The following is a 284622-nucleotide window of genomic DNA, read 5'->3' on the forward strand; positions in this document are numbered from 1 at the left end:
GGTTTATGTCTATTGTGGGCCTTTCGGAATCTGCACTGGGGATTCTGTTGAATTTTGTGAATGCTTGCCAGGTTTTGAACCTCGCTTCCTTGAAGACTGGAATCTGCAAGACAGATCTGGAGGGTGTGTGAGGAAAGCAGATTTGGAGTGTGTCAATGAAAGCCATGCTAATGGGGAGCGAGACCAGTTTCTTTTGGTGTCTAACGTGAGACTGCCCAAGTATCCAGTAACAATACAAGCAAGGAGTGCTATGGAGTGCGAATCAATTTGCCTGAATAGCTGCCCTTGCTCCGCTTATGCTTATGAGGGAGATGAGTGTAGAATATGGGGTGGAGATCTTGTAAACGTGGAGCAGCTACCAGATGGTGACAGTAATGCTAGAAGTTTCTATATCAAACTTGCTGCCTCTGAGCTAAATAAGAGAGGTAAGAAAAAAGAGTCATAGTTGTTATTGTAGGAGGACATAAAGCATCTGGGTCTTGTTTTGTTTTCAAAATAAAATGGCCATCGATTCAGCTAAATTTAATATGATATATTTCCTTCTACAGTTTCAAGCAGCAAGTGGAAGGTATGGTTAATTGTTACACTGGCCGTATCTTTAACTTCAGTCTTTGTCAATTATGGGATATGGCGAAGGTTCCGAAGAAAAGGTCAGTATTTCTCATGGACAGAAGGATAGCCAAGCAGTTCAACAGTTTTTAGGTTTCATCTGCAAATACAAAACCAGTTCTTTTTTTAAATGAGTTCATTACCACTGTTATTGAATAATTGAGGTAACATTAGGATTTCAATGTTCTGATTACATGTGAGTGTGTATGTGGAATCCAATGTGAGAAATAATTTATTCCCGTGCCAGAATTCCTACATTCTTATGATATTTAATGTCTGTTTGTTCTTTACCAAGCAGGGGAAGATTTGTTAGTATTTGATTTCGGTAACAGCTCAGAAGATACCAGCTATGAGCTTGGCGAGACAAATAGACTTTGGAGGGGTGAGAAGAAGGAAGTTGATTTGCCCAGGTTCAGTTTTGCGAGTGCATCTGCTTCTACAAATAACTTCTCTATTGAAAATAAACTAGGAGAGGGCGGTTTTGGATCTGTTTACAAGGTGAGATTACAACCCCTGACAATAATGTTCTACAATCTGTCCTGGAATGTAAAGGCCCACTTGATATACATCAAATTTTTTTTACCTGGTGTAATTGTAGTCACTTGAAATTCTCATGACAGGGAAAGTCACAAAGAGGATATGAGGTAGCTGTGAAAAGGCTCTCAAAAAGATCTAAACAGGGATGGGAGGAGTTAAAAAATGAAGTCATGCTTATAGCCAAGCTGCAACACAAGAATCTTGTGAGAGTTTTGGGATACTGCACCGAGCGGGATGAGAAGATATTGATTTATGAGTATATGTCCAACAAAAGCTTGGATTTCTTCCTCTTTGGTTTGTAACTTCCACATACATATACTTCCAGCTACTGTACATTCAATGAGAAAACTTTACACATTCATCATTCTTCACCACTTATTTGCTAACATCTATTTATTTGGTGTAAAATGGAGGTAGATCCTACAAAACATGGGATTCTGAATTGGAAGACACGGGTTCACATCATTGAAGGGGTTGCTCAGGGACTTCTTTATCTGCATCAGTACTCCAGATTGAGGATTATTCATCGAGATTTGAAGGCTAGCAACATTCTTCTGGATAAGGATATGAATCCTAAAATATCAGATTTTGGAATGGCAAGAATATTTGGAGGCAATGAATCAAAAGCAACAAATCATATAGTTGGGACTTAGTAAGTGAAACCTGACAAATTATAAAATATGTGAATGTTCATACAACATTTGAAATCATGCAGCTACTGAATGATTTTTCTCATTAATAATCAAATCCAGCGGCTATATGTCCCCTGAGTATGCTTTGGAAGGTCTTTTCTCCACTAAATCTGATGTCTTTAGCTTTGGGGTCTTGTTATTGGAGATTTTGAGTGGCAAGAAGAATACTGGATTTTACCAAACCGACTCGCTCAATCTTCTTGGATATGTGAGTAACACAATATTTATTCACTTACATAACTATTTATGATGTTTTGATATGCTAATTCCTAGTTTTCAATTCCCTTGTTATATTACCTATCCGGTTGTCTTGGGATACTAGTAAATTTTCACATTATGTCTACCACTCAGTTTCAAGGCTTATTTTATATTGTTGGCTGATATATAAAGGACTTTATTATCTTTTACTTTTCGGGAATTTGCATCAATGGATAATTTTCTTCATTTAGGTATGGGATCTGTGGAAAGATAGCAGGGGGCAGGAGTTGATGGATCCAGGATTGGAAGAGACATTGCCAACACACATTCTGTTGAGGTACATCAATGTAGGCCTTCTTTGTGTTCAAGAAAGTGCAGATGACAGGCCTACCATGTCTGATGTTGTCTCAATGCTTGGCAATGAAAGTGTACGTTTACCTTCTCCAAAACAACCGGCATTTTCAAATCTGAGAAGTGGGGTGGAACCACATATATCCCAAAACAGGCCTGAAGTTTGTTCCTTAAATGGTGTGACACTTTCAGTTATGGAAGCACGATAGTGGTTCTGAACTTAATTAATAATATGCTTAAATTTGAGCATATTGTCTTGTATTGTTCTTGGTGAATTCATAGCTCATATACTAAAATGGACAAGTGACCTTATGTGTGTATTTTTCTTCCAAAACAGTTTAATAATCATCTTGTACTCAATCCCCCTATGGATTCAGACCTGTGTCTTAGCTTCCTATTTGAAATTGCTACTAAATCTGACTTTATCTGGTCAAATTTGGATTTAGTTTGAAAATGATCTGTTCCATTGTCGATCCAAAGAGTAAAATACAACTTTTTTCATTGCTAATTAGTAGCTAACAAAAGGTGCCTCTAGGGCCAATCCAGCTATAGAGAATCAACCACCCACCTTCCACTTCCTCTCTTATGGATGTTTTTGAATGCCTTGGCATATGTATATCATGTACATATACACCACCAATTTGGCCTGGGATCAGTTTCATCAAGTATTTCAGGAGACAACATAAAACAAGTCAAAAAGTATATAATTACGAACTAATTGGCCATCCAGCACAGAAAATCCATCTCCCAATGGGGCCTTAAAGCACTTGAATTTACTGTTCTTTCCATCATTATTTTCATTCTGGGCATGGCCTAGATTGAAGAAAGGTCCGACACAAATTGGAAAAGTCATAGAAGGAAATATATCTAGAAGGGAATCCTAACAAAAGGTCTTTCAAAACTGCTACACCTTGCTTTGAATGGTACCTGGTATCTACATTGAATGAGTGTTTTTCCTATGTCCCACCATTAAAATGAATGGGAGTCTTGCAAATTACATAGATTTTTTTTTTATAATGTATTATTTTATAAATTTCATAGAATTATTAATTTAGTATTTTAGCCCCAAAGTCCCTAAAAAACATTATTTGCTTGAGGGGTTCATATTATCATGCATTAATTTATTGAAATTCTACTATTTTTTCCTTAATTAAAAAGTGAATTTTTTATTTTATTATTTTATTTTTCTTTAACAAAAAAAGTCACTTTTTCTCTTTTTTCTTTGAAGTCCTCTAACTTCATAACACTCGAACTCATTTTCTCATACAAAATAAAATTAATCAAATTCAAATTTGAAACATTGAAAATTAATCAATAACATAAAAATCAATTTATATAATCAAAAACCTTAATTATTATCAAATTACTAACTTTCTAACTATTTACATGATTAATCATTATAAGATTTTTATTATGACAATAGATTTTGGTACTGATGATCTACAACCCTGATCTGTAGACACACAAGTCCCTGTCATCAAACCCTGATCTAGAACAGTATTTGACATCATGGAAATGCACTGATGATCCATCCACTAGAAACTTCACTTGGAGATTAGATATTCCCAGGCTGCCTCAACTGGCTGTTGGAATGGGATCAGTCAAAAAGTACCGCACAGGGCCATGGAATGGAGTTTGATTTAATGGTTTACCAGTGTTTCCCAATGAGGAGGTCTATTTACCATTAATGATTTTTAATGAGGAGAATGTATATTACTTGCCTCAGGCTGGCAACTACTCTGCTAATCTGAGAGTCACCATCAATCATTTAGGCTTGCTGCAATGGAATATATTGAATGAAAGCAATGATGAGTGAACTACTATGTACACTGTACCATATGACCTATGTGACAACTATGGACAGTGTGGTATGCTCTATGTGACAACTATGGACAGTGTGGTGCTAATGGCATTTGCAGGCTTTCCAGCATGCCAGTCTGTGAGTGTTTGAAGGGGTTCACCCCCAACTCAAAAGGAGAATGGGAAATGTTTGATTGGTCTAGTGGATGTGAAAGGGCAGGACCTTGGATTGCAAGAGCAAAGATGACCTTATGAAGGTCTTAGGGATGAAATTGCCTGACTTGTTGGAGTTTCGGTTGAACAAGAGCATGAGCCTCAAGGAATGTGAGGTAGAGTGCTTGAAGAACTGCTCCTGTGTGGCATTTGCGAATTCAAACATTAAAGGTGGAAGCAGTGGATGTTTGACCTGGTATGGAGATCTGATTGATATTAAAGGGTTCACAGATGGGAAAAGTGGGCAAGACCTTTATATCAGATGTCCAGCTGGGGAACTAGGTAAGAGTATTTGACACTCTTTTCACTTCCAAGCTCTTTTATTGTTCATCCATGAAGGTTTAACATGCATTGCAATCCGGATTGCATGGTTGATTATTTTCTCTAGGTGAGTTAGGATCTTTTTCATTTTTGGGATATGAAAGAAAGTTAGGATTGTTTGTCATATATCCTCAGTAATGGTTTCTATCTTTTAACTAAAGGCACAGAAACAATTGATGGCCAACTCTCTCTGCAGTAAGGTGCAGACAAAACTGAAGCGAGGATTTGATAACAAAAGTTTTTAGCAAAATGATTAAATTTCTTCCCATCTCCTGCTTCAGGGTCAATCCATGGTTCAAATAAGAAGAAATAACTGGTTGCTGTCCTAGTTGCATCGACCATTTCTGGAATGCTAATCTTGGGCTTGGTGTTCTGGTGCATAAAAAGGAAAAAAAAAAAAGAGGTAATCCTAATTATTGGTCCATTCATTGTTTCAACTTTCATCATTGAAAATCTATATCATACAACTGGATCCTGAGTACAGTAATGAAGTAGGCACTATCTCATCAATAGGCCTGGAAAGTGAGATGGAAGATTTAGAGTTACCTTTGTTTGAATTGGCTACCATTAATACTGCTACTAACAACTTCTGTGTCATAAATAGAACTGGCACAGGCAGCTTTGGTCCTGTTTTCAAGGTAACATTTGATTGTAAGAAAAAGTGTGTTTCCTATGAGACAATATGCAGGGCAGTTTGTCAATAGGACAAGAAGTAGCAGTGAAGAGGTTGTCAAAGAATTCAGGACAGGGTCTTCAAGAGTTTAAGAATGAGATCTTTTTAATTGCCAAACTCCAACGCAAGAATCTTGTAAAGCTTTTAGGCTGCTGCATTCAGGGACAAGAAAGGATATTACTCTATGAATATATGCCCAACAAGAGTTTGGATTATTTTAGTTCCGTTTGAAATTCTCAACCCTTTAGATCTCTTTGGACTGGTTTGGGTACATGATCATCCATACCATGCTCATGCATCTATAGAGTACAAATAGTTATAATCGCAAAATTTACAAGGGTTGAAATGATGTGCAGATCAAAACAGAAGAGCGTTATTGCCATGGAAAAAGCGCTTTGACATTGTTATGGGGATCGTGCAAGGACTTGTTTATCTCCACCAAGATTCTAGACTTCAAATCATTCATAGGGATCTCAAGGCAAGCAATATACTGACAGATGAAAACCAGAACCCCAAAATTTCAGACTGGCTTGGCAATAATTTTTGGAGGGGGATGAAATGGAAGCAAAAACAGAGTGATTGGAACATAGTAAGTTCTGTACTTCGACTTTAGAAATGATGTGCTTTTCCTTGAAATAACTTATATTTGAAATCTTCATGCAGTGACTGCACGTCCCCAGAGTAAGTGATTGATTGCAAATTTTCTGTTAAATTTGATATCTTTAGTTTTGGTGTGCTTCTGCTGGAGATTGTGGCTGGTATAAAGAACAGGGGGTTCTATCATTCAAACTACCACCATAATCTTCTGGGACATGCAAGTAGAAAGAAAGAAAATCCACCTCTGTCACACACACACATCAAAGACGCATGCCCTCTCTTGCTTTTCTGACAAAGTATATGGCTTCCAATTGCTTTAGACATGGTTGCTTTGGAAACAAGACAAGGCCTTGGATGTAATGGCTGCATGTTTGGAGGACTCATGTATTGAATCCCAGCTACTAAGATGCATACAAGTCGGTTTATTATGTGTTGAAAACCTCCCAGCAGATAGACCAGCTATGTCATCTGTGATTTTCACGTTGGGTACTGAGGGAGCAACACTACCTTAACCTAAACATCCTGCTTTCTTCACAGAAATAAGTACGATTGATACAGATGCAACAACAGGACGTGAAGAGTTACCTTCAGAAAATGTAGTAACCATCTCAGTGCCAGAAGGTAGATAAAGGATTCAAGCACTGTGTCAACATGTGCAGGGTGCATCCAAGGTTTTATTCATGTAGGATATAGCACTAGGCTCTTCAATGGATGGGCACCAATTTCCTTAAGGTTGCAAAACTAGATACAGCTTGGCCCCAAGGAGGCCAAGGTATTGGATTTACTGCACTAGAACCATATCTGCTGGGCTTCATAATCCTCTAAATGTATGAATAAAATGTGCTGGAGTGTGTCCTCTATGGCAGCTCAGGGCAGTGTGATTTGTAACTTAAAACTCACTAGTACAACTTTTGAAATTCATATTTTCACAGGATCAAGTTGGGTATATGCACAAGAATGTGGATTCTGCAGTCAACTTGGCTGCTTCACTTTCTTTTCCTCAGAGTTCACATTTATAGGGCTTATATAGATGCTGAGCTATACAAAAATCTTGATTTGAAATCTCAAGAATTTCTAGAGGTGTTCAAAATCCTTTGAAATGTCCTTGGGAAGTGCAATGAGCTTGCAACAAATTGGAGTGAATGGAGATAAACAAATTGAAAATCAAATGAGAGGATTTGAAGCTTAAACAAATAAACACCTTCACAGAATAAGGTGTGAATCTCTACTGTCTCTCTCAAGTTAGACATCTTTTAACTTCTTTTCATCTTCCCAGAAGCTTCAAAATTTTTTGCAAAACATTAACTTGAATACTATACAGTGGCAAACCTTAGTGGGAGCTTTCAAATTATTTAGGAGAAAGAATTCAAGAACTATGTAACAGATGATTCACATAGATTCTTTCCTTAGGACTAACATGGAAAGAATTCAGGTAAATAGAGATGAATGTTTATCAAATTAACAGAGACAAACCTGCCAAGCAACCATTGAGATGCTGCAAGCTCAATTCAGATCGTTTGATCTTGCAATATTTTTTTCCAATTAATTGAGGGGGCATAAGAGAAGACACTGATTTTACATCTTAGTAACTTGTTTTTCATTGGAATTGGAAATTTCCAAGTTACCCTGTTTAGACAGTTCTTCCAATTGAAATGATTGAGCCCTTAAACTTGCATAGCACGGTACTCTGTTAAGATTCTGGAGTCTTTGAAGACTGCAACCTGATCCACTTGATGCTGTGTCATGGTTCAATTAACTAGCTAGTCATGCTTGAGAGGACCTGTCTGACAAACACCAGGAAAAATCTACATTAGCAACTATTTTATTTTAATTTTCTTCCTATGTCTATAAGTAGATAGCATAGAGTGATTTGTGGTATATCCTCTATGGCATCATGTTTTTCCATAAACACATTGATGATGAATAAGCTTTCATAAATTAGATAGGGCATGAGCTCTCCATGTGGCACTATTTTTTTTTTGTGGAAAATAATTTAGTATTTTAAGTTTACTACAACCCATAAAACTTTCCCTTCATTTGGAAAAAACGAATCTGAAGCTACCCAGAAGCTGACCTGAAAAGACATGTCTTAATTGTTCTTTTAATTATTAATTTTATTGTGGGCATGGCCTAGGTTGAGAAAGGTCCAATAAGGCTTAGAAAAGTCATGGAAAGAGATATATATATAGAAGTGATAGGTCAAGTTCATTCATCCGCATGAAAAGGACCAGGGTCGACTTCTTAATGGTTCGTACTTACTAACGTAGAAATTAGGGAAGAAATCGCGGCAGGTGCTGCTACCTAGGGAAGGTAACACCATTGCACTTGACTATGATCCTCTACCTCATGTTCATGTGATGATTATGACGTAGGTGACAACTGTTTTATCAGATTGGAAGTATAGAATTCCAAGAATATTGAAGACAAATCAAGCGCAAATGAAGGCGAAGATTAACAGATGGATTATTACTCACAAAGGAAACTAAGGGTGAATCTTCCCAGACAACGATACAGAAATGAGTGATGGGTGCTGCAGTCCCTGTTTCAAGGCTGCTGTATCGCCTACAGTTAATCAATCTCTACAAAAAGTGATTAAAAAGTTAATTTTTTTAACAAAAAAAAAAAAGTCCCTTTTTCTCTTTTTTCTTTGAGGTCTTAACTCTATAACACTCGATCTAGTTAAAACTAACATGGAAAGAATCCAGGTAAATAGAGATAGATGTTTATCAAATTAATAGAGACAATCCAGACATCAAGATTGGCATGCCAAGCAACCATCGAGATGCTACCTTCCAGGCCCTATAACACAAACTCATTTCAGATAGTATGATCTTCTGACATTTTTTTAAACAAAATTCAATTAGGGAACATTTGGGAGGACTCTACAATTTTACATTTCAGTAACTTGATTTTCATTGGAATTGGAAAATTCATAGTCACCCTGTTGAGGCAGTTCTTCCAATTCTAATGCTTGAGCCCTTAAACCTACATAACACGGTACTCTGTTGGACTAAGACTGAAAGCCTGGCCAAGTCAAAAACTGCAGCGTTGTCCTCTTGATGCTGTGTCTTGGACAAATTCCAGGAAAAACCTACATCAGAGAAATTTTAGTATTTTTTTAAACTAGTGTATAGAAGTCTTCCTTCCATCTGTGAGAAACGTCAATGGAGACCCATCTTTTCTTCGCCATCTTTTGTGCTTGGATTTGTCTCTCAGTTCCCTTGGAGTTCTGTATTGCAGCTGATTCCATAAGGATGGACCAATCCATAAGCCATGGTGAGACTTTAGTTTCCTCAGGCCAAAGTTTTGAACTAGGCTTCTTCTCTCCTGGAAGCTCCAAAAACAGGTACTTGGGAATATGGTACAAGAATACACCCCAGACAGTTGTATGGGTTGCAAACAGAAACAACCCAATTGCAGATTCTTACGGAGTTTTAACCATCATCAACAATGGCGCACTTGTTCTTCTCAACCAGTCAAAGAGTGTAATCTGGTCTCCCAATTTGTCAAGGGTACCTGAAAATCCAGTTGCACGGCTCCTAGAGACTGGAAATCTTGTTCTCAGGGACAGTAGTAATGAAAGTTCTGAAAGCTATATATGGCAGAGCTTTGATGATCCATCAGACACAATGTTGCCACGCATGAAGGTGGGATGGAACTTAAAGACTGGTCTACAACAAAAATTGACATCATGGAGAAGTGCTGATGACCCATCCCTTGGAGACTTCTCTTACAGAATTGATATTAATGTGCTGCCTTACGTGGTTCTTGGTGTGGGATCAAGCAAAAAAGTCCGTTCCGGGCCGTGGAATGGACTTGAATTCAATGGTGTTCTTGTGTTGGACTACTTGGTTTACAAAGCAGTTTTTGTTAACAACGACGATGAGGTATATACCCTCTGTGAGTCTAACAACAATAAGATCATTTCAAGACTAACATTGAACCATTCAGGTTTCCTCCAGAGTCTGGTATCAAAAAAAGGAAGCTCTGACTGGGATGATTTGTACTCAATTCCCAGTGAACTTTGTGTAAATTATGGCCATTGTGGTGCTAATGGTATCTGCAGAATTGGCAAGGCGCGGATTTGTGAGTGTTTGCCAGGTTTCACACCAAATTCACAAAAAGAATGGGACATGTTTAATACATCAAGTGGATGCATCGAAGAAGGCCTTTGGATTGCCAAAGTGAAGAGGGATTTGTAAAGGTTACAGGGGTGAAATTGCCCGACTTGATAGATTCTCATGTGATTAATAGTGTGAGCCTTAGGGAGTGTGAGGTGTCATGCTTGAACGACTGTTCTTGTACAGCATATGCCTACTCAAATGCATATGCTTACTCAAATCCTAATGGAAACGGTGGCTGTTTGATGTGGTCTGGGGACCTGATTGATATCAGAGAGTTAACTTCAGAAAAACATGCGGAGGACATCTATATCCGCATGCACACTTCAGAGCTAGGTAAGACACTTGATTTTCTGTAAATCACGTTTTGATTGTAAGCTATTGGGGTTGTCTCCAATAGCCTAAGCCCTAAGTTTTCCTGGTAAATCAAGATGCAGAATTACTTATTTTCCAAAATCAGAGATTCAATTTGACAAGAAGATTATAATCTAGTTAAAACTAAGACCCTATATTATATTCCAGAAGAACCATAGCTGTTAGGATTCAGGTTAACTAATGATGAACTGACTTGTAATAATCCTAACAAGCAGAAAGCAAATATCCAATTCATTTTCTGAAGAAACAGGGAAATCCGGGGAAATGGTTACTTCATTCTTGTTACTGTCTGTTCCAGGGTTAAACACTTATCAGAAGAAAAAACTAGTGATCATCCTTGTTATATCTACCTTTTCTGGAATCCTCACCTTGGGCTTAGCAGTCTGGTTTCTATTTCAGAAGAAGAGAACAATGGGAGCAGGTATGCATACTTATCCACCTTGATGATTTTATTGAAAGAAAACCACGTGGTTGTGCTTTAAAAGTAGCTTCTAAATTATTATCCCTTTTAACAGACCAGGAAAGCAAGGAGAACTTAGAGTTACCTTTGTTTGACTTGCCTACCATTGCAACTGCTACTAACAACTTCTCCAACACCAATATGATTGGAGCAGGTGGCTTTGGGTATGTGTACAAGGTAATATACGCCATCTTATGCATCAGGATAACCCAAAAATGATTTCAAAAGAAAGAAGTGTTAGCTTTTTTCCTATAATGTGTGGCCATATATAATTATATTTATATAAATATTATTTAAGGCTATCAATTGATAGGTAGGTGAATCAATTAATTGGGCATCCAAGAGTTTTATGTATGGAAGACTCAAATTACAAATGGGGAGTTAGAAAATTTACTTTATATGAATATGGTGTCACAACTTTTGTAACCCCATCATTATGAAATTCATTTTGTACATTATGTTTGAGTAATAGAGGAAAATGAAAATGTATAACTTATGCAATTATATAGATGCATTCAAGTTCATAACCCACCATTACCTATTAATTTGTACATAATGGGTGTAAATAATGAGTATAACTCCCATATAGTCTTTGATGGGAAGACTAAGAGATGTACAACTTTTTATAAATTGAGGTCCCAAGTCACACTCTCATTCTTATGTCATTTTTGTTGTTTATTTTTAACAACATACACCACACAAGTGACCCATCCATTATATGAGAGTAGTGAGTTGAAGATCTTGAAAATACAATTCACAAGGTGACTCAATCTCACTTCATGGATCAAGGTAAGAATATGATCATTATTTTAGTATTTACATTTATTTTGTTTTATGCATCAAAATTTTTTTTTAAAAATAATTATTTTCGTATAAAGTTTATAAAAGTTTGGTTAATAATTGGTATCAGAGCCAACCAATTTTGGATCATAAAACATATTTTTTCATTTTTTGATTATTGTTTGATCTTATGGACAACTAAAATATATATGATGTGATGCATATGAATGATGTAGTAACACACATTTTCAATGTTTCATGATTTCAATCATATCTATTGCATGATTTTATGAAAGTTGCAAAAATATGATTAGTAATTTAAATGTGTGATTATGGAAATCTCAAGAAATAGCTTTTCTAGTATGCATGTTTATTTACTTGTTTGTTTGAAGATGATCATATATATATGTGTGATCAACCTAACGAAGGATCATCACCATGTTTGATTATATGACAAGAGTTTAATAATAAAAGGTTGATGAAGTTTTTACCCAACGGTATTAAACTTCTTTACGTTTCAATACTTTTATTTTAATAATTATGTCATATCTATATGATTTATGAATTATTATAATTCAACCCAATGGAGGGATTATAATAATGTACTTTTGTGTTATATGATTGTAGTTCGGTCCAACGAAAGAACGATGATATGATCTCTAATGTTTATGATTAATGTGATATCTAACTTAATTTTTGTTGTAGTTATATATTATTGTAAAGTGTGGTGTTAAATATTGTCATGACATAAAATAATTTTCCTTTTTGAATTAAATTTTATTTTCCAGCAATGAATCCTACTGCTATTACAGGCTATTTGTCTGGTATTGAATGATTAAGTGGGGCAAATTTTAAAAAATGGAAGGAACAAATTGGAATTGTTCTTGGTTGCATGGATTTGGACTATGCCTTAAGAGAGCCTACACCCACAAAGCCTACTTCTGAAAGTACTAATGAACAAAAGGCTTTATATGAAAAGTGGGAGCGCTCTAATCGCATGAGTCTAATGATTATGAAAGGTTCAATCACTCCTGCAATTCATGGAGCAATCCCGAATTCAGATAATGCAATGACCTATATTAAATAAGTTGAAGAACAATTCTTAGGAACTTCCAAGTCATTGGCAAGTACTCTTATGATCAAAATGATAACAATGAAATATGATGGTCATAGTGGTGTACGTGAGCACATCATGAAGATGAGTGATATGGCTTCTCAATTAAAAGGAATGAACATGACAATTTTTGAAGGTTTTCTTGTTCACTTCATAATGACTTCCCGTCCTTCACAATTTGGTCCTTTCAAAATTAATTATAATACTCAGAAGGATAAGTGGAAAATGAGTGAACTAATTGCAATGTGTGTTTAAGAAAAAGAGAGGCTTAAAGTGGAAAAGCCCGATATGGCTCACCTCACTATTGGTCCAAATAAAAAATCCTTCAAGAAAGGTAAAGGTAAGAAAAAGAAGCAAGGTAATGATGTATCTCATAATGGGAAAAAGGACGAAAATAAGATACAATGTCATTTTTGCCATAAGAAAGGTCACAAAAAAATATATTGTTTTGGCTTTAAGGCTTGGTTGGAAAAGAAAGGTAAAACTCAATGCTTAGTGTCTTATGAATCTTATTTAGTTGATATACCACCAAACTCTTGGTGGATTGACACTGGTGCAAGCATTCACATAACAAATTCATTGTAGGGATACCTTATAAGCAAGAGACTAAGTAAAGGAGAGCGAACCATTACTTTGGGAAATGGAACGAAAGTGGAAATTGAGGCTATTGGCATTCTTCGTTTAATTTTGGATATTGGTTTCATTATGGATTTAGTAGATACAGTTTATGTTCCTGTTTTTACTAGAAACCTAATTTCAGTTCCAAGACTTGATTCTTATGGTTATGAATTAAAGTTTGGAAATAATGGAGTTTCCTTGTTCTATAATTCTTGTTTGGTTTGCTCTGGCACTTTACATGGTAATCTTTATTCATTGAATTTAGATTGCAAATATTCATAGTCTCTTTTATCTTATCATGTGTATGAAGTCTCTAAAAAATGAAATCGAGTGAATGAAAATTCATCCATATTATGGCATAAGCGACTGGGTCACATTTCAAGAGAAAGGATGGAACGTCTTATTAAAGATGAAATTTTGACTTCACTTAATTTTTCTAATTTTACTAGTTGTGTTGAATGCATAAAGGGAAAGATACACTAAGGTTAAGAAAAAGGGTGCCTCAAGGGCCACTGAATTGTTAGAATGTATTCATTCTGACATTTGGGGACCTTATTCAATTCCAACTATCAATGGACATAAGTACTTTATTAGTTTTATTGATGACTTTTCAAGGTATTCTTATGTGTATCTTATTCGTGAAAAATATGAAGCATTAGATGTTTTTAAGATTTATAAAGTTGTGGTTGAAAATCAACTCAATCGGTGAATTAAAAGTGTAAGATCTGATAGAGGTAGTGAATATTATGGTAGGTTCACTGAATCAGGTCAACTTCTTAGTACTTTTGCCTTATTTTTAAGAGAGCATGGTATCATTGCAAACTACACAATGTCTGGAACACCAGAGCAAAATGGTGTAGTAGAGCGACGGAATCGTACTCTAATTGACATGGTGAGAAGTATGATGAGTAACTCAACCTTGCCTGAATTTTTGTGGGGTGAAGCATTGAAAACTACTGTTCACATTCTCAATCATGTTACTAGTAAGGTTGTACCCAAAACTCCTTATGAGTTATGGGTGGGTAGGAAACCGACTTTGAATTATTTACATGTATGGGGATGTCCAGCTGAAGCTAAATTTTTTAACCCACAAATAAAGAAATTAGATTCTAAAACCATAAGTTGCAATTTCATTGCCTATCCTGAAATATCGAAATGTTTTAGATTTTATTATCATGGCCAGGGCCCTAAAATTGTTGAAACTAGACATGCTGCGTTTTTGGAAAATGAATATTTTAATGGGAGAACTGAGCTTAAAAAGTTAACCTCTAATGAAGTATCAACACCAATGATGGAATATGGTGTGACTCAAGAGGTTTCTAGTAATGAAAATGAGAATGTCCCAACTACAGAAGTATTTTTACGTAGATCACAAAGAGAGAAAATACATGCTATATCAAATGACTACGAAGTTTATCTTAATGAGTGTGATTATGATGTTGGCTTGGAAAGTGATCCTACTTCTTATGATCAAGCCATCAATAGTGAAAATTCAACTCTATGGCTTTATGCTATGGAAGAAAAGTTGAAATCAATGAAAGATAATGAAGTTTGGGATCTTGTAGAATTGCCCAAAGGAATTAAAACTATTGGTTGCAAATGGATTTTAAAAACCAAATATGATTCTAAGGGCAACGTCGAAAGATACAAGGCCAGGTTAGTTGCAAAAGGATACACTCAAAAAGAAGGAATCGCCTACAAGTAAACATTTTCTCCTATTTCCAAGAAAGATTCTTTAAGAATAGTCATGGCTTTAGTAGCTCATTTTGACTTAGAGTGACATCAAATAGACGTTAAAACTGCCTTTTTGAATGGTGACTTGCATGAAGAGGTTTATATGGATTAACCTGAGGGTTTTCAGGATAAAGGCAAGGAATATATGGTATGTAAACTTAAAAAGTCCATATATGGTCTAAAGCAGGCTTCTAGACAATGGTATCTTAAGTTCCATGAAATTCTCATCACTTTTGGTTTCAAAGAGAATCTAGTGGATCAATGTATATACCTTAAGATCAGTGGGAGCAAAATTTGTATTATTGTTTTGTATGTTGATGGTATGTTGCTTGCTAGCAACAATATGGGGATGATTTTTGAGACCAAACAATTTTTATCTAAGAATTTTGATATGAAAGATCTTGGTGAAGCATCCTATGTGATAGGAATTGAAATTCATCGAGATAGGTCACGTGGATTATTAGGATTATCCCAAAAGAACTATATTGAAAAAGTTCTTAAAAGATTCAACATGCAAAATTGTTCTAGCAATGTTGCTCCTGTTGTGAAAGGGGACATATTTTGTGAACTTCAATGTCCCAAAAATGATCTTGAAAAGAAACAAATGGACAAAATTCCTTATGCTTCTGCAATAGGGAGTATCATGTATGCTTAAGTATGCACTCGACCAAAGATAGCTTATGTGGTAGGCATGCTTGGTCGATACATAAGTAATCCAAGTATTGATAATTGGAAAGCAGTTAAGAAAGTATTGCGTTATTTACAAGGGACTAAGGACTACATGCTTACATATAAAAGAACAGATAATCTAAAGATTATTGGTTATTCTAATTCTGATTATGTTGGTTGTAAGGATACCGGAAAATCTACATCTGGGTATATTTTTATGTTATCAAATGGACCTATTTTATGGAAGAGCCATAAGCAATCATTGATAGCTTTTTCTACAATGGAGGCAGAATATGTAGCATGTTATGAAGCCACATGTCATGTAATATGGTTGAGAAACTTTGTATCAGGGCTTCATGTTATTGATTCGATAATGAGACCATTGAGAATATATTGTGATAATAGTGTTATTGTTCGATTCTCTAAAAATAATAAGACTACAGGAGGATCAAAGCACATTGATATTAAGTATTTGGTTATAAGGGAGAAAGTTCAAAATGGAGTTGTCTCTATTGAACATATTGAAAATACACTCATGTTGGCAGATCCATTGGCAAAAGGTCTTCCACCTAAGCTTTTTATGGATTATGTTGCGCACATGGGCTTGGTGGTAAGTTTGTCAATTTTAGATTGATTAAGAGTGTAATGTATGTGATCACATTATAATGAGAATAAAGTTCTTGATTATGATATATTGATGATTATTATGTTACTTTTATACATCATTTTTGTGCACAATCTAGATGTTTAAAAGTTGATGGGACCATTATGTGAATGAATTAGTATTATCACCTTAATCTTTCTAATGTCATAAAAGTCATTGATTCATGTTAATGGAGGTGCTAGTACTATAATCCTTGAAGAATATTGGATCATTGTGTGATCCAATCATTTCAATGATTTGGTGTTAGTGGTTCTATGAAACATAATCTTAATGTAAAGGATGCCTATTTTGAGAAATTGTTATGGTCATATTATGTTTTAATCTATTACAAATATAATTATGTAGGCCAAGTGAGAGATTGTTAGCTTTTTTCCTATAATGTGTGGTCATATATAATTATATTTGTATAAATATTATTTAAGGCTATCAATTGATAGGTAGGTGAATCAATTGATTGGGTATCCAAGAGTCTTATGTAGGGAAGACTCAAATTACAAATGGGGAGTTAGAAAATTTACTTTATATGAATGAGGTGTCACAACTTTTGTAACCCCATTATTATGAAATTCATTTTGTACATTATGTTTGAGTACGTAATGGAGGAAAATGGATATGTATAACTTATGCAATTATATAGATGCATTCAAGTTCAAAACCCACCATTACCCATTAATTTGTACATAATGGGTGTAAATAATGAGTATAACTCCCATATAGTCTTTGATGGAAAGACTAAGAGATGTACAACTTTTTATAAATTGAGGTCCCAAGCCACACTCTCATTCTTATGTCATTTTTGTTGTTTATTTTTAACAACATACACCACACAAGTGACCCATCCACTATATGAGAGTAGTGAGTTGAACACCTTGACAATACAATTCACAAGGTGACTCAATCTCACTTTATGGATCAAGGTAAGAATATGATCATTATTTTAGTATTTACATTTATTTTGTTTTATGCATCCAAATTTTTTTTTAAAATAATTATTTCCGCATAAAGTTTATAAAAGTTTGGTTAACAAGAAGAGAAAAATAATTGTGTCTTACACATCATATTTTGTAGGGCAATCTATCTGAAGTAGCAGTAGCAATGAAGAGATTGTCCAAGAATTCAGCACAGGGTGTTCAAGAGTTCAAGAATGAAGTTGTTTTGATTGCGAAACTTCAGCACAAGAATCTTGTTAGGCTTTTGGGCTGCTGCATTCAAGGAGAAGAAAGAATATTACTCTATGATTATATGCCTAACAAAAGCTTGGATTATTTTATTTTTGGTTTGACCTTCTTATCCCTATCTGTTAGGATTAGTTTCACTTTTTGATCACCTATATTATGCTCAGTCGTGTTCAATTCAATTCACACATCTAAGTAATTAATTAAGCCTAATAAAAAAATTTATAAAGGCAGATGTATTGTGCAGATCAAAACAAAAGAGCATCATTGGCAGGGGATAAGCGCTGCAAGATTATTATAGCGATAGCACGAGGGCTTCTCTACCTCCATCAAGACTCTAGATTTCAAATTATTCACAGGGATCTCAAGATAAGCAATATTTTACTGGATGACAATCTCAATCCTAAAATTTCAAATAAAGAATTCTCTCTAACCTCCTCTCAACATATTGAACATAAATTCTAGTTGGTTAAGGCTGCGAATCACATACGAAATACAATGAATGATGAAATTCAATCATCTGATGACAATTTTTAGGTAAGATTTATAACTTTCATTTGTTTCTATAAAGAAATATATATATTTATCAAAAAATAAAAATAAAAATCGGCAACTTGGGTGGGGCTTTGGCGTCCTGGGAGGCAGTAACCACGACAGTGGTTATGGTTTGGAGTAGGGATGAAAGTCGGTGACCATCAACAACGATGGTTGGGCAAAATTTTTGCTTATAATAATTATAAAAATCAAATTTTTTATTATTATTTATAATAGTTAATAAATTACTTTTCGTTTATAATAGTTAGAAAATTCTTCATGACATAAATTTTTGCTTATAATAATTATAAAATTCTAATTCTTTTATTTGTTTATAATATTTACTAAATTACTAATTTTTTGTAAGAAAACATTATAGTAGCCACATAAATTATTAATTTAAACAAGATTTGTTTTTGCCAATTTTACTAATTTAAATGTTTTAATTTCTTTTTTTGAAAATTTTAACTAATTGCTTCATGTTTTAATTTTTTAAATGCTTTAACTTTGTCATGTACATTCTCATATAATTTGTATAATGTTATTGTCTTCATGATATAAATAGAATTTTTTATCTATTTTGTAAGATGAATATTTTGTGGAGGAATTTCCATCACAATTGATAGATTATGGCAAACATTTCACTATACATAAAAGATTCAAAGATCGAGAAGAGTTTATTAAAGAGGTTAAACAAATTGGAGAACAACAAAATATATTTGTGATTATTTGTCGTTCCACTAAAGCTGATGGTTTAGGAAGTGGCAAAGTATGGATAGGCTGCGAGATATTCGAAGGCTATAGACCGTAACAGAACATAAAAACCGATGTGGTGCCTAGAAATCGAACTAGGACGAAGAAGTGTCATTGTCCCTTTATGTTGAAGGGTATTGAACATGATGATGGAGGACTTTAGTCATCATTAATGGCAACCACAATCACTACCTTGGAAAGTATCCTCACGGTCATTCATCGGTTGGTAAATTAAAGGAAATAGAGTTCAAGATAGTAGCTACAATGACCAAAAGTCATGTTAAGCCACAACTTATCTTAAATCACGTCAAACGGGAGAATCCAAGCAACTTGAGTTGTGGGAAACATGTCTACAATGCCAAGCAAAACCTTAAAGATCAGAAAAAGAAAGGTTGTTCAGTGATGCAACAACTACTAAAATTGCTAATTGATCATGGTTATATCACCACTGGTATAGAGAAGTGATAAGGTTAATTTTGAGGAAGAGAAGGTAGAAAAGAAGAAGAGGACGGAGAAGGATTTTTGGATTTTCTGCTATGCTTTATTGATCATAATACCGACTATTTATAATAGTCTTACAGCTGGGAAATAACAAACAATGCTATAACTTAGGAAAGAACTAAGGCCAGTCCACCTGGTAAAACAAATAAAACAACACAATGAAGACTAGCTCCGACCAGCTTATTAAGTGGAGACTAGTTAACAGACTACTGACTAAGTCTAGTAAGGCTCACGTATCATGCCTCCCCTCCCTCAAGGATCCTTGTCCTCAAGGATAAAAATCTGGATAGGACCTGTTGAAGCGTCATTCGTTCTCCTAGGTTGCATCTTCCCTTGGAGCTCCCTTCCACTTGATTAAAACTTTAGACCTTGGACGGTATTTCCCTTTTTGAATAACTCGTCGATCAAGTACAACTTCAGGTTGTGGTAGTATAACCAAATCTTCTGAAACTAGAGGAAGTTGATTCTGAACTAGAGTATGTACTGGACCCAAATGTTTCCGCAACATGCTAACATGAAATACACTGTGAATTTGAGTTCCCGGAGGGAGAGCTAACCAATAAGCCACTGGATCTACTTTTCCCATAATCAGATAAGGGCCAAAGAAACGTGGAGCAAGCTTCATTGAAGCTCGAAATGCCACAGAAGTTTGGCGATATGGTTGGAGCTTCAGATAGACATAATCACCAATATCAAAAGAGACTTCTCATCGTTTCTGATATTCTTGACATTTCATTCGCTGACTAGCTAGTGAAAGGTTGTGGCGTAGCACACTTAAGATGGTGTCACGGTCACGAAGGTATTCATCAACTACTTGAATGTGAGAAGTACCTAGAACATAAGTTAGAATGCTTGGTGGAGGAATTCCATAGACGGCTTCAAATGGTGTCATTTTGGTTGAGGAATGGATGAAAGTATTATAGCTAAACTCAGCCCAGGGAATCCACTCGAGTCATTTTCGCGGTTGATCACCTGCAAAACATCGCAAGTTTTGTTCCAAAGTGCGGTTTACTACCTCGGTCTGACCATCAGTTTGTGGGTGGTAACTTGAGCTCATGCGAAGCTTGGTTCCTTGTAGCTGGAATAGTGTTTGCCAAAAAGAACTGATAAACACTTTATCTCGATCACTCACTATGGATGTCAGAACACCATGGAGGTGAACCACGTTGGCTATAAATGATTTAGCAATAGTGACTGCGGTATATGGATGTCTTAAGGCAACAAAATGAGCATATTTTGTTAAGCGATCAACAATTACCATGATGACTGTGTGTCCATTTGACGGTGATAATCCTTCGATAAAATCCATTGATACTTCAGTCCACATCTAGGTAGGAATGGGTAATTGTTGAAGTAAGCCAGCTAGTTTCATGCAGTCGGTTTTGTACCTTTGACATACACTGCATTGTTGTAGAAACTCTTTCACTACTCGACGCATTGCTAAGGCATGCGAGAAAGTGTTTTATGGAATCCAAAATGCCCCCTAGTTGGTGATGAGTGGCAATCTGCAATTATTTGGTGAATTAAAACTGCAGTGGGACTCAAGTAGACTTTGTTGTTTTTGAACCAAACTTCATCTCGAAGTGTTAGCTGGTAAGGAGATTGTGTTTGGCTCAACTTCTTATAAAAATGATCTTTTTGTACTTTCTCTTATAATTTTGGCCACCAATCTGCACGTGGCATAGAAATGGATAAGAACTGAAATTCAACCACACAAGAAAGGAAGTCAACAGCTTGATTTTCAGGCCCACGCTTGTACCCAATTTCATAGTCATATCCAAGGATCTTTGGGAGCCACCGGGTTTGTGCTGGTGTGGTAATTCGCTGCTCAAGTAAATATTTGAGGCTCCTTTGGTCGGTGCGCACCGTAAATGGTTTGCCCAGAAGATATGGACGCCACTTTTGAATTGACTTGACAATTGCAACATTTCTTTCTCATATGTAGATAACAACAAGGCTGACATCTTCAAAGCTTCACTAAAGTAAGCTATGGGCCGATTATTTTGAGAAAGGACTGCTCCGATTCCAATCCCACTAGCGTCGCATTCAATTACGAATATTTGAGAAAAATCTAGAAGGCCTAGGACTGGTGGAGATGTGAGTGTTTTCTTTAGTCTTCGAAAAGCAAGTTCCGCTGCATCGTTCCATTTAAATCCTTCTTTAGACAAGAGTTGCGTTAATGGAGCCGCTATACCTTCAAAATGACGGATAAATTTGAGGTAATACCCTGCTAGCCCGAGAAACCCATGCACTCCTTTTGTTGTGGAAGGTGTTGGCCATTCAAGAACAACTTGTATTTTTGTTGGGTCTACTACCACTCCATGTTCGGAAATGATGTGTCCCAAATAGTCCACCTGAGAAACACCAAACCTGTAGTTGGTTGCCTTAGCAAACAAGTGATTAGTTTTTAAAATCTTAAGAATGGTCCGGAGATGTGAGAGATGGTCATCCCATGTCTTTGAATAAACTAGAATGTCATCAAAGAATACCAAGATAAATTTTCTGAGATACGTGCGGAAGAGGTCATTCATAAGGCTTTGGAAGGTGGATGGTACATTGGTAAGGCCAAACGACATTACAATGAACTCATAGTGCCCTTCATGTGTTCGAAAAACTGTTTTTGAAATATATTCTTCATATACCCGAATCTAATGGTATCCGGCCTTCAAATCTAACTTGAAGAAGAATTTGGCTCTGTGAAGTTCATCAAGGAGTTCATCAATTACTGGAATTGGATATTTATCCTTGACTGTGATGCAGTTCAGTGCTCGATAGTCAACACAAAATCGCCAATCACCATCCGCCTTCTTGACTAACAAGACAAGTGATGAAAATGGACTTTTACTAGGCCTTATCAATCCTGATTGTAGTAGTTCTCGCACCAATTTCTCAATTTCTGTTTTCTGGTAGTATGGGTAACGGCAGGGTCGCACACTCACTGGTTCAATGTTTGGCTGTAATGGGATGCGGTGGTCATGTGGTCTTTTTGGGGGTAAGCTGGTGGGTAGTTCAAATACTTTAGAGAATTCGGTTAAGAGATGGGTTATGTTAGGTGACAGAAGACTTGGTTGGGGTACATTGGAAGAGAGTAAAATTTGGAAGAGGAATCCAGTACCTTGAAAAGAATTAAATTCTTTATCAGATAAGGCTTCTAGAGCAGCATGCTTCAGACCTTGGAAGATGCAGGATTTTTCTCCAATTTTATAGGTCATGGTCAGTTTTTTGTAGTCCATCTCTATTGGCCCAAGGGTCTCCAACCATTGCACACCTAGGACCAATTGGCAAGCTGAAACAGGAAGCACATAATAGTCAGCGGTGATCGATTTACCTTGGATGGAAATGGTGACAGTTGGACACAATCCCACGCATTCTATTTTTTCTTAGTTGGCAACCATGACTTGAAATTTCTTTGCTGGAATGATGGGTAATCCATGCTTGGTGACTATGGCCTGATCAATAAAATTGTGGGTGCTCCCACCATCTATGAGCACAGTTACATTTTTGTTTTTGAGTTTGCCTAATACTTTTAAGGTGATTGGTTCCAGCGATTGCATGAAAGGAGATTTCAGGCAAGGTTTCTTGGTTATCAGGTTCTATTTGGGGTTGTTCATCCTTGTCAACGTTTGATTGATCCAAATCCTCCATCATGAATATTTGTGGACGTTCACATCGATTACCCGGAACAAACTTATCATCACAATAGTAGCATAGTCTTTTTTCACGACGCTCTCTCGCCTCTTGGTTAGTTATTCGTCGGAAGGTGTTTGGGTTAACATTTGCACTTTGACTTCCACGCTGATTAGGAGGAGGGCTTAGGACTCCGGAAGTAGAGTTGGGACCTGCTCTTGATGTTGAAATCACTGGTTGAGGTCGACTTGGGTAATTCAGTTTCCTCTGAAGTTGATTTCCCTCTTCTATCAGTCGAGCAACTCCTATAGCGTACGCCAGCACCTTTGGTTGTTTAATTTTTACATCTAGGCGAATGTAGTCTCGAAGACCTGTAATAAAACAACCAACAAGGAATGCCTCAGGTAAGCCATCAACTTGATGAGACAGTTTTTCAAAAGTTTCATGATAGGCTGCCACAGTCGAAGTCTGTCGGAGTCATGTGAGAGCTTCAGAAGGGTCCTCATAATCAGTTGGTCCAAAGCGAAGAAGGACGACTTTGGTGACTTCATCCTAATCTTGTGGTCCACGGAATTTCATGAACCATCAGTGCCACTGTAGAGCTATGCCTTCTAAATGGAAGGAGGCTAGCTGAACTCGTTGGTCCGTACTGATGTTTTTAAATTCAAAATATTGCCCTGCTTTGTAAATCCACCCGATTGGGTCTTCTCCATTGAATTTTGGGAAGTGTAGCTTGAGGTAGGGGTGAGGGTCGTTTGGGGTATAGGGTTTCACAGTGCTTGAGGGATGTGATGTGTCTCCTTGGTAAAAGGGGTTAATTTCAGGTGGGGTGGCTGGGGTAGTGTGAGAGACTCCCAAGACTTGTAATTCGGTTAATACTGATTGCAGGGCAGCATTGATTTGATCGAAACTGGACTCATGTCGAGCCAAGGCTTCATTCACATCATTGCGAAATTCAGCATTAGTTTTATCACTAGTGTCCATTGTCAGAACCTGGCTTTGATAGCAAATGATAAGGTTAATTTTGAGGAAGAGAAGGTAGAAGAGAAGAAGATGATGGAGAAGGATTTCTGGATTTTCTGCTATGCTTTATTGATCATAATACCGACTATTTATAATAGTCTTACAGTTGGGAAATAACAACATGCTGAAGACTAGCTTCGACTAGCTTATTAAGTGGAGAATAGTTAACAAACTACTGACTAAGTCTTACAAGGCTCACGTATCAAGAAGATGCAGAAACTAACACAGTGAGTGATATATTATTTGCTCATCCAAAATCTATTCACTTATTGAATGTTTATTCATATGTTTTGATCATGGATAGTACTTACAAGACTAACCGATACTTAAGCCTCTTATGTACCTAAAGTTATCATGTTTACTACTATATTTCAAGCTTCAAGTTAGATCTTTGAATGCAATTGACCAAATTAGGACTATATATCTTTCTTTTTTGGGGGAATTGTTCATCAAAGTATAATTTTTTTTCCTTTAGGCATGGGACCAATGGAAAAACAATAGAGAACTGTAGTTGATTGATCCAGCACTAAATGAGATATCTTCAAGACATATTCTGTTAAGGTACATCAATGTAGCCCTTCTTTGTGTTCAAGAAAGTACAAATGATAGGCCCACCATGTCCGATGTTGTCTCCATGTTTGGCAAGGAAACTGTACTTTTATCTTCTCCAAATGAGCCGACCTTCTCAAATCTATCGAGTATGAAACCACATGCATCTCAAGATAGGCTTGAAATTTGTTCCTGAAATGATGTAACACTTTCAAGCGTGGGAGCACGATAAGTGTTCTAAATTGCAGATTGCATATGCTTAAATGTCTTCAGCGTATTGTCTAGTATTATATCGGCCATCAAGTTGATTGTTGATGTACTGAACGTGTGAACTTTTGTATGTATTTTTCTTTCAATGCAGTTCAATAATGTGCTTACTTTTACTCAATCCTCAAGGATTCAGACCCGTATCTCATCTTCCCATCTGTAATTGCTACTGAATCTGCTTTTATACATTGCTAATCCAGAGTGTAAAATACAACCCTCAGAGCTCACTTCAAATATTCAACTAGTACTAGGAAAGACGAGCTTTTGTGCATGCTACAACTAAGCATAAGTACTAATTAACATATAGGCAAGAGGGAAAGTGAGGAAGTAAAGCAGTTGTAAATTTTTTTGCCTTTTAAGCTGTGATATCATCTAACATTTTTTTAAGGGAAGAAATATTATAATTGAAGGTTTATGTTGAGTACTTGTAAAACCTTCTTTTCTTATTGGACATGGTTTCAATAAAATCCATTTGGTTGCCAAGAAATCTGAGGGAGTTTAGGATGTGAATGAGGAATTTGAAGTCTACCCTCGTCCCTATAGCTTAAAATGAAAAGGCATAGTTACAAACTAAGCTTACATCGTGGCATAAACGTTTATATTCCTTAGTGGGGCTTGCAGTAGAGATTGACCCGGAAGCCAACCAAAAAAGACATGCATCTATGGTTCAAATGATTTTCTAAACTTATTAAATTGATTTTCAAGAACTTGATAAATACCTCATTTCTGTAATAAGGTGATTTCAAACGTTAGAAAACAGTGAAGGAAAATGTGAAATCACTCTACCACCAAGCATAGATGGACACTCAAGAATAAATAGTAGAGTTGGATTTGAACACAAACCTCTTTTAAAGAAGAGAATGTAAAGATGATTATGAAAAATTAGGTGTTGTTTGTTTTTTTAATTTTTTTTTTATAGAAAAAATATTTTGTTTTAGATTTCAAATAGTTTGTTTTTGTACATTTTGTTAATATATTACTTATTTCTTAAATTTTTTTAATATAAAAAAAGATATTTGACTTTTTCTGGATGCTAAAAGTAATTTATAGGTTTTTTTTTTACTTCTTAAATATTTAATAAAAATAAAATATTTTAAAAAACAACTTCATAGTTAACGTTATTAAATACTATTTAGTTTTAAATTCAAATTAAAATTAAGATCTTCACCATGCATCTTAAAATTGAAAATATATATATATATATATATATATATATATATATATATATATATATATATAACCGGCCCTCACTTTCCTTGATATTTCATTTTGTCTCTCTTCTTTCTCTTTACATTCATCATTGCAGCTGTCGTGGAAGATATCCAACTCATAGAGTTAATCAAACATAAAAAAAAAAAAAAATCCTTTTTTTTTCTTTGATTTGTTTATAGATGATTTTCTACTTTTATTTTTATGGTTATTGGTTTCTTCGGTCATGATTTTTTATGATATATAAATCCATTTTAAATTTGTTGTTAGATGGATTAATTTTTAATTTTTAATCTTATTTAGACAATTTATCTTTAAATAATAGAATTGGCTGTTAGAATTCTTATCATTTTTATTAAATTATAATTCTAATTCAATAAAATAAATATGGTCAAAAAATTGAAATTGACCGGATGCTACTTTATTATAATTGGAGAGGTATGACACGGAAGAGTTCATTTATCATTTTTCAAAGGGAGAATTAGCAAAGATGGTGGGCTCCATACAACTAAGGTTTGACCCGTTTGTTCATTTATCATTTTTCAAAAGGAGAATTACCAAAGATGGTGGGCTCTGATTGATAATGAGTCATCAACTTGATAATCTTTCATATGCTTCAAAATATAAAAACTCAAACATACCCTTATGTCTTTTATTTTAAAGTCAAACATATCCTTACTTGGCCTTTTCCCTATTTTGTCTTTTCTTCATTTTATTTTATTTTTTAATTATTATTTTTAAAATATGAATAATAATCATAAAAATAAATAATATTAGTAAGAATGATATTAATAAATAACATGAATAATTCAAAATATTAATATTATAAATAATAATATTAACACTAATAATAATAATGTGTAAAGAAGTATAAAAGAAAAACAATAAAAAAAGGTAAAATTAAATGAGAATAATAGGAAAAAAAAAGGTACAATTAGAATTCTAAAATGATCAACTTTTCAAAGGTCTTGATAGGAATTTATAAACATGGTGACCCTTTTGGGTCATTATCACGGGTAGCTCACCCTAAATGAGAATTCTCCTTTTTTTAAATTCACGTTGACCTTTTCACTAGATAAAATTTAATAATTGAAAGAATACCACATGCATTTTTTGTATGGAAGGAGGTCCCTTAGGATACAACATTGTCTAAAATCATTTATATAACTACTATTTTTTTTTTTCAAATATCTTATTTAAAAAAAGGAAAATATCAAAAATCCCCCATTAGGTCAACATTACTTATTTGTATGCTGGCTGGCCATAAGATTATTGATGGGCTGCTTAAACGCTGCTTATGAGTAATGGGTAACATGAAAATTTCAACCAGAAGGTGGTCTGCTAATCTCGTTTTCTTGCTTATTTCTTCAGGTTTTCACTTGCAATTTGTTGATGCCTTTACAGATACAATCTTACAAGGTCAATCACTCACAACCTCTCAGACCATCATATCTGCTGGTGGTAACTTTGAATTAGGATTCTTTTCTCCTGGAAAGTCCACAAAATATTATGTGGGGATATGGTACAAGAAATTCTCAGAGCAAACCATTGTGTGGGTAGCTAACCGAGATTATTCATTCACAAATCCATCCGTGGTTCTTACTGTCAGCACAGATGGCAACCTCGAGATTTTGGAGGGGAAGATTTCGTACAAGGTGACAAGCATATCATCAAACAGCAACACTAGTGCCACCCTGTTGGATTCTGGAAATCTTGTTTTGAGAAATAAGAAGTCAGATGTCTTATGGGAGAGCTTTGACTATCCATCGGACACGCTCCTGCCCGGAATGAAACTTGGATATGACAAAAGGGCTGGAAAAACATGGTCACTGGTGTCATGGAAGAGCAGAGACGATCCCAGTCCAGGAGCTTTCTCCATAGAACACGATGCGAATGAAAGTAGTCAGATTTTTAATCTGCAAGGACCCAAAATGTATTGGACTAGTGGGGTGTGGAATGGGCAGATTTTCAGCCAGGTTCCTGAGATGCGTTTGTCCGACATGTATAAGTACAATGCATCCTTTAATGAGAATGAAAGCTATTTGACTTACTCTCTTCGTTATCCCTCCATTCTGAGCAGAGTGGTGCTAGATGTGTCAGGCCAGGTTAGGAAACTGAATTGGCATGAAGGCACACATGAATGGGATTTATTTTGGCTTCAACCAAAAACACAGTGTGAGGTTTATGCTTACTGTGGGCCTTTCGGAACCTGCACTCGGGATTCTGTTGAATTTTGTGAATGCTTGCCAGGTTTTGAACCTCGCTTCCCTGAAGACTGGAATCTGCAAGACAGATCTGGAGGGTGTGTGAGGAAAGCAGATTTGGAGTGTGTCAATGAAAGCCATGCTAATGGGGAGCGAGACCAGTTTCTTTTGGTGTCTAACGTGAGACTGCCCAAGTATCCAGTAACACTGCAAGCAAGGAGTGCTATGGAGTGCGAATCAATTTGCCTGAATCGCTGCTCTTGCTCTGCTTATGCTTATGAGGGAGAGTGTAGAATATGGGGTGGAGATCTTGTAAACGTGGAGCAGCTACCAGATGGTGACAGTAATGCTAGAAGTTTCTATATCAAACTTGCTGCCTCTGAGCTAAATAAGAGAGGTAAGAAAAAAGAGTCATAGTTGTTATTGTAGGAGGACATAAAGCATATGGGTCTTGTTTTATTTTCAAAATAAAATGGCCATCGATTCAGCTAAATTTAATATGATATATTTCCTTCTACAGTTTCAAGCAGCAAGTGGAAGGTATGGCTAATTATTACACTGGCCATATCTTTAACTTCAGCCTTTGTCATTTATGGGATATGGGGAAAGTTCCGAAGAAAAGGTCAGTATTTCTCATGGACAGACGGATGGCCAAGCGATTCAACCGTTTTTAGGTTCCATCTACAAATAAAAAACCAGTTCTTTTCTGAAATGAGTTCATTAGCACTGTTATTGAATAATTAAGGTAACATTAGGATTTCATGTTCTGATTACATGTGAGTGTGTATGTGGAATCCAATGTGAGAAATAATTTATTCCCATGCCAGAATTCCTACATTCTTATGATATTTAATGTCTGTCTGTTCTTTACCAAGCAGGGGAAGATTTGTTAGTATTTGATTTCGGTAACAGCTCAGAAGATACCAGCTGCTATGAGCTTGGCGAGACAAATAGACTTTGGAGGGGCGAGAAGAAGGAAGTTGATTTGCCCATGTTCAGTTTTGTGAGTGTATCTGCTTCTACAAATAACTTTTGTATTGAAAATAAACTAGGAGAGGGCGGTTTTGGATCTGTTTACAAGGTGAGATTATAACCCCTGACAATAATGTTCTACAATCTATCCTGGAATGTAAAGGCCCACTTGATATATACCAAATTTCTTTTACTTGGTGTAATTGTAGTCTGTTGAAATTCCCATGACAGGGAAAGTCACAAAGAGGATATGAGGTAGCTGTGAAAAGGCTCTCAAAAAGATCTAAACAGGGATGGGAGGAGTTAAAAAATGAAGCCATGCTTATAGCCAAGCTGCAACACAAGAATCTTGTGAAAGTTTTGGGATACTGCATCGAGCGAGATGAGAAGATATTGATTTATGAGTATATGTCCAACAAAAGCTTGGATTTCTTCCTCTTTGGTTTGTAACTTCCACATACAAATGCTTCCAGCTACTGTATATTCAATGAGAACTTCACACATTCATCATTCTTCACCACTTATTTGCTAACATCTATTTATTTGGTGTAAAATGGAAATAGATCCAGCAAAACGCGGGATTCTGAATTGGGAGACGCGAGTTCGCATCATTGAAGGGGTTGCTCAGGGACTTCTTTATCTCCATCAGTACTCCAGATTGAGAGTTATTCATCGAGATTTGAAGGCTAGCAACATTCTTCTGGATAAAGACATGAACCCTAAAATATCAGATTTTGGAATGGCAAGAATTTTTGGAGGAAATGAATCAAAAGCAACAAAACATATAGTTGGGACTTAGTAAGTGAATCCTAACGCATTGTAAAATATGTGGATTGTCTCACAACATGCTTTTTTTTGCGTATATATTTGTATTCATGCAGTTATTAAATGAATTGTTGTAATAATGAATCCAGTGGCTATATGTCCCCCGAGTATGTTTTGCGAGGTCTCTTTTCAACTAAATCTGATGTTTTTAGCTTCGGGGTCTTGTTACTAGAGATTCTAAGTGGCAAGAAGATTACCGAATTTTATCATAGTGACTCACTCAATCTTCTTGGATATGTAAGTAACACAATTTTCCTCTGATGTACCTAGATTTATCATGTTTACTACTATATTTCAAGCTTCAAGTTACATCCTTGAATGCAATTGACCAAATTAAGACTATATATATTTCTTTTTTTTTGGGAATTGTTCATCAAAGTATAATTTTTTTTTTCTTTAGGCATGGGATCTGTGGAAAAACAACAGAGGACAGGAGTTGATTGATCCAGTACCGAATGAGATATCTTCGAGACATATTCTGTTAAGGTACATCAATGTAGCCCTTCTCTGTGTTCAAGAAAATGCAGATGATAGACCCACGATGTCCGATGTTGTCTCCATGCTTGGTAGGGAAAATGTACTTTTATCTTCTCCAAATGAGCCGGCATTCTCATATCTAAGGGGCGTGAAACCACATGCATCTCAAGAGAGGCCTGAAATTTGTTCCTTAAATGATGTAACACTTTCAAGCATGGGAGCACGATAAGTGTTCTAAATTTCAGATTGCATATGCTTAAATGTCTTCAGCATATTGTCTAATATTATATTGGCCATCAAGTTGATTGTTGATGTATTGAACGTGTGAAATTTTGTATGTATTTTTCTTTCAATGCAGTTCAATAATGTGCTTAATTTTACTCAATCCTCAAGTATTCAGACCTGTATCTCATCTTCCCCTCTGTAATTGCTACTGAATCTGCTTTTATGCATTGCCAATCCAGAGTGTAAAATACAACCCTCAAAGCTCACTGCAAATATTCAACTAGTACTAGGAAAGACGAGCTTTTGCGCATGCTACAACTAAGCATAAGTATTGATTAACATATAGGCAAGAGGGAAAGTGAGGAAGGAAAGCAGTTGTAGATTTTTTTGCCTTTTAAGTTGTGATATCATCTAACATTTTTTTAAGGGAAGAAATATTATAATTGAAGGTTTACGTTGAGTACTCGTAAAACCTTCTTTTCTTATTGGACATGGTTTCAATAAAATCCATTTGGTAGCCAAGAAATCTGAGGGAGTTCAAGATGTGAATGAGGAATTTGAAGTCTACCCTCGTCCCTATAGCTTAAAATGAAAAGGCATAGTTACAAACTAAGCTTACATCGTGGCATAAACGTTTATATTCCTTAGTGGGGCTTGCAGTAGAGATTGACCCGGAAGCCAACCAAAAAAGACATGCATCTATGGTTCAAATGATTTTCTAAACTTATTAAATTGATTTTCAAGAACTTGATAAATACCTCATTTCTGTAATAAGGTGATTTCAAACGTTAGAAAACAGTGAAGGAAAATGTGAAATCACAAAACCACCAAGCATAGATGGACACTCAAGAATAAATAGTAGAGTTGGATTTGAACACAAACCTCTTTTAAAGAAGAGAATGTAAAGATGATTATGAAAAATTAGGTGTTGTTTGTTTTTTTAATTTTTTTTTATAGAAAAAATATTTTGTTTTAGATTTCAAATAGTTTGTTTTTGTACATTTTGTTAATATATTACTTATTTCTTAAATTTTTTTAATATAAAAAAAGATATTTGACTTTTTCTGGATGCTAAAAGTAATTTATAGGTTTTTTTTTTACTTCTTAAATATTTAATAAAAATAAAATATTTTAAAAAAAAACTTAATAGTTAACGTTATTAAATACTATTTAGTTTTAAATTCAAATTAAAATTAAGTAAAAAAAAAAAGTAAAACCACCTTAATATTAAATTTGGTTGAAAAAATAAATCTCTTATGTTTTTCCACCACCCATAAGCGACTTTGTGCCAGCATACAAATAAGTAATGTGGGCCTAATGGGGGATTTTTGATATTTTCCTTTTTTTTAATAAGATATTTGAAAAAAAAAATAGTAGTTATATAAATTATTTTAGACAATGTTGTATCCTAAGGGACCTCCTTCCATACAAAAAATGCATGTGGTATTCTTTCAATTATTAAATTTTATCTAGCGAAAAGGTCAACGTGAATTTAAAAAAAGGAGAATTCTCATTTAGGGTGAGCTACCAGTGATAATGACCCAAAAGGGTCACCATGTTTATAAATTCCTATCAAGACCTTTGAAAAGTTGATCATTTCAGAATTCTAATTGTACCTTTTTTTTCCTATTATTCTCATTTAATTTTACCCTTTTTTTATTGTTTTTCTTTTATACTTCTTTACACATTATTATTATTAGTGTTAATATTATTATTTATAATATTAATATTTTGAATTATTCATGTTATTTATTAATATCATTCTTACTAATATTATTTATTTTTATGATTATTATTCATATTTTAAAAATAATAATTAAAAAATAAAATAAAATGAAGAAAAGAAAAAATAGGGAAAAGACAAAGTAAGGATATGCTTGACTTTAAAATAAAAGACATAAGGGTATGTTTGAGTTTTTATATTTTGAAGCATATGAAAGATTATCAAGTTGATGACTCATTATCAATCAGAGCCCACCATCTTTGGTAACTCTCCTTTTGAAAAATGATAAATGAACAAACGGGTCAAACATTAGTAGTATGGAGCCCACCATCTTTGCTAATTCTCCCTTTGAAAAATGATAAATGAACTCTTCCGTGTCATACCTCTCCAATTATAATAAAGTAGCATCCGGTCAATTTCAATTTTTTGACTGTATTTATTTTATTGAATTAGAATTATAATTTAATAAAAATGATAAGAATTCTAACAGCCAATTCTATTATTTAAAGATAAATTGTCTAAATAAGATTAAAATTAAAAATTAATCCATCTAACAACAAATTTAAAATGGATTTATATATCATAAAAAATCATGACCGAAGAAACCAATAACCATAAAAATAAAAGTAGAAAATCATCTATAAACAAATCAAAGAAAAAAAAAAGATTTTTTTATTTTTATTTTTATGTTTGATTAACTCTATGAGTTGGATATCTTCCACGACAGCTGCAATGATGAATGTAAAGAGAAAGAAGAGAGACAAAATGAAGTATCGAGGAAAGTGAGGGCCGGTTATATCACTACTACAAAAATAATTTATGATGTCACTATTTATGGTGTCGCATTTAAAATAATGACACCATTGAACTTAAAATTTATAAAGGTGACACATCATATAAAAAATCTTCAATTAGGATAGTTAGATGATGCTAATTTCAGATTTACAGTGTCATTTTTTGGAAGTGACACCATATGAAATAAAAAGTTTTAAATTTTATAACTCAATGGGCCCTTTTTAAAAATAGTGAGTAGGAACAATTTATGAAAAGTTCATTGTTTCCATATATACATTAACTAATATAAAAGATCTTATTGCTTAACCCTAACCATCGTTTTCTTCTCCTTCTTCTCACACCCATGGTCGGCACACCCATAATTGATATTCTTTGCTTCGTAAAATCTCGGGTAAGTCAAAATCTCTTATCTATCATCTTCATTTTTTTTATTAATGCAAAAAACTTTGTTAGTATAATTGTTTTATATCTCTTGATTTAGTATATCTATGATGTGGGTTTTGTAAATGGTGTTTTTTATCGAGTTCCAGGGAAGTAAAAACTAGGTTTAACATTCTAACATATTTTTTGTTTCATTGCTAATAAGCCCCAAAACAAATGAAAACAAGAAAAATGAATTATTTTTAAAAATTTTGTCTAATTGAGAATGAGAGATACATTAGTTTGTAGTAATTTTTCGCATGAAATGGTATTTTATTGAAGACTTGACTATATTTGATACTTTTTTCCACAACTTTTTGGTGAAGTCTAACAATAGAGATTGACATCTACTACAAGATGATGCTCAATTAATCCAAAAGCACTTAAGTTATTTAGGGTTTTCTTCGGTTAACCTAAGAAAACATTCCTACTTTCTTTGTATTGAGTCAGCTAAATAGAATAGAATATTGGGTATCAGAGTGGTAAAGGGTATTATAAATATGACTTTTTTTTTTTAGAGTCACCTACATGGAATGAATTATTGGTAGGTGAACAAAATATTGGAGTGATTGTAATAGTTGAATTAGTAAATGGAAGATAAGTGTATGTTGCTTTGTTTATTCTATAAAAACAATAATTTTAGTAGTTGAAATTTACATGCTTTGTTGTTTTATAAAAACAATAATTTTAGTATTTGAAATTTTAAAATGTGAATGAAATGCCTGAAAATATGTTTTGAAAAATAGGATAGTAATAAATGGAAAATAGCTCATTTCCTAAAAATATTTTGATAAATTAAAATAATATGTGGTTAAAATATATTTTTGTGAAAGTATTTAAAAATGAATCAAAATATTAATAATTGTTATTTTGTTTGAAAATAATTTAGGAATATAAAATAATATTGGGGATAATTTTTTAGTTTAAATTGGGTTATAAATGGTTAATTTTTTTTGGACTGTCCTTTTTGAAAATAATCCAATGATAATTTTTTTAAATAAGAATGTTAAAAATAATTTTAAAAATAAAATTTTGTTGGCAATGATTTCTCTAAAAGTATTTTAGGCATAAATGGAAATTTCTTGTATGAAAATAAGAGAATATATATATATATATATATATATATATATATATAATAGACATAAAAATAGACTTCTTTGATATTTAATAAACAAGTGAATTTTTCTCTAAAAAAAGAATAAAATAAGAATTTCTCTATATAATAAAATAATTTATATATGAGATAGTTTTCAATAAGAAAGTTTTGAAAATAAATTTGGGATAAAATATTTTTTAGTAAGTTTTGTTTAGATAATTCAATAATAAAGTGGTTTATTAACTTTTCTTAAAAAATAACATTCTTCTTTCTTTTTTGAATTGATCAATTTTTTTAGAAATAAAATTGTTAGATTCTATTTTTTGTAAATGTTTAAGAAATTCTAAAAAAATTCTTTAAAAATAAAATGACCTTTCTACCACATTCCTTGTAATAAATAATTGTTTTTTATAAATATTGTAAAGTAAAAAAAAAAAAAAGTCTTTGTTTAGTTAACCTAAGAAGACATTCCTACTTTTCTTTGTGTTGAGAGTCACCTAAATGGAATGAAATATTCAATATCATAGGAGAGTAAAAAGTATTGTAGAAATGATTTTGTTGAGAGAGTTATCTAAATGGAATGAGATATTGGTAGGTGAATAAAATATTATGGTGATTGTAATAGTTGACTTAGTGAGTAGAGGAGAAGTGTATGCTTCTTTGTTTATTCTATAAAAACAATAATTTTAGTAGTTGAAAACGTGTATGAAATGATTGAAAATATTTTTTGAAAAATAAGAAAATAATAAATGGATAATAGCTCATTTCCTAAAAATCTTTTGATAAATTAAAATAACTTGTAGTTAAAATATATTCTTGTGAAAGTATTTAAAAATGAACCAATATATTAATAATTGTTATTTTGTTTAAAAATAATTTAAGAGTAAAAAAATAATACTGAGTTCAAATATGACTACTTTGTTATGAGATTCATTAAAGAAATAATTGTTGATTTTACAGTTATTGCATCAAAGGTTTTACTCGTTTAATGAATTGTACATAATTTCATACTTTCAATTATTGTGATATTAATGTTATTCTCATTTGATTTCAGTTTGATGACAAATAAAACATATTCTCAAGTAGAATTTGATGAAATTAGAGAAAAATAGATTACTTTTGTGTTATAACTAATCATGAATCATATTGATGTATCGTGATCATTCATGGTAAGTCCCTTAGTTGTTATATGATTGAATTTTCCATTGATATTGTATAACATTACTTATTCTTTACGAACTATTTTTATACCAAAATGAGAAAAAGGAAAAAGAAAAAGAAAACATTAGTACTTAGATTTGTTTATTGTTTATAACATCACATTTTTATTTTCAATAAGAACTCTAAAACTCATTAAACTATGAAATGCAGGTATACACTCTTGGGAGGACAATATGAAGAATAAAAAGAAAGGAGAAAGAGGCAACAAGATTTAGGTTTTTAGATATGACTCTTATGTCATATATTATAGGACATAAATGTTACTTTATTTGGAATTGAGAATTTTGGGTTTTTGGATGCAACTCTTGTGTCATTTTATGGTTAGCCGATTTTATGCATATGAAATGCAAGTATACATGAATGTTGGGAAGCTTAACATTTCTAAATCATGTTTTAATGTGTATTCACTTTTCTTTTTTAGTTTTGGTGGGTTTGATGTGTTTGATGTACTATCATTTTGTGAACATTTGATATACAAATATTATGAAAATATAATTTGATATTATTTAACCTGTGTAAATTGTCCATAAATATAATAATCATATTACATTTAACTTATATTTTCATAATGCTTATGAATTAATTTGTAACATATTACATCATCCAATAATATTTGTATATCAAATGTTCACAAAATGATAGTACATCAAACACATCAAACCCACCAAAACTAAAAAAGAAAAGTGAATACACATTAAAACATGATTTAGAAATGTTAAGCTTCCCAACATTCATGTATACTTGCATTTCATATGCATAAAACCGGCTAACCATAAAATGACACAAGAGTTGCATCCAAAAACCCAAAATTCTCAATTCCAAATAAAGTAACATTTATGTCCTATAATATATGACATAAGAGTCATATCTAAAAACCTAAATCTTGTTGCCTCTTTCTCCTTTCTTTTTATTCTTCATATTGTCCTCCCAAGAGTGTATACCTGCATTTCATAGTTTAATGAGTTTTAGAGTTCTTATTGAAAATAAAAATGTGATGTTATAAACAATAAACAAATCTAAGTACTAATGTTTTCTTTTTCTTTTTCCTTTTTCTCATTTTGGTATAAAAATAGTTCGTAAAGAATAAGTAATGTTATACAATATCAATGGAAAATTCAATCATATAACAACTAAGGGACTTACCATGAATGATCACGATACATCAATATGATTCATGATTAGTTATAACACAAAAGTAATCTATTTTTCTCTAATTTCATCAAATTCTACTTGAGAATATGTTTTATTTGTCATCAAACTGAAATCAAATGAGAATAACATTAATATCACAATAATTGAAAGTATGAAATTATGTACAATTCATTAAACGAGTAAAACCTTTGATGCAATAACTGTAAAATCAACAATTATTTCTTTAATGAATCTCATAACAAAGTAGTCATATTTGAACTCAGTATTATTTTTTTACTCTTAAATTATTTTTAAACAAAATAACAATTATTAATATATTGGTTCATTTTTAAATACTTTCACAAGAATATATTTTAACTACAAGTTATTTTAATTTATCAAAAGATTTTTAGGAAATGAGCTATTATCCATTTATTATTTTCTTATTTTTCAAAAAATATTTTCAGTCATTTCATACACGTTTTCAACTACTAAAATTATTATTTTTATAGAATAAACAAAGAAGCATACACTTCTCCTCTACTCACTAAGTCAACTATTACAATCACCATAATATTTTATTCACCTACCAATATCTCATTCCATTTAGATAACTCTCTCAACAAAATCATTTCTACAATACTTTTTACTCTCCTATGATATTGAATATTTCATTCCATTTAGGTGACTCTCAACACAAAGAAAAGTAGGAATGTCTTCTTAGGTTAACTAAACAAAGACTTTTTTTTTTTTACTTTACAATATTTATAAAAAACAATTATTTATTACAAGGAATGTGGTAGAAAGGTCATTTTATTTTTAAAGAATTTTTTAGAATTTCTTAAATATTTACAAAAAATAGAATCTAACAATTTTATTTCTAAAAAAATTGATCAATTCAAAAAAGAAAGAAGAATGTTATTTTTTAAGAAAAGTTAATAAACCACTTTATTATTGAATTATCTAAACAAAACTTACTAAAAAATATTTTATCCCAAATTTATTTTCAAAACTTTCTTATTGAAAACTATCTCATATATAAATTATTTTATTATATAGAGAAATTCTTATTTTATTCTTTTTTTAGAGAAAAATTCACTTGTTTATTAAATATCAAAGAAGTCTATTTTTATGTCTATTATATATATATATATATATATATATATATATATATATTCTCTTATTTTCATACAAGAAATTTCCATTTATGCCTAAAATACTTTTAGAAAAATCATTGCCAACAAAATTTTATTTTTAAAATTATTTTCAACATTCTTATTTAAAAAAATTATCATTGGATTATTTTCAAAAAGGACAGTCCAAAAAAAATTAACCATTTATAACCCAATTTAAACTCAAAAATTATCCCCAATATTATTTTATATTCCTAAATTATTTTCAAACAAAATAACAATTATTAATATTTTGATTCATTTTTAAATACTTTCACAAAAATATATTTTAACCACATATTATTTTAATTTATCAAAATATTTTTAGGAAATGAGCTATTTTCCATTTATTACTATCCTATTTTTCAAAACATATTTTCAGGCATTTCATTCACATTTTAAAATTTCAAATACTAAAATTATTGTTTTTATAAAACAATAAAGCATGTAAATTTCAACTACTAAAATTATTGTTTTTATAGAATAAACAAAGCAACATACACTTATCTTCCATTTACTAATTCAACTATTACAATCACCCCAATATTTTGTTCACCTACCAATAATTCATTCCATGTAGGTGACTCTAAAAAAAAAAAGTCATAGTTATAATACCCTTTACCACTCTGATACCCAATATTCTATTCTATTTAGGTGACTCAATACAAAGAAAGTAGGAATGTTTTCTTAGGTTAACCGAAGAAAACCCTAAATAACTTAAGTGCTTTTGGATTAATTGAGCATCATCTTGTAGTAGATGTCAATCTCTATTGTTAGACTTCACCAAAAAGTTGTGGAAAAAAGTATCAAATATAGTCAAGTCTTCAATAAAATACCATTTCATGCGAAAAATTACTACAAACTAATGTATCTCTCATTCTCAATTAGACAAAATTTTTAAAAATAATTCATTTTTCTTGTTTTCATTTGTTTTGGGGCTTATTAGCAATGAAACAAAAAATATGTTAGAATGTTAAACCTAGTTTTTACTTCCCTGGAACTCGATAAAAAACACCATTTACAAAACCCACATCATAGATATACTAAATCAAGAGATATAAAACAATTATACTAACAAAGTTTTTTGCATTAATAAAAAAAATGAAGATGATAGATAAGAGATTTTGACTTACCCGAGATTTTACGAAGCAAAGAATATCAATTATGGGTGTGCCGACCATGGGTGTGAGAAGAAGGAGAAGAAAACAATGGTTAGGGTTAAGCAATAAGATCTTTTATATTAGTTAATGTATATATGGAAACAATGAACTTTTCATAAATTGTTCCTACTCACTATTTTTAAAAAGGGCCCATTGAGTTATAAAATTTAAAACTTTTTATTTCATATGGTGTCACTTCCAAAAAATGACACTGTAAATCTGAAATTAGCATCATCTAACTATCCTAATTGAAGATTTTTTATATGATGTGTCACCTTTATAAATTTTAAGTTCAATGGTGTCATTATTTTAAATGCGACACCATAAATAGTGACATCATAAATTATTTTTGTAGTAGTGGAGGGGCAAGAAGAGGGAAGTTGATTTGCCCATGTTCAGTTTTGCGAGTGTATCTGCTTCTACAAATAACTTCTCTATTGAAAATAAACTAGGAGAGGGCGGTTTTGGATCTGTTTACAAGGTTAGATTACAACCCCTGACAATAATGTTCTACAATCTATCCTGGAATGTAAAGGCCCACTTGATATATACCAAATTTCTTTTACTTGCTGTAATTGTACTCAGTTGAAATTCCCATGACAGGGAAAGTCACAAAGAAGATATGAAGTAGCTGTAAAAAGGCTCTCAAAAATATCTAAACAGGGATGGGAGGAGTTAAAAAATGAAGCCATGCTTATAGCCAAGCTGCAACACAAGAATCTTATGAAAGTTTTGGGATACTGCATCGAGCGGGATGAGAAGATATTGATTTACGAGTATATGTCCAACAAAAGCTTGGATTTCTTCCTCTTTGCTTTGTAACTTCCACATACATATACTTCCAGCTACTGTATATTCAATGAGAAAACTTTACACATTCATCATTTTTCACCACTTATTTGCTAACATCTATTTATTTGGTGTAAAATGGAGATAGATCCTACAAAACATGGGATTCTGAATTGGAAGACACGGGTTCACATCATTGAAGGGGTTGCTCAGGGACTTCTTTATCTGCATCAGTACTCCAGATTGAGGATTATTCATCGAGATTTGAAGGCTAGCAACATTCTTCTGGATAAGGATATGAATCCTAAAATATCAAATTTTGGAATGGCAAGAATTTTTGGAGGCAATGAATCAAAAGCAACAAAACATATAGTTGGGACTTAGTAAGTGAAACCTAACAAATTATAAAATATGTGAATGCTCATACAACATTTGAAATCATGCAGCTACTGAATGATTTTTCTCATTAATAATCAAATCCAGTGGCTATATGTCCCCTGAGTATGCTTTGGAAGGTCTTTTCTCCACTAAATCTGATGTCTTTAGCTTTGGGGTCTTGTTACTGGAGATTTTGAGTGGCAAGAAGAATACTGGATTTTACCAAACCGACTCGCTCAATCTTCTTGGATATGTGAGTAACACAATATTTATTCACTTACATAACTATTTATGATGTTTTGATATGCTAATTCCTAGTTTTCAATTCCCTTGTTATATCACCTATCCAGTTGTCTTGGGCTACTGGAAAATTTTCACATTATGTCTACCACTCAGTTTCAAAGCTTATTTTATTTTGTTGGCCGATATAAAAAGGACTTTATTATCTTTTACTTTTCGGGAATTTGCATCAATGGATAATTTTCTTCATTTAGGCATGGGATCTGTGGAAAGACAGCAGGGGCCAGGAGTTGATGGATCCAGGGTTGGAAGAGACATTACCAACACACATTCTGTTGAGGTACATCAATGTAGGCCTTCTTTGTGTTCAAGAAAGTGCAGATGATAGACCTACCATGTCTGATGTTGTCTCAATGCTTGGCAATGAAAGTGTACGTTTACCTTCTCCAAAACAACCGGCATTTTCAAATCTGAGAAGTGGGGTGGAACCACATATATCCCAAAACAGGCCTCAGATTTGTTCCTTAAATGGTGTTACACTTTCAGTTATGGAAGCACGATAGTGGTTCAGAACTTAATAAATAATATGCTTAAATTTCAGCATATTGTCTTGTATTGTTCTTGGTGAATTCATAGCTCATATACTAAAATGGACAAGTGACCTTATGTGTGTATTTTTCTTCCAAAACAGTTTAATAATCATCTTGTACTCAACCCCCCTATGGATTCAGACCTGTGTCTCAGCTTCCTATCTAAAATTGCTACTAAATCTAACTTTATCTGATCAAATTTGGATTTAGTTTGAAAATGATCTGTTCCATTGTCAATCCAAAGAATAAAATACAACTTTTTTCATTGCTTAGTAGCTAACAAAAGGTGCCTTTGGGGCCAATCCAACTATAGAGAATCAACCACCCACCTTCCACTTCCTCTCTTATGGATGTTTCTGAATGCCCTGGCATATGTATATCATGTACATATACACCACCAATTTGGCCTGGGATCAGTTTCATCAAGTATTTCAGGAGACAACATAAAACAAGTCAAAAAGTAGATAACTACGAACTAATTGGCCATCCAGCACAGAAAATCCATCTCCCAATGGGGCCTTAAAGCACTTGAATTTACTGTTCTTTCCATCATTATTTTCATTCTGGGCATGGCCTAGATTGAAGAAAGGTCCGATACAAATTGGAAAAGTCATAGAAGGAAATATATCTAGGAGGGAATCCTAACAAAAGGTCTTTCAAAACTGCTACACCTTGCTTTGAATGGTACCTGGTATCTACATTGAATGAGTGTTTTTCCTATGTCCCACCATTAAAATGAATGGGAGTCTTGCAAATTACATAGATTTTTTTTTTTATAATGTATTATTTTATAAATTTCATAGAATTATTAATTTAGTATTTTAGCCCCAAAGTCCCTAAAAAACATTATTTGCTTGAGGGGTTCATATTATCATGCATTAATTTATTGAAATTCTACTATTTTTTCCTTAATTAAAAAGTGAATTTTTTATTTTATTATTTTATTTTTCTTTAACAAAAAAAGTCACTTTTTCTCTTTTTTCTTTGAAGTCCTCTAACTTCATAACACTCGAACTCATTTTCTCATACAAAATAAAATTAATCGAATTCAAATTTGAAACATTGAAAATTAATCAATAACATAAAAATCAATTTATATAATCAAAAACCTTAATTACTATCAAATTACTAACTTTCTAACTATTTACATGATTAATCATTATAAGATTTTTATTATGACAATAGATTTTGGTACTGATGATCTAGAACCCTGATCTGTAGACACACAAGTCCCTGTCATCAAACCCTGATCTAGAACAGTATTTGACATCATGGAAATGCACTGATGATCCATCCACTAGAAACTTCACTTGGAGATTAGATATTCCCAGGCTGCCTCAACTGGCTGTTGGCATGGGATCAGTCAAAAAGTACCGCACAGGGCCATGGAATGGAGTTTGATTTAATGGTTTACCAGTGTTTCCCAATGAGGAGGTCTATTTACCATTAATGATTTTTAATGAGGAGAATGTATATTACTTGTCTCAGGCTGGCAACTACTCTGCTAATCTGGGAGTCACCATCAATCATTTAGGCTTGCTGCAATGGAATATATTGAATGAAAGCAATGATGAGTGGACTACTATGTACACTGTTACCATATGACCTATGTGACAACTATGGACAGTGTGGTATGATCTATGTGACAACTATGGACAGTGTGGTGCTAATGGCATTTGCAGGCTTTCCAGCATGCCAGTCTGTGAGTGTTTGAAGGGGTTCACCCCAACTCAAAAGGAGAATGGGAAATGTTTGATTGGTCTAGTGGATGTGAAAGGGCAGGGACCTTGGATTGCAAGAGCAAAGATGACCTTATGAAGGTCTTAGGGGTGAAATTGCCTGACTTGTTGGAGTTTTGGTTGAACAAGAGTATGAGCCTCAAGGAATGTGAGGCAGAGTGCTTGAAGAACTGCTCCTGTGTGGCGTATGCAAATTCAAACATTAAAGGTGGAAGCAGTGGTTGTTTGACCTGGTATGGAGATCTGATTGATATTGGAGGGTTCACAGATGGGAAAAGTGGGCAAGACCTTTATATCAGATGTCCAGCTGGGGAACTAGGTAAGAGTATTCGACACTCTTTTCACTTCCAAGCTCTTTTATTGTTCATCCATGAAGGTTTAACATGCATTGCTATCCGGATTGCATGGTTGATTATTTTCTCTAGGTGAGTTAGGATCTTTTTCATTTTTGGGATATGAAAGAAAGTTAGGATTGTTTGTCATATATCATAGTGGGACATTTTGACATGGAATAGCTAGCATCCTCAGTAATGGTTTCTATCTTTTAACTAAAGGCACAGAAACAATTGATGGCCAACTCTCTCTGCAGTAAGGTGCAGACAAGACTGAAGCAAGGATTTGATAACAAAAGTTTTTAGCAAAATGATTAAATTTCTTCCCATCTCCTGTTTCAGGGTCAATCCATGGTTCAAATAAGAAGAAAAAACTGGTTGCTGGCCTAGTTGCATCGACCATTTCTGGAATGCTAATCTTGGGCTTGGTGTTCTGATGCATAAAAAGGAAAAAAAATGAGGTAATCCTAATTATTGGTCCATTCAGTGTTTCAACTTTCATCATTGAAAATCTATATCATACAACTGGATCCTGACTACAGTAATGAAGTAGGCACTATCTCATCAATAGGCCTGGAAAGTGAGATGGAAGATTTGGAGTTACCTTTGTTTGATTTGGCTACCATTGATACTGCTACTAACAACTTCTGTGTCATAAATAGAATTGGCACAGGCAGCTTTGGTCCTGTTTTCAAGGTAACATTTGATTGCAAGAAAAAGTGTGTTTCCTATGAGACTATGCAGGGTAGTTTGTCAATAGAACAAGAAGTAGCAGTGAAGTGGTTGTCAAAGAATTCAGGACAGGGTCTTCAAGAGTTTAAGAATGAGATTTTTTTAATTTCCAAACTCCAACACAAGAATCTTGTGAAGCTTTTAGGCTGCTGCATTCAGGGACGAGAAAGGATATCACTCTATGAATATATGCCCAACAAGAGTTTGGATTATTTTATTTCTGTTTGAAAGTCTCAACCCTTTATATCTCTTTGGATTGGTTTGGGTACATGATCATCCATACCATGCTCATGCATCTATAGAGTACAAATAGTTATAATCGCAAAATTTGCAACGGTTGAAATGATGTGCAGATCAAAACAGAAGAGCGTTACTGCCATGGAAAAAGCGCTTTGACATTGTTATGGGGATCTTGCAAGGACTTGTTCATCTCCACCAAGATTCTAGACTTCAAATCATTCACAGGGATCTCAAGGCAAGCAATATACTGCTAGATGAAAACCTGAACCCCAAAATTTCAGACTATGGCTTGGCAATAATTTTTGGAGGGGGATAAAATGGAAGCAAAAACAGAGTAATTGTAACATAGTAAGTTCTGTACTTCAACTTTAGAAATGATGTGCTTTTCCCTTGAAATAACCTACATTTGAAATCTTCATGCAGTGGCTACACGTCCCCTGAGTATGTGATTGATTGCAAATCTTCTGTTAAATCCAATGTCTTTAGTTTTGGTGTGCTTCTGCTGGAGATTGTGGCTTGTATAAAGAACAGGGGGTTCTATCATTCAAACTACCACCATAATCTTCTGGGACATGCAAGTAGAAAGAAAGAAAATCCACCTCTGTCACACACACACATCAAAGACGCATGCCCTCTCTTGCTTTTCTGACAAAGTATATGGCTTCCAATTGCTTTAGACATGGTTGCTTTGGAAACAAGACAAGGCCTTGGAAGTAATGGATGCATGTTTGGAGGACTCATATATTGAATCCCAGCTACTAAGATGCATACAAGTCGGTTTATTATGTGTTGAAAACCTCCCAGCAGATAGACCAGCTATGTCATCTGTTATTTTCACGTTGGGTAATGAGGGAGCAACACTACCTTAACCTAAACATCCTGGTTTCTTCATAGAAATAAGTACGATGGATACAGATGCAACAACAGGACGTGAAGAGTTACCTTCAGAAAATGTAGTAACCATCGCACTGCCAGAAGGTAGATAAAGGATTCAAGCACTGTGTCAGCATGTGCAGGGTGCATCCAAGGTTTAATTCATGTAGGATATAGCACTAGGCTCTTCAATGGATGGGCACCAATTTCCTTAAGGTTGCAAAACTAGATTACAGCTTGGCCCCAAGGAGGCCAAGGTGTTGGATTTACTGCACTAGAACCATATCTGCTGAGCTTCATAATCCTCTAAATGTATGAATAAAATGTGCTGGAGCGTGTCCTCTATGGCAGTTCAGGACAGTGTGACTTGTAACTTAAAACTCACTAGTACAACTTTTGAAATTTATATTTTCACAGGATCAAGTTGGGTATATGCACAAGAATGTGGATTCTGCAGTCAACTTGGCTGCTTCACTTTCTTTTCCTCAGAGTTCACATTTATAGGGCTTATATAGATGCTGAGCTATACAAAAAATCTTGATTTGAAATCTCAAGAATTTCTAGAGGTGTTCAAAATCCTTTGAAATGTCCTTGGGATGTGCAATGAGCTTGCAACAAATTGGAGTGAATGGAGATAAACAAATTGAAAATCAAATGAGAGGATTTGAAGCTTAAACAAATAAACACCTTCACATGATAAGGTGTGAATCTCTACTGTCTCTCTCAAGTTAGACATCTTTTAACTTCTTTTCATCTTCCCAGAAGCTTCAAAATTTTTTGCAAAACATTAACTTGAATACTATACAGTGGCAAACCTTAGTGGGAGCTTTCAAATTATTTAGGAGAAAGAATTCAAGAACTATGTAACAGATGATTCACATAGGTTCTTTCCTTAGGACAAACATGGAAAGAATTCAGGTAAATGGAGATGAATGTTTATCAAATTAACAGAGACAAACCTGCCAAGCAACCATTGAGATGCTGCAAGCTCAATTCAGATAGTTTGATCTTGCAACATTTTTTCCAATTAATTGAGGGGGCATAAGAGAAGACACTGATTTTACATCTTGGTAACTTGTTTTTCATTGGAATTGGAAAATTCCAAGTTACCCTGTTCAGACAATTCTTCCAATTGAAATGATTGAGCCCTTAAACTTGCATAGCACAGTACACTGTTAAGATTCTGGAGTCTTTGAAGACTGCAACCTGATCCACTTGATGCTGTGTCATGGTTCTATTAACTAGCTGGTCATGTCTTAACCCCCAGTTATACCCCTAAAAAGATCTCTGCTTTAATTAGAATCTCTTACTATATTCTTCCTAAACATAATATTTTAAAAGAAATTAACATATTCCTATATGAAAATATTGTCATTGGATACCCTTTTTAAAATAATAGAAAAATTCTTACAAAAAATATATCTTAATAAGAAAATATCAAAGACTTACGTGTTGACTCAAAAAGAAATTTGATACACTTTCCACCACATGCTTTATTCAAACTCAAATGTGCTTAGCATACATATGAACACGAGGGGAAGTGAGGAATGAAGCAATTAAACCAAAGTGATTTAACATTTTTTTTTTTTTTTGTGGAGAAGAATTTAGTATTTTAAGCTTGACTTTGACTCAAAACCTTTTGTTCATTTGGGAAAATTGAATGTGAAGCTGCCCATAAGCTAACCCGAAAAGACATGTATTTATTGTTCCTTTTAATTATCAATTTTATTTTGGGCATGACCTAGATTGAGAAAGGTCCAATAAGGCTTATATATATAGAAGGGGATCTTAATGTACAAAAGTGATGGATGAAGTGCATTCGTCCGCATGAAAAGAAGTAAGGTCCACTTCTTAATGGGAATTAGGTGGAGAATCAATGATGGCCATATTTTGCTACCTACTGCATTAGATTGTGCTTAAGGCTTATCTAGGGAAGGTAAGACCATTGCACTTTACTATGATCCACTACCTCATGCTCGTGTGATGATTATGGTATACGTGACACTTTTAACGTAAATTCAATTTTTTTGAATCTGTATCATTTATATAAAATGATGTAAAGTGTTTTTTCAAAAGACATCTTTAAAAGTGATAAAAAGTGTTGTAGATTTGAAAATAGTTTTCATTGTACTGTATTTTAAAAAATTAATTTTAAATTCACTGTACAATTATCAAAAATCTGACTGAATGTGGTATTCTTCCAATTATTAAATGCATCTAGCAAAAAGGTCCAACGTGTTGCAAAAATCATAAATAAATGAACATATCAAACTATCGGATTAGCTGTTAGGGTAGGGCTTTTTAACTTGTACGGATATTTTAAAAAATAATTCTTCAAAAACGGTAATTTGAAAAATAATTCTTAAAATATGGTAGGTATAAAAATATTTTCAAATCTACGACACTTTTAGCCACTTTGAAAGATATTTTTTGAAGAGACACTTTCTATATTTTTCATATCAATCATAAATGTTAAAAAAAAAAAAATTGAATCTACACTAAAGGTGTCTCTTGAAGAGACTTCTTTGGTAATTCCATAAAATTGAATTTATGTTAAAGGTGTCTCTTCAAAAGACACTTTTCCATAATTTTTTTATTAGTAATAGACGTTAAAAAAAAATTGAATTTATACTAAAGAAATATCATTTTTACAATACCATAAAATCAAATTAATACCAAAGGTGTTTCTTGAAGAGACACCTTTGATAATTTTCATATCAGTCACACAGTGAAAAAAAATTGAATTTACATTGAAGGAGTCTATACAATTCCACAAAATTGAGTTTATACTAAATGTATCTTTTGAAGAAACATTTTCCACAATTTTTATATTAGTCACCTATCGAAGAAATTAAATTTATACTAAAAGTGTCTCTTGAAGGAAAACCTTTTAATATAAATTTAATTTTATGGAATTGTGGAATGTGTCTTTTAAAAATATATTTTTAGTATAAATTCAATTATTTCAATGAATGACTGATACAAGAATTGTTGAAGGTGTCTCTTCAAGAGACACCTTTAATATAAATTTAATTTTATGAAATTATAAAAAGTGTCTTAAGAAGACATCTTTAATATAAATTCAATTTTTTTATTATGCAACTTATATGAAAACTGTGAAAATTGTCTATTTAAAAGACACTTTTAATATAAATTAGATTTTATAGAATTATAAAAGGTGTCTTTTGAAGAGACACTTTTAATGTAAATTCAAAATTTTTTTAACATGTATTATATAAAAAATATGGAAGGTGTTTCTTGAAGAGATACTCTCAATGTAAATTCAATTTTTTTGAACGTGTATCATTTATATAAAAATGATGTAAAATGTCTTTTCAAGAGACACCTTTAAAAATGACAAAAAGTATTGTAGATTTAGAAATAATTTTCATTATACTGTATTTTAAAAAATTAATTTTAAATTCACCGTACAATTATCAAAAATCCTTATAGGTACCACAAACAACTCTTTGGTGCCATACCTCCAAATGGTCACAAGTGAGATTGTGATCAGTCTAAAGCAATTATAATAAAAATTAGTAATTTGTCACATCAACTTTTAATGTTTTTAGAATATCATCTATCATGCATTTCAATTTTATTTATAATATTTATTTTATTGATTAAAAATTATAATTTAATGTATCTTGCCTAATATTAATCTATACTAAATTAAAAATACGACACTTATAAAACATTTCTATCCAAAAATACCTTTATAAACCTGTCTTTCCACATGAAAGATGTCTTTTCTTGTCGTAACTCTTTCCTATGATAACAATTGAGAGCTAAAAATAACTAAAGAAAAGTTTTTCAAATCCATTTGCTTATAAATTCTCTTTCAATGAATATTTTTTTTTCTAAGTTTCTCATTTGATCTCTGCATTTGCCTTCTACTCACTACCATGTTTCTCAACAAGGATCTAAGTATCTAAATTCTCTATTATTTTATTTATTTATTTATTTTATATTGACTTTTGGTTTTGTTTTTTACAATGCCCATTTGTGTTTATAACCATTCACCCCCAAAACGTTATCATAATTGTTAGAACTATGTCTTCATTGTCCGATATTGACATATTGTCGGTTTGAAAATGGGTATGAATTATAATATAACTTCATAATAATAATAATAATAATCACAACCAAAGTGATAAATTAATTGTTTCAAAATAATTATATTTATTTTAAATGTTTTCTACCTTTTTTCTTTACTAAAAATAAAACTTAAAGCAACGGTAATATTTTAAAGAAATAATTAATATTATAAAATTTGGTTTAGTCAAAAACAATTATTTAAATAAATTGAGGTTCCATTTGAATAGTTTATTTTTATTTTTATTTTTTTATTTATTTATTTTTTTTTAACTTAGTTGAAAGCTAAAATTGAAGCAAATCATGATTTTTTGAACAAAAAAAATATTAAAAAAAAATCATGAAATATGAAAAACTTCTCAATAAAACTTTGAAACAACCTTTTTACACACTTCCATATTAAAAATTCCCTTCAAGGCCAAAAGCATAAAAGCTCTTATCAGTTTTTAAAAATAAATTTTCAAATTTTCAAAAATTGATCCAAATAGAACCTAAATTAAGAATATGTTTTTATGAAAATAAATTTTAAATTTCTATTTTAACTAATTTTCTTAAAATGTTAAAACTTTCTAACATAAATATTACTGATAATTAGTTGCATATTATGTAAAAAACATGTTTGTTGATTTATTTGTTCTATTTTTTTTTTATTAACTCAACCAAACATAATCTTTTTTTAAACAAAAATGGTTTTCTAAAATTCAGTTCCCAAATACCATTTTTTTTTTTATTTGAAAACACCAAAAACCGTTGTTCAAAACAATTTTAAAAAACAACAATCATACAGACCCTTAAATTTTATCCATTGTATTATAACACAAATTGTGAAGTGTTAATTGAAGTTTGATATACACATAATTTCTGTTTTTATTTTAATATAATGACTACAAATTTATTATTGAGAAGTAAAAAGGAAAATACAAACATTCTTTTTTTTCTTTTCTTTTCTTTCTCTTCTTATTTTTTTTCTTTTTTCTTTTTATAAAAAAAACAGTGACATTTTTTTCTTTCATTCTCTTCTTTTACAAATGTACTCCTTTTCTTTTATATATTTCCATATTTTACGCAAGTAAATGAAGGACAAAAGAAATAGATTAGGTGATAAATAAGGATGAAATAAAAAACAAATTATTATCCATAAGAAAAATGTGTATCTTTTAAAAAAAAATTCACAAAGATAATTATATTAAGAGTTATTTATATTATTTTATATATTTATATATTATTTCAATTGGTTTTAAAATATATAAAAATATTTTCTTTAAATAATTTCCAAATAAACTACCTTTTTTAATAATGAATATATAAAATAAAATTTCAAATTTAATTTAAATTATTCAAAAAGTTTGAAACTAATAAGGTAATAGAATTATATAGAATGGTACAAGAAATAGAAATATTATTAATATGAAAGAAATATTAATATAAATAAAACACTATTTTATATATATATTTGAAAACAAATATTATATATCTTATAAATATTTTTATTTATTTATTAGACTAAAGTATTGTAAATGAATATATTTTTATATTAAAATAATCCAGTTGATTAATTGTAAATATATCATAATGCACGTATTTGATGATAAATGCATAGAATGAGGATTCTGCTGTCCGATGGATGATGCTGCAGTCCCTGTTTCAAGGCTGCTGTATCCAATATAGCAGATCGATCTGTGGAAAAATTAATGTTTTATTGTTTGAGAGCCTTCAATTTTATTCATACTTCTCACCAATCTTATGGTATATAATCCTGTGAAGTTACCAGTTATCACTGAAAAGTACTACCCACCAGAGTATAATAGTCATCCAATCTTATACTAGTCAACAATGATTTACATGGTTCCTTCTTTCGGACTACCATTGAAAGAATTCAGGTAAATGGAGATAGATGTTTATCAAATTAACAAAGACAAACCAGACATCGAGATTGGCATGCCAAGCAACCATTGAGATGGTAGCTGCTTCCAGGCTCTAGAACACAAACTCATTTCAGATAGTATGATCTTCTGACATTTTTTTCAATTGGATTAGGGAACATTTGGGAGACTCAATAATTTTGCATTTTGGTAACTTGTTTTTCATTGGAATTGGAAAATTCCAAGTCACCCTGTTGAGACAGTTCTTCCAATCGAAATGCGCTACTCTGTTGGACTTGGACTGAAAGCCTGGCCAAGTCAAAAACCGCAACCTTATCCTCTTGATGCTGCGTCTTGGTTGCTGAAGAGGAGCTGTCTGACAAATTCTAGGAAAAACCTACGTTAGAGAAATTTTAGTATTTATTTTAACTAGTATATAGAAGTCTTCTTTTCATCTGTGAAAATTTCGATGGAGACCCATCTTTTCTTCGCCTTCTTTTGTGCCTGGATTTGTCTCTCAGTTCCCTTGGAGTTCTGTATTGCAGCTGATTCCATAAGGATGCACCAATCCATAAGCAATGGTGAGACTTTAGTTTCCTCAGGCCAAAGCTTTGAACTAGGCTTCTTCTCTCCTGGAAACTCCAATAATTGGTACTTAGGAATATGGTACAAGAATACACCCCAGACAGTTGTATGGGTTGCCAACAGAAACAACCCCATCACAGATTCTTACCGAGTTTTAACCATCATCAACAATGGCCTTGTTCTTCTCAACCGGACAAAGAGTGTAATCTGGTCTCCCAATTTATCAAGGGTACCAGAAAATCCAGTTGCACAGCTCCTGGAGACTGGAAATCTTGTTCTTAGGGACAACAGTAATGAGAGTTCTAAAAGCTATATATGGCAGAGCTTTGATCATCCATCAGACACACTGTTGCCAGGCATGAAGATGGGAAGGAACTTAAAGACTGGTGTACAACGAAATTTGACATCATGGAGAAGTGCAGATGATCCATCCCTTGGAGACTTCTCTCTCAGAATCGATATTAGTGTGCTGCCTTATTTTGTTCTTGGTACGGGATCGAGCAAAAAAGTCCGATCTGGGCCATGGAATGGATTTGAATTCAATGGTCTTCCTGCGTTGAAAAACGAGGTTTTCAAATCAGTTTTTGTTTACAAAGAGGATGAGGTATATGCGTTCTATAAGTCTCACAACAATGCGGTTTTTACAAAACTAACATTGAACCATTCAGGTTTCGTCCAGCGTCTTCTATTGAAAAAAGGGAGCTCTGAATGGGATGAATTGTACTCGATACCTAATGAACTTTGTGAAAATTATGGGCGGTGTGGTGCTAATAGTATTTGCAGAATGGGCAAGTTGCAGATTTGTGAATGTTTGACGGGTTTCACACCGGAATCAGAAGAAGAATGGAACATGTTTAATACATCTGGTGGATGCACACGAAGAATGCCTTTAGCTTGCCAAAGTGAAGAGGGATTTGTAAAGGTAACTGGGGTGAAATTGCCGGACTTGATAGATTTTCATGTGATTATGAGTGTGAGCCTTGGGGAGTGTAAGGCGTTGTGCTTGAACAACTGTTCTTGTACAGCATATGCCTACTCAAATCTTAATGGAAGCAGTGGCTGTTTGATGTGGTCCGGGAACCTGATTGATATCAGAGAGTTAAGTACAGAAACAAATAAGGAGGACATCTATATCCGCGGGCACACTTCCGAGCCAGGTAAGACACTTGATTTTGTGTAACTCACTTTTTCCTTTTAAGCTATCGGGGCTCTCTCCAATAGCCTCAGCCCTGAGTTATCCTGGTAATCAAGACGCAGAATAACTTATTTTCCAGAGGACAGAGATTCAACTTCACAAGAAAATTATAATCTAGTTAAAAATAATACCCCTATATTATGCTCCTGAAGAACCATAGTTCTTAGGATCCAGGTTAACTAATGATGAACTGACTTGTAATAATCCTAACAAGCAGAAAGCAAATATCTGATTCATTTTCTGAAGAAGCAGGGAAATCTGGGGAAATAGATACTTCATTCTTGTCACCGTCTGTTCCAGAGTCACACACTAATCAGAAGACCAAAAAAATAGTGATCATCCTTGTTATATCCAACTATTTTGGAATCCTCACCTTGGGCTTAGCAGTCTGGTTTCTATTTCTGAAGAAGAGAACAATGGGAACAGGTATGCATACTTATCCACCTTGATGATTTTGTTGAAAGAAAACCATGTGGTAGTGCTTTAAAAGCTACTTCTAAGTTATTATCCCTTTTAACAGACCAGGAAAGCAAGAAGGAGAACTTAGAGTTACCTTTGTTTGACTTGCCTACCGTTGCAACTGCTACTGACAACTTCTCCAACACCAATATGATTGGAGCAGGTGGCTTTGGGCCTGTGTACAAGGTAATATGCGCCATCTTATGCATCTCGGTAACCCAAAAATGATCTCGAAACAAAGAAGAGAAAAATATTTGCATCTTACACATCATATTTTGCAGGGCAATCTACCAGAAGGAGTAGCAGTAGCAGTGAAGAGATTGTCCAAGAATTCAGCACAGGGTGTGCAAGAGTTCAATAGTGAAGTTGCTTTGATGGCGAAACTTCAGCACAAGAATCTTGTCAGGCTTTTGGGCTGCTGCGTTCAAGGAGAAGAAAGAATATTACTCTACGAATATATGCCCAACAAAAGCTTGGATTATTTTATTTTCGGTTTGAGCTCCGTATCCTTATCTGTTTGGATTAGTTTCACTTTTTGGTCACCCATATTATGCTCAGTCGTGTTCAGCTCAATTCACACATCTAAGTAATGAATTAGGCCTAATAAAAAAATTTATAAAGGCGGATGTAGTGTGCAGATCAAAACAGAGGAGCATTATTGGCATGGGATAAGCGCTGCGAGATTGTTATGGGGATTGCACGAGGGCTTCTCTACCTCCATCAAGACTCTAGATTTCAAATTATTCACAGGGATCTCAAGACGAGCAATATTTTACTGGACGACAATCTCAACCCTAAAATTTCAGACTTTGGCTTGGCAAGAATTTTTGGAGAGAATGAAATGGAAACGAGAACAAAGAGAATTATTGGGACTCAGTAAGTTATAAACCTTTATAATCTTATAAAATGGAATTTATCCCTTCAAATAACTCGTACTTAAAAATGTTGGTGCAGTGGCTATATGTCCCCTGAGTATGTGATTGATGGGCACTTTTCTATCAAATCAGATGTCTTTAGCTTTGGTGTTCTTTTACTAGAGATTGTGAGTGGTAAAAAAAACAGAGGGTTCTCTCATCCATATCACCACCACAACCTTCTGGGACATGTAAGTAGAAAGAATGCAATGGTGTTTCCTCTCTCTCTCTCTCTCTCTCTCTCTCTCACTCTCAATTTGTCTCTACTCTCTGCCTTTTTCTGGCTTTTGTGGAAGACAATAAATATGATTTTTTTCTCTAGGCATGGCTGCTGTGGGAACAAAACAAGGCCTTGGAATTAATGGATGCATGTTTGGAAGATTCATGTGTTGCATCACAGGTATTACGATGCATACAAGTAGGTTTACTATGTGTTCAGAACCTTCCAGCAGACAGACCAGCAATGTCATCAGTGATTTTCATGTTGGGTAATGAGGGAGCAACATTGCCTCAACCTAAACATCCTGGTTTCTTCACGGAAAGAAGTTCAGTGGATACAGATACAATGTCAGGAAAGATAGAGTTACATTCAGAAAATGAAGTAACCATCTCAAAGCTAAAAGGTAGATGGAGAATTCAAACATCTGCTTAGTGAATTAGTTATGCAGGTGCCAGCTTCTCTGACTGAAACGGCTTGCAAAGGTTCCTCTGTTGCAGCTCAGGGCACTGAAATCTGCAACTTAAGACTCACTAGTAGAATTTCTAAATTCAGATTCCCTCTGGATCTGGTTGGTAGTAAGCAGAAGAACATGTATTCTACAGTCACTTTATATTCCACTTGTTGTAGAAGCCCAATTGGGGCTACAGCCGAACGCCCATTAAAAGCCCAAACCAATTGAGCCTAGAGGATGAGTGACAAAGCCCAATGCAATCTCAAGGCAAGGTGTTTGTACCTTGCATTTGATCCACTGAGCTTTAAAAGCAAAGGTGAGGCCATTGAGCTCTATGTCATGCTAAAGTAATAGCGTTGTAAAATTAAATACATAGCAAGATTAATGGTTTTTCTTCAAAAAATTTTTATGTAAATGTTTACATTCATGTTTATTTTCATAATAATAATTATTAAATTAATATAATAATTTTAAAATAATAAAATATAAAAATAAAGAGATAAAGTTAAATATTATGATTTTCTTTTTGTCTTAAACATATCTTTATATTTAAATATTATATATGTTCTATTTAATAAATTTTAAAATATTAATATATTTATATTTATCTTTATAATTTAATTTGGTATGTGCAATATAAAACTGAAATATTATTAAAATTTGTAATTATATATTTTAAATTTCTTATAATTTTTTTTTTGTATAATCTATAAATTATAAAATTATTATTTTACCAGTTTTCGTGAATGTAACAACCTACATCTCACAACTTTAAAACATATTTACAAATTAAGAACTCATACATATATAGCGCCAAGATAAAGGAGAAAGTTTCTAACACTATATAAGCATAAACTCTTTTTAACTACAAAGCTTTAAAAATTTTTGCGAAACATTAACTTGAATGCTAGACAGTTGCAAACCTTAGTGGGAGTTTTCAAATTTTTTAAGAGAGAGAATCATGGTTTAAATATTGGTAAATATGGAATATTTGTACCTAAATTTTACAGATATATTGGAAATATCGGTGAATATTTTGACAAAAATATTGATAAGACAAAAATTATTCAAAATTTATAAAAATATTTTTAAAAATTAAAAAAATGATAAAATAAATAAAAATACACATGTTAAAGTTATTTTCTAAACATAATTGATATAGATATGATCAAATAGAAAAATATCGATAAGTAAGGATAAATCAATCTTAATAATTTATTATTTATCCAATCAAATTAATTTTAATTTATAAAATATTAGAATTTCATTATTTTTGAATAAATTTATATTTTTAATATTTTAAACACATTCCTATGCGAAAATATCAGATACTTTTTAAATAACAATGAAAAGTTCTTACAAAAAATATATCTTAATAAGAAAATATCAAAGACTTACATATTATTTCGAAAAGAAATTTAAAACACTTTCCAACATATAAAGTGCTTTATTCAACCAATAGTAACAAAGACGAGCTTTGACTTGGACTGAAAGCCTGGCCAAGTAAAAAACTGAAACCTTGTCCTCTTGATGCTGTGTCTTGGACAAATTCCAGGAAAAACCTACATTAGAGAAATTTTAGTATTTTTTAAAACTAGTGTATAGAAGTCTTCCTTTCATCTGTGAGAAGCGTCAATGGAGACCCATCTTTTCTTTGCCTTCTTTTGTGCCTGGATTTGTCTCTCAGTTCCGTTGGAGTCCTGTATTCCAGCTGATTCCATAAGGATTGACCAACCCATAGGCGATGGTGAGACTTTAGTTTCCTCAGGCCAAAGCTTTGAACTAGGCTTCTTCTCTCCTGGCAGCTCCAAAAACAGGTACTTAGGAATATGGTACAAGAATACACCCCGGATAGTTGTATGGGTTGCAAACAGAAACAACCCGATCGCAGATTTGTATGGAGTTTTAACCATCTTCAACAATGGCGCACTTGTTCTTCTCAACCAGTCAAAGAGTGTAATCTGGTCTCCCAATTTGTCAAAGGTACCAGAAAATCCAGTTGCACAGCTCCTGGAGACTGGAAATCTTGTTCTCAGGGACAGTAGTAATGAAAGTTCTGAAAGCTATATATGGCAGAGCTTTGATGATCCATCAGACACAATGTTGCCAGGCATGAAGGTGGGATGGAACTTAAAGACTGGTCTACAACGAAAATTGACATCATGGAAAAGTGCTGATGACCCATCCCTTGGAGACTTCTCCTACGGATTTGATATTAATGTGCTGCCTTATGTGGTTCTCGGTGTGGGATCAAGGAAAATAGTCCGTTCCGGGCCATGGAATGGACTTGAATTCAATGGTGTTTATGTGTTGGACAACTCGGTTTACAAAGCAGTTTTTGCTGCCAACAACGATGAGGTATATGCCCTCTATGAGTGTCACAACAATAAGATCCTTTCAAGACTAACATTGAACCATTCAGGTTTCATCCAGCGTCTGGTATTAAAAAAAGGGAGCTCTGAATGGGATGAATTGTACTCAATTCCCGGTGAACTTTGTGAAAATTATGGCCATTGTGGTGCTAATGGTATCTGCAGAATTGGCAAGCTGCAGACTTGTGAGTGTTTGACGGGTTTCACACCAAAATCACAAGAAGAATGGGACATGTTTAATACATCAAGTGGATGCACACGAAGAATGCCTTTGGATTGCCAAATTGAAAAGGGATTTGTAAAGGTTACAGGAGTGAAATTGCCCGACTTGATAGACTTTCATGTGATTATGGATGTGAGCCTTAGGGAATGCAGGGTATCGTGCTTGAACAATTGTTCTTGTACAGCATATTCCTACTCAAAAGCATATGCCTACTCAAATCCTAATGGAAACGGTGGCTGTTTGATGTGGTCTGGGGACCTGATTGATATCAGAGAGTTAACTTCAGAAAAACATGCGGAGGACATCTATATCCGCATGCACACTTCAGAGCTGGGTAAGACACTTGATTTTCTGTAAATCACTTTTTGATTGTAAGCTATTGGGGTTGTCTCCAATAGCCTAAGCCCTAAGTTATCCTGGTAAATCAAGATGAAGAATTACTTAGCTTCCAAAGTCAGGGATTCAATTTCACAAGAAGATTATAATCTAGTTAAAACCAAGACCCTATATTATATTCCAGAATAACCATAGCTGTTAGGATTCAGGTTAACTAATGATGAACTGACTTGTAATAACCCTAACAAGCAGAAAGCAAATATCCAATTCATTTTCTGAAGAAACAGGGAAATCTGGGGAAATGGTTACTTCATTCTTGTTACTGTCTGGTCCAGGGTTAAACACTTATCAGAAGAAAAAACTAGTGATCATCCTTGTTATATCTACCTTTTCTGGAATCCTCACCTTGGGCTTAGCAGTCTGGTTTCTATTTCGGAAGAAGAGAACAATGAGAACAGGTATGCATACTTATCCACCTTGATGATTTTATTGAAGGAACCATGTGGTTGTGCTTTAAAAGTAGCTTCTAAATTATTTTCCCATTTAACAGATCAGGAAAGCAAGAAGGAGAATTTAGAGTTACCTTTGTTTGACTTGCCCACCATTGCAACTGCTACTAAAAACTTCTCCAACACCAATATGATTGGAGCAGGTGGCTTTGGGTCTGTGTACAAGGTAATATGTGCCATCTTATGCATCAGGATAACCCAAAAATGATTTCAAAAGAAAGAAGAAGAGAAAAATAATTGCGTCTTGCACATCATATTTTGCAGGGCAATCTATCCGGAGTAGCAGTAGCAGTGAAGAGATTGTCCAAGAATTCAGCACAGGGTGTGCAAGAGTTCAAGAATGAAGTTGTTTTGATTGCGAAACTTCAGCACAAGAATCTTGTCAGGCTTTTGGGCTGCTGCATTCAAGGAGAAGAAAGAATATTACTCTATGAATATATGCCCAACAAAAGCTTGGATTATTTTATTTTCGGTTTGAGCTTCTTATCCCTATCTGTTAGAATTAGTTTCATTTTTTGATCACCCATATTATGCTCAGTCGTGTTCAACTCAATTCACACATCTAAGTAATTAATTACGCCTAATAAAAAAATTTTATAAAGGTAGATGTATTGTGCAGATCAAATCAGAAGAGCATTATTGGCATGGGATAAGCGCTGCAAGATTGTTACAGGGATAGCACGAGGGCTTCTCTACCTCCATCAAGACTCTAGATTTCAAATTATTCACAGGGATCTCAAGACGAGCAATATTTTACTGGATGACAATCTCAATCCTAAAATTTCAGACTTTGGCTTGGCAAGAATTTTTGGAGAGAATGAAATGGAAACGAGAACAAAGAGAATTGTTGGGACTTAGTAAGTTATAAACCTTTATAATCTTATAAAATGATATTTATCCCTTCAAAGAACTTACACTTGAAAATGTTGGTGCAGTGGCTATATGTCCCCAGAGTATGTGATTGATGGGCACTTTTCTGTCAAATCAGATGTCTTTAGCTTTGGTGTTCTTTTACTAGAGATTGTTTGCGGTAAAAAGAACCGAGGGTTCTCTCATCCAGATCACCACCATAACCTTCTGGGACATGTAAGTAGAAAGAACGCAATGGTGTTTTCTCTTTCTCTCCCTCTCTCAATTTTTCTCTACTCTAGCTTTTTCTGGCTTTTGTGAAAGATAATAAATATGATTTTTGCGCTAGGCATGGCTGCTGTGGGAACAAAACAAGGCCTTGGAATTAATGGATGCATGTTTGGAAGATTCATGTGTTGCATCGCAAGTATTACGATGCATACAAGTAGGTTTACTATGTGTTCAAAACCTTCCAGCAGACAGACCAGCAATGTCATCAGTGATTTTCATGTTGGGTAATGAGGGAGCAACATTGCCTCAACCTAAACATCCTGGTTTCTTCACAGAAAGATCTTCCGTGGATACAGATACAATGTCAGGAAAGATAGAGTTACATTCAGAAAATGCAGTAACCATCTCAATGCTAAAAGGTAGATAAAGAATTCAAACATCTGCTTTGTGAATTATTTATGCAGGTGCCAGCTTCTCTGACTAAAACGGCCTGCAAAGGTTCCTCTCTTGCGGCTCAGGGCACTGTAATCTGCAACTTAAGACTCACTAGTAGAATCTCTAAATTCAGATTCCCTCTGGATCAGGTTGGTAATAAGCAGAAGAACATGTATTCAAACATCTGCAACTTATGTGCTACTCTCTTTTTTTTTTTTTTGTGTCTCCTCAGGGTGCATAGGACTTATAATTTGGTTCCAACCTTTTACTTTCAATTATCTCGAGAATTTTTGAAGTTCTAAAGTCCTTTGAAATATCAATAGGAAGTAAAGATCAGACAATAAAAACTAATCAAATAAGGCTTCTACTTGTGACTGTTATAAAGCCATAGGATGATGGCTTGCAATAATTTCAGGTAAATAGGGGTAAGAATTGAAAATCAACAAAGACAAGTAGGAATCAGATGACTTCATATGAATTCTGTTGTCTCTTTGTGTATACTGAAAATTACAGTTTACTCAGCAGTAGGTAATGTGCTTCTGCAAGATCTCTCTAACATGAAACTAAAAGAGTTCTTCATCCCAAAAACACACACGCACACAAAGAATCTTCATGTCCAAATGACAATTTTTCTTCAAGTTAGTATTGTTGGAACCAATGATTCATTTAATACCGAGGCTCAAAAAAGAATTCCTTGCAATGGAGATCAACACAACTCCCATACATTTAAGATGAATTGACATTTGTGAAAAATTTAAGAGGAACCAATGTTTTGAAAACTGGACCGTGTACTGGCCATCTCTCTGGTCCGGTTTGCCCCGGGAACCGTTTTCATGTTAAAACGGTGTTGAACCGCTGAACCGTCCAGCTTCCTAAGAACCGGTCAAGCCCAAGCCTGGGCCAAACTTCCACTTGCCGTAGAAGCCCAATAGGGGCTACAGCCAGACACCCGTTAAAAGCCCAAACCAGTTGAGCCCTAGAGGGTTTAAACGAGCACCAAAGCCCAATCCAATCTCTAGGCTAGGTTGCTTTTTGTGTTGCAAGGTATTTGAGGCTAGGTTTGGGCCAAACTTCCACTTGCTGTAGAAGTCCAATAGGGGCTGCAGCCAAACACCCATTAAAAGCCCAAACCAGTTGAGCCCTAGAGGGTTGAAAGGAGGGCCAAAGCCCAATCCAATCTCAAAAGCCCAAACCAGTTGAGCTTGTGCAGAGATTTGATCCACTGACTCCAGCTTTAAAAGCAAGGATGAGGCCATTGAGCTATATGACATGCTAATAAAGTAATAGCGTTGTAAAACTAAATATATAGCAAGATTAATGGTTTTTTTTCAAAAAATATTCGTGTAAATATCTACATTCATGTTTATTTTTATAATAATAATTATCAAATTAATATAAATAATTAATATAATAAATTTAAAATAATAAAATACAAAAACAAGGAGATAAAATTAGATATTTTGATTTTTTTTTTTGTCTTAAACATATCTTTATACTTAAATATTATACATGTTCTTTTTAATAAAGTTTAACATATATATATATATATATATATATATAATATGAAATTAAATATTGTTAAAATTTGTAATGATATAATTTAAATTTCTTATATTTATTTTTTTATTTTATATAATATATAAATTATATAATTATTACATTATTAGTTTGATTATAACTAAGTCATCGATTCGAATAGTGAATCGAAAATCAATAATATTTTTTATTCAATAATCCATCCGATTCTAAAAACATTGGAAGGAACTTAAGAAGTTGTATACCCTAGTTTGTTTTAAGAAACTTATCTATAACCAATTTTGTTAACTATTTTGCAATTTAAACATGCTTGAATTGGTCAAGTTGAGAAGTGTGGCATCCACCTTAGTAGACTTGACATTGGACACTGGAAAGTCCAAGTGATCCCTTGTCAGTTTTACACTGACGGGATGGATTCTATTGACCGTAGTATGGTAGTTCTGCCACATGCTACACTAGAAACTACAGAATTCAATTATCCTACTTCACTTGTTCATGATCTATACCTATATATTTTCATCCATCTAATAAAATCTATCTTATCAGCAAGTAGAAATGTTGATAGACAACCGTATCATCTCCGCCTTCGTTTTTGCCTTGATTTCTTTCTTAATCCTCTTGGAATTCTCGATTGCATTTGATACTATAGTTAAGAGTCAATCCTTAAGTGATGGCGAGACTTAAGAATCCTCAGGCCAAAGCTTTGAGCTAGGCTCCTTCTCTCCTGGAAAGTCGAAGAATAGGTACTTAAGAATATGGTATAAAAGTACCCCACAGACAGATGTTTGGGTTGCAAAGCAGATTCTTATGGAGTTTTAACTGTCACCGATAGTGGAGAACTTGCTCTTCTCAATCAAACAAAGAGTGTACTTTGATCTTCAAATTCATCAAAGAGTAGCAGAAAATCCAGTTGCACAGCTCCTACAGACTGGAAACCTAGTTCTCAAGGATGATATTCAAGAGAGTTCTCAGAGTTATCTATGGCAGAGCTTTGATCATCCAACAGACTCAATGTTAGCAGGAATGAAGATAGGCAGGAACTTAAAGATTGGCTTAGAACGATATTTAAAATCATGGGAAAGTGTTGATGATCCATCTATCAGAGATTTCACTTACAGAATTGAAGTTCGTGGGCTGCCTCAAATGGTTGTTAGCATGGGATCTGAAAAAAGGCATCGCTCTGGGCCATGGAATGGAACTCAAAACAATGGTCTCCCAATGGGCCAGCTTTTGTATTTACTGAGGATGTGTTGTTTATACTGCATGAGCCTAACAATGAACCACTCAGGTTTGCTCCAGCGTCTTGTTTTGCACCCAAGAAGCTCTGAATGGGTTGTCATGTACTCAAATCCCGATGACCCTTCTGACAGGTATGGGCAGTGTGGTGTTAATGACATTTGCAAAATCAACAAGTCACCAATTTGCGAGTGTTTGACAGGGTTTGCACAAAAATCACAAGAGAAATGGAAAGTACTTGATGCATCTGATGGTTGCATGCGAAGAATGTCGTTGGGCTGCCATAGTGGAGGGGTGTTCGTAAAGGTTGCAGGAGTAAAATTTCCCGACTTGATAAGAGTGTCATTTGCATAAGAGTATGAGCCTTAAGGAATGAGAGGTGGAGTGCTTGAAGAATTGTTCATGTACAGCATATGCTAATTCAAATTTTAATGGAAGCTGTTTGATGCGGTTGGGTGACTTAATCGATAACAGAGAGTTGACTTCAGAAAAGAGTGGTTATTCGGTTGCTTGGTGTGTGCAGGTCACAGATACTTGGGGCGTTGCTCATTTTTTTATGCGGTTCAATTTTCATATGCTAGTTAGGGAATGTTTGGTTTAGACGAGTGCTTGTTAAGATATTTGCATACTGTATTTGAGGGTATTGAGAAGGTTTATGTAATTTGTATTTTGTCACAAAATGATTAAAAAAAAAAGGGAGACTATTGGCACATTAGGCTATGTAGCTTAAGATTTGCGTACAGTTTTGTTTTATTCATTAGGATTTAAGATCTTTTTAGAGTGTCTTATTTTTCATTTAAGACTTGAGGTTGCTAGCTACTTGATTCAACTAGGGTGACACAGATAAACATAGAAAGTTTCAAAAAAAGGCAACTCAGTGATTGTTAAGGTGTGGGATACACCTAGGTTTTAAAATTGAACTAAAAATTATTTAATTTGTGCTTGAAAACTCCTTAGTGCTCAAGCATTGAGAAGCACTCAAGCACTCGAGTCTTTTAAGGGCGCTCAAGCACTAAGGAGCACTCAAGTACTCAAGTCTTCTAAGGGCACTTGCTTATGGAAGAATTCTCCTAAATTCTAGTGATCGGTCTTTTCCATTTTAAAAAGGCTTATTTTTAACAATTGTCTAGATCCATTCATGAGATTTTCCTAGGCCCATACAAATTTTGCCTAAAAAGGTTCTTGGGTTGATGCTTTTGAGTTAAACAAATATATATATAGATAAAATTTACCTTCATGTTCCCAAAACTCTTAAAGAAATTCATTGTTACTTTTAGGGTTGTGAAGCAGATCTACATCCCCTTGATCCACTAAGAGCACACGAGGTGATGCGTCATTGACATGAAGTGGAGTGTACATGCTAGGGAGTAAGACTTAGGAATAACTTATGTTACGTAAAATTGTGTATTGTACTTTCATATATTGGATTAACAATTTGAGATCTTTAACTCGGTGGCTTTTACAACCACACATTACGTGAAACAATGGTTTGTACATCTCTTTTAAGTGTTACATATACTAGCTAGATGATAAAACTTTTGAGCCTCTATTATCTCTACTATAGAGACTTCAAAGCAAAATGAGTGAAAAATTATTAATAGGCCCTTGTGCTTGGCTTAGGATCAATTTCATCAAATATTTTAGGAGAGACAACATATAACAAGTCAAAAAGTAGATAATTACAACTAATTTGCTTGTATGTTTGTGTTTTTATTAAACAATTCTAGTTTAAAAAGTGTTTTTGACAAAAAAAATTTAGGTATTTGATAAAATTTAAAAAAACACTTCTACAAAATTGAAAAATAATTTGTAGTGTTTCATGGAGAAACACTTTATAAATAATTTTTTTAAAAACACTTAAAAAAAAATGTTTTCACTAAAAATACTATGATGAGAAAAACTAAAACACACTCTTTATCATTCCATCAATATTTTCATCCTTAGCATTCTAGGCTCAAGAAACTTCCTATACGAATTGGAAATGTCATAGAAGGAAATATATTTAGAAGGGAATCCTGACAAAAAGTCTTTCAAAGCCCCTACATGATGTTTGAGTGATACTTGGTCTCTACATTGAACGGGTTTTTTTTCCTATATCCCCTAGAGACAAAAAAAATCGGATATAATTTCAAATGGTTTTCCAAATAATGAATGGGAGGTTCCAAGACTTTAAGGGGAAGAAAAGCAGCAGCCCTGTTGGGGAAAATCACATTCGTCAGCATGAATAGGATGAGGGTGCTTGCTACTTAATGGTTCCACTTAGTAATTAAATTTAGTACAAATTTAATCATGTTGGGCTGATGGACCACAACTACACCAGCAACAAAAGGCGGTTGCAACAACAGAACTCAACAAAACCCAGATCACTCAAGAACTATGCAAGTAGTTAGGAATCTGGTAGTGTATTTTGAATTGTGCAAGTAGTTAGAGTCTAGTAACGTAGTTTGTTACAATAAAAAATATAAATAGCAGAGTAAAGAACCTCTCCATGATATATGATTTCTTCCTCTTAATATATAGAAACTAGATTTTCATCTTCCTGATACAAACTTTCATGGTATCAGAGTTGCCCCTCTTCATATCTCCTTCTCTTTGCATCAGTTTCATGATTTCACCATGACAATCTCAACTCAATCCTCTGGGATACAAGTTGGAGCTGCCAATTCATCCTCAACCATAGCTTAGTCAATGCAGATGTTGAATCATGCACTGCCCATTAAACTTGATAAAGATAACTACATGTTGTGGATAACCCAAATGGAGAACTTGATCTATGCAAACGGCTTGAAGATCATGTTGAAGGTCCTACAGTCCGTCCTTCAAAAACAACAAGCAATGGTGAAACAAATCCAGAATTTATTCTTTGGCAAAGATTTGACTGAATGATCCTCAGTTGGATTTACTCCTCACTTATTCCAGAAATTATGGGACAAAGAATAGGGTATCAAACCTCCCATGAAGCATGGTTTTCTTTGGAAAAGATTTTCTCGGCTTCATCCAAAGCTCGGGTGATGCAATTACAACTAGAATTTCAGACCATGAAGAAAGGATCTCTTTCAATGATGGATTACATCCTCAAGTTGAAGAATCTGGCTGACAGCTTAGCTGCCATTGGAGAACCAGTACACAATAGATATCATATTCTGAAACTGCTAGGAGGGCTTGGTGTAGAATATAATTCCATTGTGGCCTCTCTTATAGTAAGAGAAGATGAAGTTTCACTACATACGGCGCATAGGATTCTATTAACCTATGAACAACGCTTGAATCTTCAAAATTCAACAAAAGACAATGTAATCTCTACAAATCTCACTACCACGTCGTCATATCACCACAAAAACAGAAGGAATTCCAATCGAAATTTCTTAGGAAACAATAGTAGAATCTTCAACCCTGGACGTAACTCTCATGCAAACAGAAACTCAACCTCTCAAAATTGCCCTCAATGTCAACTTTGTGGAAAGTTTGGACATGTTGTGGATCAGTGTTATCATCATTTCGATATAAACTTCCAAGGGGTAAATAACAATTTTGAAACCAAGTCCCATGTAACTAACAATAACCAAGATCAAGCCCACGCCATGATAACATCTCCTACCCACTCATCAGCTTTCTCAAACCACATCTCTGGACAATTTACAATCATATAATGGCAATGACAAGGTGACAATCGGGAATGGTACGCAACTTCCCATTCTTCATACTGGTACTAAAATTTTTCAGTTTCCTTCTAAAGTGTTTCAGTTAAAAAGAGTTCTTCATGCACCTCATCTTGCAACCAATCTTGTTAGTGTCTCTCAATTCTATGTTGACAACAATACATTTGTTGAGTTTCATCCTCAGTTCTTTTTTGTCAAAGAACAAGTTACCAAGAAAGTTCTTCTTGAAGGTCATCTTGAACGAGGATTATATAAGTTTCCTACCATTTTTAGCTCCTCTACAGATTGCTTGTTCTTCAACTTCAACAACTCTTCATTTTCAAATTCCACGACTGAGCTTTGACATTCTCGATTGGGCCATCCTGCTGAAGATATATTTTGAAACATGCTCTCAACAATTGTAATATCCCTTATCAATATAATAAACTCCAAATTTGTTGTGTCTACCAATATGCCAAAAGTCACAAGCTACCATTTTCGTTGTCTATGTCAAGAGCATCTCATCCTTTAGCACTTGTTCATGCTGATATCTGGGGTCCTGCATCCACTCCATATACTTTTGGTGCACGATTTTTTCTACTACTCATAGATGATTTCTCAAGATTTTCTTGGATTTATCCACCACACACCAAAGATTAAGAACTTCCGATGTTGTAAAATTTCGCACTTCAGTGGAAAAACAGCTTGACTTCAAAATTAAGAGCCTACAATCAGATGATGGTGGTGAATTCAAAGCATTTTCTTCCTATCTTGTTGCTCATGGCATAGAACACAGGTTTTCCTACCCATACACACCTGAACGGAATGGGTGAGTCGAGCGGAAACTGAGACAAGTTACAGAAACTGGTCTTGCTCTTCTAACTAAAGCCTCCTTACCTCTCTCTTTTTGGTTGTATGCTTTCCATACTGCTATATTTCTCATCAACTGTCTACCTACCAAGATGCTTAAATATCAATCTCCCTTTCAAACTCTTTTTGGGAAAACTCCTTATTATCATTTTCTCAAGACATTCGGTTGTCTTTGCTACCCATATATTCGACCATATAATAAGCACAAATTGCAATATCGTTCTACTCTGTGCATCTTTCATGACTATAGCAACACTCACAAGGGATATTTATGTTTCGATCCAAAAACTACCAGATTATACATAACCAGACATGTTGTCTTTCATGAATCAATCTTTCCAACTCTATCACCTTCAACTTCTTCTAATCCTAGTTTTTTTCCGTTTCCACTCCTGTTTTTCTTCCCATACACATGTCTCCTTCTCATGCTTTACATTCTATTGATGCTCAACAACATAACCCCACACCTTTGTCTTCATCACTTCACTTATCTTTTGACCACATCCTTCCTACTATACATAACAATGTTCCTCAACATCCTCCCATTATTAATAGTCATCTTATGATCATGCGTGCCAAGGATGGCATTATAAAAAAGAAGGCCTTCTTGTCTCACATGCCCATGGAACTAGCAACATTTGCTTAGGCTTCCAAAAGTATCTACTGGACCAAGGCTATGCAACAAGAGTATGATGCTCTACTAAAAATGGAAACATGGAATCTAGTTCCTACTCCTCCAAATGCCAATATTATTGATTGCAAATGGGTCTACAAATTAAAACATAACCCAGATGGCACCATTGCTCATTCCAAGGCTCGCCTAGTTGCCAAAGGTTTTACCCAAACACATGGCCTTGACTACTTTGAGACTTTCAGCCTCGTTGTCAAAGCTTCAACCATCAGAATAGTGCTTGCTCTAATTATCTCATATAATTGGACAATTCGTCAGCTTGATGTATAGAACGCCTTCCTCAACGGTGACCTCCAAGAGCAGGTCTTCATGAGCCAACCACCTGGTTTTATCAACACCCGGTTTCCTACTCACGTCTGCAAACTTAACAAAGCCATTTATGGGCTTAAGAAAACTCCTAGAGCATGTTACACCAAGCTCGGTCATGCTCTTCTTGGCTGGGGTTTTCAAGCTTCCTGTGCAAATAGCTCCATGTTTTTTCCTCACATTGCCAACGATGTGCTTATCTTGTTAATCTATGTTGATGACATCCTCGTAATAGGTAGTGACCCTCATCGTGTTTCTTCATTTGCTTCTTGTCTTAATGCTACATTTGCTCTTTCGAGATCTTGGTCATTTTCACTATTTTCTTAGTCTGGAGATTATGCAAGCAGAAAACTCAGTCCATTTAAATCAACACAAATATGTCCACGATCTTCTTCAAAGTACCAGTATGTTTGAATCCAAGTATGCTTCTACACCTGGTATGGTTGGTCAAAATTTATCCAAACATGATGGAGGTCATTTCCATGATGTCACACTATATCAGAGCATAGTTGGTGTTATTCAATATCTCACTCTCATAAGACCTGATATTTCATTTGTTGTCAACAAGGAGTGCCAGTTTATGAGTAGCCCCTCCAACACACATTGGCTTGCTGTAAAATGCATCTTACGCTACCTCAACTTATGGTCTTTCCATGTAACCATCTTCCGCGTTGGACATTCAAGCATACATTGATGTCGATTGGGCTTCTTGTCCAAATGACAGAAGAAGCACTAGTGGCTATTGTATTTTCATTGGACCAAACTTGGTTTCATGGTCATCCACTAAGCAGAAAATTGTTTCAAGGAGCAGTGCGGAATCTGAGTATCGTGGACTAGCTGTTGCCACTTTCGAGATTGCCTGGATTCAATCTCTACTCACCGAGTTATGTCTTTCTCCTACAATACCACCAATTCTTTGGTGTGACAACCAAAGTGCTACCCATCTTGCTGCCAATCCTGTTTTTACACACCAACAAAGCATATTGAACTCGACCTTCATTTTATTCGTGATAAAGTTCTTCAGAACCAACTCCATATTCAGTATCTTCCTTCTTCCGACCAAATTGCTGACATCTTCACCAAACATATCTCAAGTTCTTAGTTTTTTTAGCTTTCGGACCAAATTCTCTATTGTTTCCAAACCCATGAGCTTGCGGGGGGATGATAGACCACAACTACACCAGCAACAATCACAACTGCACCAGCAACAGAAGGCAGTTGCAACAATAGAACTCAACAAGACCCAGATCACTCAAGAACTGTGCAAATAGTTAGGAATCTGGTAGTGTAGCTTGAACTGTGCAGGTAGTTAGAGTCTGGTAACATAGTTTGTTACAGTAAAAAAATATAAATAGCATAGTAGAGAACCTCTCCATGATATGTAATTTCTTCCTCTTAATATACAGAAACTAGATTTTCATCTTCCTGATACAAACTTTCACGGGCCAACCTAATGTTGTTTAATCTATTTAACCGTGGAAATTAGGGAAGTCTTTGAAGAAAATGATGGTCAACTTCTTCTACATTAGATTATGCTTTACCTACGGACTATGCTTTTAAGTCTCAAGACATTTTGAGAGCCAATTTTGTTTTTTCCGTTAAGATATGGTTAAACCTCGATAAATTGATATAGGTTTGCTCTATGGAAAATCTATGAATTAAGCTAATATTACTTACTCATGTGAACTAATGCAGCTTGAACATGGCCTACCGAGTCAACATCATAATTAGGTATGGGTATAACAACCAAATACAGAAAGGGGTCCGAGTCCAATATAGACATACTAGTCCCTGTCACGAAAAAGATGTAGATGAAGTTGTCAAGGGTCAGTATAGAAGCTCCGATGCAAGTGTTTCCTCTTGGTTTTTTCAGAATTGTAAATGGAGGGGCTTCCTTTCTTCACCTTCTTTTGCTCTTTGATTTCTTCCTCAATCTTCTTGAAATTTTGTGTCGCATCAGATACCATAACTCCAACCCAGTCCATGGTTGATGGTGAGACTTTAGTTTCATCAGGCCAAAGGTTTGAACTAGGCTTCTTCTCGCCTGAAAACTCCAAGAACAGGTACCTAGGAATATGGTACAAGAGTGCCCCACATACAGTTGTGTGGGTGGCAAACAGAAACAACCCCATCACAGATTCACATGGAGTTTTAACTATCAGCATAAACGGAACACTTGTTCTTCTCAACCAGGAAGGGAGCGTGGTCTGGTATTCGGGTTTATCAGGAATAGCAGAAAATCCAGTTGCACAGCTCCTAGACTCTGGAAACTTTGTTCTGAGAGATAGTCTTAGCAAGTGTTCTCAAAGCTATCTCTGGCAGAGCTTTGATTACCCATCTGACACACTGTTAGCTGGCATGAAGCTAGGCAGGACCTCCAACCCTGATCTAGAACGATATTTGATATCATGGAAAAGCCCTGATGAACCATCCAATGGAGACTTCACTTGGAGATTAGATACTCCCAGGCTGCCTCAACTGGTTGTTGCAACGGGATCAACCAAAAAGTACCGCACTGGGCCATGGAATGGAATTCGATTTAGTGGTATTCCGGTGTTTCCCAACGAGCAGCACTATTCACACATAATGATCTTTGATAAGGAGAATGCATATTACATGCTTTCATTTGACAACTACTCTGCTAATACGAGAACAACCATCAATCACTCAGGCTTCATCCAATGGCTTCGATTGGATGAACACAATGCGGAGTGGGTTCCTTTGTACATATTACCATATGACCCATGTGACAATTATGGACAGCGTGGTGCTAATAGCATTTGCAGGAATTCCAGAACACCAATCTGATTAATAAACCTACAAAATCATTCAAATTGGATTTGATTAAACCCAGGTATCATAGACATTCCCTCATTTCCACCTCGGAACATTTTTTGTTTCCCATTTATCGAAAAAAATCTCATTATTGTAATTGGATTGGTTCATTCTTCATCAAATCATATGGATCGATCAAGATCTAGCAATGATGGAATTTATAAATCGCATGAAGTTTTACCCAACTCCATAAATCCAATCTAATGCATTAAATACATATGATTGGAGGAATAAAGAGAAATCATCTACGTTTCAGCTACTCATAAGTTCTCTGCACACATACAAACACAAGGGAAAGTGAGGAATGAAGCAATTAAACCAAAGTGATTTAACAATTTTTTATTGTGAAGAAGAATTTAGTATTTTAAGCTTTAGTTTGACTCAATTTTTTCCGTTCACTTGGAAAAAATTGAATCTGAAGCTACCTAGAAGCTAACCAGAAAGGACATGTCATCATTGTTCTTTTAACTATAAATTTTATTTTGGGCATGGCCTAGGTTGAGAAAGGTCCAATAAGGATTAGAAAAGTCATGGAAAGAGATGTATATAGAAGGGAATCTCAATATATAAAAGTGATAAATCAAGTTCATTCGTCCGCATGAAAAGGACCAGGGTCGACTTCATAATAGTTCCTACTTTCAAAGCGTGGAAATTAGGGAAGGCAATTGCGGTCGTGTTCTGCCACCTAGGGTAGGTAAGACCATTGCATTTGACTCTCTACCTCATGTTCATGTGATGATTATGACGTAGGTGGACAACTGTTTTATCAGATTAGAAGCATAGAATTCCAAGAATATTGAAGACAAATCAAGGGCAAAAGAAGGCGAAGATTAACAGATGGATTATTACTCAGAAAGGAAACTAAGGGTGAATCTTCCCAGACAATGACACAGAAATGGGTGATGGGTGCTGCCGTCCCTTTTTCAAGGCTGCTGTATCCCATACAGTTAATCAATCTGTACGAAATTAATGTTTTATTGTTTTAAGAGACTTCAATTTTGTTCAAACCTCTCACCAGTCTTATGGTGTATAATCCTGTGAAATTATAACTGAAAAAAGTACTACCCTCCACCTCCAGAGTATATAGTCATCCCATCTTAGACTCGGTAACAGATGATTCACATAGGCTCTTTCCTTAGGACTAATATGGAATGAATTCAGGTAAATGGAGATAGATGTTTATCAAATTAACAGAGGCAAACCAGACATCAAGATTGGCGTGCCAAGCAACCATTGAGATGCTAAAGTTCCAGGCCCTATGACACAAACTCATTTCAGACAGTATGATCTTCTGACTTCCCTTTTTTAAAAAGAAACATTCAATTAGGGAACACTTAGGAGGACTCTACAATTTTATATTTCAGTAAGTTGTTTTTCATTGGACTTGGAAAATTCCTAGTCACCCTGTTGAGACAGTTCTTCCAATTGAAATGCTTAAGCCCTTAAACCTACATAACGTCAGTACTTTTTTTTTTAAGTAGTGTATAGAAGTATTTCTTTCATCTCTGAGAAACGTTCGATGGAGACCCATCTTTTCTTGGCCTTCTTTTGTGCCGGGATCTGTCTCTCAGTTCCCTTGGAGTTCTGTATTGCAGCTGATTCCATAAGGATGGACCAATCCATAAGCGATAGTGAGACTTTAGTTTCCTCGGGCCAAAGCTTTGAACTAGGCTTCTTCTCTCCTGGAAGCTCCAAAAACAGGTACTTGGGAATATGGTACAAGAATACACCCCAGACAGCTGTATGGGTTGCAAACAGAAACAACCCAATTGCAGATTCTTACGGAGTTTTAACCATCATCAACAATGGGGCACTTGTTCTTCTCAACCAGTCAAAGAGTGTAATCTGGTCTCCCAATTTGTCAAGGGTGCCAGAAAATCCAGTTGCACAGCTCCTGGAGACTGGAAATCTTGTTCTCAGGGACGGTAGTAATGAAACTTCTAAAAGCTATATATGGCAGAGCTTTGATGATCCATCAGACACAATGTTGCCAGGCATGAAGGTGGGATGGAACTTAAAGACTGGTCTACAACGAAAATTGACATCATGGAAAAGTTCTGATGACCCATCCCTTGGAGACTTCTCCTACGGATTTGATATTAATGTGCTGCCTTACCTGGTTCTCGGTGTGGGATCAAGCAAAATAGTCCGTTCCGGGCCATGGAATGGACTTGAATTCAATGGTGTTTATGTGTTGGACAACTCGGTTTACAAAGCAGTTTTTGTTGCCAACAACGATGAGGTATATGCCCTCTATGAGTCTAACAACAATAAGATCATTTCAAGACTAACATTGAACCATTCAGGTTTCCTCCAGCGTCTGCTATTAAAAAAAGGGAGCTCTGTATGGGATGAATTGTACTCCATTCCCAGTGAACTTTGTGAAAATTATGGCCATTGTGGTGCTAATGGTATCTGCAGAATTGGCAAGCTGCAGATTTGTGAGTGTTTGACAGGTTTCACACCAAAATCACAAGAAGAATGGGACATGTTTAATACATCAAGTGGATGCACACGAAGAATGCCTTTGGATTGCCAAATTGAAGAGGGATTTGTAAAGGTTACAGGGGTGAAATTGCCCGACTTGATAGACTTTCATGTGATTATGGGTGTGAGCCTTAGGGAGTGTAAGGTATCGTGCTTGAACAACTGTTCTTGTACAGCATATGCCTACACAAATCCTAATGGAAGCGGTGGCTGTTTGATGTGGTCTGGGGACCTGATTGATATCAGAGAGTTAACTTCAGAAAAACATGCAGAGGACATCTATATCCGCATGCACACTTCAGAGCTAGGTAAGACACTTGATTTTCTGAAAATCACTTTTTGATTGTAAGCTATTGGGTTGTCTCCAATAGCCTAAGCCCTAAGTTATCCTGGTAAATCAAGATGCAGAATTACTTAGATTCCAAAGTCAGAGATTCAATTTCACAAGAAGATTATAATCTAGTTAAAACCAAGACCCTATATTATATTCCAGAAGAACCATAGCTGTTAGGATTCAGGTTAACTAATGATGAACTGACTTGTAAAAACCCTAACAAGCAGAAAGCAAACATCCAATTCATTTTCTGAAGAAACAGGGGAATCTGGGGAAATGGTTACTTCATTCTTGTTACTGTCTGTTCCAGGGTTAAACACTAATCAGAAGAAGAAAAAACTAGTGATCATCCTTGTTATATCTACCTTTTCTGGAATCCTCACCTTGGGCTTGTCATTCTGGTTTCGATTTTGGAAGAAGAGAACAATGGGAACAGGTATGCATACAAATCCACCTAGATGATTTTATTGAAGGAAAACCATGTGGTAGTGCTTTAAAAGCAGCTTCTAAATTATTATCCCATTTAACAGACCAGGAAAGCAAGAAGGAGAACTTAGAGTTACCTTTGTTTGACTTGCCCACCATTGCAACTGCTACTAACAACTTCTCTAACACCAACAAGATTGGAGCAGGTGGCTTTGGGTCTGTGTACAAGGTAATATGCGCCCTCTTATGCATCATTGCATCTTGGTAACCCAAAAATGATTTCAAAAGAAAGAAGAAGAGAAAATATTTGCATCTTACACATCATATTTTGCAGGGCAATCTACCAGAAGGAGTAGCAGTTGCAGTGAAGAGATTGTCCAAGAATTCAGCACAGGGTGTTCAAGAGTTCAAGAATGAAGCTGTTTTGATTGCAAAACTTCAGCACAAGAATCTTGTCAGGCTTTTGGGCTGCTGCATTCAAGGAGAAGAAAGAATATTACTCTACGAATATATGCCCAACAAGAGCTTGGATTATTTTATTTTCGGTTTGAGCTTCTTATCCCTATCTGCTAGTATTAGTTTCACTTTTTGATCACCCATATTATGCTCATTCATGTTCAACTCAATTCACACATCTAAGTAATGAATTAGGCCTAATAATAAAATTTATAAAGGCAAAAGTATTGTGCAGATCAAAACAGAAGAGCATTATTGGCATGGGATAAGCGTTGCGAGATTGTTATGGGGATAGCACGAGGGCTTCTCTACCTCCATCAAGACTCTAGATTTCAAATTATTCACAGGGATCTCAAGACAAGCAATATTTTACTGGATGACAATCTCAACCCTAAAATTTCAGACTTTGGCTTGGCAAGAATTTTTGGAGAGAATGAAATGGAAACGAGAACAAAGAGAATTGTTGGGACTTAGTGAGTAATAAACCTTTATAATCTTATAAAATGGAATTTATCCCTTCAAAGAACTTATACTTGAAAATGTTGGTGCAGTGGCTATATGTCCCCGGAGTATGTGATTGATGGGCACTTTTCTATCAAATTGGATGTCTTTAGCTTTGGTGTTCTTTTACTAGAGATTGTCAGTGGTGAAAAGAACAGAGGGTTCTCTCATCCAGATCACCACCATAACCTTCTGGGACATGTAAGTAGAAAGACCGCAATGGTGTTTCCTCTCTCTCTCTCTCTCTCTCAATTTGTCTCTACTCTCTAGCTTTTTCTAGGTTTTGTGAAAGACAACAAATATGATTTTTGTTCTAGGCATGGCTGCTGTGGGAACAAAACAGGGCCTTGGAATTAATGGATGCATGTTTGGAAGATTCATGTGTTGCATCGCAAGTATTACGATGCATACAAGTAGGTTTACTATGTGTTCAAAACCTTCCAGCAGACAGACCAGCAATGTCATCAGTGATTTTCATGTTGGGTAACGAGGGAGCAACATTGCCTCAACCTAAACATCCTGGTTTCTTCACAGAAAGATCTTCCGTGGATACAGATACAATGTCAGGAAAGATAGAGTTACATTCAGAAAATGCAGTAACCATCTCAATGCTAAAAGGTAGATAAAGAATTCAAACACTGCTTAGTGAATTATTTATGTAGGTGCCAGCTTCTCTGACTAAAACGGGCTGCAAAGGTTCCTCTGTTGTGGCTCAGGGCACTGTAATCTGCAACTTAAGATTCACTAGTATTCTAAATTCAGATTCCCTCTGGATCAGGTTGGTAATAAGCAGAAGAACATGTATTCTACAGTCACCTTATGTGCTACTGTCTCTCTCATTTTTGCCTTTTCTCCTCAGGATGCATAGGGCTTATATGATTAGTGAACTGTACACAAAACTATAATCCGGTTCTAACCATTTAATTTCAATTATCTTGAGAATTTTTGAAGGTCTAAAATCCTTTGAAACATCAATAGGAAATGCAGATCAGATAGTAAAAACTAGTCAAATAAGGCTTCTTCTTGTGACTGTTATAAAGCCATAGGATGATGGCTTGGAATAATTTCAGGCAAATGGGGAAAAGAATTGAAAATCAACAAAGATAAGTTAGAATCAGATGACTTCATCTGAATTCTGTTGTCTCTTTGTAAAAAGAACATTTAAAAGTACACTGAAAATTACAGTGTATTCAGCAGTAGGTAATGTGCTTCTTCAAGATCTCTCAACATGAAACTAAAAGAGTTCTTTCTTAAGTTCATTTTGGCAAGGTCTAAGGTTTCTTTGGGTTTGTAAATTTATCTTTGGTAGCTTTTGTGAATGGCTTGCCTTTCAGTTAGAAGCCTCCTATGTCAAAAAACACATACACACACACACACAAAGAATCATCATGCCAAATGACGATTTTTCTTCAAGTTAGTATCATTGGAACCAACAATTCATAAAAGAATTCCTTGCAAAACATGATAATTCTAATTAATCTAATTAATATATCTCACCATGCTGTATATTTCAAACCTCTTCTTTTTCATGTTTCCGGAAAAACATCAAAGATTTTTGGAAAATATTGACTGAATAAGTTAGTACACAGTGGGAGCACCATAATGACAGCTCTCAACCTTATAAGAGAAAGGATTGGGGAAATATTTGGTCCCCATATGAGAACTAAGGATGTTTCAGAAATAATAATTAATTTAAAAAGCAACGCACAGAATAAAGTTTCTTACTCCACAAGATATTTCTTATGTTGCAGGCATATTACAGCTGCACAAACATGGTGCACTTGTAGCTGTTTTGATCCATCTGTGAAAAGTACTATCTTTCCTAAATCCCTCATAAAAACAAGACTTCACTTGTTCATGATCTATACCTGTATATTTTCATTTATCTTCTAAAATCTATCTTATCTGCAATAGAAATGTTGACGGGGTATCATCGCTGCCTTCGTTTTTGCCTTGGTTTCTTTCTTAATCCTCTTTGAATTCTTGATTGCATTGCTGCTATAGCTAAGAGTTAATCTTTAAGTGATGGTGAGACTTTAGTATCCTCAGGCCAAAGCTTTGAGCTAGGCTACTTCTCTCCTGGAAAGTCAGAGAACAGGTGCTTAGGAATATGGTACAAAAGTACCCCAAAGACAGTTGTTTGGGTTGCAAACAGAGACGACCCAATAGCAGAATGTTACAGGATTTTAACCATCAAGAGTAGCAGAGAATACAGTTGCACCGCTCCTAGATACTGGAAACCTACTTCTCAGGGATGGCATTCAAGAGAGTTCTCTGAGTTATTTATGGCAGACCTTTGATTATCCAACAGACACAATGTTAGCAGGAATGAAGATAGGCAGGAACTTAAAGACTGGCTTAGAACGATATTTAAAATCATGGAAAAGTGCTGATGTTCCATCTATCGGAGATTTCACTTATAGAATTGAAGTTCGTTGGCTTTCAAAAATGAAAAGATGGGTCAAGTTGAGATTGGGTCATTTGGGTTTGAAAAAGTTCGAAATTTCTTAAATCATAGAGTGGCAAAGAGAGTAGGGTGATGAACCCATTTGGTTGTGGAAGATTTCCTTCACTTGGGCATGTGTTTTATTCAAACGATGCGTTTTACTCTGTAGAGGAAGAGGAAACGGAGAAAATCGAGTGCTTATTTGAACTGAGCTTTAAAGTGACCAAAACGATGCGTTTTGATGGAGGGCGTAGAAAACGGAGGAAATTTTGCATCTTGATCTGTCACAGATAATTTTGATTTAAGAATTTTGGAATAACTACTTTTGCTTATGTGGCAGCATTTGGTTGGTCACTGCCATCTGCGGCAAAACACTCACAGTAGAGAAGCTAGACTCAGGTGAATTTCCCGCCGACTTGGCCGTTTATATATAACCCCTACAACCCCAACAACCAACTTATACCCAGTTAGAGAGAGATAGTTGGTGTTGTAGTTAGGACTCAGAAGTGATTTTCAGCTATAAGTTTTCACGGGAACCAAACACCAAGATCATCGAGAAGATGGACTTCCACCCTTTGCAGGTTTCACCACTGCCAAGGAAAGATCAAGATCTCCAAGAATACATCAACGTAGTACCAGAAGAATATGTGGCCATTGAAGACCACTTGGAGAATCCCAATTTTCAACTTCACGTCCGTGAAATCATAAAGGTGACGCCAATAATTAATAAGAACAATCTTCACTTCTTTTTTTGTTTTTTTGTTTTTTGTTTTTTCATAATCTTTTTAGTTCTGAATGCATGCATTTTTTATGTTCTTTCACTTCTTTGTACAGAGAAAGGTGGAAGATGCGGAAGAAAATCTCAAACCATTTGCTATCTGCTTTCTGAAAATTGCTTCAAGGATGGGGAACGACACCTTCTTGGTGCATGGATTCTTGGTAAGATAAATCCTACAAATTCTGACAAGTTAGTGGGAAATCAAACAAATCCTTTTTCTCATACTTCTTGCTGTGGTCTGATCAAGAGCAGATGGAAGCCAAACTCGGAACTTGCATAAGAAAGATACTTCAAACGGAGCTTCAGATTCCCAGAGGACTGAAATGGCCAGTTCAAGATGTTTCAAGCGGTAATTAGTCTCTTTATTCATCTATGGTTTTTCTTCTGACTTTTTTTTTTTTTTTTGTCCTGTGATCTTGCCAAGAAGATGAAGGAAAAGAAAAAAAAAAAAGTTGAGTTTCATTTAGATTTTAAGGTTTGAGATTTTGATCAATGAAGAGTTTGATTACAATGGCAGATGTGGGGTTGACCATGTTGAGACCATCCAAAATACCAGCATCACTACTTCTTGATGCCCACCCCAAGATGTCGCCCCTGCTGCAACCCTCTCAATCCACTGGAGCAATTCCTTCTTCTGGATCCATTCTCCAGGTAATCAATAAAAGAACAGCCATAGTTTGCTGGGAAAACGAACTTGCAAATAATCAATGTATATATCCCTACATTAATTATCAGTTTCTTTCCTTTTCTTTTTCCTTTTTCAATTCCAAAGATTAAAAAAAACTGGCACCAGAAATGTCTTCTATCCGTTTAGTTTTCAGACACCGAAGCTAAGAAAGCTGTTGTGTCTTGATACTTCCCTTGGCTTCTTTTGCTTTCTGGGTCGCAAACCAAGAAAACAAACTCTTAGTTTTCTTTTATTTTCTTTTCTTTTCTCAGCAACCAAATGGGACATGTCAGGACGGTGGACTTCAATGCCTGGAGGAACTAGGGGCACAATACACAGGGGAGGAGGTGATGAGCTCAGAGGCTCCAAAGCCAGACTCTCCACAACCTAGTGGTCCACCGAGACTCACCCCACCGAGGGTAGGTAGGATGAGGAATGAACCATATCCTCAACCATATTCACCTAGACCAAACAGAAAGGCACCACCAAGCTCAGGCGGGGCAGCGGGTGAAGGAACATCAGGCTCAGGGACACAGGGAGAGGGTACAGGACCAACAGACTCAGGGACACAGGAAGGGGGTGAAGGACCACCAGGCTCAGGCCCACCGGGTTCAACGGGCGAGGCGGTAGGCCCAAGCAATGACCCAGAAACTCCAAAAGGGGTTTGTAGTTGCAAAAATTGCTGCATAATATAGCGCGTTTGGTAGTGTGGATGAGAGTATCTCAGTGTCATCATTGAATTGAATCCGATTCTTAATTTTTGGTCTTATCTTGAGTTTTTGTTACAACAAACACATACATGTATACTCAAATTCGTATCATTTTTCAATAATATAGGCTGCGCTTACAATAAATATTTGAAAGTGAATCTTAATAAACAAGCAATACTGTTCGCTTGTTTTTTTTTTTTTCATTTAATAAATTTGCATTTTAGGCATGCAATGACATGTTTGTATAATTTTTTTGATCCAGTAAATGAGACTTGTATTAAAAATGTCAAAAAGGGTAAACCAAAGTACACATAATGTATATAGCAGTAGCTAAAAAACGCCAAAAAAAAAGAGAAAACAAAAAAATACTCCCTCCCTCAAACCGATTCCAACCAATCAATGAAATCTACTATGAATATCAATATTTCACCAATAAACAGTTTGGTCTAAATTAACGAGTTACATAAAATTAAGTATTTCAACCTTTGAATTGAGAGTTCCACATTCTCAAAAGATCTTCTATTTCTCTCTTTCCAAATAGTTCAAAAAATGCTCAAGTATTTTTATAATGTACTTACAATTGTCTAAAAAAATAAGTATTTATTTTGACTTTTGAATTCTTTTTATTTTTAAATTTTTGGTTGAACGAAGGCAATGGTGATGCTGTTGTATGGCAATTATTTTTTAAAATAATTTTTTGTTCACTAAAAAAAACAGAAAATACAGTTTAGCAATCAACAAAAAAATTCAGTGTTTTAAAAAATAATTATATAAATATGAAAAATTATTTAAAATGTAGTATGGATAAATTTTATTTTTAAAACATATTTTAAAAAATAAAAATAGGTTAAAAAAATATTTTAGGTTCTCAAACAAACATTTATTTTACAAAACATCATAAAACAGTTTAAATTTTTTTTTTCTAAAAAACCATTTTTTATAACGATTTTCACTTTCCAAGTAGAACTTAAATCTTTTATTTTAAAATCACTAAGATCGTATCCTTTTTGTTTTCACCTCATGAACGTTTGCTTCTAAATAAGGGTCTCCAAAAAGCCCGCGGCCCGCTTTAGGCCCGGCCCGAGCCCGCCTATGGGCGGGCCGGGTCGTGGGCCTAAATTTAGGCCCGGCCCGTAGGTCCGCCCCTTTAAAAAAAAACTACAAAAATAAAAAAGTATTAAAAAAAAATTCAATTAATAAACATAAAAGGAATGTAACTTAATTGGTTAGAACCTTGAAATTTAAACATGAGGGGAGGGGTTCGAATCCCCCCCTCTCCCTTCCCTTTTTTGAAAGCCATTTTGGCTTATTTAAAAAAGTCCGCCGGCCCGCCCCGCCCAGCCCGCTAGCCCGCGGGCTCATAGGCCGGGCCGTGGGCCTAGCATTTTAGCATGGCCCCGCCCGTTGACCAGTCAACGGGCCCATAGGCCCGGCCCGAGCTGGGCCGCGGGCCTCCTATTTACAACCCGCCCCGCCCGTTGGAGACCCCTACTTCTAAATATAGCAACTATCGAAGAAAATATGGAAGCTCACTTATATACAATGTTCTTAAATATCAAACTAATGTATAGGACTAACTGCATTGTTGACTAGTCATGTTTGGTTCAATACACTTTCTAAGCCATTTTACGCATTAACCAACATTGAACCAAAACATCAAAACCTTTGGTTCGTTTTGCTTGTTGAGGTTTTTAAGTAATAATAAACTAATCATATATTAATGTTTAGTTCACTTTTTGAGCATTAACTAGTATTAAACATCCTCGGATGCAGATAAGAAAAGACAAGAAAGATCAAATGGCATAGAAAAATCGAAAGGGTAGGGATAGGGACATCTCTAGAGCAACAAGTGCTCCAAGAGGTCCTTCATTGGCAATTAGGATTATAGGATATTAGTCAGTGTCAACAAAATCTTCCCTAACAGCCCCATTGGGCCCCTCTTTTAATGATGAATGGAGACTCTTGGTTGGATTTATTTCTTAAGCCATTTTAAAGCATTAATCAATATTGAATTTGTAAATCAAATCGGTTCAATTCACTTTTTGAGATAACTAATAAAATTTGATTTCATTTTTTTTTATTGATATATGAAAATTTTTCTTAATAATTATATTATCATTTTGTTATTTAATAAAATTGAAAAATACTCATATATTTACATTTTATTTTCATTATGATTTAGAGTTTGCCGGAAAGATTCTGGTTAAAACTCATTTAGTCTAAAGTCTTTTTGTTAGCAATTTTTATTCAAATGATTTTCTTGATTTTTAAAATTTTATATAACAACTAGAAGAAAGACTTCTAACTCTTTCAAAATTGCCTTTAATCGGGTTTATCAAAATAAAAACATGAATATTTTAATCTTTTTAATCATTTTATAAATAATTTTAATTTAATAATTATTTTAAAATTTAATTTCAATAGCACATAAATGATCTATTTATGTTATTATGACATGACAATGTTGAAGGGGAGTTGAACTAATGATGGTATTAGTGAATAATGACTTGACAATTTTTCCAATTCAACAGCACCAAAAGGGTAAGAGTAAGACACATCTTGATTCAATTAGATGGGTTTTAAGCACTCCATGATCTCAATTCACCCCACATTCCAATTAACTGATAGAATTTGTTTCAGGCATGAGACCCATCTGATGAATTATGGCCAAAATTATGTCTATAAACACAACTCTTCTCTGCTGATTACAACAGCACTGGCCCTATAATTGTGTCATGATGCTTCATTTGTCCATGTGCCAATGTACAAATCCACTTTGAAAATATAATTTCTTCCCTTTCTTGTCTTTGATCTCTTAATCTTGTTAGAAAAAGTTCTTTGATGACATTCCCACTGGAATTTCAAGAGGCTTCTCTATCTCTACCAAGACTCTGGATTAAGATTCATTGACTGAGATCAGAACAAGTAATATTTTACTAGGCAGTGAACTGCACCCTAGGATATGTGACTTTGGCTTAGCAAGAATTTGGGAAGGGGGATCAGAACAAGTAGCCTGAAACACTTACACATGGTCTCAGATGAGTTTTCATGGCTAGTGTTCATACAACCTATAAGTCTTTGCTTGCCCTTGTTAACTTATACTTTATATTCTCTGCAGCAGTGTCTGCTCAAGATATTGCCAATATCTAGCACTAGGGAAAACCCATTCCAGCCCCCCTATGGCTGTAAAATATTGACCATTAATATACCCTTTGTATATCAGGATTATAGAATTCCCCTGGAACCACTAGACATGGAAGAATTTTCCTCATGTTATTTGATCCTGGTTTGAGATCACCCATTGCGTGTATTGAATAATACTTGCGACCCCACATGATTTAGTCTTCGGAAGCAGGATGGAAACTGCAGCGTAGACTACTCTGTCAAACTTCCATGCTCAGTGAAAAAAAAAAAAAAAAAAGAAAAGCTGGTGGAATCTAAGAGGAAAGATTGGGTGGGCAGGTAGTGTAGAAAAAAGAGGCTGGTCTGTTTGTCCTCAAGCAGGGGAAACAATATCTGTTAGGATATAAAAAAGTTGTACAGACTGCCTTATCTTTAATGATCTCAAACTTAAATAAATCAGAACGCGAAATTAATAATTGATTCAAGTTCACACTGAGCTCGAATTATTTCTATGCAAAGGGAAACATATGAGGAAGCATCTTCAAGGGCAGTTTATGAGTTATCTTGGACACTGCAAGGTTGAAAAGTCAAAGAAGAAAGTCAAAATCTTTGCCAAAATGATAATATATCAAAGGAAGCTGTGATGACCAAGGATGCAACTAATCAAAGTCACTGTCAACGATCGTTGCCGCCTCATGGTGCTGAAGAAAATTCGACCATCTGAGTAACTTAAATCATCAAGGACTGAGGTTTCTTCACAAGGCAGAATGGCTCACAGCGATGCTAACATGTTAAGTGAGAAAATTTCTCCTTTTATTTTCTTGCTGATTTTCTCTTTCTTCTGCTTGCAGTTCTCCATTTCTGTTGATGCTGCCCCTGATACGATTTTTAGCGGACAAATGCTCAGACAGACAGATACCATCATATCTGCAGGTGGGAACTTTGAATTAGGCTTTTTCTCACCTGGAAACTCCCCAAGTTATTTTGTGGGGATATGGTATAAGAAAATTTCAGAGCAAACGGTGGTATGGGTTGCCAACAGAGATTACACAATAACTGGTTCCTCTCCTAGTCTTACCATCAATGACGATGGCAACCTTGTGATTTTGGATGGCAGAGTCACATACATGGTGGCTAACATTTCATTGGGCCAGAATGTCAGTGCCACACTGTTGGATTCCGGCAATCTTATATTGAGAAATGGAAACTCAAATATCTTGTGGCAGAGCTTTGATTATCCCTCTAATCATTTCCTTCCAGGTATGAAGATTGGATACAACAGAAAGACCGGAGAAGTTTGGTCATTTACATCCTGGAAAAATGCAGAGGACCCAGGCCTAGGGCCTGTTTCCCTGAAAATGGATCCTGAAACACACCAATTTGTCATCATGTGGAATTCTCAAATGGTTTGGAGTAGTGGGGTTTGGAATGGGCATGCTTTCAGTTCTGTTCCTGAAATGAGATTAGACTATATTTTCAATTACAGCTACTTTGAAGACATGAGTGAGGCATACTTCACTTATTCTTTGTATGATAATTCTATTATATCTAGATTGCTTATAGATGTGTCTGGAAACATCAAGCAGCTGACGTGGCTTGATAGATCGGGCTGGAATCTGTTCTGGTCTCAACCACAAAATTTTGAATGCGATTACTACTCTTATTGTGGTTCTTTTAGCAGCTGCAATAATCAGACCACTCCTATCTGTCAATGCTTGTATGGTTTTAGACCCAACTCTGCAGGAGATTGGATGATGAATCAATTTAGAGATGGATGTGTGAGGAAAACCTCCTTGCAGTGTGATGATCTCACTTCTGTTAATAGTGAGAAAGACAAGTTCCTCAAAATGGCTAATGTGAAGTTTCCTCAGAGCCCTCAGATTTTGGAAACACAGTCTATAGAAACATGCAAAATGACTTGCTTGAACAAGTGCTCTTGCAATGCTTACGCTCATAATGGCAGCTGTTTAATGTGGGATCAAATTCTATTGAACTTGCAACAACTTTCAAAAAAGGATCCTGATGGAAGAACACTATATCTTAAACTTGCTGCATCTGAGCTCCAAAATTCCAGAGGTATGTCTTTTAATTTATCAGGATTGCTTGTAAGTTAACCATCTCTGATGAAGATTAATTTTGAATTCAGAAAGCAAAATGCCACGGTGGGTTATTGGGATGGTGGTTGTTGCTGTACTGGTGCTTCTTTTGGCCTCCTACATCTGTTACCGACAAATGAAAAGAGTCCAAGACAGAGGTAAACTTTTTGCCAAACTACTGTCAGCACAGGAGTAACTGTCTATATTGAAATTTCACTTAAATTTTCTTTCTGCTCTGTATAAACAGAGGAAATGACAACAAGCCAGGATATATTACTATATGAATTTGGTATGGGTTCAAAAGCTACTGAGAATGAGCTCAATGAGGGAAATAGGGTTGGAAAAGACAAGAACAAGGATGCTTGGTTGCCATTGTTCAGCTTTGCAAGTGTATCTGCAGCAACAGAGCACTTCTCAACTGAAAATAAGCTAGGACAAGGTGGCTTTGGACCTGTTTACAAGGTAGCACTTTTATCAATTGAAACAATTGAGAAAACCAGAATTTTTTTGGTACATTTTGCTTGGTGTATGCAACTTGAGGTGCATACCTACCCATGTGACTAATGATTTCAATTGCAGGGTGAACTATTTAATGGACAAGAAATAGCAGTAAAGAGGCTTTCAAGGAGCTCAGGGCAAGGGCTAGAAGAACTAAAAAATGAAACAGTGCTTTTGGCTGAACTTCAACACAGGAACCTTGTTAGACTCTTAGGCTGCTGCATAGAGCAAGGTGAAAAGATATTAATCTATGAGTACATGCCCAACAAAAGCTTGGACTCGTTCCTTTTCGGTATGTGATTTCACATAATTATAAATTTATCCATATTCAATACTTCCTATTACTATAGTTGACGTAAAATTGATGCAGATCCAAACAAAAGAGGCCAGTTAGATTGGGCAAAGCGCGTCAGTATTATTGAAGGAATTGCTCAAGGGCTTCTCTATCTCCATGAGTATTCCAGATTAAGGATAATTCACAGAGATTTGAAGGCTAGTAATATCCTACTGGATAATGACATGAACCCCAAAATATCTGATTTTGGCATGGCGAGAATGTTTGGAGGAAACGAGTCATATGCAAACACAAATCGAATTGTTGGGACCTAGTAAGTAACATATAGCAAATTCTAAGATCATAAACACACCATCTTCAGACAGATATTTTCTGCTTTTTATATGTCAGAGTATTTTTATTTTGATACTAATTGATGTGATGGAATAATAAAATCTAGTGGTTATATGTCCCCTGAGTATGCTTTGGAAGGCCTTTTCTCCACAAAGTCTGACGTCTTTAGCTTCGGAGTCTTGATGCTGGAGATCCTGAGTGGCAAAAAGAATACAGGCTTTTATAATAGTGACACTCTTAATCTTATTGGATATGTAAGTGACTCAAATGTATATCTTTACTTAATGTTGTCTACTAATGGATTATATTGTGTTTAATTATTTCTTTTTTGCTCAGGCATGGGAACTGTGGAAAAGCGATATGGCTATAAATTTGATGGATCCCATGTTGGAAGGCCAGTCCTCTCAGTATATGCTGTTAAGGTACATCAATGTGGGACTCCTTTGTGTTGAAGAAATTGCAGCTGATAGACCAACCCTGTCGGAAGTAGTCTCAATGCTTACCAATGAACTTGCCGTTCTACCTTCTCCCAAGCACCCTGCTTTCTCAACTGTAAGGAGCATGGAAAATCCACGCTCATCCATGAGCAGGCCTGAAATTTATTCAGCAAATGGTTTGAGTATTTCAGTTATGGAAGCTCGATAGCTCTTCGGACCTCAATGGCCTCAATGTCTAAGTTTTAGTTCTTTATATTTCTTCCTATATACAGTTGTTTACATAGTTGCCATATGCATCTTTCACCACTTTATAGTTTCTCCTTGGATGTTCAGTAGGCATTCTTTTTCTAGATAAAGAAAGAGATTTTGTTATATCAACAGTCAAAGAGTTATTTATCACATTATTGAGCATAATGATACTACTTCTGTAGTGATTTTTTCTCGTCGTGTTCTCTTTCACTTTCTAGCAGATCAATGAAGAAGACAAAAAAAAGTTCCTAATTTTCATGATTAATTCTCTTAATTCCTTGCTTGAAGTTGGTTTGCCTCCTTCGACGAAGTATCAAGGTCTTTCCTCGGTACTATGAAGTTGACATGGTATATATATGTTAAATAGAGAAGATGTCTTTGGTTGAGTACTGATTTTTCCATAACACGGCAAGTTTAAGACATACTTTCACATCATCTTCTCAGAGATGTGCAGTTAGTGTTAGTGCTTATATAACAAGCAATACATCAACATATGACTTAAGAATGATAAAAAAAAAAAAAAACCCAGACATGTTACAGAACAGATTGTTTAGGAGTAAACCTATCAAGAGGGCCATTTTAATGTGTCACTACAAGCTCTGCCTTTCACTCACCATCTTTTTGTGCAAAGTCACATGGTCTTCTGCTGTTCTTGTATCATGGAAATATTTTTAGTTTGGTTTTTTAGTGCTTTCGACTTTTTGCAAACAAATTTTTTTCTTTACTATTCAATGATGAATTACGCATGAATCCATGAACATGTGCACCTCGTATAAAATCCATCTGGTTCATATTTTTATAACCATGCTGCTACCAAATGATCTGGTTAATAGATCCCAGCGGCTAAATGTCCCTACAATATTATTTTGGACATTCTCTTCTCAAATAAGTTTAAAGTTTTAGATGTGGAGTCTTGGCTTATGAGGTACCATTCCTTTATTTTCAGACTTCTAATGGTGGACTCACCATGTCCAATTAATGGGTCAATTTAGAGCAATAAACCTGCAACCTTCTCCTTAAATGTGGTGGATCCACATTAATGAACTAGTAGGTTAGAAATTTGTTTGGTTAATCCTACAATCCAACAGAATCCATCAGTAGTGAGACCCTCATTTCCTCGAGCCAAAACTTTGAATTAGGCTTCTTCTCACCAGGCAATTCCAAGAGCTGATGCTTGGGAATATGATATAAGAATTTTCCAAACATCTTTTTATGTAGTTTGAACAGGCAACAATGGAAGCCTAGTCCTCCTTGATGAAACAGAGTATAATCTGCTCAGCTAGTCACTCAATTGTGGCTGAAAATCCAGTTTTGCAGCAATTAGAATATGGAAATGTTCCTAGAGACCAGAGCAATGCGGACCCAGAAAGCTATATGTTGCAAAGCTTTGATTTCCCATGCAACACACATCTATCAGGCATGAAAAGAAAACAATGCCAAAGTTTCTTAATTAGTTCTACGTTGTCCTTGTTATGACTTTTGGTATTCTACTTGTAATGTTGTATTCCCATGTTAATAAAAAAATTCAGATTACCTTCAGAGATGTCCAAGAATTCAGATTTGATTGTTTCATGTCTTAGGTTGTGAATGGAACTACAATTATGAGAACCACTCAAAATTTTCACAACACAAGAGTCTTAACCTTTGTTTTCACGTATGAAAGTTTAGGAAGACAACTCGCTTCTCTTGTTTAGAAAAAAAAAGTTTATGCCCCCAAAAATTGCTCCTTCCATTTTTAAAAAATATTGGGTCAGATCGAGTCGGTCCACTTGGCATCCAAAACCCATTTCCAACATCCCATTTCTGGGTATCTCCTCAAAGTCGAGTCATCTTTAATGAAAGAATCATATTCCAAAAGGGACCCACGAAAACAAGAAATGGATGTTAATATAATTAATTCTGAGAGCCATAGTCAGCCTTGCCCCTTACATGCATCAATCCTAGTTTGAAATGACGTTTTTCAGTGACTAACTAGATTGTCAATGCCGTGTGTTGAAGTTTGTCATGAAGTTGACATTACTGACAAGTTGAGTAACGACCCAGTCCCTCTGAGAAGCATTTTTTCTGGGAAGGATTTTTCATCTCCTAAAACTACATGCCTGCTCCCTTTAGTGGTCTGACTTTTGAGTCCTGGATGAAATTTTAGGTTGCATTGTTTCCTCCGTAAAGAAAAATGAAGAGGGAGAGCCATCCTCTCTGCATCTTCCTTTACACTTTGATCTCTTTCTCAAGAAAATGATACCTTAAATTCTACCCAATCCCTCATTGATGGCGATTTCCTCAGGTCAAAGTTTTGAATTAGGCTTCTTCTCTCCAAATGGGTCCACGAGCCGATATGTGGGAACATGGTACAGGAATTGTCCGGATCATGTGGAGTTTTAAGTTTTTAACCATTCCCAACAATGGAAGTCTAGTCCTCCTTGATCAAAAACAGAGGATTATCTGGTCATCGGGTTCTACAAGAGCCACTGAAAATCCAGTTGTGCAGCTGTTGGAATCCGGAAACCTTGTTCTTAGAGAAAAGAGTGATGTAAATCCAGAAATCTGTATGTGGCAAAGTTTTGATGCCCCCTACAATCCACAAATGCCAGACATGAAGCTGGGATGGAACTTTAGCACTGGCATGGAGCAATATTTGACATCCTGGAGAACTGCCAGTGACCCTTCCCCTGGAGACTTTAATCTCAAATTTGAAATTGTTGGGCTGCCTCAGGTTGTTCTTCAAAAAGGATCAGAGAAGAAGTTCCGTAGTGGACCATGGAATGGACTTCGCTTTGGTGGTTTAAGATTTTTGAAACTTCTTTTGTATATAATGCAGATGAATTGTACATTTCTTATGAGCTTAGTGAAAACTTGACCATAACAAGAGTGGTTTTGAATGAACTGGGTTTGCTCCAGCGCCTAGTGTCTGAGTAAAGGAAGCACTGAGTGGACAACTATGCATACAATGCCAAATGATTTGTGTGACGATTATGGATACTGTGGTGCTAACAGCATTTGTAGGATAGACAGAAGGCCAATTTGCGAGTGCCTAGATGGATTCATACCAAAATCAGACATTGAATGGGAATTTCTGAATTGGACCAGTGGATGCACTAGGAGGAACTTGTTGGATTGCCAAAAGGGTGAAGGGTTTGTGGAGCTTAAAGGTGTGAAACTGCCTGATCTGTTGGAGTTTTGGATAAACCAAAGGATGACCCTTGAAGAATGTCGGGCTGAGTGCTTGAAGAACTGCTCTTGTACTGCTTACACCAATTCAAATATTAGTGGAAAGGGCAGTGGCTGTTTGATCTGGTTCTGAGATCTGATTGATATTCAAGAGTTCATCGATGATTCTTTCCAAACTATCTATATTTGCTTCAGAACTAGGTAATTTTATTTTATGCTCATCATACAAAAAATTTCACAAAAAAACCACATTAAGACCTCAGCCCCTACTGTATTTTCTCTACTAGAAAAGTGGTTGAATGATGCCATTAGGCCAGTAATTCAGAGTCTATATCATACTTAGGATTTGTGTTAAGATCTGAACTCTTTTAAAGACAGGATTTCATTTCTCTGTTTTATATTCTAGAACTGATGGGTGGTTCCAGTCAAAAGAAGAAACACTAGCTGATTTTGGTGGTTGCATCATCTGCTGCTGGAGTTATCCTCTTGGGTTTGGTACTTCGGTTTATTGTGTGGAAGAGAAGAGTGAAAATAGGTAAGCATATTTCTGCACCCTTACTGAAAATACATCTCAAAAAAAAAAACTATATGCTTGATTTAGAGCCTAATATACTATGTGCCCAAAACAATTCTCAGAATTGGTTTTTGTCCATGTGAAAAGGACTTTGTAGCTATCCCCTGGTTTCCTGGGAAAAATTTTCAGAGAAAACAGGTGTTTCCTTAGATTAACATGGATCCTTACTATAGGTTCCCAAATGAAATGTGCCATGTAGATCTTTATAGTTCATTTTCTGTCAAAGGAACTGCTTTAAAGGTTAACAAAATCCAGTTACTCTTGAATGTACAGGTTCAGACTCAGAAAAGGAAGACCTGGAGTTACCACTGTGTGATCTGGCTACTGTTACAAATGCTACTAATAACTTTTCTTACACAAATATGATTGGAAAGGGTGGATTTGGCCCTGTTTACAAGGTAATACAGGTTGTATTCTATCTTTGAGTTCAGAAGAAAGCCAAATGCTATCATATAACAATTATATTTGACAATAGGATACACTGCCAGTGGGACAAGAAGTAGCAGTTAAGAGGCTTTCAAATAATACTGGACAAGGGCTTCAAGAGTTCAAGAATGAAGTCATTCTGATTTCCAAACTCCAACACTGAAATGTTGTTAGGCTCTTGGGTTGCTCTATTGAAAAGGAAGAAAGGATTCTAATCTAGGAGTATATGGCCAACAAAAGTTTGGACTATTTCATTTTTGGTCTAAGCCTCTAAACCCTTTATCTATTGTAACAAGTTTGATTTTCGTAAGTTGTCTTTACTTGCATATCATGAAATTTCTGAATCTATACATAGTCCTCTTATATGTGCAAGGAAGCAAAACTGAAATCCTAGTTATGTTGATGAAAATGCTGTGCAGATAAGGACAGAAGCACTATACTGCCTTGGCAAAAGCACTTTGACATTGTCATGGGAGTTGCACGAGGACTTCTTTACCTCCACTGGGACTCTAGATTTAGAAATCATCCATAGAGATCTCAAAACCAGCAATATATTACTAGACAGTGAGCTGAATCCCGAAATTTCAGATTTTGGCATAGAAAGAATTTTTGGATAAGCTGAAGCAAGAACCAAACGAGTGATTGGAACATAGTAAGTTCTATATTCATAAACCAGAAAAATCTGTTCATGATTTCCAACTACTCAAGTCTGAAAATTTTATGGGCTATATATGTGAGTCCAGTTCTGCCAATGTCTGACTGATGCTTGTATAACTATGGATTTTCCTTTCTGTCTGGGCTGACCCTTGTACTCACTAACTGTCAATCAATGTCAACATCCATATTTTTATTTTAGAGGGAAACAATTCATTGTACCATATCAGTTTGTTCAACAGTATATGAAATTTAGACCGTGTATGTGAGTTACCAGTGGTTATCATCATTTGAATCATTTTAGCCTCATTTTACTATATATATTCTTCTTGATGATTTCAGGAACAACAGATTGTGATGACTGGGGATCAGGTGGAAGACTCACAAAAAGATCTCATTTACTCCTTAAAAGTGGCAGGATTCGTCAGGAATATGTATATTGTTGCACTGATAGGGCTCGTTGAACCCATGGAAGCAATTGGCTCAGGGGCAGGAATTTTGCTGGCAGTCAATAATTTACCAGTACTTTGAAGCATTTGAGAAGGATAGAGCGAGTGGCCTTGCCTTGGGTTCCTAAGTTGGCCTCTTGTTCTAAGCCATTTCGAGGAGTCCACTCCAGTTGATAGAGGGTGAAGGTTCATCTTATTAGTTTTGAAGGGTTTTTCCTGTAAATAAGTGGACACCTTGCCATATTTTCTCCCAATTTTTTATTTTTATTTTGCTTTGAAGAGCATCTGCCTTGTTTCAAAGGATTGTTCAGCCTTTTATCTGTTGATTTTGCCTCATGTTAGTGTCAACATTGACATTGTTTTCCCTATGGGAAGTTGGTCCTCACCCACCTTAAATGGATTGGCATGGATTTGACCAAAAAGTAATTGGTGTTCTGCCTACCTTTTCATTTTCCTCAAAGACATGAGAGCAGATTGTTATGCATTCAGTTGTAGAATTTCCATTGGAATCCCGTTAAAATTAATTTAATTAACTAATTTCCAAGCTTGAACTAGTTAGTATGTGGGGCAGTCTCAATTCACTTCAACAGTTTGAATGCAGTTCAAAAATCATCACCAGGAGCCCGACTTTCTGTCACAGTTGACTGGGTGATGCTACTAAACTAATGGTTGACTGTTGACAGAGATGTAAACTTCAAAAAGAGATGACACTTGAATACCATCTCTATCCCATGTAGATCCCATATATTCTGAAGTTAAGGCTAGTTTTGAACAATCATTTTGGAGTTTGCAGACATCAACTGAACGTTCAGAAATGGCGTAAGGTTGACTTATTTCTTTCCTTCGCCTTTTCATTTTCTCTTTGTCCTTGGTAGGTGTTATCGCTAATTTTTTGTGTTGATTATAAAATCATGGTTTAAGCACCATGTGAATTTCATTACGCTTGGTTTCACATCTTAATTTTCCTCGTCTTCAATCGGATATTTGGGTCCTGAATGAATTCTTGACTTGGGAGCTGGGAATAGAAATTAGATGATCACTTTAGAGGTTGCTTGACAAAATTTTTCCCTGCAGATGCTGAAATCCTTCCTGTCTAAAGGAAAATGAAAGGGCAGAGCCTTTCCTTCTTCACCTTCTTTTATACTTCCATCTCTTTCTCAATGCTCCTGAGGTCCTCCACTGCAGCTGATACCATAACCCCAAACCAATCCCTTGTTGATGGCATGACCTTAGTTTCCACAGCGCAAAGCTTTGAATTAGGCTTCTTTTCCCCAGGTGATTCCAATAGTCGGTATTTAGGGATATGGTATAAAAAATTCCCCAACACTATTGTATGGGTGGCAAACAGGGAAAAGCCAATAACAGATAGGTATGGAGTTTTAAGTATTGATAGTGACGGATATCTAATCCTCCTTGACCAAACAAAGAGAACTATCTGGTCATCAATTTCCTCAAGATTACCCAAAAATCCAGTTGCACAGCTATTAGAGTCTGGAAACTTTGTTCTTAGAGACGCAAGTGATGTAAATTCAGAAAACTATTTATGGCAAAGCTTTGATTTTCCATGTGACACAACGCTACCAGGCATGAAGATGGGATGGAATTTAAAAACTGGCCAGGACTGGTATGTAACATCATGGAGAAACGCCAGTGACCCGTCACCTGGAGACTTCACTTATAGAATTGATAAGGTTGGGCTGCCTCAAATTGTTCTTCGTAAGGGATCAGAGAAGAAGTACCGCACAGGAACATGGAATGGACTCCGGTTTAGTGGTACTGCAGTGATGACAAACCAGGCTTTTAAAACTTCTTTTGTATACAATGAAGATGAAGCATACTATCTGTATGAGCTTAAAGATAATTTAAGTATAACAAGACTGACGCTGAATGAACTGGGTTCAATCAATCGCTTTGTATTGAGCGAAAGTAGCACTGAGTGGGCCATAATGTATACAGTACAGAATGACCTGTGCGACAATTATGGACACTGTGGTGCTAATGGCTTTTGCAGAATAGGAAACACACCAATTTGTGAGTGCTTGGATGGCTTTGTTCCAAAGTCACAGAATGAATGGGAGTTTCTGAATTGGACCAGCGGATGCATTAGGAGCACTCCATTGGATTGCCAAAAAGGAGAAGGGTTTATAGAAGTTAAAGGTGTGAAATTGCCTGACCTGTTGGATTTTTGGGTAAACAAGAGGACGACCCTTAGGGAGTGTAGGGCTGAGTGCTTGAAGAACTGTTCTTGCACCGCTTATGCTAATTCAAATATTAGCAAAGGAGGCAGCGGCTGCTTGATGTGGTTTGGCAATTTGATTGATGTCCGTGAATTCCACGCCCAGGAGAGTGAGCAAACGGTCTATGTCAGAATGCCAGCCTCAGAACTAGGTATTTGTGCTTTATGCTCATAGCTTTCTACCATAGAACTCTGTTTTTCATTTCCTCAACTAGGAATCAATGTGCCAGCAAGTTGGGTCCTTGCATCATATTTTGGTATGCTAAAAATGAAATGAACCTTAGACCATAAAGAAGTTATACCATTAGTTGTACCCAATAATCAGGAAATTCTTTTACTGCATTATTTGATTTCTTTGCTTATATGTTCTAGAATCAAGGCGCAACTCCAGTCAAAAGAGGAAACATCTGGTGATTGTGGTGCTTGTATCCATGGCTTCTGTAGTGCTCATTTTGGGTTTGGTATTCTGGTGTATAATTTGGATGAAGAGATGGAAGAAAATAGGTAAACATACTCTGCACCTTATCAATATTTTGTAAAAAGAGCAGTCTTTGATTTAGAGACTTGTATATTTTCTGCCCTAGATACAGGTCCAGAAATGCAGAAGGATGAATTTGAATCACCATTGTTTAGTCTAGCCACTGTGGCAAGTGCCACCAATAACTTTTCTTGTGCAAATATGATCGGAGAGGGTGGTTTTGGTCCCGTTTACAAGGTAATAAATGTTATATATGGTCTTAGGGTTGAGAAAATGATGAATGCTATCATTTGACACTTCTGTTTGACAACCTGTAGGGCACGCTGGGAACTGGACAGGAAATAGCAGTGAAGAGGCTTTCAAATAATTCTGGACAAGGACTTCAAGAGTTCAAGAATGAAGTTATTTTGATTTCCAGACTTCAACACCGTAATCTAGTTAGGCTTTTGGGTTGTTGCATTGAAAGGGAAGAAAGGATGCTAATCTATGAGTATATGCCCAACAGAAGCTTGGACTACTTTATTTTTGGTCTATAGCTCTAACCCCCTCCATCTAATTTGGCTTATTTTTGTTACTTAAAGTTGTTTTCTTGCATGTAGTTTAGTTTTCTATATCTAAACAGAGTCATCTCTAGATATTATGCTTATGTGGAATAAATATTGTACAGACCAGATGAGACGTGTCTTACTGCCTTGGCAAAAGCGCTTGGACATTATCCTGGGAATTGCACGAGGTCTTCTTTACCTCCACCAAGACTCCAGATTGAGAATCATTCATAGAGATCTCAAAACCAGCAATATCTTACTAGACAGCGAGCTGACCCCAAAAATTTCAGACTTTGGCATAGCGAGAATTTTTGGAGGAGATCAAATTGAAGCCAAAACAAAGCGAGTAATTGGAACGTAGTAAGTTCTATAATCATATATGAGGACAATGTATTCATCATTTCCAATTAAGTACTTCAAAAATTGATATATTTCTGCAGTGGTTATATGTCTCCAGAGTATGCAGTTGATGGTCAATTTTCAGTGAAATCTGATGTCTTCAGTTTGGGTGTGCTTTTGTTAGAGATAGTAAGTGGCAAAAAGAACAGGGGATTTTGTCATCCAGATCACTACCACAATCTTTTGGGACATGTAGGTTGAAATAACTAAAAGCTATTATATCTCTATTTTTCACCCATCCACATGCACTTATCTCGGTTTTAATTCATGAAGTTGAACATATGGTTGGAAATTGTTTTAGGTGTGGTTACTGTGGAATGAAAACAGAGCCTTGGAACTGATGGAGCCATGTTTGGTGGACTCATATGTTGAATCTCAAGTACTAAGATGCATTCAAGTTGGTCTACTATGCATCCAAAAACTCCCAGAAGACAGGCCATCAATGTCATCAGTGGTCTTAATGTTGGTTAATGAGGAAATAACATTGCCTCAACCCTAGCAGCCTGGTTTCTTCATAGAAAGAGGTCCTGATATAAATGAAGGACACCACACAGAAAATGCTGTAACTATAACAACACTAGAAGCTAGATAGAGGATGCATGCACCAAGGCTATGTTAGAGAATATGGTTTTATGAGACACTGCTGCATCTAGGTTTGTGTCTGTCTTCCTACTTATGAATTCTTCAATTTTAAAGTTGGCATTGTACTTCTAATAAGGCATTCCAATATTGTATTTTGTTTCTGAAACTCTATATCTAGATTCTATAGTTGATGAATGTATTGTAGTCTACAAATCTAAGATGCCTGACATCATCTTGAAATCAGGTCATCTTTGAATCAAATGACACTATCTTGAAGGTTTTAAAATGAATTTATCTTTGGCTAATCTTATTTTTTCATACAAGTCAATGCCTTGCTGCCCACATTTGTTTTGAATTTGACATGGTATATTATATATCTTGTTGAGGTTTTATCCAAGTTCCTCAATAAAATGAGATCGAATACCAATTTAAGAAGACAAAGAAAAACAATACCAGAAATCAAAAAAATAGAGCAAGATAAGCATAATTTATGTGGTTCAGATCCAAGCTTTGAATCCTACATCCACGGATCAAGATCACCTCCAAAAATCCAATAAGAATGAGCCATTTTACACCCTCTGAAATCTCTGAGAATTTTCAAGCTCTCTCTACGGTACAATGAAGAAGATTCAAACTCTGAAATCCTCTCACACATGTTCTATAATTCAGAAAAGTCACACACACCTTTGTATTGTTTTTTTTTCTTTCTTCACCCTTTTATACAAGTACATGGGAAAACTAAACGAAATAGGCATGTTTTCAATAGTTAATCAACTAACTTTGCTTACGTGGCCAATTAATTTTTGGACCACCAAATTCCACATATCTAAAAGAGAAAGAAGTTTTTGCTTAGCACTTGGAGGGTCAAATACATTTCAAAATGTAGATATCACATATGATATTTGATAATTACATATTCAACAACCTCAACATAAATACTAACTGGGAAATGATATATAAAATAATCAACCATAAGCTTTCAAGACATTTTCATATAGTGTTGCTCTAAGCTCTTCCTTTTTAATTAGCACTTTCTATTGTAAATTAGAAACTTGCTTGTTGGGAATCTCAGGCCAATTCAACAACTAGAATTGGAGTCCCAAAAGCCTCACCATCTGATCACATCTGTTTTTATGATTCCAACATTCAAAAGTTGTCCCTTATGGATAAATTAAATGCCTAAAATTAAAAGGGTACCTACATTAATATGGAGTATTGTCACCAAAGATAAAAATATCGGTAATCACGGATATATCGATACTTTAATTTTACGGATATATCAACGAATATTTTAAAAAAAAATTAGTAGGCTTAAAATTGATCAAAATTCATAAAAATGTAATTAGAAGTATAATAGATATTTTAAAGTCATTTTATTAAAAAAATTGATATGTAAAATGTGATTTATTATATTTGATAATAATATCGTATGCATCAATAAAAAATATGAATTTTATAAGTGTACATTTATTATTAAATTATATCAAATATTATTTCATAATAATATTGTGATATTGGATTATAATATGTCTAATTTTAAAATATATTTAATATTAAAATTATTATCCATTTAATTTAATTGTATTAAATGATATAAAATAAATTGTGATATATGTACAATTTTTTAATATTTAATTCATCTATTAATGATATTAAAAACACCATGAATAAAATTATTATGATAATTTTTTTATTTTGGTAATCAATTAAAAGAAATTTTTGCATTTAATTGTAAAATAATTATAATTAATTTGTTGTCTAGAATATTTTTTTAATATTTTGTTTATGTGATGACTTTGAATATATATATATTTGGTGTAATATATTTAATAAGGGGCAAACTTGCCACTGTGATAAAATGAAGTTTAAATTGAGCTTATATAAAAAGCAAGAAGCTTCCTAAACCTCTTAGAATCATCTACATTAAGGAGGAGTGTGAAAGGTTCTAAAGAAGCTTAGAGATGTATTTATTTAAGCAGATGGTTGGACCAATTGGACCGATGGGTTTGGTCCCATTTTTAAAACACCATTTTTACTTGATAATATGAAATAAAATTATTTAAAAAAATTAATTTATTATTTTAAGTTAATAAAAATATCTTACAAATAAATTTATTATAAATTATAAGTTATAAATCATTATGAAAAAAATTTTACATGATAAATAAAATTCTTTCTCATCTCGTATTAATAATGATTTTATATTTTATACTATATAAATCTCATATTCTTTTCCATTTTAAATTGAATAAATTTTTTGTTGATAAACATCAATAATAAAATAAGAAAATTTCAAAACATTGAAAGTTGAAAATATAAAAATAAAACATTGGTTTTCACTTCGTTACAGAAGTACTACATTAGTTAAAAATATAGATATTGAGAAAAGGAAATACAATAGGAGTCGATATTTTATTTTATTTTTTTAAATTTTAAATTTGTTTTTAATTGTACTTTATTTTTAATTATTTAGTTTTAATTTTATGTTTAATTTTTTAAATTTCTTATTTTATTATTATTCAATATTTCTAAGATGTTTGCTTCATAAGAGAAAAAAAAATCCAAAAAAAAAAGAAATCAAAACTAATTATCATATTAGAAGGGTCATTTTAGGAAATAATTATTTTATGAAAACGAGTAACATCGTGAGTTTAAATAGCTGTCATTACAAAAGTAGCTTGTAACAACAAAAACTAACATTTGAAACTAATGAGAGTTTGTTAAGCCTATAACTAATTACTCTCTTCAAGAGCCCCTTTCAAACTCAGAGTTTGAGATTTCTTCTACTCTTATAACTACTGTATTCGGGTTCTCGCCTCTCCCTGGTGGTAGAGGTATAAGAGACCAGACCCTCCACTGCAGAGTCTGCCTTTCTTCACCTTCTATTACATTTTGATCTCTGTCTCGATCTTCTTGGACTCCTCCACTGCAGTAGATACAATACTCCAGCCCAGACCCTCATGGATGGTGAGACCTTAGTTTCCTCAGGTCAAATCTTTGAGCTAGGCTTCTTCTCTCCAGGTGATTCCGATGTTTGGGAATATGGTACAAGAAATTTCTAAATACTGTTGTATGGGTTGCTAACAGGGAAAAACGAGTTGCAGGTAGAAAGGGAATTTATATGTTGGTAATGATGGAAATATTGTTCTCCTCAACCAAACAAAGGGGATTATCTGGTCATCCAATTCTTCTAGACTAACTAAAAATCCAGTTGTGCAGTTATTAGAGTCTGGAAATCTTGTTCTTAGAGACGAGCACTATTGTTCCAACAAGCTGTATATGGCAGAGCTTTGATTTCACAGGCGACACATATCTGCCAGGCATGAAGTTCGGATGGAATTTGGAGACTGGCCAGGACTGGCATTTGACATCCTGGAGAAACGCCAGTGACCCTTCACCTGGAGACTTCACTTATCGAATTGATATTATTGGGTTGCCTCAAGTTGTTCCTCGCAGTGGCTCAGAGAAGAAGTTCCGTAGTGGGCCATGGAATGGACTTTATTTTAACAGTATGGCAACAATGAAAACCCCAGTTTTTAAGACTTCTTTTGAATGAAATGGGTTCAGTCCAACGCTTTGTATTGGGTGAAGGTAGCAATAAGTGGGATGTTATGTATACGGTGCAGAATGATCAGTGTGACAATTATGGACACTCTGGTGCTAATGGTATTTGCAGAATTGACAACAGGCCAATTTGTGACTGCCTGGATGGGTTTGTTCCAAAATCAGAGAGTGAATGGGAATTCTTTAATTGGACCAGTGGCTGCATTAGGACACCATTGGATTGCCAAAAGGGGCAAGGGTTTATCAAACTTAGAGGTGTGAAGTTGTCTGATCTGTTGAAGTTTTGGGAAAACACGAGTATGACTGGTAAAGAATGTGAAGTGGAGTGCTTGAAGAGCTACTCTTGTATGGCTTATACTAACTCAAATGTTAGTAGAGGCAGTGGATTTTTGATCTGGTTTGGAGATCTGATTGATATTCGAGAGTTCGTTCAAGATATTGAGCAACTCGTCTATATCCGGATACCAGCTTCAGAACTAGGTAATTGTAGCACTCTATCATATTATATTTTCTCATTTATGAATCTCCTTTGGAACTCAGCTGATAAAAGCCGTGAGCAGCACTGATTAATCAGAATGTAAAGCATCCAACTCAAGTGGTGCAGTGCTGCCAAAAGGCTAGTAATGAAGTATCCTTCTCATATTTTGGTATGCCCAAAATGAAATGGTTAGGATTTGTTCAAGAGGTGAACTATATTCATGCTTGGTAAAGATACATATACAACATATGTGTTGTTGCCTGGAGCAGTGATGGATCTTTCTCAGGGTTGAATTCTCCTGATGCATTATTCTAGTCGATCCCCAAGTTTCCTTAGCATTGCATGGGTTCATGTAACTATTAAGTCAGCTTCTCTGTTAGCTCAGCCCATTCTCGTGGTTCCTTCAATATGAACACTTTGAACTAAAGACTGACCCAATTTGTAATAAGTCAGACCATGGAGATTTGGAACTATTACATTTTCTCTGAAAGAAAATGTTGGTCTAAGATTTAAACACTTATGCGGAATATATATTTTTGGGTTGCTGGAACACACGTTTTATTGATGAAGAGTGTTGAATTTATACATGAGTTTGTAACTGAAATGACATTAGAATAGCAGAAAATCAAGCTACTAGATAATGAACAACTACTTCCTATAAAAATAGAAACCAAATAACCTGACCAAATAAAAACAGAAAATATTTGGATGTTGAAAATTTTGTTAAGGACTCTAGCTGCAATATTTAACTTCAAAATTCCAATTCCAGCAGATACTAAGTCAAAATTCAACAGAAAATTTTTTAATTGCAAGATTAGATTTTTCTATGTTATATGTTCCAGAACTGATGGGTGATTCCAGTAAAAAGAAGTATCACTTTGTAATTTTGGTGGTTGCACTAATGGCTTTTAGAGTTCTTGTCTTTGGTTTGACAATCTGGATAATAGTTTGGAAGAAGAGGAGAGGGAAAAGAGGTAAGCATCCTTATCCACCCTTGTTGATTGCTCCCAAAGAAAAAGTATGTCCTTGATTTAGAACCTATCATATTTTCTGCCCTAAAACAATGTTCATGTCAGATGGACTTTATAGCCCCAAATTCTATAAAAATCTAATTGAAGAAGACAGAATTTCCATGCATACATGGAAGCACAACATAAGTTTCCTAGTATATACACACATTTATTTCTACAAATGAGCTGCTTTAGATGTTAAAACCATCCAGTTGCACTGACAATGCATCCTATACACTTTCCAATTTACAGGTCAGCAAGAGCAAAAAGAAGACCAGGAATTACCATTGTTTGATCTGGTTACTGTTGCAAGTGCCACTAATAACTTTTCTGATAGAAATATGATTGGGAAGGGTGGTTTTGGCTTTGTTTACAAGGTTATGTGGATTGTATTTGGTATCTGAATTGAGAAAAAAGTGATTGTCATCATGTAATATTTCTATTTGATAATTTATAGGGTATATTGTCAATGGGACAAGAAATAGCAGTGAAAAGGCTTTTGACTGATTCTAGACAAGGGCTTCAAGAGTTCAAGAATGAAGTTATTTTGATTGCCGAACTTCAGCACTGCAATCTTGTTAGGATTTTTGGGTGTTGTATTGAAAAATTTACAAATACATGCCCAACAAAAGCTTGGACTATTTTATTTTTGGTTTGAGATTCTTTATCCCTTAATCTATTTGGCCTATTTTAAATTAACTAAAGTTGCAGATCAGAAAAGAAGTGAATTAATGGCTTGGCAAATGCAGCTTGACATTGTTATGGGAGTTTCAAGAGGACTTCTTTACCTCCACCAAGACTTCAGATTGTGGGTCATTCATAGAGACCTCAAAACCTGCAATATATTACTTGACGGTGAGCTGAGCCCCAAAATTTCAGTTTTCAGCCTCACAAGAATTTTTGGAGGACATCAAACTGAAGCAAAAACAAAGTGAGTGATTGGAACATAGTAAGTTTTATATTCATATATCAGAAACCAATGTTGATTATTTTCAACTACTCAAGTTTGATTATTTTTATGCAGTGGATATATGTCTCCAGAGTATGGAATTGATGGCAAATTTTCAGCGAAATCAGATGTCTTCGGTTTTGGTGTGCTTCTGTTGGAGATAGTAAGTGGCAAAAAGAACAGGGGATTTAGTCATCCACATCACCACCACAATCTTTTGGGACATGTAGGTGAAAATAATGAAATGCTATTTTCTCCCCATTACATATGCATGGGTGCAGAGTCATAAAGTCCATGCACCTCTGGTTTTTTTTAACGCAAATGGCTAAGCATATTGATTGTAATCATCTCTAGGCATGGATGCTTTGGAATGAAGACAAGGCCTTGGAACTGATGGATGCATGTCTCAGGGATTCATGTGTTGAGTCTCAAGTCCCAAGATGTATTCAAGTGGACTTATTTTGTGTTCAAAAACTCCCAGCCAACAGGCCAACCATATCATCGGTAATTTTCACGTTGGGTCATGAGGAAGCAGTGTTGCCTCAACCTAAACAGCCCGGTTTCTTCAGAGAAAGAAGTTCCGTTGATGATGAAGATGCCATACAGAAAATGAAATTACTGTAACAATGCTTGAGGCTAGATAAATGATGTGTCATGTTTGAATCAGGCAGGGCTGAAGGACAATAGATGCAGGTTTGTGGAATTGAAAAGGTTCTAATACGTTTATACGCATGTTCCTTTTTGTGGGGCACCTGGGCCTGAACCTGGTGGCTTTGTATAAAAATCTGTATGATTCAGAAATTAAACTGGTAAAGAATGGTAGGGATTATGGTCCATTGGATTTCCCTTTTATAGTTCATAAGAACTTGTTTTGCAAGGATGACATTGTGATGAGCCCTGCTGTTCTTGTTCACAGGAAATCAATTTAATTTTTTCCTTCAGTTTATCACTATGGTGATTAGTTATGATTTGTGGTGTTGGGGTTGATCAACTCCGGCACCTTAACATGGAGATCCGACCTATCGAACCAATCATATTCGCAAGGTTTAAGAACTTGGGGGTTGTCATGATCATCTCATATTTCCCGAATTTTAGGTTCTAGTTTTTGTGTTCCTATAAATATTAGTAATAAATTTTGGAACAATTATATTGCTCTTTTTTGAATCAAGTTTGCATAAGGCTTATGTCACTTTATTGAATTGGTCAATTATGACATAATTAAATTATCCATCTGGTCAATTTTGCACACCATAGTTTAATATGAGTTGAGGAAGCACTTGCTGACTAACGACATCTTTCTTCCCTTTTCCTCGCATGTTGAAAAAATTCAGGTTCATCGTGAATCACATTGATAGTATTATATATTAGATGTTAGCGGTTCTACTGTTTGTAGGCATTGTATATTCTTTCTTTCCTTCTTTTTAATTTCCCAAGTCTACATATCTGCTGCTGTTGAGGCCTAACTTCTTAATGAACTTAGAAGGAGAGGAAGACAAAGATTGGTTGGTGATAATTGTAATGGTGCTTGATAATTTTTTGATCCAGCCTCTTCCAAGAAAAATGAAAGTGAAGAACCTTCCTTTCTGCACCTTCTTTTACATTTTGATCTCTTTCTCAATCTTCTTGGAATTCTCCTCTGCAGGTGATACCATAAATGAGACTCAATCCCTCAAGGACAGGCAGACCTTAGTTTCATCAGGGCAAAGCTTTGAATTAGGCTTTTTCTCGCCTGGTGAGTCCAAGGGGCGGTATTTGGGAATATGGTACAAGAATTTTCCAAGCACCGTTGTATGGGTGGCTAACAAGGAAAAGGAAATTACTGATTCCTATGGAGTTTTAAGTTTTGGAACTGATGGAAATCTAGTTGTACTCAACCAATCAAAAGGCATAATCTGGTCATCAAGTTTGTCAAGAATAATTGAAAATCCAGTTGTGCAGCTATTAGAATCTGGGAACCTTGTCCTTAGAGAAAAGAGTGTTGCAGATCCAGAAGGGTATATATGGCAAAGCTTTGACTTCCCATGCCACACACTGCTACCAGGCATGAAGTTTGGATGGAACTCAAAGACCAGACAGGACTGGTATCTGACATCTTGGAGAAGTGCCAGTAATCCATCTCCTGGAGACTTCACTTGGCGAATTGATACTGTTGGATTACCACAAGCTGTTCTTCGCAAGGGATCAGAGAAGAAGTTTTGTGCTGGTCCATTGGATCACACTTTAGCGGTTATCCAGCAGCTAAAAATATATTTATCAAACCTTCTATGGCAATTAATGAAAATGAATTTTACTATTTTTATGAGCTTATTGACAATTGAATTATAACGAGACTTACTTTGGATGAACAGGGTTCCCTCACACACTTTGTATTGAGGGAAAGGGGACCAGAGTGGGATCTTGTGTTTTCAATACAAGCCGATCAGTGTGATGATTACAGACGCTGTGGTGCCAACAGCATTTGCAGAATTCATGATAAGCCAATTTGTCAGTGCTTGGATGGGTTTGTTCCTAGATTGCAGAATGAATGGCAATTACTTATTTGGACCAGAGGATGTGTTAGGAGAACACCACTGGATTGCCAAAAAGGGGAATGGTTTGTAGAAGTCAAGAACGTGAAATTGCCCGACCCCTTAGAGTTTTCAGTGAACACTAGCATGACCCTTAAGCAATGTGAGGCTGAGTGCTTGAAGAACTGCTCTTGTATGGCTTACTCTAATTCAGATATTAGAAAAGGAGGCAGTGGCTGTTTGATATGGTTTGGAGATCTAATTGATATCCGAGAGTTCACTGGAGATGCTGCGACTGATATCTATATTCGAATGTCAGCTTCAGAACTAGGTAATTCTGTTTTATGCTTTATTATACAATAATTTTCCACTCATAAAAATCAACTGGAGCTCAGCCCACAAAACCCCTGAGCAACATTATTAATCAGGCTACAAAGATGCATACTTCCCCTACTTGGAAAGTTCCCTGTTGCCACTAGACCAGTAATGCAGGGTTCTTATCATATTCTGGTGTGCCCAAATGAAATGATTAGGATTTGTGTTAGGATGAAAACTCTATTATGATGTGGTTAGGGTATATACAGCATATAAATCCTCAGGACTAATCCATTTTCCATGAATGGTATTATCACATTTGCCAATTAAAGTGGGAAACTATTTAACTGCACCTCTATTTCATCTACTCCAGAATTGTTGAGTGATTCCCATGGAAAGAAGAAACACCTATCGACGGGGGCAGTTGCATCATCTGCTTCTGGAGTTCTTGTCTTGGGCTTGTTACTCGGGTGTTTTATATTGGAAACTTAGAAGGAAAACAGGTAAGCATTCTTCTCCACCCTTATCCATACTTCTCAAAGAAAAGTTATATCCTTTATTTAGACCCTAAAAGGAACTACGTTAAATGTTAAAACCGTCCAGGTATACTGATAATGTATCCTATACTCTTCTCAATTCACAGGTCTAGATAGGAAAAAGGAAGAAGACTTGGATTTACCACTGTTTGATCTGGCTATTGTTGCAAGTGCCACTAATAATTTCTCTAAAGCAAATATGATTGGAAAGGGTGGTTTTGGCTCTGTCTACAAGGTACCATGGGTTATATTTTTTCTGAGTTAAGATATGAATTCTATGATGTAACATTTGTATTGACAATTTGAAGGGTATCCTATCAACGGGCCAAGAAATAGCAGTGAAGAGGCTGTCAAATAACTCAGGACAAAGGCTTCAAGAGTTCAAAAACGAAGTAATTTTGATTGCCAAACTACAACACCTTAATCTTGTTAGGCTTTTGGGTTGTTGCATTGCTGAAGAAGAAAGGATGCTAATCTATGAGTACCTGCCCAACAAAAGCTTGGACTATATTATTTTTTGTCTGAAACTTGTAATGCTTAATCTATTTTGATGAATTTTCACTACCTGAACCTGTGTTGATTTGTGAATAGTGTGATATCTGAACCTTTGCATACTTCTCTTTTTTATGCAAGGACACAAAACTGAAATAGTATTTATATGGATGAAATTGCTCTGCAGACCCAAAAAGAAACACAACACTGGCTTGGCAAAAGCGCTTTGACATTGCCATTGGAGTTGCACGGGTACTTCTTTACCTTCACCGAGACTCCAGATTAAGAATCATTCATAGAGATCTCAAAACCAGCAATATATTACTTGACACTGATTTGAACCCCAAAATTTCAGATTTTGGCATAGTGAGAATTTTTGAAAGAGATCAAACTGAAGCAAAAACAGAGCGAGTAGTTGGAACATTGTAAGTATTATAATCATATTCCTGAAACTTATGTTCATGATATTCAACTATTTGAATCTAATACTTAAGTTCTATGCAGTGGTTATATGTCCCCAGAATACGCATTTTATGGCAAATTTTCTGTGAAATCTGACGTCTTCAGTATGGGTGTGCTGTTGTTAGAGATAGTGAGTGGCAGAAAAAACAGGGGATTCCATCATTCAGATCACCCCCAAAATCTTTTGGGACATGTAGGTGAAAACAGTGAAATGCTATTCTCTCTCCATCAATTGCTCACACAGAGGGATGAGAATTATGCATCTCTATCTTTTAACATGAATGGCTAAGCATATGGTTTGCGATTGTCTGTAGGCATGGCTGCTTTGGACTGAAGACAAGGCCTTGGAACTGATGGATCAATGCCTTAAGGATTCCTGTGTTGAGTCTCAAGTACTAAGATGTATTCAAGTGGGCTTACTATGTGTTCAAAAATGCTTAGCTGACAGGCCGACCATGTCATCTGTAGTTTTCATGCTGGGTAATGAGGAAGCTGTGTTACCTCAACCTAAACAGAAAATGAAGTTACTGTAACAAGGCTTGAAGCTAGATAAACACGCATGTACCATGTCAAGGTTGAAGGAGAATAGAATCAAGTTTGTGGGTTGAAAAGGTTGTAATACATGTCTACCTAATTTCCTTTTCAAGAGGCATCTGGGTCTGAAAGTGGTGGCTTGGCATACACATCTGTATAACACAGAAATTAAACTGGTAAAGAATAGTAGGGATGATGTTCAATGAGTTTCTCTTGCAAGTATTAAAAGTATTTTTGAAAATTCATTTGTATCACTTGCTTTTCATGTCCAATTACAGGACTAGCACTAAGGTTTGTTCCAGATTATGCTGTCTCAACTTCTTCAATTATGTCTTTTTATTGATTTTCTAAATTAATATCAAGTACATGTAGAGGAGCACAAGCAGCAATCTTTGTTCTCTCTTGTTCACCTTATTTTGCTTTTTGGTATCTGTTTGATCTTCTTGGAAGACTACACTGCAGCTGATGCCTTCCCAACCTAACCCTTCACCAGAGCTGAGTTTCCTGAGGTCAAAATTAGGCTTCTTCTCTCCCAGTGAGTTCAATACAGAACACCTTTAGAGTTGACCTCCTTGAATCCTTAAGGTTACTGGGTCTGGTTTCTAACAGCATAAGGTAGCTTACTTTCTCTACTATGGAGGAGAATAAAAGCTGCCAATAAGCCAGCAACCATGATAAGTCGTGATCAATGGTGGGACAGTCGTCAAGTTAGATCTTCATGGCACCCCAACATGGAATCTCTGTACAACAAAAGAGCACATTTTGATGAGGCCTTATGACAAGGGATTTTGTCACATCACTCGATGTTTCCGTAGTTCCGTGTTACTACTTACTGTCTAGCATTATTCTCTTCTTCACTGTTCTTTAATGATGCTTTTGGATGGTTTATATCGGTCTTCAATTGATTAAAATTTGTCAACAGCATGCAAATAAATTAGGCATGTAGTCAATTCTGTACAACTCAATGTTTATACGTGATGTGAATTGACTCCTCACTAATTCTTCTCACCTTCCCCCTTTGTCTTCATTTCCTTCTTTGGAATTAATGGCTTCTCTTTCGTCAGCCCTATATTTTTTAAATCCCGGAACTTCTCATCCACCCAGTTTAGTCATCCGACGATTGAATTCCTGAAAGAATTTTCAAGTTGTAAATAGAGATGGGGATAATTGTAAGGATGCTAATCTTTCTTCACCGAAAAATGGAGAGCCTCCCTTCCATCACCTTCTTTTACACTTTGATCTCTTTCTCAATCTTCCTGGAGTCCTCCACTGCAGCAGATACCATAACTCCAACCCAACCCCTCAATGATGGTGAGACCTTGGTTTCCTCAGGCCAAACTTTTGAATTGGGCTTCTTCTCCCCAGGTGATTCCAAGAGCCGGTATTTGGGGATATGGTACAAGAATTCACCCAATACCACTGTATGGGTGGCTAACAGGGAAAACCCAATTGAGGGTTCATATGGGGTTCTAAGTATTGGAAATGATGGCAATCTAGCTCTCCTCAACAAAACAAAGGGCATTATCTGGTCATCAAGTTCTTCGAGAGGGGCTGAAAATCCAACTGCACAGCTATTAGAGACTGGAAATCTTGTTCTTAGAGACGAGAGTGATGTAGATCCAGAGATCTATACATGGCAAAGCTTCGATTTCCCCTGTGACACACTGCTTGCAGGCATGAAGTTTGGATGGAACTTGAAAGATGGCCAAAATCGATATCTAACGTCTTGGAGAAACGCCAGTGACCCAGCACCCGGAGACTTCACTTGGCGAATCGACATTGTTGGGTTACCTCAAATGGTTCTTAGGAAGGGATCAGAGAAGATGTTCCGTAGTGGGCCATGGAATGGATTAAGTTTTAATGGTCTTCCATTGATTAAGAAGACATTTTTTACATCTTCTTTGGTGGACAATGCAGATGAGTTCTACTATTCGTACGAGCTTGACGACAAATCGATTATAACAAGACTTACTCTGGATGAACTGGGAATCTACCAGCGCCTGGTGTTGAGCAAAACCAGCAAGAAGTGGGATATTGTGTATCCACTGCAGGATGATTTGTGCGATGACTATGGCCGCTGTGGTGCTAACAGCATTTGCAGAATTAACGATCGGCCTATTTGTGAGTGCTTGGAAGGGTTTGTTCCAAAATCACAGGAGGAATGGGAATTTCAAAATTGGACCAGTGGCTGCATTAGGAGGACACAGTTGGACTGCCAAAAGGGAGAAGGATTTATGGAACTTGAAGGGGTCAAACTGCCTGACCTGTTGGAATTCTGGGTGAGCAAGAGCATGACCCTTAAGGAATGTGAGGAGGAGTGCTTGAGGAACTGTTCTTGCACAGCTTACACTAATTCAAATATTAGTGAGGGAGGCAGTGGTTGCTTGATCTGGTTTAGGGATCTGATCGATATCCGAGAGTTCCATGAAGATAATAAGCAGAATATCTACATCCGAATGCCAGCTTCAGAACTAGGTAATTGTAGTTTATGCATTATCATATCATATTTTTTCCAGATAAAGCAGGAAATTTTTTCAACATGTTTTACTTTCTTCATTCTACATGTCATAGAGTTGATGAATGGTTCCAGTCAAAGCAAGAAACGCTTGGTGGTTGTGGTGGTCTCATCTACTGCTTCTGGAGTTTTCATCTTGGGCTTGGTACTCTGGTTTATAGTTCGGAAGAGAAAGAAAAGAGGTAAGCAATCTTCTCCAGTTTGATGTATTTTGTGCTCAAAGTAATTATGCCCATGTGAGTGGACCTTCTAGCTAATCCTTCTAGCTCAAAGTGTCGATATTTTTAGTTCATTTTCCATTGAAGGAAATGCTCCAAAGGTTAAAACCATCTAATTAAACTGATGATATATCCTGTACTCTTCCAAAATTACAGGTTCAGAAACAGAAAAGGAAGACCTGGAGCTGCAGTTGTTTGATCTGGCTACTATTTCAAGTGCTACTAATAACTTCTCTGATTCAAATTTGATTGGGAAGGGTGGTTTTGGACCAGTTTACAAGGTAATATAGTCTATATTCTGTGATAATTAAGAAAAAATGAATGCTGTTATGCAACATTCCATTTCAAAATTGTAGGGTACCCTGGCATCAGGACAAGAAATTGCAGTAAAAAGGCTTTCAAACAATTCAGGACAAGGCTTTCAAGAGTTCAAGAATGAAGTTATTTTGATTGCCAAACTTCAACATCGCAATCTTGTGAGGCTTTTGGGCTATTGCGTTGAAGAAGAAAGAATGCTGGTCTATGAATATATGCCCAACAAAAGCTTGGACTGTTTTATTTTTGGTCTGAAACTCTTAGTCCTTTGCCTATTTTGGCTACTTTTCATTAAGTGAAGTTGTCTCCACTTCTGCTTAATGGAATTTCTGAATCTGGAATAGTATTTATATGGATGAAACTGCTGTGCAGATCAGGAAAGAAGCATGCTACTGAATTGGCCAAGGCGATTTGACATTGTCATGGGAGTTGCTCGTGGACTCCTTTATCTCCACCAAGACTCTAGATTGAGAATCATCCATAGAGATCTCAAAACCAGTAATATATTACTTGACAGTGAGCTAAACCCCAAAATTTCAGACTTTGGCATAGCAAGAGTTTTTGGGGGACAACAAACGGAAGCAAAAACAAAGCTAGTAATTGGAACATAGTAAGTTCTATACGTATTCATAGTAAGTTCTATACATATTCATATGCCAAAACATATCTTCATCATTTCCAACTACTCAAATTTGATATTTCTATGCAGTGGCTATATGTCTCCAGAGTATGCAATTGATGGCAAATTCTCAGTAAAATCCGACGTCTTCAGTTTTGGTGTGCTTTTGTTGGAGATAGTGAGTAGCAAAAAGAACAGGGGGTTTTGTCATCCAGATCACCACCACAATCTTTTGGGACATGTAGGTGAAAAATAGTGAAATTTTGCTATCTCTTTCCATACCCTTTAACAAGAATGATTGAGCATATTCATTGCAATTGTGTGTAGGCATGGCTGCTTTGGAATGAACGCAAGACCATGGAACTGATGGATGCAGGCCTGAAGGATTCATGCATTGAGTCTCAAGTACTAAGATGCATTCAAGTGGGCTTATTATGTGTTCAGAAACTCCCAGTAGACAGGCCAACAATGTCATCTATAATTTTCATGTTGGGTAATGAGGAAGCAACATTGCCTCAACCTAAACAGCCCGGTTTCTTCTTTGAAAGAAGCTCTGAAGGAGATGACAAAGGATGTTACACAGAAAATACAGTTACTCTGACAATTCTTGAAGCTAGATAGACAATTTGTGCAGCAAGGCATGGTTGAAATACATACCAAAAACATAGATGTCAGATGAAGGTTCATGGTAAGGCATGCAATTTTTGTAACATAGAAGCTAGACAGATAAAGACTGGTAGGTATAGAGATTCATTGGATTGAATATTCAATGGATATATCTTAATAATTTGGAAAATTCCTTTGTATGATCTATAGTGTTTGTTCCAAACCATGTACAGAAAAGTTTTCTGTTTAAACTTTGGATTTAAGTAGAGATGCTTGTCAAGAGCTGTCCAAATAAAGAGAATAGAGAAGAAGTTGATTTGAGAGTTTTGGGTGCATTAATGTCACAAAATCCTCTTGTTCTGAGTTACTGTCTTCCTCCATTGTTCTTCTTAACGTTTTGGGCTTTAGATGTGTGTAGGTTCACATGATATCCATATATTTGGTCCATTCTCTGGCAATCTAGGCTTTGAGGTCAAATCCATGGCATAACAGGGGATCAAAGCCCTTGATTTTTAGAGGTCATGAGCTCAAACTTCAATGCTTATTCATGTCCCTAGTTTTTTGACCCCATATATAAGATTACAGAAGATCGTCTGAGAGATCTAAGATTCATAAGGTGTCTTTGATTTTTGGTAACGTGACAACTTAACATGGCGTTAAAGCTTTGATTATTGGGATCGATGTCTCGAATTTGAACTTACTTATGGTATTAAGGGTTGGTTTTCATGAGGCTGGAGGAGTTGCCTGTTGATCGGCAACCCTTCCGGTCTGATTGGACCCAAAATGAACCGTTTTATTGTTGAAACGACATTGAACCGGTAAAACCCAAAATAATTATGGGTTCCTAATCCTTAATTAACCTCTCGTTTCTAATAGCCTAATTCTCCACCAAGCCCAACCCATTAGTAAGCTTGGTCAAGCCCAAAATAATTACGGGTGTTTGGCTCCATAATTAGAGGAATTCTTTTTGAGGGTTCTACGAGTCAGCGTGTTTGGCTCAACCACCTGTTTGTCCTTTTCTTCTGTTGGAATTTTTATATCCCCAAACCATTTATGTGGCCCCTTCAGTTGTCTGATACCTGATTCCTGAATGAATTTTTAATTTGTTTGAATAATGATGCTTGACCAAAATTTTTGATCTAAAATACCCCACAACCGTTCGTCCCAAGAGAAACAAAAGTGGAGAGCTTTCATTTCTCTACTTTCTTTAATGCTTTGATCTCTTGGCTCAGTCTTTTTATAGTCCTCCATTGCAGCTGATAACCAGTCCCTCATTGATGGTGGGACCTTGGTTTCCTCTTGTCTGCGTTTTGAATTAGGCTTCTTTTTCCCCATGTGATTCCAAGAATTGGTATTTTAGAGTATGGTATAAGAATGTTCCCAATACCATACTATGGTGGCTAACAGGAAAAATCCAATTGCAGATTCATATGGAGTTTTAAGTATTTGTCTGATGGAAAACTGAAAATCCAGTTTTGCAGCTATTGGAATCTGTAGATCGTGTTCTTCCAAGACCAATGTGAGTTGAGAAGGCTGTACATTGCAAAGACTTGATTTCCTGTGTGATGCACAGTTTCCAGGCATGGAGTTTGGATGGAAGGGGAAGACTGGCCAAGACTGGCCAAGACTGGTATATGATGTCATGGAGAAATGCCAGTAACCCATCACTTGGAGACTTAGCTTTTTGAATTGAGATTGTTGGGTCGCCTTAAGTTATTTGTCACAGATCAGAGAAGAAGTTCCATACTGGGCCATAATGCATGGTGGTATTTCAACAATTAAAACCACATTTTTTTAACCTTCTATTGCACATAATGCAGATGGGTTGTATTATTTTTATGATCTTGATGGCAATTGATTATTAAGTAGACTTATTTTGAATAAATTGGGTTTGTACCAACTCTTTGTGTTAAGCGAAAGGAGCATGGAGTGGGCTATTGCATAATGACCTGTGTAATAATTATGGATGCTGTGGTGCTAAAAGCATTTGCAGAATTAACAAATGGCCATTTGTGAGTGCTTGGATGGTTCATTTGAAAATCACCGAATCAATGAGACTCTCTTCATTGGACCAGTGGATACATTAGGAGGCATTGGATTACCAAAAGGGAGAAGGGTTTGTAGAAATTGAATTTGTGGAATTGCCTGACTTGTTAGATTTTGAAGTAAAAAAGAGAATTAACTTTTAGAAATGAGAGGAGAACAGTTCTTGTACAGCTTACAATAATCAACACACTACTGAAGGCAACAGCTGTTTGATCTGGTATGGATATCTGATTGATGTCTGAGAGTTTATTGAAGATACACAGAAAAACATCTTCATCGGATTTCAGCTTCTGAATTAGGTATGTGTAGTTTAGAGCCTTCTACCATGTAAAGTAGTGTACTTTCTCCACTAATGAAGTGGTTCCATGCTGCCACTAGGCCTGTCATCGGGGTCCTTTTCACAGTTTAATATTCCTAAATGAAATTGGTAGGATTTGTGTGAAAATGTGAATTCTATTAACCATTAATTCTTTTTAAGGCATGAAGAACACATGGATCCCAGGAACTAATACTTGTTCAATTTGTGATAATTCCATACCATGAAGAAGTGGTACTATTACATTTTAAAAAAAAAATAAAGCAAGAATATTTCTCAATTGCAAGATTTGATTTCTCTGTATCATACATTCGAGAATTGATGAGGGACTCCAATTAAAAAAGGAACACTTGGCAATTTTTGTGGTGTTATCATCTGGTATATGGTTTGGAGGTAGAGAAGGAAAAGAGGAAAGCATACATCTCCACCCTTGTCAATATTTCTAAAAGGAAAAAGTGGATCCTTGAGCTAAAGCCTAATATGTTTTATGCCTAAAACAATTACTGGAATTGATATTTGTCCATGTCAAATGGACATTTTATCTAACTCCCAAATTCTTAGGAAAAATGTTAAGAAGACAGGCTTTCTTATGCCTAAACCAAGTATTGGAATTGATCTTTGTCCATGTCAAATGGACTTTTTATCTAAATCCCAAATTCTTAGGAAAAATCTTAAGAAGACAGGTTTTCCATGGATTAACATGGAGACACAACATAGGTTCTCTATTAGAGTGTTACATATCTTTTTCTTTAGCTTACTTTCTGTTTAAGGAACCACTTTAAAGATTAAATCCAGTTACACTGATCAATATCTTATTCTCTTCCCAATTAACAGGTCCAGAAACTCACAAGGGCTTCAAGAGCACAAGGATGAAGTTAATTTGATGTCCAAGCTCCAATACCTTGATTTTGTCAGGCTTTTGGGTTGTCATATTGAAGAAGAAAGGATGCTAATCTATGAATATGTGCCCAACAAATGCCTGGACTATTCTATTTTTGGTTTGAACACTTAACCCTTCATCTACTTTGACCAATTTTCATTACCTGAATTTGTCTTGACATCTGTGTAATTTAATTTCTGAATCTATACAGAATCCTCTTTTATGTGCAAGAAAAGAAAACAGGAATAGAATTTATATGGATGAAAATGTTATACAGATCAGAAAAGAAGTGCACTATTGGCTCGGCAAAAGATGCTTTAAGATTGTCATGGGAGTTGCAAGAGGACTTCTTTTCCAGCAATATGTTACTTGACAGTGAGCTGCACCCCAACATTTCAAATTTTGGAATGACAAGAACTTTTGAGAGAGATCAAACTGAAGCAAAAACAAAACAAGTAATTGGAATGCACTAAGTTCTATAGTCATATGCCAGAAACATATGTTCATCATTTTCAACTACTAAAATTTTATACTTTATGCAGTGTTTATATGGGCCCCAGAGTATGCAGTTGATGGAAACTTTTCAGTAAGATCTGATGTCTTCAGTTTTGATGTGCTTTTGTTAGAGACTCTTGAGTGGCAAAAAGAATGGGGGGTTGTCATCCAGACCTTTACAACAATCTTTTGGGGCTTGTTGGTGAGAATGTTGAAATGATATTCTACTTGTGTGTGCTTAGACACAAAATCATGCATCTCTATCATTTAATGCTAGTGAACAAATATGTTGATTGCAATTAGCTTCAGGCATGGTTGCTTTGGAATGAAAACAAGGCTTTGGGGCTGATGGATGTGTCTGAAGGATTCATGTGTTGGTCTCAATTACTATTCAGGTGGGCTTATTATGCGTTCAAAAGCAGACTGGCCAACAATGTTCTCTGCAGTTCACATGTTGGGTAATGAGGAAAGCAGTGTTGCTGCAACCTAAACAGCCAGGTTTCTTTATAGAAAGTTGTTCCACTGATGGTAATGACAAAAGATGCTACATGGAAAACGCAGTTACTAGAACAATGCTTGAAGTTATGCATGCCCCTAGGCAGGGTTGAAGGGTCGATATATGTGGATATTCATGTTTCTTTTCTCAAGGCACCTGACTCCTGGAGTTTGGTGGTTTGGCATCAATCCTACATATTGCAGAAATTATACAGATAAGGGGAGGGATAGGTTCAATGTTTAGTTGTGTTGACTTTGTGAATATCTTAGTCTTTTTGAAATTTCATTTGTATGATTTGTCTTACAATCTCAATTACAGGACCACTGCTGATCTAAGCATTCAGGTTTGTGCTGAATTACTGAATCAGGTTCAGCTTAACTTGAAAGGGTTTAGGTAGAGAGGCTTGTCAAGCTACCAGACAAGAAGACTTGAGAAAAAAAAGGATATTCAAGAGCTTTGGTTGCATGAAAGTAGTAAAAAATTCTTCTTACATTTAATTAATATTGAGTTTCATCATTTCTTTTTCATGTTTCAAATTTACATCACACACTGTTTATTTTATAAACCCTTGAACATTTTCAAGGATATCTTTCCTTATTTTTTCTTTCAACTGTTTAAAAAATCTTCATACCTTTGAAAATGGTTATGGTTTCCATGAATAAACAGGCCGCCATTGGGTTTGACCAACTTGGCACCCCATGGTCCCTGTTTTGATACAACAATGAGGTATGAGAACAAGGTGTTTGGTCATGATCACTGCTACAGTTCTTCAATTTTAGATTTTCTGATGAAGTTTACATATGATTTCAGTCAATATTCAAATGGTTGGACTTGGTCATATGCTCAAACTCTTCATATTGTCATACCTGTAACATTCACATTTATTTTTAATTTTAATGTTTTTTTTCTCTACAATAATGGATATGATGCAAATTCCTTTTCTCTTTTGATATTCTTGTGCAACAAAATTAAACAAAGCCACGTCACAGTTAGATTTTGTCAACCATGGTACCACAGTTAAGCAGAAAATGATACCTCCCACATAAGCTGATGATTAGTTCAAATTCGTAAAGACTTTGACAAGCAAAATTTTCCATTTCAACAGATAAATACAAAGTAATGACTAAGCTGTTATTAGTTCCCTCCATTAGCATGGAGAAGTGAAGTGAGAATTGTCAATGGAGAACATTAGTTGGCTTCTTTTCTGCTACTATTTGTTATCATGTTTATCAAAAGCCTCACTACCAGCTGATACTTTGACAGCTAACCAGTCTATCAGTGATGGGCAGACCTTAGTTTCATCAAGACAAGTGTTTGAGTTTGGCTTCTTCAGCCCTGGTAATTTGAAGAATCGGTATGTTGGGATATGGTACAAAAATATCCCAGATACCTTTGTTTGGGTTGCCAACAGAGGATATCCAGTCACAGATAAGTCTGGGACCTTGAACTTCAGCAGAGATGGAAATCTAGTTTTGTTCAATGGAAATGGGAGTGTTGTCTGGTCCTTGAATTCTGAAGAAGGCTCAAAGCATCCAATTCTACAGATATTAGATTCTGGGAATCTGGTCTTGAGTGATGAAAGTTATGGTGGCAGCTCAAGCTATATATGGCAGAGCTTTGATCATCCAACTGACACACTTTTACCAGGCATGAGGCAGGGATGGGACTTGAATACTGGCCTGAATTGGTATCTGACTCCATGGACTAGTGCAGATGACCCTTCACCTGGCAATTACTATTATGGTGTAGACCTTCAAGGTATTCCCCAGCTAGTTCTACGGATGGGATCAAACAAACTGTATCGAAGCGGGGTATGGTATGAAAATCGATTCAGTGGTGGTCCTGTTCTTGTTGCAAACTCTCTGTTTAAACCAACTTTTGTTGCTAATAAAGAGGAAGTATATTATGCATTTGAGGCTATGGATTCTGCTATTTACTCGAGGATTGTTATTCTTGAATCTGGCCTTGTTCACCACTTCTCCTGGATTGGTGACTTTCAGTGGGCAGTTCTGTATGGAATCCAGAAAGATCATTGTGACGCTTTTAATCTTTGTGGACCTTTTGGGGTATGCTACATTATTAATCAATCACCCAAATGCGAATGCATGATGGGGTTTACTCCAAAATCACCCAAAGATTGGGAAGTGTTCAATATATTTGGTGGATGTGTCCGGATAATGCCCCTGGAGTGTCAGAGAGGAAATGGATTTGTTAAGTATCCAGGGATGAAGTTGCCAGACTCATCAAACTTATAGGTGGCACTAACGAGTGCAGGGCAGAGTGCTTGAAGAACTGTTCTTGTACCGGTTATGCTGAAATGGATACACATGGGAAGGGAAAGGGCTGCTTGATGTGGTTTGGGCCTTTGATAGACATTAGACAATCAACTTCTTTTGGGCAAGATCTCTATGTGCGCATGCCTGCATCTGAACTGGGTATGCATCATTCATAAACTCGGTTTGTTCATTTGTTTTCAGTCTTTGATTAGATTATAATGTGAGGGTTATTAAAAACATGCTCCCCCCTTGAACAGGGCTAGGCAGTCCTAACCCCAGGATTACAATTGTAGAACATATTTATGCAATATATAGGATGATTTTCACTGACCATTTTCATTATGCTGGGTGTTCAGAATAAATTGCTGATTCCTAGAAAAGGAGAAGACTGTTGAAGTTTCTATTACTCTTGTTAGCATTTTTTGCAGTGCTTATCTCAGGCTTGCTTCTCTGGTAATAGCATGGAAAAAGAAGAGGGCACATGGAAGAGGTACTAGAACACCTTATGCTTTATTTTGTTATCTTTTTGAAGCATAATATCATCTCTGAGAACTAATAAATCATGAACACTTGCTTACATGGTTAGCAACTTCATGAAATACAATTTGTAATCTGCAGATGACAAGAATGAAAGTCTTGAAGATGAAGAAGAGGGGAAATTTCTTTTGTTTGATTTGACTACAATTGCGGCTGCCACTAAGAACTTCACTTTTGCCAATAAAATTGGAGAGGGAGGTTTTGGTCCTGTTTACAAGGTAATTTCCATTATGCCAATTGTTTTTTATTATATTGGGTACAATCATTTTGTTGATTATATGCTACCCTGAATATGTAGGGCGTATTACCAACTGGAGAAGAAATTGCAGTGAAGAAGCTCTCACATACTTCTAGGCAAGGCCTTAAAGAATTGAAGAACGAGGTCAGTTTGATTTCAAGACTTCAGCATTGAAACCTTGTTAGGTTACTGGATTGTGGCATTGAAGCCAAAGAAAGAACGCTAATCTATGAGTACATGGCCAATAGAAGTTTGGATGCCTTTATATTTGGTTTGGCCCCTCAACATTTTGTACATTCTCCCCATCTTCTGTTTGGTTGCAGAGAAGGAAAAGAAAAGAAAATTTGGAGTCTAATTACAACTATTCAGACAATTTTCTGTTCTTTTCCTCATCTTATCTTTTTAATGGGTATGAGTTAACTACATTCAAAACTGTCACATATAAAGCAGACACAACACAGCTGGAAAATGTGTGTTGAAATTATTGTGGGAATTGCTCGGGGACTCCTTTATCTTCATGAAGATTCAATATTGAGAATTATCCATAGGGATCTCAAAGCCAGCAACATTTTACTAGATCATGAGATGAATCCCAAAATTTCTGACTTTGGAATGGCAAGAAGTTATGGTAGAGACCAAACTGAAGCATATATATCAATGGTGGTTGGAACATAGTGAGTACCACAATAAAGAATAGTCATCAGTGATTCAATTTCATCATTAACTGTTATTCATGTTTCAAAATGGCATGCAGAGGTTACATGTCTCCAGAATACGCTGTTGATGGACACTTTTCAGTTAAATTAGATGTGTTTAGCTTTGGAGTTCTCATCCTCGAGATTTTGAGTGGCAAAAGAAATAGAGGGTTTTATCATCCTGAACATGACCTCAACCTTCTGGGACATGTAAGTATATTGGCTTTTATTTTAAATTCTACCATCTCCACTCATTTTCATAGCTTGTTGATCTCTAAGTTTTAATCATTGTAGGCATGGAAGCTATGTGGTGAAGGAAAGGCAGTGGAACTGTTGGATGCATCCTTTGGGGGTCAATTTCCTGTATCTGAAGCATTGAGATGTATCCATGTCGGTCTTTTGTGTGTGCAACAACGGCCAGAAGACTGGCCAATGATGTCATCTGTGCTTTTAATGTTGGACAGAGAGACAGCAGTGCTGCCTGAACCAAAACAACCTGGATTTTTCACAGAAAGAAGCCTTAATGAGACAGATTCTTCATCTCGAAGAAGAAAATATGCTTACTCAAATGAGGTAACTGCAACAGTAATGGAGGGTCAATGAAGAATATCTTTTGCTTTGTATCTATAGGTTACAAATGCTTTCTTATTTCTGCCATATATTTTCTGTAAAAACTCAAGCCTTCCATCCAAAATTTCAGAAGTACTAGCTTATCATCATTTTGTACCTTCCAAGCACCCTGTTTAATTCTATTGTCATCCTTGTTGCTTTCTTATGCTCTATACTTTGGCATAAATGGCATCCTTTTGAAAAACAAGGTGAATGTTAACTTACGAATCTAGAGGTATTGTCACACCCCGGTTTTTTTTTTTTTTTTTTTTTTTTCAAACTGAACAATTGATACTCAAATACAATATAAGTGCTCTCAAAGATATGGGGATACAAAAATTTAAATGTTGAGTTCCTGCTTGATTTTGTGCAAAAAGAGAATATGCAAAACCTGTTATAAAAAGTACAATTTATATTAAACTTTGTAACTATTAGTTAACAAAATATGTTTCGTTTCACAAAAGAAACTTGTACTACATTAATTTACATATACCAAAACCCCATGGTTCACTACGGGTAGCCCATACTACAAGTGTATTTGACAAATATATATATATATATATATATTACATCATTCCTACAAAAAGATTCAATCTTTAATACAAAGGTAAAGCCTTAAAACACTTTCAATGTGATCAAACAACATCGAATCACAGTAAAGTAATGCTCAAGCATTATTTACTGCATAGGTCTTCTGACCTGCATCTAAAGGTGAAAGGGATAGAGTGAGTTCACAACTCAATAGGAAATTTTATAACTATCCTAAGCATACCCTTAAAAACCTTGAATTAAACATGTAATAGCATGCATGATAAACATTTTATAACCATTAACAAATATGTAATCATGTCAAACATGTATGCATGTGTTTACTGGTTTCATCTTTGCTTTTCCTTGTCAATCCTTTCACAACTGATAAACTGCTCACCCCCACCAATCTATGTATCAGATATCAATGCTCCACAAGATGCACAGTCAATATAATAATGACTATTCTGGGACATCACCCAAGGGCAAGTCATATCCCGTGTCTTTTGGGACTCATACCCAAGGGCAGGACCAACCCCTTGTCTTTAGGGACTAAAACCTAGGGGCAGGACCAACCCCATACACCCACATCGGAGTGTCTTCCTCGAGGGCTTTAGGGACTTTCACCCAAGGACCCACGGTCCCACATAAACAATATATCAAAGGATAATGTCTGTAGCATCACATAAATACTTCCCACCAATCAATTCTCTGAATATCATCTATGATTATTCCATATCCTTCTTGCAATGCACCCACACCATGAACCATTTCCACAACATAGAACCATGAATCTTCATACCAATATACGTTCCAATATCAATGTAACATTTCAACACAATAAACCGAGATGCAATGACACATTAAAACATTTTATGAAATCATAGAAATGACATGAAATTTCCAATAAATGTTTCTAGGAATACACTCTAACATAGCATAAAATTCCCTACCTTACACGGACTTTCCCTCTGTGATTCTTCTATATAGGCGATTTTTACCTATTACAAGGAACTAAAATGAAACACATAATTTAGACTTCTTAACGATGAAAATTTATACAATTTATTGTTGCTAATTTTAATTCTAATATTCTTTAATCTACATGCCTACAGGTTTTCAAATCAAATTTGAATTGAATTAAACAATATTTACAATGCATATCAATGTTCCCTAATTAATTGCCAAACACTAATTGTTTTGATTTTTTTCTTAAAGCCTAACCCATTAACAAATCCCAAGTGTCCAAATAACCTAATTAATCACATGTTTACTAATCTATTTTTTAATTAAACCAAATTAAACAAAGATTTATGCTGATCTTACCATTAATAAAATATTTAAGCTAAAATACTTTAATCCTTAATTAATTGTGATTTTTAACTAAAATATGTTTATAGCTAATTACACTCAACTTTTACACAAATTTTACCGTTAATTTGTTTCAATATACCATTAGGAATCAAAATAAACCAAAATTACTAAATTAAACAACTTGCTTACCTCAAATCTACACTTTCTCTCTCTAGATCCTCTCTCTAACCCAAGTTGCTGCAGGTAAAATGGTGCAAAACGAGTTGCAGGCCCTTATATAGGGTTCTCCATGCAGCCAAGTAGGAGGTGGTAGGACACTGCCACTAACCCCAACTTCCCAATTTTGCACTTTAGTCCTTTAGGTTTTCATAACTATAATCAACCCCTAAGAACCTAATAAGCATGGTTAAGTCATTAATTAATCCCACTTAATCTTAATCAAAGTTTAATTCATAATTAAACAGGATTAATACTAAACTAGTTTTAACATCTAATTAAGCACGTTTAAAGTTAAGTACTAAGATAATCATTATTTCTTATTTAAATCATTAGTGCTAGGTATTACAAGTTGTACATATGATTAGTTAAATTCATTAACTATATTGCTATTTGACCAGAGTACTGGCATACATATATTAAGAAGTCCAATTTTGAATCAGTTCTATTATTCTCAAGTCTAATATTGAAACAGAGTTGGCTTTCTTCAAAGAAACTAACATACTGTCGGTCAAACTTTCATGGCTAGTGCCCTAAGTCTTTATAAGAAAACAAAGGGATTGTTGAATGTCAACCAAGTGATGCTGCTAAATTAACCCAATACCTTAGAGCTTAAGGCTTTCATAAAAATAATACTCAAAAGTCAATTTATCAGACATGGACTGATAGGAGAAGAAGCTTCCTGGTAGTTGGTCCATCAGAACAAGGAACTATAAAGAAAAAACAACACTAGGAATTTTTTTCCCCTCAGTTATGAATGTTTGGTGAAGTTGGCTCTTGTCTGTGTTGCTGCTAAGCATTGTTTAGGTTAGAACAGTAGGCCTATGTATAACAAGTTTATTATGAGCAAACAACCAGGTATGCTTTGCCAAGTATCTGTTAAAGTAGATACATATTGAAAATTGATGGGACTTTACAAGTTTGAAGCATCTGAAAATGAAAATGAAAAATCTTCTTATCGAGCAGCTAAAAATGTAACAGTTATATCATTGACTGAACATGGCTCATATATGCCTGAAGAAGAATCTGCTGCTTCAATCATTCTCCTTGCAACGAAAAAACCAGGCTCTCTTGGCTGAGGCAATGCAATCTCACTACCCAACATCATAACCACAGATGACATACTTGGCCTATCATCTGGGCTTTGTTGCACACACAATAGTCCCACATGGATTGATTGTAGCACTTCGAGTGGATTGCATGATTGCTGTATAGATGCATCAGTCAGTTCGATAGACCTGCCTTTTCTGTAGAGTCTCCATGCCTGAAATTTGAACTCATTATCAGCAGAATGTTTTTAGATATAGAAATAAGAATACTACTCAGAAGCTTACATGTCCAAGAAGGTTGAGGTGGTGATCTGGATCACAGAACCCTCTATTTCTCTTTCCACTCACAATCTCTAGCACCAAAACCCCAAAGCTATAGACATCGGATTTTACTGAGAAGAGGCCATCAACTGCATACTCTGGGGACATGTACCCGCTGCCAATGATAAGAGAGAAATTAACTTATGATCAACGGAAGTCAATAATTAATATATATAACAGCTCTAGGAGTTCTTACTAGGTTCCCACTACTCTAGTTGTATTTGCTTCTGTTTCATTTTCTTCAAAACTTCTGGCCATGCCAAAGTCTGAGATCTTGGGGTTCATCTCCTGATCTAATAAAATATTGCTGGCTTTGAGATCTCTATGGATAATTCTCAGTCTGGAGTCTTGATGAAGATAGAGAAGTCCACGAGCAATCCCTTTGATAATGTGGAAACGCTTGGGCCAATCCAGTAACATGCTTTGTGTTTGATCTGCACATTTTTTTCCATCAGAATTAATGCAGACTGCTGAATCAATTCTTGAACATAAATGAAAAATAAATCTATAAAAGAACAGAGTCATGGATAATACATAAGAGCAAGATCCTGCAGCCATGTGTATGACAGCAGTACCAAAAAATGCAAGTTTTCAAGTGATTGAGAAGTTTAAATCCAACATCACTGACTGGTAGAATTGCCAATCTCTGTGTGTTCCTGACTTTGAGAAACCATTTTTCAAGACATGCTAAAAAAAAGGTCGGATGATTTTGGAACTTGTATGAGCAAAATAATGCCAAGGTTTTAAAAGAGCCATACCAAAAATAAAGGAGTTCAAGCTCTTGTTGGGCATGTACTCATAGATCAGCATCTTTTCTTCATATTGAATGCAATATCCTAGAAGCTTCACAAGGTTCCGGTGTTGAAGTTTGGCAATGCATAAAACTTCATTCTTGAACTCATCAAGTCCTTGTCTTGAATTCTTTGAGAGCCTCTTCACAGCTATTTCTTGTCCCCCTCTCAACATACCCTAAGAATTATCATTTATGATAGTGGTCAAGGAAGCGCCTTTTTCAGGACATAATATTATTAAATGTCTTCCATGAGAACTGTTAGCATTGAACAAATTGTTCAGTTTTAGAAGCAGAAGATGACAATTTCTTCATAAAAATCCAACTGTCTTAGAAAAAATTTGTGATTGAGAACTGTTTGTAAAAGTGCTAATCTTTCATGCCTTTGGTTGTCACAATGTGGATATGCCACCAGAAACTATTTTCAACAAGAAAAATAGCAGTATATCCATATAAAATAGATACCTTGTAAACAGGTCCAAAACCACCCTGTCCAAGTTTATTGCTTCTGGAAAAGTTGTCAGTGGCTTCAGCTATTGTGTCAAAGTCAAATAATGGTAACTCCAAATCTTCCTTCTCACTTTCATTTGTGTGATCTCTCTCTGGATTGTGCCCCATTGTTACTGCAAAATAGGAAAGAAGGTGAAAATTATTCAAACAAAGAACTGCAGGACAATGAAGAGAAGTCTGTCTGCATTACACAATCCAACGAGTTAGCTCCATCATTCAATTAGTCACCTAGTAGTACTTGTCAAAATGCTATTCCCAGCATCCTCCCCATCCCAGTTCACCATCCCTACTAATGATTCAGTAAAACTTCTCCCTTTTTCTCATGTTGAAGAGCCAAGGTAGGGAATACATCAACTGGGATGCAGAGATGTGATGGTGGTCTTTAGCATATTGAAATAAAAATGTGATCTCCCTTTGATGGACCTTGGGGTTTCCACTTTAAAGGTTTGAGTTTTCACTCAATGAACAAAATGTATTTATCTGAGATGAGTTACCTTCTCCCAAAGGGGCCTTCTTCTTAAGTCTCTTCCTCTTCAAGACATGCAAGATCACAAATATGACTAGGAGAATGAGTCCTGCAAGACCTATGGGGATGACTATGATCTTCACTAGTTTCTTCTGGTCAGAGCTTTCATATTCCTCTGCATAGCATTGCCAGTTATCTAAGCATATAAGCAATTAAAAGCAGGAAATCCATAATCCAAAAGAGCAGGGGAAAAAGCAAGAATTTCTGATATCCATGGTTGTAATCAGGGATTGCTGAATCTTCCAACAAGGGAAAACATTAACTTTTCCCTGAAAGCATGACCATGAGATTGGAAGTAAAATGTTGTAACCTCAACAAGTTCAGTGCAATTGAAGCATAAGTAAACAGATTTCTAAGTTATTGCCATTGAGGGCATTGCATTGCACTGCATCTCAAGAACTGTATCGAGAATTCTCCTGAATAGAACATTTTAGATCATTTTCTTTGGAAATCTTCCAGAGAACTGGATTTATGGGTAGGGAAAAATGAGAAAAAAGACATTTAGTTTGTGAATGGATGAAGTCATACCTAATTCTGAGGCAGCCATCCTTACATAAAGATCTTGCCCATTTTCATTGTACTCTCTAATATCAATCAGGTTGCCAAACCAAAGCACGCATCCACTCCCTCCATTTCTGATATCTGAATTTGCATAAGCTGTACAATTACAGTTCTTCAAGCACTTCATCTTGCATTCCTTAAGATTCATTGTCATATTAAACCAGGAATCTTGTGTGTCTGGCAATTTTACTCCAGGATACTTCAGAAAACCATCTCCATTTTGACAATTCAATCGAGTCCTACGAACACAACCACCTGACCAATCTGCAACATTCCAATCATTTGGGTGTTTTGGCACAAAGCCTTTCAAACATCCACATGCAGGGGAGTTGTTGATGTCACAACTACCATATGCACCGCATAATGCATAGCGGTCACAGTTATCCATCTGTGCAGTCAAGTATAGGAGCCAGCCCTGCCTGCGATCAATCCATGTGTAGTCCTGCAGAACACCATTTGGACTCAATACCATCCGTGTCACAACTGAGCTGTTGATAAGTTCATAAGTGTAGTATATCTCCTTTTGATTCAAGACAAAATGAAAGGTATAAATTGAATTTGGTTTTAAATTAGGCATACCACTAAACCGAAGACCATTCCAGGGACCTGATCGAAACGTCACAACTGAACCCTCCTTTAGAAACATTTGTGGAAATCCTCTAGGATCGAGCCTGTTAGTGAAATCACCAGTTGAAGGATCATCTGTGCTCTTCCATGATGTTAGATAACTATCCAGGCCAGTTATCAGGTTCTTTCCATACTTCATGCCTGGTAGAAAAGTGTCCCCTGGATAATCAAAACTTTGCCAAAGGAAGTTTTCTGGGTCACTATCATTTTCATTTCTCACAACAAGATTTCCTGTATCCAAGAGCTGTGCAACTGGGCTTTGTACTGACCTTGACGAATTGGAAGACCAAATGGTCATGTTGGCTTTATTGAGAAGGACTAGAGTTCCCCGTTCATCAAGCTTTAAAATTCCAGATGAATCGTTTAATGGGACATCTCTGTCGGCCACCCAAACTACTGTCCCAGTAGATATCTTCTTGTACCATATTCCCAGGTACCGATTCTCAGAACTGCCAGGGCTGAAAAAACCCAGTTCAAAATCCCCACCAGCTGAAACAATGGTCTCCCCATCATCTATAGATTGAGCTTGAGTTATGGTGTCTACTGCAGCAGAAGTTATGAAGATGGACAGTAAAGTGGAGGAGAAGAAAAGAATGGTGAAGCCTCCCATTGATGTCCTCAACCTTCTTGGGCTAGTGCATTTCTTTTATTCAAGCCTCCATTCAGGAATAGCTAGAGGAAAAAAAAAAAGGATGAACACCCCATAAATTTCAGTTCACAAGTCATTAGCAGATTTCTCTGAAAACAACCCCGTTGAATTTGGAAGTGGTGGGTAAAGGACCTCAAATTCAACGCCGTGAGTCTCCACGTATAAAAGTGGCGTGGTTGTAAAGGAATGCCATTCACTCATTCTGCTTTACCTCATATAAAGTCTTCTGCAGATTGCCATAAAAGTGAGTCATTCTGGGTTTACATTGATTTATGGATATAAAGATTTTAGCAATGAGAAAATTGCCAAGAAGATCCATTAATCATGTTGTTTATGGCATCTTGGGGATGAGTGGCTGGCACTATTGCAAGAGTCAGCAGGCCAGGCTGAAAGGTACGGCTGTGGAACTAAGGTCATGCTCTTCTTGAACTTTAATTGAGATCCATTTTTCTGTCACACCAATAAAGAGCTGGCAAGGAATGTCTACATACCAACAAACTGGATGAATTGTTTAGAACCAGAAACATGGGATTGGCCTACAATAATGACTCATTCTTGTCCAAAATGATTATTTTTTCTGGAAAGGTGGCTCTGGGTATGTTTAGGACCAGACACATGGGATTAGCTCTCGGGATTTTTCTTAAATGTGTGCTGTTCTTGAGCTCAAAATGAAGAATATCTAATTTGAAAAAACAGATAATTACCGATGTCATCGAATTTACCCAGGTCCCAAGATTCAGCTCAATAGGTCAACTATTAAGGAATTGGTTCAATATGTACACATGAGCAGGAGGTGGTTACAAATGTCAACCAATCTACTCCAGATCCCACAAAACCAGTTTAAGGAATTGGTTTGAGTTTGTAGGCAGGCTCAGCTTTCCAAACCTAGGTGGTATGTCCACTAGTGATTTAATTGTTTTGTGGTAGGGCCTATATGAAATCCCATACATATGAAAATGTGCCAAATTTTCTCCTCAATAACCCAAAGTCAAATTTGTGCTTTGTGCATAATAATATCTTCCATAATGTGGTTGACCTATGACCTAAAGGCAATTGCCATCAGGTGTCTTCCCTGGAAAATTTAAAAATTGTACTATGTTGAATAACAGAAAAATCATTACCAATATGTCCTTGGTTCATTTTTAGAGGTGTTGAACCTCTAGAATGGAAATAAACAATCCCAATCACTTGATTGGGTTATTGTCTCTTTTCTTTTGGTCATGCTGGCATCATATGATGTTGTATTTTGTTGAACAGGCAATTTAGAAATTTGTTTCTCAAAATCTTGTCATTGAATTTCCCAAAGGGATGATAATAATAATTTTCCAGTTGACCCTTTTTGTAACAGGGAGCACTTGCAGAAGTTTATGCTTTGATGTATTAAGAAAATGAGGCACCAAGAACAGTATCATATTATATAGTCCATTTATTTTTTTCCTTAATCTAAATACCAGTCAGCACATTAGTAACCATTAAAATAACCAGTCAGGTCTTGAATTAGGTGAGTTTGGTTGTTTGTAACCATCAACAAATGATGAAGCAAACTTTTCCGGTCAATTTTCAGATCTTTGGCATGTAATGTTTGGTTTTGAATGTCTTAACACTGGCCTATTAGCAAATGAAGAGACACCATGACTTGTTAATTTGAGTTGAAAACTTGCTTTTGTTTTGGTCAGTTTGAAAAAGATCCATTGGCCCAGTTGATATTATAGAAAAACCAACCCAGAATATCGTTGACTTTATGGAATACTAATTGTTTATTTCTAAAAATGTGGTGGTTGGCAGAGGAATGGAAAGGAAGGCTAAGTCTGATAATAAATGTAGGGTGTGGTTTGAAAGGTTCCTCCAAGTTTTAGATTTGAATTGACTTTTGATGCTTCTATGATATGCAAGATTAGAGACAGTAATTGATCAACTATATAATGTATATCTCCATTCATTACCCTGTACAGAGCCCTAATGAAATTAGGAATGTTCCTTTTTCCATGTCCTAGGATTGATCCTGAGGATACTAGGATAGATCCTGGGAGTTCCACCACTCTAGGGTCTATCCCAGGAAGTTCCCAGCTGAGGTGGTATTACTCCTGGGCATGTGAACAGTGAACTTGACCTCATTGATCTGAGAATCAATAATTGGATCATAGGCCATTCTTCTCCTAATTTGGATGATATGGGGTTTCTACATAGGTCTGAATTGAACTCAATAAACCATTCAACAAATTATGCAAGCTGGTCAGTCCTTAAGAGTCATGTGAAATGAGAGCTACTCTTGGTAGCTAGTAAGTTACAAAACTTTTCAGTTGGTGTTTGTATCTATTTTCTTTTCAGATGTAATAGTCATTTATAAGCTTCAATATCCTGGAAACCTTGGCTAGGAGAAAGGGTTACTGCTGCTAGTTCTATTCGGTTCATCCCCCATTTCAGTTCTTCCCAAGCTGGGTTAGCTTCTCCCTAGCAATCTCTACTGACCATCAAGTCTTAACATGTCAATGTGGAGAAAGAAGCAATTTGACCAAAGCCGGCGGTCTGGGTGCGAAAATCCTCTGTTTCTCTTCCCAGTCACAATCTCCAGCACCAAAACACCAAAGCTAAAAACATCAGACTTCAATGAGTATAGTCCTTCACTTGCATTCTCTGGGGGCATGTAACCACTGCAGCAAAATCGCAAAGAGATGAATTTCGAAGAAATTGAATGAGACTGTATATAACATCACTAGATATACGTACAATGTTCCAACCAATCTTTCTGTATTTGCTTCAATTTGATTTGCTCCAAAACTTTCAGCCATGCCAAACTCTGAAATTTTTGGGCTCATCTCACTATCTAGCAAAATGTTGCCTGCATTTAGGTCTCTATGGATTATTCTGAGTCTAGAATCTTGATGAAGATAAAGAAGTCCTCGAGCAATCCCATTGATAATGAGGCAGCGCTTAGGCCAATCTAGTTCCATGCCTCGCCTTTCATCTGCCCAGTTTTTTCTCACTCAAGTTAATCCATTCTATAACTCATAGGGAAAATTGTTAACTGATTGTAGAGAACTAGAAGTGGGAATTCTCGAAATGCATGTTTTGCTTCTGGTCTTTTTGTCAACAATTCTTTATGAGACCATGCATAATGAAGAGAGGACAGAAAATTACTCAAACAGACTAGTAAAACTAAGTGTAGTGCAGTTTTAGAGAGTCAAACCAAAAATAAAGGAGTCCAAGCTTTTGTTAGGCATGTATTCGTAAATCAACATCTTTTCTTCGTTATGAATGCAATATCCAAGAAGTTTCACTAGATTTCGGTGCTGAAGTTTGGCTATGTATTCGACTTCATTTTTGAACTCATGAAGTCCTTGCCTAGAATCTTTTGACAGTCTCTTCACAGCTATTTCTTGCCCCGTTTCCAACATTCCCTGAAATTATCATTCAACATGATGATTAGAATTTAGAATATTACACACTCTTCACAATGCTGCATTACATTCCGGAGTTTGGAACAAGTGAAGGTGGGATCATGTTCTTTTTTTTTTTTCCTTTTTCCTTATGGGTGCTTCTAAGGCCAAATATAGACATCATCCACGTTTCTTTATGAGAGGTTGTGTTAGTAATCGTGATAATTCCAGCTCCAATAGAGTATTTTTAAGTTGTGGTTAAAAAGCTTGTAGTCTGGACCTTGGGATGAGTCAGACTGGTTGGCCTTCCCGTGTGCTCCTATCGCTTCATCCCCTTTACCGGCTTTTATGGGTGATTCCTTCAATTTTGCATGTGGAGGTTCTCTTTTCAACTTTTTGTGACAGCTCTTGTAATATAATCTCTCCACTCTCTCTCTTCTTTACATCTAATGAAATGATAGATTTTCATCTCAAATATTGATATATTTCCGCTAATCTCTTCTTATAGAAGCTAGTGAAAAATTGTATTATCATTTATTTTAAAATGAAAAAAATCTTTTCTTTCGTTTTTTTTTCCTCTTTTAGAAATAATTTTTTACCATTATATCAAGTGTCACCTTTTTTTTTTCCAATAGTTTTCCCCATTATTAAATAAAGTAATTATTTTAAGATTCAAAAATATAAATTAAAAGATAAGTGTTTGTTTAGACTTTGAATATATTTTTTATTTTCTATTTTTAAAATTAGAAAAATAGTAAAAACTTCTATATCAAATATAATAACTTTTATATATATATATATAAAGATTGATGTTATATTCTTAAAAATTATGTAATTTCTTAAAATAGTTAAAAATTTTAAATAATTTTTTAAGATAAGTCTATATGAGTCACTATCATTTTTAAATTTTAAAACAAAAAATAAGAAATACACCCGAAAGACACTTAAATCTATCAAACTATAAATTATATTTATTAATTACCAGTTTAACATAAATGATAACCCATAAACTCATATTTCAATATTTTAAATTACTTTAACAATCAAACAAAAATGATAAACTCATTAATTTAAGATAATCTAAGATAACTAAAAGGGAAAATGTTAGAGTTTATTTCTTATCAGTTTTATATTTTGAATAAAATAATAGATAATATAATTAAAAATAATAAATAAATAAATAATATGCGGGTTTTGATTGCAATTGGTTGTCCAAACCTTTAACTCATTAATTTATACCACAGCTTGTTTTAATTAGACTTGCCGTAATTCTTTGTTTGCAGATTCTCCTATTACCATTATTTCTTCTCATCCACTTTTTGAAGTTTGTCAACCCGACTTTAACCCTTAAACATTGCGCACATCTAAATTTCATATTCGGCATGGATTGGATGGGTGTAACCCATAGCCCTACAAACCATGCAACAATCAATGATTTTGAATTCAAGCCATTTGATGATAAAGATAACCTACATTGCCGAGTGATTTTGAATTTGGAGATGAAGACAATAGAGAGTAGGGATGATAATAAAGAGGGTTTTTTTGGTATCTATCCTACCCCACCTCTTCCTTAATGGAAAGGATTTGGAATAAAAATAAATAGGTGCATGTGGAGCTGTTTGGAAAGTTTTTAAAAATTCAGGTTTTGGATATGGCTTTGTCCCTGCTAATAAAATATAATTTTAAATAAAAAATATTTTAATTGAATTTTTCAACTTTTTTAACACAAATAAATATTAATTTTTTATAAAAATAAATTATAAAAGGTTATAATATTTCCTTATTTATAAATCATATTTATTTTTAAAAAAAACGTTAAGACTTTAAAAATAAAAATTATTGAAAAAAATGAAAAAATGAAAAAAAAAAATGGAATTCCAATATTTATTTTTTGGGCAGAAATGGGAATAAATATGAATACACGACGCAAGGTTGGAATGAGATGACCTGTCTTGAACCGGCCTAGATGTCATCCTAAGGGTAGGAGAATATTGTTGATGATGGTGTACTTGATTTTGACATGGAAACCAACAAAACACATACCACCTCTTCTACTGAATCAGACATAGATTAAGCATAATTTCTATAATATTTTATTTTGAACGACCTCATAGCACTTCTATTCATGCAACACTCCACTTGCAAGCCAACTTATGATATTCTTGTTTGTGTTAACTTATATTAATTGTTTTATTTGCTAACACATGCATCATCTTTATTAAAAAGAGTGAAGATATTACCGAAAAAACCAGAATGCATAAAAATATTAAAAAGAAGTGTTGCAATGTCAATATAAAGGAAGAACACATCCTCACCTTGTAGACAGGTCCAAAACCACCCTCTCCAACCTTGTTCGCTATCCCAAAGTTATTGGTGGCATTTAATATGGTAGCATAGTCAAATAATGGTAACCTTAAATCCTCGTTCTGGCCTTCTAGCTGCTGAATTGTCATGTCTGAATCTTCCTGTAAAGTGGAGAATGCATGGAGTCAATATCGATTAGACCAGTGTTAATTAAAATGTTGGGTTGTAGGTAGGGATGGCCATGGATCCATTCATTTTAGAGCCAGTAAAACCAGAATCTGATCCAATGGCAGCCGAGATCATTGTTTACCTTGAAATTATACTGAGTTGTTTACCTTTCTTCTTAAGGACACACAAGGTCAGTAGAAGGCCTAGGAGAATCATTCCCATTATAACTGCCAGAGTGCCCACAATGACCCATCTTGTTTTCTTCATTTTGGAGCTGCTATGTCTCTCTGTAGAACCATCTCCACCCGAGTGGAAAGCATGGCGCAGCCAAATTAACAAGATATTAAAAATAGGAAATATACAAATACCTCCTAGGAGGGACTGTTTGTTAAAAAAGTGGTAGTCTACAACCATGAGAACTAGAGTTTTGAAATTGCAGCAGGAACAGATAAATTATCCTCACCTAGTTCTGAGGCAGCCAACGTTATGGACAACTCCTGACCATTTTCAGCCAAATCTCTGATATCAATCAAGTCACCAAACTAGAGCAGGCATCCACTTCCTCCTTCACTGATATCTAAATAAATTTGCATAAGCAGTGCAAGAGCAGTTCTTCAAGCATGCTGCTGCGCATTCCTTCAGGTCCATGCTCACATTAAACCAGGAGTTCTGTGTGTCAGGCAGTTTAATGCCTGAGTACTTCAAAAACCCATCTCCATGCTGACAATTCAATGGCGTCCTTCGAACGCATCCACTCGACCAATCTGCCATGGCCCAATCGTTTGGATATTTTGGCACAAATCCTTTCATACACTGACATTTTGGAATGTCATTTATGTCACAGGTCCCATGTACACCATACGATGCATAACTGTCACAGTCGTCCACTGGTACGGAAGAGAAAATTATCCAACCATGTGTCTGATCAATCCATGTTAAACGTTGCGCATAGCCATTTGAGTTCAACACCAACCTTGAAACAACAGAGCTGTTAATAAGCTCATAAGTATAAAAAATCTCCTTGTCGTTAAAAATAAAAGCATATTTGTAAATAGGGTTCGGCCTTAATGCAGGAAAGCCACTGAAACGTAGACCATTCCAGGATCCAGAGCGAAATGTCACAGCTGAGCCATTCCTCCGAATCAGTTGAAGAAATCCACTTGGATCAAGCTCATATGTGAAATTACCCATAGAAGGGTCATCAGTGGTCTTCCATGATGACAGGTACCGATCCAGGTCTGTTACTTTGAACCATGCTCCCTAGCTTCATGCCTGGTAGAAGAGTGTTGCCTGGATAATCAAAACTTTGCCATAGGAAGTTTTCCGGGTCACTGTCATTCCCATTTTTCATAACAAGATTTCCAGACTCCAAAAGCTGGGCAGTTGGATTCTGTGCAGATTGTGATGCAGATTGTGATGCATTAGAAGACCAGATGATGGTATTAGTAGCATTGAGAATAACCAGAGTTCCCTGGACGGTGACCTTCAAAACGCCGGATGAATCAGTGAGTGGGATGTCTCTGTTGGCAACCCACACCACAGTCCCAGTGGCCAACTTCTTGTACCATATCCCCAAGTATCGGTTTCTCGAATTCCCCAGACTGAAAAAACCCAGTTCAAAGCTCCCTCCAGCAGAAGTTATTGTGTCCCCATGACGAATAATTTGATTTGCAGTAATGGTGTCTACTGCAACGGAAATTCTTAAGATGAAGAATACAGAGGAGAAGATGATCACAAGTCTTGTAAGAGCATCCATTGATGTCCTAATGCCTCAACACATGGTTATATATTCCCTAGACTAATGATTCATTTGAGCTGATGCCTATAAAGAACACTGGAAACCTCATGTGTGCTTCTTCTCGTCTCCTTATGCTTCTTTTTCTACATTATAAGAATCAGCACAGATTTTTCTTTCTTATTTTTTTTCTTTTTCAATGAGGAAAGACAAAAGGTCACTATAGGTTCCTTCAAACATCATAAGGAAAGTAGTTTTCAGTTTTAGTTATTTATTTATTTGATTCTTGCTTTTACCAATAAGAAGAAAGAATCAGCATAGGTAGGGCTACAAACAGCAAAATGAAGGTAGTTTTCAGTTCATTTTTCCCACCAATTTAAATATATAGATGGAGTATATCTACCCTGCAGATTACCTTGGATTCAATAGCCTTTTTATTTGTACAATGTAGAGAACAACATCAACCTCCAGGCACAAAAAAAGTGACAGTATTCTTTTAATAGGCCGGCCATCCAACATTGGACTTTGGTTGTTGTCATCATCTGGTGCACTCAAATTTGATTTGCTAGGCTTCTTAAAATTGATACGTATAAAATAATCTGAAGGATGCCATGAACGGATAACCTGGTCACTGATAAATGGCTTGATTGAATTCCCTGTAGACTGGTCTTTAGACAACAAGACATCAACATGAAATGTCTTCCATGGAGTGTCTAACAGTACCTGGAAATGGCCCCAGCTTGCTTGAGGAAGAATTTGCTTCCTACTCAATGAAAAACCAGGCTCTTTAGGCAGAGACAATGCACCCTCACTACTCAACATCAGAACCACAGAAGACACGCTTGGTTGATCATCTGGACTACTCTGTATACATAATACTAATAGTCCCAGATTGATCAAGCACAACTCTTCTGACAGATTATGTATGTCCCCAATCAATGCATCAAACATTAATCAAGCAAGACCCCTGGTAGTTTTCCAATTTAGATGCTACCTTTATGACTACATCTTCCTAAACTGAAAAAAGATATAACAAAAAGGTCTGGCAAAGAAGGAACTGGTTAATATACTCTGATAGAATAAAGTATAAGAAGACGACATTGGGCATTAAACACAAAATTTTGTCCTCATTTAACAATGATTATACAGTTATAGGTCTTGAGACAAGACAAAACATCAAAATGAAAGGTTTTCTACCGACCCACTAATAGTGTTATGGCTTCAGTGCCTGAATATGATCTGCAATTCCTTGAGGAATTCCAATCACAGAAAAAACCAGGCTCTCTTGGCTGAGGCAATGCAACCTCACTGCTCAACATCAGAACCACAGAAGACATGCTTGGTCGATCATCCGCACAATGTTGTACACATAGTAGACCCACATGGATCGATCGCAACACCTCAGATGGTTGGAATGTGTCCCCCACCATTGCGTCCATCAGCTCTAAATACCTACCTTCTGTATAAAGTGTCCATGCCTGGGCAGGTCAAAACAGGATTAGCAATTTAGCATCAGTTTTACATTAGTGGGACAAAGAGATACTAATCAACACTTACATGTCCAAGAAGGTTAAGGCGGTGGTCTGGGTGAGAAAATCCTCTGTTTCTCTTCCCACTCACAATCTCTAGCACCATAACACCAAAGCTAAAAACATCAGACTTTACTGAGTACAGTCCTTCACTTGCATACTCCGGGGATATGTAACCTCTATAGGAAATCAATGAAAAATGAGATGAACTTCAAGCAATGGGGATGGAGTACTTGCAACATTACTAGATATACTTACAATGTTCCAACTACTTTAGTTGTATTTGCTTCAGTTTCATTTCCTCCAAAACTTCTTGCTATGCCAAAGTCTGAAATTTTTGGGCCCATCTCACTATCCAGCAAAATGTTGTCTGCTTTTAGATCTCTATGAATTATTCTCAGTCTGGAATCTTGATGAAGATAAAGAAGTCCTCGAGCAATCCCATTGATAATAAGAAAGCGCTTAGGCCAATCTAGTTCCTTGCTTCGCCTTTTATCTGTCCAGTTTTTCCTGGTTCAGGTTAATCCATTCTGCTAATAGGATGCTTAAATATAAATTGAAAATAATTCTAGATATCAAATCATTCATGGATTTTACTCGAAGAGAGATTCGGGAAGCAACAACATGTGTAGCAAAAACAAGAAGTGCAACATATTCCCATTTTCAATGACTAAGAAAATTTGCCAAAGGGTGAAGAATGGTTAATGGATTGTAGTAGAAGGGACCCAAACCCTTGATGGTTAAAAGGAAGAACCAAATGGATGGTGAAAAACATAAGCGAGGATTCTCTAGATACATGAGTCGCAAATTCATCATGTCCCAACAAAAGTTTTCTTAGACCACGCATAATTGAGAGAAGAAAAGAAAAATCACTATAGTTAACCAGTTCAACTGAATATATTTGAGGTTTCTTTAGAGATTCAGACCAAAAATAAAGGACTCCAAGCTTTTGTTAGACATGTATTCGTAGATCAGCATCTTTTCTTGGCCATGAATGCAACATCCAAGAAGCTTCACAAGATTTCGGTGCTGAAGATTTGCAATGTGTATTACTTCAGTTTTGAACTCAATAAGTCCTTGTCTGGAATCTTTTGACAGTCTCTTCACAGCTACTTCCTGCCCTTGTTGCAACAGACCCTGAAATTATCACTCAGTAAAATGGTAAACATATTCTATATTCTACCATTAGGAGAAGACATGTTTTTATGCTATTGTCTTTGCATTTTTTTTCTCAGCGATCTTTAAAATGCCTCAATATGCTGTGTAGTGACATGAAACATGTGAAAATCACATCATTAATCTGTATTATCATGACATATGAACAAAGGATTCATGTTTCCTAACTGGCAAATATTTTGTTTGCTGTGCTTCACAGTGATTTGGAACCTTATGTGTAAAGGGTCTTGCGCCTTTTCCAGGAGTACCATTGAACCCTTGGAGAGAGTGACTCAGAGTCCTTTTCAGAAATAGGAGTCCTATCACAAGTTATCAGAGCAAGATGACAAGGTTGGCACATATGATGGCCTTGTGTCAATGTATAAATTACTAATTTTGTTGTGGCATTGGAAATTTGTTTCCACAAACCATGCTAAATCTCACAAGAAGAAAAAACAAAATCGCATACAAGGATATTTGTGGTTGGGCTTATAGGTGATTTCCACAGATGAAGATAACGATGGATGAGGAAGTTCCAAAACTTGCAAAATCCTAGTCCCCTAAGACTGGATCTACCCTGCCTCTTTATAACTTTCTATGCAATCACAATGTTCCTCCCAATAATGAACTCTAACACCATTACATATTTGGGTTACAAGAGAAGAAGATATTATCTAAAGAGTTGTATTTCCCATTTCAGCATCCCACAATAGCTTAGGACTAATCCTATGGGTTTGAAAATTGACTGCAGGAAGTATTCTGCTAAGGACGGTACAAAACTAATTTGCCCAGATTAACCTACGATAACCAGGACAGATCTTGGGCCATTCTTCTCTTTTTTTTTATGAATCAGGTCTTTAAAGATATTCCAGGTTGAATTCAAGACACAACCCAACAAATCACCTTGGCTCATCCAAGCCTTACAAACAAGAAGGTTTTGTTTGTTTAACACTTTAATCATGGACTTGCAGAGCCATGAGATACAAGAGACTCCAATCAAGTCTAGGAAATGCTTTTTCATATCTTTTGGATTCTCTGTTGTAGGAATCTGTATTCTGTGTGATTGCATCTCTGTTCAAGTCCACAATGACATCAAAATATTTGATCATGAAATATCTGATTTTTGGTCAAATTATAGCATTCTGGCTATCACAATACACAAGTCAACTCTCCCTTTAAACCCAGATGAAAACCAACCACAAACCACAAAGTCAAACAGTTTGCTTCTGTGTATCTGACTTGTCCTTAAAGCGACTCTATACTGCAAAGTTGCTTCTCTAGTCAATAATGCTGCCAAAAAGAGGAAAGATATAACCAGTCATAGACCTCCTTCTAAGCATCTACAGGTAAAGATGGTGAGTGAAGGATTACAATCTTAGAACTCCCAGAAAAATTGTCCCAAATACACCTTGAAACCCTCTTGATTTGCCAAAATCTCAATTCCCAACATCCAACTTTCTTATATATTTGGGTTAGAAGAGAAGAAGAAATGACATAAAAAGATGGAACGGACTGATCCTGGGGGTTTCAGGATTTATCTTAAGTCTTCTTCTCCTTAGGATGGCTACCAACAAAGCTATAACCACTGTCTAGGCATATTGACTTAGCCATTCTTCTTCAACTTTAAAGAAATGATAGAATTTGAATTCAAGACAGAAGTCCGACAAACTTGTTGGCTTTCTTCACTATAAAAAAAATAAATAAAAAGAAGAAGAAAAAGGGAGAAGGGAATAGAAATGACATGTTCTAACCTTGTAAACAGGTCCAAAACCACCCTCTCCAAGCTTATTCTCAATTGAAAAGTTATTGGTGGCATTCAATATTGTAGCCAAGTCAAATAATGGTAATTCTAGATCCTTCTTCTCCTCTTCATTTGTGTTTTCTTCTGAATTGTGTACCAGTTCTCCTGCAAAGTGAACACTGGGATCAATATAAACTTAAAAAGCTAAAAATTGCCTAGCATGTTGGAATGTGAATAGAGATGATCATGGTTGAGGCTCAAACTGATTTGAAGCCATCCCTGTACAGAAAATAGTCAAATACATGAACTGGATCCATTATCAACTCCAGATCAATGTATCAGTCATACAATTGAGCTAGGTCATTCCCTTACACCCTTGTTTCAGAAAACAGAACCAGACAAAAGGTGGAATTTTCTATGCAGTGATACAAGTAACATAGATCTTTACCGTTTCGCTTTTGTTTCTTCTTCTTCAGAACATACCAGGTCAGGGATAGGCCTAGGAGAATCACTCCCATAATTGAAACAGAACAGACAATGACCCACCTTCGTTTCTTCCCCGTGGAGCTGCTATTTGTCTCTGTAGAGCCTTCACAACCCAAGAGTAAAGCATTAAGCAGTCCACCAAGGTATCAAAATAAGAAGAGTACATATTCCTACTAGCTAGTACATAAAAGGAACAGATAGATTCTTGCCTAATTCTGAGGCAGCCATCCTTACAAAGAACTCTTGTCTATAATCAGGCATATCTCTGATATCAAACAAGTCCCCAAACCAGAGCAAGCATCCCTTTCCTCCTTTGATATCTGGAGTTGCATAAGCAGTGCAGGAGCAGTTCTTCAAGCATTCCGACTTACATTTGTTAAGGTTTATGCTTCAATATACGTTGAATTCCGAGTATCTGGCAGCTTCACACCAGAGTACTTTTTAAACCATTCTCCTCTCTGACAATCCAACGGCCTACTGCGAAAACATCCATTTGACCAAACCCCCATCTCCCAGTTGTTTGGGAAATTTGGCTGAAAACCGTCCAAGCAACCACATTTTGGAACTTGGTTTATATTACAGAAGCCATGCACGCCACAGAATGCATAACCATCGCAGTCATCCATCGGCATGGTCGAGTATTCAGTCCAACCAGTAACATCTGTCCATGTGAGGCGTTGCACATCACCATTTGAATTTAGCACCAACCTTGAAACAACAGAGCTGTCAAGAAGTTCATATGTATAATACATCTCCTTTTCATTAAAAGTAAAAACATGTTTATAAATTGATTTCCCTGCTAATGCTCGAAACCCGCTAAAACGGAGACCATTCCATGGTCCAGAGCAAAACGTCAGAATCAGCCCATTCCTCTTGAGAAGTTGAGGATAGCCATGGGGATCAAGCCGATAAGTAAGATTACCCTTGGATGGATCATCGGTACTCTTACTTGATGATAGGTACCATTCCTGGCCTGTTGACTTGTTCCTTCCAAGCTTCATGTTTGGTAGAAGAGTACTGCATGGATGATCAAAGCTCTGCCATAAGAAATTTTCTGGGTCATCATCATTTCCATTTTTCAATACAAGATTTCCAGACTCCAAAAGCTGGGCAGTTGGATTCTGTGCAGATCGTGATGCATTAGAAGACCAAATGATGCTATTAGTGCCATTGAGAATAACAAGAGTTCCCTGGTCTGTGACCTTCAAAACTCCCAATGAATCAGTGAGTGGGAAGTCTCCGTTGGCAACCCATACCACTGTCCGAGGAGTCACCTTCTTGTACCATATCCCCAAGTATTGATTCTTCGAATTCTCTGGAGTATAAAAACCCAGTTCAAAGCTCCCACCAGCTGAAATTATGGTTTCACCATATCTGATGGGTTGATTTACTGTTATTGTATCTACAGCAATGGAAATTGGTACGATGAAGAGTACAGAAGAGAAGATGATCACTAGTCTTGCAAGAGCATCCATGGATGTTCTAATGTTTCAACACATGGTTACACATATCCTTGACGGATGATGCTATGGAGAGAATGCTTGAAAGCTCATGTACTTTGAAGTTCTCTCTTGTTCCATTGTAAAAAAATCAGTACAATTCCCTTCAAACATCTCAATTAACGTAGTTTCCAGGTCATTGACCACAGCTCCATAATTTTATTAATATGAGCAATCAATCATTTTCTTTCAATATATATAGTGTACATTGGGGCTCAAGTATCTTGAATTCAATAGTTTGATTTGTATAATGTACAGAACAACATCACTCTCCACGTCTACAAGAAGTGACAATATTCGTTTAATAGGCCGGCCATCAATTACAAGACACTGCCCGTCCAGTTGTCCTCGTCTGATGCACTCAAATTTGATTTTCCACGCTTCTGAAGATTGACAAGTATAAAATAATCTGAAAAATGACACCAAGAAGATAACCTCAAATCTTGTAGATGACACTACCCTTTGGGATGTTTATTATATAAAACAAGTACCTAACCTCGATACAAATTCCCAAGTCTTCAATTCTAAATCTAACGAAAATTTGAATAAGCCTATTGAATCGCCTGAAGACCGGGTCTTTAGACAATGAACATCAACATGAATGTCTTCTATCGACCATCTAACATTGTAATGGTGACCCCATTGCCTGAAAATGGCCCCTGATTGCCTGAGGAGGACTGTGCTTTCCTTCCAGTGAAAAAACCAGGCTCTTTAGGCTGAGGCAGTGAACTGTCACTACTCAACATCAGAACCACCGAAGACATGCTTGGTCTATCATCTGGACTACACTGTACGCATAAGAGTCCCACATTGATCGAACATAACACTTGTGATAGATCATGCATGTCCCCAACTGATGAATCAATCAGCTCCATAGACCTGCCTTCCATGTACAGTGTCCATGCCTAGAAAATTCAAAATTATGTCAACAGTAGATTTATCATAGTGAAATGAGGTCAATACTACTCGATACTTACATGCCCAAGAAGGTTAAGGGAGTGGTCTGGGTGAGAAAATCCTCTGTTTCTCTTCCCACTCACAATCTCTAACACCAGAACACCAAAGCTAAAAACATCTGACTTTGTTGAGTATAGTCCATCAATTGCATATTCTGGAGACATATAACCACTGTAGGGAACCATTGAACAAAAAAAAACAGGAATTTACAACCAATATAAAGAAGAATACTAAACAAAATTACTAGATATACTTACTATGTTCCAACCACTCTTTTTGTATTTGCTTCAGTTTCATTTCCTCCAAAACTTCTAGCCATACCAAAATCTGAAATTTTTGGAGCCATCTCCTCATCTAGCAAAATATTGCCTGCTTTTAGATCTCTATGGATTATCCTGAGTCTGGAATCTTGATGAAGATAAAGAAGGCCTCGAGCAATCCCATTGATAATCAAGAAGCGCTTATTCCAATCCAGTTCCATGCTTTGTGTTTTATCTGCCCAGTTTTTCCTCAGTCAAGTTAGTCCATTTTACTGATTGCACATTGAACATGAATTAAAAATAATTCCATCAACCAAACATTCATGGATTTTCCTGAGAGTGTTCAGATAGCAACAACATGTGTAACAATGGAAGAAACTGTGACTGATTCCCATTTTCAATTGATAAAAAAAGTTGAAAGGAATGCAATGGTTATCCAAACCTCTGTTAGTATAAAATAGAAGTGAGAATTTTATAGATACATGTGTTGCTTCCTGATCTTGTTTGCTAAAAGTTTTTCATAAACCATGTATATTGAAGAAAAGAAGAAAAACAATCACTCAAACAGATTAGGTTAACCTAAATCTACTGGGGTCTTAGAGAATCAAACCAAAAATGAAGGAATCCAGGCTTTTGTTAGACATGTACTCATAGATCAACATCTTTTCTTCACCATGAATGCAACATCCAAGAAGCCTCACGAGATTCCGGTGTTGAAGTTTGGCGATGTATATTACTTCATTTTTTAACTCATCAAGTCCTTGACCAGAATCTTTTGACAGTCTCTTCACAGCTATTTCTTGTCCCTCTTGCAAGATACCCTGAAATTGAAACTCAATATAAAGGTTAGAATATTCTACCATTAGGAGAAGGTTGTGTTTGTATGCTTTGTTCTTTACACTCCCTTTTCTTCCCCCCTACATTAGCTAGCAGCAGGTCTAGGCATACTAGCTCGGGATCAATCTGACCCCAGGAAGAAACCCGGGCCATTCTTCACCAATTTTAACCAATTTTGAACATGTCTAAAAGATGATCATAGTTGAATTTAAGAAAGAGCAACAAAACTGGTCATCTTCAGCCCAGCAAAAAGCACATACTCTTACCTTGTATACAAGTCCAAAACCACCCTCTCCAAGCTTATTATCAAATGAAAAGTGATTGGTGGCTTTTGATACTGTAGCAAAGTCAAATAATTGTAACTTTGAATCCTCCTTGTGTCCAACCTCTAAATTGTATCCCATTGTCCCTGCCAAGCAAAGAATCAAATGGATATAAATTTTGTCAGAATGTTGGGATGTAATTAGGATGCATGACCATGGGTGAAGCGCAATCCACCTTGGGGCCAGTTCAGTACACTGAAAACCTGAACTTGATTCATTACCAGCCTTAGATTAATGGATCAATCATGCAATAGAACCAGATTGTTCCCTGCTTCATTTTCTCAGAAAACAGAAACACACAAGTTCATATTTTTACTACTGTACATAGTGATGCATGTAATATGGGTTGTTACCTTTTTTCCTTTGCCTTTTCGTCTTCAGAAGATACAAGGTCAGGAATAGGCTTACGAGAATAATTACCACACTTGACACAGAGCCAACAATGATCCACTTTCGTTTCTTCCCTTTGAGGTTGCTACCACTCTCTTTAGAACCACCTGCACCCAAGTGGAAAGCATTAGACAGATAAACAAGGTATTGAAATAGAAAAAAATGCAAATTTCTGCTAGGTGGGACTATTGATCCTAAGAAAATTTGAAGTTCACAACCATGAAATTAGGAGTTTAAATAACTGCAGTTGCAGCAGGAATAAAGGACATGATTCAGTTGGCATGTGTGCATTGTCAAGTATTTCCCCCTTGAAATTTTGCCCAAAAACATGTTTTTCAGGTAAGGAAAAGAGCGATGCATACCTAATTCTGAGGCAGCCATCCTTACATAAATCTCCTGTCCATTTTCATTGAACTCTCTGATATCAATCAAGTCACCAAACCAGAGTAAGCATCCACTTCCTCCATCTCTTATATCCAAATTTGTATAAGCAGTGCAAGAGCAGTTACTCAAGCACACCGCGGCACATTCCATAAGGCCCATGCTTCTATTAAACCAGGAGTTCCGTGTGTCTGGCAGTTTCACACCAGAGAACTTTACAAAACCTTCACCATTCTGACAATCCAGGGGAGTACTCCGAACACATCCATTAGACCAATCTGCCATGTCCCAATCGTTTTGGAATTTTGGCACAAAACCTTCCATACACTCACATTTGGGAGAACGGTTAATGTTGCAGATGCCATACACACCACATAATGCATAACTGTCACAGTCATCCTTTGGGGCGGATGAGTACAGGATCCAACCATTGGTTCGATCGATCCAATTGACACGCTGCTTGGAGCCATCAGGATTCAACACCAACCTTGAAACAACTGAACTGTTAACAAGCTCATAACGAAAATACATCTCCTTTTCATTAAAAACAAACTCATACGTATAAATAGAGTTCGGCCCCAACTCAGGAAAGCCGCTAAACCGAACACCATTCCATGGTCCCGATCGAAATGTCACAGCTGACCCTTTCCTCAGAATTAGCTGAGGATACCCTCTAGGATCAAGCCGATATGTAAAATCACCTTTAGAAGGGTCATCAGCGCTCTTCCATGCTGACAGGTACCGGTCCAGGCCAGTGACTGTGTTCCTTCCAAGCTTCATCCCTGGGAGAAGAGTATTGCATGGATAATCGAAGCTCTGCCATAAGAAATTTTCTGGGTTGTCGTCATTTCCATCTTTCATGACAAGATTTCCAGACTCCAAAATCTGGGCAGTTGGATTTCGTGCAGATCGTGAAGAATTAGAAGACCAAAGAATGGTATTAGTACCATTGAGAACGGCAAGAGTTCCCTGATCAGTAACCTTCAGAACCCCTGATGAATCAGCGAGAGGAGTTTCCCTGTTGGCAACCCACACAACAGTCCTAATAGAAACTTTCTTGTACCACATCCCCAAATACCGTCTGCTTGAATTATCCGGTCTGAAGAAGCCCAGTTCAAAGCTCCCACCAGCTGAAGTGAGGATCTCGCCATCTCTAAGAAGTTGATTCAAAGCTATCGTGTCCACTGTAAAAGAGATTCTAAAGATGGAGAAAACAATAACAAGGGTTAATGTAAGGGCACCCATGATGATCTCTCAGCGTGGAAGAATAGTTTTATTTACGAGAAGAGATGCCCAGATGAAGAATGCCTGAGACCTTAGCAAGAATGGAGATAGTTTTTCTCCCAAGCCATGGTCGCTGATTTCTACGACCATGATCAATAAATCATTTTCTTTCACTCTTCCTGTTGGTAGCGTAGCCCTTGAATTCAATATCGACTCCGACATGTATTATAGATTAGAGGGCATCCTTATACATATTTGACTACAATGGTCCGGTGGTCGTAGGCTCATGCATTCATTCAGATTCTAATCATATCGTGTTTTTTTGAGAGAGAAAAAAAATTGAATCCAAAGATTCCGAATTTTACGGCGAAGAATGCCTGGTCACATGTACTCTAGATATTGTTGGATTATAAGGTCAAAGTTAGTTTTGTTATACTTATCTTCATATGTATGGGGTTAAATTGTTCACTCAACTCACAAGTTCGAGCTTCACAATCATAACTTTTTTTATTCATTTTGATTAATGAATTATTGAATATTGATACACCCGTAAACGTAAGAATTACATTGATCATTAAATCATATTAAAAAAAATTTCTCTTTTTTTATATATATTATGTGTGCCCGTGATTTGGTTAACAACCATAATCTTAAAACAAAACAATCCATTTCGTAGGCATCCATTTTTTTTTTCTAAGCGTTTTCCCACTCAAACAACCATATTAGGCACCATTCGGATTAAATATTTATAAAATTATTTAATTATTTAATACTATAATTATAATAATACTAGAAGTGTTTCTAGGTTATGAAATTCAATTTCATGATTTTAATATAAATCAAAGACTTTTTCTTTCCATTTCTTTTAAATTATAATTGTCATTTTCACTTTTTTTTTCTTTTAATTATGAATTAGTATGATGAGAAAATAATAAAAATTTGATGAAAATTAAATTTTATCCTTTCTTATAACTAAAATTCATTTCTAAATATTTAATAAAATTATAAACATTCTAAAATTATTTATATTTTTCATAAACATAAAAAAAATATAAATAATTATTCAAGTAAATTAAAAAGAGATTTTAATTTATTTATTAGGAGGAATTATACAAATATATATAAAAAAAATGAAATTTTCAACAAAACCCAAGCTGCTTTTCAAAGCAAGTAAGGTTAAGTTTTTTAATTTTTTATATTTTATTTTCAATCCCATGTGAATGTGCATGTAGAGTGCTGAGATGACATTTTTCTCATTAGCCATGAAATTAATGGGAATGGGAACAAAAGAAGGCTGCTAAAAAAGGTCACGTAAGATCATGTGATTAGACCTATTTTTGGTCCAAGTGGCCCGCATGTTATCACCATGATTTTAAAAATCGGACTAGACCGGTCGAACCGTCGACCGATCAACCCTCCCACCCCCACCCCTCGCCATGCGCCCCCAAGCCTGGTTGGAAAATTCCCTCATCCCCCCTCATTTCCTCTCTCAAAATCCCCTTGTGCCTTGCCTTCCTAGTTCCTATCGCCTTCCATTTTTATTTTTTATATTTAATTTCTTAATTTTTTGTTGATTATAATTGTAATGATATGTTTAACATTTAAAATTTTTATTGTTATTTTATTTATTACACATTAAAATTTTAATTTATTGAAATTATTGCGTTAATTGACATCTATAGGTAAAAAAGCTTTGTGAAAAAACTCAACAAATAAAGTAGATATTATCAAAATTTAGATAAAATTTATTTTTTTTATTTTAATAATATATAAAAATATATATTTATGATGTCATCGATTCGATCACGGTTCGACCGTCAATCCGACCAGTGAACCATGAATCGATAACTTTTTCGGTTTAATGACCAATTTAGTTCTAAAAACATTGGATATCACCATATATGCTATTTCAAATTCACTTGACCTTCGATAACTCGATTAATGCATCATTTGACCTTTTGATTGTTTTTTTTCAATCATATCCAAAAGTTAGTTTCATGGGTAACACACAAAAATGCTAGTATGCGTTGCTGAAGCGGGCCGTCCCTCGACTCCAGGACCTCCCTCAGCTCCAGGACCATGCAAAGGTGCGAGTGCCTAAGCCCCAGCCTTTTGATGGTGTATGGAACATCAAGGATTTGGAAAACTTTCTATGAGGCATAGGGCAGTTTTTCAGTGCTGCTCATATCCATGTGAATGAACAAGTAACAATTATTTTCATGTATCTCTCGGGATATATATAAAGCTTTGGTGGCATACAAAAACAAGTGATGATGTTGCGACTGGAATACGAAGGACCAACACTTGGGAGATATTAAAAAAGGAACCGAAGGATCAATTCCTTCCCATAAACACAACGTGGATGGCTCGAGAGTCCTTGAAAAAGTTAAAGAAAACCAACTCTATCAAAAACTATGTCAAGGAGTTATGTCACAATTTTTATTTTTTTATTTTTTGCAGTTTGGCTTAATAAGATCGGTTTCCTAATGTGAATAAAGAACTCAAATATTTTCTACCATTTATTTGTTAAATTAAGAATTATTTTCAACTATTTTATTTAAATCCAAAAGAATTAACTTTTATATAAATCTCAAATGTGAGCGGTGCTTTTGTATAAATTTCTATACACATTGTATGAAATTAACTAAGGTATTATTTGGAATATTTTTTTTGCTTTTTGTGATAAGAAATTGAAACCGAATTACAATTCTTCTTCTTCAAAAAAAAAAAAAAAAACCGATATTATAAAAAAATTATCAAACATGAAAAAACTTCTTTCATAAACCAAAATAAAATTTCTATAAAAAGTAATTCTATAAGATTGTCATTTTAGGCAAAGGAGGAGGATCCAAAATTAAAAAAAGTGGAGATCAACAAGCAATGCTTCCAATGGACAATCTACACGTAATCTCTACGGCCATTTCTGTAATAGGAGAAAATTCGATACAGTGCTCTCTGATAGGAGTCAATTGAGCTTCTACCAAAAAATTTATATTTTCTTCAACTTTCATATTAAGTACTTTTTCAAATCATAAGTTTTTCCAATAAAATTAACTAAATAGACATAGAAGCAACGCTTTTGGCCTTTAGAGAATTCGACCTGGAACGGGGTCTAACTCACATTCAGCCTTGAGATAAAGACAACAAATTCCATCCAAGTCAATGTGAATTTGCAGCTTTGAGTCCCATATGTGTTAAATAAACAGGCGCCCTTGTTAGAATTTTGTTGTTCCTCTGTAGTTTGGTCAATTGTGAAATATCACATGGTCTACCTAGTTGGTCTCATTCCCACATGCAACCCATAAGATGCATGAGATGTACATTCCTTCCTGTCTGTTCCTGGAGCTAACATGTGAGGGTTTGGTTTAATGTTACGGTGTCTACTGCAATGGAAATTCTTAAGAAGAAGTGAACAGAGAAGATGATCACAAGTCTTGTCACAGCATCCATGGATGTTCTAATGTTTCCACACATGGTTACACATCTCCTTGATGGTTGATGCCATGAAGAGAATGCTTAAAAGCTCATGTGCTTCCAAGTCTGCTATTTTTCCATTGTAAAAATCTGCACAAGTCCCGTCAAACTTCTGAATTAACGTAGCTTTCAGACCATTGACCACAGCTCCATAATTTTATTAATATAAACAATCAATCCTTTTCTTTCAACATTTGTAGTGTACATTGAGGCTTGAGTATCTTGACTTCAATAGTTTTATTTGTATAATGTACAGGACATAATCAATCCCCCAGTTGTCCTCAGAGAAGACGGCCTCAAATCTTGTAGATGAGACTACCCTCTGGGATACATATATATAAAACAAGTACCTAGCCTCTATACAGATTCCCAAGTCTTCAATTCTAAATCTAACGAAAATTTGGATAAACCTATTGAATCGCCTGAAGACCAGGTCTTTAGACAATGAACATCAACATGAATGTCTTTATCGACCATCGAACATTGTAATGGTGATCCCATTGCCTGAAAATGGCCCCTGATTGCCTGAGGAGGAAGTTGATCCCCTTCCAGTGAAAAAGCCAGGCTCTTTAGGCTGAGGCAGTGTACTGTCACTACTCAGCATCAGAACCACCGAAGACATGCTTGGCCGCTCATCTGGACCACACTGTACACATAATAGTCCCACATTGATCAAACGTAACACTTGTGACAGATTATGTATGTCCCCAACAGATGAATCAATCAGCTCCATTGACCTGCCTTCCATGTACAGTGTCCAGGCCTAGAGAATTCAAAATCATGTCAGCAGTAGATTTTTCATGGTGAAACGAGGTTGATATTACTCTGATACTTACATGCCCAAGAAGGTTAAGGGAGTGGTCTGGGTGAGAAAATCCTCTGTTTCTCTTCCCACTCACAATCTCTAGCACCAGCACACCAAAGCTAAAAACATCCGACTTTGTTGAGTATAGTCCATCAATTGCATATTCTGGGGACATGTAACCACTGTAGGAAACCATTGAACATAAAAACATGAATTTACAAGCAATATAAATAAGAATGCTTAACAAAATTACTAGATATACTTACTATGTTCCAACCACTCTTTTTGTATTTGCTTCAGTTTCGTTTCCTCCAAAACTTCTAGCTATGCCAAAATCTGAAATTTTTGGGGTCATCTCTTCATCTAGCAGAACATTGTCTGCTTTTAGATCTCTATGGATGATCCTGAGTCTGGAATCTTGATGAAGATAAAGAAGGCCTCGAGCAATCCCATTGATAATCAAGAAGCGCTTATTCCAATCCAGTTCCATGCTTCGTGTTTTATCTGCCCAGTTTTTCCTCGGTCATTTACTAATAACATATTGAACGTGCATTAAAAATAATTCCATCAACCAAACAATCATGGATTTTCCTGAGAGTGGTTCAGATAGCGACAACACGTGTAACACTGAAAGAAACTGTGACTGATCCCCATTTTCAACTAATAAAAATGTTCAAAGGGATGAAATGGTTATCCAAATCTCTGTTATTATAAAGAAGACCCAAATGGGCAAGGGAAAATAGAAGTGAGAATTCTATAGATCCATGTGTTGCAGTGTTGCAACCTGACCATGTTTGTAAAAAATTTCCCATAAACCATGCATAATGGAGAAAAAAAGAACAATCACTCAAGTAGATTAGCTAAACTAAATCTACTGGGTTTTAGAGAGTCAAACCAAAAATGAAGGAATCCAAGCTTTTGTTAGGCATGTACTCATAGATCAACATCTTTTCTTCATCATGAATGCAACCTCCAAGAAGCCTCACAAGATTTCGGTGTTGAAGTTTGGAGATGTATATAACTTCATTTTTGAACTCATTAAGTCCTTGACCAGAATTTTTTGACAGCCTTTTCACAGCTATTTCTTGTTCCTCTTGCAACGTACCCTGGAATTAAAACTCAATATCATGGTTAGAGTATTATACCATTAGGAGAATGTTGTGTTTGTATGCATTGTTCTTTACACTTCCCTTTTTTTTACCCTACTTTCTTCATAATGCTGCAATATCTATGTCATGATTTATGAGAAAGAAATGCACTCTTCAAATGAACACATTCTTCATGTTTCCTTTGCAAAACCTTTATTTCAATTTGGTAAGAATATCTTTAAGAGTTCATAAACCTTTTACAAGGGTTATCATTGGATCTTTGCAGGATGGATCCCCACATAGCGCATCAACCCTAGGCATGCTAACTGGAGATCAATCTGACCACAGGATGGAACCTGAGCTATTCTTCACCAATCTTAATCAATTCCCACCATGTCTATAAGATGATCATAGTTGAATCTAAGACGAGAGCAACAAAATTGGCTGTCTTTAGCCCAGAAAAATGCACATATTCTTACCTTGTATACAAGTCCAAAACCACCCTCTCCGAGCTTATTATGAATTGAAAAGTGATTGGTAGCTTTTGATACTGTAGCAAAGTCAAATAATGGTAACTCTACATCCTCCTTCTGTCCTCCCTCTAAATTGTATCCCATTGTCCCTGCAAAGTGAAGCAAATGAAAACAAATTACATATTGTATAAATTGTGTCAGAATGTTGGGATGTAATTTGGATGACCATGGGTGAGGCTCAATCCACCTTGGGGCCAGTTCAGTACACTGCAAACCTGAACTTGATTCATTACCAGCCTTAGATTAATGGACCAATCATGCAATTGAACCAGATTGTTCCCTTGCTTCATTTGTCCAGAATAAAGAACCACACAAGTTGATATTTTTACTACTGTATATAGTGATACAAGTCATATGGGCTGTTACCTTTTTTCCTTAGCTTTTTCTTCTTCAGAAGATACAAGGTCAAGAGGAGACAAAGGAGTATTATTCCCAAACTTGACACCGAGCCAACAATGACCCACTCTCGTTTCTTCCCTTTGAAGTTGCCACTCCTCCCTGTAGAACCATCTCAACCCAAGTGGAAAGCATTAGACAGGTAAACAAGGTCGTAAGATACAAAAATGCGAATTCTACTAGGAGGGACTATTGATCCTGAGAAAATTTGAAGTTCACAACCATGAAATTAGTACTTTACAGAGCCGCAGTTGCTGCAGGAATACAAAGAATGGTTCAGTTGAACAATTGATCAAACAACAAAAATGCAGTGTTTCCCCCTTCAAATTTTGCACCAAAAACATGTTTTTCAGGTAAGGAAAAGATCGATGCGATGCATACCTAATTCTGAGGCAGCCATCCTTACATAAAGCTCCTGTCCATTTTCATTGAACTCTCTGATATCAATCAAGTCACCAAACCAGAGTAAGCATCCACTTCCTCCATCTCTTATATCCAAATTTGTATAAGCGGTGCAAGAGCAGTTACTCAAGCACACTGCCGCACATTCCTTAAGGTCCATGCTTCTATTAAACCAGGAGTTCCGTGTGTCTGGCAGTTTCACACCAGAGAACTTCACAAAACCTTCACCATTCTGACAACCCAGTGGAGTACTCCGAACACATCCATTAGACCAATCTGCCATGTCCCAATCATTTGGGAATTTTGGCACAAACCCTTCCATACACTCACATTTTGGAGATCGGTTAATGTTGCAGCTTCCATACACACCACATAACGCATAACTGTCACAGCTATCCATTGGGGCGGATGAGTATAGGATCCAACCATGGGTTCGATCAATCCAATTGACACGCTGCTTGGAGCCATCAGGATTCAGCACCAACCTTGAAACAACTGAGCTGTTAACAAGTTCATAACGAAAATACATCTCCTTTTCATTAAAAACAAACTCGTAGGTATAAACAGGGTTGCTCCCTAATTCGGGAAAGCCGCTAAACCGGAGACCATTCCACGGCCCAGATCGAAATGTCACAGCTGATCCTTTCCTCAGAATTAGCTGGGGATACCCACTAGGATCAAGCCGGTATGTGAAATTACCTTTAGAAGGGTCATCGACGCTCTTCCATGCTGACAGGTACCGGTCCAGGCCAGTGACTGTGTTCCTTCCAAGCTTCATCCCTGGGAGAAGAGTATTGCATGGATAATCGAAGCTCTGCCATAAGAAATTTTCTGGGTTGTCGTCATTTCCATCTTTCATAACAAGATTTCCAGAATCCAAAAGCTGGGCAGTCGGATTTCGTGCAGATCGTGATGAATTAGAAGACCAAAGAATATTAGTATTGGAACCATTGAGAATGGCAAGAGTACCCTGATCAGTAACCTTCAAAACTCCTGATGAATCATTGAGTGGAATTTCCCTGTTGGCAACCCAGACCACAGTCATGGTAGACACTTTCTTGTACCATATCCCCAAGTACCGTCTGTTTGAATCATCCGGGCTGAAGAATCCCAGTTCAAAGCTCCCACCAGCGGAAGTGAGGATCTCACCATCTCTAACGACTTGATTCAAAGCTATGGTGTCCACTGCAATGGAGATTCTAAAGATGGAGAAAACAAGCAAAAGAGTTGGAAGGGCACCCATTATGATCTACCAACATGGAAGCATAGTTTTATACACCTTTCTTTCAACTGTGACTCACTTGAAGAGATGCCTAGAAAAAGAATGCCTGGGTGGGAGCTCAGTCAGAATGCGGATGGTTTCTCCCAATCCACTGTTGCAGATTTCAATGACTATGATTAAGAAATCACTTTCTTTGACTATTCTTGTTAGGTGGCGTTGTCCTTGGGTTCAATGACACTGACATGTATGATGCGGTGGCATCGATCAGATGCAATCCATACCACATGCGTTCAGATTTTCCTTTCTATGCTTCTTTTAAAATTGGTAATATAAAAATCAAGAAAAGAATCAGAGAAAGGCTGCTAAAAAAGATGACCTCAGATGACGTGATGAGACCTATTTTTCGTCCAAGTGGACCAACTGCCATCACCATGTGCCATATTCCAAATTCACTTTACCTTCAATTAATGCATCATTTGACCTTTTGATCCAATTGTCGCAATTCACAAAAGGTTGTGTTTTTCAACTGTATCCAAAAGTTAGTTTTCTTGGTACCAGACAGAAAATGTTGAATTTTGGAGTTTAAGACCAAAATAATATATTTGTAAAAAAAAATGATAAGAATAGTATCCATTTGAAAATATTTGTCAAAGTAATCTTTTTTATCCACGTAAGCATCCACATGGATTTTTAGTGTAAAGAACCACCGTTGGTGACTGTGGTTTTAGTACTTACAAAAATTTCCTTAAAACCACAGTTACAAACTGTGGTTTTACAATTTCTCTTAGAACCACGGTTACTAACTGCGGTTTTAAAAGAAGTTTCCTTAAAACCACAGTTACAAACTGTGGTTTTACAATTTCCCTTAAAACCACAGTTAGTAACTGTGGTTTTACTAATGGTGTTGTAATTTTAATATTATTTTTAAAATAATTTTTATCAAAATAACTATAAAACCACAGTTAGTAACTGTGGTTTTACAATTATTTTTAATTCACATCTATTTTAATGGTGTTGTAATTTTAATATTATTTTTAAAATATTTTTTTATCAAAATTACAATTATGTTGTAATTTTCACAAATATTTTTAAGGGGACTCATGTATAAAAAAGTATGGGATTTTAGAACTTTGCTTTTCACAAATTTTTTTGTTGACTATTTAAATATATATATATATATATATATATATATATATATATATATATATATATATATATATATATATATATATTTTATCTTTATTTTTTCATATTTTCCTTGAAAATTTGAGAAAATAATTTGGTCTACATGCATTCCCATAAAAATTTATATATTTATAGTAAATAAAATATTTATTTGTTTTACAAATATTTTCACATATGAACTAAAGAAAATTATTTATTCATATTATTTTTAAATTTTAAAATAACTAAAGAAATTGTTTATATTATTTTAAAATTTTATCTTTTCATATGAAAATTAATGTCAGTGATTATGATTTTAGGTTATTTATTATTAAGTATGATTTGAACTTATGTCTTGGTTAAAATGTATAATTTTTTAATTATATGAAAGAAAAATAGGTAATGGTTGTAATAATTTATTTAGTTATAATTTCTTTCATTTAGACTTTAGGATGCATTTGAGTTTTATTTGTTTAAATTATCAAGGAAACATGTGAATAACATAACATCACTAATTTGAATTACAACACCATTAGTAAAACCACAGTTACTAACTGTGGTTTTATGGTTGTTTTAATAAAAAAAATATTTTAAAAATAATTGTAAAGTTAGGAAATTGTAAAACCACAGTTTGTAACTGTGGTTTTAAGGAAACTTCTTTTAAAACCGCAGTTAGTAACTGTGGTTCTAAGAGAAATTGTAAAACCACAGTTTATAACTGTGGTTTTAAGAAAATTTTTGTAAGTTCTAAAACCACAGTCACCAACGGTGGTTCTTTACACTTAAAATCCATGTGGATGCTTACGTGGATAAAGAAGACTACTTTGGCAAATATTTTCAAATGGATACTATTCTTATCATTTTTTTTTACAAATATATTATTTTGGTCTTAAACTCTGAATTTTGGGTCAAACCCACCTCCCGTCCATACATAGTAATATCGACAATGGATTGCTTTTAAAACTTATACGGCAGACTAACCTTTTGGATGCGTATCACCTAAATTTTTATTTTTATTTTTATTTACTTTATATTTTTATTTTTATTTTTATTTACTTTATCTTCCCCCACCTCTCCATCCCGTCCTCACTCTTTATAAAAAATGAAGCCTCGATAAACCTTAATTACTAATTATAACATCAATTAAAAAGAGGTGGAGGTCAACAAGCAACTTTTCCAATAGCCGATCCATGCCTAATCTTGAACTGCAATCCATGTGACACTCTGGAGTATCATCCAACTCAGCGTCATTAGGGGTAGTCAAAGCTTCCATAAAAAATAGCATTTTCTTAAATTTTATATTAAATTCATTTTAAAATCATAAATTAATCATACAAACATAAAAGATGTTATCAAATCCTTATTTACCTTCTAGAGAATTTGATACAAATCAGGGTGTAAGTCACATTCAAACTTGAGATGAGACAACTAGCTACATTAAAGTCAATGTGAATTAGCCGCTTAAGTTCCACATGTCTTAAATAAATAGGCACCCTCGTCGGCATTTCCGTGTTCCTCTCTAGTTGTTGTCAATTGTGAAATACATAAAAGAAGTCATCATCACATAGTCTAACGAATTGGGCTCTTATTCAGACATGCAACCCATAAGATGCATGAGACGTAGATCCCTTCCTGTCTGTTCTTGGTGCCATCATGTTAAAATTTTACAATATTATTCTCATTTAAAGAATGCCAGAGAGAGGCCAAACCACCCTTTGAAATAATTGAAAGATGAGAGAAAGACCAAACCTACAGATGGCTGGTATATTTTTAAGAAAATATCCATTTTCCCACCTATGTCAGGATAATTCATATTGTCAAGCTTGCATCTTAGGTTACACTCAGAATTGGAATATAATCCGAGCATGAGAGAAGAAAATGAGCTGCATCCTTGAGACCAAAGAGAACATAAAGATGAAAGGTTTTCTATCGAGCCTCCAATAGTGTGATGGAGGTTTCATTTCCTGAAAATAGCATGTGCTCGCCTGGGACAGGGTTTGCTTCCACTACATTCCTTTCTGTGAAAAAACAAGGCTCTCTAGGCCGAGGCAGTGCACACTCACTCGCCAACATTAGAACCACAGAATGCATGCTTGGTCGATCATTGGGGAAACGTTGTACACACAATAGGCCCATGTTGATTGTGCGAAGCACTTCAGATAGATTGCTGGTATCCCCCATCGATGGATCGATAAGTTCTAAAGACCTACCTTCCATATAGAGTGTCCATGCCTAGACAATGCAACAAAGGATCAGAAGTATTATCATTTATCATTCTGAAATAAGGAAATATCATTTGATTCTTACATGTCCAAGAAGGTTATATCCGTGGTCTGGATGAAAAAATCCTCTGTTCCTCTTCCCAGTTACAATCTCTAGCACCAAAACACCAAAGCTAAAAACATCCGATTTTGTCGAGTACAATCCTTCAGTTGCATATTCTGGGGACATGTAACCTCTATAGGAAATCAATGAAAAAGGGAGGTGATTTTATAGACCATAGAAGTAGATCATATGCAACATTACTGGATATACTTACAATGTTCCCGCCACTCTCGTTGTATTTGCTTCAGTTTCATTTCCCCCAAAACTTCTTGCTAAGCCAAAGTCTGAAATTTTTGGACTCATCTCATTATCTAGTAAAACATTTTCGGCTTTGAGATCTCTATGGATGACTCTTAGTCTGGAGTCTTGATGAAGATAAAGAAGCCCCCGAGCAACCCCATTGATAATGACAAAGCGCTTAGGCCAATCTAGTACTACACTTCGCATTTGATCTGTCCATTTTTTTTTCATCCACATTAGCCCATTCTTCTAATTGGATTCTTGAATATAAATTGAAAATAACTCAACAAACAAATGGATTTAAAAAAATTCATGGTTCAGGTAGCAATGACGTGTAAAAATGAAATAAATATGATCAATGCCTATTTTCAGTGACTAAGAGAAATTGTTGAGGACTAAATAGATAATGGATCTTAGTCTAGGGGTCCAAAACCCAAATATTTTAGAGAAGACCTGAAAAGTTTGGAGAAATGGAAGAGAAATTTTTCTAGATACCAGGAGTCCTTACTTGGTCTTGTTCCCAGTTATTAGTCCTCAGCATTTGGTAAAAACAATGTGGAGAAAGAGTTTGTCTAGCATGCATAGGAGAAAAGAAAAACAAAATAAAAATCATTGGGATTTAAGAGAGCCAAACCAAAAATGAAGAAATCCAAGCTTTTGTTGGGCATGAATTCATAGATCAACATCTTTTCATTGTCATGAATGCAGCATCCAAGAAGCTTCACAAGATTTCGATGCTGAAGTTTTGCAATGGATTCAACTTCATTTTTGAATTCATTTAGTCCTTGTCTAGAATTTTTCGACAGTCTCTTTATAGCAATTTCTTGTCCCTCTTGCAGTATTCCCTGAAAATAGAACTCAATATGATACACCAATAACCAAACTCACAGAGTTTTAAAACGTACAACTTTTTGTTATCAGAAACAAAACATTCACTCCATGAATGAAAAAGATGTACACTAGAGAAGAGTTATCTTCTAGAAATATACTAGACTCAAAATGCTCTCACTTTACTTTGTAGTACTCTAGTTAGTTTACAAATTTATTTTATGTCCTTGTTCACCATCCCAAGATTAGTAAAGTTGAGATTAGAGAAGATTCTAAGGGATTTTTTGTGGGGAGGAGGGCCTTAGAGAAGAAAGTACATTTAGTCAAGTGGTCAATCGTTTATAAAGCAAAGTCCAAAGGAGGGCTAGGTGGTCGTTCTCTTTCATTGTTTAACGAGACTTTTCTTTATAAGTGGTGTTGGAATTTTGCTAGTGAAAGAGATTCGTTGTGGAAGAAAATCATAAGGGGAAAGTTTGGGGAGGAGGAAGGGGGGGTAGAGGTAGGAGTGGTGAGAGATTCCTAAGGAGTTGGGGAATAGAAAGAGATTGGGAAGCAATGAGAGCTCTTTAATTCAATGATTTCCTTTACGATGGGTAATGGGAAGAGGGTAAAGTTTTGGAATGATAGGTGGTGTAGCAAGGAGCCATTATGTGAGACTCACCCGTCCTTGTTTGCCTTATCTGATTCTAAAAAGGCGTGGGTAGCTAATCTGTGGGAGCATTGAGAAGGAGGAAATTGGAACTTCCATTTTGTTACAAACCTAAATGATTAGGAGTTGGGTGTCATAGAGCGTTTTCTTTCTAAACTCCAAGGGCATTCATTTAAGGGGGAACAAGAGGATAGAGTTGTTTGGAAGGGCAAGAACAAAAGCGTTTTCTCTGTAAGGGGGCTTTATTCTTTGTTCGAGATTGATGGTACTATCCATTTCCCTTTGAAGATAGCTTGGAACACTTGGATTCCTTCGAAGGTGAGTTTCTTCACTTGGAAGGCTTATTGGGGAAAGGTTTTGACTTGGTTCAGCTTAAAAAAAGAGGGTGGATTTTGGCCAATAGATGTGCTTTGTGCAAAGAGAAGTCAGAGTCCATTGATCATAACCTTCTTCATTGTGACAAGGCAAGATTATTATAGCAGTTGGTGTTCTCCACTTTTGGTGTTCAGTGGGCTATTTCTGAGTCAATTAGGGAAACACTCCTAGGGTGGCATGGATCTTTTATAGAGAACAAATGTATTAAGGCTTGGAGAGTTGCTCCTTGCATTTTTCAAACAATTTGGAAGGAAAGAAATAGCAGATACTTTGATAGCAAGGAATTGTCTGGCAAACGCTAAAAAATTTATTCCTAAACAATTTCCCTATATGGGTCAGGGTGTCTATAGGTGGTGGCTACACACATATAATTGATTTCATAGATTGGTTGGGTATTGGTTGAGGGAGGAAGTATTTTTTGTACCCTTTTTTCTGTTTTTTGCTTGGTACTCTTTGTATACAACTTGTATACTCTTGCATGCTTTTTGCATTTTTATTAATACAATCTCTTACTTATCAAAAAAAAAAAAATCAAATCGACCTTCGGAGTGTTTTTTTTTTTTTTTAGTTCTTTTTTCATAATTTTTTAATGGAGACTTAACATTCTATGTTTCTTCTCAAAGTTTTGCAAATTAAAAGGAGCCACCAAACATTTTAGAACGAGAAAGCCCAGTACAGGTTAATAGAACAAACTAGTGACACATGTTGCCACATATGTTAGCATCAAAATGACATGGGCATGTATAGGCCTTGATGTCTATTGCCTACATTAAGATACTATGAAGATTGGGGCAAAGACTATTTCTCAAGTTGCATAGTGTATATCTATCATGTGGAGGTGGTCGAGCTTTGGTGTAGAAACCGCATCTTGTTAGGTGGAACATGGTTTGCTTGGAGAAAAGGAAAGGTGGTTTAGGTGTGAGAAATCTAGCTCTGATGAATACAACTCTCTTAAGTAAGTGGAATTGACAGTTGGCAAATGAAAGAGAGGTCTTTTGGAAGCAAGTCATCAGTCACAAGTATGGTGAAGAGGATGGGGGGTGGCGCTCCCGTGCAGTGAGTGAGAGGTATGGTGTGGGTTTGTGGAAAGCAATTAGGAAGGAGCGGATTTATTTGAGTGGTAGGTTGGCCTACCAAGTGGGTAATGGGCAGAGAATGAGCTTCTGGATGGACAAGTGGTGTGGCGATAAGCCACTTTGTGAGTCCTTCCCTTATTTTCCATTTCTTCATCTAAAGAAGCCTAGGTGTCGAATGTTTGGAACCCTAATGGTGATGGGGGTGGTTGGACCCCTCTTTTCTCAAGGGTGTTTAATGATTGGGAGGTAGAGTTAGTGGAGCGTTTTTTGCAAAAGATCCAAGCTTTTAGGGTGCACAGGGAAGTGGAAGATAGAGTGATTTGAACAGTTTCAAGGTATGACACCTTTTCGGTCAAGTCTCTTTATTCTATCTTAGAGATCGGAGATTCTCCTTTGTTCCCTAGTAGTAGTATTTGGAGGGTAGTGTGCCTACTAAGGTGGCTTTCTTTGCTTGGGAGGCTTTTTTTTTTTTTTTTGATAGGTAAAATATTTTATTAAAAGCCAAAAGGCTAAAGAAAGAGTATACACTGAGTATACCAAGATACAAAGGAGCAAAAAACCAAGGGGCAAACAAGCCTGACCCTTACTTGGTGGCTAGCCAATCTACAAAATCTATCAAAGAGCAAATGTGTTCCTCTATATACACCCTAGCCCAATTCACAAAAGTATACAAAAAAAATGGATTTAACATCTTGGTTGTTCCTCTCAACATCATCGAAGGCCTTCCTATTCCTTTCTTTCCAAATGGTCCACATCAAGCAAAGGGGGACAACTCTCCAAGCTTTCTCCCTTTTCTTGCCCACAAAAGAACCATGCCATCCCAAGAGGTTCCTTTTCACAAAGGAGTGCATCACCTAAGGGAAAAGATCAGAAGCCATAACATTCGGGCCTTCTCACAAAACAAAAGAAGATGATCTCTGGTTTCTTCCTCGTTTTTACTCAAAAAGCACCTGTTGGGGATGCTCCAACCAAATCTCTTCAAGCGGTAAATGGTGAGCAGTCTACTCCAAGGTGCCTCCCAACCAAAGAAGCTAGCCCTAATTGGAACCCAAGGTGTCCAAATAGTTTTAGCCGGGAAGGGGGGTTTGATGCCCCTTGAGAGTGAGCTATAAGAAGACTTGACTGAAAAGGTCCCATTCTTGTTCTCTTTCCACCGGAGCAAGTCATCCACACCTTTTCTAATGGACAAAGGATGGAGCTTGCCTAACAAGCTTTCAACTTCTCCCACCTCCCAATCATTAAGGTGTCTATTAAAACGAAGCCCCCAGCTACCCCCAACTCCATCTTCCTGCCAAGCCTCAGCAATCCAGCCTTCTTTGTTGACGGAGAGATTAAACAAGGTGGGAAAAGCTTCTTCCAGAGATTGATTTTCACACCATATGTCCTTCCAAAACTTCACTCTAGTGTCATCCCCTACGATGAAGCAGGAGTGAGATTGAAAGTTCTCCCAACCATTTCTGATGGTCTTCCAAACCCCCACCCCATAACGGTCTCTTACACCTTTGGAGCACCATCCCCCCTCTTGAAGGTCGTACTTACTAGAGAAAATTTGCTTCCATAGGAACTCATTCTCATTAGCAAATCTCCACAACCACTTTCCAAGAAGGGCCTTGTTAAAAATAGCTAGATTGCGAATGCCCCAGCCTCCATCCTTTTTAGCAGCACAAATAACCTTCCAACTCACCAAGTGAGGTTTATTGTCTAAGGCGCCACCGCCCCATAAGAAATCTCTTTGGATCTTTTCAAGTTTTGCACACACCCTCTTAGGGATCACAAAGAGAGAAAGAAAGTACGTTGGGAGGCTAGAGAGGGTGCTTTTTAACAAGGTAAGATGACCACCTTTGGAGAGGTATTGCCTTTTCCAAAGAGACAACCTTTTCCTGAATCTTTCTTCCACTGCATCCCACACCCTAGTGGATTTGTAGGGGGCTCCAAGGGGGAGACCCAAGTAGGAGGTAGGTAAACTCCCTATCTTACATCCCAAGACCAAGGCGAGGGTCTCCATAGGAATGCCTTCCCCCACTGGGATGGCCTCAGTTTTACTTGGATTAACTTTTAATCCTGAAATCGCCTCAAACCACATGAAGGTCCAGCTAAGATATTACAACTGATTTGCATCGGGTCACAGAAGATCAAGGTGTCATCAGCAAACAAGAGATGTGACACGATCAACCCCTCTACCTCTTCCTCCCACTCTGAAAACAGAAATAAAGCCCTCATTTCTTGCACAAGACAACAGTTGGCTAAGAGCTTCCATGGCAAAAAGGAAAAGATAAGGGGAAAGAGGATCGCCCTGTCTCAATCCCCTAGAGCTACGAAAGAAGCCTGAGGGGCTCCCATTGATGAGGATGGAGAAGGTAGCCGTAGAGTAGCACCATTTCATCCAATTAATCCATCTATGCCCAAATCCCATCTTAGACATCACATCCATGAGAAAGTCCCAATTGACATGGTCAAAGGCTTTCTCAATGTCTATCTTAAGAAGGAGGCCCGACGTGTTTTCTTTCAATCTAGAATCAAGGGCCACGTTAGCAATAAGAACAGCATCCAAAATCTGTCTCCCTTGGACGAAAGCTTGTTGAGAATCAAAAATCACCTCCCCCATCACTAATTTCTGCTTATTGGCAAGGACTTTAGCAAGCAATTTGTACACACTCCCTACCAAGCTAATTGGTCTAAAATCTTTTAGGTCTTCGATCCCCTCCTTCTTAGGAATGAGCAAGAGGAACGTGGAGTTTAAGCTTCTCTGGAATGTCCCATGGAAGTAAAGCTCCCTGAAGAGACCCAAAATCTTTGGTTTAACAACGTCCCAACAAAACAACCAGAAGGCCATTGTGAAGTCGTCCAGGCCTGGGGCCTTGTCACAACAGCAACTGCTTACGACTACAAATATTTCTTCCTCTGAAAACATCACTTCTAAGCTGCTGGCCAATCCTTCTCCTAGCTCCTTGAAATTAAGGCCATTGGTACTAGGCCTCCAATCCCCAAAAACTGAGATGAGGGACCAATAGGCTCTACAAACACCTTCTTTTATATCTTCAATGGAAGAGAGAGTCGCCCCATTCACTCTAATTTTGGACAAGAAGTTCCTCCTTGCCCTAGCATTGGCCATTTTGTGGAAATATTTAGTATTTTTGTCACCTTCTCTTAACCAGATTTCTTTTGACTTCTGTCTCCGAGAAGTTTCTTCCAGAAGAGCCCATTTCTTATAGTCCTCAAGAGCCATATTTTTTTTTTTTGATACGTAAATCGAAATATATTAAGCAAAAAAGGCCAATAGCCACACAGTATACAGGAGATATACAAGGCGACTATAACCACACAACAAAAAAACAAAAGAGACCAAGAAGACCTCACCCCCCCTAGGTGGATGCTAGCCACTCTAAAAAACCTAGAAGGGATAGAGAATCCTCTCCAATATCCAATCTAGACCAACCCCACAAGTTACAAACAAAAAAATTCTTTAACTTCTGAATATGTAGCTCACCCCCCTTAAAGGCTAATCTATTCCTTTCTTTCCAAACCGTCCAAAATATACATAACGGGATGGATTTCCAAATTTTTTTCCTTTTTTTCCCCACAAAAGAACCTCTCCAGCTCAATAGGACCTCCTTTACAGTTTCTGGAAAGACCCACTTTACACCTACAAGCCCAAGGACTAATTCCCAAAGGGCTCTAACCACTGTACAGTGAATAAGGATATGATTTACAGATTCTTCTGCACAACCACACAAAAAACAGCAATTCGGGAGATGTCATCCTCTTCTTTGGAGTCTATCAAGCGTTAACACCTTCTCCCACGATGCCTCCCACGCAAAGAAAGCGACTTTGGTAGGAACACTATTCACCCAAATGTTTTTTTCCGGGAAAACAATGTCACTGGGATTGACTAAACCACTGTACGCCATCTTGACTTTATATCTACCGCTTTTTCCTCCCTTCCAAGAGATTGAATCTTCCTCCAAAGCCGGCCTAAGCCCTCTCAACTTAAGAAGCAGATCTCCTACCATGCCCACCTCCCAGTCATTAAAATTCCTCAAGAATCTTAGATTCCAACCTCCTTGATCAGAATTCTGGTCCCACATCTCCTCCACCGTAGCATTCCTGTCAACAGCCAAGGCAAAGAGGTGCGGAAAAGATTGAGACAACGCTGTACCCGCACACCACACATCAGTCCAGAATCTGATCTTATTGCCCTTCCCCACCCTAAACTCTAGGCTGTCCCAGCACCATTCATTTTCCTTCATAATCTCCTTCCACACCCCTACTCCAAACGCCTCAAGAGCCATATTTTTAGCCTCCACATCTCCAAGAGTAAGAGAGTTCTCATTCTCCTTGGCCTCCCAACGCTGCAGGCGGAAGAAGGCCTTTGCTTTATTGAATGAAACATTGCCTACCACCTCCTTGTTCCAAATCTTCAAGTCCTTCTTAAGCGCTTTGAGTTTCTCAGCAATGCAGTGGCTACTATAGCCTTCGATAGAATAACCATTCCACCAATTTCTTACAAGGTCTTTGAAACCATCTATTTTCAGCCACATATTTTCAAAGCAAAAGGGGCTTTTGCCTGAGGAGGGGGGCTGTGATCAGAGACCAAACGAGGAAGAGCAGATTGTGTGATGGCAGAAAAGTGGTCCTCTCATTGGTCCGAAATCAAGAAACGGTCCAATCTAGAGGCAGCTTGAGAGTTCAAACCCCCTATCCAAGTGAAAGGACCTCTAGCCAGTGGAAAATCCCTCAGCCCCAGCTCCCCTATCACCTCTGAAAATCTCCTCATTTCAGCTGTGAGTCTAAGGGCATTCCTTCTTTCCTCTAGGAATCTTATAGCATTAAAGTTCCCTCTTATGCACCAAGGGTCCTCCCAGAGGCCACGGATGGCTCCTAGCTCCTCCCAAAAAGCTTCATTTTCGCTGCCAATCACTGGCCCGTACACTCCAGAGAAAATCCAAGAGAAGCCATCAGGGCAGTTTCTAAAACGAACTGAGATGGAGTACCCTCCACTTTCTACCTCCAAATTCTCCAAGACTCTGTTATCACAAAAGAGAATGAGGCCTCCTGCCGCGCCCCTAGCGTCCACTGAAGCCCAATTAAGAAATCTTCCTACTCCCACGCTTTTTACCATTTGTAGAGACATTTCTTTCATCTTCGTCTCCAAAAGGCAAACCAAATCTGGTTTTTGATTCATCACCACTCCTTTGATCAGCTTTCTTTTCTCAAAATCATTAAGCCCTCGGACATTCCAACAGAGAATTTTAATTCTCATTAATCAACTGGAATCAAATCTCAGGAGCTCTGGTCGGATTTTTTAGTTATCCCTGATGTCCCCCCATAACTAACAGAGCATTCCAATTTTTTTAACTCTCTTTCGAAGCGGGTGGTGCAAGATTTTTTCTTTTTCCTTCTCTTACAAAGGGTGTTACTTCCCATCCTTAGCTTCAATTTCTTAAGCAAGGCCAAAATTTCGACTTCATGCCCTTCGACAGGCATTCCTAAGACTTTACTGAAGTGAAATAGTTTGGAAAGCTCCTTTTCTGACCATCCTTCTTCGCACGGGGGGACAGCCGACAGGTCTGTCTACTTCGCCACGTCTTTTTCCAGATCAGGACTCGGGGCTTCAATCAGAACCACTATCGACCCATCTCTGAGCATCATGGACAGGGGGTTCAACGTCACTTCCGCCTCCCTTGGTCCAATAGATCAAAGCAAGATTCTCTTTCCCTCTCAAACCCCGTATCCCAGAATGGAGTAGAAGAAGAGGATTACTCCCCTCTCGAGGAGATCGGGGGTAGAGAGAGCATACCTTGAGGATTGCGAGCTTCGACGGGGAAGGGAGGGAAGCTCATTTGCAGGCGGCGACACTTCCATTTGGGGCGACGCTTCCATCTAGGGGGTCCTACCTTGAGGATTGCAAGCTTCGGCGAGGGGAGAAGGTTCAAATACAGGCGGCGACGCTTCCAATTGGGGGGTCCCAGCGGTGGCAGGAGACAGAGCGGGGGTTCCTCTCCTCCGGCACGGCGAGCACCTAGGGTTTTCTTGCCCTAAGTTATTAGGAGGGGTTGGGTCGAAGGGTTTAAATGGAACTCCCAGTGTGGCTAAGACTTGGGCCTTCCCTAGCCCAGACCCAAAAGAGTAAACACAGGCCAAGCCCGAATGAGCCATGGCATCCAGATGCAGGCCCGTCTCCACTTCGCAGGCATGGGAAAGGGGAGCAATTGCACCAGTCTTGTCCGAGGCAGGGGCACCACTTCCCAAGATCGGCGATGGCGGCTTTTTAGGTTGCAAAGAGACTGAGGAAGAGGGTTGGGAGCCCACGCTCCCAATGGCGCGTGAAGGGGCCACCTCGTCTTCCCCAAGCTTCTAGGCACCCGAGCCCGTGGGAAGGGAGCATAGTGGAGATGCAGGGCTCATCTTCCCACCAAAGTTGTAAACCGAAACAAGAGGGACCAGCAACCACCTGCAACGAACTTGGGTGCGCCAACCTGGTTTCGACGAGGACTCTGGCCCACTTGAGGTTCCGACGTTCGGCTGTGTTTTCATCCACAGTCACGAACCTCCCACAAGAGTCTCCAAACTTCTTGAAGAGACTTATTCGCCAAAGATGCAGAGGGAGACCTAAAATTCTAACCCACACAAGGCGCGCACCCCCTCTGTCTCCCTCAAGGCATCCCACAAATGGCTTCCATTTTTCTAGGCAAAAGTTTCTTCCTCTGAAGCGTCTCGTCCCTGAATTATGCACCCTCTCCGTTTCGTCTGCAAATTCGAACTCCATAAGCAAAATATTTTCTCTCACGTTTGACAGCCAGAGGTTCCCTTCCAAGAACCAGGAGTTTTTCGCCCACGACCCGAAGGAAACAAGGTCAAGGAGGCGATCAAAGTCTCCCTCCCAAAAGCCCACAAGACACCTACCCAACAGCTCCTCATTTCTGTCGAGTGTTTCTTTCTCAATTTCTAGCTAGACGGCATCACGAGGCGCGAGGCAATCCTAAAGAGAGGATGTGTCTTCGTCTACACTACTGCTAGGCTAAGCTTGAGAAGGTATGTGGTTTTCCAACAGAGCTCCTTTCCACTGAAGAGGAGAGACTCCCAAACTTCTCAGTTTACTAGCGAGAGTTTCCTAGCCTCCAACAAGCCCTTTTCCTTCAGGAAAAGCCAAGGAGAATCTTTTGTTCTCCGCATCTCTTACAACACAAAACAAGAATCGTCCTGCTTTATTACTACGGAGTTCCAGACTGTAGTCTCTATCTACTTCCGACCAAAACTTTCTGAAAGGAGTTCTTTCCTTTAGCCCACAACATGACTCAACCCCCTCTAGCAGCAAGGACAAACCTTTCCCTCCAAATCTGATCCATGAAGAAAACTTAGGGCCTCTTTCACAGATCTTTCCACGCACTTTTCCTTTGAGCTCTTCTATGCTAATCTCAAACGTCTTCAACTCAACACCAAACCAGCATCTACCTCTAGGGGAAGTTACCGGCATTGTCTTCCTCAACGACAACTTATGACATACTGACTGCTCTTTGCTAAAATGATATAGAAATGGCGTTTGTATAGCCTAATTGTTCTATCAGAGTTGTAACCATTTGAACCTCACAAGGCTGACTTCTCTACAAAATGCCTTTGCTTGGGAGGCTTCTTGGGGGAAAGTCTTAACTTTGAACCAACTTCAAAGGAGAGAGCACTTTTTGGCTAATAGGTGTTTTTTATGCCTCTCTAAAGAAGAGGCGGTGGATCACCTTCTTCTTCATTGTGCAAAGACTCAAGTTCTTTGAAATCTTCTCTTCTCCCTCTTTGGTGTGGCTTGGATTCTTTCTTGTTCAATGAAGGAAACTCTTCTTGGGTAGCATGGGGCTTTTGTGGGTAAAACTCATAAAAAGGCTTGGCAAATGGCCCCCTAATGTTTATTTTGGACAATATGGAATGAAAAGAATATGTTAGCGTTTGGTAATGAGGAGCTTTCGCTCCAAAAATTGAAAAATTCTTTTGTATGTAACCTTTGGTCTTGGGTTAGGGTGTCTATAGATTTGAACCCTTATTCGCTTGTAAGCTTCATTGATTGGTTAGGCTCTAAGTAAGGGCAAGTGATGTTTTTGGTTCTTTCCCTCCCCTTATGATTTGAGCCTTTTGGCTTCTTTTGTATACTCCCTGTATACTCTGAGGGCACTGTGTTTGGTGTCTCCTCTTTTCTTTATATACATCTTTTTTTATCTATAAAAAAAAAATAGTGTATCTATCATGTGTTATTAACTTGAAGATTAAACTCAGCCCAGAAAAAAGAGGATAGTCTTACCTTGTAGACAGGTCCAAAACCACCCTCTCCAAGCTTATTGTCACTTGAAAAGTTATTTGTAGCACTCAACAATGCAGCCAAGTCAAATAGTGGTAATTCAAGATGCTCATGTCTTTCATTGGCTTCACCTCCTTCCAAATAGTGTTTAATTTTTCCTGCATTAAGATACAAATAATTGACTCAGAATGTTGGATTTTAAGTAGGAATTGCTCATGGGTTAGGCTGGGGCCATTCTGGGGCTATTCAGGTACACAAAAATTCTTAAATTAATCCATTACCAGGCCTAGATCAATTCACTAATCATACAATCAAACAACGCCATTCCCCTTCTCCCTCATTTGAAGAATGCATGACCAGACAACATGAAGAACATTTTACTACTACATATGATAATACAAATCCTATGAGTACTTACCGTTTCTCTTTAGCTTCTTCTTCTTCTTCACAACATACAAGGTCAGGATTACAACTAGGAAAAGCACTCCCAAAATTGATACAGAGCTGATGATGACCTGCTTTCGTCTCTTCTCAGAGCTGCTATTTGAGCTAGAAAAGGCATCTTGACCCAAGTAGAAAGCAGTTAAGGAGGGGAACCAGGTATTAAAATATGAAGACTATAAATTTCTGACAAGGAGGAATTGTTGATCTGAAACACATTAGTAGTTCAGAACCATGAAAGCAGGAGTTCAAAGAACTGAAGTTGCAGCGAGATTAGAAGGCACAATTCAGGTGTTGTATTTATGTGTTATACCAATTATATCACAGCAATTGGAATCTAAAAGAACAAAATATGGAAGGCACAGTTCAGGCAGTGTATACCTTCCATTTAACCGCAATTGCAAGCTAAAGAAACAAGTTTAAGCATTGTGAGGAGCAGTTGTTTAGACCCTAGACTTCAGAAAATAAGTACTCCACTTCAAGAAAGGATGTGCCTTGGTAGTTGGTTCACAAATTTTTCATATTGGTTTTATTTCAGAAAGAGGTGAAGTTTTAAGTTACAACAGTAAAGGATAAGAAGGAGAGGCACTAATGCACAGTGAACATTGATGAAAACCTTGTCATAAAGAAAAGTAGAAGTTTTCCTTAAAATGTTATACCAATTTATGTTTCTGAGGTAAGGAACAGGTGCATTCATACCTAATTCTGATGCAGCCATCCTCACATACAACTCTTGTCCATTTTCAGCAAATTCTCTGATATCAATCAAATCACCAAACCAGAGCAAGCATCCACTTCCTCCGTTCCTGATATCTGAATTTGCATAGGCAGTGCAAGAGCAGTTCCCCAAGCATATAGAGGCACACTCCTTGAGACTCATGTTTTCATTAAACCAGGAGTATTGCGTGTCTGGCAGTTTCACACCAGAGTACTTTACAAACCCCTCACCCTTGTGACAATCCAGTGGAGTGCTCCGAACACATCCATTTGACCAATCCACCATGTTCCATTCATTTGGGAACTTTGGAACAAATCCTTTCATACATGTACATTTTGGAGAATGGTTAATGTTGCAGCTGCCATATGCACCACACAATGCATAACTGTCACAGTCATCCTTATGTGCAGACGAGTAAAGGATCCACCCACGTGTTCGATCAATCCATGTGAAACGCTGAACGTATCCATTTGGACTTAACACCAGCCTCGTAATAACAGAGTTGTTAAGAAGATCATAAGTATAATAAATCTCCTTTTCATTTAAAACAAAGGAATATTTATAAACTGGATTTGACCTTATTTCAGGACACCCACTAAATCGAAGGCCATTCCATGGACCAGAGCAAAAAGTCACAGCTGAGCCACTCCTCAGAATCAGTTGTGGAAATCCACTAGGATCAAGCCGGTATGTAAAATTACCTTTAGAAGGGTCATCAGTGCTCTTCCATGAAGATAAGTACCGATCTAAGCCTGTCACAGTGTTCCTTCCAAACTTCATGCCTGGTAGAACAGTATCACAAGGATAATCAAAACTCTGCCATAGAAACTTTTCCGGGTCACTATCATTACCATTCTTCACAACAAGATTTCCAGACTCCAAAAGCTGCACATTTGGATTTATTGCAGGTTGCGATGAATTAGAAGACCAAATGATGCCATTAGTACCATTGAGAACGACAAGAGTTCCCTGGTCCGTGACCTTCAGGACTCCTGATGAGTCAGTGAGAGGAAATTCTCTGTTGGCAACCCATACCACAGTTCTAGTAGACACCTTCTTGTACCATATCCCCACATATCGATTATTGGAATCAACTGGGCTGAAAAAACCCAGTTCGAAGCTCCCACCAACAGAAGTAATGGTCTCCCCATCTCTAATTACTAGATCAACAGTTATGGTGTCTCCTGCATTGGAGACCCTTAAGATGAAGATCGCATAGAAGAAAACTACAAGTGTTGTAAAGGTAGCCATAGATGTCCCAGAAAGAGAATGTCTCAAACCTTATGTCCTTCCCAAGTCAATTTTTAATTCTCTTCTCCCCCCCTCCCTCCCCCAAAAAGATTTGGTCTAGTTTCCATTAAACTCCACAGTTGATGCTGTTTTTAGTTGATTGGTCAAAAATCAAGAAGTCCACAAATAGGAAAATATGCCTCCATCTTATGTGCTTCCCAAGTAATCTTATACTTCTCTTTTCCCACCCTAAGAATTGGCATAGTCTCCTTCAAACTGCAAAATGAATATAGTCTTCAGTTCATAGGCCATAGTTCAAAAGTCTATGGATACAATCAATTATTCGTTTTTTGTTGACACATGATCCTTAGTTGGAATAGTCCCTTGAATCGAATAATGGTTTGATAGGATGATGTAGAGATTAGCATCCACCACCAAATATAAAATTAATAACTTTCAATATGTCATGCATCCATCATTAGGATATAATGATCCAGTATTCATAACCTTGTGCATCTGATTTTCTTTCCTTTTTCAAAATTGTCAATCATATAAAACAATCACACAGAGGCTAGAAAAAGGGTCACTTCAAATGATAAAAATAGCACAGATGTTAGCCCCATCAGTGTGATCTTTAAACCAAATTCCCGGTAATTTTAATTCACCAAATGACATTTTGCTCTCTATAGCAGAGGTAACAATGTCAATCCTGACTTCCAGAAAAAATCTCATGCTTAAATCCCTTGTGTGAGCATTACTAAATAATTAAGCATTAAATTCCGACATGTGGAGGCATTAAGCTCATTAAAATATGCTAGAGTGAAGACAAACCCCTATTCAAAAGAATTGGAAGGAGGAAAAACCAAAAACAGAGTCAAGGTTCTCCACGATATTCCAATTTACAAATGAGAGGTACATTTGAGAAAAAAAAGAGAAGCAAAACTTGTAGAGGGGAAATTTCAAACACCGACCAGAGTCCATAACATAAATGACAAGCCACCAACGATGACCATTAATTGGATGCCTTTATGTTTGACCAAGTCCAAGTCTACCATCATCCAATCAATTAATTCTTAATTATATATGTGTATGAACAGTTTATTTCTTACACTAGTCTTTGATTGGAATCTAATCTTAACAATTTAGAGGGTTGAAACCCCAACAGTAATTATATACTCACAAGTCCAGAGACAAAACAAAATATGGACATGAAATTTCTTCTATTCAGCGTCCAATAGTGTGAAAATGGCGCTTTCCTGAGGAATAATTCGCATTGAGCGTATGCCTTCGATTGAGGCAATGCACCGTCACTCCCTAACATAAGAACCACGGAAGACAAGCTTGGTCAATGCATGAAGAGACGATGCACAAGAAATGAAAATAAAATCTTGAACAACGTTTCTTAATGTACTCACGTTCCAACCAAACTTTCTCCTCCGTATCTAAATCTGCAAAAGCAGGGCAAGAGCATTTCCTCAAGCAATCTGGGGAAAGCAACACTGACCTGCTGATCGCTCCACCGCCGCCCATGGTTGCCACTTCTCCACCACATTGTGTCCGGATCCTCGAAGAGGGATCCCGCTCTCCGATCAGAAGCTGCAATGGAAATTGCGGTATAAAGGGAGCCATGGCCTCGTTCATTGGGACTGAGAAAAAGAGAAATAGATTTATGAGCAAGTGGAAGAAAGGAGATTAGGGCTTGTCTAGGATCAGTGTGGCAGTGAAGAAGAAAATGAAGAATGCGGCGGACTGTTTGGATGGATGCCTTAGTTTTCCTGTTACAGCGTTTTAAGCTGCGGGTAATTTGCACAATTTTTCACAAAGAATTCAATTAAGGCAGCATTTATATATATATATTAAATATTACAATTTAAAAAATATTTTTAAATGTCCCACATTTTGAAGGTGTCTGATTGGAAGTGCCTCAGACACAAAACTGAACAATATTGTTGATTTAAAAATAACTTTAAAATTGTCATATTTTAATAAATATTTTAAAAAAAATTCTCAAAATGGTAGGTGAATAGGAACAGAACAAGGATTACCATACTACAAAGGTCAAGAATCAAAATCCTTTAGTTAGGGTTTGGTGGACCATGTTCATATCATGTCAAAGCTTAGGTATTCCTATTACATAACTCAATTCAAACCCTAGGAATAATAATCGTGTCAAAAATCATATCGAGTTAAGTCTTATTACTACTCAATTAACCTATTTATTTAAAAACAAATTTAAAATGTGTGTGATTGTTATTCTCTATTGTCTAAAATACTAAGTCTTGTACATAATGAATTTGGCCAATAAAAATTAGAAAAAAAAAATAACTATGGCTTTTGTGGTACTCTTGGTATCGTCTTTGAAGACTGATCTATGGAATTTATCAAATTAGGTTTAAAAGATTACTTTAATAAAATTCTTTAAATTGAAAATATTTGAAAATCTATTTGAATAAAAATGAGTTTGCTAAATAAATCTAAATTAAAAAAAATGCAAGATTATACTAACTTTAATTCAAATGTTCAAAAATGAGGTCTCAACAATCCAACTTTAAGTTAAACCTTTTGGCGAAACAAGAGTATATAATTTAATAGTCTTATGGTAATCTCAATACATAGTCTAACGAGATCAACCTGATTTTCACACCTCAGAGTTGATTCATATCCTAACTTTTAATATTTTATTTCATTAAATTACCTAATATATGAATGAATATGAAATTGAAGTTTAGGTCTAAGGTTTTTAGGCTTTTACCACTTTGTGTAGATTTGTCTTAGGGTAAATAACAATCACGAAACCTCTTATAACTAGGGATCAAGAATGACAAAGAATCCTTAATATCAAGGAATATGCAATTGTACCATCTCCGAAGTTAAATTAACTTTAGAGGGTATTTTGATATTAATACTAGTATCCTAACATTTCATATATTTTATTATTAATTTGATTTCACCCATTATTTCCTTTTGAATCTAATCCTAGGTTTTCATGTTTCACCCCCAAGATGGATTTTTAGCCTCTTATGAGCATGTCCTCACATACATAGGCCATAAAAGAATAAAAAAGATTCATTATTGATTATATATATATTAATTAATAAAAATGGAAAAAAGAACAAACCAATATCTTGATTTCGTCTCTTGTTTTTTCTCCAATCTAAAAAATTCCAAAACTCCTAGAAAATCTAAAAAATTGAATTTTTATAGTTTCCACAGCATGTTCACCACTTATTTTTCAAATGATTACCTAAAAATGATTAAAAAAAATTATAAAATCATGATTTCTAGTCGGGTAAGGCTCACTTAGGGCAAATGGGGTGCTCGAGATGCAATTCTCGAAGTAGAGGAGGCGAAACATTAATGTAGTAGTGTGCAATTTCGAAATTTGGGTCATTTAGAAATGGATTTCAAATTCATTAGTTGGATTTCGAAATCATTTCAAAATGGTTCTTCAACTCTATGTAGTTATCTTCAAATGACCATAACTTCTTCATTTTAACTCCGATTTGCACACCTTTTGAAGTGTTGGACTTCTAACTTCCCAAGCTTTGAAAGGCATATAACATGCAAAAAAATGATATGGGGAAGTGTTCCAAACTCCACCTCAAATTCAGAGTACATATTGTAGCCAGATTTTAAGTTCTAAATTTTCATATCAACTTGATTGCATTTGCTTCAAACCTCTTTCATTATGGTTTCATGCCCTCTATCTCATTTCATAACATCTGTTGCTAGTATTTCATGCCCATGACTCACTTATTTCAACCTTTCTTGGACTTTTCATGGTTCACAAGTTCTAAGTCTCTCACTTATGTATGTTTCTTCCTTGGTTGATAATGACTTTTGCCTTTTTTTTTTATCCCTTAAACCTAGAATTAGACTCAAAATAAAAGTTAGATTCATAACTAAGGTTTTAACATCAATTTGAGTTAAGTTAAATGATTTGAGATTTTTATATTGCATAAATCGTATCATATATGTGCTATTAGAGCCCATATTTTAGCTTCAATCAATAACATGTTGTTTTGGATTTCCCTTTCCGTCAAATGATTGAAAATTTGGAGATGATAACCCATGATATACATAGGTTATTAATTCTTTTAATGTAAGGTTTAGAGCACATGAGTGGACTTTGTGAGGGTCTATCATGCTGCATTATGTTAGTTATCATGTCTTGAAGTTGTTAGATAAATAATGACGCCACCAAGGTAAATTTCATAGTTTGTCCCTTAACTTGCACCATCTTAGATGCATGTGGTGTATTACCAGGAAAAGGTGCAACATTCGAAAGGTGATTTAGTCCTTGACTTGACTGATCCATATTTTGTGCTTGTGCCTTAACCTTGTTCATGAGGGAGGCTATCTGTAAATCTTTCCTATCAATTGTCTTGGTGAGTTTGGCAATGGTATGAGTCATCTCAACTAATTGTTCCTCCATGGATTTGGCACTCGTTTTCATCACTAACATAGTCATTGATAAGGAAGAAGTAAATGAGTCAAAACAATTGGAATCATTCTCCTTTGACACCTTGGTTGGTGACCCAAAATGTGAGTCGGTGTTGGAGTTGGCATTAGTAACAAAGTAGGAAGACTTATCCCTAGAGTCCTTTAAAGCTGAAGAGGGTTTTTCCCTATTATGAGGACTATAAACCTTGACCCCTAAGGAGGCTTAGGTGATAAATGGTTGGTGCTTGTCGCAGGTCCTTACTGGTTTTAGCAAACAAGTAGGCTTGCTTGCTTGTTTTGTTGAAAAATGTAGTAGTTGATTTTGCTTTACTACAAGTTATAGGGTTGGTAATGGTGTTATGTGTCGATTAAGTAATGACTATCTTGTCATTGCCCTTGTTGACATGTGCAACTTGATTCATTTTGGATGCTATTGACGTAGTACTAATAAATTGTTTTAACAAAAGAGGTCAAAGGCAAATATGTCCCATCGGGTGTGCTAGAAATTTCTAACAATAGAACAAATAATGTAAAAAGAAAAATTATATTAAAATTCATTAATGTGGGTTACAAACTCAAATATAATATTCTTCATAAAAACATATTTTCCATTTGATTTTTTTTATTTTGATCACAATTCGAAGAACAATGACAAAAGTGTTTTCATAAATTTGAAGGTCAATCGAAGGCCTAGAGCGACTTTTTTTTTTTGAATAAACAGAGAATAACACGTGTGTAACACTAATGTTATTTATTAGACTATCAAGAAGATTTCATAAAGCTTTTCTTTCTATGTGTAGCTTCTTTTCCCATGTGAAGTTGTTTTTCTAATCTTATTATTATTTTTTTTTTAAAGGAAGACATTTTTATTTATAGGTGAAGATAGGGAATTGAATTTTGAATTTATGATATTTAGTTGCTTAATTTAAGGAATTTGGTTCCTTAAATTTAACAACTTCTTTATGGCAAAGTTTTTTTTTTTTTTTTTTTTTGCCAAAAAGATAATGTATATATATATATATAATATTTAGTTGGAGAATTGTTTACTTTTTGGGTTTATTACACTTTACCCCTTAACCTATATCGTGTTTTTCACATTGCCCCCGTATATTTAAAATCGAGCAATGTACATTTGTTGTATGACAGTGTTAGCTATAATGAACGAAAGACACATGTGCTGAACACATAACGTGTTTATGGGAGGGCAAAATCATCATTTCATTTAAAAAAAACCCCCAAAACCCCAACCCAACCCCTTTTCTTCGATCATTAATTGGAATTTTCCTAAATCCCCAAATTGCAACCAAACCCTAGAATTCCAAGCAAGCTAATGCAAGCATTGAAGGGTTGACATAGAATACATGGAGTTCAACAATATGTTTTTTGTTTTGCAATGTTAAACTTGAGTTTTTCTTTAATGACTATAAAAATCTTGGCAAAGAGGGTTATGGTTAGGATTTCATTTTGATGTTTCAAAAAATTTGGGGAAAATAAAACTCAACGAAGTAGATGAAAGTTATTCTCTCTGAGAAAATCGACTTCTTTTGACCTAGCTATTTAGATTTCCAATCTCTTCCAGAAAGCCAAACCTTTTGTACCCTTATATATATATATATGTGTGTGTGTGTGTGTCTTTGTTTGTTTGTGTTGTATACATGTATTGTGTAATCTAAATGTTGTGTTAGGTTTGTTTGATTGTTGTTGTTTTTGTAGGTTTTTACACTTTGTTTGGTTAGCGAGAAAATCAATCAAATTTTGTTTTTTCCTTTATACATTTTGAATATGAGACTTTTTGAATTAGCTGAAGTGATTTTTTTAATTAATATTGTTATTTTTTGTAAAAATTTGCTTCCAATTACTATAAAATTCATAATCCTGTTTGCCAAAATTCTAAGTTTTCAAATCAGAATTCTATGAAAATTTCAACTAACAATCGAAGGAAGAGGACTAGGTTAGGGTTTTGGAGGTTTTTTAAAAAGGAAATGACGATTTTGCTCTTACTAAAACACATCACATGTAGTTTCTGTTTATTACAGCTAGCACCGTCACACAACAAATGCACATTGCATGTATTTATAAAGTATGAAGTATTGTTCGATTTAAAATGTGATGGGACAATGTGAAAAATACAGTATAGGTTGATGAGAAAGTATAATAAACCCTTCATTTAATTTTTTTTAGGAAACTTATCAATGAGAGAATATCTATTTTTTTTTCTTTTGATTTAAAGACCTAATTTCATAGTCTTCCAAAATTATGCCATGTGTTATCTTTTGAGTTGCATGCCACATGTCGAGTCCCAAATTTTCTTGAGTTATGAAATCACAATTTTGGAGACTAACTTAGTGGTAATTTAATCCTCTAAAATTTTTGACGTTTACAACAACATTCAAGAAGCTTCACCAGATTCCGATGTTGAAGTTTTGAAATGTATATATACAACTTCATCTATACAAAGTTTCTATAAAAAAATAAATAAACATTTTCTTAATTTTTATATTAAACTCTTTTTAAAATCTTAAGTTCATTCTATAAAATTAACCAAAAAGAGTCTAAGGTGGTGTTTGTTTTTTTGGCTTTTTGCTGAAAGTAATTTAGTTTTAGAATTTAGGTTGTTTGTTTTTCTACTTTTTCATGACTTATTATAAACTTTTTATTAAATAGAAAAAGCCAAAATATGTAGCTTTTTCTAAATAGAAAAAATAACATATTGGTTTTTTTTTTACTTTTTAATACTTAATAGAAATAAAATACTACAAAAACAAACAACCTAATATTTAATACTATTAAGCATTAAGGTTCTATTTAGAATTAAGTAAAAAAACAAACACCACCTAAGTCACATTCAACTTGAGAATAAGACGACAAACTACACTAAAGTCAATGTGAATTAGCAGCTTAAGTCTCACTGTGTTAAATAAATGAGACAATTGTGTTTTGGACCTAATTGGGTCCAAAAATTAAGTTTTGGTTTATATAAGTTCACTATTTAAGCCCAAGACTTAGAGGAGGTGTGAAAATTAAGAAGAAGGATATAAAGTTTTTATTTTCCAAAAAATGACCTTTATTAATTATTAAAAAAAGAGAGTAGAAAAACATTAATTTAAATTTTATTCATTTTGCAAACCTCAATAAAATTTAATATAATTTAGTGATTTGGAAAAAAATACACCATTTTTCAGAAAAATAAAAATAAATTATTATTATTTAAAAATCAAACATTTTGAAAAATATATATTTTTAAAATTGTGTATATAAAAAATAACTAAAAACATGTCAAATTTATTTTTTAAAAATGATATATTTTTATAATATATTTTTTAAAAAATAGTTTTCTAAAAATAATAAATTTTCAGAATAATTATTAAAAAAAATATAAAATAAAAAAGCTTCTCAAATATTACGATAGAAAATAGTTTTGAATGGTATATTAGTCTCTTCATATTTTATATCATCCTCATCAATAATGCAACATTTATAAGCCAAATCTTAATTTTTGGGCCTAATCGGGTCTAAAAGACAATTATACCTAAATAAATAGGCACCCTTGTTAGCAATGCCGTGTTCCTATCTAGTTTTTGTCAATTGTGAGATACATAAAAGTAGACATCACAGTCTAACGAATTGGTTTCTTATTCACACATGCAACCCATAAGATGCATGAGATGCGGATTCCTTCCTGTCTATTCTTGGTGCCATCATGTTAAAATTTTACAATATTACTCTCATTTAAAGAATGCCAGAGAGAGGCCAAACCGCCCTTTGAAATAATTGAAAGCTGAGAGAAAGACCAAACCTACCGATGGCTGGTACATTTTTTAAGAAAATACCCATTTTCCCACCTATGTCGGGATAATTCGTATTGTCAAGCTTGCATCTTAGATTAAACTCGAATTGGAACATAAATCTGCTCATAAGAGAAGAAATTGAGCTGCAACCTTGAGACCAAAGAGAATATAAAGATGAAAGGTTTTCTATCGAGCCTCCAATAGTGTAATGGAGGTTTCACTTCCTGAATATAGCATGTGCTCGCCTGGGAAAGGGTTTGCTTCCACTACATTCTTTTCTGTGAAAAAACAAGGCTCTTTAGGCTGAGGCAGTGCACCCTCACTCCCCAACATCAGAACCACAGAATGCATGCTTGGTCGATCATTGGGGAAACGTTGTACACACAGTAGGCCCACATTGATTGCGCGGAGCACTTCAGATAGATTGCAGGTATCCCCCATCGATGGATTGATAAGTTCTAAAGACCTACCTTTCATATAGAGTGTCCACGCCTAGACAATGCAACAAAGGATCAGGAGTATTATCATTTATCATTGTGAAATAAGGAAATATCACCCAATTCTTACATGTCCAAGAAGGTTATATCTGTGGTCTAGATGAAAAAATCCCCTGTTCCTCTTCCCAGTCACAATCTCTAGCATCAAAACACCAAAGCTATAAACATCTGATTTTGTCGAATACAATCCTTCAGTTGCATACTCTGGGGACATGTAACCTCTACAGGAAATCAATGAAAAAGGGAGGTGATTTTATGTACCATAAGAATAGATTATATGCAACATTACTGGATATACTTACAATGTTCCAGCCACTCTTGTTGTATTTGCTTCAGTTTCATTTCCCCCAAAACTTCTTGCTATGCCAAAGTCTGAAATTTTTGGGCTCATCTCATTATCTAGTAAAACATTTTCGGCTTTGAGATCTCTATGGATGACTCTTAGTCTGGAGTCTTGATGAAGATAAAGAAGCCCCCGAGCAACCCCATTGATAATGACAAAGCGCTTAGGCCAATCCAGTACCACACCTCGCATTGGATCTGTCCATTTTTTTCATCCACATTAGCCCATTCTTCTAATTAGATTATTGAATATAAATAGAAATGAACTCAAGAAACAAATGGATTTCAAAATTTTTCATGGTTCAGGTAGCAATGTGAGTGGAAATGAAATAAATATGATCAATGCCTATTGTCAGTGACTAGGAGAAATTGTTGAGGACTAAATAGGTAATGGATCTTAATCTAGGGGTCCAAAACCTGAATATTTTAGATAAGACCCAAAAGGTTTGGAGAAATGAAAGAGAATTTCTAAATACCATGTGCCATTACTTCATCTTCTTCCCAGATATTTGTCCTCGACATTTGGTAAAAACAATGTGGAGAAAGAATTTGTCTAGCATGCATAGGAGAAAAGAAAAACAAAATAAAAATCATTGGGATTTAAGAGAACCAAACCAAAAATGAAGAAATCCAAGCTTTTGTTGGGCATGTATTCATAGATCAACATTCTTTCACTGCCATGAATGCAACATCCAAGAAGCTTCACAAGATTTCGATGCTGAAGTTTCGCAATGGATTCAACTTCATTTTTGAATTCATTTAGTCCTTGTCTAGAATGTTTTGACAGTCTCTTTACAGCTATTTCTTGTCCTTCTTGCAATATTCCCTGAAAATAGAACTCAGTATAATATGCTAATAACCAAACTCACAGTTTTAAAATGGACAATTTTCTTTGATCAGAAGCAAAACACTTCCACACGATGAATGAAAAATATGTATACCAGAGAAGTTATCATCCAGAAATATACTAGATTCAAATGGACCTTTAGAGCATTTTTTTTTTTTAAATTCTTTTTTCATAATTTTTTATGGGAGACTTACATTGTTTCTTTTTTTGATAGGTAAGATCAAAAAGTGTATATATAAAGGAGAGACATCAAAACAACACCCCCAAGTATACAGCAGAAGCCTAAAGGCTCACCCAAGAGGGAAAGGGGAAGAAACAAAAAACATCACCTGCCCTTACCTAAAAGGGGAGACTTAACATTCTTTGTTTCCTCTCAAAGTTTTGCAGATTAAAAGGAGGTACTAAATACTTTCAAATGAGAAATCCTAGCACAAGTTAATAGAACAAACTAGTGACACATGTTGCCACATATGTTAGCATCAAAATGACAGGGGTGTATACTGGCCTTGATGTCCATTGCCTACATTTAGGTACCATGAAGATTGGGGCAACGACTACTTCTCAAGTTGCACAGTGTACCTGTCATGTGTTATTAACTTGTAGATTGTCCTCAACCTAGAGAAAAGAGGATAGCCTTACCTTGTAGACAGGTCCAAAACCACCCTCTCCAAGCTTATTGTCACTTGAAAAGTTATTAGTAGCACTCAGTAATGCAGCCAAGTTAAATAGTGGTAATTCTAGATGCTCTTGGCTTTCATTCGCTTCATCTCCTTTCAAATGGTGTTTAATTTTTCCTGCATTAAGATACAAATAATTGTCTCAGAATGTTGGATTCTAAGTAGGAATTGCTCATAGGTTAGGCCATTTTGGGGCTATTCGGGTATACGGAAATTCTTAAATTAATCCGTTACCAGGTCTAGATCAATTCACTAATTATGCAATAAAACCAGGGCATTCCCCTCCTCCCTCAGTTGAAGAATGCATGACAAGACAACATGAGGAATATTTTACTACTATACATGATAAAAGTACTATGAGTACTCACTGTTTCTCTTTAGCTTCTTCTTCTTCACAATGTACAAAGTCAAGACTACGATTAGGAGAAGCACCCCCAAAATTGATACAGAGATGATAATGATCTGCTTTCGTCTCTTCTTGGAGCTGCTATTTGAGCTAGAAAAGGCATCTTGACCCAGGGAGAAAGCAATTAAGCAGGGGAACCAGGTATTAAAATATGAAGACTATAAATTTCTGACAAGGAGGAATTTTTTATCTGAAATACATTAGTTGTTAAGAACCATGAAAGCAGGAGTTCAAAGAACTGAAGTTGCAGCAGGATTAGAGGACACAATTCAGGTGTTGTATACTTGTATTCATGTGTTATACCTTGTATGTCACTGCAATTGAAATCTAAAACAACAAAATATGGAAGACACAGTTCAGGTGGTGCATACCTTTTATTTAACTGCAACTGGAAACTAAAAAAACAAGTTTAAGCATTGTGAGGAGCATTTGTTTAGACTCTAGACTTCAGAAAACAAGTAATCCATTTCAAGAAAAGATGTTGTGCCTTTGGTAGTTGGTTCACAAATTTTTCATATTGGTTTTATTTCAGAAAGTGGTGAAGTTTTAAGTTACAACAGTAAAGGATAAAAAGGAGAGAGGCATATGCACAGTGAACACTGATTAAAAACTTGATATAAAGAAAAGTAGAAGTTTTCCTTAAAATTTTATACCAAATTTATGTTTCTGAGGTAAGGAACAGGTACATTCATACCTAATTCTGATGCAGCCATCCTTACATACAACTCTTGTCCATTTTCAGCAAACTCTCTGATATCAATCAAATCACCAAACCAGAGCAAGCATCCACTTCCTCCATTCCTGATATCTGAGTTTGCATAAGCAGTGCAAGAGCAGTTCCTTAAGCACATAGAGGCACACTCCTTGAGACTCATGTTTTCATTAAACCAGGAGTTTCGTGTGTCAGGCAGTTTCACACCAGAGTACTTTACAAACCCCTCATCCTTGTGACAATCCAGTGGAGTGCTCTGAACACATCCATTTGACCAATCCACCATGTTCCATTCATTGGGGAACTTTGGCACAAATCCTTTCATACATGTACATTTTGGAGAATGGTTAATGTTGCAGCTGCCATATGCACCACACAATGCATAACTGTCACAGTCGTCCTTCTGTGCAGATGAGTAAAGGATCCACCCACGTGTTCGATCAATCCATGTGAAACGCTGCACGTATCCGTTTGGATTTAACACCAGCCTCGAAATAACAGAGCTGTTAACAAGCTCATAAGTATAATACATCTCCTCTTCATTCACAACAAAAGCATATTTATAAACTGGATTTGACCTTATTTCAGGAAACCCACTAAATCGAAGGCCATTCCATGGGCCAGAGCGAAAAGTCACAGCTAAGCCACTCCTCAGAATCAGTTGTGGAAATCCACTAGGCTCAACCCGGTATGTAAAATTACCTTTAGAAGGATCATCAGTGCTCTTCCATGAAGATAAGTACCGATCTAAGCCTGTCACAGTGTTCCTTCCAAACTTCATGCCTGGTAGAACAGTATCACAAGGATAATCAAAACTCTGCCATAGAAACTTTTCCGGGTCACTATCATTACCATTCTTCACAACAAGATTTCCAGACTCCAAAAGCTGCGCATTTGGATTTATTGCAGGTTGCGATGAATTAGAAGACCAAATGATGCCATTAGTACCATTGAGAACGACAAGAGTTCCCTGGTCCGTGACCTTCAGGACTCCTGATGAGCCACTGAGAGGAAATTCTCTGTTGGCAACCCATACCACAGTTCTAGTAGAAACCTTCTTGTACCATATCCCCACATATCGATTATTGGAATCAACTGGGCTGAAAAAACCCAGTTCGAAGCTCCCACCAACAGAAGTTATGGTCTCCCCATCTCTAATTACTAGATCAACAGTTATGGTGTCTCCTGCATTGGAGACTCTTAAGATGAAGATCGCATAGAAGAAAACTACAAGTGTTGTAAAGGTATCCATAGATGTCCCAGAAAGAGAGTGTCTCAAACCTTATGTCCTTCCCAAGTCAATTTTTAATTCTCTTCGCCCCCCTCCCTAAAAAGGTTTGGTCTAGCTTCCTTCAAACTGCACAATCAATGAAATTTTTAGTTGATTGGTCAGATCTAAAAATGTCAACAGATAGTATACTATACCTCCATCTTATGTGCTTCCCAAGCCATCTTCTACTTCTCTTTTCCCACCCTAAGAATTAGCATAGTTTCCTTCAAACTGCAAAATGAATACAGTATTCAGTTGACAGGCCACAGTTCAAAAGTCTATGGATACAATCAATTATTCATTTTTTTAACACATGATCTGCATTGGGTGGAATAGTCCCTTGATTTGAATAACAGTTTGAAAGGATGATGTAGAGATTAGCATCCACCACCAAATATAAAATTAATAACTTACAACATGTCATGCATCCATCATTAGGATGTAATGATCCAGTATTCATAACCTTGTGCATCTGATTTTCTTTCCTTTTTCAAAATTGTCAATCATATAAAACAATCACACAGAGGCTAGAAAAAGGGTCACTTCAAACGATAAAAATAGCACAGATGTTAGTCCCATCAGCGTGATCTTTAAACCAAATTCCCAGTAATTTTAATTCACCAAATGACATTTTGCTCTCTACGAAGCAGAGGTAACAATGTCAATCCCGACTTCCAGAAAAAATCTCATGCTTAAATCCCTCATGTGAGCACTACTAAATAATTAAGCATTAAATGGCCACATGTTAAGGAATTAATCTCATTAAATATGCTAGAGTGAAGACAAACCCCTATTCAAAAGAATTGAAAGAAGGCAAAACCAAAACCAGAGTCAAGGTTCCCCACCATATTAAAATTTACAAATGAAAGGTACAATTGAGAAAAAAGAGGTCCAAAATGCGCAAAGGGAAAATTTCAAACACCGATCAGACTGCATAGCATGAATTAGAAGCCACCAAAGATGACCATTATTTGGACCCCTTTTGACCAAGTCCAAGTCTATCATCATCCAACCAATTAATTCTTAATTATATAAGTGTATGGACAATTTACATCTTAGACTAGTCTTTGATTGGAATCGAATCTTAACAATTTGGAGGGTTGAAACCTCAACAGTAATTATATACTCAAAAGTCTCGAGACAACAAAATATTGACATGAAATTTCTTCTATTCAGCCTGCAATAGCGTGAAAATGGCGCTTGCCTGAGGAATAATTCGCATTGAGCGTATGCTTTCGATTGAGGCAATGCACCGTCACTCCCTAACATAAGAACCACGGAAGACAAGCTTGGTCAATGCATGAAGAGATAATTCACAAGAAATGAAAATAAAATCTTGTACAATGTTTCTTAATGTACTCACGTTCCAATCAAACTTTCTCCTCCGTATCTAACTCTGCAAAAGCAGGGCAAGAGCATTTCCTCAAGCAATCTGGGGAAAGCAACACTGACCTGCTGATCGTTCCACCGCCGCCCATGGTTGCCACTTCTCCACCACATTGTGTCCAGGGATCCCGCTCTCCGATCAGAAGCTGCAATGGAAATTGTGGTATAAAGGGAGCCATGGCCTTGTTCATTGGGACTGAGAAAAAGAGAGATAGATTTGTGAGCGAGTTGAAGAAAGGGGATTGGGGCTTGTCTAGGATCAGTGTGGCTGTGATGAAGAAAATGAAGAAGGCGGAGGACCGTTTGGATGAATGTCTTCGTTTTCGTTTTAAGCTGCGGGTAATTTGCACGGTTTTTCACAAAGAATTCAATTAAGGCAGCAAATTTATTTTATTTTATTTTAAATATTACAATTCAAAAAGTATTTTTAAATGTCCCACATTTTAAAGGAGTCTAATTGGAAGTGCCTCAGGCCCTAACCTGAAATGGTTTCTTTTAACAAGTTTGTATTGTAGATTTAAAAATAATTTTAAAATTGTTATATTTTAATAAATATTATAAAATGGTTTTTTTTTTTCTCAAAATCCTAAGGAAGCACAAGGAAAATTTTTATTTCATATTTAAACTTTATTTTATTTAAAAATATGTATGTTATTGCATATAATATAATTGATTTAATGAAACATACAAATCATTGGAGTTCGGGGTATCTAATCGGTACCAATTGAAAAGTGCAACTAGTTAGGGCAATTCATATTATCGTGTGCTTGTAGTTTTGTACTTTAATCTCATTTTTTTATATCTAATATTATTTTTTATACTTTTATGTTGTTATACCTTCACAAATGATTTAGGTTTTTTTTTGTATAATTTTAATGGTAGAAATAGAGAGTCCGATTAATACTAAATTGGTATCTTAGTTTTTTTTTTTTTTTTTCAAGTAATTGATTTTCCATGATTAGAGACAAACATTTTAGGTTTTTTTTTTTTTTTTTTTGTATAATTTTAATGGTAGAAATAGAGAGTCTGATTAATACTAAATTGGTACCTTGGCTTTTTTTTTCAAGTAATTGATTTTCCATGATTAGAGACATTATCCAAGATCTATAAAATATTTATATGACTTTGTATCTTAATCTTATTATTTTGTATTGTAGTTTTATTTTTTGTATCTAACATTATTATTATTATTATTATTATTATTATTACTTTGCATTCCATTGTACCATCATCAAATGATTGAGGTTTCTTTGTGTAGTTTCAATGATGAAAATTGAGAGTTCGATAAACTCAACTCTAAGGTGGTGTTTGTTTTTTTCGCTTTTTGCTAAAAACAATTTGTTTTCAGAATTTAAGTTGTTAATTTTTCTATTTTTTTATAACTCATTATAAACTTTTTACTAAATAGAAAAAATCAAAATATATAATTTTTTCTAAATAGAAAAAAATAACGTATTGATTTTTCTTTACTTTTTAATACTTAATAAAAATAAAATATTACAAAAACAAATAACCTAATATTTAACATTATTAAGCATTGAAGTTCTATTTAGAATTAAGTAAAAAAACAAACACTACCTAAATTGATACCTTTTTTTTTGGACTCTCCATTTGGTAAAGTTGAGTCATCTGAAACTTCAATGATAGTTTGGGGTTGGGTGGCAACTTCAATGGCAATGTGACCCATGGTTCAAAGTATCGATGGATACTGATATGTATGGATTGAGTCTTATCCGTCTTGATCATGGCCGAGATGAGTTCAATGCTCAAGTTGGTATCATTTTATTCATCAATAACTCAATTTCAATTCAAATATATATCACTTGATGAACTCATGATATAATTCAAAATTACAATGTGGAAATTTTAAACTAATTCATTTTTAAAATAATTATTTTTACCTTCGATAGCGACTTTGAACCATGGCATAGCCATGTGGTTTGCAGGTAAAATGTAACTTACTGCTTTATCAACAATTATAAGTTACAGACCGTGAGACAAAATAGGACATAAAAAATGTAGTCCCTTCTATCTAGCCTCTAAAAAGGAAATGGAACTTTCATATCCTGAAAATGTTGCATGTTTGCTTGGCAAAGGATTTGATTCCTGAATATTAGTCTCACTGAAAAAACCAGGCTGTTTTGGTTGAGGCAATGCACCCTCACTACCCAACATCTGAACCACAGCAGACATGCTCGGGCGATCATCTGGAGAACGTTGCACACATAATATTTCCACATTAATTGACCTTAGCACTTTAGGTAGATTTCAGGTGACCCGTATAGATGCATCAACCGGCTCCAAACACTGATCTTCCATAGAGTGTCCATGCCTACACCATTCAAAGCAAGATGACTAGCAGTTTTATCGCAGCGAAAGAACGATACTTAAGTGCCCAAGAAGGTTAAGGTCGTGGTCAGGGTGATGAAATCCTCTGTTTCTCTTTTCACTCACAATCTCAAGCACCAAAACACCAAAGCTAAAAACATCTGGTTTTACTGAGAAAACTCCATGAATCGTGCACCCTGGAGACATGTAACCGCTGTGGAACACGATTAAAGGAAGAGATTAAATTAAAATAATGAAAATAAATTAACTACTGAAGGCATTTCTACGTGTACTTACTATGTTCCAGGCCACTTTTTTTGTACATGCTTCAGTTTCATCTCCAGAGCTTTTAGCCATGCCAAATTCTAAAATTTTCGGGTTCATCTCACTATCTAGTAAGATATTGTCTACTTTAAGGTCTCTATGGATTATTCTTAATCTCGAATCTAGATGAAGACAAAGAAGTCCTCGAGCAATACCATTGAGAAGGACAAGCCTTCCCCGGTCGGTGACCTTCAAAACTCCGGATGAATCAGTGAGTGGGAGTTCTCTGTTGGCAACCCATCCACAGTCCCAGTGGCCACTTTATTGTAACATATCCCCAAGTACCGTTTGTTTGAATTAGGCGGCCGCCTGAAGAAACCCAAGCTATGCCAGCTTGAATTATTGGCCCCATTGAAATTTAAGCTCTCCACTTGAGAGAAGCCAGCAGCAGCTAGCCGGTGATCATGCATTGTGGAGTCTAGTGCTCCAAATTCAACTAGCCAGCTTTCACAGGCAGTCAAAAGCGTCCATTGGTGTCAAATCAAAGCTTAATCTTTTGGAACAAATAGTTATGTTAATGGAAAGGAAATAATTGAGTTAGTGGAAAAGGATCTCACTATTTACTTGATCTAAAAGACCAAAAAAAAAAAAAAAAAAAAGGAAAAAAAATCAACCACAGGCATGTGCATGTATATATAAAATTTTAGACCTATTTATATATACTTTGACTCTACTGCATATGTTTGTAAAACCAAAATTGTCATGACGGTTGAAAGCAATTTTGAAATTGATTGAAAATCACTCATATCAATGTTGGTTCTATGGCACTTCAAGTAAAATCAAAGTTGTCTACGTTAGTTTTAGGGTAAAATTAAAATTAGCTTAAAGCCATTGTAGTTGACGGTAATTTTAAGTCAATTTCAAAATTACTTTAAAACCAACATTAACAACTACAAATTAACTTAGTTAATATATTAGAGCCAAGAATGATAATTATGACAAAAAAAATAAAAAATCTATAAACATGGCTAAGAGGCATTAGTTTGACGAATTATTTTGTACACGATCTATTTCCATTATCATTTTAGAAGTAAAAGTGTTATTTGTTTTTCTTTCCAATTTTTTTTTTTTTTTGGCCTTTTATAAATGTGCTACTTTTTTTTCCTTGAAGTACAAATAATTTACAAATAGAAGAAATGGAAAGGAAAGTTGGTGATGGGCAGCTTTTATATGCCTGCTTGAATTGTAAGAAAGCCCCGCAAACAAACTGAATGGGGGGCACCACTACTTGATTAGTTTTAGAAAACTGAATTATTTGTGTAGGGACCCCTCCCTCTGAGAACACGTGGCACGCATCTTACAGTGACACGTGGCACGCATTGTCATCCGAGTCACCCTCATCCGGATCTTCCTATAAAGCACACATGACATGCTTTTCCGGACTACCTCAAGGAAGATCAAGCGACACTTATAAATATATCATTCGGACGGCTCACACAGTACATCCGGATGATCAACATATACCATCCGAATAAAGTGGTTCGGATCATTGACTGAAGTAAGCAAGTCTCACACGTTACCACAACAGCCTGTCATGGCCCACGTTCCGCCGCCTGTAGGGTGAGAGGACAAGATGAAGTGACAACAAGTCACTTCCTATGATCACTCCGCATGGTCACTTCCCACGATCTCTGACAGTCGCATCACCTGCCACGATCCCTGTCAGCCGCTTGTAGGGTGGTGATGGCCATGCTGCCACCTAATATCATCATGACAACATAAAATATCTCCCCACCATTAATGAGAGGAACAGTACTCCTGACACTATATATATACCTTCACACGAAGAGGAAGGTAATCTCCCAAGAGCTAGCAAAAAGGCCAACTGATTTATATCTCCCTCTCTAACCGTGGCTAACAAAACCATCAGAGGGCGCGTCCGGACACCTTGTCCGGATGCCTTTTGTAGGTATAACGACTGAATCAAGAACCTTTGTGTGTTGATATCGTGTGTCCATCCATTTGGCAACTACGTGGAACACCAGGAGCGCGAGGAAGCAACAATTTGGATTAATTAAAAAGCTTTCAAAGGTAAAGGTACGAAAAAAAAAGAAGACCAGATCTCCTCAAAGTCAAGCAGCTTTTCTTGAAGTTAATTAGTGCCTTACACGTGAAATTAACCTAATTTTTAAGAATTCGAATGAAATGCTTGATGTAATTGGTCTGCATATCTAATACTTTTATCAATGATTATAAGTTACCATTCATAAGATAAAACAAGACATAAAAAATGAAATCCTTTCTATCGAGCCTCAAAAAATGTAATGGAACTTTCATTTCCTGAAAGTGCTGCATGTTTGCTTGAAGAAGAATTTGCTTCATGAACATTCATCTTAGTGAAAAAACCAGGCTCTTTTGGCTAAGGCCCCCTCACTACCCAACATCTGAATCACAAGAGACATGCTTGGGCAGTTATTTGGAGAACATTGTACACATAATAGCCCCACATTAATTGACCTTAGCACTTCAAGTAGATTGCAGGTGACCCCTATGGATTTATCAATCAACTCTAAATACCTATAATCCATATAGAGTGTCCATGCTTATAACATTCAAAGAAAGATGATCGACTTCATTACTCAACTTCATTTTAATTGTTTGTGTTTCTCTATCAACTTCATTACTCAAACAAATTAGTAACAATGCTTCCACATAGCCAAAACTTTTATCAATGATTATAAGCTAGAGATCTTGAGATAAAACAAGACATAAAAAATGAAATCCCTTCTATCGAGCCTCCAAAAATGTAAGGGAACTTTTGTTTCCTGAAAATGGTGCATGTTTGCTTGAAGAAGAATTTGCTTCATGAATATTTGTCTCAGTGAAAAAACCAGGCTCTTTTGGTTGAGGCAATGCACCCTCACTACCTAACATTTGAACCATAGAAGACATGCTTGGGCGATCATCTAGAGAACGTTGTACACATAATAGCCCCACATTAATTGACCTTAGCACTTCAGGTAGATTGCAGGTGACCCCTATGGATTTATCAATCAACTCTAAATACCTATCTTCCATATAGAGTGTCCATGCCTATAACATTCAAAGAAAGATGATCAATAGTTCTATTATAGTGAAATAATTAATGAGATATTACTTGATACTTACGTGCCCAAGAAGGTTAAGGTAGTGGTCCGGGTGACGAAATCCTCTATTCCTCTTCCCGCTCACAATCTCTAACACTAAAACACTGAAGTTAAAAACATCTGATTTTATTGAGTAAACTCCATGAATTGCATACTCTGGAGACATGTAACCACTGTGAAAGACGATTAAAGGAAGAGATTCAATTAAATCAATGAAACTAAATTAATCATTAAAGACATTTCTACATATACTTACTATGTTCCAACCACTCTATTTGTACTTGCTTTGGTTTCATCGCTTCCAAAACTTCTAGCTATGCCAAAGTCTGAAATTTTCGGGTTCATCACACTATCTAGTAAGATATTGTTTGCTTTAAGGTCTCTATGGATTATTCTTAATCTCGAATCTTGATGAAGATAAAGAAGCCCTCGAGCAATACCATTGATAATGACAAAACGCTTAGGCCAATCTAGTGTCATGCTTCTCATTTGATCTGTACATTGATTTTTCCATTGAGGTTAATCTATTATACCTCTCTGATTCTTGAACATAAAATGAAAATAATTATAGCATAAATGAATACCAAATTTTCTATGTGAGTGGTTAAGGTTGCTAATACATACATTGGGTAATGGCTTTTTGGAATAACAGTTCAAACTCCCAATTGTTTTGAGAAGACCCAAATGGATTTGGAAAAATAACAAAGAATTTTTTCAGGCATACACAAAAGTCATAGAAAACAAGAGATAAATTGCTCAAGTAGACTAGTGAAACTAGGTAAATTGGGGTTTTCAAGTGTCAAACCAAAAATAAAGAAGTCCAAGCTTTTGTTGAACATGTATTCATAGGCCAACATCTTTTCTTCCCCATGTATATAGCATCCAAGTAGCTTCACCAGATTTCGATGTTGAAGTCTTGAAATATATACAACTTCATTTTTAAACTCATGAAGTCCTTGTCTAGAATTTTTTGACAGTCTCTTTACAGCTATTTCTTTCCCATCTTGCAACGTACCCTGAAATTTTATAAACCAAATTGATGGTTAGAATATTCTACCATCAGGAGAAAGTAAGTTTACATGATTATTTTTTTATTGTCTTCATAATGCTTCACCGTGTGAGACTTGTTTGGAGCATGTACAACTCAGAACATCTGTTTGTATTCAATTATCAGTTTCCTGACCTATGAACAAAGAAGTAAACTATTCAAATGAACACATTACTAATTTTTCTTTCTGAGAAGGGAAGTATTTTGCTTAATGCTTCAGATCACTCTAGTAAGCCTATCTGTAGAAAAACTTGTAGGTGTTCCTCTGCCAAAGAGAAGGCTAAGTGCTTACCTTGTAAACAGATCCAAAACCTTCCTGTCCAAGCTTATTGTCAATAGAAAAGTTATTGGTGGCATTACATATTGTAGTCAAGTCAAATAATGGCAAGTCTAGATCCTCCTGTCTCTCATTGGTTTGACTTCCTTCCAAATTGTATAACATTGTCCCTGCAATTGGAGAATGCAACAAATACAAATTAAACAAGATATAAAATGTTTCAGAATTTTGGATCCTAAGGTAATCTTATATGGCCAGGCAGATGCATAGAAAAACTTCACTCAACCCATAGCCGGGCATAGATATCAATCATCAATAAGCCATGTGGACTTGTTAGTTGTTACTACTACATTACCTTTCCTCTTTAGCTTCTTCTTCTTCTTCTTCTTCTTCTTCAGAATGTACAAGCCTAGGAGCAGGCTTAGGAGAATCAGTGCCACAATTGATGCAGAGATCGAAATGACCCACCTTTGTTTCTTCCTTTTGGAGCTGCTAGCAAAAGCATCTTGACATGCAGAAAATTAACTATAAGCATGAAGACCATTTTTAAAAATAGGAAAACTATAAATTTTACACAGAGGACAGCTGATCTGAAATATATTTGTTGTTTACAATCATGAAAGCAGGGACTGCAATTTCAGAAGGATTAGAAGGCAGCATTCAGTTAGTGTGTCCATCCTTATACCATCGTTTTAAGTGCAATTAGAAGCTAGAAAATCAGAATTTGAAACTTTTTTTTTTCCTGTAGAACAGTGGGCAGATTAAATAAAGCAGATTTTGAAAGAAACAGATAAATTTCATACCTACTTCTGATGCAGCCATTCTTACATAGAACTCTTGTCCATCTTCAGTAAAATCTCTGATATCGGTCAAGTTATCAAACCAAAGCAAGCATCCGCTTCCTCCCCGGCTGATATCCAAATTTGAATAAGCAGTGCAAGAACATGTCCTCAAGCACAAGGACTCACATTCCTTAAGATTCATGCTTCTATTAAACTCGGAATTTCGCGTGTCCGGCAGCTTGATGCCCGAATACTTAAGAAACCCATCACCATTCTGACAATTCAGTGCAATATTCCGGTCACATCCACCTGACCAGTCCATCCTGTTCCATTCATCTGGAAATTTGGGCACAAATCCTTTCATACAGTCACATCTTGGAGAATCGTTAATGTTGCAGGTGGCATACCCTCCACATAATGCATAAATGTCGCAATCATCCTTCTGGGCGGTTGCATAAACTGTCCAACCTTGTGTTCGATCAATCCATACCAGACGCTGCAGGTCACCATTAGGATTTAACTCAAGCCTTGTGATAACAGAGCTGTTAACAAGGTCAAAAGTAAAATACATCTCCTTCTCATTAAACACAAAGTCATATTTAAAAACTGGGTTTGGCCTCATTTCAGGAAACCCACTGAACCGAAGACCATTCCATGGTCCAGACCGAAATGTCACATCTGACCCTTGCATCACAATTAGCTGTGGAAACCCATTTGGATCAAGACGGTATGTAAAATTACCTCTAGAAGGGTCATCAGTGCTTTTCCACGATGATAGACGCCGATCCAGGCCTGTTATTATGTTCCTTCCTAGCTTCATACCTGGTAGAAGAGTACTGCTTGGATGATCAAAGCTTTGCCAGAGAAAGTTTTCCGGGTCACTGTCATTTCCATTTTTCATAACTAGATTTCCAGACTCCAAGAGTTGAGCATTTGGATTCTGAGCAGATCGTGATGAATTAGAAGACCAAATGATGGTATTGGCACCATTGAGAAGGACAAGCTTTCCCTGATCGGTGACCTTCAAAACTCCGGATGTATCATTGAGTGGGAGTTCTCTGTTGGCAACCCATGCCACAGTCCCAGTAGCCACCTTCTTGTACCATATCCCCAAGTACCGTTTGTTCGAATTAGCCGGCCTGCTGAAGAAGCCCAGTTCAAAGCTCCCACCAGCTGAAGTTATGGTCTCTCCATCTTGAATCATTTGATTTACAGTTATGGAGTCAACTGCACTGCAGATTCTTAAGATGGAGACCACATAGGACAAGAGAATCACAAGTGTTGTAAGGGCATCCATTGACGTCCTTCCCCACCAGCTTCTCGACTTTCTTTATACCCTTTTCCCCTGTAGATTCCGCATAGTTTCCTTCAGATTGCATCATCAGTGATGATTTCGCTTGGTAGGCCATAGTTCCAGAATTCTTTAAAGATATATTCGGTCAACTGACCTGCATTGTGGATGCAGTGCTCCAAATTCAACTAACCTGCTTTCACCGGCCATCGAAGAGTCCACTGGTGTCAAATCAAAGCTTAATCTTTTGGAACTAATAATTGAGATGATGAACAGGAAAATATTGAGCTAATGGAAAGGATCTCACTATTTACTCATTGAAAAAATAGGATCAATCACAAATTCATCTCATTACTTTGTATCATTATCTTGTTGTATATCTTTAATAGTTGATATTATAAGGTTTGGTAGGTATTGAATTAATAGCTTAGAGTTTTCCTAATGAAAAAGGTAACATTTTATTAATAAAAACAACGGGATTAAATATAAAATTATTTTTCAAAATAATGTTTTTGGATCATGTGGAAAGCCACGTGAACATGACTTTTTCTTTCTTTTTTGTCATAAAATCATAGTTACCATTGTTGATTTTAGTATAAAGTTTGATAAAACTTAAAATCGGCATTGACAATATTGGTTTTAGTATATTTATTAAAACCACAATTCTAATGTCTTTTCTTAATAAAATTTAAAATTACTATTGATTATATTGGTTTTAGCTTATCATATAAGAAAGTGGTTTAAAACCATCCTTGAAAGTGTTGGTTCTAGTACATAGATAATACAACCACAATTGTCACTGTTGAGAGCAATTTTGAAATTGGTTTAAAATCACCTGTATCAATGTTGGTTCTATCACACATCAAGCAAAATCGCACTTGTCTATGCTAGTTTTTAAGTAATATTAAAAATTTAATTAGCTTAAAATCACTGTTGCCAACGGTAAATTTAAGTCAATTTCAAAATTACTTTAAAACTAACATGAACAACTATGATCTTAGTTAATATATTAGAACCAATACTGATAATTGCAGTATTATGACAATTTTTATTTTTTAAAACATAGTTTACATAAATATGGCTTAGAAGTATTAATTTGATGAATAGTTTCAGACATGATTTTATATGCCTTAAATTGTAAGAAAGCCCCGCAAACAAACTGAATGGGGCACCACTACTTGATTAATATTAGAAAACTGAATTATTTGAATTAATTAAAAGGCTTTCAAAGGCAAAGGTATTGAAAAAAATGACCAGAACTCCTCAAAGTCAAGCAGCTTTTCTTGAAGTTAATTAGCATCTTAAATACGAAATTAACTTAATTTTTAAGAATTCAAATGAAATGTTGAATATCAGCCTGTCCAAAGTAGCTGATTAAGCTTAAACAATGCCACTTGTCTATTTCAAAGACTGGCCATTTAGATAACGAACCAATCAATTCAAAAGTGAGCCATTATTAAAACAAAGACAAGGAACAAAGTGTTTGATCATTAATATGAAGCTTTGACTCTCATTGAAATATTTTAGGGTCATAGTCAAATTTGGGAGTGTTGGAAGCAGCCCAAGCAGCCTTAAAAGTCAGTGTTCCAAGCAACTATTATTTATTATTGGTAGTGGTAAGTAAGATGATTGTGTTCTTGTTGCTCATGGAGCTTTTCAATAGTTTGAACAACTCCATTCTTTTTGTTAGGAATGTTTAAGTTTTTAATTTGTTTTTCTTTTCTTTCTTTGTTTTAAGAATAAGTGTGAGTCCATCCTTTATTTTCCTCAGAAATTATAATATTTCAGATACTATAAATGTCATACTTAAAGACTTTCATTAAAGTTAATTTATTATGCTCATATGATCCTTGAAAATAAATTGAAAATAGTTCAGAAACTAAACGAATTTCAAATTTTTCATGATAGTAGCATTACGTTTAACGACAAAAGAGGTAGGATTCATGCACACTTTCACTAAGAATGAAAAAATTTTCAAGGACGACAAAATGGGTAATAGAATTTTGTCCCCAATAATTTTTCCTTGGATATTTGGTTATAGATCATAATCTTCTGGATAAAGGAGGGATTCTTCTAGCATGCATAGAGCATAGGAAAACCAAAATAGAAGTCGCTCAAGTAAAATACTGAAACTCAACGTATTGGGTTTTTGATAATTATCAGGCCAAAAATGATGTAGTTCAAACTTTTGTTGGCATGTATTCATAGATTAACAACTTTTCTTCTCCATGAATACAACATCCAAAAAGCTTCACAAGATTTTGGTGTTGAAGATTGGACATGTATGTAACTTCAGTTTTAAACTCATTATGTCATTGACTACAATGTTTGACGGTCTCTTCGCATCCATTTTCTATCAATTTTCATAATGCTGTGCCATGGTGGAGTATATATTTATTTCATGATCTATCAACAGAGAAGTATACTTTTCAAATCAACACACCATTCCTTCTGAAAAGGCAAATATTTTGTTCAATGCATGCTCCACATTGCTTTGGCAAGCATATCCCGTAAAGACTGCCCCTTTTGTAAAAGTTCATTGTTATGCATATTTGCCTCTGAAGACATTTAAATCAAGAAAAAAGAGTGCTATTAATTAAAGGATGACAAACCAGAGACCTATGATGTTGAGGCATGAAATACCGTGGTGCACATAGGCCTTAATGCCTAGGATTCGGTAGAATAATGGATACCATGTAGGTTAGAGGGACGTGGATTGTCGTCCAAGTTGCATGCATGTAGTGTGCGCATCTGAAAGGGGCATATTCTTACCTTGTAGACAGGTCCAAAACCTTCATCTCAGAGCTTATTATCAGTCGAAAAGTTATTAATGACATCAAATATTGTGGCCGCAACTAATAGTAGCTCTAAATCCTCCTGTCTCACATTGGTTTTACCTCCTTCCAAATTGTGTGACATTTCCCCTGAAGAAGTGGATATTCCATGTATTTAAATAATGTTGGCCATGGTTGACACTGAGGTGGTTTAGGGCCAGTCAGGTGTTGAAACTTTGAACTTGACCCATTAGGCCTAGATCAACTTATCAATTGTGCAATAGAGCCTGGCCATCCCCTTACTCCCTTAGTTGAAGAATTCATAACCATACAGACATCTGGAACTTTTTGTACTGCTTATATGGTGATACAAGATGAGTTGTTACCTTTTCTCTTTAGCTTCTTCCTCGTCAGAACATACAGAGTCAGGTATAGGTATAGTTGACACAGCTGACAATCACCCACAGTTATTTCTTCCCTTTGATCCTGCTACTTGTCCTTGCAAAAGCATCTTGATCCAGATTGAAAGCAACAGAGAAAGTTAGAAAATGGCAGTCATCCTTGAAATCACTGTTTTCCTCAAAATTTTGTGTAAAATTTATCTTTCTCAGGTAAGGAAAGTTTATAACCTAATTCTGATGCAGCCATCCTTACATAAAGCTCTTATCCATTTTAGGTGAACTCTCCAATATCAATCAAATCACCAAACCAGACTAGGCATCCACTTACTCCTTCTCTGATATCTGAATTTGCATAAGGAGTGAAAGAGCAGTTCCTCACGCACACTGCATTTCTTGAGGTTCGTACTGTCATCACACCAGGAACCCATCATTACGAACACAGCCATTTGACCAATCCACCATGTCCCAAGTGCTTTAGAACTTATGGCACAAATCTGTTTATACACTCACATTTTAAAGAGTGGGTAGTCTTATGGCTGCCATACACCACTTAATACACAACTGTCAAGAGTCATCTGTCTGCGCAGATGAGTAGCCGGTACTGTCACCTATTTGATCAATCCATGTCAAACGCTGCAGGATGCCATTAGGAGGTAACACCACCTCGTTATAACAGAGCTGTTAAATAGCTCTTATGTTGAATACGTCTGCTCATTGAAAACAACAACTGAGTTGGGTCTTAATCGAGGAAACCCGCCAAATCAAAGACTATTCCATGGCCCAAAGTGAAATGTCACAGCTGAGCCATTCCTCACAAGGGGTTATGGAGATCCACAAAGATCAAGCCCAGAAATCACCTTTAGAAGGATCATCAGTGCTCTTCCATGATAATAAGTACCAATCCAGTCCTGTTACTGTGTTCCTTCCAAATTTCATGCCTGGTAAAAGAGTATGGCATGGATAATCAAAACTCTGCCATAGGAATTCCCTGGATCACTATGATCAACTTCTATTATATTCAATACTCTGCATAAAACCAGTGCCACAAGGGATTGACTAGATTAAACAACATGAATGATTACTGTAATCTGTTTTTTTCCTGTACAAACAAGTTCTTAACCTTGAATATGATCTAAATGTTTTCAATTGTATGGTTGTTCCGGATTTAACATGTCACTGCGATTTCTTTTTAATAATATTTCATGTAATTATATAGATGATTACATTTTATTTACTTATTTGATTATGCTGATATTGTCTGCTTCCTAATTGATTGCCAGAGCAAGTAACCAAACAATGCAGTCTAAAACCGGCTTTGCTGCAGCTCAAAGACATTCATCATGTCTTTGTTACAGTAGTGTGCTACAATTTAATTTATAATAGCAAATCTACAGGGTCATCAGACTTTGCCTTGTGCTTCAAGCCTCTAATATTGTACTGATGTCTTCATTGCCTGAAAACGATGTGGCCTTTGGATTGGAATTTGCTTCTAGCACATGTCTTTCACTGAAAAAACCAGGCTCCCTAGGCTGAGGTAATACACCCTCACTATCCAGCATAAGAATCACAGAAGACATGCTTGGCCGATCATCTGGACAATGTTGCACACACAACAGACCGACATGGATTGAACGTAGCACTGCAGATAGATTGTAGTTATCTCCCATTGACGCATCAATAATTTCGAAAGATCTACCTTCCATATAGAGGGTCCATGCCTAGACAATTCATAGCCACATCAGCTGTGGTTTTTGGTTATTTTTATGACAAAGAAAGGAGGAGATATTACTTGATACTTACGTGTCCAAGAAGGTTGATGCAGAGGTTTGGGTGATAGAACCCTCTGTTTCTCTTCCCACTCACAATCTCTAGAACTGAAAACACCAAAGCTATAAACATCTGATTTTGTAGAGTACAATCCAGCAATGGCATATTCTGGAGACATGTAACCACTGTAGGGGACCATTGAAGAAAGAAATGAAAGTTACACACACCCAATATAGGAGATTATTGAAGAGAGAGATGCAGTTACAAGCAATGAAAATAAAACTATTCACAATGGTTCCAAATGTACTTACTATGTTCCAACTACCGTGTTCGTATTTGCTTCAATTTCATTTCCTCCAAAACTTCTGGCCATGCCAAAATCTGAAATTTTTGTTTCATCTCACTATCTAGTAAACTGTTGTCGGCTTTAAGATCCCTATGGATTATTCTCAATCTAGAATCCTGGTGAAGATAAAGAAGTCCTTGAGCAATACCATTGATAATGAGAAAGCACTTGGGCCAATCTAGAACCACATTTTGCTCTTGATCTATCCCTTTTTATTATGTAAAGTTAATCTATTTTGCTTATTTGATTCTTGAAAATAAATTGAAATTTTTTCCTCAAATAAAATGAATTTCAAAATTTCCATGAAAGTGATTCAAATTGAAGCTACATGTGTAACAACAAAAGAAGAATGACCTATGCCCATTAAGTAATAATAGAAAATTGTCAAGGACAAAATAAGTAATGAGCTTTAATAGTAGGGGTCCAAACTTTGAGTATCTTTGGACACAAATGGATTTGAAAAGAATAATTGTTGAGTGCCTTACCTTGGTGCCCACCTTGAGTCATCTACCCTCCCATTCCCCTTCCCCCCTCTCTTGAAGAGCAATTTAATTCATTTTGGAAATTTCTAAAAGAAACATTTTATGGATTTATTTATTAAATAAATAAATAAATTCCCAAAAGCCTCACATTGGGTCTGACCTGTTGTTGTGTGGGTGACTAGGCGGACATCTTGGTGTTGTGTGTGCATAGGTTGGGTGTGCACGAGTGAGTGCATAGGGGCATGGGAGTGTGCGTGCATGAATATGTGGGGCATTGAGCATGTCGCCTAGTACAGGCAAGTGCATGGGCATGGGCGCAGGCAAGTGCACAGGTAAGCGTGTGGGTGTGCACGTTGTTGCTACTAGCCTAAGTATTGCCCCAACACTTTGCCTTCTAAGTGATGCCCACCAAATCTCCATGTCCTCCTTGCTTTTGTCCTAAGGTCTTCATGGATGCAAGGCCTACCCATGAAGCCCTTAATGCCACCATCTAAGTCGAAGGCTAAGGGGCTAACAATTAATTAGTATGGCTTATCCCTCTTCTTGAGAATATATATAAGAAATAGTTGGCATGACCTTAAATGTCCATTACTAATGATCATGCCAGAACAACGCAAGGAAAAAAAAAAGGCAAGTAGTAGGTAATATCAATTTTTTCCAACATGGAAAATAACCAAGTTGTAGGTAATTAAAATTTTTCCAATTGTGATTGTATTTGAACAATATGAGAAAAATGGGCACTAGAAGGAGCTTTGAGGATGAGCCCTAAAATATCTAATAACACATCCAACTTGGACAATGCCCTAAGGATAAGGGCCGTTTTGAAAACAGGATGAAGTGAAAAAGCTGAACACGAGTGAGATTCCCAAGTAGGTAAGTACACAAATAGGTAACAATATCACAGTCTCACATAAAATGTGAGACAAGATAGTTCTACTCGTACTTTTTCTCTCTCTTTTTTTCTCTCTATCCCCCCTCTCTCTCTTTCTCTCTCTCTATATATATATATGTGTGTGTATGTATATATATAATTTAAAAAAACATTATTAAAATACAATGGTTTACAAATTATTGAAAATTTTATAGTAAACATTGTTATGTGGAATTCGTATTTTGAAAAGACAAATTCAATAAATAAAATAGTTATTATGTCATTGCCAAACTTATGATCTTTTGGAAAAACAAGTTTTATTCAAAAAAAAAAAAAAATTATATTGAACTCATCTTGTAAAATAGAAGAACAGAAAGATAAGGGAAAGACTGGTATATTAAGAAAAATAATAGATTATTGAGGAAATTTATATGGTTAACTTATATCATTATTCAATACTTTGCATAAAACAAGTGCCGCAAGGATTGACTAGATTAAACAACATAAATGATGAGCAAAGGTGGCTAAATATAATATGGTGCTTATTGGGATTTTCTTTCTGTTTTTTTTTTTCAGATTTATTATATTAATATGAAGTAGACAATTTTTCTTTATTTATATAATAAAAGATAATATATAAATTACAGTGAGAAGCAAGGCTCTTTAGGCTGAGGTTGCTTTCAAATTAATGGTGGGATATGTTTCTTGGCCCTGAAAAAAGTTTTTAGTGTTGAATATGATCTGAATGTCTTCCATTTTGTGGCTATGCCAGATTTAACATGTCACTGCAATCTCTGTTGAATAATTGTTCATGTATATGATTATATGGGTGATTCCATCATACTGATATTGTTTCTTTCATAATTGATCACCAGAGCAAGTAACCAAAAAATGATGTCTAAAATTGGCTTTGCTGCAGTTCAAAAACACTCATTGAACCAAAGTATCTATTGCAGTCATCAGAATTTGCATGTCTTGTGTTTCAAACCTCTAATATGGCATCGTGGCCTTCATTGCCTGAAAATGATGAGGCATCTGGGTTAGAATTTGCTTCCGGCATAGGCGTCTCACAGAAAAAACCAGGCTTTTTGGGCTGAGGTAATGCACCCTCACTACCCAGCATAAGAATCACAGAAGACATGCTCGGCCTATCATCTGGAGAACGTTGAACACATAACAGACCAACATGGATAGAACGTAGCACTTCAGATAGATTGCAGGTATCTCCCATTGATGCATCAATAAGTTCCAAAGATCTACCTTCCATATAGAGGGTCCATGCCTAGACAATTCAAAGCAACATCAGCACTAGTTTTTATTTTTGATTTTGATTTTTATACATAATGGTGAAAGGAGTAGATATTATTTACTTGATACTCACATATCCAAGAAGGTTAATGTAGTAGTTTGGGTTGTAGAATCCTCTGTTTCTCTTTCCACTCATCTCTAGAACCGAAACACCAAAGCTAAAAACATCGGATTTTGTCGAGTACAATCCAGCAATTGCATATTCTGGAGACATGTAACCACTGCAGGGGACCATAGGAAGAAGAAATGAAACTTTCAAAACACCTAATGTAGAAGGAAGAGATGCAGTTACAAGCAACAAAAGTAAAACTATTTACAACAATTCCAAATGTACTCACTATGTTCCAACCACTGTGTTTGTATTTGCTTCAATTTCATTTCCACCAAAACTTCTGGCAATGCCAAAATCTGAAATTTTTAGGTTCATCTCACTATCTAGTAAAATATTGTTTGTTTTAATGTCCCTATGAATTATTCTCAATTTGGAATCTTGATGAAGATAAAGAAGCCCTCGAGCGATACCATTGATAATGAGAAAGCGTTTAGGCCAATCTAGTACGATACTCTACTCTTGATCTGCCAATTTTTTTTATTCCATTTAGGTTAATCCATCTTTATTATTTGATTCTTAAAAATAAATTGAAAATTTTCCTAAAATAAAATGAATTTAAAATTTTCCATGAGAGTGATTCAAACTGCAACATGTGTAACAACCAAAGAATAACAATTTATGCCCATGAAGTAATAAAAATACATTGTCAAGGGCAAAATAAATAATGGGTATTAGTAGTAGGAGTACAAGCTTTGAATAGCTTAGGCACAAATGGATTAGAAAAGGATAAATGTGGAGCTACTTTCATCTTGTGCCCAAGAAACTTTCTCTAGGCATTTGGTTAAGAATCATACTTTCCAATATAAAGAAGGAATACTTCTCTAGCCTTGACAAAGGAGTGTTGATGGCTCAAATTCTAGAAAAAGAGGGACTTCGGTTTTTTTAAGTTATTTTCATTAGAGCCAAGAAAGAGTAGAATCATATTCAGAGGTATATTTGAGAAAAAATATCTTATATTAATCTTACTAGAGTTATTATATTAGGTTTTAGAGAGTCAAACAAAAAATGAAGCGGTTCAAGCTTTTGTTGGGCATGTATTCATAGATCAACATCTTTTCTTCCCCATGAATGTAATATCCAAGAAGCTTTACAAGATTTCGATGTTGAAGCTTAGACATGTAGATAACTTCATTTTTAAATTCATCGGATCCTTGAATAGAAAATTTTGGCCTCTTCAGAACTATTTCCTTTCCATTTTGTAGTGTACCTTGAAATTATCCTTAATATGACTATTAGAATTTCAACTATTTGGAAAGAATAATGTTAGGTTTTTTTTTCCCAATTGTCTTTGCAATATGCTAATCAACTTGAGTTCTTTTAGAATATGTTGAGAGTCCATTTTGCAATGATTTTGAGAGAGTTAAAAAGTGTTTCTTAATTCTTGAGATTATCTTCTTGCATAATTATAGGTTTATTTTTTTAAAAAAAATTGAAGAATTATTTTAAGTGATTCCTAGAGAATTACTTGGCAAGTGATTCTTTCAAAAATCACTTTCATTTAAAAATTCTTCAAATAAAAGTACTTTAATCAAAATCACTCCCTAACAAACTCTATGTGTACTTTACAAATAAAAACAAATATAAGAGAATTATATAAACAATAATAAAATAAAAAGCAATTAACAAAGGAAACCCTCAAACATATTACATAAATCTCATTAAAAATAGAAAGAATTAACAAATAAAACCTGCTTTTTACCTTTAAACACATATCACACTTTGTTTTTTAAAAGAGTTAACATTAGTTTATCTTTCTAAGCCCCTTTCTTTTTTTCTTTATGACATGTTTATTTTTTTTAACTAGTAACATATGTTACTTATACATAATTTGTCAATAGACATTCGAACATAGCATTAAAAGTGGTTAGTGATAGAAAGGTTATTCATTTAAAAAAAATAAAAATTATGAGTGATGCAAACATATGCCATGTTGTCATTCTCAAAGGTCTTAAAATTTGGCGCCTTTTTTCTTATAAGCAAATTAAATATATATATATATATATATATATATATATATATATATATATATATATATATATATATATATATATATATATATATATATATATATATATATATATATTAAAAAAAGAGGGTATTTTGAAATATATATGTGTACTATTAAAGTATTTTAATGGGGATTATGTAGTAAAAAAAGCTGATGTCTATGAAGATGAAAAGTGGTTATCCTTTTTTCTTTTTGAACTTTTTTTTTTAAAGTGCATGAAAACATCATTTTTCTATAAACATTGAAAGAAAAATATTTTATTAAATGCTTCTCATCACTTAAAAAATTGTTTGAAAGGGCATAATATTACCTTGTAAACAGGTCCAAAACCACCTTGTCCAAGCTTATTACAATTCGAAAAGTTGTTAGTGGCACTAGATATTGTAGCCAATTTGAATAATGGTAACTCTAGATCTTCCTCACTTGCGCTTCCTTCCAAATTATATATAAATTTTTTTCCTGCAAAGTGGAGAATGGATGATATAAAAATCGAACAAGATATAAATTTCCTAACAGCTTTTCACTACTATATAGAATGATATAAGTAATATGAGTTGTTACCTTTTCTCTTTAGCTGCTTCTTCTTCTTCAAAATGCACGTCAGAACTATGCTTAGGAGAATGATTCCTATAGTTGACACAGAGCTGATAATCGCCAACCTTCTTTTGCTGCTGTTTATCCTTGCAAAAGCATCTTCACCCAGAAGGAAAATCATGTATGAAAGAGGAAAAATATAAATTCCCAGTAGGAGGAACTTTTGATCCCAAATATATAATATTGCAGCATGATTGGTGGGCACCACTCAGATGCCACCCATTTAAAGGTAGTTCAAAGCTAATACACAAAATGTCGAAATTATGGACCAGTGCATAACACCAGTACTGTAGAATTTAGAAAATATTTCATAGATTTTTCACATTGGAAAATGTTTCAGAAAATTTTGTATCAGCAGGTAAGGAACAGATGAGTTCATACCTAATTCTGATGCAGCCATCCTTACATAGAGCACTTGTCCAGTTTCATGGAACTCTCTGATATCAATCAAATCACCAAACCAGAGCAAGCATCCACTTCCTCCTCCTCTGATATCTGAGTTTGCATAAGCAGTGCAAGAGCAGTTCCTCAAGCACATCGATGAGCATTCCTTGAGATTCATGCTTTCATTAGACCACGATTTCTTTGTGTCTGGCAGTTTTAGACCAGTGTGCTTTACAAACCCGTCACCATTGTGACAACCCAGTGAAGCATTCCGAACACATCCGCTTGACCAATCCCCTTGTCCCAATAGCTTTGGAACTTTGGGAAAAATCCTTTCATACACTCACATTTTGGAGAGAGATTAATCTTACAAATACCATACACACCACACGTTGCATAATTGTCGCAGTCATCCGTCTGTTTGTTTAAGGGTTCCAATAATGATCAATCCACGTGAAACACTGTGTGTAGCCATTAGGACTTAACACTAGCCTTATGATAATTTTGCTGTTAACAAGCTCATAAATACCATACGTCTCATTTTCATTAAAAACAAAAGTACGTGTATAAACCGGGTTGGGTTTTAATAGAGGAATCCCACTAAATTGAATACCATTCCATGGTCCGGAGCTAAACTTCACAGCTAAACCATTCGTCACAAATAGTTGTGGATGTCCACCAGGATCCAGCTTATATGTAAAATTACCTTTAGAAGGGTCATCAGAGCTCTTCCATGATGACAGGTACCGATCTAGGCCTGTTACTTTGTCTCTTCCTAGCTTCATGCCTCGTAGAAGAGTGTTGCCTGGATAATCAAAACTTTGCCACAGGAAGTTTTCCGGGTCACTGTCATTCCCATTTTTCATAACAAGATTTCCAGACCCCAATAGCTGAACGTTTGGATTCTGAGCTGATCGTGATGGATTTGAAGACCAAATAATGCTATTAGTACGATTGAGAATGGCAAGAGTTCCCTGGTCAGTCACCGTCAAAACTCCTGATGAATCAGTGAGTGGGATTTCTCTGTTGGCAACCCATACCACTGTCCCAGTTGCCACTTTCTTGTACCATATCCCCAAGTATCGATTCTTGGAACTTCCCGGATTGAAAAAACCCAGTTCAAAGCTCCCACCAGCTGAAGTGATGGTCTGACCATCTCTAATGAGTTGATTGACCGTTATGGTGTCTACTGCACTGCAGATCCTTAAGATGGAGATTAAATAGAACAAGAAAATTACAAGTGTTGTAAGGGCATCCATCCATGTCCCAGAAAGTGAGAATTCTCGGGCACCTTATATTTTTGCCCAGTCTTCTTGTTCTTTTTTTGCTTCGCCTGTAAGAATGAACATATTCCCTCAAACTGCAAATTCAATGTAGTCTGACATTAGGTGGCAAATAATCCCTTGAATTAAACAACAAAGTCAATCCAGATTTGCAGATAAAATATTGTTGCAGTCCCTTTTTTTACTAGATGCAGACGTGTAGAATAAAATTAAATTCTTCAATTATTCTAGAAAGAAGCCAAAGCCCTCGTTAGCAGAATTGAAAGATGTGGGGAAGGCCAAAAACCGAGTCAAGCTTTCCAGGATATTACAACTTGCAAATATCTATTATATTAAGAATACATAAAAAATATACGTTAACTCAGATTTATATGGACAGCTTGAATACTGACAAATAAATTTAGTCATAAAAAAGGGTGAGAAAATTTGACCAGGCTGCACAACATGAATAATTAGTCTTTGTTTGAATGGTTCCTAACACTTGATGGACTACTTACATCTCAGATTAGTCTTTCATTGGATGTAGGCTGTGTGGTTGAGAGAAGCCTCCAAACTGAGATGAAACGTTAAGGATGTAAACAGTGATTACTAGACATATTTACAATGTTCCTGTCACTCTTGCTGTTCCAAAGTCTGAATTTTTGGGCTCAATGCATCATCTAAATATTTTCTTCTTTCAAAGCTCTATGGATTTGGAGTCTGGAATCTTGGAATCTTCCAGTCAGGGTACGTTGTGTCATATACTTTGTGTAAACCAGGTTGTGCTTTATCAATGGACGAAACCGCTAAATCATTTGAATTCAATGTAAACTACATAAAAAAACTGAACTCATCTTTTTAAAATGCAAATTTAGTATAAAATTAAATTTTTTATATAGATATTGCATTCTCAAAAGAAGAGAATTACTTTTATTTTGAATTCATCTTTTCAAGGGATGAGTTTCATATGACAATTTTTGTTGTAAAATTTTCAATATTTTGCAAATTGTCATATTTAATAATTTTTTAAAAGAAAATTCTCTTTCCTTCCCACTCTTTAGTAATAAAAAAATAAAACATTTTTGACACTTATTCTAGCAATAACTAGAATATCAATAAATGAATACAAAATGAAACAAAACTACCTACTTGGGGGTATTCCTACTATCTCAAGAACTTTTGCTGTCAATGCCTCTGTAGACCCTCAATTTTGTCCCTTTAGCACATGACTTTAAGTTCGTTTTCAATGCTTCAAAATAGTTCCTTGGTGGCCCATGGCTACTCATACCACTTACCTTTTTCTGAGTCACCTCGGAGACTTTGGTTGAGGGATTATTTGATCCCTTATTGTGACCCTTGGCAGCCCTAACTTAGACTTAGGCTTTTCTTGTTTTTTTTTTTAGGATAGCTTTTAGATACACTTGGCCCATTAGGCACACTTAGGCCCACTTAGGTCACCTTTTAAGTATTTTTTTTGGCATGTTTGCATGATTGCATTTTTTTTTTGTATGACTTGCGTGTTTGCATGGCTCATAGGGCCCATTTTTTGTTAATTTGTTAATTTTTATTTTATTTTATTTTATTTTCCTCTTTATATTATTTTCCTTGACTTATTTATTTATTTATTATTTTTTACCATTTTCTAATTTATTTACTTATTTATCTATTCATGCAATTATTTGACTTCTAAAATTTCATGTTTTTGCAAGTAAACTTACCATTGGAGTTTAAGGAAAGTGGGACTCTCCTTGGAAGGTTTTGGAGGAGAATTTGAAGTTGGGAAGATTGCTTTGCAATTGGAAGATTTAAAAAAAAAGGATAAGAAGAAAAGAAGAGGGTTAGAGATTTTTTGGATTTTTCAGGGGGATGGAGAGAACAATAGGAATTTTTTTTTTGAGAAGGGGTTTTTTTTTGAGAAATTGAAGCATAAAGCAGATTTTTTTTTAAAAGAGAGCACACGGAATTTTGGAAAAAAGCAAGGGACTTCGGACGGAGATCGGGCTGTCATTTAATCATCAAGAGAGGATTTTCTCTTTCACTTCAAAGGTTAGTTTTCTATATAGTACTTTTATTTAGCCTAGATTTTTTTTTGGAAATTTTAGTTTTTGATTAATTCTTTGTGTTAAAGTTTATATTATTTTCTTTTTAAATCCCCAATTAGTTTAATTCCAATCTATCTTTTAGTTTAAGTTTGTTAATGATTTTAATTCTTAAGTTTAAATAATCATATCGAATAAATTTTGTATTTTTAATCCCAATTAATTTGATTTTAATTTGTTTTTAGTTTAAATGTATTTTGTTGATTTTAATTCTTTACTTTAAATAATCACGTTAAATAAAGTTTGTGTTTTTAATCTCAATTAGTTTGATTTCAATTCGTTTTTAGTTTAAATGCATTAGTTGATCTTAATTCTTAAGTTTAAATAATCACGTTAATAAAGTTTGTGTTTTTAATCCCAATTAGTTTGATTTTAATTTGTTTTTAGTTTAAATGCATTTTGTTGATCTTAATTCTTTAGTTTAAATAATCATATTGAATAAAGTTTGTGTTTTTAATTCCAATTAGTTTGATATTAATTTGTTTTTAGCCTGAATACATCATTGAATAAAGTTTGCGTTTTTAATTCCAATAATCTTATTAAATCCCTGTTATTATCTTTATATGCTAAGTTTGTTGACTTTTAATCTTTGGTTGGTTATTTTTATTTTAATTCATGTGTTTCTTGAAATCTAGATGTTAGTCTTGGATAATATTTGTGTTAGTTAGTTTGACTAGGAAACCATTAGTTTGTTGCTTTAGTAATTGTTGGTAAAATATATATATATATATATATATTTTGAAGGCCATTGGAAAATCATGAAGATTGACCTCTACCATCACCTTTATCATTTTTGTTAATTACCAAAAAATTTTTACTTTAAGGTTTCATTTTTTTTTTTTGTTTTGTTTGGTATTTTATTTCTTATATTTTATTTTTTCCCGAATTAATTCCTTTTATTTTAAAATAAAATACTTTTCTCAAAAAATCATTTTAAAAATCTATTTCAAAAACTCATTAGAGTCCTCAGGATCAAAATTTTCTTTTTTTTATTATTTAAAAATAATATGCAACCATATCTTGTTTGGTTTGGCAACCTTCTCGGTTTTCAACAAAAATTTTGGTTTTGAACAAAGGCACGAATCAAAGCTTGTGGTCCCAAATAAATGGGATAATTCTGAGCTAAATTCGTGTATATCAATTGGGGAATTGGTGAAACCCCTACATAAGAAAATCTTTTCAAAAATTATTTTTGTTGCCACTTTTGTCACTTGTTGAAATTATGTCTATCTTTTTTTAGAAATTGTATACAAGATGAGTGTGATAATTAGTGTTTTCATATACTTTGATAATTTCTGCTATGCTAATTAAATAACGAACATGCTAGGATTTCTATATTTTATTATTTATTATCTAACCCCTCATGTCTTATGGAAGCGTATTGTAAGTTATCTATGTTATCCAGGTACGTCCCCTATCACCTACTTTCTAAATTTTGTAAACAATCATGTCACTGTGAAATATGCATATGTTTGATAATCCTTAGGTGTTTAGATGTATGCTTGATTCGCTATGATTAAATACATGTTGTGTGTTATACTTCTATACTAACTCTGATGTTTTATGATAGCGCTTGAGAAGCGGTCCGGGTACGCATCCTATCCTTCCTTTATTGTGATTTGATATTGTTTGGCATGCTATTTTCTGGAACCACCTAGCCTACTTAGGTATCCATAATTAAACCGATTAATTGCCACATTCCCCTTAACTTAGTTAGTAGAGACCTTTAGAGGGCTTAGAGGGGTGCTACCTTTTAAAAGGTACCTTCCCAATAGGTAACCTGATTCCCGGACTTAGACTCGGGTTTTTCAAAGACATGCTTTTTCCAAAAATTATGGAGTCACATTTTAGGGTTTTTCTTTCTTGTTTTATTTTCCCTTTAAAATAAAAATAAAATAAGTGGCGACTCCAACTTTTTTTAAAATTAATTTTTCACAAATAAAAAGCGAGTCTCGCCGATCGAGTGGGAGCGCACGTGAAAAATGCGGGTCCACAGCCTCTTAAATGTCTTGTACACTTGGATTCTTAGGTTTCAATGGACCTTTACATCAATCAAAGAGTATTCCTCAACTTCTTACATGCTACTTAAGTACAAAAAGAAAATAAATGAAGAGAACTATCTCAAAGATTAGATATACAAAGATGAAGAACTTCTAGTGTAAGTGCTCTTTAATGAGGATGAGCAAGTTTGGATGCAAAGCACTTGTTTGAATTTAAGAAGATTGAATAAGCAATAAATGTGATTTTTGGATTCTTGTTCCACTTTAAAGGCATCAAAGGTGGGGTTTAAATAGGTTTTGGAGTCAAACTAACATATTCAAAACTTGACTAATACTTTGGAAATATTTTCAAAGTTGAGAGCACCTTGGTTAAGTTGAGAATTTTAATGATGAACTTGAGGTTTCTCCTATGCTAACTAGGTACCTTAAATCATCCTCATGTACAACTCAAATACTTGAAATACAAGCAAGAAAAATCAAATAAACTCTCTACTAAGATCTTTGTAAAAAGTTACAAAATCCTCTTGCACCTTCTTAAATCTTGCATTTTACTTCTTAAATCAGACTAATGGTATATAAAATGATAAAGCTCTTTCCAACCAATGCACTTGAACAAATAAATATATTAGTATCCTTTAACTTTAATTTTATTATCATCAAAATTAGGATTACCTAACCCTTAGGTGAACAATGTCCTTTTCTTTTTTATAGAAATAAAATTAAAGTTGTCAATAAACTCCCCCTAATATTTCCTCTGAAATAAAATTAAGTAGAATACATTTTAAGTAATAGGATAATATTGAGGTTGGATGTCTCCTATGATATGGAATAAATTTAAAGTGCTAGGCAAGATGATAAAACTTCATCCATACATATCAATACAAATATGGTTTGAGCATAGCTTGCATATTGGCCATCTGTGAGTCACTTCACGCCTCCATAGCAACATGTGCATCAACAATCATGCCCAATACAATCTCTTGGCGATCAACAAAATAGATGCGCAAGTCATCCATGGTTGTGCTGAAAGAGTCAACGCGAGTGGAGATCTTGATGAAGTGCTTATCATAACTCATTTTGGAGGGCTCAAACTATGGTTGAGACCCTTACTTAGGCCCATCGGCACAACATTGGTCAGGTCTATAGGTTCATCATGCTTTAGAATTTTTATTTATTTATTTATTTATTTTTGATTGCCTTGAATGATCACTTGATTGTTTGCTCACTTCAGCATGATTCACTCTCACGTATGCTAGATAAGACTTTGATTGTATGACACTTATTTGCTTGGTATGACTCTTATTGCATGACAACCCTTTCTCTTGCATGTTCGTATGATTGCTTGTCTTCGTTCACTATCTCACTTTAGATCTTAGGTTTTTCGGATGCACCCACATCCTTCATTATGCACTTTAGATTATTCCTGAGTGCTGAGAGATGGGAGAGCCTTTACCATTAAGAAACCCCCTAGGAACGCGAGAAAGTGCATGTGTGGAGGTGATGACCACCTTGCATGGAAGCACCCCGTCTCCTTGGAGGCGTGCAGAGGGTTGCGTACCGCTGGAGGGTACGATCGCTTCTGCTAGGGATCCTTTGACCCACCCATTTTATCCTATAGAGCCACCTCAACCTTGTAGGCTAGCCTAGATCCAATTAAGATTTCATTCCTACACGTGGGTGCATCTGTGGACCTTCAGAGCTGCCTTGGTCATGATTGGATTTGGTTATCCCTTCCTTAGTCTCATTTTGGTGTAATCAGAGGAGGGTATCAGATTGAGTATATTTAGGCTTTGCTTCTACGCACCTGATTCCTACAGAGTCGCTTTTGTACCGCACCTTATCCAGTATTTCCATATTTGTAGGAGAGTTTATCGTGACCAGTCTGGATTCGCCTTCGTGGATTAGAGTTGGAGGCAGATTGACCAGAGCATCAGACCAGTCAGACCAGAGATCAGATCAGGGGGATATGGATTCTCAGATAGTTACCGTTGACCAGTTTGCTGCGGCTATGGCTTCGATCTAGGAGGCTATAGCTAGCCTTGGCCAGAGGATAGATGGGCAACAGGCCCAACAGGTCCCAGTTCAGGAGGATACCCAGTTTGATACCACAGTACCACCACCACCTCCGCATAGTCAGCCAACATCACAGACTATACCTTTTACTCTGCATAGTCAAACTGAGGTTGCACCACCTCCTGCCATAGTGCCTACTCCGATTTCAGAGGACCCACATGCTCGTATGGATAAACTTGAGCAGAAGTTGAGACAGATGAGGACTTCAGAGGGAGCTATTACTTGAGAGGATTTTGATGGAGCACCAGTGGCCAGTCTACTGGCCAAATTCAGGATGCCTGAGATTGAGAGATACACAGGCATAGGATGCCCTCGCATCCATTTGAGACTCTATAGTACTGTTATGAGGGCCCATGGACTGGATGATGCCCAGATGGTTATGCTCTTCCCTATGTCATTGAGTGGAGCTGCACAGCGTTGGTTCGCTTCATTGGAGGTATCACGCCGTAGGACTTGGGATGACTTAGCCCAGGAGTTTTTGAGATAGTTTGCATTCAACACTGTCATTGATGTTTCGAGGAGAGAGTTGGAGGCTTTGAGACATAGGCCGGAGGAGTCAGTCACTTCATTTATCTCCCGTTGGAGGGAAAAGATTTCACAGATTATAGACCGTTCTTCAGAGAGAGATCAGATTAGCATGATCATGAGGAGCTTGCAGCCTAGATTTGCTAGACACTTGATGGGATTTCCCCATACGGATTTTGGATCTTTGGTACAGGCTTTGTATGGTATAGAGGAGGGCATTGCTAGAGGATTATGGTCTGAGTCTTCCCCTACTGATTCTAAGGGGAAGAGGCCTTTAGGAGGACAGAGATCAGGAGATGTTGTGCTATTAGTTCAGTAGGGATGAGACCTTCTAGACGCTATCAGACAGTTGGGCAAACTCCTAGGTACTACTATCCACCTTCACCTCATGCGCATTACAGACCACCTACTCCTTCCAGACCTATGATTCCTACCTATCTACATCCAGTCTCACAACCTGTTTTTGCTGCACACGTCGCAGAGAGGCCTCTTGCCCCATATACTCGACCCCGAGCTCCACAGACCACTACTTATGTGCAGAGGCCACCACGTCAGTTTGCTCAGTTGGGTATGCCTTTGAGTCGAGCTTTTCAGAAGCTCGCAGAGGGTGGATTATTGACTCCATTAGCATCCATGCCTTTACCCCAGCCCATACCACCTCGCTTTAGGATGGACTTACATTGTTCCTACCATCAGGGACCAGGGCATGACACGGACCATTGCACTGCTTTGAGACATGCTATTCAGGACTTGATAGACCAGGGTTTGGTCACCTTGGGGCAGCCAAGTGTGACCACTAACCCTCTTCCTGCTCATTCTACACACGCAGTGCATCCATCTTCAGGAGATATTCATCACATGGACCTTATAGAGGATGACATTATACATATGTTGAGTTGGGATGATGGATTACCCGAGCCGATTGTTTTGCATGACAGTTATGAGGTTGATGGGCTTTCAGTGGTCTCTCAGACCCCTACACCATTTAGTTTGATCCCGGACGAGACACCATTCCAGTTGACCCATCCTACACCCTTAGTTATCGGATGTTAGGATGCTTTTGTCCCATTCACTTTATGGCCAAAGGATGATGATTCAGTAGGGAGAGAGATACAGATTGTGACTCGTAGTGGGAGGATAGCTCAGCCACCACCACCAGCAGTCAGACCATTTGAGGGTACAGCCTCTCATAAGGAGGTTAGGAGAGAGGATGATGAGGTTTTGAGACAGCTACAGAGCACTCAGGCTCGCATTTCCATCTGGAGTTTATTAGCATCATCCAGTACTCATAGAGATGCTTTGATTCGAGCCTTGAGTCAGATCAGAGTAGAGACTACCACAACTCCAGAGGGATTGATTCATATGATGACGGCTGGCAGAGCCACTTGCATTGTATTTTCAGATGATGACTTGCCACCTGATGGTTTAGACCACGTGCGCCCTCTATACATCACAGTGGGATGTTCAGGCCGTAGAGTCCCGTCTGTCCTACTGGACAACGGCTCAGCCCTGAATGTTTGCCCTTTAGCCACTGCTATAGCCCTTGGTTTCGTGCCTTCAGATTTTAGTCCTTCTACACAGACAGTCAGGGCGTATGATAGCACCAAGAGGGAGGTTATGGGTACCTTGGTGATTGATTTGCAAATTGGTCCAGCCACATTTTCCACTTTATTTCAGGTTTTGAGGATTCCTACATCCTTTAACCTGCTACTGGGCCGACCATGGATTCATGTAGCTGGAGCTATTCCTTCTTCCCTTCATTAGAAGGTGAAGTTCATTCATGATGGGCAGGTTATCACAGTATAGTCTACTAGGGATATGTTAGCCTCTTCTGAGCCAGTACTTCAGATCAGTCACAGTGAGGACGACCTACTTCTGACTGGGTTTACTTTTGATGAGATACAGACTCTCGAGATTGAGGATTTTTGTAGCGACTTTGTGGCTATGTCGTTTGATCAGCACAGTAGCACAGTGGTCCTTGATATGATGAGGGGTATGACCTTTCTACCTGGCATGGGGTTAGAATGACGTCAGTAGGGACCGAGCGAGTTCATAGCTACCATTGACCATGATACGACATTTGGACTTGGATTCATCCCTACTGAGGTCAATTACCGTCACATGGCGCAGTTGCGCAAGGAGAGGGTGAGAGCCCGTTTATCCCACACACCATTTGATTATCCTATTCGACCCTATAGGATGAGTTTGGCTGACTACTTTGTCAGAGGATCAGAGACTCGACCTCGTCTAGAGGAAATTGATAGTGTGGTTCATATAGATAGAGAAACCGAGCTTCAGCATCTATTTCACCAGCTACAGTTGAGTGATGGGGCTCCTGACATTTCTTTCCCTGTGGCGATTACTCCCACGTCTCCAGATCGAGCTAGCATGTTGTCTCTATGCTTTCTAGATGAGATCATGAGTGATGGGGTGATTGTTGATCCTACTGAGGTGATTGATGGAGTTGTTCCCCATGATGAGTACCGTGATGAGATGGACATGATGACCGTGAGCCAGATTGCCGACATTGTTCAACTTCAGCCTGTTTCAGCATTTGATATGTTTGGGGTATCTACCATTGAGGTTTTTGAGGGGACTCAGACTCTTCCTGTTCCAGAGCTTCCAAAGGATGATAGTAGTTTGTTTGAGGGCATTGTTAGCCCAGTTGAGGGAGCGTCCGACCTTGTGGACCCACCTCTTTCTTGTGATGTTTTATCGGGATTTGTCTCCCGCTCTGACGATGTTTCTGTTGCTTCATCTATGGATTTGAGTATTTTTGAGTATTCGTCTGTCTCTTGTGATAGTATCTCTACATCTGCACCCCACTCACCCATTACACAGATATTTGATATAGATGATGAGATTGCACAGCCCAGTTCGGATAGAGACTCTTTTGATCATGGCTCTGGTCCTATAGATGAGAGAGTTTCACCTGCTGCAGGAGATGTTGAGACTGTTGATTTTGGCACAGAGGATCAGTCTAGAGAGCTGAAGATTGGTTCACCCCTATCTACAGATGAGAGAGATAGACTCATCCATTTACTCAGGTCATACTTGGATGTCTTTGCATGGTCTTATGAGGACATGCCAGGTTTTGATCCCTCTATAGTCCAGCACCATTTACCTACCCTACCACATGCTAGACTAGTTAAGCAGAAATTGAGACGGTTGCATCCACGTTGGAGTCTACAGGTAAAAGAGGAGATTTAGAAACAACTCAGTGTTGGGTTCATATCAGTAGTTGAGTATCCAGAGTGGTTGGCTAATGTCGTCCCTGTTCCTAAAAAGGATGGCAAAGTTAGGGTTTGTGTTGATTTCAGAGATCTCAATAAAGCCAGCCCTAAAGATGACTTTCCCCTTCCACACATTGATTTGTTGGTTGATGGCACCGCAGGCCATTCGATGTTGTCTTTCATGGATGGGTTTTCAGGGTATAATCAGATTTTGATGGCTCCAGAGGATATGGAGAAGACAACCTTTATTACTGAGTGGGGTACCTACTGTTACAGAGTTATGCCATTTGGGTTGAAAAACGCAGGAGCCACTTATCAGAGAGCCGCTACCACTTTGTTTCATGACATGATGCATAGGGATGTCGAGGTTTACGTGGATGATATGATTGTGAAATCCCGAGGTAGAGCAGATCACTTAGATGCTTTAGAGAGATTCTTGGAGAGGATCCGAAAGTTTAGATTGAGGTTGAATCCCAAGAAGTGCGCCTTTGGAGTGACTTCTGGGAAATTATTGGGACATATGGTCAGTGAGAGAGGCATAGAGGTCGACCCAGATAAAATCAAAGCCATACTTGACATGCCTGCACCGAAGATTGAGAAAGAGATCAGGAGTTTTCTAGGCATATTACAGTACATCAATCGATTCATAGCCAGATTGACAGACATATGTGAGCCTATCTTTCGTCTTTTGAGGAAGAACCAACCAACAGTTTGGAATGATGACTGTTAGTTTGCATTTGAGAAAATTAAGGAGTATTTGCTTTCTCCTCCTGTTTTAGTGCCTCCTACGCTAGGACGTCCACTTCTTCTATATTTGTCAGTTTCAGACATGGCCTTGGGATGTATGTTAGCTCAGATTGATGACTCAGGGAAGGAACGGGCTATTTACTACTTGAGTAAGAGGATGTTGGAGTACGAAGTGAAATATGTTATGATTGAGCGCCTATGCTTAGCACTAGTTTGGGCTACCAGGAGGTTGAGGCATTACATGACAGAGTACTCAGTACATTTGATATCCCGCCTGGACCCGTTGAGATACTTATTTGATAGACCTACATTGACTGGTAGATTGATGAGATGGCTTGTACTTTTGACAGAGTTCGATATTCAGTATGTTTCTCAGAAGTCTATTAAGGGAAGTATTGTCGCCGATCACTTAGCCTCACTACCGACATCTGAGGATAGACCAGTTGATGATGATTTTCCAGATGAGGAGTTTGTTGTTATGACCAGCTTATCAGGATGGTGCTTGTACTTTGATGGTGCAGCCAATCAGTTAGGGTATGGGATAGGTGTTTTGTTAGTGTCCCCTCAGGGCGATCATATTCCGAGATCTATTCGTTTGGCATTCCGTGATCGGCATCCTATCACGAATAACATAGTTGAGTATGAGGCTTGCATCTTGGGTTTAGAGACTGCATTAGAGCTTGGCATTAGACAGATGGAGGTGTTTGGTGACTCCAATCTGGTACTCAGGCAGATTTAGGGGGATTGGAAGACTAGGGACGTGAAGCTTAGGCCATATCATGCTTATTTAGAGTTGTTGGTTGCGAGATTTGACGACTTGAGATATGTTCATCTGCCTAGAGCGCAGAACCGATTTGCTGACGCCTTAGCTACTTTAGCTTCCTCCGTGGGCATTCCGATTGATGTAGTCATACGTCCATTACTGATTGAGTCGAGGTCTGCACCCACCTATTGTTGTTTGATTGGAGAGATAGAGGACCAGGATGATTTACCTTGGTATCATGACATTTATCAGTTTCTCAGATCTGGCACATACCCTGAGGTAGCCACTGCCAAGGATCGGAGAGCACTGAGGCATCTGGCCACTAGATTTGTGATTTGCGGAGATACCTTATACAGGCGATCAGCTGATGGTATGCTTCTATTATGTTTAGATCGAGCCTCTGCAGATCGAGTGATGAGAGAGGTTCATACAGGAGCTTGTGGTTTGCATATGGGAGGACACATGCTAACTCGTAAGATTATGAGGACGGGTTACTTCTGGTTGACTATGGAGACAGATTGTTGTCGGTTTGTCCAGAAATGCCCAGAGTGTCAGATTCATGGTGATCTCATACATGCACCACCATCAGAGTTACACGCCTTGACCTCGCCATGGCCATTTTCAGTATGGGGTATTGATATTATTGGGAAAGTTTCACCAAAATCTTCCAATGGTCACGAGTTCATCCTGGTTGCCATAAATTATTTCACCAAATGGGAGGAAGCCGCATCATATGCGAGGTTGACATCTGCTAGGGTTGCCAGTTTCATCAGATCACACATCATTTGTCGTTATGGTGTTCCTCATGAGCTAATTTCAGACAGAGGGGTGCACTTCCGAGCTGAGGTAAACACTTTGTTGCAGGAGTATGGCATCCGACATCATGGATCCTCAGCATGTAGGCCACAGACCAATGGGGCATTGGAGGCTGCAAACAAGAATATTAAGAGGATTTTGAGGAAAATGGTTGAGACTTCTCGAGATTGGTCAGAGAAGCTTCCTTTTGCATTGTGGGCATACCGCACCTCTTTTCGCACTTCTACAGGAGCTACACCTTACTCTCTAGTGTATGGCATGGAGGCTCTTTTGCCAGTCGAGACAGAGATGGGCTCATTGAGAATGGCCCTTGAGCAGCAGATTTCTGAGACAGAGTGGGCTCAGGCTCGATTTGATCAGCTTAACCTTTTAGATGAGAGGAGATTGAGAGCAGCAGATCATGTTCAGGCCTATCAGAGAAAGATGGCTCGTGCCTTCAAGAAACGGGTTAAGCCTAGACCATTGCAAAAAGAGGACTTAGTTTTGAGGATTCTCAGAGGTTTGATTGGAGACCCTAGAGGAAAGTTTAGACCTAGTTGGAGTGGGCCTTATGTTATCCGAGAGTTGACTCCAGAAGGGGCTGCATGGTTGACAGACTTAGATGGAAACCAATTTTCAGAGCCTACCAATGTGGATCAGCTGAAGAAGTATTATGTTTGAGACCGTGGTTGCAGGATGGGTGGCCATCATTTCGGTTAGCCTCATACTTTATCACCTCTATATATTAGACCGTTGCTAGCCCATTGAGCTTCGCGTGGTATGTTATAGCCTTATTTCTTTCTTATAGCTTTGATTACCATTTCTATACCCGGGTTGGGGCCCTTTGATGTATATGTATGCTTTGCTAAGAAAGTCTCATGAGCTTTAGACTTATAGGTCTATTTTCTCATTTTGTTACCATCCTCTTATCACCCTATTTGTTCTATTTTATTATCACCACATATTCATTCTCTTTATTGTCTCTATCACCACATTGATTCGGAGATTTTAGTTTGAGAGGTTGTCTCATGGGTTGGGGTTCATGTATTCATTAGTGGTCAGAGAGAGTTTGTTCATTCCTTATATTTTTCCATTGGAGTTTGATTTATTGATGATCAGAGCATGCGCAAAAAAAAAAAAAAAAAAAAAAAAAAAGACAAAAACAAAAAAAAAAAAGAAAAAAAGAAAAGAAAAAAAAAACGCAATGATATGCTCATGTATGGTATCTCGTTCCATTGGGTATTTATGCCACCTTTGGAGGTTCATTTATTGGGTATATTTGTCATTGTGGGTTTTTGTGAGTTTTTATGAGTTTTTCAGTCCTTGAGCCACTCCTGTTATGCATTTGGAGTGTCGAGGGTTCATATGAGAGTTCTATGAGATCCTATGCTTCTTGGATCATGATTGATATATTTTAGGTATGAGAGATGAGTGACCTTTTTACTAGGGTCTCCGGATCATTGTCTTATATCTACCATTCCATCATTGGTGATATGACTTTCCTTTATTGTACCGATATGGATTGATCATCACTCATTCCACTTTCTCATTGTTTTCTTTTTTATCCCATTACCTCTTTCCAGATCTTCGTTCCACTTTTTATCCATTCCCTACTTATTTGATACCTATTACTGATTTGATACCTTCTTCACATCATTCACATATTTCATTGATGGTCTGACCATTCATCCTTTCTCTCATTTCGCTATCGACATTCCCTTTGGTTACTTTTAAGTCCATGACTCATGAGATTTTTCTATGCATTACATCTTATACACGAGGGTATGGGTTTGATCATTGGGTATTTGAGCCTAGTTTCCTTTCATTTCTTTCACCCTATCACCTTGGCCTACGTTATGTCCCGTGTCTTAAGACCACCCTGAGGCCACGAGATCAGACGATATCTTTGACGGTCTTCACTTGGACAGGTTTTTGGTAGATTGGTTGAAGTATGGTCGTTACTGTGTTCTCTTTTATGGAAGATACTTTTGGAAGCATTTGGTTTCTCTCTCGCTTGGCATATTGATGTTTGATGGATTTTTGGGTTTGGAAACAGTTCATTGAGGATATTGGATTCATCCTTTGGTTGTGCATTAGATATCCATACTAGGGCATATTCCCCTTTCATTTGGTTGAGATGAGTCCCTAGTGGAACACTTTCTTTGAGTCTGGGTATTGTAACCGATCAGAGATCCCTAGTGAGGTATGTTGAGACTATATCAGTTCTAGTGGAGCATCGTTGAGCCCCTAGTGGTTCCATTCCCGGGGTACTTCTGAGATAGACTAGTGGATTATTACTGAGTTGGAGGCAGTTTTCAGTACAGTGTATAGACCAGGCATACTGGGGCATATTTCCCCATTTTGAGCTTACCAGATTCCTATCAGATTCAGTTAGGGACTCATCAGAGACATGTTTCTACTTTTGAGATTACCACATTCCTCATCATTTTGGCTATTCATTTGAGATTAGATTTAGAGTGTCTCCCTTGAGGCATTGGTCGATACATCATTCTGACTTCCTAGCAGATTATTGTTGAGCTGAGGACAGTTGATTGATGATGTTGGATTCACTCTTTGGTTGTGCATTAGATATTCACATTGGGGCATATCCCCCCATTTTTCTGAGATTCCTATCTGTTATTGGACGACATGACTATCTTTATTCATGGTTATAGAGATGTTTGGTTGATTTTGACAGACTCTTTATTGTACATCAGATATCCATACTGGGGCATATTCCCCTCTCCATGATGAGATTATGTTCGGGCAGCAGTATATAGATTGATGATCATTGTTGGTTGTTTATCTCACGACTTCGACATCAGATATCATACTGAGACATATTCCCCTCTCCTTTGCGAGATTTGTTTTGGCAGTGGTATGAGGATGGATGATTAGTGTCGGTTGTTTACATCATAATTTTGATATCAGATCTTATACTGGGGCATATTTTCCCCATTTTCTTTGAGTATCCTTGAGATTGAGACAGTGGCCAGTTTGGTTTTAGATTGAGTACTAGCCCAGAGCTTCCGACGATCGATTGTATTAGGGCCTCCCTACATGGATTTGTTGAGATAGAGATGGATCGCATCAGGTTTCACCCGAGGAGCGTGGGTGGATCCTTTAGCCAGATGTTCATGAGACAGATTTGTTTTCGTCATTGTTACCTTGTAGATTGGATTATCCAGATGAGCAGCATTTTGTGCACTTTGAAGTTTGCTTTTAGATGAGCCACGATATATACGCTTTGAGATTTACCTTTTGAGATTCGTAGACAGAGTAGCTTTTCAGACATAGAGGCCTCCTTCAGTTTTTGACCCATTGATTCTAGCAGATAATTGGTTTACTGGTTGTTTCAGCAGTGTGAGCACCTTGAATACTGGGGCATATTTCCCTTCTCGGTTTCAGTAGTCCGACCCTTGACATTTTGAGTATATGGCTTTGAGCCAATTTATTTCATGTCCACTTTCGAGTTGGTCTTCTCTATTATTCCTTTCTAGGCCCTGAGCCTCATAGCTCTGAGTTATTCATTCCTTCTAGACCCCGAGTCTTATAGCCTTGAGCTATCCTTTCTCCCTTGGGCCCAGAGCCTAGTAGCCCTGAGCTATCCTTTTTTTAGGCCCTGATCCTCGTGGCCATGAGCTATCCATTCCTTCTAGACCCTGCTTATAGCCCTAAGCTATCCTTTCTCCCTTAGGCCTTGAGCCCGCTAGCCCTGAGCTATCCTTTTTTTAGGCCCTGAGCCTCGTAGCCATGAGCTATCCATTCCTTCTAGACCCTGAGTCTTATAACCCTAAGCTATCCTTTTTCCCTTAGGCCTTGAGCCCGCTAGCCCTGAGCTATCATTTTTCCCTTAGGCCCTGAGCTCGCTAGCCCTGAGCTATCATTTTTTTAGGCCTTGAGCCTCGTAGCCATGAGCTATCCATTCCTTCTAGACCCTGAGTCTTATAGCCCTGAGCTATCTTTTTTCCCTTAGGCCCTAAGCCCGCTAGCCTTGAGCTATCATTTCCTATAGAACCGGAGTCTTTCCAGCTCTTAGCTGAGCTTTCATCACTTGGTCACCCATGAGTGGTTTGACCTGGAGTTTGCGTATCGCATTCTCCTTCTAGCCGATCAGTCATAGAGCCCGGAGCTCATAGCCCTAGGCTATTCATTGACCCAGAGTCATTTTCCATCTTGACCCAGAGTCATTCATAGCACCCCGAGCCCTGAGCTCACGACCCGGAGTCATTTGCATCATTCACATCCCTGAGATGTTTCATTTTCATCATTCTAGCCACTTGTGAGTGGCCTCGACCCGACACCTTGAGTCGGAAAGTATCCTGATCGGCTATCTATTTAGAGCCCGGAGCTCTCGACCTAGAGTCATTTTCCATTTTGACCTAGAGTCATTCCTTTCCATTTAGAGCCCGGAGCTCTCGACCCAGAGTCGCTTTCCATTTTGACCCAGAGTCATTCCTTTCCATTTAGAGCCCGGAGCTCTCAATCCAGAGTCACTTTCCATTTCGACCCAGAGTCATTCTTTCCTATTTTAGAGCTTGGAGCTCTCGACCCAGAGTCACTTTCCATTTCGACCTAGAGTCATTCTTTCCTATTTTAGAGCCTGGAGTTCTCGACCCAGAGTCATTTTCCATTACGGCCCAAAGTCATTTCTTTTCCATTTAGAGCCTAGGGCTCTCGACCCAGAGTCACTTTCCATTTCAACCCAGAGTCATTATTTCCTATTTTAGAGCTTGGAGCTCTCGACCTAGAGTCACTTTCCATTTCGACCCAGAGTCATTCTTTCCTATTTTAGAGCCTGGAGCTCTCGACCTAGAGTCATTTTCCATTACGGCCCAAAGTCATTTCTTTTCCATTTAGAGCCTAGGGCTCTCGACCCAGAGTCACTTTCCATTTCGACCCAGAGTCATTATTTCCTATTTTAGAGCTTGGAGCTCTCGACCCAGAGTCACTTTCCATTTCGACCCAGAGTCATTCTTTCCTATTTTAGAGCCTGGAGCTCTCGACCCAGAGTCATTTTCCATTACGGCCCAAAGTTATTTCTTTTCCATTTAGAGCTTAGGGCTCTCGACCCAGAGCCACTTTCCATTTCGACCCAGAGTCATTAATTCCTATTTTAGAGCTTGGAGCTCTCGACCTAGAGTCACTTTCCATTTCGACCCTGAGTCATTCTTTCCTATTTTAGAGCCTGGAGCTCTCGACCCAGAGTCACTTTACGTTTCGACCCAGAGTCATTCTTTCCTATTTTAGAGCTTGGAGCTCTCGACCCAGAGTCACTTTCCATTTCGACCTAGAGTCATTTTCCATTACGGCCTAGAGTCATTTCTTTTCCATTTAGAGCCTAGGGCTCTCGACCTAGAGTCACTTTCCATTATGACCCAGAGTCATTCTTTCCTATTTAAAGCCTAGAGCTCTCGACCCAGAGTCATTTTCCATTTTAACCCAGAGTCATTTCTTTTCTTTTTAGAGCCTAGGGCTCTCGACCTAGAGTCGTTTTCCATTTTGACCCAGAGTCATTCTTTCCAATTAGAGCCTTGAGCTCATTGATTACTACTCAAAAAGTGCTATTTGATAGCTTGTAATTAACTCTTTTAAACACTTTTGAGTAGTAGTTATTGCCTTTTAACCCAATTAACATGTTAAGGACCCTTGCAATCATTTCTAATCAAATTGTGTAAGTTTTGGTGTTTTTGTTAGTAATTTGATCACCAAAACAATCCAAGAATGAGGGAGAATTGTATATAGTTCATGGAAAAGCAATGAAGAGCTCAAATTCATGAAGAACCAAGCTTTGGAGCCCCATATCCCTTTGCCATAGTCGTTCAAAGTATGCAAGGAGAGAAGCAAGGAGAAAGGAAAAACAGAGTGAAGAAAACAGAGGACAAGCAGCTGCAGTCTTCATGCGCACTTTTGGAGCACTTCCCGAAGTCCATTTTCTACATTCTATATACCATTTCAAAGCTTAGGAAGTCAAGAATCCAATGCTTCAAACGGTGCACAATTCGGAGTTGAAACGAAGGAGTTACAGCCATTGCAAGCAGATCACTCCAAAGTGTTGCGAAATCAGTCTTTTGTTGCGAGAATTTCACAGCCTTTTTGTACAGTGCTATGGAATTCCTCCTGAAGCTACCCGATACATGCCGCAAGCTGGAACGCTGAGAACCTCAAGGTGGAAGCCAACTTCGCAGCCCTGCGAGAATAGCTTGATGTTGCGAAGTGATTTCGCAGCCCTCTTGAGTGTCTGCGAAATCTCGCAGACACCATTTTTCACCTGCGAAATGTTTCTGGAGCTTCCCGATATTTTTGCACCGACTCTTTTAGATCTTTTCTTCAGATATTTTTGTATAATTTCCATTTTCTCCTTGTATTCAACCACTCATGTAATTCCTTAACTAGGAAGTATCCAAGGAAGGGTAAATTACCTTCCTATATAAACTCTCTTGCATCCACTGTAAGAGGGGGATGTTATGTAATCGATCAATATATAGAATATACAGAGCCTTGCTCTGTTTTTCCTTCTCTTTCATTTTTCATTTCATTTTCATTTTCTAGCCAACCAAACTCTGAGGATTTTTCCACAGAGGATGAGAGGCTAAGCTTTTTGTCTCTTGGAGTGAGGAAAGCCGGGTAAGTTTCCACATGCATAATTTGGAAGTTTTGTTGTTTTAGTTTTTAATGAAGAGAAAGTGTAACCCGTTAGTGATTTCTATGTTTTTAGTTAACTTAAAATGCCTTTAAATCACCTGGGCCAACACTTGGTAAGGCAAGTGATTTCCAACCATGGAAATGCACTAGTTTACCCCTTGCGAGCCTTTGGGAGGTGACTTGAAGGTAGGATTTTCTAGAATAGCCAACACTTGGTAAGCTTTTGGACTCCAAGGAGACATCCATTAGTTATCTCTTGCGAGCTTGAGAAGGGAAGTCCAAGGTTAAAGATCACCTTGAATGGCAAATGCTAGGTGAGAGGCACGAGCCATTGCAAGATGCATCAGTGAGAGGGATTTAGTGTTTGAACCCATTAATGGGAAGCATCTGTACAACACCGGTTAGAGAATTAACTATATGTTAATTCTCTAATGCGAGGAAAAAAAACAAGTGACCGGAACTCCCTTTTTGTATGAGGAATCTGAGCCTAGTGATCTGAACTCCAAGAAACATCTTTTCTTTGTAGTTAAAATCAGTTACTATTTTTGGTTAGTTTAAATCTAAACCTTTTTTCATTCAAGCATCTTTATGTTTTCTTTTAAAGCTAACCTTGAAATGAAAAGGCACCAATTCAACTTTGAATTAATATCATTTGCAAAGTGAAAACCCATCCAAGTGAACGATCCTAGAGCCACTATGCTATAGTAGCTTTGTCTTTGCTACCCTAGTATATGGTGTAATAGGTTATAAATTTTGTTGATTAATCCCTCAATCAAGGAGCATCAGCTGGACACGAATCAATTGAGACACCAATTGGGCACGAATCAAATGGCGCCGTTGCCGGGGATCGAACCTCGAATCAAATGGTGCCATTGCCACTGCCGCTGTTAGGGACGAATCAAATGGCGCCGTTGCCGGGGATGGTGCCACTTTGCAGTGATATGATCTTTTCAGAGTACTTGTGATCTTCATCACAAGTTTGGTGACTTTTCTTTTCCTTTTACTAACTCTTTTTATGTCTTTATTGTTCATATTTTAGTATACTTTTTATTTAGTTTTTAGTTTACCTTAATTTTCTTTCTTTGAATTGTTTTTCTTTTGTGTTCTTTTGTTTTCTCTGTTTTTAATTCACAAATTGCTAGTTGTGCATGCTATATTGATTACGAGATAGCAGAAGAAGCCATGAACTTCTTGAGTTATGTGGCTGAATTTTCAAGAGAATGGGATGAACCAAATGCTGAAGATATGGGAAGAATATCGTCTCAACCTAATGCTAAGGGTGAGATGTATATTTTGAATGACGGCATGGACATGAAGGCAGAGATTGCAGCTATGGAAAGGAGATTGGAAGAGCTAGAAATGAACCAGATGCAAGAAGTGCAAGCCATCTCTCAAACACCATTGCAAGCTATGCCTTGTGCCATTTGTCTATCTTATGAGCACTTGGTTGAAGAGTGTCCTATCATTCCAACGGAGAGGGAAATGTTTGGTGATTGCAACACCTACAATTCCAATTGGAGGGACCATCCAAATTTCTCTTGGAAACCACAGCCACCTCAGTATCAGCAACCTGCTCAAGCACCACAGCAAGCCTCAAACCTTGAACAAGTTATGGTGAATCTTTGCAAGGTCGTGGGAGATTTTGTTGGAAAGCAAGAAGCCATCAATGCTCAAATCAATCAAAGAATTGACAATATGGAGAGTACTTTGAATAAAAGGATGGATGAAATGCAAAATGATCTATCTCAGAAGTTAGATATTCTCCAAGATTCAATCTCAAGGCTTGCCAACCTTAATACAATGCAAGAGAAAGAAAACTCTCCTTCTCAACCTTATCAAAATTCCATGAGTATCCATGAAATGGAGGCTAAGGAGGGAGAACCTTCACAAAAGAGGGAAGTCAAAGAGGTTATCACTCTGAGGAGTGGTAAAGAGGATGATCTGCCCACATGCAAGCTAGAGCATAAGGTAGAGAGTGAAACAGAGAAAGAAAAGAGGGAGGAAATCAAAGGAAAGAAAAAGGGGAAAAACATAGAGAAAGATGGCTATGATGTTAATGTACAAAGAGAACCACAGAGGATAGTCATCAAGAAAGAATTGATGAAGAAACACATGCCTCTAACTTTTCTCCAAGCTTTGTATGGGAAAATCATACAAACCAAGTCTCAAGTGAGGGATGCAAGCTTTATATGGGATCCGGGCAAGCTAAATCAGGAGCAAATTTTTTGATGGACTTAGTCTTTTTAAAGACTAGCTAGTCCATATCTTTTTGTTTTGTTAATTTCTTGTTTTAATTTTGATTTCAATGCTTTAATTTTGATTTCAATGCTTTAATTCTAATTTGTTTTGATGTAATATAGGTTTTTGGATGATCAAAATCAAGAGGAATTGCAAAGAAATTGAAGAAAAAAAATCGGAGCAAAATCGGAGCAAAATCGGAGTCAAACGGAGCGAAAACAGGGGAAAAACAGGGGTCTGTGAGATTTCGCAGCCTCTGCGAAATCGGCATTCTGTTGCCAAACCATTCCGCAACACTGTAGAAGTCTCTACGAAAATTTTCGCAGCTGCGAAACCCATTTTGGCACACGAGTGCCACTTCGCAGCACAGGAGCATCTGTTTCGCAGCTGCGAAACGCATTGCGAAGTGAAAAAGGCTGATTTCGCAACAAAAGTCCCATTCCGCAGAGGATTTCGCGGCTGCGAAAGCACTTTTGGCACACGAGTGCCATTTCGCAGCACAGTGACTCCCATTTCGCAGCTGCGAAATGGCTGCGAAGTCCCAAAATTGAAAAATCCCAATTTCACAGCCGCACCCTCATTTCGGAAATTTTTGGACACATCTCGATCACTTCCCGAAGTTCAAATTATGCATGCAATATCTCGTTGGAAAGCTTGGGAAGTCACGAGTCCATAGCTTCAAACGGTACTCAATTTGGATTTGAAACGGAAAAGTTATGGCTGTTTGAAGATGACTGTGCAAACCATGAACGGAAATGTCGTACCTCAATTTTGCTACTGTTGGACACGTTTTTGAAGCACTTCCTGGAGCTCAAATTATGCATACGATATCTCGTTTCAAAGCTTGGGAAGTCAGAAATCCAGTGATTCAAACGGTATGCGATTTGGAGGTGAAATGAAGAAGTTATGGTGGTTTGAAGACAAGCGCGCAAAGCTGAGCGAGAATTTCGCAGCCGAGACGCCATTTGGAAGGGTGTTTCGCAGCTGCGAAACCACTTTTTGGCACACGAGTGCCATTTGCAGCACAATTCCCCTCATTTTAAAGCTGCGATACACCTGCGAAATCACTTTTGAACTTTGAAATGGATGCGAAATGATCTCCAAGCTTCAGAATGGCTGCGAAAATGCTCCAAGCTTCAAAAAATGGTCTGTGAACATGCCACTTTTCTGCGAAATGATCTCCAAACTTTGAAAGGGCTGCGAAATCACCTCCAAGCTTAGAAATGACCTTCAAATTGCAAAATTGACTTGCAAAATGGAGGAAGGTTTGCAAAAACACCTTGCAAAGCCAAGGGAAGTTGTTAAAATGCCAATAGAGCCCTGCAACCATGCATCTGAAGAGGAGAAACCTGCACACCTTGGGATCACACACACCAAACCTCTCACTCCATTTCTGACCTCCTTAAACCATCAAATCCCATAGCTACCAGCTGAGAGCTCCAGTTGAGGAGACTATGTCACCTAAGGAGACTACCAGAACAGAGGCCAAAGTCATGATCCAACCCACTCAAGAGGCCACCACAGACGCATCAGCTCCACAGGACCTTACCACTACTTGATCATCTCTTTACTTTTTGTATTTACATATTAGTATAGATAATTCCATATTTTGATGTCTTATATTTTGGGATTGGATGTATTACTGATGATACATCATACATAGACATCATTTTTGTTTAAACTTGGCATTTTCCTATTTCCTCTACTCACTAACTCTTATGTTTTCTTTGAAACATGTGGTTTCTCCTATACGACTCAGACTCCATGTCACTAAGGAGGTACCACTTCCTCCCTATTTTTTAATCGCTTTTGTCACATTGAGGACAATGTTCAGCTTGGTTGGGGGGAGAGTTGAGGAAGTAAGTATTGTTAATAATGCTAAGTTATTTTGGTAATTTAGTTGCTTTTTGCTTAAATTTTTAAATTTTTTGCTTTAAACTCCATGGATATTAAGGATTAACTCTCAAAATTAAATGAGAGAAGTCGAGTTTCAACTTGATTACATGAGTCTTAGAGTTTGTATTATGCTCTTCTAAAAGTTGATGAATTGTTGAAACTCCAATTGCATGCAAACTTATCTCTTCCACCTTAAGCTATTCGCACACACATACATTAGATTCCGGTTATAAGATGTGAAACTATCTCACCCTCTAAGCTTGAGAAATCATAATTTGACACCTTTAACCTCTCTTTAATAGTGTTGGGACACCTCATAAAGACCAATGAGTCTTTGAAAAAAAAAGAAAGAAAAAAAAAGAAAAAAAAAATATAGAATAAACTTCTTTACTTGCCTTGAAACCTGAGCATGGTCCGAAGGGGTGGCGAAAGCCTTTAAAGCCTGGTGCCCTAAGCCTTTATTGGTTGGGAGTCACCGATCCTCTGCTTGTTACATGGGTGAATTGGTTAAGTTTAGTAAGTGAAAAGAATTGTGAATAAGAGGTGCGTTCCTAGCCTATCAAGAAATGGTTAATTTTGTTAAGCTTAAAGAAAGACTTAGGTTGGGGGGAGATGATAGTTATCCATACTATACTCGGAAGCTAATCACATTAACACTTAGCTTTTAGTGGAAGAATTTGATTTGGATCTTTTGAGAGTGGAAATTCTTTTGATGCTTAAACTTGCATAATATCCATTCTTTGTACTCTAAGATCAAGTGAATGCTTTGACAACTCTTATTATAGGTTGAGTTTCACATCTTTATTGATCCATGGATATCCATCATGCCACTCATATCATTTTTTGGAGTGATTTGCATGATCCCTTTTATGTATATTATTATAGTTACTTAGTTTTTATCTCCTTCATTGCTAAGGGACTAGCAATATGTCGGTTGGGGGGAGTGATTACTACTCAAAAAGTGCTATTTGATAGCTTGTAATTAACTCTTTTAAACACTTTTGAGTAGTAGTTATTGCCTTTTAACCCAATTAACATGTTAAGGACCCTTGCAATCATTTCTAATCAAATTGTGTAAGTTTTGGTGTTTTTGTTAGTAATTTGATCACCAAAACAATCCAAGAATGAGGGAGAATTGTATATAGTTCATGGCAAAGCAATGAAGAGCTCAAATTCATGAAGAACCAAGCTTTGGAGCCCCATATCCCTTTGCCATAGTCGTTCAAAGTATGCAAGGAGAGAAGCAAGGAGAAAGGAAAAACAGAGTGAAGAAAACAGAGGACAAGCAGCTGCAGTCTTCATGCGCACTTTTGGAGCACTTCCCAAAGTCCATTTTCTACATTCTATATACCATTTCAAAGCTTAGGAAGTTAAGAATCTAATGCTTCAAACGGTGCACAATTCGGAGTTGAAACGAAGGAGTTACAGCCATTGCAAGCAGATCACTCCAAAGTGTTGCGAAATCAGTCTTTTGTTGCGAGAATTTCACAGCCTTTTTGTACAGTGCTATGGAATTCCTCCTGAAGCTACCCGATACATGCCGCAAGCTGGAACGCTGAGAACCTCAAGGTGGAAGCCAACTTCGCAGCCCTGCGAGAATAGCTTGATGTTGCGAAGTGATTTCGCAGCCCTCTTGAGTGTCTGCGAAATCTCGCAGACACCATTTTTCACCTGCGAAATGTTCCTGGAGCTTCCCGATATTTTTGCACCGACTCTTTTAGATCTTTTCTTCAGATATTTTTGTATAATTTCCATTTTCTCCTTGTATTCAACCACTCATGTAATTCCTTAACTAGGAAGTATCCAAGGAAGGGTAAATTACCTTCCTATATAAACTCTCTTGCATCCACTGTAAGAGGGGGATGTTATGTAATCGATCAATATATAGAATATACAGAGCCTTGCTCTGTTTTTCCTTCTCTTTCATTTTTCATTTCATTTTCATTTTCTAGCCAACCAAACTCTGAGGATTTTTCCACAGAGGATGAGAGGCTAAGCTTTTTGTCTCTTGGAGTGAGGAAAGCCGGGTAAGTTTCCACATGCATAATTTGGAAGTTTTGTTGTTTTAGTTTTTAATGAAGAGAAAGTGTAACCCGTTAGTGATTTCTATGTTTTTAGTTAACTTAAAATGCCTTTAAATCACCTGGGCCAACACTTGGTAAGGCAAGTGATTTCCAACCATGGAAATGCACTAGTTTACCCCTTGCGAGCCTTTGGGAGGTGACTTGAAGGTAGGATTTTCTAGAATAGCCAACACTTGGTAAGCTTTTGGACTCCAAGGAGACATCCATTAGTTATCTCTTGCGAGCTTGAGAAGGGAAGTCCAAGGTTAAAGATCACCTTGAATGGCAAATGCTAGGTGAGAGGCACGAGCCATTGCAAGATGCATCAGTGAGAGGGATTTAGTGTTTGAACCCATTAATGGGAAGCATCTGTACAACACCGGTTAGAGAATTAACTATATGTTAATTCTCTAATGCGAGGAAAAAAAACAAGTGACCGGAACTCCCTTTTTGTATGAGGAATCTGAGCCTAGTGATCTGAACTCCAAGAAACATCTTTTCTTTGTAGTTAAAATCAGTTACTATTTTTGGTTAGTTTAAATCTAAACCTTTTTTCATTCAAGCATCTTTATGTTTTCTTTTAAAGCTAACCTTGAAATGAAAAGGCACCAATTCAACTTTGAATTAATATCATTTGCAAAGTGAAAACCCATCCCAGTGAACGATCCTAGAGCCACTATGCTATAGTAGCTTTGTCTTTGCTACCCTAGTATATGGTGTAATAGGTTATAAATTTTGTTGATTACTCCCTCAATCAAGGAGCATCAGCTGGACACGAATCAATTGAGACACCAATTGGGCACGAATCAAATGGCGCCGTTGCCGGGGATCGAACCTCGAATCAAATGGTGCCATTGCCACTGCCGCTGCTAGGGACGAATCACTCATGACCCAGAGTCTTTTATCCTATTTTATATCTAGAGTCGTTCACCTTGTCCGTGATCTAGATTCATTCATCTCATCCATGACTCGTCATCATTTTCGCCTCTTTCCCTCTTTGTCCTACTCGTCACATACCTTTCTCTCTTTATTGCCATTCCCTCCCACGTAGAGTTGTCCCATCCATGTCATTGAGACCCCATCTCTTGACCTTACCTCTTCATGTGCTAGGACAAAATCTCTGGTCCTTCTTTAATTCTTCGGTATAGTTCACTTCATTCTGCTCATTACTCGTGTTTCTACTCACATTCTCTACACTCGTGATCTATACCGAAGAGGGGCATATTTGTAGACCCTCAATTTTGTCCCTTTAACACATGACTTTAAGTTCGTTTTCAATGCTTTAAAATAGTTCCTTAGTGGCCCATGGCTACTCATACCACTTACCTTTTTCTGAGTCACCTCGGAGACTTTCGTTGAGGGATTATTTGATCCCTTATTGTGATCCTTGGCAGCCCTAACTTAAACTTAGGCTTTTCTTGTTTTTTTTTTTTTAGGATAGCTTTTAGATACACTTGGCCCATTAGGCTCACTTAGGCCCACTTAGGTCACCTTTTAAGTATTTTTTTTGGCATGTTTGCATGATTGCATTTTTTTTTGTATGACTTGCGTGTTTGCATGGCTCATAGGGCCCATTTTTTGTTAATTTGTTTATTTTTATTTTATTTTATTTTATTTTATTTTCCTCTTTATATTATTTTCCTTGACTTATTTATTTATTTATTATTTTTTACCATTTTCTAATTTATTTACTTATTTATCTATTCATGCAATTATTTGACTTCTAAAATTTCATGTTTTTGCAAGTAAACTTACCATTGGAGTTTAAGGAAAGTGGGACTCTCCTTGGAAGGTTTTGGAGGAGAATTTGAAGTTGGGAAGATTGCTTTGCAATTGGAAGATTTAAAAAAAAAGGATAAGAAGAAAAGAAGAGGGTTAGAGATTTTTTGGATTTTTCAGGGGGATGGAGAGAACAATAGGAATTGTTTTTTTGAGAAGGGGTTTTTTTTGAGAAATTGAAGCATAAAGCAGAATTTTTTTTAAAAGAGAGCACACGGAATTTTGGAAAAAAGCAAGGGACTTCGGACGGAGATCGGGCTGTCATTTAATCATCAAGAGAGGATTTTCTCTTTCACTTCAAAGGTTAGTTTTCTATATAGTACTTTTATTTAGCCTAGATTTTTTTTTGGAAATTTTAGTTTTTGATTAATTCTTTGTGTTAAAGTTTATATTATTTTCTTTTTAAATCCCCAATTAGTTTAATTCCAATCTATCTCTTAGTTTAAGTTTGTTAATGATTTTAATTCTTAAGTTTAAATAATCATGTCGAATAAATTTTGTATTTTTAATCCCAATTAATTTGATTTTAATTTGTTTTTAGTTTAAATGTATTTTGTTGATTTTAATTCTTTACTTTAAATAATCACGTTAAATAAAGTTTGTGTTTTTAATCTCAATTAGTTTGATTTCAATTCGTTTTTAGTTTAAATGCATTAGTTGATCTTAATTCTTAAGTTTAAATAATCACGTTAATAAAGTTTGTGTTTTTAATCCCAATTAGTTTGATTTTAATTTGTTTTTAGTTTAAATGCATTTTGTTGATCTTAATTCTTTAGTTTAAATAATCATATTGAATAAAGTTTGTGTTTTTAATTCCAATTAGTTTGATATTAATTTGTTTTTAGCCTGAATACATCATTGAATAAAGTTTGCGTTTTTAATTCCAATAATCTTATTAAATCCCTGTTATTATCTTTATATGCTAAGTTTGTTGACTTTTAATCTTTGGTTGGTTATTTTTATTTTAATTCATGTGTTTCTTGAAATCTAGATGTTAGTCTTGGATAATATTTGTGTTAGTTAGTTTGACTAGGAAACCATTAGTTTGTTGCTTTAGTAATTGTTGGTAAAATATATATATATATATATATATTTTGAAGGCCATTGGAAAATCATGAAGATTGACCTCTACCATCACCTTTATCATTTTTGTTAATTACCAAAAAAATTTTACTTTAAGGTTTCATTTTTTTTTTTTGTTTTGTTTGGTATTTTATTTCTTATATTTTATTTTTTCCCGAATTAATTCCTTTTATTTTAAAATAAAATACTTTTCTCAAAAAATCATTTTAAAAATCTATTTCAAAAACTCATTAGAGTCCTCAGGATCAAAATTTTCTTTTTTTTTATTATTTAAAAATAATATGCAACCATATCTTGTTTGGTTTGGCATCCTTCTCGGTTTTCAACAAAAATTTTGGTTTTGAACAAAGGCACGAATCAAAGCTTGTGGTCCCAAATAAATGGGATAATTCTGAGCTAAATTCGTGTATATCAATTGGGGAATTGGTGAAACCCCTACATAAGAAAATCTTTTCAAAAATTATTTTTGTTGCCACTTTTGTCACTTGTTGAAATTATGTCTATCTTTTTTTAGAAATTGTATACAAGATGAGTGTGATAATTAGTGTTTTCATATACTTTGATAATTTCTGCTATGCTAATTAAATAACGAACATGCTAGGATTTCTATATTTTATTATTTATTATCTAACCCCTCATGTCTTATGGAAGCGTATTGTAAGTTATCTATGTTATCCAGGTACGTCCCCTATCACCTACTTTCTAAATTTTGTAAACAATCATGTCACTGTGAAATATGCATATGTTTGATAATCCTTAGGTGTTTAGATGTATGCTTGATTCGCTATGATTAAATACATGTTGTGTGTTATACTTCTATACTAACTCTGATGTTTTATGATAGCGCTTGAGAAGCGGTCCGGGTACGCATCCTATCCTTCCTTTATTGTGATTTGATATTGTTTGGCATGCTATTTTCTGGAACCACCTAGCCTACTTAGGTATCCATAATTAAACCGATTAATTGCCACATTCCCCTTAACTTAGTTAGTAGAGACCTTTAGAGGGCTTAGAGGGGTGCTACCTTTTAAAAGGTACCTTCCCAATAGGTAACCTGATTCCCGGACTTAGACTCGGGTTTTTCAAAGACATGCTTTTTCCAAAAATTATGGAGTCACATTTTAGGGTTTTTCTTTCTTGTTTTATTTTCCCTTTAAAATAAAAATAAAATAAGTGGCGACTCCAACTTTTTTTAAAATTAATTTTTCACAAATAAAAAGCGAGTCTCGCCGATCGAGTGGGAGCGCACGTGAAAAATGCGGGTCCACAGCCTCTTAAATGTCTTGTACACTTGGATTCTTAGGTTTCAATGGACCTTTACATCAATCAAAGAGTATTCCTCAACTTCTTACATGCTACTTAAGTACAAAAAGAAAATAAATGAAGAGAACTATCTCAAATATTAGATATACAAAGATGAAGAACTTCTAGTGTAAGTGCTCTTTAATGAGGATGAGCAAGTTTGGATGCAAAGCACTTGTTTGAATTTAAGAAGATTGAATAAGCAATAAATGTGATTTTTGGATTCTTGTTCCACTTTAAAGGCATCAAAGGTGGGGTTTAAATAGGTTTTGGAGTCAAACTAACATATTCAAAACTTGACTAATACTTTGGAAATATTTTCAAAGTTGAGAGCACCTTGGTTAAGTTGAGAATTTTAATGATGAACTTGAGGTTTCTCCTATGCTAACTAGGTACCTTAAATCATCCTCATGTACAACTCAAATACTTGAAATACAAGCAAGAAAAATCAAATAAACTCTCTACTAAGATCTTTGTAAAAAGTTACAAAATCCTCTTGCACCTTCTTAAATCTTGCATTTTACTTCTTAAATCAGACTAATGGTATATAAAATGATAAAGCTCTTTCCAACCAATGCACTTGAACAAATAAATATATTAGTATCCTTTAACTTTAATTTTATTATCATCAAAATTAGGATTACCTAACCCTTAGGTGAACAATGTCCTTTTCTTTTTTATAGAAATAAAATTAAAGTTGTCAATAAACTCCCCCTAATATTTCCTCTGAAATAAAATTAAGTAGAATACATTTTAAGTAATAGGATAATATTGAGGTTGGATGTCTCCTATGATATGGAATAAATTTAAAGTGCTAGGCAAGATGATAAAACTTCATCCATACATATCAATACAAATATGGTTTGAGCATAGCTTGCATATTGGCCATCTGTGAGTCACTTCACGCCTCCATAGCAACATGTGCATCAACAATCATGCCCAATACAATCTCTTGGCGATCAACAAAATAGATGCGCAAGTCATCCATGGTTGTGCTGAAAGAGTCAACGCGAGTGGAGATCTTGATGAAGTGCTTATCATAACTCATTTTGGAGGGCTCAAACTATGGTTGAGACCCTTACTTAGGCCCATCGGCACAACATTGGTCAGGTCTATAGGTTCATCATGCTTTAGAATTTTTATTTATTTATTTATTTATTTTTGATTGCCTTGAATGATCACTTGATTGTTTGCTCACTTCAGCATGATTCACTCTCACGTATGCTAGATAAGACTTTGATTGTATGACACTTATTTGCTTGGTATGACTCTTATTGCATGACAACCCTTTCTCTTGCATGTTCGTATGATTGCTTGTCTTCGTTCACTATCTCACTTTAGATCTTAGGTTTTTCGGATGCACCCACATCCTTCATTATGCACTTTAGATTATTCCTGAGTGCTGAGAGATGGGAGAGCCTTTACCATTAAGAAACCCCCTAGGAACGCGAGAAAGTGCATGTGTGGAGGTGATGACCACCTTGCATGGAAGCACCCCGTCTCCTTGGAGGCGTGCAGAGGGTTGCGTACCGCTGGAGGGTACGATCGCTTCTGCTAGGGATCCTTTGACCCACCCATTTTATCCTATAGAGCCACCTCAACCTTGTAGGCTAGCCTAGATCCAATTAAGATTTCATTCCTACACGTGGGTGCATCTGTGGACCTTCAGAGCTGCCTTGGTCATGATTGGATTTGGTTATCCCTTCCTTAGTCTCATTTTGGTGTAATCAGAGGAGGGTATCAGATTGAGTATATTTAGGCTTTGCTTCTACGCACCTGATTCCTACAGAGTCGCTTTTGTACCGCACCTTATCCAGTATTTCCATATTTGTAGGAGAGTTTATCGTGACCAGTCTGGATTCGCCTTCGTGGATTAGAGTTGGAGGCAGATTGACCAGAGCATCAGACCAGTCAGACCAGAGATCAGATCAGGGGGATATGGATTCTCAGATAGTTACCGTTGACCAGTTTGCTGCGGCTATGGCTTCGATCTAGGAGGCTATAGCTAGCCTTGGCCAGAGGATAGATGGGCAACAGGCCCAACAGGTCCCAGTTCAGGAGGATACCCAGTTTGATACCACAGTACCACCACCACCTCCGCATAGTCAGCCAACATCACAGACTATACCTTTTACTCTGCATAGTCAAACTGAGGTTGCACCACCTCCTGCCATAGTGCCTACTCCGATTTCAGAGGACCCACATGCTCGTATGGATAAACTTGAGCAGAAGTTGAGACAGATGAGGACTTCAGAGGGAGCTATTACTTGAGAGGATTTTGATGGAGCACCAGTGGCCAGTCTACTGGCCAAATTCAGGATGCCTGAGATTGAGAGATACACAGGCATAGGATGCCCTCGCATCCATTTGAGACTCTATAGTACTGTTATGAGGGCCCATGGACTGGATGATGCCCAGATGGTTATGCTCTTCCCTATGTCATTGAGTGGAGCTGCACAGCGTTGGTTCGCTTCATTGGAGGTATCACGCCGTAGGACTTGGGATGACTTAGCCCAGGAGTTTTTGAGATAGTTTGCATTCAACACTGTCATTGATGTTTCGAGGAGAGAGTTGGAGGCTTTGAGACATAGGCCGGAGGAGTCAGTCACTTCATTTATCTCCCGTTGGAGGGAAAAGATTTCACAGATTATAGACCGTTCTTCAGAGAGAGATCAGATTAGCATGATCATGAGGAGCTTGCAGCCTAGATTTGCTAGACACTTGATGGGATTTCCCCATACGGATTTTGGATCTTTGGTACAGGCTTTGTATGGTATAGAGGAGGGCATTGCTAGAGGATTATGGTCTGAGTCTTCCCCTACTGATTCTAAGGGGAAGAGGCCTTTAGGAGGACAGAGATCAGGAGATGTTGTGCTATTAGTTCAGTAGGGATGAGACCTTCTAGACGCTATCAGACAGTTGGGCAAACTCCTAGGTACTACTATCCACCTTCACCTCATGCGCATTACAGACCACCTACTCCTTCCAGACCTATGATTCCTACCTATCTACATCCAGTCTCACAACCTGTTTTTGCTGCACACGTCGCAGAGAGGCCTCTTGCCCCATATACTCGACCCCGAGCTCCACAGACCACTACTTATGTGCAGAGGCCACCACGTCAGTTTGCTCAGTTGGGTATGCCTTTGAGTCGAGCTTTTCAGAAGCTCGCAGAGGGTGGATTATTGACTCCATTAGCATCCATGCCTTTACCCCAGCCCATACCACCTCGCTTTAGGATGGACTTACATTGTTCCTACCATCAGGGACCAGGGCATGACACGGACCATTGCACTGCTTTGAGACATGCTATTCAGGACTTGATAGACCAGGGTTTGGTCACCTTGGGGCAGCCAAGTGTGACCACTAACCCTCTTCCTGCTCATTCTACACACGCAGTGCATCCATCTTCAGGAGATATTCATCACATGGACCTTATAGAGGATGACATTATACATATGTTGAGTTGGGATGATGGATTACCCGAGCCGATTGTTTTGCATGACAGTTATGAGGTTGATGGGCTTTCAGTGGTCTCTCAGACCCCTACACCATTTAGTTTGATCCCGGACGAGACACCATTCCAGTTGACCCATCCTACACCCTTAGTTATCGGATGTTAGGATGCTTTTGTCCCATTCACTTTATGGCCAAAGGATGATGATTCAGTAGGGAGAGAGATACAGATTGTGACTCGTAGTGGGAGGATAGCTCAGCCACCACCACCAGCAGTCAGACCATTTGAGGGTACAGCCTCTCATAAGGAGGTTAGGAGAGAGGATGATGAGGTTTTGAGACAGCTACAGAGCACTCAGGCTCGCATTTCCATCTGGAGTTTATTAGCATCATCCAGTACTCATAGAGATGCTTTGATTCGAGCCTTGAGTCAGATCAGAGTAGAGACTACCACAACTCCAGAGGGATTGATTCATATGATGACGGCTGGCAGAGCCACTTGCATTGTATTTTCAGATGATGACTTGCCACCTGATGGTTTAGACCACGTGCGCCCTCTATACATCACAGTGGGATGTTCAGGCCGTAGAGTCCCGTCTGTCCTACTGGACAACGGCTCAGCCCTGAATGTTTGCCCTTTAGCCACTGCTATAGCCCTTGGTTTCGTGCCTTCAGATTTTAGTCCTTCTACACAGACAGTCAGGGCGTATGATAGCACCAAGAGGGAGGTTATGGGTACCTTGGTGATTGATTTGCAAATTGGTCCAGCCACATTTTCCACTTTATTTCAGGTTTTGAGGATTCCTACATCCTTTAACCTGCTACTGGGCCGACCATGGATTCATGTAGCTGGAGCTATTCCTTCTTCCCTTCATTAGAAGGTGAAGTTCATTCATGATGGGCAGGTTATCACAGTATAGTCTACTAGGGATATGTTAGCCTCTTCTGAGCCAGTACTTCAGATCAGTCACAGTGAGGACGACCTACTTCTGACTGGGTTTACTTTTGATGAGATACAGACTCTCGAGATTGAGGATTTTTGTAGCGACTTTGTGGCTATGTCGTTTGATCAGCACAGTAGCACAGTGGTCCTTGATATGATGAGGGGTATGACCTTTCTACCTGGCATGGGGTTAGAATGACGTCAGTAGGGACCGAGCGAGTTCATAGCTACCATTGACCATGATACGACATTTGGACTTGGATTCATCCCTACTGAGGTCAATTACCGTCACATGGCGCAATTGCGCAAGGAGAGGGTGAGAGCCCGTTTATCCCACACACCATTTGATTATCCTATTCGACCCTATAGGATGAGTTTGGCTGACTACTTTGTCAGAGGATCAGAGACTCGACCTCGTCTAGAGGAAATTGATAGTGTGGTTCATATAGATAGAGAAACCGAGCTTCAGCATCTATTTCACCAGCTACAGTTGAGTGATGGGGCTCCTGACATTTCTTTCCCTGTGGCGATTACTCCCACGTCTCCAGATCGAGCTAGCATGTTGTCTCTATGCTTTCTAGATGAGATCATGAGTGATGGGGTGATTGTTGATCCTACTGAGGTGATTGATGGAGTTGTTCCCCATGATGAGTACCGTGATGAGATGGACATGATGACCGTGAGCCAGATTGCCGACATTGTTCAACTTCAGCCTGTTTCAGCATTTGATATGTTTGGGGTATCTACCATTGAGGTTTTTGAGGGGACTCAGACTCTTCCTGTTCCAGAGCTTCCAAAGGATGATAGTAGTTTGTTTGAGGGCATTGTTAGCCCAGTTGAGGGAGCGTCCGACCTTGTGGACCCACCTCTTTCTTGTGATGTTTTATCGGGATTTGTCTCCCGCTCTGACGATGTTTCTGTTGCTTCATCTATGGATTTGAGTATTTTTGAGTATTCGTCTGTCTCTTGTGATAGTATCTCTACATCTGCACCCCACTCACCCATTACACAGATATTTGATATAGATGATGAGATTGCACAGCCCAGTTCGGATAGAGACTCTTTTGATCATGGCTCTGGTCCTATAGATGAGAGAGTTTCACCTGCTGCAGGAGATGTTGAGACTGTTGATTTTGGCACAGAGGATCAGTCTAGAGAGCTGAAGATTGGTTCACCCCTATCTACAGATGAGAGAGATAGACTCATCCATTTACTCAGGTCATACTTGGATGTCTTTGCATGGTCTTATGAGGACATGCCAGGTTTTGATCCCTCTATAGTCCAGCACCATTTACCTACCCTACCACATGCTAGACTAGTTAAGCAGAAATTGAGACGGTTGCATCCACGTTGGAGTCTACAGGTAAAAGAGGAGATTTAGAAACAACTCAGTGTTGGGTTCATATCAGTAGTTGAGTATCCAGAGTGGTTGGCTAATGTCGTCCCTGTTCCTAAAAAGGATGGCAAAGTTAGGGTTTGTGTTGATTTCAGAGATCTCAATAAAGCCAGCCCTAAAGATGACTTTCCCCTTCCACACATTGATTTGTTGGTTGATGGCACCGCAGGCCATTCGATGTTGTCTTTCATGGATGGGTTTTCAGGGTATAATCAGATTTTGATGGCTCCAGAGGATATGGAGAAGACAACCTTTATTACTGAGTGGGGTACCTACTGTTACAGAGTTATGCCATTTGGGTTGAAAAACGCAGGAGCCACTTATCAGAGAGCCGCTACCACTTTGTTTCATGACATGATGCATAGGGATGTCGAGGTTTACGTGGATGATATGATTGTGAAATCCCGAGGTAGAGCAGATCACTTAGATGCTTTAGAGAGATTCTTGGAGAGGATCCGAAAGTTTAGATTGAGGTTGAATCCCAAGAAGTGCGCCTTTGGAGTGACTTCTGGGAAATTATTGGGACATATGGTCAGTGAGAGAGGCATAGAGGTCGACCCAGATAAAATCAAAGCCATACTTGACATGCCTGCACCGAAGATTGAGAAAGAGATCAGGAGTTTTCTAGGCATATTACAGTACATCAATCGATTCATAGCCAGATTGACAGACATATGTGAGCCTATCTTTCGTCTTTTGAGGAAGAACCAACCAACAGTTTGGAATGATGACTGTTAGTTTGCATTTGAGAAAATTAAGGAGTATTTGCTTTCTCCTCCTGTTTTAGTGCCTCCTACGCTAGGACGTCCACTTCTTCTATATTTGTCAGTTTCAGACATGGCCTTGGGATGTATGTTAGCTCAGATTGATGACTCAGGGAAGGAACGGGCTATTTACTACTTGAGTAAGAGGATGTTGGAGTACGAAGTGAAATATGTTATGATTGAGCGCCTATGCTTAGCACTAGTTTGGGCTACCAGGAGGTTGAGGCATTACATGACAGAGTACTCAGTACATTTGATATCCCGCCTGGACCCGTTGAGATACTTATTTGATAGACCTACATTGACTGGTAGATTGATGAGATGGCTTGTACTTTTGACAGAGTTCGATATTCAGTATGTTTCTCAGAAGTCTATTAAGGGAAGTATTGTCGCCGATCACTTAGCCTCACTACCGACATCTGAGGATAGACCAGTTGATGATGATTTTCCAGATGAGGAGTTTGTTGTTATGACCAGCTTATCAGGATGGTGCTTGTACTTTGATGGTGCAGCCAATCAGTTAGGGTATGGGATAGGTGTTTTGTTAGTGTCCCCTCAGGGCGATCATATTCCGAGATCTATTCGTTTGGCATTCCGTGATCGGCATCCTATCACGAATAACATAGTTGAGTATGAGGCTTGCATCTTGGGTTTAGAGACTGCATTAGAGCTTGGCAAAGATGCTACTCTTTGCCTCGAAGGTCAACATCAAAATCCTTAATTATAACAGTTAATAACATCCCATATTGCAATGCAACAATAGAATGACAACTAGATTCCAACACATGTGACGGAAAGTAATATAGCCTAAATCCACTTTGTGCTATTACAAAAGAGAGTCAATGAGAAAGGCCTCCATATATGCCATGATGCAAGCTTATGGAGGTGCAGGAAATGTGGATGGATATATCAGATCCTATTACTCCATATAGAAGTCTTGTCGGGGCCTTACTTTATTCAATTTAAGAGAACCAAGATGAAAATATAAGTTTAGATGGATATATTGATAACTTGATATTTTGACATAAAAAAATAAAAAATTTCAAAAAAAAAAAAAAAAACCAAGGCAAGACGAGATGAGTATGGGAATTTCTCATACCTGTCCCACACCATATCGTTTAAATTTTTTAATGAGACGAAGATGAGAATTATTTTGAATACATGAGGCGGGGTTGGGATGAGGACAACCTGCCATGTTGCCAATCCTAGTTATAGATTAATTTATATTCAGTTTTTTTATGATAGTTTTCTTTATTTTTAAGTTCAGAGTAATAAGAAAATTTTAAAAAAGATTTTTTATTGAAATCACAATTGGGACTGTCTCTTTTATCTTAAAGTTATAACACAATTATGTTTTGATATGACAAAAAATTAAAAAATAATAATAATATATGAATAATTATGCCATAGGAAAGAATTTCGACAATTTTTCTTTTCTTCAAAAATCACTGTGCTTGTGACAAATGGGTTTCCATTCTCGTTAGTCGTTTTAGAAGGGCCATAAGTGGTGTTTGTTTTTTTGTTGAATAGAAAAAACCAAAATATTTGGTTTTTTCTATTCAACTAAAAGTATCTTATTGATATTAACCAACATAATGAAAGTGAACTTGTTATTAATAAGTTTAGTTTAGTTATGTTAGTTGATTTCAATGAGTTATTTTTAGCTGAATGGAAAAAGTCAAATATTTTGGCTTTTTCTATTTAGTCAAAAAATAAACACCACCTATAATGTCACTAGTTGTCTAGCTTTCAAAATTGCAGATGAGAGTCGGTGCTATCAAGTCAAGGATAGGTCGGCCACGAAACCTTATCATCCATCAATCATAACCAATGTTTTAAAAACCAGACCGGACCGGCAGGTCCGACTGGTCCAACCGTCGACTGGTCACAGTTCCAGTCCGATCTAGTCATTTGGACTGGATTGAGATTGAACCGGGGTTGAACCGCTTGAACTAGTGGTCCAATAAAGGAGAGTAGAGTGTCCGGTAGATGAAGGACACTATGGAAAAAGAATAAGCAATAAAGGAGGAGAAATAGTAAGAACATGGAACACTTGAGGAAAAAAAGAAGTTTTCGAACCCATGTATTTCGCAAATATAGAATATACAGGGTGGAACAAAAATGCGAAACTAATTCTCTAGAACGCCCTAAGACAGACTTATTCCGATTTATAGAAGGCTTTATATTACCAAAAACTCTTTTTTGGTAATATATGTAGAATGCAAATAAGACCAAAGAAAGTAGACAGCTGACAAAAAAAGGTGAAATTTATGACATAATAACAGTAAATTATGAGTTCTATCGCTCCTTACACGCAGAGTGACATACTGGAAAAAAGTGTTTGAAGAAAGAACCCACCCCCTCATCGAGAATCCGCTCTTGCTCGCCGCTACTAACGGGGTCTCGGTCGATTTCCCTTCCTTTAGCTACTCAAATGTTTCAGTTCGCTAAGTTTGAAAAGTCTAAAGAGCGCAGACTAGCCACGGAGCTTGGATACGGTTTCCTGATCGGAGATCCATGGATCACTTTTATTTATCCTTATTCTATACATCACACCTCATGAGCATTCTAGCTTGTATTTTTTATATTGAATATGACTTGGGTGCATTAGAAGTTGCAAGAAAGATCCATTAACTCATGAGTTCCTTGAAATTTGAGGACTTGTTCATAATTGGTTCATGAACTTAGACAGTCCATTAGAGGTTGTAGAGTATTATTTCCTAATTGGAAGGATGATTGGTCTGAACCATCAAGATATGTTTCCTATGGTGAATGCACTAGTATATATGATTATACATTGAATCAAACCTATGGTAAGTCATGACATAAGGCTATCAAGAAGTCATAACTTCACCAAATTACTATATTGTGTTGTCTCTCAACCTTAAGAGAGGATATTGAGTTTATGCCAAACTTAGTAGTGGTTTTGATCTATAGATGAGATCCTTAAGTAATATAAATTCCTTATGGATTGGGTCATAGTTGATAGAAACCGATAACAATAAGTATTCTTAATAGAAGTACCATGAAGTCTCATAGAATTGAGATAGAGTGTCCCTTTAGATAATCCCAAACCCTAACACTTAGTGTCTTATTGTTATTTGCATTAGGTACTAGAGTGTGATTGATTCTCTATAATGGGATGTTGAATTAACTTTGAAATTGAATTCTAAGGGAGCAAATACTATCTTATGAATCTCAATGACCCCTACTTGAGCTCATATACCTTGTTAGCATAGTTTATAAAGGTTGGATTAACTCTTAATTCACTTATGTGTATAGGGGTGTTTTGGTAATTGTATAAAATTGCACAAGGGTTAGTGAATTATAAATCTAGATTTGACTGATTGATTAATTAGATAACTCAATTTGTTGGGTTAATTAATCAATTAATTAAGACACTTTTTAGGCTAGATTTAGTGACTTAAGCCCTTGGTAGGCTCAACTTACTTAAGTCCAATAGGGAATTTGATGCGACTCATGGTAGCTTAGCTTTAAAGGCGTATCAACAAAATTTATACCTTGAATACTATTACTAAAGTAGCCAAGCTACTATAGCATAGTGGTTCTAGGATCGTTCACTGGGAAGGGTTTTCGCAAACACAAGTGATATTCAAGTTAGGAAAATAGGTGATTTTCTTATGGATGTTAGCTTTAAAAGAAGATGTAAATGTTTTAGAAAGATTTAAACTAATCTAAGCTAACATTAAAGACTAAAATGAAAGGGTGTAAAAACAAGTTTCTCAAAGATAGGATAGCTATGCTCTGGCTCTTATGCAAATTGGAAATCTCAGGATAGGCTCCTCGCGTTGGGGTTGCAACTATGGTGATGCTTGCTTCCCGAACCGGTATGGATTTAGCAAATCACGTTTTAATCCTTTAAAATGGCAAAACAGATGGTAGTGAATTTCATCAATGGTTATTCACCTTAGACTTCCTTTGAATGGCTCGTAAGAGATAACTAATGGTCTAAAGCCAAAAGCTTACCAAATATTGGCAACTCAAAGTCATTCCAGGTGATAAACTCACCTTTCAATGGCCATTGAAATTGGTTCTAACGGATTAATACAAAACTTGGAATTGAAAACCTCACCTTCCAATAGCTCGTAGGAGATAACTAATGGATAGAAATCCAAAAGCTTATCAAGTATTGGTCGTTGGAAGTTGTCCAAAGGAAATAAAAACCAAACTTTGCATTAATGAACCTTTAATGAAAAACGACTACCTTACCTTCCGGGTGTGAGAAATTTCCATGGGATTGCATCCAAGTCATCACATAACATCCATACTTTGAGAAACTAAAAGTTTTAGCCAATCATCCTTTGAGGAAAAGCCCTTAGAGGCTGTTTGGCTACCAAGAAAATAAAATAGTGAAGAGAAAAGAGAAAACGAGAGAGTGTAAAACGTAATATGTATTATATATTATATATCAATATATCAATATTTTACAACGGATGCAAGGGGATATAAATAGAGAAGTTTTTCCAACCTTCCTAGCTAATAAATCTTATGATTGGTGGATTACAAGGAGAAGAATGGAAATTTATACAAAAATATCTAAAAGAAAAGATCTAAAGTGGAGTCGGCAGAAACAGAGCAAAATTCGCACCACGCAAGGGGTGTGCGAAATTTTCGCACACCTGAAGAAGGTGTGCGAATTTCGCACACCATTCGCACACCATTCGCACACCTTTCGCACACCTGGAGCAGTTGTCTTCCGAAGGCCATATCTTCCTCATTTCAGCTCCAAATCATACACGGTTTGAAGCGTTAGATTCTTGACTTCCTGAGCTTTGAAACGACATATGGTATGCACGAAATGGACTTCGGGAAGTGCTCCAAAAGTGCCAAAGAAGACTGAAGCTGCTGTCCTCTGTTTTCCTCTTTGCTTCTTTTTGCTTATCTTTGCTTCTCTTTGCTTTTCTCCTTTTGTTGGCTTGCTTTGGTGTAGCTAAAAGCTTGCTTTAACTTGTCCAAGTAGCTCCTCCATCATTTGGCATGCTTGAATTAATTCATAAGCTGATATAAACATGTAAACTTGCCACAAAATGGTTAAAACCAATTACTAAGGATCTTAATGAATTAATTGGGTTAAATGAATATGATTACTACTCAAAGGTGCTTAAAACTATTATAATTAGGTCTACAAAATAGCACTTTTTGATAGTAATCAGAATTCTATAAATAACGTCTTAGGAATTTAATGTTTCAAGCTTTTGTCTTCTTCCACCATCTAGAGAGAAAGAGCCTAAGCCTTCAACATCTTAAACCTCTCACCATTTGAGTGCTGAGGAATAAGGGAGAACCATTAGAGGGAAGATATGGGGTGTACAAGACTTACAGAGGCTTTAAGCTTGATCTTCATTGAAGAGAATTGAATTTGTAACGACCCACACCCAACCATGTAGATATTGTCCACTTTGGGCCCAAGGGGGCCCTCACTGCTTTAAAACGCGTCTACTTGATTAAGAGGAACCTCTACATATATAGCACCAGGAACTTTCTCCCCTATCCAATGTGGGACATCACAAACACCCCCCCATGCAAACACAACGTCCTCGTTGTGTCCCATGGGATTGCGGTGATTCGTCCCTAGCAGTGGCAGTGGCAATGGCACCATTTGATTCGAGGTTCGATCCCCGGCAACGGCGCCATTTGATTCGTCCCTAGCAGCGGCAGTGGCAACGGCACCATTTGATTCGAGGTTCGATCCCCGGCAACGGCGCCATTTGATTCGTGCCCAATTGGTGTCTCAGCTGATTTGTGTCCAGCTGGTGCTCCTTGATTGAGGGAGTAATTAACAAAATTTATAACCTATTACACCATTTACTAGAGTAGCAAAGACAAAGCTACTATAGCATAGTGGCTCTAGGATCGTTCACTGGGATGGGTTTTCACTTCACAATTGATATTAATTCAAAGATGAATTGGTGTCTTTTCATTTCAAGGTTAGCTTTAAAAGAAAACATAAAGATGAGTTGGAAAAGGTTTGGTTTTAAACTAACCACAAATAGTAACTAATTTTACTTACAAAGAAAAGTGTTTCTTGGAGTTTAGATCACTAGGCTCAGATTCCTCATACAAAAAGGGAGTTCCGGTCACTTGTTTCTTTTCCTCGCATTAGAGAATTAACATATAGTTCCTTCTCCAACCAGTGTTGTACATATGCTTCCCATTAATGGATTCAAACACTAAATCTCTCTCACTGATGCATCTTGCAATGGCTCATACCTCTCACCTAGCACTTGCCATTCAAGGTGATCTTTAACCTTGGACTTCCCTTCTCAAGCTCGCAAGAGATAACTAATGGATGTCTCCTAGGAGTCCAAAAGCTTATCAAGTGTTGGCTATTCTAGAAAATCCTACCTTGAAGTCACCTACCAGAGGCTCGCAAGGGGTAAACTAGTGCATTTCCATGGTTGGAAATCACTTGCCTTACCAAGTGTTGGCCCAGGTGACTCTAAGGTGTTTTAAGTTAACTAAAAACATAGAAATCACTAACGGGTTACACTTTCTCTTCATTAAAAACTAAAACAACAAAACTTCCAATTTATGCATGTGGAAACTTACCTGGCTTTCCTTACTCCAAGAGACAAAAAGCTTAGCCTCTCATCCTCTGTGGAAAAATCCTCAGAGTTTGGTTGGCTAGAAAATGAAAATGAAATGAAAAATGAAAGAGAAGGAAAAACAGAGCAAGGCTCTGTATATTCTATATATTGATCGATGGATTACATATATGGTCCTCCTCTCTTTTACAGTGGATGCAAGGGAATATATATAGAGGAGTTTTTCCAACCTTCCCAACTAAGAAATCTTATGGTTGGTGGATTACAAGGAGAAGAATGGAAATTTATACAAAAATATCTGAAGAAAATATCTAAAAGAGTCGGTGCAAAAATATCGGGAAGCTTCAGGCACATTTCGCAGGTGAAAATGGTGTCTGCGAGATTTCGCAGACACTCAAGAGGGTTGCGAAGTATTTTCGCAACAACAAGTTAAACTCGCAGGGCTGCGAAATTGGCTTCCACCTCGAGGTTCTCAGCGTTCCAGCTTGCGGCATGTATCGGGTAGCTTCAGGAGGAATTCCATAGCACTGTACAAAAAGGCTGCGAAATTCTCGCAACAAAAGGCTGATTTCGCAACACTTTGGAGTGATCTGCTTGCAATGGCTGTAACTCCTTCGTTTCAACTCCGAATCGTGCACCGTTTGAAGCATTGGATTCTTGACTTCCTGAGCTTTGAAATGGTATATAGAATGTAGAAAATGGACTTCGGGAAGTGCTCCAAAAGTGCGCATGAAGACTGCAGCTGCTTGTCCTCTGTTTTCTTCACTCTGTTTTTCCTCTCTCCTTGCTTCTCTCCTTGCATACTTTGAACGACTTTGGCAAAGGGCTATGGAGCTCCAAAGCTTGGTTCTTCATGAATTTGAGCTCTTCATTGCTTTTCCATGAACTATATACAATTCTCCCTCATTCTTGGATTGTTTTGGTGATCAAATTACTAACAAAAACACCAAAACTTACACAATTTGATTAGAAATGATTGCAAGGGTCCTTAACATGTTAATTGGGTTAAAAGGCAATAACTACTACTCAAAAGTGTTTAAAAGAGTTAATTACAAGCTATCAAATAGCACTTTTTGAGTAGTAATCACTCCCCCCCAACCGACATATTGCTAGTCCCTTAGCAATGAAGGAGATAAAAACTAAGTAACTATAATAATATACATAAAAGGGATCATGCAAATCACTCCAAAAAATGATATGAGTGGCATGATGGACATCCATGGATCAATAAAGATGTGAAACTCAACCTATAATAAGAGTTGTCAAAGCATTCACTTGATCATAGAGTACAAAGAATGGATATTATGCAAGTTTAAGCATCAAAAGAATTTCCACTCTCAAAAGATCCAAATCAAATTCTTCCACTAAAAGCTAAGTGTTAATGTGATTAGCTTCCAAGTATAGTATGGATAACTATCATCTCCCCCCAACCTAAGTCTTTCTTTAAGCTTAGCAAAATTAACCATCTCTTGATAGGCTAGGAACGCACCTCTTATTCACAATTCTTTTCACTTACTAAACTTAACCAATTCACCCATGTAACAAGCAGAGGATCGGTGACTCCCAACCAATAAAGGCTTAGGGCACCAGGCTTTAAAGGCTTTCGCCACCCCTTCGGACCATGCTCAGGTTTCAAGGCAAGTAAAGAAGTTTATTCTATATTTTTTTTTTCTTTTTTTTTTCTTTCTTTTTTTTTCAAAGACTCATTGGTCTTTATGAGGTGTCCCAACACTATTAAAGAGAGGTTAAAGGTGTCAAATTATGATTTCTCAAGCTTAGAGGGTGAGATAGTTTCACATCTTATAACCGGAATCTAATGTATGTGTGTGCGAATAGCTTAAGGTGGAAGAGATAAGTTTGCATGCAATTGGAGTTTCAACAATTCATCAACTTTTAGAAGAGCATAATACAAACTCTAAGACTCATGTAATCAAGTTGAAACTCGACTTCTCTCATTTAATTTTGAGAGTTAATCCTTAATATCCATGGAGTTTAAAGCAAAAAATTTAAAAATTAAGCAAAAAGCAACTAAATTAGCAAAATAACTTAGCATTATTAACAATACTTACTTCCTCAACTCTCCCCCCAACCAAGCTGAACATTGTCCTCAATGTGACAAAAGCGATTAAAAAATAGGGAGGAAGTGGTACCTCATGAGTGACATGAAGTCTGAGTTGTATAGGAGAAACCACATGTTTCAAAGAAAACATAAGAGTTAGTGAGTAGAGGAAATAGAAAAATGCCAAGTTTAAACAAGAATTGATGTCTATGTATGATGTATCATCAGTAATACATCCAATCCCAAAATGTAAGACATCAAAACATGGAATATAATAAGTAGAGACAAAAAAGTAAAGAGATGATCAAGTAGTGGTAGGATCCTGTGGAGCTGATGTGTCTGTGATGGCCTCTTGAGTGGGTTGGATCAGGACTTTGGCCTCTGTTCAGGTAGTCTCCTTAGATGGCATAGTCTCCTCAACTGGAGCTCTCAGCTGGTAGCTATGGGATTTGATGGTTTAAGGAGGTCAGAAATGGAGTGAGAGGTTTGGTGTGTGTGATCCCAGGGTGTGCAGGGCTCTCCTCTTCAGATGCATGATCGTAGGGCTCTGTTGGCATTTTAGCAACTTCTCTTGGCTTTGCAAAGTGTTTTTGCAAATCACCCTCCATTTCACAAGTTAATTTCGCAATTTGCAGGCCATTTCGATGCTTGGAGGTGATTTCGCAGCCCTTTCGAAGCTTGGAGATCATTTTGCAGAAAAGTGGCATGTTCACAGACCATTTTTGAAGCTTGGAGCATTTTCGCAGCCATTCTGAAGCTTGGAGATCATTTCGCATCCATTTCAAAGCTCAAAAGTGATTTCTCAACCCAAAATTGATTTCGCAGCTCATTTCATAGCCATTTCGTTGCTCAAAAGTGATTTCGCAGCCGTATCGCAGCTTCAAAATGATTTCGTAGCCGCGAAATTCTCGCTCAGCTTTGCGCGCTTGTTTTCAAACGACCATAACTTCTTCATTTCACCTCCAAATCGCATACCGTTTGAAGTGCTGGACTCCTGACTTCCCAAGATTTGAAACAAGATATGGTATGCATAATTTGAGCCCCAGGAAGTGCTTCAAAAATGGGTCCAACAGTAGCGAAATGGAGGTGCGACATTTCCGTTCATGGTTTGCACAGTCATCTTCAAACGGTCATAACTTTTCCGTTTCAAATCCAAATCTAGCACCGTTTGAAGCTGTGGACTCGTGACTTCCTAAGCTTTCCAACGAGATATTGCATAAATAATTTGAACTTCAGGAAGTGATCGAATCATGTCCAACAGTTTCCGAAATGGGGTGCGGCTGTGAAATTGGGATTTTTCATGTTTTGGGATTTCGCAGCCATTTCGCAGCTGCGAAATGAGAGTCACTGTGCTGCAAAATGGCACTCGTGTGCCAAAACCGGCTTCGCAATTGCGAAATACCCTGCGGAATGGGACTTTTGGTGCGAAATCAAGCTTTACCACTTCGCAATGCGTTTCGCAGCTGCCAAATGGATGCTACTGTACTGCGAAGTGGCACTCGTGTGCCAAATTCACTTTCGCAGCTGCGAAATACCCTGCCAAATGGAGCTTTCCCTGCGAAATGGAGGATTTCATGCTTTGGTGGTTCGCAGCCGCTTTCGCAGTTGCGAAATGGGGGCTCCTGTGCTGCGAAGTGGCACTCGTGTGCCAAAAGTGGTTTCGCAGCTGCGAAAATTTTCGCAGAGAGGGCAATTGGGTTGCGAACTGGTTTCGCAACAAAATTTCGATTTCGCAGAGGCTGCGAAATCTCGCAGACCCCTGTTTTTCCCCTGTTTCTCCCCTGTTTTCGCTCCGTTTGACTTTGATTTTGCTCCGATTTTGCTCCGATTTTTTTTCTTCAATTTCTTTGCAATTCCTCTTGATTTTGATCATCCAAAAACCTATATTACATCAAAACAAATTAGAATTAAAGCATTGAAATCAAAATTAAAACAAGAAATTAACAAAACAAAAAGATATGGACTAGCTAGTCTTTAAAAAGACTAAGTCCATCAAAAAATTTGCTCCTGATTTAGCTTGCCCGGATCCCATATGAAGTTTGCATCCTTCAATTGAGACTTGGTTTGTATGATTTTCCCATACAAAGCTTGGAGAAAAGGTGGAGGCATGTGTTTCTTCATCAATTCTTCCTTGATGACTATCTTCTGTGGTTCTTCATCTATATCAAAATCATAGTCATCTTTCTCTATGCTTTCCCCCTTTTTCTTTCCTTTGATTTCCTCCCTCTTTTCTTTCTCTGTTTCACTCTCTACCTTATGCTCTAGCTTGCATGTGGGCAGATCAACCTCTTTACCACTCCTCAGAGTGATCACTTCTTTGACTTCCTTCTTTTGTGAAGGTTTTCCCTCCTTAGCCTCCATTTCATGGATACTCATGGAATTTTGATAAGGTTGAGAAGGAGAGTTTTCTTTCTCTTGCATTGTTTTGAGGTTGGCAAGCCTTGAGATTGAATCTTGGAGAATATCTAACTTCTGAGATAGATCATTTTGCATTTCATCCATCCTTTTATTCAACATACTCTCCATTCTATCAATTTTTTGATCGACTCGAGCATTGGTGGCTTCTTGCTTTTCAATAAAATCTCCCACGACCTTGCAAAGATTCACCATAGTTTGTTCAAGGTTTGAGGCTTGCTGTGGTGCTTGAGTAGGTTGCTGATACTGAGGTGGCTGTGGTTTCCAAGAGAAATTTGGATGGTCCCTCCAATTGGAATTGTAGGTGTTGCAATCACCAAACATTTCCCTTTCCGATGGAATGGTAGAACACTCATCCACCAAGTGCTCATAAGATAGACAAATGGCACAAGACATAGCTTGCAATGGTGTTTGAGAGATGGCTTGCACTGGCTGCATATTTGTCATTTCTAGCTCTTCCAATCTCCTTTCCATAGCTGCAATTTCTGCCTTCATGTTCATACCATCATTCAAAATATACATCTCACCCTTATCATCAGGTTGAGACGTCATTCTTCCCATATCTCTAGCATTTGGTTCATCCCATCCTCTTGAGACTTCAGCCACATAACTCATGAAGTTCATGGCTTCCTCTGCTATCTCGTATTCAATATGGCATGCACAACTAGCAAATTGTGAATTAAAAACAGAGAACACAAAAGAAAACAAAAGAAAAACAATTCAAAGAAAGAAAATTAAGGTAAACTAAAAACTAAATAAAAAGTATACTAAAATATGAACAATAAAGAAATAAAAAGAGTTAGTAAAAGGAAAAGAAAAGTCACCAAACTTGTGATGAAGATCACAAGTACTCTCAAAAGATCATATCACTGTAAAGTGGCACCATCCCCGGCAACGGCGCCATTTGATTCGTCCCTAGCAGTGGCAGTGGCAATGGCACCATTTGATTCGAGGTTCGATCCCCGGCAACGGCGCCATTTGATTCGTCCCTAGCAGCGGCAGTGGCAACGGCACCATTTGATTCGAGGTTCGATCCCCGGCAACGGCGCCATTTGATTCGTGCCCAATTGGTGTCTCAGCTGATTTGTGTCCAGCTGGTGCTCCTTGATTGAGGGAGTAATTAACAAAATTTATAACCTATTACACCATTTACTAGAGTAGCAAAGACAAAGCTACTATAGCATAGTGGCTCTAGGATCGTTCACTGGGATGGGTTTTCACTTCACAATTGATATTAATTCAAAGATGAATTGGTGTCTTTTCATTTCAAGGTTAGCTTTAAAAGAAAACATAAAGATGAGTTGGAAAAGGTTTGGTTTTAAACTAACCACAAATAGTAACTAATTTTACTTACAAAGAAAAGTGTTTCTTGGAGTTTAGATCACTAGGCTCAGATTCCTCATACAAAAAGGGAGTTCCGGTCACTTTTTTCTTTTCCTCGCATTAGAGAATTAACATATAGTTCCTTCTCCAACCAGTGTTGTACATATGCTTCCCATTAATGGATTCAAACACTAAATCTCTCTCACTGATGCATCTTGCAATGGCTCATACCTCTCACCTAGCACTTGCCATTCAAGGTGATCTTTAACCTTGGACTTCCCTTCTCAAGCTCGCAAGAGATAACTAATGGATGTCTCCTAGGAGTCCAAAAGCTTATCAAGTGTTGGCTATTCTAGAAAATCCTACCTTGAAGTCACCTACCAGAGGCTCGCAAGGGGTAAACTAGTGCATTTCCATGGTTGGAAATCACTTGCCTTACCAAGTGTTGGCCCAGGTGACTCTAAGGTGTTTTAAGTTAACTAAAAACATAGAAATCACTAACGGGTTACACTTTCTCTTCATTAAAAACTAAAACAACAAAACTTCCAATTTATGCATGTGGAAACTTACCTGGCTTTCCTTACTCCAAGAGACAAAAAGCTTAGCCTCTCATCCTCTGTGGAAAAATCCTCAGAGTTTGGTTGGCTAGAAAATGAAAATGAAATGAAAAATGAAAGAGAAGGAAAAACAGAGCAAGGCTCTGTATATTCTATATATTGATCGATGGATTACATATATGGTCCTCCTCTCTTTTACAGTGGATGCAAGGGAATATATATAGAGGAGTTTTTCCAACCTTCCCAACTAAGAAATCTTATGGTTGGTGGATTACAAGGAGAAGAATGGAAATTTATACAAAAATATCTGAAGAAAATATCTAAAAGAGTCGGTGCAAAAATATCGGGAAGCTTCAGGCACATTTCGCAGGTGAAAATGGTGTCTGCGAGATTTCGCAGACACTCAAGAGGGTTGCGAAGTATTTTCGCAACAACAAGTTAAACTCGCAGGGCTGCGAAATTGGCTTCCACCTCGAGGTTCTCAGCGTTCCAGCTTGCGGCATGTATCGGGTAGCTTCAGGAGGAATTCCATAGCACTGTACAAAAAGGCTGCGAAATTCTCGCAACAAAAGGCTGATTTCGCAACACTTTGGAGTGATCTGCTTGCAATGGCTGTAACTCCTTCGTTTCAACTCCGAATCGTGCACCGTTTGAAGCATTGGATTCTTGACTTCCTGAGCTTTGAAATGGTATATAGAATGTAGAAAATGGACTTCGGGAAGTGCTCCAAAAGTGCGCATGAAGACTGCAGCTGCTTGTCCTCTGTTTTCTTCACTCTGTTTTTCCTCTCTCCTTGCTTCTCTCCTTGCATACTTTGAACGACTTTGGCAAAGGGCTATGGAGCTCCAAAGCTTGGTTCTTCATGAATTTGAGCTCTTCATTGCTTTGCCATGAACTATATACAATTCTCCCTCATTCTTGGATTGTTTTGGTGATCAAATTACTAACAAAAACACCAAAACTTACACAATTTGATTAGAAATGATTGCAAGGGTCCTTAACATGTTAATTGGGTTAAAAGGCAATAACTACTACTCAAAAGTGTTTAAAAGAGTTAATTACAAGCTATCAAATAGCACTTTTTGAGTAGTAATCATGCGGAGCCAAACAAACAAAGCCAAACAAACCCCACACCGGGGTCGGGGATCGGCTCTGATACCATTTGTAACGACCCACACCCAACCATGTAGATATTGTCCGCTTTGGGCCCAAGGGGGCCCTCACGGCTTTAAAACGCGTCTACTTAGTTAAGAGGAGTCTCTATATATATAGTGCCATGAACTTTTTCCCCTATCCGATGTGGGACATCACAAACACCCCCCCATGCAGACACAACGTCCTCGTTGTGTCCCATGGGATTGTGGGGCCAAACAGACGAACACCCCTATGGGGCTAAACAACCCCACACTAAGGTCGGGGCTCGGCTCTGATACCATTTGTAACGAGCCGCTCCCAACCATGTAGATATTGTCCGCTTTGGACCCAAAGGGGCCCTCACGGCTTTAAAATGCATCTACTTGGTTAAAAGGAACCTCTACATATATAGCGCTATAAACTTTCTCCCCTATCCGATGTGGGACATCACAAACACCTCCCCATGCAGACACAACGTCCTCGTTGTGTCCCATAGGATTGCAGGGCCAAATAGACAAAGCCAAACAAACCCCTACACCGGGGTCGGGGATCGGCTCTAATACCATTTGTAACGACCCACACCCAACCATGCATTTGGGAACATCAAAATCAAATGTATTATTTTCTAATGCATTGATCTAGATCCATTAGAGGTTGGTATTATTTTCTAACAAACTGATTCTCTAACCACTTGCATGACATTTTGATTTTTATTGTTTTCTCAAATTCAAATTTTTTATTCCATAAGTACAAGTTTGAAATTGATTTTGACCTTCCCAAATCAATTTTGAAACAAAAAATTTGGATTTCATGCCTTTACTCATCTATTGCTGCACTAAGGCCCCCAGGTCTTGACCTTTTTTGGTGCTTTTTACTTCCATGCTTGAGAATCATCACAAATTGTTTGTTTTTATCATCTTTTTCTATATTAATTATAGGGTCATAGCACAAATTCAAACGAAAATTAATGATTTATATTCTCAAAATCATATTTTTCATCCCATTTTTAGACCAAAATTGAGTACAAATCTCTCTCCTCATCCTAAACTTTGCTACTCCCTAGCAAAAAAGATTTCTATTTTTTATAATAAGATTTCCAAACTAGTAGCAGAGCAATTGGACACTGAGCGATTACAGCACCAAATAATGCTATTAGTACAATTGAGAATAACAAATGTTCCCCAATTTGTGACCTTTAAAACTCCTGATGGATCAGTGAGTGGAACTTCCTTGTTGGGTGACCATACCATAGTCCCAATAGCAACTTTCTTAAACCATACCTCCAAGTACAGATTGCTAGAGTTACCTGGGCTAAAGACCCCAGTTCAAAGCTTCCACCACCTGAAGTTATGGTCTCTCCATTTCCAATGCCTTCTCTCACACCATAAATGCTAATATAATCTCCTTGAACATTTCTTTTCCCCCCCTTAAAATTCACCATATTCCTTCAAATTGCATAGTGAATTCAGTTTTCAGTTAGTAGGCACTGATCCATCAACCTTTTTCCTAGAATGCATAGTCTGGCATAAAACCCTCTTTAGAAGTGATTATGGAATCGTATTAGTGCTAACAGAGATACTGATTCAGGTAGCATTTTATCACAGTACAAGATGTACCCGTTATACTACTGTATAGGCCATTTATTCCCTTAAAGCAGCCATGGAATGGAGAAGAATGTCGGTTTACATTTTTATCTGTTTCTTTCACTATATATATATCTTTAAAGCTAGCTCACATATGTTGACTTTAAATCAATGGTCTAATTTGTTTCTTGGCCCAAAAAACAAGTTTTTGCCTTGAATTGACCTGAATGTCTTCAATTTTGTGGTTGTTCAAGATTTCACATGCCACTGTAATCTCTGTTCAATTATCTTTCATGTACATAATTATGTAGATGATTACATTTTAGTTTTTTATTTGGTTATACTGATACTGTCTGTTTCCTAATCGATTGCCAGAGCAAGTAACCTAAAATTGGCTTTGCTGCAGCTCAAAGACATTCATTGAACCAAAGTGTATCTCCTACAATTTTATGACAGAAAATCTGAAGGGTCATAGTTGCCTCGTGTTTCAAACCTCTAATATTGTACCGTTGTCTTCATTGCTTGAAAACAATGTGTTCTCTGGGTTAGAATTTACTTCCAGCACATGTCTCTCACTGAAAAAACCAGGCTCCTTAGGCTGAGGTAATGCACCCTCAGCACCCAGCATAAGAATCACAGAAGACATGCTGGGTCAATCATCTGGAGAACGTTGGACACATAACAGACCAACATGGATAGAACGCAGCACTTCAGATCAATTGCAGGTACCTCCCATTGATGTATCAATAAGTTCCAAGATCTACCTTCCATATAGAGAGTCCATGCCTATACAACTCAAGGCAACGTCAGCAGTAGTTAAATTTTTCTAAGGACATTGAAAGGAGGAGATATTACTTGATATTTACATGTCCAAGAAGGTTAATGTGGGAGCTTAGGTGATAGAATCCTCTGTTTCTCTTTCCACTCACAATCTCTAGAACCAAAACATCAAAGCTGTAAATATCAGATTTCGTTGAGTACAATCCAGCAATTGCATTTTCTGGAGACATGTAACCACTGCAAGGGACCATTGAAGAAAGAAATGAAAGTATAAACACCCAATATTGTAGTAGAGTAAGGAAGAGATGCAGTTACAACCAACCAAAACAAAACTATTCACAACATTTTCAAATGTACTTACTATGTTCCAACCACCGTGTTTGTATTTGCTTCAATTTCATTTCCTCCAAAACTTTTGGCAATGCCAAAATCTGAAATTTTTTGGTTCATCTCACTATCAAGTAAAATATTGTTGGTTTTGAGATCCCTATGGATTATTCTCAATATGAAATCTTGATGAAGGTAAAGAAGCCCTCGAACAATACCATTGATAATGAGAAACCGCTTAGGCCAATTTAGTACCATACTTCGCTTTTGATCTGTCCATTTTTATTTTATTCTAATTAGTCCATTCTGCTTGTTAAATTCTTGAAAATAAATTTTAAAAATTTCCACAAACAAAATGAATTTCAAAATTTCCATGAAAGGGGCTCAGATGCTAGCAACAGTGTAAAAACCAAGAATGATTCTAGTAGTCCAAGCTCTGAATAGTTTAGATACAAATGGATTGGGAAAGAATAGACATTGAGTTACTTCATCTTGTGCCTAGTTATCTTTCTTTAGGCATTTGGTTAACAATTATACTCTATAACATAAAGATGGAATACTTCTAGCCTTGATGAAAGAATGTTAATGGCTCAAACTCGAGAGAAAAAGGGCCTTCAGTGTTTTAAGTTAATTTCATATGATTCAGGAAAAAAGTAGAATCATGTTCAAATGTATATTTGGAAAAAAAAAAATCTGGTATTAATCTGACTAGAGTTGCTATATTGGGTTCTAAAGAATCAAACCAAAAATGAAGTAGTTCAAGCTTTTGTTGGGTATGTATTCATAAATCAACATATTTTCTTCCCTTTGAATACAACATCCAAGAAGCTTCACAAGATTCTGGTGCTGAAGCTTAGACATGTATATAACTTCATTTGTAAACTCATCAGGTCCTTGAATAGAAAATTTTGACAGCCACTTCACAACTATTTCTTTTCCATCTTGTAACATATCCTAAAATTAAATCATTAATATCATTGGTTAGAATTTCAAAACCATTGAAAAATACCTTTCTCTCACTTTTTCTTTATCACCTTTTCTTACCTTGTAAATAGGGCCAAAACTACCTTATCTAATATGATTATAACTTGAAAAGTTATTAGTTGCACTAGATATCGTAGCCAAGTTGAGTAATGGTAACTCTAGATCCTCCTCACTCTCCCTTCCTTCCAAATTGTATAAAAATATTTTCCCTGCAAAGTGCAAAATGGAAGAAAGAAATTAAGCAAAATATAGGCTTGGTGAGGTACCAGGGGTTAGGGGAACAAAGTGGAAGAGAATAATTTCATAAGGATAAGAATGAGCTAAAAGTCATGGTTTAGCTAAGTGGACACTTGGATGCTCCCTCTCAGATACACAGAAACCTAAACTTATAGGCTTTGATCAATTCATGGATCATGCAATCGAGATTGGTCATCTCTTAGCTTCCTTACAAAATTTTTTACAGCAATATAGAGTGATAGAACTAATATGAGTTGTTACCTTTTCTCTTTATTTGCTTTTTGATTACTACTCAAAAAGTGTTATTTGATAGCCTATAATTAATCCTTTTAAACACTTTTGAGTAGTAGTTTAGGCCTTTTAACTCAATTGGCATGTTAAGGACCCTTGAAAGCAATTTTAATTACTTTGTGTGAGTTTTGGTGTTTTTGTTAGTATTTTGATCACCAAAGCAAGTCAAGACTGAGGAGAGTTATGAGGAATCTTGGGCAAAGCTTAGAAGTCATTTGCCAAGAGTAAATCCGGATTGCAAGGAGAAAAAGTAAAGAAAATCTGCCAAGAAGCATATTCTTGATAACAGTCGTAGCAGCCACTTTTGGAGCACTTTCTGAGGTCCAATTGATGCATGCTATATACCATTTCAAAGCTCAGGAAGTCAAAAATCCAATACTTTAAACGGTGCGCAATTCGGAGTTGAAACGAAGAAGTTGCAGCCAGTGGAAGCCAATCACTCCAAGCTGAAGGAAGCATTTTGCAAAGTGCTGCGAAATCACCCTTTTCTTGCGAAGTGATTTCGCAGCCTTTTTGTACAGTGTTGTGGATTCCCTCCTGAAGTTGCCCGATATATGCCGCAAGCTGGGAGCTGAGAACCTCAAGGTGGAAGCCAACTTCGCAGCCCTGCGAAGTTAGCATGTTGTTGCGAAATGATTTCGTAGCCCTTCTTGAGTGCCTACGAAATCTCGCAGACACCATTTTCTCTTGCAAAATGAAGCATCCCGATATTTGCTACCGACATTGGGAGATATTTTGCATCAGATTTTTGTTGTCTAAATCCCAAAATACTCCTTGTAAGCCACCAATTACAAGATTCCTTAGCTTTTAAGTTAGTAAAAAGAGTAAATATTTATGTAACAATTAGTTTTATATTTTGTTGATATAAATACCTCTCGGGAGCCTGTTCTCGAGAGAGAGCATTTTGTAAAATTTTTTGGTAAGCAAGTAAAGTTCAGTTCTTTGTATTGCCTTACCTTCTCACTTTGTATTTTTATTTTATATACTAAGTTATGAACTCTCTGAGGAGTTTTTCCCAGAGAATGAGTAACTAAACCTCTAATTCCTTGGAGCTAAGGTTGCCGGGGAAGGTTCCAAGTGCAAGAATGCAAAGCTTTGTGGTTTTAGCTATTAATGAAGAGGAAGTGAAATCCTTTAGTGATTTCTATGTTTTTAGTTAACTTAAAACACCTTAGAGTCACCTGGGCCAACACTTGGTAAGGCAAGTGATTTCCAACCATAGAAATGCACTAGTTTACCCCTTGCGAGCCTCTGGGAGGTGACTTTAGGATAGGATTTTCTAGAATAGCCAACACTTGGTAAGCTTTTGGACTCCAAGGAGACATCCATTAGTTATCTCTTGCGAGCTTGCGAAGGGAAGTCCAAGGTTAAAGATCACCTTGAATGGTTACGGCTTAGTGAGAGGCTTAAACCATTGCAAGTTGCATCAGTGAGAGAATTAAAGTGAAATCTAATTGAAGGAGGTATCTGTACAGCACCGGTTAGAGAATTGACTATATGTTGAATCTCTAATGTGAGGAAAGAAACCATCTGATCGGAGCTATGTCTTTTGCATGAGGAACCACCCCAGTGAACCTAACTCTCCAAGGAATGCTTTTCTTTCTAAGTTATTCCGAGTACTTGTTATGTTAGTTAGTTTAAATCTTTACCAATCAAAGTTTGTGTTTTATTTCTTAAGCTAACCTTGAAATGAAACAAGACCAATTCACTTGGAATTGGTATCATTGATAGCTTGCTAATCCTTCCCAGTGAACGATCCTAGAGTCGCTATACTATAGTAGCTTTTTCTTTGCTACCCTAGTATATGGTGTTATAGGTTATAAATTTTGTTGATTATTCCCTCTATCAAGGAGCACCAACTAGACACAAATTAGCTGAGACACCAATTGGGCACGAATCACTTTTTCTTCTTGAAAATGCACAATGTTAGAAGTAGGCTTAGGATAATAATTCCTATAGTTGACACAGAGCTGATAATTGCCAGCCTTCTTTTCCTGCTATTTATCCCTGCAAAAGTATAATAGAAAGCAATTGAGCAAGAAAATCATGTATGAAGAAGGAAAAATATAAATTTGAAAGAGGGACTTTTGATCCCCAATATATTTGTATTTTACAATCATTAGAACTGGAGTTGAAGGAAGTGCCATTGTAGAATGATTGGCGGGCACAACTTAGATGGCATATTCATACACTATATCATCTATTTGAAAGGAATTCAAAGCTAAAATATAAAATTTGGATATCTTGTGTGCACCAACACTAGTATAGAATTTAAGAAGTAAGTAGTTCCTTTAATGAAAAGATGCTCAACCTTAGCAGTTTGTTTGACATATTTTTCACATTGAAAAATGTTTCAGAAAGTGGTCAAAATACTTTAAGAGATTTTCCTCCTTGAAATTTTGTATCAAATTTAAATGGTACCAGATAAATTCATACCTAATTCTGATGTAGCCATCCTTACATAAAGCTCTTGTCCAATTTCAGGGAACTCTCTGATATCGATTCTATCACCAAACCAGAGCAAGCACTCACTTCCTCATCCTCTGATATCTAAATTTGCATAAGCAGTGCAAGAGCAGTTCCTCAAGCACATTGATGCACATTCCTTGAGGTTCATGCTTTCATTAGACCATGATTTCTACGAGTCTGGCAGTTTTAGACCAAAGTAATTTACAAACCCGTCACCCTCATGACAACCCAATGAAGCATTCTGAACACATCCACTTGACCAAACCCCTTTGTCTTAATAGCTTTGGAACTTAGGGAAAAATCCTTTCATACACTCACATTTTGGAGAGCGATTAGCCTTACAGATGCCATACACACCACATAATGCATAATTGTCACAGTCATCCATCTGTGTGTTTGAATAAAGGTTCCAATCATGATCAATGCATGTGAAACGCTGTGTGTAACCGTTAAGACTCAACACCAGCCTCATGATAATTTTGTTGTTAACAAGCTCATAAATACCATATATCTCATTTTCATTAAAAATAAAAGTATACGTATAAACTAGGTTTGATTTTAATAGAGATAACCCACTAAATCGAATACCATTCCATGGTTCGGAGCTAAACTTTACAACCAAGCCGTTCCTCACAAGTGTTTGTGGACATCCACCAAAATCAAGCTTATATGTGAAATTACCTCTAGAAGGGTCATCAAAGCTCTTCCATGATGACAGATACCGATCCTGGCCTGTTACCTTGTTTCTTCCAAGCTTCATGCCTGGTAGAAAAGTATTGCCTGGATAATCAAAACTTTTTCATAGGAAGTTTTCTAGGTCACTATCATTCCCATTTTTCATAACAAGATTTCCATACTCCAATAGATGAACATTTGGATTCTGAGTAGATCGTGATGAATTTGAAGACCAAATAATGCTATCAATACTAACATTGAGAATGACAAGAGTTCCCTAGTGGGTGACCTTCAAAACTCCTGATGATTCAGTGAGTGGGATTTCTCTGTTGGCAACCCTGACCATTGTCCCAGTAGCCACTTTCTTGTACCATATCCCCAAGTATCGATTCTTGGAACTACCCGTATTGAAAAAACCCAGTTCAAAGCTTCCACCACCTGAAGTGATGGTCTCACCATCTTTGATGAGTTGATTAACAATTATGGTGTCTATTGCACTACAGATTCTTAATATGGAGATTACATAAAACAAGGCTATTACAAGTCTTGTGAGGGCATCCATCCTTGTCCCAGAAAAGAGAATCCTATGACACCTTATGTAGGCCCTCCATTTTGTTTTTCTAGCACATGTCCTATTAGGTATTTGTTCGGTACTTTATAGCAATTCCTTAGTGGCCTATTACTACTCGTGTCACCTATATTTTTTTAAGCCATCTTGAGGACTTTGGTTGAGGGATTTATCTAACCCCATTGTGGCTCTTGGCAGGCCTAATTTAGACTTAGGCCTACTTAGGCACCCTACGCTCATTTAGGCACACTTGGCCCATTGGGCACCACCCTAGGCCCACTTGTGCACTTTCAGCCCATTTAGGCACACTTGGCCTATTAGGCACCACCCTAGGCTTACTTAGGCACCTTTGGCCCATTTAGATGCACTTGGCCCACTTAGGCTCACTTAGGCACCCTTGTCCCATATAGACACCCGTGGCCCATTAGGTACCACCTTAGGCTCACTTAGGCACCCTAGGTCCATTTAGGTACACTTAGCCCATTAAGCACCACCTTAGTGTCACAGACTTAGTATTTTCCTAAGCTCATGCGGCACTTAGACAAGTCAAGACACTTGATCTTGCTAAGTCAGTCTGACTCCCAATGCTTAGCTTGCTAGGCTAAGATGCTCACGGCTCGGAAGCTTTAGAAGGCGTAGTAGGCAACTCTTAAAGAATGGAAGCTTTATTACTCAAGGAAGCCTTTACAAGTGCTTTTGGGGACTCACTTTCTTGGTGCCTTGGCCAAATGAGGCCCTCACCTGTTTATAGGCACCAATGGAGCTCTCTAGAACCTTGGAGGGTTCCTTACAAATCAAGAAGATTCTAGAACACTCTACACCATTCTATATACAAGTCTATGTACAAGAGACCTCTAGAATTTTCTAGAAAGCCTTGGACTCCTCTCATGCCTTCCACCATAGTGTAGAGATGTGTGGACTTCTCTAGGCATCTCTAGAACCTTCCACACTCTTCCCACTCATGGCTAAGTGTAGGAGTCTCCAAAAGCTTCCTGAACTCTGTATAAACCCATGGGGAGGCTCGTTTGAAGCATCCTATGACATTAGGCTCACTTAGGCACCATAGGCCCATTTAGGTACACTTGACCTATTTAGGCACACCCTGACCCACCTAAGCTTACCTGAGCTTACCTAAGTCACCTTTTAGATAATTTTTGCATGGATGCATGGTTTGCATGGCTTGCATGGTTGCATAGCTCGTATGGTTTGCATGTGCTTGATTTTGTTTTTGTTTTACTAATTTTTTAGAAAATTGCATGAGTTTAATAATTATATTCATTTCATTTTTATTTATCTATTTATTAATTTATTTTGATAGAGAATTGCTTTAGTCGATAATTTGTTCTAGATATGCATGTGATCTATATTTTTAATTTTGTTTTAAATTACATATTTTAGATTTTTAATTCTTAGTTACATGTTTTTTTTTATTATTCTAACCCTTAGTTTTCTTTTATTTTTTATTTTTTATTTATTTTTGCATGGGATTCCACATGCTCCATATCGGGGGAAGAGGATATTCATACCATTTTTAGAGCTCAAAAGAATAAATATGATAGATGTTAGAAAGACAGATATATACAGATTGAGATTGACTTTGAATGAGAAATTTCAGTAATATATGAACATTCACATGACTGCAATCTGGGAGAGGATTCTCACGTGAAAGGAAAAAGCCTCCACCATGCGTCCATATAAGGAAGGGAGTGAGGCGGTGTTCAGATAAAAAAAAAAGAAAAAAAAGTGGTCTGAAAAAAGGAGGAGCGACACCATTAGAGGGAATAGATTGGCAGCCACGCGAAAGAAAGGTTGACAAAGCACACATCTAGAAAGGAAGTAGGGGGAATACCAAACAGGAAAAGGATCGGCAGCAACACCATTACAGGGGAGGATTGGCAGTCGCATGTAATGAAGGTTGACAAAGCACGCATCTAGAAAGGAGGTAGGGGGAGCACCAAACGGGAAAAAAGATCAGTAGCTGCATCATTAGAGGTGAGGATTTGCAACCAGACGGGAGAGAAGAGCTTTTGAAAAAAAAGGCATCCAAAAAAGAGAGAGAAGTGGCAGTCATACCATTCATAGATCTAGAGGAAGGTGCGGGGAAACGGGAAAGAAGAGAGGAGGAAAGAAAGTTGGGTTTCAGAGACGATCTTGGGTCTAATTTCTCTTATCGGAGACACCACAACCGCACCAGAATTTTTTTAGGGAAAGTCGACTACACTGTTCTAGAGGAAGAGAGAGAGATCTTCTCTATTGGACGTTTTCGCTATTAGAAGAAGCACCCTATTCATATGAAAAAAAAGGCACATTAGAAAGAGAAAGAAAGTGGAGGCAACCGCACCATTGGGAAGGAAAGTGGAGGCAGTCACACCATGCATTGAGAGAGTTGCACTATGCACTGAGATTTCACGCCTCTCCAAAGGTACCCACACAGCTGCAAGTTAAAGAGGAACATGTGGTATCCTCCCTAAAATTGCCGTGTGGCTTCCTCTCCTTAGGACACGTAGACGATCCCCCTTGCGACGCGTGGCATTGCTCATTCCACCCAGATGGAAATTCTCACTCATCCATCCGGATATCTCACATCCGGATGCGGCCAACATTTCTACTTTATCCAGATGTCTCACAGCCGCAATTATATCCGGTTGACGTTCCATCTTCTTCGGATATTTCACATCCGGCGCCTGCCGCCGGATGGGAGAGGAGGACAACTCAACTTCCCCGGGCATACATGTCCGGATCCTTCGGTAACACTTATCCGGATAACATCTGTGGCCGACAATTCAGATTCCTCGGATAGCTTGGCTCGTTAGATACTTGCGATTCGCCGGATCCATTTTCGCCCACAATAAAAAAGATAACTCTGACGACACTGACGACCAAGTCTCCTGAACTGACACTCATCTTTAATGCAAAATACATTCGACAAGACATTCCCAAGTCTTCTTAAGTCTCCTGACACATCCCCAATATTTAAAGTCATAAATTGAGGCGGTGGAACCGCCTAAATATCCTCATGACAGCCGCCATCTTGGACCAGAAACGTCATGATTACTTCGCCACATATGAGCCGCAATCATGACGATGGGACCCACTAGCACAGCGGTGCCATACTTTCTGACTCATATATAAACTCTAAGGAGGCTCTCAAGGAGGTGAGGACTCTCGAAGCATTCTAAAAGCATACAAGGGATAAACATCCTGCTAAGGGATAAACATCATTGACAAAAATCACGGAGCAACACTCCCAAAGGAAAACTCTTTTCCAACAACTTCCAAAAGACTAACTTAGTCATCGGAGGGTATGTCCGGACAACCCATCCAGACATCTTTTTTACAGGAGGAAGGAGGATTCATTGTAACGCGTTGATCGAGATTCCGTTGCTGGTGACGACTATTTTAGCAGATGAATTTTGCCATCAACATTGGCGCCGTCTGTGGGAACATCTTTTCTTCTCAGTAAATCCTGTACCTTCCAATTGTAAAGATGACTTCACTGTCAAGGAGTCGCTCTTCCGCCAGAGGTGACATGGAAAGACGACAGCGAGAAAACGAACGGCAAATGCAAATTATGCTCCAAGAAACAAAGAAACTCAGGGAAGAAAACAATCTCTTGAGGATCCAAAGTTCTTCCCAACCTCAGCACTATTAGCGGAGACAGGACCCCTGTCACAACCAGGGAGCTCCATTATCCCTCGAGGCGAGCCCAACCCTTGAGGCGCATGAAGCATGTCCTAATGAAACCCGGGTGCACGCTCACCATGTCCGAAGAGACGAAAGTTCAGGCTCTACTCGAGTCTCATCCAAGCGATAGCGTGAGAAAAGGCCCCAAATATCTGATGCAGCGCGCGCGTCTGGGACCCCAAACACCCAACAAGTACAGGCCTCACACCGCCATATTGCTGGATGCACACTGCGAGCCCTCGAGCTTGCCTACTCTACAGGGACATGCCGCCCGCCCACTCGTGGCGCGAGTTGGTAGAGATCCCTCGCACCTAGCCTCTTCGGGCTCTATCAGCAGGCGCCTGGACGACATGCTCTCCACGCCTTTCAACTCTCGTATCATTAAATATGAACCCCCACGAGGGTTCATCGTCTCGAAATTCTCCACGTATGATGGATCCAACGATCCTTTTGATCACATAATGCATTATCGGCAGCTCATGACCCTTGACATAGGGAATGATATGCTGTTATGCAAAGTTTTCCCAGCAAGCCTACAAGGCCAGACTCTCTCATGGTTTCATCGACTGCCCGCGAACTTGATTAACAATTTCCGGGATCTGTCCGAGGTCTTCGTGGGACAATACTTATGCTCAGCCAAACATAAGCAAAATATTAGCACCTTGCAGAACATCAAAATGCAATGAAATGAAACTCTGAGAGAGTTCGTGAAGTGATTCGGACAAGCTGTCCTACAAGTCGAATCGTACAGCATGGACACAATCCTCCAAATTTTTAAACGGAGCATATACCCAGGGACCCCCTTCTTTGAGTCCCTCGCCAAAAAACCTCCTACATCCATGGACGATTTATTCCGACGTTCGAGTAAATACTCCATGCTAGAAGACGACGTCCGGGCCGCTACACAACAGGTCCTGGTAGCTGGCCAAGTCGTAAGAAGCGAAGCCCCCAGGAGCTTCAAAGCACCCAACCATTTTGGGTCATCCAACAGGGGGCAGGATGAGCGACGCCCGCCACTCATTCAGACACCTCTCACCAAGTCGTATGAAAAACTGCTTCCTATAATCCGCAAGCTGCCCGGCTTCAGATGGCCAGAACCAATAAGACCGAACCCCTCAGAAAGGAACCGCAACAAAAGATGTGATTACCATAAAGATCATGGGCACACCACTGAAATGTGTAGAAGCCTTCATTACATGGTGGAGGATCTCCTAAAGGCGGGACACTTGAAGCAGTACGTCCGAACAGCGCCTAAAGGTGAAGGATCTTCCCCTGGTCGAGACCCATGCGCCCCAACGGCTCCTGTTAGGGCAGTAATAAACTACATACACGGAGGCCACTCTACCCTCAGCCCATTCTGGTTGTGATGCCGCCGTCTGGCACAGTTCGGTGGTACAGCTGGGCACCAGAGCACAGCCTTGTCGCCAACATGAAGGCCACTCTGCCCCCAACCCATTCCGGCTATGATGCCCCCGTCTGGCACAGTTCGGTAGTACGATTGGGCACCAGAGCATAGCCATGTCGCCATTACAAGTTCGAATCCTGAAGACATCACTCTGAGTCGCTTTGGCACGAGAGCCAAAAATCGAGTCGCTTTGGCACCAATACAAATGATGGCAAGACGTCACTCTAGGTCACTTTGGCACCAGAGACGTCACTCTGGGTCGCTTTGGCACCAGAGCCAAAAATTGGGTCGTTTTGGCACCAAAAATGTCACTCTGGGTCGCTTTCGCACCAAAGACGTCACTCTGGGTCACTTTTGCACCAGAGCAAAAAATTGGGTCGCTTTGGCACCAGAGACGTCACTCTGGGTCGCTTTGGCACTAGAGACTACTCCGGTCTAATCCCGGATAAATCAAACGATGTCCCAACATGGCGGACAAAGAATCGACTCTGGATGATTAGTGGTCTCTAAATATTGATGGGGTCTCCCTCTCGTCCGGATTAGGAGTCGCACTCCTCCTAAAAGCACCAACCGGAGCACGATTGGAGCAATCCATCCTATTCGGATTGGGCCTTGCAATCACCCTCAACGCCTCAAAAATCAAAATCTACAGCGACTCCCAGCTCGTCGTGGGACAAATACTAAAAGAGTACGAGGCCAAGGACGAGCGCATGGCCAAATACTTATTGACATCAAAGCCTATTTACAAGCGGGGGCATTGCCTGAAGATCCCAAGCGCGCCCACAAAATTCGGGTGCAAACGTACCACTATCTCCAGGTATCTCACATCCGGAATTCTGTCGAGGCAGCACCCATTCGGATGGTCGCATATCAACAAAAGGAAGCATTTTTATCCCGCCTTTTCTGACCGGGCCAGACAGACGATATAAAAAGGGGCATTGTGGTATCCTTCCTAAAAATTTCCGCGTGGCTTCCTCTCCCTAGGACACGCAGACAGTCTCCCTTGCGACGCGTTGCATTTCTCATTCCACCCAGACGGAAATTCTCATTCATCCATCCGGATATCTCACATCCAGATGCGGCCAACATTTCTACTTTATCCGGATGTCTCACAACCGCCATTCTATCCGGCCAACATCTCACTTATTCGGATGTCTCACAGCTGCTATTCTGTCCGGCCGACATCCCACTTATCCGAGTGTCTCACAGCCGCAATTATATCCGGCCGACGTTCCACCTTCTTCGGATATTTCACATCCGGCGCCTGCCGCTGGATGGGAGAGGAGGACAACTCAACTTCCCCGGGCAGACATGTCCGGATCCTTCGGTAACACTTATCCGGATAACATCCGTGGCCGACAATTCAGATTCCCCAGATAGCTTGGCTCGTCAGATACTTGCGATTCGTCGGATCCATTTCTGTCCACAATAAAAAAGATAACTTTGACGACACTAATGACCAAGTCTCCTGAACTGACACTCATCTTTAATGTAAGATACATTCGACAAGACATTCCCAAGTCTTTTCAGGACTCCTGACACATCCCCGATATTTAAAGTCATAAATTGAGGCGGTGGAACCGCCTAAATATCCTCCTGACAACCGCCATCTTGGACCAGAAACATCATGATTATTTCGCCACCTGTGAGCCGTAATCATGACGATGGGACCCGCTAGCACAGCGGTGCCATACTTTCTGACTCATATATAAACTCTAAAAAAGCTCTCAGGGAGGTGAGAACTCTCGAAGCATTCTAAAAGCATACAAGGGATAAACATCCTGCTAAGGGATAAACATCCTTGACAAAAATCACGGAGCAACACTCCCAAAGGAAAACTCTTTTCCAACAACTTCCAAAAGACTAACTTAGTCATCGGAGGGTATGTCCGGACAACCCATCCGGACATCTTTTTTGTAGGAGGAAGGAGGATTCACTGTAACGCGTTGATCGAGATTTTGTTGCTGGTGACGACTATTGCAGTAGAGGAATTTTGCCATCAATAGAACACACCACAACTATACCATGCATTGAGAACCAACTGTACCGTTCTTTTGAAGAAAAATTCAGCACACATCTCCACGTAAAAGAGATACATTCCCACGATTGCACATCGGTTTCAGGAGTGTCATTCCACATTGTCAATGACGCGGCTACACCTTGTGCCACACCCACGCATCTCCAACAATCATCAAGCTGTAACATCAACTTCTTTGTCGCTGACGTCCTCTCTTACTCCATGCCTCACCCTTTCTCTTCCACTCTTCCTCCATGGAAAGAACCCTTCAACACCAAACACGGCAACTAGTGGTCATTTTCTTACTCTTCACCGCACCAGCCGTACACATCCGGGTTGCTTTGATAACGTCACAATCGACTAGCACCAAGCACAACAGTCGATGATCCTTTACTCGTTCTTCACTGCACCAGCCGCACACCACAACATTACTTTGATAGCATCACAGCCGACTAGGTAAGTTAGTTTTTTTTATATGGGCTTTTTGGAGAATTTAAAGTTTAGTCTATTTTCAATTTGGATTATTATGTCGGGTTGAGTGATTTGACTTATTTTATTAGTTTTAGCATATATTTGTTTTAGTATGACAACATGAATCTCATTCTTATTTAATTTTGATTTATTACATAAAGATTAGAATTTTGTTTAAATTTAGTTTTGATTTATCATATTAAATTCATAAAATACAATTTTATATAGTTTTAGCTTTGAAAAAAAAATGATTGGATCTCTATTTAATTTAGTTTTGATTTATTGCATCATATTGAGAACATTTGAGTTTTATTTATTTATTTGCTATTTATTTAATTCCTTGTTATTTATTTATTAATGAGATTGGCCATGCATGTAGGTTAAAGACCTAGTCTCAAAAATTCATTTTGGATAGTTTTCAATTTGATTTTAGGTTTAGGTGTTCTTATAAAGTTTTAGTTTGTTAAAATAATTAATCTTACGTGTTAAATATTTGATTTTAGACTTGCCTTAATTAGTGTTAAAAATATTTTTTTTAAAGCCTAGATTTCATTTTAATAATGTAAGTTTATTTAGAAAGTAGATCCCTTGAATTCATATTTTGTTTTTAGTTTGCTTTCATTTAAATTGATTCATTTTAATTATTTTAGGTATTTTCATAATTCTAAGTTATTAATAAAATCAATTTTATATTCGAAGGTGTTTGTCCTTAGTTTATTCTGATTTAGCTTCACTCATCTATTCAGTTTAGGTATTTTCTATAATATTAGTTCACTAATAAAATTAATTTTATGATTGAAAATTATTATTTGCCTTGATTTGATTTGGTTCAATTTAATTAGTCTGGATGTGTTTGTGGGTTTAATTGATCACATGCTAATCCTTGATTGTTACTCTTAATTGATATGTTTCTTGAAAATTAGTCATTAATTCTTGGTGAGTATCTCGTTAGCTTATTTGATCCAAGTTTGAATGGTTTATTGTTTTGGTGGTCTCTGATAATTGTTACTCTTAATTGATATGTTTCTAAAAAATTAGTCATTAATTCTTGGTGACAAATTGAGAGTTAGATTTTTTGAAATATTAGTTTGTAATTCTCGATGATAGATTAAAAGTTAAAAATTTTCTAATGTTATTTTATGATTCTTAATGATAGTTTAAAAGATAGAAACTTTTTTTTTTAGAAACTTGTTTCCCATAGGTCTTAATGCTAGATTGAAAGTTAGACTTTTTAAATGTTAGCTTGTAATTCTTAATGATAAATTGAAAGTTAGATTTGTTAAAATGTTAGTTTGCTTGATCTAAAAATCTCTAGTTGGTTGCTATAATGATTTTATCTTTAATTTAATTTTTAGAGGTTGTCGGAAAATAGTGAAGATTGACCTCCATTCTCACCACTTTAGTTTGCTCGGTTGTCAAAAATTTCACTCTATGAATTTGTTTTCTTCTATTTTGCTCGGTATTTTGTTTCTTATGTTTTAATTGTTTTCAAATTAATTTCTTTTATTTTAAAATAAAATACTTTTTTTAAAAGATCCCTTTGAAAATTCTATTTTAAAAGTAATTCATTTAGAGTCCTTAGAATCAAAATCTCATTTTTTAAATAATATGCAGCTATGTCTTGATCGGTTTGCATCTTTATCAGTTTTCAATAAAAATTCTAGTTTTGAATGGAATACGAATCCAAGCTTGTGGTCCCAAACAAATGAGATAATTTTGGGCTAGATTTGTGTATATCAATTGGGGAATTGGTGGAACCCTTACATTAAAAAAAAATTCAATACTCGTCTTTACTGCCACCTTTGCCATTTGTTGAAATCATATCTATCTATTTCTTTAGGAGTTATCTACAAGATGTACGTGATAATTGATGATTTCGTACACTTTGATCATTTTTGCTATGCTAATTAAATAAAAAACATGCTGAGATTTCTGTATTTTATTATTATTATCTAACCCCTCATGTCTTGCGGAAACACGTTACGAGTTATCTATACTATCCAGGTACGCCCGCTATCACCTACCTTCTAAATTCTGTGAATATGATTGTCACTATGAACCACATGCATGTTTGATAGTGCTTAGGTGCCTTGCGATTTGTTTCTTTGTTCGATTATTTTTTATAAAGCGCATGCTGGATGATATACTATGTAAAATAACCTTTGATGTTTTGTGATAGCGCTTAAGAAGCAGTCCAGGTACGCACCCAAAATCTTTTTTACGATTGTGATTGGTTTTTTTGTTAGGCATGCTACTTTTGAAATCGCTTAACCTACCTAGGTATCTATAATTAACCAATTAATTGTCACATTTCTCTCAACTTAGTCAGTAGAGATCTTTATAGGGCTTAGAGGGGTGCTACCTCCTAGAGGTACCTTCCCAATAAGTAACCTAATCCTCAGATCTAAGCTCGAAATTTTCAAAAACACGTTTTTCCAAAAATTATGGAGTCACTTTTTTAGGGTTTTCTTTCTTGTTTTAATTTCCCTTTTAAAATAAAATAAAATAAGTGGCGACTCCGACTTTTCCAAAACCAATTTTTCACCAATAAAAAGCGAGTCTCACCAATCGAGTGGGGGCGCATATGAAAAATGAGGGTCCACTCCTTATACGCTTGCCTTGTCTTCTTATACTTGTTTTGCTCCATTGTAAGGATCAACATTCTCCTTCAAACTGCAAATTTAGTTTAGTTTTCAGTGGGCTATTCCAAACTTCACCGCAATAAAATATTTCAATTACAACAAATTCCTTAATGTATTCCGGCATTAGGAGACATATAGTCCCCCTTGAATTAAATAACAAAGTAAATCAGGACTTGTGGTCAAAATATTGTCACAGTGGTTCCTTTTTTTACTTGATGCTGACATGTTAAAAAATTAAGGTCATTGATTATTCGAGAAAGAAGGAAGAAGCCAAATCCATCTTTAGCAGAATTGAAAGATGAGGGCTCCAGGATACTGCAACTTGCAAATGACTAGTATACATGAGTACAAGAGCAGCCAGCAACATTGACCAGATTGCACAGCTTGAATGATTAGTCTTTGTGAGAACCGTTCCTACTTGATGGACTTTTACATCTTAGATTAGCCTTCCATTGAATGTTAGCTGTGTGGTTGAGAGAAGCCTCCAAAATGAGTTGGAGCCTCAAGGTTGTGAACATTAATTATAGTGATTGTACAGCCACAAGTCTAGAGACAAATCAAAATGTTAATATTAAGCGTCTTCTGTCAACCCTCTAATTACATTGATTATTTGTAAGTGTTTAGGCTAATCTAATACCATACTTTGTGTCTCATCAGTTCTTTTTTCTTTCTTTCTTTTTTTTTTTCATTCAAGTTGATCCATTTATTTTGTTTCCGAAACAAATTTTCCTGAGATATTTGGTCGGAAACCACTGTCCAGTATAATGAAAGAATTTGTCTAGCATGCATAGGAGAAAAGGAAAAACAAAAGAAAAAGCATTGAAGAAGACTAGTCAAGGCAAACATATAGGGGTTTTAATTCAATATTAATGCCTGGAATTTTCTTTCAAATCCGTAGTCAACATGCATGTAAAGCTTTGAGGTGAAGAGACGAGGTGTTCCCACTTGAAAAAGACCAAGAAAGATTTACTTTACATTATCTGTTTGTCCTAGATAAAAACAAACAATGAACCATATGAAAGTGTCTACATCTAAGAAAGCAGTAAAAATTAGGTCGCATGAAAGATCATCTACTCTAACTGCACAACCTGTATAAACAATGAAAGCTATACGTCAGTATGGAAGTTGAACAGAAGCTGGAAGATATAGATTTTTCAAAATGGAATTTATATCTATATCGTATTCAAAGTCACTTGTCTTTTGTGAGTTGAAACACAAATATCCTCCAAACATTGCAAAGAATAAAACTGGGTGGGAATGGCATACTGTTCTTGGTCTTCACCTCATATTCAGATTCTTTCAGAGAAGACTTGAGATTGGTCATAAATGGGGAAATTCGTGCAATTGAGGTATTTGAGATTGCCTTCATTGTGGCATTTGTTAAATTATCATTTGTGATTGTCAATTTTAAGAAGCATAGAAAATTCAAATTGATTGCATGGTGGTGGATGGAGGTTTCTAGGTATCAAACTCTTATTCAATTCAAAGGAATATATGTTCAATGAAAATGACTGATTAGTAATTCATAAAAGCTTGGAAATATGGCCAACCAACACAACTGCATTAATCCTGCCGTTTGAAAAAGAGTAGTATTAAGAGTCTTAGGAAGCACATGAGGAGTCAAGCCTCCATTTTCTGATAGCATCAATGGATGCATTTGTAAAACTCGTAGTTCTTTTCTTCTATGTATTCTCCATCTTAAGAATCTCCACGGCAGTAGACACCATTACTGCAAATCAACAAATTAAAGATGGGGAGACCATCGTTTCAGCTGGTGGGAGCTTTGAACTGGGTTTTTTCCACCCGGGTAATTCCAAAAATCGGTACCTGGGAATATGGTACAAGAAGGTGAGTGTCCCGACTGTGGTATGGGTTGGCAACAGAGAAATCCCACTCACTGATTCATTGGGAGTTTTGAAGGTCACAGACCAGGGAACTCTTGTTATTCTCAGTGGTACTAATAGCTCCATTTGGTCTTCTAATGCATCACGATCTGCACAGAATCCAACTGCCCAGCTTTTGGAGTCTGGAAATCTTGTACTGAGAAATGGAAATGATGATGACCCAGAAAATTTCTTATGGCAGAGCTTTGATTGTCCATGCGATACTCTTCTACCAGGCATGAAGCTTGGAAGGATACAGTGACAGGCCTGGATCGGTACTTATCATCATGGAAGAGCACTGATGACGCTTCGAAAAGTAATTTTACGTATACGCTTGATCCTAGTGGATATCCACAACTATTGCTGAGGAATGACTCAGCTGTGATTTTTCGGTCTGGACCATGGAATGGTCTTCGATTTAGTGGGTTTCCTGAACTAAGGCCAAACAAAGTTTTTAACTATTCTTTTGTTTTCAATGAAAGGGAGATGCACTTTACCTATGAGCTTGTTAGCAGCTCAGTTCTTTCAAGGCTGGTGCAAAATCCTAATGGAAACGTGCAGCGTTTCATATGGGTCGATGGAACCAACAGTTGGAATGTTTACTCAACTACATATAAGGATGACTGTGATAGCTTCGCAGTATGCGGAGCATACAGCACCTGTAACCTCTACCGGTCTCCAAGATGTGGATGTATAAAAGGATTTGTACCAAAGTTCCCAGACCAATGGGACAGGGTGGATTGGTCAAATGGCTGTGTGCGAAGTACTTCACTAGATTGTCAGAAGGGTGATGGGTTTGCAAAGGTCTCTGGTGTCAAACTTCCAGACACTAGAAACACCTCCTTTAATGAAAGCATGAACCTCAAGGAATGCGCATCAATGTGCTTGAGGGACTGCTCTTGCACTGCTTATACAAATTCAAATATCAGTGGAGGAGGAAGTGGATGCTTGCTCTGGTTTGGTGACTTGATTGATATAAAAGGGTTAGCTGAAAATGGGCAAGATTTCTACATAAGGATGGCTGCATCAGAATTAGGTATGAGATTTCTTCATTGCTATGTTTATGACTTTTCTTAGTAATAAAATTTTGCCATTTTCTGAAACATGGCCAATGTGAAAAATCTGTGAAACAAACAACTAAGGGGCAAGGCTGAACCTTTTTCTTCTTTCATGGTATAAAGTGCTTATTCTCTGATGTCCAGATCGTAAAGCACTGGTCCATGCAAAACTTTAAAATTTTGTTGCACAGCTTTTAGTTGCAGTTAACTAGATGATATTACACATGAACATGCCATCTGAATTCTGACCTCTAATCCTGCTGCAACTGCAGTTCCTTGAACTCCTGCTTTCAGGGTTGGAACTACAAATATTTTGAATCTGAAATTCCTCCATATAGGAAATTTGTACTTTTCCCATAATAATTCTTGGTTTCCCTGTTTGATTGTTTTGTTTCTGGATCAAGATGCCAGTTCAAAAGTGAAGAAGAGAAGGTGGGTCCTTGTCAGCACTGTGTCAATTGCGGGAATGATCCTCCTAGGCCTAGCCGCGACCTTGCATGTTCTGAGGAAGAAGAAGCTAAAGAGAAAAGGTAGTTACTTATATTCCTTGAAGGTCCACTGTGTGGTACAACAGAGGGAGCAAGGGAATGACCTGGCTTGAATATATGATTAATGAATTTATCTAGGCCTGGTATTGGGTCAAGTTCAGGTTTTCTTTGAACTTGACTGGCCTTAAAGTGACCTCAGCCTCATCCATGGCAATCGCTACTTAGGACCCAACATTTTGACAAATTATATTTTGCTTAATTTGTATTCCTTCCATTCTCTGATTTACAGTGAAAACAGAACAAAGTAGTGAAAGTGCTAAAACCAATGAAAGACAGGAGGATCTAGACTTACCATTATTTGACTTAGGTACGATTTTGAATGCCACCAACGAATTTTCAAGAAACAATAAGCTTGGAGAGGGTGGTTTTGGACCTGTCTACAAGGTAAGAATCTGCTCTTCCTTTATATTGATAATGATACATTGCTGTGCAGTTCGAAAGATGGTCTATATCCCTAGTCTTTATGATATGGAAGGTTAAGCATCAAGGTCAATATGTTATCATTTTGATGCTAGTATATGAGGTAGAACTTTGTGAAACTTCTTTATCGGGATATAAAATTTTTAGCATGCAAATATGCTTTCAAAAGTATAAAATTTAGTCCCCATGCTTTTAGTGAAAGTGCATAACCTTTTACAGATATGCCTTCAGAAACTCAGAGCACAAACTGACAATGAGGGAACCATGAATAATTTGTTTATTTGAAGAGTACACTTCTTTGTTCATAGATCACTTAAATCATACAGAAATGACTACTGATGGTCAACATTCTAACAGTCATGTCTAATGATAATTTCGGGGTATATTGCAAGATGGAAAAGAAATAGCTGTGAAGAGGCTGTCAAAAGATTCTATGCAAGGACTTGATGAGTTTAAAAATGAAGTTATATATATATCCAAACTTCAGCACCGAAATCTTGTGAAGCTTTTAGGATGCTGCATTCATAAAGAAGAAAAGATGTTGATCTATGAGTACATGCCCAACAAAAGCTTGGACTTCATTTTTGGTTTGTCTCAAAAACCCCAATATATTTAGTCTCATGAGATTGCTTGAGTGATCTTTGTCCTTTGTTTCTCTAGACATATTCCTTCATTATATTCTAGACTGAGTTTTGACCAAATGGTTCCAAGATAAACCACTTCCTTCTGTTTTCTTTTTTCTAGTCCATCTAGGTCTTCTATAAACCATGGGGATTTTGAACCCTTAGTATTCTGACAATTTTTCCTTGTCACTGAGAATAATTTTCATGTTTTTGGGCATTACACATTTTTTCTAGCTGAATCTCTCATATGAAAATTTGAAATTCATTCGAATCATTTTCTACTTTTCAAGAATTCAATAAGTATAATGGATTAACCTGAATTGACACAAAAAATGACAGATCAAATGCAAAGCATGGTACTAAATTGGCCTAAGCGCATTGCCATTATCAATGGTATTACTCGAGGACTTCTTTATCTTCATCAAGACTCCAGGCTCAGAATAATCCACAGGGATCTTAAAGCAGATAATATTTTACTCGATAATGAGATGAGCCCCAAAATCTCAGACTTTGGCATGGCAAGAAGTTTTGGAGAAAATGATACTGAAGCAAATACCAAAAGGGTGGTCGGAACATTGTAAGTACATCTAGAAATGTTGCCAATACTTTATTTTCATTGCATATAATTTCATATCTTCCTTCCATGGTCTTCTACAGTGGCTACATGTCTCCAGAATATGCTAGTGATGGAGTATATTCAGTAAAATCCGATGTTTTCAGCTTTGGTGTTTTGATGCTGGAGATTGTTAGTGGGAAGAGAAACAGAGGATTTAACCATCCAGACCACTGCTTTAATCTTCTTGGACATGTAAGTATTGAGTGATATCTCCCTATTTTTTTGCAATAAAACCACTACTGATCTTGCTTTGAATGGTCTAGGCATGGATACTCCATATGAAGGGCAGACCTTTAGAACTGATTGACGCATCCTTGGGGGAGGCCTATAATCAGTCTGAAGTGCTACGTGCACTCAACGTGGGACTATTATGTGTACAAAGTAATCCAGATGATCGACCAAACATGTCTTCTGTGGTTCTGATGTTGGGGAGTGAGGGTGCATTGCCTCAGCCTAAAGAGCCTGGTTTTTTCACCCAAAGGATTATGATGGAAGCAAATTCATCACTAAGCAGGATGGCAGCTTTTTCTGGTAATGAATATACCATTACGCTCATATATGGTCGATAGAACGAATTTCATGTTGGTTTTTTCGTCTTGTCCTGAGATTCATGACTGTAATAACTGTTGAGGATGCTGAAGGTTTCAACTCATTTTGGTGTCTTCCCCAACCATAAAGCTTGGAATAGTACATACACCCATATAATTAATGAGTTTTGTGATGATATATTCAGAATGGAATTTGGTGGTGTATTGCTCAACAGTCTGGTTAGTCTTTATCAATCCCACTTGTATGTTCAATTAACACAAATTTTCTTTATTAAAGTTCAATAATAGAAGCTGCATCGAATGGGTTTTCCAGTACACATTTGGAACTAGTTTTTTCAAATATACCAGTCTTTCATATGCTGTTACGTCTTGGAAACCCCTGACTCTGCTTTTGGTGTTTCTTCATCTCTAAAGAGGGGCTCACTTCTGTTTTTAATATTTTAAATAAGTTCTGAGAATGTTAATAGCTCAACTGTTTCAAGGCTGGTGTTAAAAATCCTGACAGCAACGTGCAGCATTTCATGGAATCAGGATCATGCTGCCCTTGCAGATCCTTCAACTCCTACTTTCGTAGTTTTGTTCCATGGTTTCGCTGCTTAATTGCTTTCCATCTGGGTCAGGATGCTTTTGCAAGTATAAATAACAGCTCCAAAGGGAAGAAAAGAAGCTGGGTAATTGTCAGCTCCATGTTACTTATGGGAACTATTCTCCGTAGCCAAGTCCTCACCCTGTATATGCACCAATATTTGGTTCCAATACATGTGTCCAACAAAAGGTTGGGCTTCTTCCTTTGTGGTTTGGTCCTCTGTCTTTAGATAAAACACAGATAACTTCATACCTAATTCTGATGCCAGGAACCCATCTTTAGAAGGGTCATCCGTGCTCCTCCATGATGATAGGAACCGATCCAGACCTGTCACCCTGTTTCTTCCAAATTCCATGCCTTTGTAGAAGAGTATTGCATGAATAATCAAAACTCTGCCATGGAAAGTTCCCTGTATCACTGTCATTTGCATTTTTTCATGACAAAATGTACAGATTCCAAACGCTGAGCATTTGGACTCTCTGCATGAATTGGATTACGATATGATGCCATTAGCAAGACTGGGAATGGCAAGAGTCCCCTTTTTTCCATGACCTTTAAGATTCCTTATGAAGTAGCTGAGTGGGATTTCTCTGTAGGAAACCCATACAACTGTCTCCCTAGCCACTTTCCTGTATCATATCCGCATGTATGAATTTGTGGAATTATCTGGCCAGAAAGAACCCAATTGAAACCTTCCAACAGCTTCATTGATTATCTCACCATCAATAATGAGCTGATTTACGGTTAATTTACTTGGAACAAGACAATTTTAGTTGCTTGGCCATGACCAATCAATCATTTTCCCGGGATATATATTCTGCCAATAAGTGGCATATATTCCCTTGAAATAAATAACAAAATCAATCCCAATTTGCATCTGGAATATACTTAAATCTCACATGTCAGCCCCACAAAATTATTAAGCACATTTTTGTGGTTTTGTTATGATTTCTGTCCATTGTTTAGATAATAAACTTTTGTTCTTGATGCTAAAAGATTAAAAGTTCATATTTTTTCTTTTGTTTTTTTTTTACTTGATTCAGATATGTTAAGATGGTAATATCATTGAATTATTCTAGAGAGAAACCAAAACCCTTTTTAGAAGAAACAAACGACACACAAAAGACCAAAAACAAAGTCCAGGTTTCCCCTACAACATGCAAGTGATTAGTATTTTTTTAAAAGAATAGCTTTCATTATAAGGTCGACTTCTATTATTGAACTTATATCTATGAATAATCTTCATTATATATAAAAAGCACCAGAAGAGATTGATCACCTGATGACATCTTAGATGAGTCTGTTGTTGGAAGAGAAGCAGTATGGTTGAGAGAAGCGACCAAAAGTAGTTGAAACTTAAGCTTATATGGTGGATTGAGTGCCAGAAGAAGAATTTGCCTCCATCATATTCCTTTCAGCTAAGAAACAAGGCTCTTTAGGCTGACATAGTGCACCCTGGCTACCCAACATAAGAACCACAGAATGCATGCTTGGCCGACCATATGGGAAGCATTGTACACATAATAGGCCTAAATTGATTTGAACGTAGAACTTCAGATTGATAGCAGGTGTTCCCACTGATGCATCAATAAATTTTGAAGACCTACCTTCAACATAGTCTCCATGCCTAGACAATTGAAAACAGGATCAGCACTAATTCTATTGTAGTGAAGGAAGTCAATATTACGTAATACTTACATACCCAAGAAGGTTAAAGCTGTGCTCTGGGTGACAGAATCCTCTGTTTCTCTTCCCACTTACAATCGCACCAAAACACCAAAGCTAAAAACATCAGATTTTGTGGAGTGCAGTTCTTCACTTGCATACTATGGACATATAACCTTTCTAGGAAACCATTGAAGAAGGGGATGAATTTACAAGCAATGGGTACTCTAGTATGTTCATATCATTAAATGTATTTACAATGTTCCAGCAACTCTTGTTCTGTTTTCTTCAGTTTCATTTCCTCCAAAACTTCTTGCTATTCCAAAGTCTGAAATTTTTGGGCTCATTTCATTATCTAGTAAAATGTTTTCTGCTTTGAGATCTCTATGGATTATCCTGAGTCTGGAATCTTGATGTAGATGAAGAAGGCCTCAAGCAATCTCATTGACAATGAGCTTAGGCCAGTATAGTACCATGCTCCGCATTTGGTCTGTACATTTTTTTGTCAATCAAGTTAACCCCTTCTAATACTCTGATTGTTGAATATTTCAAGAAACAAATGATTTCAAATTCCATGAGAGTGGCTAAGAGCAATGACATGTAAAATTGAAAGTGAGTATGATTGATGCTCATTTTCAGTGATTAAGGAATGTTATCAAGGAGAAGTAAATGGATAATGGATCTTAATCGGAGGGATCCAAACCCCTAATTGTTTATAGAAGAGCCAAAAGGTTAGAGAAAATAGAAGTAAGAAATATTTTCTTGATAAATGCATCTATGATTTATTTTTTTCCCAACAATTTTTCTTAGGATTTGGTCAAATCCATTGTAAATAAAGAATTTCCCTAGCATGCATAAGAGAAAAGAGAAACAAAAGAGAAGTCACTCAACTAGACTAATCAAGCAAAACGTATAGGGGTTTTAGAGAGCCAAACCAAAAATGAACAGGTCCAAGATTTTGTTGGGCATGTACTCATAGATCAGCATCCAAGAAGCTTTACAAAATTTTCGACTGCGGAAGGTCTGCAATGGATCCAACTTCATTTTTGAACTCATTCAATCCTTGTCTAGAATTTTTAGACAGCCTCTTCACAGCTATTTCTTGTCCCTCTTGCACTAGCCCCTGAAAACATTACTCAGTATGATAGGTCAATGACCAAACTTACAGTTTCAAAATGAAGAGCCCTAAACAAGATAGTGACATAAAAATGTTGGAACATACACTGGCATAAAGACATCAAAGCCATATACTGGCCTTACTGCTTCATTTAGATACCCATGAGGATTGGGGACATGGACTATTTCCCAAAAAGCAGAGTATATATCCTTACCTTGTAGACACATCCAAAACTACCCTCTCCATGCTTAATGTTGATTGAAAATTTATTGGTGGCATTCAATAATGTGGCCAGTCAAATAATAGTAACTCTAGATGCTCCTGGCTTTCATTAGTTTCACCTCCTGAATCGTGTTCCATATTTCCTGCAAAAGGGGGAATGGGATGAAGAATTATACCATACATCAATTGTATACACACAAAACCTGAACTTGACCCATTTCCAAGCCTCAATCAATTCATCCTTTATCAAATCAAGTCAGGACATTCCCTTGCTCCCTGTTGAACAAGACATAGTCAGACATCATGTGGAACTTTTTACTAATACATATAGTGATACAAGTACTATGACTAGTTACCTTTTCTCTTTAGCTGCTTCTCCCTCTTCTTCAGCATGTACAAGGTCATGAATAGGCTTACATGAATTATTCTGG

The 284622-nt window shown here is 36.8% G+C and overlaps 24 protein-coding genes, 2 long non-coding RNA genes and 6 pseudogenes across 35 annotated transcripts in view; 21 read left to right on the top strand and 11 right to left on the bottom strand.

Annotated features, from left to right (window-relative positions):
* The window catches only part of LOC100252174 (receptor-like serine/threonine-protein kinase SD1-8), a 3871-nt gene extending 1108 nt beyond the window's left edge, over positions 1-2763 (top strand). For all 3 annotated transcript variants that reach the window (XM_019217170.1, XM_019217171.1, XM_019217172.2), the window contains exons 2-8: positions 1-425; positions 549-650; positions 908-1107; positions 1230-1440; positions 1564-1798; positions 1899-2046; positions 2288-2763. The exon at positions 1-425 is cut by the window's left edge. In XM_019217170.1, the coding sequence (XP_019072715.1) occupies positions 1-425; positions 549-650; positions 908-1107; positions 1230-1440; positions 1564-1798; positions 1899-2046; positions 2288-2596 (1630 nt within the window). In that variant the 3' untranslated portion in view covers positions 2597-2763. The remainder of the gene's footprint in view (positions 426-548; positions 651-907; positions 1108-1229; positions 1441-1563; positions 1799-1898; positions 2047-2287) is intronic.
* A 2465-nt stretch (positions 2764-5228) lies between these two features.
* On the top strand, positions 5229-6332 carry LOC109121503 (G-type lectin S-receptor-like serine/threonine-protein kinase SD1-1; annotated as a pseudogene).
* A 2617-nt stretch (positions 6333-8949) lies between these two features.
* LOC100262419 (S-locus-specific glycoprotein S13-like) lies at positions 8950-11229 on the top strand. The gene is made up of 3 exons (XM_059735456.1): positions 8950-10448; positions 10786-10908; positions 11003-11229. Exon 1 carries the CDS (start codon positions 9156-9158, stop codon positions 10191-10193), a length of 1038 nt encoding a protein of 345 aa, XP_059591439.1. The 5' UTR covers positions 8950-9155; the 3' UTR covers positions 10194-10448; positions 10786-10908; positions 11003-11229.
* A 16195-nt stretch (positions 11230-27424) lies between these two features.
* On the top strand, positions 27425-55614 carry LOC100267572 (uncharacterized). Its single transcript, XM_010645970.2, has 25 exons — positions 27425-28765; positions 28889-28990; positions 29247-29449; positions 29572-29782; positions 29904-30138; positions 30255-30402; positions 30566-30868; positions 40189-40403; positions 40858-41005; positions 41247-41423; positions 42804-42977; positions 43071-43175; positions 43242-43284; positions 43365-43640; positions 44141-44349; positions 44739-44860; positions 45049-45143; positions 45541-45603; positions 51899-53197; positions 53482-53661; positions 53756-53880; positions 53976-54186; positions 54333-54570; positions 54649-54799; positions 54931-55614. The coding sequence occupies exons 1-25, from the start codon at positions 27469-27471 to the stop codon at positions 55258-55260; spliced, it is 6660 nt and encodes a 2219-aa protein (XP_010644272.2). The 5' UTR covers positions 27425-27468; the 3' UTR covers positions 55261-55614.
* On the bottom strand, positions 36794-39656 carry LOC132253434 (uncharacterized). Its single transcript, XR_009465300.1, has 2 exons — positions 39559-39656; positions 36794-37063 (listed from the first exon to the last, which is right to left on the bottom strand). It is a non-coding gene; the product is annotated as an uncharacterized LOC132253434 (long non-coding RNA).
* Positions 39950-41706, top strand: LOC132253432 (receptor-like serine/threonine-protein kinase SD1-6). The gene is made up of 4 exons (XM_059735457.1): positions 39950-40066; positions 40189-40757; positions 40858-41005; positions 41247-41706. Exons 2-4 carry the CDS (start codon positions 40513-40515, stop codon positions 41553-41555), a joined length of 702 nt encoding a protein of 233 aa, XP_059591440.1. The 5' UTR covers positions 39950-40066; positions 40189-40512; the 3' UTR covers positions 41556-41706.
* Positions 55615-56772: 1158 nt separating the features above from the next.
* Positions 56773-60435, top strand: LOC100255581 (G-type lectin S-receptor-like serine/threonine-protein kinase At4g27290). Its single transcript, XM_059735454.1, has 7 exons — positions 56773-58208; positions 58546-58668; positions 58761-58885; positions 58984-59191; positions 59339-59576; positions 59655-59805; positions 59918-60435. Exons 1-7 carry the CDS (start codon positions 56915-56917, stop codon positions 60224-60226), a joined length of 2448 nt encoding a protein of 815 aa, XP_059591437.1. The 5' UTR covers positions 56773-56914; the 3' UTR covers positions 60227-60435.
* A 2346-nt stretch (positions 60436-62781) lies between these two features.
* Positions 62782-63360, top strand: LOC132253451 (S-locus-specific glycoprotein S13-like). The gene has a single exon (XM_059735536.1). The coding sequence runs from the start codon at positions 62782-62784 to the stop codon at positions 63358-63360; it is 579 nt and encodes a 192-aa protein (XP_059591519.1).
* A 6957-nt stretch (positions 63361-70317) lies between these two features.
* On the top strand, positions 70318-71319 carry LOC132253452 (S-locus-specific glycoprotein S13-like). Its single transcript, XM_059735538.1, has one exon. The coding sequence runs from the start codon at positions 70393-70395 to the stop codon at positions 71317-71319; it is 927 nt and encodes a 308-aa protein (XP_059591521.1). The 5' UTR covers positions 70318-70392.
* Positions 71320-72861: 1542 nt separating this feature from the next.
* LOC100260654 (uncharacterized) lies at positions 72862-87373 on the top strand. The gene is made up of 21 exons (XM_059735539.1): positions 72862-74141; positions 74478-74603; positions 74698-74822; positions 74928-75138; positions 75285-75522; positions 75601-75751; positions 75868-76168; positions 77862-77980; positions 78337-78395; positions 78514-78706; positions 78831-78935; positions 79027-79123; positions 79292-79425; positions 79714-80103; positions 84006-85350; positions 85421-85528; positions 85618-85832; positions 85950-86160; positions 86239-86476; positions 86603-86750; positions 86833-87373. The coding sequence occupies exons 1-21, from the start codon at positions 72866-72868 to the stop codon at positions 87139-87141; spliced, it is 6099 nt and encodes a 2032-aa protein (XP_059591522.1). The 5' UTR covers positions 72862-72865; the 3' UTR covers positions 87142-87373.
* Positions 77494-80295, top strand: LOC104877532 (uncharacterized). 2 transcript variants are annotated; one of them, XM_010645974.3, is made up of 5 exons: positions 77494-78706; positions 78831-78935; positions 79027-79123; positions 79292-79425; positions 79735-80295. In XM_010645974.3, the coding sequence occupies exons 1-5, from the start codon at positions 78557-78559 to the stop codon at positions 80134-80136; spliced, it is 888 nt and encodes a 295-aa protein (XP_010644276.1). In that variant the 5' UTR covers positions 77494-78556; the 3' UTR covers positions 80137-80295. The 2 variants fall into 2 exon arrangements, with proteins under 2 accessions (XP_010644276.1, XP_010644275.1); XM_010645973.3 differs by having other exon boundaries at positions 77499-78706; positions 79714-80295.
* Positions 87374-89499: 2126 nt separating the features above from the next.
* LOC109121762 (G-type lectin S-receptor-like serine/threonine-protein kinase At4g27290) lies at positions 89500-90483 on the top strand. Its single transcript, XM_059735540.1, has 3 exons — positions 89500-89929; positions 90001-90094; positions 90177-90483. The coding sequence occupies exons 1-3, from the start codon at positions 89500-89502 to the stop codon at positions 90481-90483; spliced, it is 831 nt and encodes a 276-aa protein (XP_059591523.1).
* A 629-nt stretch (positions 90484-91112) lies between these two features.
* LOC132252606 (uncharacterized) lies at positions 91113-92330 on the top strand. The gene is made up of 3 exons (XR_009465301.1): positions 91113-91322; positions 91400-91656; positions 91770-92330. It is a non-coding gene; the product is annotated as an uncharacterized LOC132252606 (long non-coding RNA).
* A 684-nt stretch (positions 92331-93014) lies between these two features.
* On the top strand, positions 93015-96983 carry LOC100265866 (G-type lectin S-receptor-like serine/threonine-protein kinase At4g27290). Of its 2 annotated transcripts, none has more exons than XM_019217446.2 (7): positions 93015-94841; positions 95062-95193; positions 95274-95404; positions 95485-95695; positions 95835-96072; positions 96153-96303; positions 96413-96983. In XM_019217446.2, the coding sequence occupies exons 1-7, from the start codon at positions 93557-93559 to the stop codon at positions 96608-96610; spliced, it is 2346 nt and encodes a 781-aa protein (XP_019072991.1). In that variant the 5' UTR covers positions 93015-93556; the 3' UTR covers positions 96611-96983. The 2 variants fall into 2 exon arrangements, with proteins under 2 accessions (XP_019072991.1, XP_059591438.1); XM_059735455.1 differs by having other exon boundaries at positions 93016-94841; positions 95280-95404.
* Positions 96984-98693: 1710 nt separating this feature from the next.
* On the top strand, positions 98694-101243 carry LOC109121851 (G-type lectin S-receptor-like serine/threonine-protein kinase At4g27290; annotated as a pseudogene).
* LOC109121521 (G-type lectin S-receptor-like serine/threonine-protein kinase SD1-1) lies at positions 100251-103458 on the top strand. The gene is made up of 7 exons (XM_059735541.1): positions 100251-100737; positions 101578-101709; positions 101998-102122; positions 102203-102322; positions 102495-102676; positions 102770-102920; positions 103049-103458. Exons 1-7 carry the CDS (start codon positions 100251-100253, stop codon positions 103316-103318), a joined length of 1467 nt encoding a protein of 488 aa, XP_059591524.1. The 3' UTR covers positions 103319-103458.
* A 796-nt stretch (positions 103459-104254) lies between these two features.
* On the top strand, positions 104255-105526 carry LOC109121850 (G-type lectin S-receptor-like serine/threonine-protein kinase At4g27290). The gene has a single exon (XM_019217448.2). The coding sequence runs from the start codon at positions 104255-104257 to the stop codon at positions 105017-105019; it is 765 nt and encodes a 254-aa protein (XP_019072993.2). The 3' UTR covers positions 105020-105526.
* On the top strand, positions 105122-107690 carry LOC100852810 (G-type lectin S-receptor-like serine/threonine-protein kinase SD1-1). Its single transcript, XM_059735542.1, has 7 exons — positions 105122-105287; positions 105416-105532; positions 106160-106287; positions 106361-106571; positions 106732-106969; positions 107049-107199; positions 107321-107690. The coding sequence occupies exons 1-7, from the start codon at positions 105122-105124 to the stop codon at positions 107537-107539; spliced, it is 1230 nt and encodes a 409-aa protein (XP_059591525.1). The 3' UTR covers positions 107540-107690.
* A 765-nt stretch (positions 107691-108455) lies between these two features.
* On the top strand, positions 108456-112136 carry LOC100253779 (G-type lectin S-receptor-like serine/threonine-protein kinase At4g27290). The gene is made up of 7 exons (XM_059735458.1): positions 108456-110015; positions 110112-110237; positions 110430-110554; positions 110630-110837; positions 110961-111198; positions 111298-111448; positions 111535-112136. Exons 1-7 carry the CDS (start codon positions 108698-108700, stop codon positions 111826-111828), a joined length of 2460 nt encoding a protein of 819 aa, XP_059591441.1. The 5' UTR covers positions 108456-108697; the 3' UTR covers positions 111829-112136.
* Positions 112137-112256: 120 nt separating this feature from the next.
* On the top strand, positions 112257-118481 carry LOC109121504 (G-type lectin S-receptor-like serine/threonine-protein kinase At4g27290). The gene is made up of 4 exons (XM_019217447.2): positions 112257-114158; positions 115010-115173; positions 115267-115510; positions 115598-118481. The coding sequence occupies exon 4, from the start codon at positions 117225-117227 to the stop codon at positions 118299-118301; it is 1077 nt and encodes a 358-aa protein (XP_019072992.1). The 5' UTR covers positions 112257-114158; positions 115010-115173; positions 115267-115510; positions 115598-117224; the 3' UTR covers positions 118302-118481.
* Positions 118482-119519: 1038 nt separating this feature from the next.
* On the top strand, positions 119520-120590 carry LOC132252588 (receptor-like serine/threonine-protein kinase SD1-6; annotated as a pseudogene).
* Positions 120591-123141: 2551 nt separating this feature from the next.
* Positions 123142-127541, bottom strand: LOC100258925 (G-type lectin S-receptor-like serine/threonine-protein kinase At4g27290). The gene is made up of 7 exons (XM_019216975.2): positions 126184-127541; positions 125624-125770; positions 125085-125242; positions 124588-124798; positions 124026-124263; positions 123794-123944; positions 123142-123723 (listed from the first exon to the last, which is right to left on the bottom strand). The coding sequence occupies exons 1-7, from the start codon at positions 127451-127453 to the stop codon at positions 123415-123417; spliced, it is 2484 nt and encodes an 827-aa protein (XP_019072520.1). The 5' UTR covers positions 127454-127541; the 3' UTR covers positions 123142-123414.
* A 2412-nt stretch (positions 127542-129953) lies between these two features.
* Positions 129954-130443, bottom strand: LOC104877366 (G-type lectin S-receptor-like serine/threonine-protein kinase SD1-1). Its single transcript, XM_059735543.1, has 2 exons — positions 130220-130443; positions 129954-130143 (listed from the first exon to the last, which is right to left on the bottom strand). Exons 1-2 carry the CDS (start codon positions 130441-130443, stop codon positions 129954-129956), a joined length of 414 nt encoding a protein of 137 aa, XP_059591526.1.
* Positions 130226-135097, bottom strand: LOC132252590 (G-type lectin S-receptor-like serine/threonine-protein kinase At4g27290; annotated as a pseudogene).
* Positions 135098-136226: 1129 nt separating this feature from the next.
* Positions 136227-141559, bottom strand: LOC104877574 (G-type lectin S-receptor-like serine/threonine-protein kinase At4g27290; annotated as a pseudogene).
* A 95-nt stretch (positions 141560-141654) lies between these two features.
* Positions 141655-146204, bottom strand: LOC100246941 (G-type lectin S-receptor-like serine/threonine-protein kinase At4g27290). Of its 3 annotated transcripts, none has more exons than XM_019217282.2 (7): positions 144616-146195; positions 144217-144360; positions 143807-143949; positions 143314-143524; positions 142701-142938; positions 142464-142614; positions 141655-142391 (listed from the first exon to the last, which is right to left on the bottom strand). In XM_019217282.2, the coding sequence occupies exons 1-7, from the start codon at positions 145877-145879 to the stop codon at positions 142095-142097; spliced, it is 2448 nt and encodes an 815-aa protein (XP_019072827.1). In that variant the 5' UTR covers positions 145880-146195; the 3' UTR covers positions 141655-142094. The 3 variants fall into 3 exon arrangements, with proteins under 3 accessions (XP_019072827.1, XP_019072828.1, XP_019072829.1); XM_019217283.2 differs by having other exon boundaries at positions 141904-142391; positions 143377-143524; positions 144616-146196; XM_019217284.2 differs by lacking the exon at positions 141655-142391 and having other exon boundaries at positions 142507-142597; positions 144616-146204.
* Positions 146205-149469: 3265 nt separating this feature from the next.
* LOC109121836 (G-type lectin S-receptor-like serine/threonine-protein kinase At4g27290) lies at positions 149470-153943 on the bottom strand. Of its 2 annotated transcripts, XM_019217285.2 has the most exons (7): positions 152536-153940; positions 152125-152256; positions 151705-151847; positions 151033-151243; positions 150404-150641; positions 150169-150319; positions 149470-150095 (listed from the first exon to the last, which is right to left on the bottom strand). In XM_019217285.2, exons 1-7 carry the CDS (start codon positions 153797-153799, stop codon positions 149799-149801), a joined length of 2436 nt encoding a protein of 811 aa, XP_019072830.1. In that variant the 5' UTR covers positions 153800-153940; the 3' UTR covers positions 149470-149798. The 2 variants fall into 2 exon arrangements, with proteins under 2 accessions (XP_019072830.1, XP_019072831.1); XM_019217286.2 differs by lacking the exon at positions 149470-150095 and having other exon boundaries at positions 150195-150302; positions 152536-153943.
* Positions 153944-156507: 2564 nt separating this feature from the next.
* Positions 156508-172907, bottom strand: LOC104878636 (G-type lectin S-receptor-like serine/threonine-protein kinase At4g27290). Of its 2 annotated transcripts, none has more exons than XM_059735658.1 (9): positions 172610-172907; positions 172286-172419; positions 169857-171381; positions 169135-169278; positions 168720-168874; positions 158142-158352; positions 157482-157719; positions 157250-157400; positions 156508-157174 (listed from the first exon to the last, which is right to left on the bottom strand). In XM_059735658.1, the coding sequence occupies exons 3-9, from the start codon at positions 171124-171126 to the stop codon at positions 156869-156871; spliced, it is 2475 nt and encodes an 824-aa protein (XP_059591641.1). In that variant the 5' UTR covers positions 171127-171381; positions 172286-172419; positions 172610-172907; the 3' UTR covers positions 156508-156868. The 2 variants fall into 2 exon arrangements, with proteins under 2 accessions (XP_059591641.1, XP_059591640.1); XM_059735657.1 differs by having other exon boundaries at positions 172521-172907.
* Positions 172908-179200: 6293 nt separating this feature from the next.
* On the bottom strand, positions 179201-185820 carry LOC109121490 (G-type lectin S-receptor-like serine/threonine-protein kinase At4g27290). Of its 2 annotated transcripts, XM_059735659.1 has the most exons (11): positions 185451-185820; positions 185292-185349; positions 184243-184318; positions 184099-184174; positions 182800-184002; positions 182068-182208; positions 181662-181816; positions 180791-181001; positions 180136-180373; positions 179904-180054; positions 179201-179828 (listed from the first exon to the last, which is right to left on the bottom strand). In XM_059735659.1, the coding sequence occupies exons 5-11, from the start codon at positions 183596-183598 to the stop codon at positions 179523-179525; spliced, it is 2001 nt and encodes a 666-aa protein (XP_059591642.1). In that variant the 5' UTR covers positions 183599-184002; positions 184099-184174; positions 184243-184318; positions 185292-185349; positions 185451-185820; the 3' UTR covers positions 179201-179522. The 2 variants fall into 2 exon arrangements, with proteins under 2 accessions (XP_059591642.1, XP_019072825.1); XM_019217280.2 differs by lacking the exons at positions 185292-185349; positions 185451-185820 and having other exon boundaries at positions 182800-184174; positions 184243-184323.
* Positions 185821-190703: 4883 nt separating this feature from the next.
* LOC100262308 (G-type lectin S-receptor-like serine/threonine-protein kinase At4g27290) lies at positions 190704-194712 on the bottom strand. Its single transcript, XM_019217276.2, has 7 exons — positions 193340-194712; positions 192892-193041; positions 192552-192706; positions 192017-192227; positions 191468-191705; positions 191234-191384; positions 190704-191158 (listed from the first exon to the last, which is right to left on the bottom strand). Exons 1-7 carry the CDS (start codon positions 194613-194615, stop codon positions 190853-190855), a joined length of 2487 nt encoding a protein of 828 aa, XP_019072821.1. The 5' UTR covers positions 194616-194712; the 3' UTR covers positions 190704-190852.
* A 64276-nt stretch (positions 194713-258988) lies between these two features.
* LOC100258815 (G-type lectin S-receptor-like serine/threonine-protein kinase B120) lies at positions 258989-259720 on the bottom strand. Its single transcript, XM_059735544.1, has 3 exons — positions 259497-259720; positions 259285-259372; positions 258989-259141 (listed from the first exon to the last, which is right to left on the bottom strand). The coding sequence occupies exons 1-3, from the start codon at positions 259718-259720 to the stop codon at positions 258989-258991; spliced, it is 465 nt and encodes a 154-aa protein (XP_059591527.1).
* Positions 259721-276552: 16832 nt separating this feature from the next.
* Positions 276553-280918, top strand: LOC100247054 (G-type lectin S-receptor-like serine/threonine-protein kinase At4g27290; annotated as a pseudogene).
* Positions 280919-284622: the final 3704 nt, after the last annotated feature.

Source organism: Vitis vinifera, chromosome 19 (assembly GCF_030704535.1).
Source record: "Vitis vinifera cultivar Pinot Noir 40024 chromosome 19, ASM3070453v1".
NCBI classification, from domain to species: domain Eukaryota; kingdom Viridiplantae; phylum Streptophyta; class Magnoliopsida; order Vitales; family Vitaceae; genus Vitis; species Vitis vinifera.

Coding starts and splice junctions, on each gene's coding strand:
- LOC100262419 (XM_059735456.1), top strand. CDS start 9,156: ATGGAGACCCATCTTTTCTTCGCCATCTTTTGTGCTTGGATTTGTCTC.
- LOC100267572 (XM_010645970.2), top strand. CDS start 27,469: ATGGGTAACATGAAAATTTCAACCAGAAGGTGGTCTGCTAATCTCGTT. Junction 28,991..29,246: donor GGGAAAGTTCCGAAGAAAAG/GTCAGTATTTCT, acceptor TTTACCAAGCAG/GGGAAGATTTGTTAGTATTT. Junction 43,285..43,364: donor GCTTTCCAGCATGCCAGTCT/GTGAGTGTTTGA, acceptor GTGAAAGGGCAG/GGACCTTGGATTGCAAGAGC.
- LOC132253432 (XM_059735457.1), top strand. CDS start 40,513: ATGGAGATAGATCCTACAAAACATGGGATTCTGAATTGGAAGACACGG. Junction 40,758..40,857: donor AAACATATAGTTGGGACTTA/GTAAGTGAAACC, acceptor AATCAAATCCAG/TGGCTATATGTCCCCTGAGT. Junction 41,006..41,246: donor CGCTCAATCTTCTTGGATAT/GTGAGTAACACA, acceptor TTCTTCATTTAG/GCATGGGATCTGTGGAAAGA.
- LOC100255581 (XM_059735454.1), top strand. CDS start 56,915: ATGGAGACCCATCTTTTCTTTGCCTTCTTTTGTGCCTGGATTTGTCTC. Junction 59,192..59,338: donor CTTGGATTATTTTATTTTCG/GTTTGAGCTTCT, acceptor TGTATTGTGCAG/ATCAAATCAGAAGAGCATTA. Junction 59,806..59,917: donor ACCATAACCTTCTGGGACAT/GTAAGTAGAAAG, acceptor TTTTTGCGCTAG/GCATGGCTGCTGTGGGAACA.
- LOC132253451 (XM_059735536.1), top strand. CDS start 62,782: ATGTTAGCAGGAATGAAGATAGGCAGGAACTTAAAGATTGGCTTAGAA.
- LOC132253452 (XM_059735538.1), top strand. CDS start 70,393: ATGGAGGGGCTTCCTTTCTTCACCTTCTTTTGCTCTTTGATTTCTTCC.
- LOC100260654 (XM_059735539.1), top strand. CDS start 72,866: ATGGAGACCCATCTTTTCTTGGCCTTCTTTTGTGCCGGGATCTGTCTC. Junction 76,169..77,861: donor AACCATCTCAATGCTAAAAG/GTAGATAAAGAA, acceptor ATTATCCAACAG/ACACAATGTTAGCAGGAATG. Junction 85,833..85,949: donor GCTTTGGACCTGTTTACAAG/GTAGCACTTTTA, acceptor TTTCAATTGCAG/GGTGAACTATTTAATGGACA.
- LOC104877532 (XM_010645973.3), top strand. CDS start 78,557: ATGGACTTCCACCCTTTGCAGGTTTCACCACTGCCAAGGAAAGATCAA. Junction 79,124..79,291: donor AGTTCAAGATGTTTCAAGCG/GTAATTAGTCTC, acceptor TTACAATGGCAG/ATGTGGGGTTGACCATGTTG. Junction 79,426..79,713: donor CTTCTGGATCCATTCTCCAG/GTAATCAATAAA, acceptor TTCTTTTCTCAG/CAACCAAATGGGACATGTCA.
- LOC109121762 (XM_059735540.1), top strand. CDS start 89,500: ATGGGTCCACGAGCCGATATGTGGGAACATGGTACAGGAATTGTCCGG. Junction 89,930..90,000: donor AGGATCAGAGAAGAAGTTCC/GTAGTGGACCAT, acceptor TATATAATGCAG/ATGAATTGTACATTTCTTAT. Junction 90,095..90,176: donor CTCCAGCGCCTAGTGTCTGA/GTAAAGGAAGCA, acceptor TGGTGCTAACAG/CATTTGTAGGATAGACAGAA.
- LOC100265866 (XM_019217446.2), top strand. CDS start 93,557: ATGAAAGGGCAGAGCCTTTCCTTCTTCACCTTCTTTTATACTTCCATC. Junction 95,194..95,273: donor GAAGAGATGGAAGAAAATAG/GTAAACATACTC, acceptor TTTCTGCCCTAG/ATACAGGTCCAGAAATGCAG. Junction 95,405..95,484: donor GTTTTGGTCCCGTTTACAAG/GTAATAAATGTT, acceptor GACAACCTGTAG/GGCACGCTGGGAACTGGACA.
- LOC109121521 (XM_059735541.1), top strand. CDS start 100,251: ATGGGTTCAGTCCAACGCTTTGTATTGGGTGAAGGTAGCAATAAGTGG. Junction 101,710..101,997: donor GAAGAGGAGAGGGAAAAGAG/GTAAGCATCCTT, acceptor TCCAATTTACAG/GTCAGCAAGAGCAAAAAGAA. Junction 102,323..102,494: donor AACTTCAGCACTGCAATCTT/GTTAGGATTTTT, acceptor TGGCAAATGCAG/CTTGACATTGTTATGGGAGT.
- LOC109121850 (XM_019217448.2), top strand. CDS start 104,255: ATGAAAGTGAAGAACCTTCCTTTCTGCACCTTCTTTTACATTTTGATC.
- LOC100852810 (XM_059735542.1), top strand. CDS start 105,122: ATGATTACAGACGCTGTGGTGCCAACAGCATTTGCAGAATTCATGATA. Junction 105,288..105,415: donor GATTGCCAAAAAGGGGAATG/GTTTGTAGAAGT, acceptor ACTCTAATTCAG/ATATTAGAAAAGGAGGCAGT. Junction 107,200..107,320: donor CCCAAAATCTTTTGGGACAT/GTAGGTGAAAAC, acceptor GATTGTCTGTAG/GCATGGCTGCTTTGGACTGA.
- LOC100253779 (XM_059735458.1), top strand. CDS start 108,698: ATGGGGATAATTGTAAGGATGCTAATCTTTCTTCACCGAAAAATGGAG. Junction 110,016..110,111: donor AATGCCAGCTTCAGAACTAG/GTAATTGTAGTT, acceptor TACATGTCATAG/AGTTGATGAATGGTTCCAGT. Junction 111,199..111,297: donor AAGCTAGTAATTGGAACATA/GTAAGTTCTATA, acceptor ATTTCTATGCAG/TGGCTATATGTCTCCAGAGT.
- LOC109121504 (XM_019217447.2), top strand. CDS start 117,225: ATGGAGAACATTAGTTGGCTTCTTTTCTGCTACTATTTGTTATCATGT.
- LOC100258925 (XM_019216975.2), bottom strand. CDS start 127,453: ATGGGAGGCTTCACCATTCTTTTCTTCTCCTCCACTTTACTGTCCATC. Junction 125,771..126,183: donor GATGGCTGCCTCAGAATTAG/GTATGACTTCAT, acceptor AATGCTATGCAG/AGGAATATGAAAGCTCTGAC. Junction 123,724..123,793: donor ACCTCAACCTTCTTGGACAT/GTAAGCTTCTGA, acceptor TTCAAATTTCAG/GCATGGAGACTCTACAGAAA.
- LOC104877366 (XM_059735543.1), bottom strand. CDS start 130,443: ATGGAACTAGATTGGCCTAAGCGCTGCCTCATTATCAATGGGATTGCT. Junction 130,144..130,219: donor GAAAGATTGGTTGGAACATT/GTACGTATATCT, acceptor ATTTTGCTGCAG/TGGTTACATGCCCCCAGAGA.
- LOC100246941 (XM_019217282.2), bottom strand. CDS start 145,879: ATGGGTGCCCTTACATTAACCCTTGTTATTGTTTTCTCCATCTTTAGA. Junction 142,939..143,313: donor CCTGGATTCCTTCATTTTTG/GTTTGATTCTCT, acceptor AAAACTGGGCAG/ATAAAACACAAAGCATGGAA. Junction 142,615..142,700: donor AAAAGAGTGGTTGGAACATA/GTAAGTATATCT, acceptor GGTTCCCTACAG/TGGTTATATGTCTCCAGAAT.
- LOC109121836 (XM_019217285.2), bottom strand. CDS start 153,799: ATGGGTGCCCTTCCAACTCTTTTGCTTGTTTTCTCCATCTTTAGAATC. Junction 150,642..151,032: donor CTTGGATTCCTTCATTTTTG/GTTTGACTCTCT, acceptor AAAACTGGGCAG/ATAAAACACGAAGCATGGAA. Junction 150,320..150,403: donor AAAAGAGTGGTTGGAACATA/GTAAGTATATCT, acceptor GGTTTCCTACAG/TGGTTACATGTCCCCAGAAT.
- LOC104878636 (XM_059735658.1), bottom strand. CDS start 171,126: ATGGCTACCTTTACAACACTTGTAGTTTTCTTCTATGCGATCTTCATC. Junction 169,279..169,856: donor GATGGCTGCATCAGAATTAG/GTATGAATGCAC, acceptor ACTTGGGTCAAG/ATGCCTTTTCTAGCTCAAAT. Junction 157,401..157,481: donor ACGAGAGTGGCGGGAACATT/GTAAGTATATCC, acceptor GATTTCCTATAG/AGGTTACATGTCCCCAGAAT.
- LOC109121490 (XM_019217280.2), bottom strand. CDS start 184,069: ATGGATACCTTTACAACACTTGTAGTTTTCTTCTATGCGATCTTCATC. Junction 181,002..181,661: donor GTTTTGGACCTGTCTACAAG/GTAAGGCTATCC, acceptor TTCTATTTTCAG/GGAATATTGCAAGAAGGACA. Junction 180,374..180,790: donor CTTGGATTTCTTCATTTTTG/GTTTGGTTCTCT, acceptor AAAAATGGACAG/ATCCAATGCGAGGTGTGGTA.
- LOC100262308 (XM_019217276.2), bottom strand. CDS start 194,615: ATGGATGCCCTTACAACACTTGTGATTCTCTTGTCCTATGTGGTCTCC. Junction 192,228..192,551: donor GTTTTGGATCTGTTTACAAG/GTAAGCACTTAG, acceptor ATAAAATTTCAG/GGTACGTTGCAAGATGGGAA. Junction 191,706..192,016: donor CTTGGACTTCTTTATTTTTG/GTTTGACACTTG, acceptor ATCAATGTACAG/ATCAAATGAGAAGCATGACA.
- LOC100258815 (XM_059735544.1), bottom strand. CDS start 259,720: ATGGTACTAAATTGGCCTAAGCGGTTTCTCATTATCAATGGTATTGTT. Junction 259,373..259,496: donor AACACGGTGGTTGGAACATA/GTAAGTACATTT, acceptor GGTCCCTTGCAG/TGGTTACATGTCTCCAGAAA. Junction 259,142..259,284: donor ATGTTTTGGTTCTAGAGATT/GTGAGTGGAAAG, acceptor TGAGTTGTATAG/GCATGGACTCTCTATATGGA.